General features: G+C 43.2%; 3 protein-coding genes across 8 annotated transcripts; all 3 read right to left on the bottom strand.

Moving 5' to 3' along the window:
- Nucleotides 1-58,480: 58,480 nt before the first annotated feature.
- Nucleotides 58,481-80,776, bottom strand: LOC121555291 (RNA-binding protein, mRNA-processing factor 2a). Of its 4 annotated transcripts, none has more exons than XM_041869107.2 (8): nucleotides 80,196-80,776; nucleotides 66,959-67,036; nucleotides 66,689-66,766; nucleotides 66,372-66,434; nucleotides 65,740-65,890; nucleotides 64,213-64,364; nucleotides 58,795-58,867; nucleotides 58,481-58,531 (listed from the first exon to the last, which is right to left on the bottom strand). In XM_041869107.2, the coding sequence occupies exons 1-7, from the start codon at nucleotides 80,250-80,252 to the stop codon at nucleotides 58,805-58,807; spliced, it is 642 nt and encodes a 213-aa protein (XP_041725041.1). In that variant the 5' UTR covers nucleotides 80,253-80,776; the 3' UTR covers nucleotides 58,481-58,531; nucleotides 58,795-58,804. The 4 variants fall into 4 exon arrangements, with proteins under 4 accessions (XP_041725041.1, XP_041725042.1, XP_041725043.1 ...); XM_041869108.2 differs by having other exon boundaries at nucleotides 64,228-64,364; nucleotides 80,196-80,758; XM_041869109.2 differs by having other exon boundaries at nucleotides 66,728-66,766; nucleotides 80,196-80,756.
- A 61,484-nt stretch (nucleotides 80,777-142,260) lies between these two features.
- LOC121555273 (zinc finger protein 862-like) lies at nucleotides 142,261-184,715 on the bottom strand. 2 transcript variants are annotated; one of them, XM_041869087.2, is made up of 8 exons: nucleotides 184,524-184,715; nucleotides 183,723-183,845; nucleotides 177,455-177,555; nucleotides 177,107-177,363; nucleotides 176,703-176,770; nucleotides 176,236-176,423; nucleotides 145,654-146,226; nucleotides 142,261-144,952 (listed from the first exon to the last, which is right to left on the bottom strand). In XM_041869087.2, the coding sequence occupies exons 2-8, from the start codon at nucleotides 183,785-183,787 to the stop codon at nucleotides 142,791-142,793; spliced, it is 3,414 nt and encodes a 1,137-aa protein (XP_041725021.1). In that variant the 5' UTR covers nucleotides 183,788-183,845; nucleotides 184,524-184,715; the 3' UTR covers nucleotides 142,261-142,790. The 2 variants fall into 2 exon arrangements, with proteins under 2 accessions (XP_041725021.1, XP_041725022.1); XM_041869088.2 differs by having other exon boundaries at nucleotides 142,261-144,949.
- A 6,831-nt stretch (nucleotides 184,716-191,546) lies between these two features.
- LOC121555294 (PHD finger protein 21A-like) lies at nucleotides 191,547-252,160 on the bottom strand. 2 transcript variants are annotated; one of them, XM_041869114.2, is made up of 17 exons: nucleotides 251,941-252,160; nucleotides 236,010-236,061; nucleotides 231,758-231,856; nucleotides 227,091-227,123; nucleotides 218,636-218,701; nucleotides 214,977-215,162; nucleotides 214,305-214,562; nucleotides 208,316-208,597; nucleotides 208,010-208,108; nucleotides 206,805-206,856; nucleotides 206,613-206,692; nucleotides 206,235-206,295; nucleotides 198,697-198,869; nucleotides 197,848-198,003; nucleotides 197,380-197,455; nucleotides 197,120-197,223; nucleotides 191,547-194,416 (listed from the first exon to the last, which is right to left on the bottom strand). In XM_041869114.2, the coding sequence occupies exons 2-17, from the start codon at nucleotides 236,049-236,051 to the stop codon at nucleotides 193,670-193,672; spliced, it is 2,514 nt and encodes an 837-aa protein (XP_041725048.1). In that variant the 5' UTR covers nucleotides 236,052-236,061; nucleotides 251,941-252,160; the 3' UTR covers nucleotides 191,547-193,669. The 2 variants fall into 2 exon arrangements, with proteins under 2 accessions (XP_041725048.1, XP_041725049.1); XM_041869115.2 differs by lacking the exon at nucleotides 236,010-236,061.
- Nucleotides 252,161-281,943: the final 29,783 nt, after the last annotated feature.

Below are 281,943 nucleotides of genomic sequence, written 5' to 3'. Positions count from 1 at the left end.
CTTGGGAAAAATGGTTACAACGGGGGACCAGAGTGTTTGTGTCTCAGGGGAAGATGGTGGATCTGATCTCCATCACCTAGGACTTGAAATAGATTAAATAGATTAATCAAATCTCAAATTGTTGTAAATTTTTGCTCAATCTTGCATGCTTTCTCAAAAAACTGTAACTGTATATGCATTCCTAAATCAGGTCCTTTCTTGAGTTGGGCTCTGGAATGTAACAACCATTGAGCATCTGATTTTATGGTTGATTGTGGAGGAAAGGGGTTGAGTGTGTCAGAGTATGTGCGTGTGTGTTTATCCCACATCTGTTGCAAGGGGGTAACGATGTTAGGGAGAATATAGAATAAACCGCAATAATTGTTTGCTAAAATAATAATTGCTTGTCAAAAAAGTAATGTAATACAATGGCAATCCGGGTTATAGGTTAAAATCCTATGCATGAACTGCCAACATTATTACGCATATTAATTGATGGAAAATAAGATATGCAAGATATTTGAAGAGATATATATTTGTAAATAGTTATATATACACTGCTCAAAAAAATAAAGGGAACACTTAAACAACACATCCTAGATCTGAATGAATGAAATAATCTTATTAAATACTTTTTTCTTTACATAGTGAATGTGCTGACAACAAAATCACACAAAAATTATCAATGGAAATCAAATGTATCAACCCATGGAGGTCTGGATTTGGAGTCACCCTCAAAATTAAAGTGGAAAACCACACTACAGGCTGATCCAACTTTGATGTAATGTCCTTAAAACAAGTCAAAATGAGGCTCAGTAGTGTGTGTGGCATCCACGTGCCTGTATGACCTCCCTACAACGCCTGGGTATGCTCCTGATGAGGTGGCGGATGGTCTCCTGAGGGATCTCCTCCCAGACCTGGACTAAAGCATCTGCCAACTCCTGGACAGACTGTGGTGCAACGTGGCGTTGGTGGATGGAGCGAGACATGATGTCCCAGATGTGCTCAATTGGATTCAGGTCTGGGGAACAGGCGGGCCAGTCCATAGCATCAATGCCTTCCTCTTGCAGGAACTGCTGACACACTCCAGCCACATGAGGTCTAGCATTGTCTTGCATTAGGAGGAACCCAGGGCCAACCGCACCAGCATATGGTCTCACAAGGGGTCTGAGGATCTCATCTCGGTACCTAATGGCAGTCAGGCTACCTCTGGCGAGCACATAGAGGGCTGTGCGGCCCCCCAAAGAAATGCCACCCCACACCATGACTGACCCACCGCCAAACTGGTCATGCTGGAGGATGTTGCAGGCAGCAGAACGTTCTCCACGGCGTCTCCAGACTCTGTCACGTCTGTCACTTGTGCTCAGTGTGAACCTGCTTTCATCTGTGAAGAGCACAGGGCGCCAGTGGCGAATTTGCCAATCTTGGTGTTCTCTGGCAAATGCCAAACGTCCTGCACAGTGTTGGGCTGTAAGCACAACCCCCACCTGTGGACGTCGGGCACTCATACCACCCTCATGGAGTCTGTTTCTGACCGTTTGAGCAGACACATGCACATTTGTGGCCTGCTGGAGGTCATGTTGCAGGGCTCTGGCAGTGCTCCTCCTGCTCCTCCTTGCACAAAGGCGGAGGTAGCGGTCCTGCTGCTGGGTTGTTGCCCTCCTACGGCCTCCTCCACGTCTCCTGATGTACTGGCCTGTCTCCTGGTAGCGCCTCCATGCTCTGTTTTTGGCGGTTGACCTGCTTCTGTTTTGTGGGTGTCACTGTGTGCTGTTTTCGATGGATGGGTCCTGGCATTTCAATTTTGGAGAATCTCTTATAAATTGGGTTAAATTCATGTATAGTAACCCTAGGTGTAAAATAGTAAATAATGGTTATTTCTCAGAAAGTTTTAAACTGTCAAGAGGAGTGAAAAAAAGGTTGTCCACTATCGGCATATCTATTTATTATGGCTATCGAGATGTTAGCTATTAAAATCAGATCCAACAATATCACGGGATTCGAAATCCAGGGCATAAAAACAAAGGTGTCATTGTACGCTGATGATTCATGTTAGTGATGAAGACAATTACATTCATGGAAGTTACAATCTATCTGCAATATTAAAGCTGATCTACCCCCCGAAAATAAAATAAAATATAAAAGGGTTGTGAATACTTTCGCAAGCCACTGTATATACATGGGGTACCGGTACAGAGTCAATGTGCGGGGCCACCGGTTAGTCGAGGTAATATGTACTTGTGGGTAAAGTTAAAGTGACTATGCCTGGATAATAAACAGAGTAGCAGCAGCGTAAAAGAGGGAGTGGGGTGGGGTTGGGGGGACAACGCAAATAGTCCAGGTAGCCATGATTAGCTGACAGGAGTCTTATGGCTTGGGGTTAGAAGCTGTTAAGAAGCCTTTTGGACCTAGACTTGGCGCTTGCCGTGCGGTAGCAGAGAGAACAGTCTATGACTAGGGTGGCTGGAGTCTTTGATAATTTTTAGGGCCTTCCTCTGACACCGCCTGGTATAGAGGTCCTGGATGGCAGGAAGCTTGGCCCCAGTGATGTACTGGGCCATACGCACTACCCTCTGTAGTGCCTTGCAGTCGGAGGCCGAGCAGTTGCAATACCAGGCGGTGATGGAACCAGTCAGGATGCTCTCAATGGTGCAGCTGTAGAACTTTGAGGATCTGAGGACCCATGCCAAATATTTTCAGTCTACCCTTGTCGTGTCTTGGTGTGTTTGGACCATGATAGTTTGTTGGTGATGTGGACACCAAGGAACTTGAAGCTCTCCACCTGTTCCACTACAGCCCCGTTGATGAGAATGGGGGCGTGCTCAGTCCTGTAGTCCGCAATCATCTCTTTTGTCTTGTTCACGTAGAGGGAGAGGTTGTTATCCTGGCACTACACGGCCAGGTCTCTGACCTCCTCCCTATAGGCTCATCGTTGTCAGTGATCAGGCCTACCACTGTTGTGTCATCGGCAAACTTAATGATGGTGTTAGAGTCGTGCCTGGCCATGCAGTCAAGGGTGAAAAGGGAGTACAGGAGGGGACTGAGCACGCACCCCTGAGGGGCCCCGTGTTGAGGATCAGCGTGGCAGATGTGTTGTTACCTACCCTTACCACCTGGGGGCGGCCCGTCAGGAAGTCCAGGATCCAGTTGCAGAGGGAGGTGTTTAGTCCCAGGGTCCTTAGTTTAGTGATGAGCTTTGAGGGAACTATGGTGTTGAACGCTGACCTGTAGTCAATGAATAGCCTTCTCACGTAGGTGTTCCTTTTGTCCAGGTGGGAAAGGGCAGTGTGGAGTGCAATAGAGATTGCATCATCTGTGGATCTGTTGGGGCGATATGCAAATTGGAGTGGGTCTAGGGTTTCTGGGATGATGGTGTTGATGTGAGCCATGACCAGTCTTTCAAACACTTAATTTCTACAGACGTGAGTGCTACGGGTCGGTAGTCATTTAGGCAGGTTATCTTAGTGTTCTGGGGCACAGGGACTATGGTGGTCTGCTTGAAACATTTTGATATTACAGACTCAGTCAGGGACATGTTGAAAATGTCAGTGAAGACACTTGCCAGTTGATCAGCGCATGCTCGGAGTACACGTCCTGGTAATCCATCTGGCCCTGCAGCCTTGTGAATGTTGACCTGCTTAAAAGTCTTACTCACATCGGCTACGGAGAGAGTGATCACATAGTCATCCAGAACAGCTGATGCTCTCATGCATGCTTCAGTGTTGCTTGCCTCGAAGCGAGCATAGAAGTGATTTAGCTCGTCTGGTAGGCTTGTGTCACTGGGCAGCTCGCGGCTGTGCTTCCCTTTGTAGTCTGTAATAGTTTGCGAGCCTTGGTTCATCCGACGAGCGTCGGAGCCGGTGTAGTAGGATTCAATCTTAGTCCTGTATTGACTCATTGCCTGTTTGATGGTACGTTGGAGGGCATAGCGGGATTTCTTATAAGCGTCCAGGTTAGAGTCCCACTCCTTGAAAGCGGAAGCTCTACCCTTTAGCTCAGTGCGGATGTTGCCTGTAATCCAAGGCTTCTGGTTGGGGTATGTACGTACGGTCACTGTGGGGACGAGTCTAATAGCAAAGGGTGTGAATACTTATATAAATAAGGTATTTCTGTTTTTTGCTAAAATGTCTAAAAACCTGTTTTCGCTTTGTCATTATGGGGTATTGTGTTTAGATTGCTGAGGATTTTATTTAATCCATTTTAGAATAAGGCTGTAATGTAACAAAATGTGGAAAAAGTCAAGGGGTCTGAATACTTTACAAAGGAGCTGTATGTAATGTATACAATAACTATGTATTCATACTATTACTCTCCCTTTTCATGGAATGCCCACCGCCCCTCATATTACATGCCTGCTAAAATGTTTTATCTGGTTCTTCAATGATAGATGGAACAGACAAGGTAAAGACCAAAATAATCAAATGTATTACATGGAATGTGCACAGGCTCCATGATGGGGGAAAAAAGCATATGGTTCTTGAACACTTAAAGAGATTGTCAGCAGATGTGGTTTTCCTGCAAGAGTTACTTTTCAGAAAATGAGAAATTTTATTTTTAAAGAGGAGCCGAGTTGGAGTGGCCTATGCTGCCACTTACTGTAGTAACAGCAGAGGTGTCGGCATCCTGATACATAAGAATTCCCTTACTGTATATCCCAGCACACGGACCAAGAAGGCCGTTTTCCAATGTTGAATTGTACCTTACATGGTGAAAAATACACATTGATTTCATTGTACAGTATATCCCACCAGGGCCAAAATTGTTGTTTTTAGATAGAATTCAAGCTATATTAGATCAAATCCAGACAGGAACTATTATTTTAGCAGGCGACCTAAATCATACATTTGATAAGATTGACAGACGTAGCAATAAAAAAAGGCAAATTCCAGGAACCTCCAAAGAGGCTGAAAAATGTTATCTACAAATAATTTACAGGGCACCTGGAGAGTACTATTCCCTACAAAAGACTAATCTGTCACAACTTCCTCCGAAGCTGCCTCCTCTCCTTGTTCGGACAGGCTTCGGCGTTCGTCGTCACCGGCCTTCAAGCCACTGCCGCTCCATATCTCATCATTCCATTTGTCTTGTCAATTACACACACACACACACACACACACACACACACACACACACACACACACACACACCTGGTTCATATTCCCCTCATTAGTACATGTATACAGTAAGTGTTCCCTCTGCCCCCCTTGTCCTTGTGGGTGATTGTTTCATTTGAGATGAGTGTAGCTTGGTGGAGCTTTGTACTTTGTATTGCCGGGGTATATTTTCCCTGTGTGCCTGTAGTTTGTTCCAGTGCGCCTGTTTTGCGCACTGGACTGTTGACGCTATCCAGCGTATCTGTGTACTATGGAATAAACTCTGTATTCTGTGATTTACCCTCCTGCGCCTGACTCCTTTGAATTACACTCTCACATACTCCTTTTCTTCTCAAAGTAAGAAAAGCTATTCGAGGATTGACTACAATTTTATTTCCAAAAAGGCTCTCAACAATTTACTGGTTTCAAAAATACATGACATAGTGATATCGAATCATTCTCTGGTATCATGCTTAATTACACCAACAGAAAATACACTTAGTGACAGAATATGGAGAATGAACAGAGCACATCTTCAAGACCCGAAATACAAATGTACAATTACAAATGTAGACAGAGGACAGAGAAAAACTGTCTCCCGATATAATTTTGGATGCTTTTAAGGTGTACATTAGGGGAATAATAATCTCACTCGGCAAAAGTTAAATCTGAGTTAGAAATTTTAATGAAAGAAAAATAAATAATAAAAAATACCATATAAATATTTAAAAGGTAAAGAAGAAAATAAAATGTCTGAACTTAAGCACGAATATGATCTTTTACTTTTGAAGAGAGCCAACAACTACAGGTTAAGCTCAAATAAAGCATACTTCTTAACAGCATATAAACCTGGTAAACATCTCGCAGCCCTCATAAAATGAATACACGCCAAACCAGTTACAATTTTAAAAGATAAAGATACAAATGCGTTAAATAGAAACAACGTGATTAATGACCATTTTAAAAGCTTCTATGAAAATCTATATAAATCCAAATAAAACAACAGTTGGACTGATCCTAAAGCCTTCTTAGACTCAACCACCCTGAAGCAATTATCAGCAGAAAAGAAAAATCACTGAAAGCAGAGATCAACCAAAAATAAATATTAGACACTGTTAAAACATTCGCGCGGAGCAAAGCACCAGGAATGGATGGCTTTCCCATAGAACTCTATTTAACATTTTGGGACAAAGTATTCACACAAATGACAACACACATCACTCAATTCAGTGCTTCCTAGTTCTGTGTATCAAACAGTTATTTAAGTTATATTAAAACCAGGAAAATCTGGACAGTCCCCTGCTGATTACAGACCCATAAGTTTAATAAATTGTGACAATAGAATTATAACAAAGCTCATAAGCAATAGAAGAATTGATACCAGACTTGATGCATACCAATCAAACAGGGTTTATTAAAAATAGAAACAATTACAAATACAGGAACATGTTTCAGTTTAATACATTACGCTAGAAAACAGGATATAGATTGATCAAAAATGGTTGTTGATGCCAAAAAGGCTTTTGACCATCCACATGTCAGATAAGGAATATACTTTTTACTCAGCCCACCACACTGAATACTCCAAGTTAGATTACTTTTTCATGTACAGTGCAGATAGGCACAGGCTTAAGGATTGTAGGATCGGGCAGAGCGACTTATCAGAACATAATGGAGTTTACCTAACTCTATACCTTGATAGCAAACCAATAAATACTCTATAGAGGCTTAATACAAGCATGCTGAATAATTCAGCATTCAAGGAATCAATAAAAGACAGAATTGAACATCTATCTGGAGAATAATGATAACGGGGAAGAATCTCCTGCTACATTGTGGGATGCAGCTAAGGCAGTTATTAGAGGGAAGATCATAGCCACATCATCTCTCAATAAAAAGGTAAAACAGGAAATTGACCAGATTTATAGTGAGTAGAGAAAAAGCTCAGGTTCCTGAAACAACAATATTATGAAGCAGGCTCAAAGGCAACAAAATGACTAGCATGGACACTCAGAAAACAAAATACAATTTTCAAAATAAAAGACCCCAAAACAAAGAAGATTACATACAAATTGGATGAAATATAGAATGCCTTTGAATCATACTATACAAATCTGTACAAGCAACCAGAGAAGGCAGATGCACAGACAATAGAGCATTTTTATTAACTCACTTGATCTCCCCTCAATTGGGACAGAGCAAAATGATAGACTTACTTCAGAAATAACCACTGAAGAAATGAATAATGCAATATCTAATCTAAAAGCAAACAAATCTCCAGGCACTGATGGCTTCCAGAATGGTTCAAAGCCTTCAGAGAACAACTAACACCTGTACTTCAGGCCTGTTTTAACTGGACTTTGCGGGAGGGGGGAGATCTTCCACCATAATGGAGAGAAGCCATAATATCTGTAATTCCAAAAGAGGGTAAAGATAAGAAGGAATGCAGTTCCTATAGACCTATCACAAGTCTTAACATGGATTATAAACTATATGCATCAATAATAGCCAAAAGAATGGAGGACATAATCTCAGAATTTATTGACGGGATAAAACAGGTTTCATACGAAATAGACAGACACAGGAGAACATAAGGAGAAAACTACATGTCATTGACCACATCACTCAGGATAAGTTAGTGAATACTTGGATCAATTTCTATTCAAAGTTATGGATAGATTTGGTTTCAACAAAGAAGTGATACAGTGCATCAAAACACTGTATTCATGTCCGACTGCCAGAATAAAGATGAATGGACATTTGTCACGAACGAAAAGTTTAGAACGAGGGGCAAGACGAGGCTGTAATCTTTCACCCACTCTCTTCTCCTTGTACATCGAGCCGTTAGCATTGGCAATAAGACAGGACCCATCTTTAGAGGGAATAACAATAAGAGGCAGTGAACATAAGATATGCATGTATGCTGATGATGTTCTCTTATTCCTTAAAAGACCCAGGTTCAAGTGTACCTAGATTGATGGATGTTTTACAAACATTTGGAACATATTCAGGGTGTGCTTAACGTACACAAGACCCAAGCCCTAGTACATAATTAAACCCCACAGCAAGAGCTGAAGAGTAGGTATAACTTCCAGTGGACCTCTTCATCCATTAAATATCTTGGAGTAAATCTACCAAAAGATACACCCAAACTCTATGACATGAATTACGTTCACATCAACAAGAAAATATATGATGACCTGGACAGGTGGAATTCACTTCCTTTGGATCTTAGTAGTAGAATTGAAACAATCAAAATGAATATCCGGCCGAGGTTACTGTATTTGTTCCAATCACTGCCCATAGAAATCCCACCTAAACAGTTTAGGGAATGCAATAAACGGATATCAAGGTTTATCTGGAACAGTAAGAGGCCAATAATTAAATATATAACTTTACAATTACCAAAAAACAGTGGGGGTATGGCCTTACCAAACCTAAAATATTATTTATGTCAGCCCAAATGAGACCTCTGGTGTGTTGGTGCAATTCAGAATACGAATCCAAATGGAAAGACATCGAGACTACTTTGACAGAGATACCCATACAGTCAGTTTTGGGTAATAAGGACATGGTAATAGAAATATACAAAATCGGTGGATTAATTTCTCTCTTAAGACATGGTTTAGGGTAGTTAAGCAAATTCATTTAGACAGAGAGGTCAAACTACTGAGCTGGCCCGCATATGACCCCAGCTTCATTCCTGCAATTCAGGATAGCAGATTTAAACAGTGGACGCAAAAAGGCATCACATCATTTTGTACAGTTATAAGGAATGGGGATCTAGAGAACTTCCAGGACCTAAGTAAAAAACATGGCTTGGATAGCAAATTAGTAAGGTTGTCTCACCCAATGTTCAAGAATGGCCTTTTTCCCTTTATTCAGATTACAACCTCTCACTTTCAGTTATTTGAAAAGGAAATAATCTCCCAAATATCACAATTTCTAAAACAAGCCATAGAAAGTTGGTTGCAATTTCAATTTAATCCTCCAGAAACTACAGAACAAATATTGTGGTTAAACTCAAATATACTAATTGATAAAACACATTTTGGGGGGCAAAATGTTTAGAAAATATATAATCTTCATAAATGATATTATCGGTAGGACTGGTGGAGTTATGTCGCACATGCAGCTAACAAAAACATATGGAAATGTCTGCTCTACCCAAAATTACAACCAAATAATTGCAGCATTACCGCAAAAATTTTAAAAAGGAAAGTGGAAGGGGGAAAAGGTAAGGAACTTGTCTGTCGGCCTTGCATTAAATAATATAGTTGGTTAAAGAAAATTGTGATAAATAAAAAAGTATACCAGTTTCATTTAAGCACCAAAGGTGCTTTTATGTAAATGATTATATAAAATTCTTGCTACCAATAGAATGTTATTTATATGGGGGATACAATCTTCCCAGCTCTGCAGATTTTGCTGCGAAGAGACAGAATCATTAGATCATTTGTTTTGGTACTGTCCATTTGTAGCTTGTTTTTGGACACAGGTCCAGGAATGGCTAAAGGATTGCAATATTTACCTGGAGCTAACCCTGCAGATAGCACTACTGGGTGATCTGAAAAGTCATAGTCAATCGATCAATAATATAATAATGCTTTTAGCAAAAATGTTTATTTTCAATTTACGATCTGTAGAAACAATGAGAATAGAAAGGTTCAGAACTTTTGTAAAACATCACAGTACAGTTAAAAATATATGGCAAATAGAAATCCAATATGGATGGTGTTAAGAGAGTGATGGGAGGGGTCGAATGAGCTGAAGGATGGGACTAATAACAACAAGATAACTAATGTAAAGCATACTGTGTCCATAATAAGTATATAGGTTATAGGTTGGGAGCTTTTGTGAAAGAGCACAGTTAGAAAAATATGGCATATAGAAGCAAACCTGATGGACATCATGAAAATGATCGGAGGAAGTTCAGGAGTAAAAACAAACAAAAGATAATTATTGTAGAATTTGACTGTGTCCATAAAATGTATATACAGCTGTGGAAAAATTAAGAGACCACAGCAAATGTTTCTTAAATCAGCATCTCTACATGTATGACAGCCATTCCATTCCAGTGTCTGTTGAATTCCAACACAGGCACACCTCATTCTACTGAATTAGGTACTGATTAGGTGATCACGTGAACCAAATCTTTTTTAACGAGGAAAAGTATAAAAACCACTGCTGTGGTCATCACTATCCTCTTGCAATAGGACCCGCTGGATGGCAAAAACTGTGCTAATAGTACCTCAAAAGTAATATTAATCAAAGAATAACTATTGACCATACCAAAAGAGTTGAAAGGGAAAGTTGAGTGAGGAAAAGAAAGTGTTCAATTCTGGCTTTACTAGCAGGGGGATACAGTGAGCGTCAGGTTGCTTCCATCCTTAAAATGTCAAAGACGGCGGTCCATAAGAACAAGGTCAAGCAGCAGACATTGGAGACAACAAAGCTACAGACCGGCAGAGGACGAAAACGACTCTCTACTGACCGGGATGACCGCCAACTCATTTGAATGTCACTCAACAACCATAGGATGACATCAAGTGACCTACAAAAAGAATGGCAAACGGCAGCTGGGGTGAAGTGCACGGCGAGGACGGTTCGAAACAGGCTCCTAGGGGCAGGGCTGAAGTCGTGCAAAGCTAGAAAAAAGCCCTTCATCAATGAGAAGCAAAGAAGAGCCAGGCTGAGGTTTGCAAAAGACCATAAGGATTGGACCGTAGAGGACTGGAGTACGGTAATCTTCTCTGATGAGTCCAATTTTCAGCTTTGCCCAACACCTGGTTGTCTAATGGTTAGACAGAGACCTGGAGAGGCCTACAAGCCACAGTGTCTCGCACCCACTGTGAAATTTGGTGGAGGATCGGTGATGATCTGGAGGTGCTTCAGCAAGGCTGGAATCGGGCAGATTTGTCTTTGTGAAGGACGCATGAATCAAGCTACGTACAAGGTTGTCCTGGAAGAAAACTTGCTTCCTTTTGCTCTGACATTGTTCCCCAACTCTGAGGAATGGTTTTTCCAGCAGGACAATGTGCCACGCCACACAGCCAGGTCAATCAAGGTGCGGATGGAGGACCACCAGATCAAGACCCTGTCATGGCCAGCCCAATCTCCAGACCTGAACCCCATTCAAAACTTCTGGAATGTGATCAAGAGGAAGATGGATGGTCAAAAGCCATCAAACAAAGCCGAGCTGCTTGAGTGGCATAAATTCACCCAACGTCAATGTGAGAGACTGGTGGAGAGCATGCCAAGACGCATGAAAGCTGTGATGGAAAATCAGGGTTATTCCACAAAATATTGATTTCTGAACTCTTCCTAAGTTAAAACATTCCTATTGTGTTGTTTAAAAATGAACATGAACTTATTTTCTTTGCATTATTCGAGGTCTGACAACACTGCATCTTTTTTGTTATTTTGACCAGTTGTCATTTTCTGCAAATAAATGCTCTAAATGACAATATATTTTTTGGGAATTTGGGAGAAATGTTGTCAGTAGTTTATAGAGTAAAACAAACATTTTATTTTTACCCAAACACATACCTATACAGTGGGGGAAAAAAGTATTTAGTCAGCCACCAATTGTGCAAGTTCTCTCACTTAAAAAGATGAGAGAGGCCTGTAATTTTCATCATAGGTACACGTCAACTATGACAGACAAAATGAGAAAATATTTTCCAGAAAATCACATTGTAGGATTTCTTATGAATTTATTTGCATATTATGGTGGGAAATAAGTATTTGGTCAATAACAAAAGTTTCTCAATACTTTGTTATATACCCTTTGTTGGCAATGACACAGGTCAAAAGTTTTCTGTAAGTCTTCACAAGGTTTTCACACACTGTTGCTGGTATTTGGGCCCATTCCTCCATGCAGATCTCCTCTAGAGCAGTGATGTTTTGGGGCTGTCGCTGGGCAACACGGACTTTCAACTCCCTCCAAAGATTTTCTATGGGGTTGAGATCTGGAGACTGGCTAGGCCACTCCAGGACCTTGAAATGCTTCTTACGAAGCCACTCCTTCGTTGCCTGGGCGGTGTGTTTGGGATCATTGTCATGCTGAAAGACCCAGCCACGTTTCATCTTCAATGCCCTTGCTGATGGAAGGAGGTTTTCACTCAAAATCTCACGATACATGGCCCCATTCATTCTTTCCTTCCTTTTGAGTCCCTGGCGGCGTAGTGTGTTACTGATGGTAGGCTTTGTTACTTTGGTCCCAGCTCTCTGCAGGTCATTCACTAGGTTCCCCCGTGTGGTTCTGGAATTTTTGCTCACCGTTCTTGTGATCATTTTGACCCCACGGGGTGAGATCTTGCGTGGAGCCCCACATCGAGGGAGATTATCAGTGGTCTTGTATGTCTTCCATTTCCTAATAATTGCTCCCACAGTTGATTTCTTCAAACCAAGCTGCTTACCTATTGCAGATTCAGTCTTCTCAGCCTGGTGCAGGTCTACAATTTTGTTTCTGGTGTCCTTTGACAGCTCTTTGGTCTTGGCCATAGTGGAGTTTGGAGTGTGACTGTTTGAGGTTGTGGACAGGTGTCTTTTATACTGATAACAAGTTCAAACAGGTGCCATTAATACAGGTAACGAGTGGAGGACAGAGGAGCCTCTTAAAGAAGAAGTTACAGGGCTGAGAGCCAGAAATCTTGCTTGTTTGTAGGTGACCAAATACTTATATTCCACCATAATATGCAAATAAATTCATTAAAAATGCTACAATGTGATTTTCTGGATTTTGTTTCTCTCAATTTATCTGTCATAGTTGACGTGTACCTATGATGAAAATTACAGGCCTCTCTCATCTTTTTAAGTGGGAGAACTTGCACAATTGGTGGCTGACTAAATACTTTTTTTCCCCACTGTAAATAGTAAAACCAGAGAAACTGATTTGCAGTGGTCTCTTAATTTTTTCCAGAGCTGTATATATATATTTATATATATATATATATATATATATATTTACGGGAAAAAAACATATGGGGGATTGGAAGTGATGCACACAATTACATTGATGGAAGTTACAATCTATCTGAAATATTAAAGCTGATCTACCCCCTAAAAAAAAAAAAAAACTATACATGGCTTGGATAAACAAGATTTGTATAGGTACCTACAGGTTTGACACTACTTTTTAAAATACATAAGTGATTGACCCTCGGGGACCTCAGACATTGATCGAAGTATTCACTAACGCATACAACTTGGAGTATCCAAAAAACTATTTCAAATCTTTACTTGGGTATTCTATCCACAAAGAAACACTCTACAAACTATATTAAACAGAAATGGAAGGAGGAACTTAACATTGAAATAACTGATGAAACATGGTTGAACTAGGAAATGGCTACAAAAAGACCCTCCCACTGTGACACAATAGATATACTTTATTTGGAGCGTATGACCTTTGCTTTAACAACTCATGAGGAGAGAGGCCAGGAGTACTGGGAAAAATGGGTTTCGTACTTGAACATTTTCTAAATCAAATATTATGTTACCATAACGAATCTGATGAACGTATGATATGTGCTGTACCTGCCAGACCCTTTTATTTAATTTTGATGTTGTTGTTATTGTTTTATTTAAACCATTCTTTGTGTGTTCTTCAATAAAAACAAAGGTATAAAAAACAAGATGGAGGGAATGTTGGAACATTAACGAAATTGCAGTTAACGAAAATGTATGCTTAACCCAGTATAAACTAATGTATAGAATGTATTACACAAATTATACAGCACAACGGTAGAGTCATGTCTTAAGTGTTAACAGATGAAACTACGAAAATAGTAAGACTGAGGGAGGGTGAAAAAGGTCAAGTTCATTCAAGTGTGGGAGTGCTGTCACATCAAAATACCCAGAGTGCTTTGAGCCTCAGATGTCCCTAATGACTTTCACCCTGTGCTATATTGAGTAACGCTAAACTCCAAGTAAACAGTTCTCAGAGAGCATTCAGACATATTCAGAGATCTGACAGATACTTGCAGTCCAACACTAGTGTCCAAGTAGTAGGACATTTCCAAACAAAACACTGCATTTGATGAAAGTGTAGAGTTAAGACTTTTTAAAGATTTAGGATGTTTTTCCTAGGAATCTGTGTGTAAGTTCACACTTCGTTCACATTAATGTCTTTGACGACAGAGTTGAAGACAGAAGGCTCACAAGAGGATGAGGCTGCAAGCACATGGTATCCAAGTGAGAAAGAAAATGCTGGATAAGATGTGTTTAAAAGGGATGAACCATGAAATCCTGAATGTCCTCATTTGAACCTCCAATGTAAAGTAACTGACTATGAATGGAGGTTTTCAATTAGGTAATTGGAGACGTCTGAGCTCAGAGGGCCAGGTTGTATTCAGTAGGGCACAGCGCATCAAAAAACCTTGCTAGTACTGCTCCTAGTGCAGGGATATCATATAATTACTACACAACATGAGGCAGTCCATACAATTGTAGCCTATGCACCACATCTACGCCATGACTGAATCAGATTTGCCAATTAATAAAAAAAGTAATTTGTTTGCTATAATTAGTGGCCAAAAATGTTGCTGTACAATTTGGTAGAGTGCTTGAGAGTGACTACTACAGAACGCTGCAGTGGTTATATAAAAGTGCCAGACTAATCCCTTTGCTGTGGATTGAGCCAGGGGGGGCCTCATTCGCATCATCAAGACAAATCAGTCCAACCGGACATCTAAACTTGGCAGCCATGACAGAGCACAAAAAAAAAAAACACAGCACGGAAAGCCCTCATTACAGTTCAGATCTGGAGTATCCCCCAGGTAGAATGGGAAGAGAATACTCACTCTGCAGCGGTGAGAAGAACACTGTCGCAACAATGAAAATAGAGTGAATGGGACTTTCTGTTCAAAGGTGACTTTTTGTGGTACCGGGAGCACTGTGTCCCGGCTGCCTAGTGCACTGCACTGAGCATGAATGAAAGGGAATCTGCCCCCATGTCCAGAACAGTGGAGGCTGCTGAGGGGAGGAAGGCTCATTTGAATGGCTGGAACGGAGCGAATGGAATGGCATCAAACCATGTGTTTGATACCATTCCACCCATTCCGCTCCAGCCATTACCATGAGCCCGTCCTTGCCAATTAAGGTGCCACCAACCTCCTGTGGTCCAGAAGACAAAAAACATGTTGTCCCATGACATACTGGAATACTGAACAGCGTTCTACATGTTCACCAATCAGTGAGTTAATTGGCAGCTTTTATGGTGTAGAGCCTCTTGTTTCGGAGAGAATACCTAATCTATAGTTCCAACAACAGCCAGCTCTGAGAGTCAAGCATTGTATAAGCCGGGCCACCATTAGAGGCCGTTCAAACGCTGTTGGAAGTTGGGGAGCGTGCACTCTGAGGTGTAATCATGCAGAAGGTGTTTGGGAAAAAAACAACCCCCTCTCCTGCTTTCCTTTTGAACTGAACTCATGACCTCTGCCGGTGGAAGACGGGGATTCTGTGGTCATGTGTCAGACCGGCTCCTCGTCAGGGCCCCGGCGCTACGAGCGCTAACCGCTAACTGGGTCAGGGGGGGAACAAAGAGATGTGGGGTACTGGGTTTGTCTTTCACCTGTCCGGCCTCATCGGATCTGTGCCAGTCGTGGTGGACCACCCAGGGCTCTCTGGCCAGTCAGACTGAGCTCAGTCCCAGTGGGAGGTCCCCCAGCCCCAGCCACCCCATCAGATCTTAGTCACGTACACACCTGCACTGGAAGCAAGTGTGACCCATACGTCCCAATAACCTTGAGTGGCTTTCTCTTTGTGTCTCATTTGATCTCCATGACCACTGGCCTGTGAGAGCAATTGAATGGAAGTGATCCAGTCCTTGCATCCATCAGTGGTCAGGAAAGTGAGGAGACGAGGAAAGGAAGCCATTAGGTGTCGTCGGACCCAGTCAGGTACTCATGTAAAAGGACATGTCCAACAACCTTTAGTACACTCCAAGCAAGCTAACTCTGTTTGCATCATGTGATTTCAAACAAACTGTGCTAAATCAACCTTGGTATTAAACAGAAAGAGTGCAGAGGTACTTACATCGGCATTCACACACATAATAACAAATAATAATTTACTTTGACACCACATACCTTGCAATCTCACCACATACTACTTCTTTTGACCACTTTACACTATTGGCATAATGGGATTATTTCTATGGGAAATACAGCTTCTCAATGAAAAAATTCTGGTCTGTGTTGTACCTTCATGTTCCAACATAACGTACACCGGTAGATAACTTAGATGGTGAAAGAACTCCATCTACTGGAAAACAAGAATGTTGCCTTCGTGTACAGTTCTATGTGTCTGGCACAAGACATCCTATCCTACAGCAAATTGGGATGGTTCCCCCATTCTCAACATGAAAATATAAGAACAATGATACAGTCAAAGACATGGGCACACTCTGTCAAAGGCTTATGGCCAAAAATGTGTTAGCAGCTTCCTTAGCTGTTTATCTTCATAGCGGAACAAGAAAAAGTCAACTGACCGACTCAACTCTTTTCTGGTGTGCTGCTGATTATCCATCCGCCATATCTCTTCAGAGATATGCCCTCTTCTATGTGGCTACACAATCATTCCTTTAAGGCAACAATGGCATACATATGTTCCTTTAAAGGGGCAGTGCATTCAAAGACGTGATTTTCCTGTGTTTTATATACATTTCCACACTCTTATATATTTCTCAATATCAAATCATTTCGGGGTAACTATTAAGTACCTTACTGTGATTGTTTTCAATTAAAATGGTACAAAATATACAAAAATAGCTTCTCAGAATATTTTTTCTCAAGCAATTTAGGTAGGACTTTCTGGTAGTGGTCTGAGAGAGGGGCCTAATTGGATGGATGTGTAACCTGAAAACAAACTGTTATTAGCAGAAAGGGCAAACTCTTGGTTATTGGTCAATTAACTTACAGTGCCTTGCAAAAGTATTCATCCCCCTTGGCATTTTCCCTATTTTGTTTCATTACAACCTGTAATTTAAATTGATTTTTATTTGGATTTCATGTAATGGACATACACAAAATAGTACAAATTGGTGAAATTAAAAAAATAACTGATTTCAAAAAATTATAATAAATAAATAACGGTAAAGTGGTGAGTGCATATGTATTCACCCCCTTTGCTATGAAGCCCATAAATAAGATCTGGTACAACCAATTACCTTCAGAAGTCACATAGTTAGTTAAATAAAGTCCACCTGTGTTCAATCTAAGTGTCACATGATCTGTCACATGACCTCAGTATATACAGTGGGGAGAACAAGTATTTGATACACTGCCGATTTTGCAGGTTTTTCTACTTACAAAGCATGTAGAGGTCTGTAATTTTTATCATAGGTACACTTCAACTGTGAGAGACGGATTCTAAAACAAAAATCCAGAAAATCACATTGTATGATTTTTAAGTAATTAATTTGCATTTTATTGCATGACATAAGTATTTGATACATCAGAAAAGCAGAACTTAATATTTGGTACAGAAACCTTTGTTTGCAGTTACAGAGATCATACGTTTCCTGTAGGTCTTGACCAGGTTTGCACACACTGCAGCAGGGATTTTGGCCCACTCCTCCATACAGACCTTCTCCAGATCCTTCAGGTTTCGGGGCTGTCGCTGGGCAATACGGACTTTCAGCTCCCTCCAAAGATTTTCTATTGGGTTCAGGTCTGGAGACTGGCTAGGCCACTCCAGGAACTTGAGATGCTTCTTACGGAGCCACTCCTTAGTTGCCCTGGCTGTGTGTTTCGGGTCGTTGTCATGCTGGAAGACCCAGCCACGACCCATCTTCAATGCTCTTACTGAGGGAAGGAGGTTGTTGGCCAAGATCTCGCGATACATGGCCCCATCCATCCTCCCCTCAATACGGTGCAGTCGTCCTGTCCCCTTTGCAGAAAAGCATCCCCAAAGAATGATGTTTCCACCTCCATGCTTCACGGTTGGGATGGTGTTCTTGGGGTTGTACTCATCCTTCTTCTTCCTCCAAACACGGCGAGTGGAGTTTAGACCAAAAAGCTCTATTTTTGTCTCATCAGACCACATGACCTTCTCCCATTCCTCCTCTGGATCATCCAGATAGTCATAGGCCCTTTTCACGTGACGTCAGACAACTTCCGTTCTGCCGCGATGCAGGTTATGTTTACATCCGGTGTCGCTTAGGAACGCTTAGCTAGTAGCACATCATTATGGAGTTCACCCAGTCCCTTTCACATCTGCCACCAATACGACTTAACGACGTAGAACGACTTGCTGACAAGTGGTCCCTTACTTCAAGATCGAAGCTTGATAAAGGCTACAAGTTCTTCGTTGAAGGTTACCTGTTTGATTATGAAGGTACGTGTTTATCTTTATTTAGCTTAAATTAGCCCTATGCTAGCGAAGGTTATGAGCTGACGAGTTTCTGTTTTGCAGCCTCTTTTTAATATTACTGCTGTTTGTATCGACCGTAAAATAAGAGTCAGTAATGTATTAATGGCTAATGCTGCGCCCTTTCTCCCAATCACTGTATTGAAACAGTCTCAAGTGTAGTTAACGGTGAGGTGACAGTGAGAGGGCGATGTTACAGGTCCATGAAGAAAAATGAGGAGGCTCATCGGCTTCAGGTTTCTCAGATAAACAGTTCTCTAACATTATGATAAGATAGGTTAAGATAGATCAGTTTTCTTTTTGTTGTGTTTTGCTGCGGTTGCAGATTTAATAAGAATGATTCCACAAAGTTCCACTGTGGATCAGTTTGTTTCTCAGTCTGAGCTCTGATTTTGTATCATTAAACTTAATACACAACGAAATTCTTACAAACCGATGTGGGTTGTTGACGGCAATAAAGACTGGGAAAGATTCTGTGATAACTCAAAATGTTCAAATTTTCGATAAGTGTTGGCACTACTTGTCAAAGGTTTCAGAACAGCCAATTTTTCTTAATTAAAAAAAGAAATTGGGTTTTGAAAATTGTGTACAGTAGTTTATAATGAAACGCATGAAAAAATGTTTTGTAAGTACAGCACTAATTGTTATGTCTCTATGAACAGGTTACACTAGACTCTGCAGAGGTTCCTGTGGTACTCAATCACATGTCATGTTCCTGCTCTGCTGGGAAAGCACTATGTAATCACATAGTAGCACTTCTTTTTCAAAGTGCTCACTATGTTACCATGGGCTTTAAGACAGTGCCATTGCCTCTGTCATGCACCAGCGCACTGCAGACCTGGCACCGGCCTAGGACACAGGTCAGACATTATTTGTTACACTGATGCAGAACTTTGCAGTTTGTATTGACTTTTGACAATGTATTGTTCATCATTATTATATCACAGGGAATTGTACCAGAGGCCACCAATGATATGGCGGTGTGTAAACCAGCGGCTAAGAAAAAAACAAGTGTCAGAGCTGGTGTGAAGTGCACACTGTACCGAGCCTATGATGGTGAGTCTGAATGAGCCCCCGCCTGTACTAGAGCACAAAGACTTTAGTGCATTTCTAAAATAATACAAACATAAAAGTGATTATTATTTGTTACTTTTTATATAGACTTTCAGTGGATATTTTTTTATTTGTATTAGAAGCATGTACGAGACTGGATGAGTGTGGTTGTCTTTTTTAGTGAAAAAGATAAGGTGGCATTTAATGAAATCTAAACTTGACATATCTCACTTTCATGCCAGGGCCTATTCCGGATCCTCACGTCATGGCCAGTGCTGAGAAACTGAAAGACATCCGTCCACAACCAGGGATTTGCAAATTGCTGCACGGGCTTGAGGGCCTTAATTTGGTGGACTCTAAATTTGGCCCTGTGCCATTTGGGTCTGTGCTTTCTTACCAGTGCCCTCTAGAATTAAGTAGAGATATTATTAAACACCCTGGTGCCAGTGAGTTTCCTCAGTTGCCTATTGAAGGTTACAACTTTAAATTTCCCATTGATTTTGAGCCCAACTACATACAACAATGTCATTTGGACAGCCTGATTGTGTCAGAGGAGATGTCTGCTGCTATTGAAGCAGAAACAAGAATGCAGTCAGAATGCCAGCTGTGGAGCCAGGTACGCAAACCCCGACTGACAGCCAGCAGATTCCGTGAAATATGCCATGTTCGTGGGGAGTTGTCTGCCAAGGCTTTGGCAACCCGCATTCTGAGAGGAACTCCTCAGACAGCTGCTATGAGAAGAGGGTTGGATCTGGAACCTGAGATACTGAGGCAATATTCTGATTTTTGTGATGTCTCTCTGAAACAATGCGGGGTCATCATCCACCCTGATTCACCTCACCTTGCAGCCAGCCCGGATGCTAAAGTCTTCTGCCCAACAGAAGCACCACCATTTGGTCTTGCTGAGGTTAAGAGTTGCGATGTTGAAAATGTTACCCAAGTTAAACACCTGATCACAGTTAAAGGCCAGGCCTGCCTTAAGAAGAGCCACAAATACTACTATCAGGTTCAAGGCCAACTCGCCTTAAGCGGACTTCAGTGGTGTGACTTCATTACAGATACCCGCACTGACTTCACAGTTGAGAGAATCTTTAGGGATGAGGAGATTATCCACTCAATGCGACAGAAGCTTGATCATTTCTATTATAACATCTACATGGATGTCTTCTTAAGTTATAAAACATAAGGCAGAATTTTATGTGTAAATAGTGTTAAGGTAAATGTGGAAGGTGAACCTTTGACATTTTTTTCTTTAACTGCAAATTAACTTGTCATATACTGTATATCTCCTATGTACTGAAACACACATTTTGAAAAGGATTGTGATGTAAATGTCGACATGTTTTTCTTTAACTGCAAATGAACTTCATTGTGTTATATACTGTATATCTATGTATTGAAATACAAATTTTGAAAAGGATTGCGATGTTGTAAATGCTCTTACCAAAATCAAAAGGATTGGAAGCAGTTGCTTGCAAACATATATTTAATAGTTCCATCAGTGCCATGACACATAAGCACATAACATGGTTAATAGTTGGATATTTTTACAATATATCACATTAGGTTCATTAATAGCTATGAAAAAGTTATTACCCTTAACAAAAACATACAGTATAACATTAGATCAATTAAATTACCAACAAAGTTAATTCATATTTACATTTTTTTGTACATACAATACAGTAATATAAAAGTACTTCTATTTACAGCCCATCTAGCTTACTCAGGAAATATACAACTTCCAGTTGACAAAAACATCAGACTGGTTTGTCTCCTTTAATGTCAAGAGGTCCCTGATAGTTCGACATGAGGCAGCAGATGGCCCACAGCTGATTCACTGAACCCACTGTGGAAAGAGGAACAAGCCCATCCCAGATATGGTACTCCTTCACCCTCCGTATGGCCCTCTCGACTAAAATCCTCAGCCGGGCGATGGCCTGGGTCTTAAGAGTGTCCTCCCTGCTGAGCTGAGGAGATTTTTTCAGTGGAGGGATGACGAGTGTTGCCCCCCACTTCTGACAACATCCTCTCGATCAGGAAACCCTTGTCCGCCATTAATTCATCTCCGGGCTGAAGTAAATGCAAGATCTGACATTTCCGTGTTATTTCCATGTCGGAGATGGAGCCTGTGTAGAGCTTTGATACAAATGTGATAACACCACATGGAGCTACACCAATCAGCCCTTTAAAGGTGGTGTGATTTTTGTAGCTCGAAAAGGTTTCTGACTGTAGTGAGAGGGAGGATGGTGTTTCACAGCGGATCTCGGTGCAGTCTACTATAACTCTCACCTGAGGGCAGTAGAGCTTGAACTTATCAGGCATTGTGGCCTGCACCTGCTCTCTTGTCATCCACACCGGCAGTGAGCCAAGAACCTGGTAAAGGTAGCTAGTCCATGTTAAAATGATGCGGCTAACTGTGGACAGGCTGACCTCAAAGATGGTAGACAAGGTTTTCTCCTGAAGCCCAGCTGCAACTGTAACGATCCCGGCAGTCTGAGTCGGGTCCTGTCTGTGGACTAGTTTTTCTGCTCGTGATCTCCAGTTTCCCGAGGGTTCTGGAACGCTCCGGGGAGCTCTCTTGATTTCCGCACCTGCATCCCATCAGCAATCTGCACACCTGGTCCTGATCATCACCCTTCTTAGGCTCTGGCCTAACATCCATTCCCTGCCGGATCGTTAGCCATGAACAGTAGGTTTACCAGAGTATCAGTCTTAGAGCTTCTAGCGTTAGTTTTGTTGTTTTGCACCTTGTTGGTTTGTTGTTTACTTACCTCCGTTTTGTTCCATCTGCAGTCACTCGTCCGGAACCTTCATCCAACCTCTGCCTGGTGGTCGGCGGCTGCCGAGCCATGATTGGATCAACCACTGCACCCCCAACAACTAATCAACGCCGCCCGCTCTGTTCCCTGGATTATTCAGCATCACTCTTGAATTTGTAAATAAACACTCACCTTCGTTTCAACTTACCTTGTCCTGGTCTGCTTCTGGGTTCTGGCTTTGTAACTCGTGACAGAACGATCCGGCCAGTAATGAACCCAGCGGACCTGGACTCTGTTCGCCATGCCATTACCCATCAGGAGAAGATGTTGGGCCATCATAGCACGGAGCTACAGGAGATCGCGTTGGCAGTTCGGAACCTTTCTACCGGTCTGACGGAGGTCCAGAACCAGCGCAAGTTTCCGGTGGAGGATCCACTACCGGTTTCACCCATCTCGCCTGCCGCGTCTGGAGCGGTGTCCTTCCGTGAGCCCAAGGTTCCGACGCCGGATAAATATGAGGGGGAGCTGGGAAGATGCCGTTCTTTCCTTATGCAGTGTGGGTTAGTGTTCGATCTACAGCCCTACTCTTATGCCACAGACAAGGCTAGGATAGCCTTTGTGATTGAGTTGCTGCGTGGTCGAGCGCTGGAGTGGGCTTCAGCCGTTTGGGAACGACAAGACCCCTGCATGGCTTCATACCAGGGGTTCACGGCCGAGATGAGGAAGCTTTTCGACCATTCCGTCCGAGGGAGGGACGCAGCTAGGCGCCTGTTTTCGCTTCACCAAGGAACTCGCAGCGTGGCCGACTTCGTGATCGAGTTCAAGACGTTGGCGGTGGAGAGTGGGTGGAATGAGGAGTCTCTGCAAGCGGCCTTTTACCAGGGTCTGTCGGAGCAGCTCAAGGATGAGTTGATCTCCTATCCGGAGCCTAGTGACCTGGACAGCTTGGTAGCCTTGTCTATTCGGGTGGATAATCGAGTCCGAGAGCGAAGGAGGGAGAAGCAATGGGGTCCGTCCAATCGATCAGCTTCTCAGGTTCCAGTCGGGTCGGGGATTGGACCAGAATACGTCGATCATCGTCCACCACACAGGATTAGTGGAGAGGTCCTGTCTCCCGATTCGGAACCAATGCAAGTAGGGCGGCACGGGTTAACCAAGGAGGAACGCCAACTCAGACGTAGGACTAACTGTTGCCTCTACTGTGGTGGTTCGGGACATTACCTCGCCACCTGTTCCCGGCGGTCGTCAAACTGCGCGGCTCGCTAAAGTTGGGAGGACTTTTAGCGAGCCAGTTTCGACCTCTCAATACCTCTGTCAGACCCCGTTTCCCGGCTACCCTTGTGAACAGGAATCAGAGCTTAGCGATTAACGCTTTTATCGATTCAGGTGCCGATGGAAGCTTTCTTGATGCCGAGTTGGTGGAACAGCTGGGGCTTTCCAAGGAGCAATTGCCGGAAGCCATTGAAGCGACCACTCTGAACGGCAGTAGTCTGGCACGTATCACGATGAGGACTGAACCGGTTAAGATGCTGTTGTCGGGGAATCATTCGGAGATGATTTCATTCTTCATTCTGCCGTCTTCCCATGTTCCTCTGGTCCTTGGATACCCCTGGCTGAAGGAACACAATCCCACGTTCGATTGGGTGACGGGCAAGGTAACGAGTTGGAGCCTTGATTGTCATGCTAACTGTCTCAAGACTGCCTGTCCCCATTCGGTTCCCAGTCAGGTGATTGAGGCTAAACCCCCAGATTTGTCCCTGGTTCCCGAGACATATCACGATTTGGGGGAAGTGTTCAGTAAGCAGAAGGCTCTGTCACTCCCTCCCCACCGACCATATGATTGTGCCATCAACCTGTTCCCTGGAGCTGTCTACCCCAAGGGAAGGTTATACAGTATCTCCCGCCCTGAACGTGAGGCTTTGGAGACCTACATCAAGGAGTCCCTAGCTGCTGGTCTCGTTCGTCCCTCGTCATCACCCCCTGGGGGCAGGATTCTTCTTTGTGGGTAAGAAGGATGGCTCTCTTCGACCGTGTATTGATTATCGGGGGTTGAATGACATCACGGTCAAGAACAAGTATCCCCTGCCCTTGATGAGTTCTGCCTTCGACTCCTTACAGGGTGCTACGGTGTTCACCAAGCTAGACCTACGCAATGCGTATCACATGGTCCGGATCAGAGAGGGAGACGAGTGGTTGACGGGTTTCAATACACCGATGGGTCACTTCGAGTATCAGGTGATGCCGTTTGGACTGACCAATGCTCCAGCGGTATTCCAGAGTATGGTGAACGGCGTCCTGAGAGATATGATCGGTCTCTTTGTGTTTGTTTATCTGGATGACATTCTGATCTTCTCGAAGGAACCTTCCGACCACGTCCAGCATGTCCGGCAGGTTCTGCAGCGATTGTTGGAGAATCGCCTGTTCGTGAAGGCCGAGAAGTGCGAGTTTCACGCCCACACGACATCCTTTCTCGGGTACATCATCTCCAGGGGAGAGATTAGGATGGACCAGGAGAAGGTTAGAGCGGTTCTGGAATGGGCCCAGCCCGGTACGAGATTGCAGCTCCAGAGATTTTTTGGGGTTTGCGAATTTCTACCGCAGATTCATCCGGGATTACAGCCGTGTGGCCGCTCCGTTAACTGCCTTGACTTCCAGTATCAGGAGCTTCAAGTGGAATCCGGAGGCGGATCGAGCGTTTCTGGATTTGAAGAGGCGATTCACCAACGCACCGATTCTCTCTCAACCGGACACGGCCCGTCAGTTCGTCGTTGAAGTGGACGCGTCTGATGTGGGAGTTGGCGCCATCCTGTCGCAGCGATGCTCCACGGACAGTAAACTCCATCCCTGCGCCTACTACTCTCGTCGCCTTTCGCCTGCGGAGAGGAATTACGATGTGGGTAACCGGGAGCTTCTCGCGGTGAAACTTGCCTTGGAGGAGTGGCACCACTGGTTGGAGGGGCGGAGCAACCGTTTATTGTCTGGACTGACCACAAGAATCTTGCTTACGTGCAATCGGCTAGACGTCTCAACTCCCGTCAGGCCAGGTGGTCGTTGTTTTTCGGACGATTCAATTTTTCCCTGACGTTCCGACCTGGATCTAAGAACGGCAAGGCGGACGCCTTGTCTCGGATGTTCTCCAAGACGGAGGAGAGTGGGTCCAAGACCGAGACAATTCTCCCCCGGAACTGCGTCGTGGGAGCTGTTAGGTGGAAGATTGAGGAGGAGGTGATGGCGGCCCTTCGGACGCAGCCCGGTCCCGGTAACGGTCCACCCGGTCGGTTGTTTGTGCCTGAGTCGGTTCGTCCTGCGGTCCTCAAATGGTCCCACGCCAGCAAGATGGCTTGTCACCCTGGCGTGGCTCGGACGATGGCGTTTCTTCGCAGACGTTTTTGGTGGCCTGCCATGGCCGAGGATACTCGGGGTTATGTTGCTGCCTGTCCAGTGTGTGCGCAGAATAAGAGTACCAATCGGCCCAGCTCTGGACTACTTCACCCCCCTTCCTATTCCCCGGCGACCATGGTCGCATCTGGCCCTGGACTTTGTCACTGGGTTGCCCGCTTCTGAGGGGAACACGGTCGTTCTGACTATCGTGGACAGATTCAGCAAGTTCGCCCACTTTGTGCCAATTGCCAAGCTTCCCTCTGCCTCGGAGACGTCCGAGATCCTGGTTAGGGAGGTTTTCAGGGTCCACGGTTTGCCCAGTGATATCGTTTCCGACCGTGGCCCTCAGTTTACCTCTGCTGTCTGGAAGTCCTTCTGTTTGGCCATTGGAGCTACAGTCAGTCTCACATCTGGTTTTCACCCCCCAATCTAATGGTCAGGCGGAGAGAGCCAACCAGAAGATGGAATCCACGCTACGCTGCCTGGCCTCTTCCAACCCCACCTCCTGGGTCTCTCAGTTGCCTTGGGTTGAGTATGCCCACAATACTCTCCCTACATCTGCCACTGGGATGTCTCCCTTCCAGTGCCTGTATGGCTACCAACCTCCCTTGTTCCCTTCTCAGGAGAAGGAGCTCTCAGTGCCTTCTGTTCAGGCCCATATTCGTCGTTGCCACCGGACCTGGCATCGGGCCAGAAAGGCACTCCTTAGAGTTTCGGACCGGTATCAGCTCCAGGCGAATCGTCGCCGGATCCCCGCTCCCACCTATACCATCGGAGATAGGGTCTGGTTGGCCACACGGGATCTTCCTTTACGGACTGAGTCTAGGAAGTTGTTACCGAAGTTCATTGGTCCGTTTGTGGTGGAGAAGGTGATCAATCCGGTGGCAGTTCGACTCAAACTCCCGAGGACGCTCAGAGTCCATCCCACCTTTCATGTCTCCTGCCTCAAGCCTGTTTTCCTCAGTCCTCTGTTGCCTCCTCCGCCTCCTCCTCCTCCTCCTCGGATGATCGGAGGTGGGCCTGCCTACACGGTGCGACGCATCATGGATTCCAGACGGCGGGGCCGGGGTTTCCAGTATCTCGTGGACTGGGAGGGGTATGGTCCTGAAGAGAGGAGTTGGATTCCGCGGCGACAGATCCTAGATGCTGACCTCATCCGTGACTTCTACCGCCTCCATCCTGGCGCTCCGGGAGTCCGCCCGGTGGCGTTCGTCGGAGGGGGGTACTGTAACGATCCCGGCAGTCTGAGTCGGGTCCTGTCTGTGGACTAGTTTTTCTGCTCGTGATCTCCAGTTTCCCGAGGGTTCTGGAACGCTCCGGGGAGCTCTCTTGATTTCCGCACCTGCATCCCATCAGCAATCTGCACACCTGGTCCTGATCATCACCCTTCTTAGGCTCTGGCCTAACATCCATTCCCTGCCGGATCGTTAGCCATGAACAGTAGGTTTACCAGAGTATCAGTCTTAGAGCTTCTAGCGTTAGTTTTGTTGTTTTGCACCTTGTTGGTTTGTTGTTTACTTACCTCCGTTTTGTTCCATCTGCAGTCACTCGTCCGGAACCTTCATCCAACCTCTGCCTGGTGGTCGGCGGCTGCCGAGCCATGATTGGATCAACCACTGCACCCCCAACAACTAATCAACGCCGCCCGCTCTGTTCCCTGGATTATTCAGCATCACTCTTGAATTTGTAAATAAACACTCACCTTCGTTTCAACTTACCTTGTCCTGGTCTGCTTCTGGGTTCTGGCTTTGTAACTCGTGACAGCAACACGACACAGAAACATAAATAGTTCATCAATAAGTGGAAGTTTTCGGTGAGGGCTAGGTGTCACATGTGCCGTTTGCTGTGCCTTAGACCAGTATACAAGCCGTGAAGCAGAGGGATAAACAGAATCCCAAAACACGGTGAAGACCTCCTTTGAGCTGAATCGTGTGTAGTAGCGATAGTCCTCATCTGTGACACAAAAATTAAAAAGGAGTGGATGCTGCTTCTTAACTGTCAGGTGCTGGATCTCAATTTCTAGGGACAACACTTGCAGCTCCAACTCTCGAATTCTTTGAGTAGCACTGTCCAGTTTACCTTAAGGGGAAGAAAAAAGCATACATGTTGGTAGGTTAGTTATTACTCATCTATCCCATCCCATTTTCAATAAATAAAACTGAAGAAGCTTCTAAGATGGATGAGGTTTAAAACGCCAAGTCTTTTCACAGAGAGACCAGTTACTCCAAATCGTAGTATAAAATAGTATTTTTACTTAACTGCCATATACTTTTACTTTTTTTGCCAAACAGATACATGGTTACTCTTATTTGTAATACTAACCAGGAGAAGGACGGCAGGCATAGTCGTGATCGTTTGTCACTGCAGGCAAAGCACCCTCTGTGCTGTCAGGCATCTCATGATCAGAATCATCCAGGACAGCAACACCAAGACGCTTTCTTGCTCGCTGGTAAACTGACTCCCGAGCTTGTGAGCCGCCTCCTATATGTGTGAAATTAACCATATGCTTGTCATGATACATTTTGGTAATCACTTTTCAGTCCCTAAAATGACAAAATGTAGCAGCTATATTGCATCAGGATTAAATTATTAAACATTTTGTACAAGTAATATATTATTGGATTACAGTAGTATTACGTTTAACGCTGTCTACCTATCCTTACCCCAATCATTCCAGTGGAATCTAGACGGCACTGATCCCTGTTTAATACGGATCCGTCCACTGGCCGATGTGTATCTATCCTCAGGGGGAAAGTGCTGACTGCAAACAAAGGTGCTCCCACGAAGAATCTTAAAACTTGGTCCCTCATCTCTCCTGATCGCCCTCACCCAACGGGCACGTATTTCTCCATCAACAGGGAAATCGTGAAAACTCAGATACGGGAATTTCTGTTTGTTGTTTGAACAAAATGGTACACTGCAATAGCATCTTCTCGAAGATTGTGCCATGCTTCGGTGTTGGATGGGGTACTGTTGCGATACAGACACCGAGAGAAAAGAAACAGCTAAATTAACATTCAGCTTTGACCAGGAATCAATATTTATCTAGCTATCATGCACAACAGTATTTGAATAGGTGAGTTACTATACATTCATGAATAAACTAACTGCCTAACAAAGGGTTAGATAGCTAGCTAAGTAAACTTGTTACATTACAGCCAGGCAGCAATGTAACGCTACCTTTAACGTTATCGGTATCTGGTACTAAGTTGTTGTTAGCTAACGTTAGCCCACTTTTAAGTAACTAAGGCAGTGAACAATTATGAATTAACAATAACGTTAGCAAGTTACAAACCATTGCATATACGTAAACATTATTACTCTTAACTTTACTAATTTAACTTAAACGTACCTTTTGGAATTTCTTCAAGTAGCTAGCTTGCTAGTTAGTGGTCAACAGTTGTATTTTCGTTGAGAAGTCTCAGGTTACGGGCGAACGGAAGTGAAGTTAACCTGCTACGCGGAAAGGCGGAAGTTAGATGACGTCATCGTGAAAAGGGCCTATTGGCAAACTTCAGACGGGCCTGGATATGCGCTGGCTTGAGCAGGGGGACCTTGCGTGCGCTGCAGGATTTTAATCCATGACGGCATAGTGTGTTACTAATGGTTTTCTTTGAGACTGTGGTCCCAGCTCTCTTCAGGTCATTGACCAGGTCCTGCCGTGTAGTTCTGGGCTGATCCCTCACCTTCCTCATGATCATTGATGCCCCACGAGGTGAGATCTTGCATGGAGCCCCAGACCGAGAGTGATTGACCGTCATCTTGAACTTCTTCCATTTTCTAATAATTGCGCCAACAGTTGTTGCCTTCTCACCAAGCTGCTTGCCTATTGTCCTGTAGCCCATCCCAGCCTTGTGCAGGTCTACAATTTTATCCCTGATGTCCTTACACAGCTCTCTGGTCTTGGCCATTGTGGAGAGGTTGGAGTCTGTTTGATTGAGTGTGTGGACAGTTGTCTTTTATACAGGTAACGAGTTCAAACAGGTGCAGTTAATACAGGTAATGAGTGGAGAACAGGAGGGCTTCTTAAAGAAAAACTAACAGGTCTGTGAGAGCCGGAATTCTTACTGGTTGGTAGGTGATCAAATACTTATGTCATGCAATAAAATGCAAATTAATTACTTAAAAATCATACAATGTGATTTTCTGGATTTTTGTTTTAGATTCCGTCTCTCACAGTTGAAGTGTACCTATGATAAAAATTACAGACCTCTACATGCTTTGTAAGTAGGAAAGCCTGCAAAATCGACAGTGTATCAAATACTTGTTCTCCCCACTGTATACACCTATTCTGAAAGGCCCCAGAGTCTGCAACACCACTAAGCAAGGGGCACCACCAAGCAAGCGGCACCATGAAGACCAAGGAGCTCTCCAAACAGGTCAAGGACAAAGTTGTGGAGAAGTACAGATCAGGGTTGCGTTATTAAAAAAAATCAGAAACTTTGAAAATCCCACGGAGCACCATTAAATCCATTATTAATAAATGGAAAGAATATGGCACCACAACAAACCTGCCAAGAGAGGGCCGCCCACCAAAACTCACAGACCAGGCAAGGAGGGCATTAATCAGAGAGGCAACAAAGAGACCAAAGATAACCCTGAAGGAGCTGCAAAGCTCCACAGCGGAGATTGGAGTATCTGTCCATAGGACCACTTTAAGCCGTACACTCCACAGAGCTGGGCTTTACAGAAGAGTGGCCAGATAAAAGCCATTGCTTAAAGATAAAAATAAGCAAACACGTTTGGTGTTCGCCAAAATCCATGTGGGAGATTCTCCAAACATATGGAAGAAGGTACTCTGGTCAGATGAGACAAAAATTTAGCTTTTTGGCCATCAAGGAAAAGCTATGTCTGGCGCAGACCCAACACCTCTCATCACCCCGAGAACACCATCCCCACAGTGAATCATGGTGGTGGCAGCATCATGCTGTGGGTATGTTTTTGAAACATACCCACACAACTACTGACCTCAACTATGAATCACTCTTCACTTCATCTGTCAGTCCGACGGACGAATCTGGGTTTGGCAGATGCCAGGGAAAAGATACCTGCCCGAATGCATAGTCCCTACTGTAAAGTTTGGTGTAGGAATAATAATTTTCAGCATGACAATGCCCCTATGCACAAAGTGAGGTCCATACAGAAATGTTTTGTCGAGATCGGTGTGGAAGAACTTGACTGACCTGCACAGAGCCCTGCCCTCAACACAATCAAACACCTTTGGGATGCATTGGAACGCCGACTGCGAGCCAGGCCTAATCGCCCAATATCAGTGCCCAACCTCACTAATGCTCTATTGAGGCATAAAATGAAGTCCCCTCAGCAATGTTCGAACATCTAGTGGAAAGCCTTCCCAGAAGAGCGGAGGCTGTTATAGCAGCAAAAGGGAGACTCCATATTAATTGCCATGATTTTGGAATGAGATGTTTGAAGAGCAGGTGTCCAAATACTTTTGGTAATGTAGTGTATATAATCACCATAACTACTGACCAAACAACAACTGACAAAATGTTATGATGAGTATCTCTGGTATCAAGTAATTCAGGATGCAAGAATATACTTAAACAATTAAATGGAGAGTTGATGCAAAGTATTTAATTGATTACGGTACGGGTTCACATAACAAACGGCACAAGTGTTGCCTCCTGTCATCCGAACTCCGGAAAAAGGAAATCTCTCAGGTTATATACTTCATGTTACACGTTTCTTCAACAACATCTGACAATAATCATGGTCACTCCCCACCCTGATGGTATCAGCTTGTACCCACGTCAGTCTATTCCATCTATCAATCATTCTAAGATAAACACCAGTAAATTCCCTCGACATACTAGAATCCTTGGCATTCAGACTCTGTGGCACCAAGAGTTACCAATCTAACAAATGTATCTTTGCTCCCACAACACTATGAAAAGACGTTACATCAATCCCCCATTTCTTTTCTTTTGTATTACTCTAATATTTCCCATAGCTTTAGTTAAATTCCCAAGAACTTCTGAATTGAAGTCGGAAGTTTACATACACTTAGGTTGGAGTCATTCAAACTCGTTTTCCAACCACGCCACAAATTTCTTGTTAACAAACTATAGTTTTGGCAAGTCGGTTAGGACATCTACTTTGTGCATGACACAAGTAATTTTTCCAACAATTGTTTACAGACAGATTATTTCACTTATAATTCACTGTATCACAATTCCAGAGGGTCAGAAGTTTACATACACTAAATTGACTGTGCCTTTAAACAGCTTGGAAAATTACAGAAAATGATGTCATGGCTTTAGAAGCTTCTGATAGGCTAATTGACATCATTTGAGTCAATTGAAGGTGTACCTGTGTAAGTATTTCAAGGCCTACCTTCAAACTCAGTGCCTCTTTGCTTGACATCATGGGAAAATCAAAAGAAATCAGCCAAGACCTCAGAAGAAAAATGGTAGACCTCCACAAGTCTGGTTCATCCTTGGGAGTAATTTCCAAACGCCTGAAGGTACCACGTTCATCTGTACAAACAATAGTACGCAAGTATAAACACCATGGGACCACACAGCCGTCATACCGCTCAGGATGGAGACGTGTTCTGTCTCCTAGAGATGAACGTACTTTGGTGCAAAAAGTGCAAATCAATCCCAGAACAACAGCAAATGACCTTGTGAAGATGCTGGAGGAAACAGGTACAAAAGTATCTATATCCACAGTAAAACAAGTCCTATATCGACATAACCTGAAAGGCCGCTCAGCAAGGAAGAAGCCACTGCTCCAAAACCGCCATAAAAAAGCCAGACTACGGTTTGCAACTGCACATGGGGACAAAGATCACACTTTTTGGAGAAATGTCCTCTGGTCTGATGAAACAAAAATAGACATGTTTGGCCATAATCACCATTGTTATGTTTGGAGGAAAAAGGGGGTTGCTTGCAAGCCGAAGAACACCATCCCAACCGTGAAGCACAGGGGTGGCAGCATCATGTTGTGCGGGTGCTTTGCTGCAGGAGGGACTGGTGCACTTCACAAAATAGATGGCATCATGAGGAAGGATAATTATGTGGATATATTGAAGCAACATCTCAAGACATCAGTCAGGAAGTTAAAGCTTTGTCTCAAATGGGTCTTCCAAATGGACAATGACCCCAAGCATACTTCCAAAGTTGTGGCAAAATGGCTTAAGGACAACAAAGTTAAGGTATTGGAGTGGCCATCACAAAGCCCTGACCTCAATCCTATAGAACATTTGTGGTCAGAACTGAAAAAGCGTGTGCGATCAAGGAGGCCTACAAACCTGACTCAGTTACACCAGCTCTGTCAGGAGAAAAGGGCCAAAATTCACCCAACTTATTGTGGGAAGCTTGTGGAAGGCTTCCTGAAACGTTAGACCCAAGTTATACAATTTAAAGGCAACGCTACCAAATACTAATTGAGTGTATGTAAACTTCTGACCCACTGGGAATGTAATGAAGGAAATAAAAGCTTAAATAAATAATTCTCTCTACTATTATTCTGACATTTCACATTCTTAAAATAAAGTGGTGATCCTAACTGACCTATGACAGGGAATTTTTAATAGGATTAAATGTCAGGAATTGTGAAAAACTGAGTTTAAATGTATTTGGCTTAGGTGTATGTAAACTTCTGACTTCAACTGTATCTCCTCCTACAATCACACAAACACACACCCTTGAGCAGCTGTAATAGCATCCATTGCTATGCGATTATCAATTGCATATTGTCTAATGAGTGCCATTTCAGACCCAATTGCTTGAAAACCCATGATGGTTGCATTAGCCACTCTAGCTACATCAAGACGCGTCAATGCTATGAGATAATGGTTGGAATATTGTAATTCCGTATTCCCAAAAATAGTCTTAAAAACTAACTGAGTATGTGTAAATATTTTAAAATCTAGAGGTATTGCATAGTATCTAGTAGCCAAATCAATTGGATCTGAATTCCTTAAATGTACATAACCCATCATTTTTGAAGTCTCCCTTCTAAATCGTCCTGTAATGTTTTTATTGACAAATTCAACAGGCTGAACCACATAGAGAAGATCGTTTAAAGTACACACTCCACATATTCCCCTGAATATTGGAGGAAGATTAGTCCATATATTATTACCACAACACAAACAAAAAAACTGGAATCGGTAGGGTTCCCAGTTTCAAAATGCGATAGCCCTCTCCCCTATCCTCAAACATCATGAGACATTGAGACGATCTCAAAAACCCAATATCCCTTACTGAAAACTCCTCCCTCTGTCGTCCCTTTACACACACATCAAATACCGAAGATGCATTTATCGTAGCTGATACTATGTGTGTACCATTGATAAATCACTAGGTACTTGGATTACATGTCTATTATAGAAAATGGGAAATCCAGTAACAGATGGAAAATGCTCCAGAATCGAGAAGCTGGTTGAATGAGGTCTGGAGACTGGCTAGGCCACTCCAGGACCTTGAGATGCTTCTTACGGAGCCACTCCTTAGTTGCCATGGCTGTGTGTTTCGGGTCGTTGTCATGCTGGAAGACCCAGCCACGACCCATCTTCAATGCTCTTACTGAGGGAAGGAGGTTGTTGGCCAAGATCTCGTGATACATGGCCCCATCCATCCTCCCCTCAATACGGTGTCCCCTTTGCAGAAAAGCATCCCCGAAGTATGTTGTTTCCACCTCCATGCTTCACGGTTGGGATGGTGTTCTTGGAGTTGTACTCATCCTTCTTCTTCCTCCAAACACGGTGAGTGGAGTTTAGACCAAAAAGCTCTATTTTTGTCTCATCAGACCACATTACCTTCTCCCATTCCTCCTCTGGATCATCCAGATGGTCATTGGCAAACTTCAGATGGGCCTGGACATGCGCTGGCTTGAGCAGGGGGACCTTGCGTGCGCTGCAGGATTTTAATCCATGACGGCGTAGTGTGTTACTAATGATTTTCTTTGAGACTGTGGTCCCAGCTCTCTTCAGGTCATTGACCAGGTCCTGCCGTGTAGTTCTGGGTTGATCCCTCACCTTCCTCATGATCATTGATGCCCCACGAGGTGAGATCTTGCATGGAGCCCCAGACCGAGGGTGATTGACCATCATCTTGAACTTCTTCAATTTTCTAATAATTGCATCAACAGTTGTTGCCTTCTCACCAAGCTGCTTGCCTATTGTCCTGTAGCCCATCCCAGCCTTGTGCAGGTCTACAATGTTATCCCTGATGTCCTTACACAGCTCTCTGGTCTTGGCCATTGTGGAGAGGTTGGAGTCTGTTTGATTGAGTGTGTGGACAGGTGTCTTTTATACAGGTAACGAGTTCAAACAGGTGCAGTTAATACAGGTAATGAGTGGAGAACAGGAGGGCTTCTTAAAGAAACACTAACAGGTCTGTGAGAGCCGGAATTCTTACTGGTTGGTAGGTGATCAAATACTTATGTCATGCAATAAAATGCAAATGAATTACTTAAAAATCATACAATGTGATTTTCTGGATTTTTGTTTTAGATTCCGTCTCTCACAGTTGAAGTGTACCTATGATAAAAATTACAGACCTCTACATGCTTTGTAAGTAGGAAAACCTGCCTGGTCACTGATTCTCATGCCTGTAGTTGTTGTCCTATACTCATGCTTCAAACTTTCATTATCAATGTCATATTCTCTATAATTGGCATCGCTAACAACCTGCTTCTCCCTTAGGTTAGAATTATCAATCAATGATAAATGTTACTGATCCAATATCTCCACTCATCCTTCCCAGGAGCTGGCATCTCGTCCTGGTTCTCTCCATGACCCCTCAACACAGTCCCTCCTTTCACAACTCCAACACCTTCGTATAATAAAAAAAAGAATAATACTAAAAAAATGATGATTATAAGAATAATATAACACTATAATGAAGATCGAATCCTAGACATATGTCCTCTCAATGTTATTCCCTCCCAACTACTCCGCAGTTGGCGTTTGCCTCGTCGGTGCAACCTTAAGCCTGGATACATGTATCCACTATGGTTGACCTCCGACCTTAACCGCTGTATATGTTACCAGAAGAACCTGCGTTGGACATCCATAACAAGGCTCTCCTTGAATAACCACAGGTTAGGGAAGGGAATCAATTACCTGTTGAGAATATTTGGAAACAAAAGAAAACAAATGTTGAACATAATTTTGTTGCAATTCCTGTAGCTGTGTTATATCCCCCACTGGATTCTCTTTCATCAACACACCTAGAGGAAAAGGTCAAGCCATCAATACTTCATGAGGAGACAGTCCAGTACACGCATTAGGCATTGCTCTTATGGATAAGAGTACTAAAGGTAAGGCTTCAAACCAATTCATCCCTCTCGATAGTTGTATTTTCATAATCTTATCCTTAACCATCCTATTTGTCCTCTCAATTTGAGCAGAACTCTGTGGATTATAAGGAATGTGAAATGTCAAATTAATCCTCAACGCTGCGGATAACTGTCTCGTTATTCTGGACGTAAAAAGCGTGCCATTATCTGAATCAATACCAATAGGAATACTGAACCTAGGAATAACGTGTTCCATTAAACACTTCACTACTGTTTGAGCGTTCTCTTTTCTTGTCGCAAAAGGTTCTATCCATTTTGAAAATCTATCAACAATTACCAGAAGATATGAATACCGCCTACACTTCAGCATATGCGTAAAATCAATTTGTAATTGCTGAAATGGACCCTCCGGCTTTGGTAAATGTTCCCTTTTAGGTGGATTGAGGCATGGATCACATCTAGCACAAATTAAACATCTTTGGATAAATTGTCTAACTGGTTTTTCCAAACCTATCATAAAAAACACCTTATTTATATAAGCTGTCATGCCCTTGTACCCTACATGTGTTACTCAATGAACATAGGATATAACAGAATCATAAGCCCACATTGCAATTCTATCATCAGTAAATTTCCACAACCCTACATCCTCCTTCTTACAGCACTTAATTTCCATAATCTTAATTCATATTCAGTCGCTTGATTCTGAAAAGACCGTAAATTGTCAAAAGTGAACGGAGGATCCGCTTGACCAGTTAGTTGTACAGATACCAGTTCCCTTTCCATCCATGGTGGAAAAGATCCATTCAAAGCTGCATACTTTTTATTAATTTTTTTTTTAACCAGGCAAGTCAGTTAAGAACAAATTCTTATTTACAATGACAGACTACACCAGCCAAACCCGGACGACGCTGGGCCAATTGTGCGCCGCCCTATGGGACTCCCAATCACGGCCGTTTGTGATACAGCCTGGAATCGAACCAGGGGGTCTGTAGTGATGCCTCAAGCACTGAGATGCAGTGCCTTAGACCACTGCACCACTCGGGAGCATATTTATCTGAATCTCAGAATCTTCCCTAGAATGACCTTTACATTTTACAATAGCAATGCTAGCTGGTAACATCATTGCCTCAATTGTACTCTTAAAAAAAAAAAATTGGGGGGGGGGTGGATCAGCTTAATATTGCAGATAGATTGTTACTTCCATCAATGTAATTGTCTGCATCACTTCCAATCCCACATGTTTATACACTGCTCAAAAAAATAAAGGGAACACTTAAACACAATGTAACTCCAAGTCAATCGCACTTCTGTGAAATCAAACTGTCCACTTAGGAAGCAACACTTATTGACAATAAATGTCACATGCTGTTGTGCAAATGGAATAGACAACAGGTGGAAATTATAGCCAATTAGCAAGACACCCCCAATAAAGGACTGGTTTTGCAGGTGGTGACCACAGACCACTTCTCAGTTCCTATGCTTCCTGGCTGATGTTTTGGTTCATTTTTTAATGCTGGCGGTGCTTTCACTCTAGTGGTAGCATGAGACGGAGTCTACAACCCACACAAGTGGCTCAGGTAGTGCAGCACTGTTGCTGGTATTTTGGCCCATTCCTCCATGCAGATCTCCTCTAGAGCAGTGATGTTTTGGGGCTATCGCTGGGCAACACGGACTTTCAACTCCCTCCAAAGATTTTCTATGGGGTTGAGATCTGGAGACTGGCTAGGCCACTCCAGGACCTTGAAATGCTTCTTACGAAGCCACTCCTTCGTTGCCCGGGTGGTGTGTTTGGGATCATTGTCATGCTGAAAGACCCAGCCACGTTTCATCTTCAATGCCCTTGCTGATGGAAGGAGGTTTTCACTCAAAATCTCATGATACATGGCCCCATTCATTCTTTCCTTTACACGGATCAGTCGTCCTGGTCCCTTTGCAGAAAAACAGCCCCAAAGCATGATGTTTCCACCCCCATGCTTCACAGTAGGTATGGTGTTCTTTGGATGCAACTCAGCATTCTTTGTCCTCCAAACACGACGAGTTGAGTTTTTACCAAAAAGTTCTATTTTGGTTTCATCTGACCATATGACATTCTCCCAATCCTCTTCTGGATGATTTAAATGCACTCTAGCAAACGTCAGACAGGGCCTGGACATGTACTGGCTTAAGCAGGGGGACACATCTGGCACTGCAGGATTTGAGTCCCTGGCGGCGTAGTGTGTTACTGATGGTAGGCTTTGTTACTTTGGTCCCAGCTCTCTGCAGGTCATTCACTAGGTTCCCCTGTGTGGTTCTGGGATTTTTGCTCACCGTTCTTGTGATCATTTTGACCCCACGGGGTGAGATCTTGCGTGGAGCCCCACATCGAGGGAGATTATCAGTGGTCTTGTATGTCTTCCATTTCCTAATAATTGCTCCCACAGTTGATTTCTTCAAACCAAGCTGCTTACCTATTGCAGATTCAGTCTTCTCAGCCTGGTGCAGGTCTACAATTTTGTTTCTGGTGTCCTTTGACAGCTCTTTGGTCTTGGCCATAGTGGAGTTTGGAGTGTGACTGTTTGAGGTTGTGGACAGTTGTCTTTTATACTGATAACAAGTTCAAACAGGTGCCATTAATACAGGTAACAAGTGGAGGACAGAGGAGCCTCTTAAAGAAGAAGTTACAGGTCTGTGAGAGCCAGAAATCTTGCTTGTTTGTAGGTCACCAAATACTTATTTTCCACCATAATTTGCAAATAAATTCATTAATAATCCTACAATGTATTTTCTGGATTTTTTCTCTCTCAATTTGTCTGTCATAGTTGACGTGTACCTATGATGAAAATTACAGGCCTCTCTCATCTTTTTAAGTGGGAGAACTTGCACAATTGGTGGCTGCCTAAATACTTTTTTCCCCCACTGTAGCTGTACCATGATATTTGCATTGCTACTAAGTAACCCTCCAATTGTTCTCCACTAATTCCCCCGCTAAAGCCCCTCCCCATTCCAAGTCATCCCAGTGATTGGCATCCCACCCACATCCCTCCGGATCCCTAAGGGCCCCGAGAGGCCAGGACCCATCCATCAAAAACAGCACACAGTGCCATGCTCAAAACAGAAGCAGATTAACCGCCAAAAGCATTTCCAATGCTGTCACCTCTATATATAACTATTTAAAAATATATAGCTATTCAAATATCTTGCATATCTTATTTTCCATCATTATCAATTAATATGCGTAATAATTAAACTCTTAACTAAATCGGCATGCTGAATATGTTTCTCTGCAGTCGTCACAAAACCTCTATTTTCCCAGATTTTACTAAAATCATGTGCCACAGAAAAAGCATATTTTGAATCAGTGTATATTGTGACTGTTTTATTCGCCGCATAAATACATGCCCTAGTTAATGCAACTAATTCTGCAGCCTGAGCTGATGACACTGGTATTTTATATGCTTCAATGCATTTTACTTCATTATCCACGACTGAAAATCCTGATAATATAGTTATATCATCTGGTCTCATCGCTGAACCGTCACAATATAAAAACCAGATCATTATTCTCTAATGCCGTCTGTTGTAAATCAGCCCTCACGCTAGATGTGGAATTAATGACTTCCATACAATCATGAGTGAGATCTTCATTATCTTGGTCATGCTCAACCCCATGTAATAATGCTTTTAGATTTAAAGCCGGGTTCATATGTGTTGCAGTAGAAATAGTCACATTTTGAGTTCCAGTCAAAATATGTTCGTAATTGCTACGCCTCTGGCTTGTCATGTGTTGTGTTGTTATATTCAGCAAAATTATATGCACTGTGTGTGAGGTGTGTAATATAATTGAATGCACTAACACAATAGTTTGGGATTTCTCTACCATTAATGCATCAGCAGCCACCGCCCTCAAACATGGTGCCATACCTTTAACCATTAATGGTAACATCTTACTATAATACGCAACTGGTCGCATGCCTTCCCCATGCATTTGAGCTAGAACAGCTGACACAACACATCCATCGTCGGTCACATATAGATGGTATGTTAGATTGTAATCCGGTAAACCCAGTGCCAGAGAATTGCATAAAAGATACTTGATGTGACGAAAAGAGTGTTTCATTTCATCAGTCCACAGAATATCCTCAGTAGCATCCTTCTTCGTTGCTCTGCGCAGTATCGAATCATACACTGCGTATTCAGCCAACCAATGTCTGCAATAATTCACAAGTTCGTCTTATTTCTTGGCCTGTCAATGTCTTTGATCGCTTTCACCCTGTCCGGTGACAAAAATCGGCATCCATTTCGCAGTATGTAACACAGATAATTGACAGCCTCCTTACAAAACTGTAGCTTGGTGAGGGACGCTCTGTGACCCCCATTAGCCAAATACGTGAGTAGTGCTATTGAATCCTGAACACACTCGTCCTCGCTTATAGAAGCCACTAGTATGTGATCAATGTACTGTAAAAGCGTGGAATTGCATGGGAGAGACAATTGAGCCAAATGCCTATTTACAGCTGAACTATAGACTGCTGCTGAATCAATAAATCCCATTGGTAGACAACGCCAAATATATTGTTCCCTTCGAAATGTAAAAGCAAACAAAGGCTGTGTGTTTTCGTGTACAGGGATGGAGAAATAGGCAGAGCATAAATCAACAACAGTATACCATTTAGAATTAGCAGGCAATGCCGTTAATATCGAATTAACATCTGGCACAATCGGTGATATCGGTATTATGGCCTCGTAAATTTTCCTGAAATCCTGTGTAAATCGATATTTCTTACTGCCTGGTTTTAAAATTTGGTTTATAGGGATATTATTTGGTGACATGCCATTGCAATTGTGGGGCTGTAGCGTCCCTGGGTGGGCATCCTCGTCGCCATTAATGTAGTGTCGAGAACTATGCTGAGATGCTGTGAGAACAAGAAATCCGCTGACACTGTCCTCGATTATAATTATTTATTACATTGAAGATCTCAGCGCCAATTTACAGACTTCTGCAGACATCTGGAGAACAACGGCCCAATCTCTTAATATGTTGTTCTCCCCTCGTTTGTCCCAAACCATAGTATATATATCCTATGTAACCTGATATGGGTGTTTGCCCCTACAGACCAATCCCAGGACTCCACATAACAGACTTCCTCTGTTTTAGGGTGCCCCTATAGAAATGCTCTCCAGATACTTCCTCAAGCTGAGTCAACGTCCTCTAAGACACCATTTGCAGACGTCAGCAAAGTCATAAATTGTTTAGATACTACAAGGCATTAATCATGTATTTAATATTCTCCTCACTTATCGGTGTTGTATGTCGTTGTCCCCATAATAGATTATCTGGAGTCTCTTCTCTAGGTTTTTTCCGGGTATTAGGGTGCGGTTGTGCAGGACCACAACCACAAAACTACTGACCACAACTTCTGAACCACACCTACTGACTATAAAACTTCTGACAACTACTGACCAAAACTAATAACCACAACCACTGATCACAACCACACAGCTACTGACCACAACTACAGACCACACAACTACTGACCTAACCTACTGAACATAACCACACAACTACTGACCACAACTACTGACCACAACTGTTGACCACAACCACACAACTACTAACCACAACCACATAACATCTGACCACAAAACTACTGACCACACATCTAATCACCATAACCACTAACCACCACAACTACTGACCACAACAACAAGGCCACAAATACTGACTACAATTATGGACCACAACCACACAACTACTGACCACACAACTACTGAACCACAACTAAGGAACACATAACTACTGACCACAATTACTAACCACAACGACTTAACCATATACCTACTTACTAAAACGACTGACCACAAAACTACTGACCACAACTACTGACCACAACCACATAATGTCTGACCACAACCACACAACTGCAGACCACATCTAGTGACCACGACTACTAACCACTACCACACAACATCTGCAAACAACCATACAACTTCTGACCATATACTGTACCTACTTACTAAAACGACTGACCACAAAACTACTGAACACAACTACTTAACCACATAACTACGGACCACAACCAAACAACTACTGACCACAGCTACTGACCACAACCACACAATGTCTGCATACAACTGCTGACCACATCTAGTGACCACTACCACACAACTACTGACCACAACCACACAACTTCTGACCCCATAACTACTGACCACACATCTAGTCACCAAAACTACTGACCACAACTATTGAACATAACCACCTGGCAACAACTACAGACCGTAATTACTGACCACAACTACTGACCACTATTACTGACCACAACCACACAACTACTGACCACAAGCACAAACCTACTTACTAAAACTACTGACCACTACTGACCACAACAACTGACCACAACTACTGACCACAAAGACAATAATACTGACCATAAATACTGACCACAACAACACAACTACTGACCACAACCACACAACGACTGACCACACAACTAGAAACCACATCTAATGACAACAAAGCTACTGACCACTATTGACCACAACAACTAACCAATACTACTGATCACAATCACACAACTACTGACCACACAGCTACTGACCTAACCTACTGACTACAACTACACAGATACTGACCACAACTACTGAACCACACACCTACTTAGATAAACTACTGACCACAACTATTGAACATAACCACCTGGCAACAACTACTGACCGTAATTACTGACCACAACTACTGACCACAATTACTGACCACAACCACACAACTACTGACCACAACCACACAACGACTGACCACACAACTAGAAACCACATCTAATGACAACAAAACTACTGACCACAACTACTGACCACAATTACTGACCACAACCACACAACTACTGATCACAACCACACAACCACTGACCACAGAACTACTGACCTAACCTACTGACCACAAATATACAGCTACTGACCACAACTACTGATCCACAAATCTACTTACTAAAACTACTGACCACTACAGACCAAAACAACTGACCACAACTACTGACCACAAAGACAATAATATTGACCATAAATACTGACCACATAACTACTGACCACAATCAAACAACTTCTAAACACACATCTAATAACAACAAATACACACATCTAATCACCACACATCTAACAACTATAACTACTGACCACAACTTCTGAACCACACCTACTGACTATAAACTTTCTGACAACTACTGACCAAAACTATAACCACAACTACTGATCACAACCACACAGCTACTGACCACAACTACAGACCACACAACTACTGACCTAACCTACTGACCACAACCACACAACTACTAACCACAACCACACTATTACTGACCACACAAGTACTGACCACAACTACTGACCACAACTATTGAACAAAACCACACAACTACTAACCACAACCACACTATTACTGACCACACAACTACTGACCACAACTACTGACCACAACCACACAACTACTGACCACAACCACATAACATCTGACCACACAACTACTGACCACACATCTAATCACCATAACCACTAACCACCACAACTACTGACCACAACAACAAGGCCACAAATACTGACTACAATTACTGACCACAACTACTGACCACAATTACTGACCACAACTGCACAAATACTAACCACAACCACACAACTACTGACCACTCAACTATTGACCACAACTTCTGAACACAACCACACAACGTCTGATGACAACTACACAACTACTGACCACAACAATATAACTTCTGACAAAATAAATATTGACCACGCATCTAGTCACCAAAACTACTGACCACAACAACTACTGACCATAACCACCTGGCAACAACTACTGACCACAACTACTGACCACAACTACTGACCACAACAACACAACTACTGACCACAACCACACAACGACTGACCACACAACTTGAAACCACATCTAATGACAACAAAGCTACTGACCACTACTGACCACAACAACTAACCAATACTACTGATCACAATCACACAACTACTGACCACACAGCTACTGACCTAACCTACTGACCACAACTACTGAACCACACACCTACTTACATAAACTACTGACCACTACTGACCACAATAACTGACCACAACTACTGACCAGAAATACAAAAATACTGACCACAACTACTGACCACACAACTACTGAACACTACTGACTATAACTACTGACCACAACCACACAACTTCTAAACACACATCTAATAACCACTCATCTAATAACCGTAACTACTGACCACCACAATTACTGACCACAATAACTGATGGCAACCACACAACTAAAGACCACCACAACCACACAACTACTGACCACAATAACTGACCACAATCACACAACAACTGACCACAACCACACAACTACTGAACACACAACTACTGAACAAAACAACTGACCACAACCGCAAGGCCACAACCACAGGTCACAATAACTGACCATAACTATTGACCACAATTTAGGACCGCAACCACCCAACTACTGACCACATCCACCTGGCCACAATTACTGACCACAACTACTGTCTACAATAATGACCACAACCAAACAACTACTGACCACATCTACTGAACCACAATTATTGACCACAACATTACTGACCACAACTACTAAACACAACTACTGATCACAACAAAACAACTACTGACCATAACTACTGACCTAACCTACTGACCACAACTACTGACCACAAAGTCAACACTACTGACCGCCACTACTGACCACACAACTACTGATCAAACAACTAACTACTGACCATATCTACTGACCATGACTGCTGAGAACTACTACTGACACAACTCCTGGCAACAACTACTAACCACAACCACTCAACTACTGACCACAAACACACAACTACTGTGGTCCTCTGTAGCTCAGCTAGTAGAGCACGGCGCTTGTAACGCCAAGGTAGTGGGTTCGATCCCCGGGACCACCCATACACAAAAAAAAATGTATGCACGCATGACTGTAAGTCGCTTTGGATAAAAGTGTCTGCTAAATGGCATATTATTATTATATTATTACTGACCACAACCACAAAAATATTAACCACACAACTACTGAACCACACAACTACTGACCAAAACCACAGAACTACTGAACACAAACACAACTACTTACCACCCAACTACTGACCACAACTACTGACCATAACTGCTGAACACAACTCCTGACCACAACTAGTAACCACAACCAAACAACTTCTGACCTCAAATACAGACCACAACCACACAAATAGTGACCACAAAACTACTGACCACAACCACAAAAATGGTAACCAGACAACTACTGACCACAACCACACAACTACTGACCACAATTACTAACCATAACCACACAACTACTGACCTCAGCTATGAATCACTCTTCACTTCATCTGTCAGTCCGATGGACAAATCTGGGTTTTTCAGATGCCAGGGGAAAGATACCTGCCCGAATGCACAGTCCCAAGCTTGGTGTAAGAGGAATAATGGTCTGGGGCTGTTTTTCATGTTTCGGGCTCCTTTGTTCCAGTGAAGTGAAATCTTTACGCTACAGCAATGACATTCTAACAAAATACTGTGCTTCCAATTTTGTGGCAACAATTTTGAGAAGGCCCATTCCGGTTTCAGCATGACAATACCCCCATGCACAAAGTGAGGTCCATACAGAAATGGTTTGACGGGATCGGTGTGGAAGAACTTGAATGACCTGCACAGAGCCCTGTCCTCAACCCAACGCCGACTGCGAGCCAGGCCTAATCGCCCAATATCAGTGCCTGACCTCACTAATGCTCTTGTGGCTGCATGAAAGCAAGTCCCCGTAGCATTGTTCGATCATCTAGTGGACAACCTTCACAGAAGAGTGGAGGCTGTTATAGCTGCAAAGGGCGGACCAACTCCATATTAATACCAATGTTTTTGGAATGAGATGTTCAACGAGCAGGTGTCCACATATTTTTGGTCATGTAGTGTATCTAATCAACATAACTACTGACCACCACAACTACTGACCACAACCACCTGGCCAAAACTACTGACCACAACCACACAACTACTGACCACACAACTACTGACCACAACTACTGAACCACAACTACTAACCACTACTGATCACAAACACTAATCTACTGACCACAACTACTGACCACACAACTACTGACCTAACCAACTGACCACAACCACACAACTACTGAACAATACACATACTTACTAAAACTACTGACCAAACAACTACTGAACATAACTACTGAACACAATTACTGAGCACAACCACACAACTACTGACCACACAAGCACTGAGCACAACTACTGACCACAATTACTGGCCACAACAACACCACTACTGACCACAACCACAAAATGTATCACAACACAACTACAGTACTGAAGACAACTACTGACCACAACTCCTGACCACAACTACTAACCACAACCACACAACTACTGACCTCAACTACTGACCTTGTGGAGGGCAAAATAAATGAAGGATCCAGACAGTTAAAGTAACTAAACTACTATAGTAGCTACGTGTACAAAGTTAACTGGCAGCGACAAACCCAGACAGAGCTAAACATGTCAGCATTCAATAACGTTGCATTGCTGGTTGCATAGTAGTCTCGTATAGACATACATCCAAATCACGTTGTTGTCACGCCTCCCTTGGGGGTCTGGAGAATTTCAGATGACCAGAAATGGCTAGAATGGTCCAACATTTCATTGGATTTCATGAACCCTCCCCCACATGGGTGCTGTGCTGTCACTGGGTGTTTCTTAATATGCATACTACCGTGCTCCACACTCCGACGATATTCTGTTGAGTACGTTCTTGTGAGGATGAGAATGTGGCGAACGCATAAAAATGTACATTTGAGAAGCACTGCACACTCCCATGCTACTGCATTACCTTTGACTAATACAGACGAAACAACATAACTATTACTGAACAAAAAAATAAACACAACATGTAAAGTGTTGGTCCCATGTTTCATGAGCTGAAATAAAAGATCCCAGACATTTTCCATACGCACAAAAAGCATATTCCTCTCAAATTTGGTGCACATATTTGTTTAAATCCCTGTTAGTGGGCCTTTCTCTCTTGCCAAGATAATCTCCTTTGCCAAGAATGTCCACCAGAGCTGTAGCCAGATAATTTAATGTTCATTTCTCTACCATAAGCCACCTTAGAGAATTTGGCAGTACGTCCAACCGGCCTCACAACTGCAGATCACGTGTAACCATGCCAGCCCAGGATCTCCACATCCGGCTTCTTCACCTGTGGGATCGTCTGAGACCCAGCCACCTGGACAGCTGATGAAACTAAGGAGTATTTATGTCTGTAACAAAGCCCTTTGTTGGGAAAAACTAATTCTGGTTGGGTGGGCCTGGCTCCCAAGTGGGTGGGCCTATACCCTCTCAGGCCCACCCATGGCTGCACCCTGCCCAGTCATGTGAAATCCATAGATTAGATGCAAAAATGAACACAGTATGTATTTATTAACGTATCAATACAAATGTTGTAGTCAGGCAACATATGAGATGTGAGTGGGCAACTTTTCAATCAGAAGTCAGACTAATTTTTTTCTTGCTTCATATTGTCGTGGAAATACATATCAAAGATATCTCTCAGACACTGGAACTTGTGAATTCAGTATAGACTTTTTTACAAAGTAACAAGCCGAGCTGGTCCATGAAGCAACTGCCCATCCTGACTCGGCCCTCTCCTTTTATACAGTTTCATTCTTACACAACATACATAGTCACTCAGGTTTCCCCCGAGCCAGCTCGAATTTGGCCCTAATTTTAAGTGCCAAGAGAAACAAGGCTAGAGTGTTTGGGGAGCGGTTCCAGTTTCATGGTCCACAGTGTGTTTGGGGAGTGGTTCCAGTTTCTGTTCCACAGTGTGTTTGGGTAAGGGGTCCTGGTCCACAGTGTGTTTGGGGAACGGTTCCAGTTTCTGTTCCACAGTGTGTTTGGGGAGCAGTTTCTGGTTCATAGTGTGTTTGTGGAGCGGTTCCAGTGCCTGCTTAACAGTGTGTTTGTGGAGCGGTTCCAGTGCCTGCTTAACAGTGTGTTTGTGGAGTGGTTCCAGTGCCTGCTTAACAGTGTGTTTGTGGAGCGGTTCCAGTGCCTGCTTAACGGTGTGTTTGGGGAGCAGTTCTGGTTTCTGGTCCACAGTGTGTTTGGGGAGCAGTTTCTGCTCCACAGTGTGTTTGGGGAGCAGTTCCAGGAGCACCATTAATAATTTCCTGGGCCTCTCTGGTCTTCTGGTGGTGCAGTGGTCTAGTGGTAGTCATAGCTGTGGTCTTGGATAGCTGAAGGGCCACACTGTGTATAGGGACTGGTTCCTGGGCCGGCGTTTGAATCATTTCCTGGGCTCATTTCAGCACTGCCACTTGCTCGCAAAAGATGCCACCCTATGTGTGCAATATTGAAAAGTAATTTGGTTGCATATGTAACTGGGCATAATTGGCTGAGTGGTAACTCTCCCTGTTCACTTCACATATCGACTCCCTATCAGAGACCCAAATTCAATCCCTGATTTGACCCTTACAACTTTCTCCCCTCTACCTTTGTATCCCCTTATAATCTGTCTAAATAAAAGCTTGAAAATATGTGAGAGTGGAATTCCCCTCACCTAAATTATTTTTGTTTGGGGGGGGGGGGGTGTAAATAATTAGGCTACACATTTTGAATCCACAGGTGTCACCTTGTGTGAACATAAAAATCTATATGCAACTGGCTTCAGTGAGATAATTTAGCTGCAAAAATGACTGGCCTGCTTTACAAAATATAAATAGAATTTCAGTCAATGAGCATTATGGGTAATGTAGTCATTCTACAGATTCAAAATTGGCCTACAAATGCTTACATATGCATTGTGTATGTACATTTTACATGTACATTTTAGTCATTTAGCAGACGCTCTTATCCAGAGCGACTTACAGTTAGTGAGTGCATAATTTTATTCATTCTGGTCCCCCGTGGGAAACAAACCCACAACCCTTGCGTTGCAAGCGCCATGCTCTACCAACTGAGCTACACAGGACAATGTAAACACTAGTTGACTGACAGGGGGCGCTGTTTTGAAACCACTGTGCCACCATTTCTACCCCTCCACCATTGTTTAAAAGGTTTCAGATGATATAGAAAGGCATTTATTAATGTGTAAAATAATTTTTGCCAAGTATATTCTATTACAGACACCTTGGCCTAACGCAAACTGAACAAATGTAAATAGTTCGGGTGGCCATTTGATTAATTGTTCAGCAGTCTTATGGCTTGGGGTAGAAGTTGTTAAGGATCCTTTTGGTACTAGACTTCGTGCTCCGGTACCGCTTGCCGTGCGGTAGCAGAGAGAACAGTCTATGACTTGGTGACTGGAAAAAATGTTGGGCCTTCCTCTGACACCGCCTAGTACATACAGTTGAAGTCGGAAGTTTACATACACCTTAGCCAAATACATTTAAACTCAGTTTTTCACAATTCCTGACATTTAATCCAAGTTAAAATTCCCTGTCTTAGGTCAGTTAGGATCACCACTTTATTTTAAGAATGTGAAATGTCAGAATAATAGTAGAGAGAATGATTTATTTCAGCTCTTATTTCTTTCATCACATTCCCAGTGGGCCAGAAGTTTACATACACTCAATTAGTTTTTGGTAGCAATGCCTTTAAATAGTTTAACTTGGGTCAAACGTTTCAGGTAGCCTTCCACAAGCTTCCCACAATAAGTTGGGTGAATTTTGGCCAATTCCTCCTGACAGAGCTGGTGTAACTGAGTCAGGTTTGTAGGCCTCCTTGCACACGCTATTTCTGTTCTGCCCACACATTTTCTATTGGATTGAGGTCAGGGCTTTGTGATGGCCACTCCAATACCTTGACTTTGTTGTCCTTAAGCCATTTTGGAAGTATGCTTGGGGTCATTGTCCATTTGGAAGACCCATTTGCGACCAAGCTTTAACTTCCTGACTGATGTCTTGAGATGTTGCTTCAATATATCCACATAATTTTCCTTCCTCATGATGCTATCTATTTTGTGAAGTGCACCAGTCCATCCTGCAGAAAAACACCCCCACAGCATGATGCTGCCACCCCTGTGTTTCATGGTTGGGATGGTGTTTATCGGCTTGCAAACATAACGATGGTCATTATGGCCAAACAGTTTCATCAGACCAGAGGACATTTCTCAAAAAAGTACGATCTTTGTCCCCATGTGCAGTTGCAAACCGTAGTCTGGCTTTTTTATGGCGGTTTTGGAGCAGTGGCTTCTTCCTTGCTGAGCGGCCTTTCAGGTTATGTCGATATAGGACTTGTTTTACTGTGGATATAGATACTTTTGTACCTGTTTCCTCCAGCATCTTCACACGGTCCTTTGCTGTTGTTCTGGGATTGATTTGCACTTTTCGCACCAAAGTGCGTTCATCTCTAGGAGACAGAACGCGTCTCCTTCCTGAGCGGTATGACAGCTGCATGGTCCCATGGTGTATATACTTGCGTACTATTGTTTGTACAGATGAACGTGGTACATTCAGGCGTTTGGAAATTGCTCCCAAGGATGAACCAGACATGTGGAGGTCTACAAATTTTTTTCTGAGGTCTTGGCTGATTTCTTTTGATTTTCCCATGATTTCAAGCAAAGAGGCAATGTTTGAAGGTAGGCCTTGAAATACATCCACAGGTACACCTCCAATTTACTCAAATGATGTCAATTAGCCTATCAGAAGCTTCTAAAGCCATGACATAATTACCTGGATTTTTCCAAGCTGTTTAAAGGCACAGTCAACTTAGTGTATGTAAACTTCTGACCCACTGGAATTGTGATACAGTGAATTATAAGTGAAATAATCTGTCTGTAAACAATTGTTGGAAAAATTACTTGTGTCATGCACAAAGTAGATGTCCTAACCGACTTGCCAAAACTATAGTTTGTTAACAAGACATTTGTGGAGTGGTTGAAAAACGAGGTTTAATGACTCCAACCTAAGTGTATGTAAACTTCTGAATTCAACTGTAGCTAACAAACAACTGAGAGACAAGCACTCAATGTGCAAATTTGTGACCGACCGGCTCAATTCGGTCTTATGTGGCAAAATCTGAAATTGTGATTTTTACCTTGGATAAAAGTAGAGACTCAGAGCAAGAAAATGGTATATCATGCACTACAGTTGAGGAACAATGGGAAAGTAATTCTGCTTTGAAAGTTGATAAACTTGTAACCTCACTTTTGAAAAAATGGCCTTTGAATGTTTTGGTACTAGTACTGGTGAGCCCATATTTGTCTACACCCATTCAGTATCGTACACATCCTCTTAAGCTTTATCCCCACCCATTTCTTTAAGGGTTGATCCGAGTGTTCTGTCCTAAAAACAGCAGTCAAGCACCCAAGCTAACTGACTAACGTTGGCTAGCTTGCTAGCTACTTCCAGACACAAATGAGAGAACAGCTCACTGACCATTTTACTCGCCCTAGCAGAGCTGGTTAGGCTGTTATTATGTTATCCAGAGCGTTGGTGACGGCAACTGTGCTTCTGGCAAGAATTTACGCTTTTTTGCCAACATTTACTGACACCAGCCATATTCAACGGGTGTTGAGCGTTTGTAAATTCATAAGTTATTCTGCAAATTTACCAGCTATCAGCAGTTTTTGCAGTGACATCATTAACATTCTATTGAAATGGTTACTTGCATAGTGGAGTATTTGTTAAGATACAGAGGGGAAAGCAAGTATTTGATACACTGCCGATTTTGCAGGTTTTCCTACTTACAAAGCATGTAGAGGTCTGTAATTTTTATCATAGGTACACTTCAACTGTGAGAGACGGAATCCAAAAATCCAGAAAATCACATTGTATGATTTTTAAGTAATTAATTTGCATTTTATTGCATGACATAAGTATTTGATACATCAGAAAAGCAGAACTTAATATTTGGTACAGAAACCTTTGATTGCAATTACAGAGATCATACGTTTCCTGAAGGTCTTGACCAGGTTTGCACACACTGCAGCAGGGATTTTGGCCCACTCCTCCATACCTTCTCCAGATCCTTCAGGTTTTGGGGCTGTCGCAAGGCAATACGGACTTTCAGCTCCCTCCAAAGATTTTCTATTGGGTTCAGGTCTGGGGACTGGCTAGGCCACTCCAGGACCTTGAGATGCTTCTTACGGAGCCACTCCTTAGTTGCCCTGGCTGTGTGTTTCGGGTCGTTGTCATGCTGGAAGATCCAGCCACGACCCATCTTCAATGCTCTTACTGAGGGAAGGAGGTTGTTGGCCAAGATCTCGCGATACATGGCCCCATCCATCCTCCCCTCAATACGGTGCAGTCGTCCTGTCCCCTTTTCAGAAAAGCATCCCCAAAGAATGATGTTTCCACCTCCATGCTTCACGGTTGGGAGGGTGTTCTTGGGGTTATACTCATCCTTCTTCTTCCTCCAAACACGGCGAGTGGAGTTTAGACCAAAAAGCTCTATTTTTTTCTCATCAGACCACATGACCTTCTCCCATTCCTCCTCTGGATCATCCAGATGGTCATTGGCAAACTTCAGACGGGCCTGGACATGCGCTGGCTTGAGCAGGGGGACCTTGCGTGCGCTGCAGGATTTTAATCCATGACGGCGTAGTGTGTTACTAATGGTTTTCTTTGAGACTGTGGTCCCAGCTCTCTTCAGGTCATTGACCAGGTCCTGCCGTGTAGTTCTGGGCTGATCCCTCACCTTCCTCATGATCATTGATGCCCCACGAGGTGAGATCTTGTATGGAGCCCCAGACCGAGGGTGATTGACAGTCATCTTGAACTTCTTCCATTTTCTAATAATTGCGTCAACAGTTGTTGCCTTCTCACCAAGCTGCTTGCCTATTGTCCTGTAGCCCATCCCAGCCTTGTGCAGGTCTACAATTTTATCCCTGATGTCCTTACACAGCTCTCTGATCTTGGCCATTGTGGAGAGGTTGGAGTCTGTTTGATTGAGTGTGTGGACAAGTGTCTTTTATACAGGTAACGAGTTCAAACAGGTGCAGTTAATACAGGTAATGAGTGGAGAACAGGAGGGCTTCTTAAAGAAAAATTAACAGGTCTGTGATAGCTGGAATTCTTACTGGTTGGTAGGTGATCAAATACTTATGTTTTAGATTCCGTCTCTCACAGTTAAAGTGTACCTATGACAAAAATTACAGACCTCTACATGCTTTGTAAGTAGGAAAACTTGCAAAATCGGCATTGTATGAAATACTTGTTCTCCCCACTGTATGTAACTAGCTAGCTAGCTAGCTAAACAATTAACCATAATCCCAACTCATGACATTACTACCCTGCATGAATCTGCAGGTAGCTAACCAACCAGGTCCAATGTTAGCTAGCTAACATTAGGCTATAACTAGGAAAGCAAATGGCTCTGAGATACGAATAATATTACTACACAGATGATCCACGTAACGTTAGCTAGCGAGCCAGCCAGCTAATGTTAGCTAGCTAGCTAACAGTACACTTTAACTTGAAATGAAAACCACTTTCTGACTAAATCAGAAACATGTAATATATGAAATTGTAGCTAGCTAGACTATTTCACCCGTATACATGGACAGACTTTTCTCACTCTCTGTCACAGATGCCATGGTTGCCCTTAGTTTGAAGATGTAATCCTAAAACAGGTGTTTTCTCCATCTCCTTAGCTATCATACTCTAATTCCACTGATTTCAAAACTCGGTCCTCCAGAAAGTTGAGAGCAACACTTATGCAGTTCTACTATGCAATATATATATTTTTAAAGTCGCATTAGACAGGATTATCTACACATACTGACCAGCTCAAATAGACAGAAGCATGCAACATGGCAGACCAATCCAAACTTATCTCTCGGCATGTCCAGCCCACTCATTATCTCAGCCAATCATGGCTAGCGGGAAGGTTGCTGTCTTTTTCTGTGGCTAAACCAACTAGGCTCGTAATTTAACAATTGTATTCGTATTTACAGATGGCATACAAGTTTGTTATTAAGGCACATGAAAGTTCACGTTCCAGAAGGCATTTCTGCCAAAAAATGAATTTTACGTTCAAATGGCTCTCTTGTCACATTTATTTATGTTTTCAATAAACATTGGAGACGAAATATAGCTTACATGTTGTCAACAATCTAAGCCAACCCCATCTGTTTTGCCCCATAGTTGCGTATCCGTCTATGGGCTGCTCCGCTCCACAGAACCTCACAGTGAACCAATCAGACCTTCAAACAGTACGGGACAAACCATTCATACGCAAACAATGGGGGATGTGTAACTATTACACTATTACTGGTTGAGTCATTCATCTGGGTTAACCCTGGTTGTGGTGACAATTTTGTAATTACGTGTTGTGTAGGCCACCAGTAACCATGAAGGAGGAGCAGTCCCTTGAAAGGAAGAGAATGCAAAGATTCAGTGCAATGTTGTCGTTTGGTAAACTCCCTGTACGGCCCTCTTGTGGTTATAGAGGTGTACCACATAATTAGTCCTTGAATTCCCAGTAAAATAAAACAGCTTTAACGTGCATGTAAAATCTGCCTTATGTATCACATGACAGATAAATTATGAACCATCTACTCTACTCTACATCTACTATGTCAGAGATACTGTGTACACAAATGTAATGCCATAGGAAAACAACAAGAAGGCCCTAGACTTAAGTCAGCTGCAGAGGGATGTCAGCACTAAAATGTATGGTGGAGACAAGCCAGATGGCTGAGCTAGTGGGTCACTGTGAAGGTTATGCAAACGTTATATCCTTACCCATCTATCCTCATCGCTTCCCAAAGTTCTATGTCATAATACCAAGGCTGGGGTCAATTCGAATTGAAGGCAGTCAATTCAGGAAGTAAACTTAAACAACAATTAAACATTTGAAAAAACTAAATCTATTTTCAATGACTTCTCAATAAACTGAGTAGAAGCTATACATTTATTTATTTATTACTTCCTGAATTGACTTCCTTCAATTCGAATTGATCCCAGCCCTTGGCATTTTTCCCATTTTGATGCCTTACAACCTGGAATTAAATTGGATTTTTTGGGGTGTTTGTATCATTTGATTTACACAACATGCCTACCACTTTGAAGATGCAAAATATTTTTTATTGTGAAACAAACAAGAAATAAGACAAAAAAACAGAACACTTGAGCATGCATAACTATTCACCCCCCCCCCCCCCCACCTTTTTTGCAGCAATTACAGCTGCAAGTCTCTTGGACTATGTCTCTATAAGCTTGGCACATCTAGCCACTGGGATTTTGCCCATTCTTCAAGGCAAAACTGCTCCGGCACCTACAAGTTGGATGGGTTCCGCTGGTGTACAGCAATCTTTAAGTCATACCACCAATCAATAGGATTGAGGTCTGGGCTTTGACTTGGCCATTCCAAGATATTTAAATGTTTCCCCTTAAACCACTCGAGTGTTGCTTTAGCAGTATGCTTAGGGTCATTGTCCTGCTGGAAGGTGAACCTCCATCCCAGTCTCAAATCTCAAATCTCTGGAAGACTGAAACAGGTTTCTCTCAAGAATTCTGAGCAGTTTCCCAGTCCCTGCTGATGAAAAACATCCCCACAGCATGATGCTGCCACCACCATGCTTCACTGTGAGGATGGTGTTCTCGGGGTGATGAGAGGTGTTGGGTTTGCGCCAGACATAGCGTTTTCCTTGATGACTAGAAAGCTCAATTTTAGTCTCATCTGACCAGAGTACCTTCTTCCATATGTTTGGGGAGTCTCCCACATGGCTTTTGGCGAACACCAAACGTGTTTGCTTATTTTTTTCTTTAAGTAATGGCTTTTTTCTGGCCACTCTTCCGTAAAGCCCAGCTCTGTGGAGTGTACGGCTTAAAGTGGTCCTATGGACAGATACTCCAATCTCCGCTGTGGAGCTTTGCAGCTCCTTCAGGGTTATCTTTGGTCTCTTTGTTGCCTCTCTCCTTGCCTGGTCTGTGAGTTTTGGTGGGCGGCCCTCTCTTGGCAAGTTTGTTGTGGTGCCATATTCTTTCAATTTTTTAATAATGGATTTAATGGTGCTCCGTGGGATGTTCAAAGCCCCTTGCTTAGTGGTGTTGCAGACTCTGGGGCCTTTCAGAAAAGGTGTATATATATAGATCATGTGACAGATCATGTGACACTTAGATTGCACACAGGTGGACTTTATTTAACTAATTATGTGACCTTTGAAGTTAATTGGTTGCACCAGATCTTATTTAGGGCCTTCATAGCAAAGGGGGTGAATACATATGCACGAACCACTTTTTCGTTATTTATTTTTTTTGAATATTTTGAAACAAGTCATTTTTTTCATTTCACTTCACCAATTTGGACTATTTTGTGTATATCCATTACATGAAATCCAAATAAAAATCTATTTAAATTACAGGTTGTAATGCATCAAAATAGGAAAAACGCCAAGGGGGATGAACACTTTTGAACGGAACTGTCCACACACGGCATGGTTTTATTTAAGCTCCAAAACCCTACCCAATGAGCGCACAGATCTTACAGCACAGGTATAGGAATAGCTTTGTGAGATATGGTGATGGCGCCACCTCAGACTTCACTCTCCGAAGGGAGCTTCCACCGTGGGGCTTTAATACTGTAAAATATAGCTTGTGTGCTACAGTATTTCTTTAGACTACACAGATGTAGAAGAGATAAATGATTAAGAGGATGAGCTTTCACAGTCAAATGGAGGTCCAAGTTGGAACAACATCTTGAGATTTGACTTTGGAAACTGTGCAAAGCAGACAAAATAAACCTTTTTATAATGAAAAGGGTAATGGGATACTTGTCTAATTTGGCATGAGGAGATAGAAGCAGGATTTCTCTCAGGTAACGCAGCACATGAAAATCCCCAAAAATACCAACATGCGGTTGAATGGTTGAGTCAAACCAGCACAATCCCCATATTTCAATTTTCTATTGCACACGAACAAAGTGGAAAATCACAATACAGGTTGGTCCAACCTAAGTGACTGAAAAATAAGAAGATGACACTATTCTTGAATTTTAACAGAATTAAGAACTTCCAAAGACTTGATTTATGGCAACAAAACTGGATTTGAATACATATGTTTATCAGAACAAACATTTAGTTGTACACTTTAGTTCATGCACATCTTCACTGGGAGGTCCAGAGCACTACAACCACTCCTAGTCAGTTTTGGCATGCATTATAAAAAAGGCTGGATGGAAAGAAATACAATCCAAGGACATCTTGGGGGCCACCAAAAGCGCCAAAGTCAAAGTGTTAATTTATGCTAAGATCCATCATGTTCTATCATTCAGTTTTCAGAGGTAACATTTAACCATAGTTCCATCATCACAGTCCCTTGTAGTGTTAAAAAATACACGGCTTCAGATCAATCTGTTTATTAACCAGTTTTACATTTTGTTTTACAGCAATCTCATATTAGCATCCATGTACACTAGCAGTTCTGACTGCCACTGTCAGAATAGTTCAGTATTTAACACCAAGCACAAAAAATAATAATATATACACTTCAAAAAGGATATTATTGACAGAATTTAACAGCCATCAGAAATAACACCAAATAAAAGCACAAGCACAAGGGCAGTCCTCTGTAGCTCAGCTGGTAGAGCACGGCGCTTGTAACGCCAAGGTAGTGGGTTCGATCCCCGGGACCACCCATACACAAAAAAAAAAAAAAAAATGTATGCACGCATGACTGTAAGTCGCTTTGGATAAAAGCGTCTGCTAAATGGCATATTATATTATTTATTATTATAAACATCAATTTATACAGATGACTTATTTAATTGCACAAACATGCATAAATATTCATTATTACAAAATGTACAAAAATACATGTACTCACTTTTTTTTGTGTTTAAATATACTCTGAACAGACAGATATTTTGGCAAAACTGGGTAATTAGAGGATGCATTCAAAAGTTAGAGGTTACAGACAGCTTCAGCCATCTTGGACAGGTTTACAGATCAGAGAGGAAGGAAAAGAAAGCCCAGTGCATACACTATCCATTCCGAACAACAACAAAAAAACAGCAGAAAACGAGAGAAAATAAAACGACTAAAAAAGTAACAAGACTACTTCACAGGTAACATGGTAAGCAACTCAAGCCAGGATAATCTTCACAGAAGCGAGACAAAAAAATTATGAAAACATACGTTAGGTGTCCACCGAGACCTTTCGCTATTATGACAACACAAGTGCTATGAAACGAGGACTCAACTTTTTGTTTTGCATTCTAATTCATGCCGGATACCTCAACATGCATATCGATTGATTGATTTTCTCAAGTCTCACCCACCCTCCCTCCCACACCTAGGAGAGCAGCTAGATCATTTTCTTCAGCATAGAGTTAGGTCCACTTCGAGTGAAGTCGGCTTGCACACAGTTTTAAAAAATAAGTGCAGAGGCTGTACTGTCAAAGGTCAAAAGGTCAGCCGTGGGGAGGCCTCACCTTTAGATTGTAGTCTATAAGATGTTTCCATGGTCTCAATATCCTCCTCTCCATTTTTCTGTGAGGAAAGCAACATCGGTAATGCACCTTAATGTCCATTAAATAAACCAGATTTAAATTAAATTGTTGAGTTCAGAATACCTTTACTCTGCTCAGAGGAAAAAACTAAAACCTTCAGGTACTGAATGGCATCTGGGGAGAGCAAGAGTTAATGGATTAAAACATAACCATTAATTGTTTTGCAAGTCCATACAAATTAGCCAACTGAAGGCATCACGTGAAAGCTCAGGAAATAATGTCATGGGCTGAGTCTGAAAGGGCACCACATTCTCTATTGTGCACAAATTTTGACAGAGCCCTATGTAGGCCATAGTCAAAAGCAGTGCACTATATAAGTAATAGGGTTTCAGATGCAAACATGGTTAGCTAGGCTTCTTGGGGTGTGGCATACTTACTAAACACTTTTCAGAACTGACGGGATTTCCATCCTGGTTGTGAAGTTTCAGACGCGGATGGGTACCAACGCATCTGGGGAATACAAAGCAAACAGAGAGGGCACTCCAGCAGAAAAGCCCATGCTTGGGTCATGTTCAGTGTTGAGTGTTTCTTATTGAAAAAGGTAGTCCCTCCCTGTTTCTGTCAGTTTTCTTCCATTTGATGCCTAATGAACACCACCAAGGTGACATACTGGCCTAGTATTCTGCTTGTCACCTTCCCAGTTAGACAGAAAATGACTTTCAAAGATACCAAATGCTTGATTATGCGAATATTACTTCATAAGCTTCACAGACATTTAATTGTTTCAGAGTAGCCACAAAGTATTGTGCTACTTTGAGCCTAAAAACAAGGGGATCCATTCTGGTGGATCTCCAAGTTTAAACAATGGTTTAAAAAAGTTTGGCTATACTTTCACTGACAATAAACATTGAACATGCAACTCCACACGTAGACAGCATTAGTGTCAGTATACTCTACAGACCACTGAGCTATACAGGAAAGCTACTGTATTCAGACCCAATTTCAATATCTTTCACCACATAGCCATTAGTTGTTTTCCTGTCCTCACACATCAAACTTTTATGTTCCAGCCAAGGGCACAGGGAGGAGAACACTGGACAATGCATTTGGCACTTCCATACCCTGTGGTGGTGTTGCATTCTATTCTTTCCCCCGGAACACGTCTAGCCAGAATGCCCCACATTCCTTGGGCCCCGCAGGGCTTGGGAAATAGACTTAACTATTAGTAGGGCAAATGCAAAACTAACCCAAGATCAGCATCCAGGTGCAACTTCACCCAATACCTAGCCACAATAAGGGAGGTGGTTTTACTAGAGTGGTTTTACTAGAGTAAACAGAGCTACAGGGTGTGCAGGCTTTTGTTTAAGCCAGCACTAAAAACTGCTGATCTACAATCAGTTTTGTCTTTTAAATCAAAATGAATAAGAGGGACCTGGTCCTAGATCATCACTCCTATTCTGAGACACGTTGTGATACGGGCACAGCACAGGAGGTTGATGGCACCATAATTGGGGAGGACGGGCTCGTGGTAATGGCTGGAGTGGAATAGGTGGAATGGAATAAAATACATCAAACACATGGTTTCCATGTGTTTGATGCCATTCAATTTACTCCATTACAGCCATTATTATGAGCCGTCCTCCCCTCAGCAGCCTCCAGTGCGGCACAGATACAATTTGGCTGACCCGGGTGTTTTGGTGCTTGGCTGGAACAAAAACCTTACGAAAACCCATATAGTTCTCCAGGACCAAGGTTTTTGACTACTGCGAAAATACAGCAAGGCACACCATCTTGTAAATCAACTTGTGGAATTTGGGGGCTTAGCTCTGCAGGTGTTGCACGTGACATAAAAGGGCCGTTGACCTCCCTCAGACTATATGATTACCTATGACCCTTGAGGGGAGTGACTGATGTATGGAATCCCCACATTCATCTCTCTGGAACTGTACTGTTGGCAGTTAGTGAGATTTGACTGCACATTAACCATGAAGTCTCTTTTGCAACCACAAGGAGTGTGAGCATTCAGCCATCGACATGATATACTGTGGTTTCCAGGAAGGTTTCCAATTGGTGTGTATACTACAACTATTAAGGAAATAGTTGGTGAAAACCTCAAGCATTTGCATCACCAACAAGTCAACAATGCCACGGAACAATGCCATGGAAAAACTGGGATTGAATATGTGAGTGAGAAAAGACAACTTAATTCCCTTAACCAGAATATATCGAATAACAAAGGGAACAACTACAGTAACACATCAACATACCCAAGACTTCAGGTACACTGTAGCCCTGCAGTACAGCACAGTAGAGTAGGTTAACAGGTGTATAAAATCGAGCACACAGCCATGCAATCTCCATAGACCACCATTGGAAGTAAAATGGTCCGTACTGAAGACCTCAGTGACTTTCAACGTGGTACCGTCATAGGATGCCACCTTTCCAATGTCAGTTCGTCAAATTTCTGCCCTGCTAGAGCTGCCCCGGTCAAATGTAAGTGCTGTTATTGTGAAGAGGAAAAGTCTAGGAGCAACAATGGCTCAGCCGCGAAGAGGTAGGCCACACAAGCGCATAGCGCGTAAAAATGGTGTGTCCTCTGTTGCAACACTCACTACAGAGTTCCAAACTGCATCTGGAAGCAACGTCAGCACAAGAACTGTTCGTCAGGAGCTTCATGTAATGGGTTTCCATGGCTGAGCAGCTGCACACAATTCCAAGTGTCAGCTGGAGTGGTGTAAAACTCGGCGCCATTGGACTCTGGAGCAGTGGAAATACGTTCTCTGGAGTGATGAATCACGCTTCACCATCTGGCAGTCCGACGGACGAATCTGGGTTTGGAGGATGCCAGGAGAACGCTAATTGCCTGAATGCATAGTGCCAACTGTAAAGTTTGGTGTAGGAGGAATAATGGTCTTGGGCTGTTTTTCATGGTTCGGGCTAGGCCCCTTAGTTCCAGTGAAGGGAAATCTTAACACTACAACATACAATGACATTCTAGATGATTCTGTGCTTCCAACTTTGTGGCAACCATTTGGGGAAGGCCCTTTCCTGTTTCAGCATGACAATGCCCCCGTGCACAAAGCAAGGTCAATACAGAAATGGTTTGTCGAGATACTGGCCTGCACAGAGCCCTGACCTCATCCCCATCGAACACCTTTGGAACGAATTGGATCGCTGACTACAAGCCAGGCCTAATCGCCCAACATCAGTGCCCAATCTCACTAATGCTCTTTTGGCTAAATGGAAGCAAGTCCCCGCAGCAATGTTCCAACATCTAGTGGAAATCCTTCCCAGAAGAGTGGAGGCTGTTATAGCAGCTGGGGGACCAAAACCATATTAATGCCCATGATTTTGGAATGAGATTTTCGACGAGTGGGTGTCCAAATACCATGTAGTGTTTGTGCTGGGAGGCAGAACACGGTCAACCCCTTTACCTCTTTGACCTTTAGCACACATTGAGTTATTGCCACGGCAACTCGCATGAATGCCAGAGCCAGCCTATGGATTGGTCTGCCCAGAGGGTTGGTTCTCAGGACAACCAGTCACAGCCGATTAAAGGTTTAGAATGAACAGCATTAAACATTTACAGTCATACCACGCTAGTCACCAGAGTGATGGGCCACATTCTTATAGGGCCACATTCTTATACTATAAGAAAAATAGAAAATATGATAAAATGCATGATATTTTACTTGAGACAAAGCCTAATAAATGCCTCAAGATGTATATCCAGAGGCCTTGAAAGCAACTTCATTTCAAGCATCAGATGGGCAGCCGCTGATGGGGATCCTTAATAAATATAAATACACCAGAAACAATGTGAGACAACACCCTGTATTTAATGAGATCTCCCATAACTCCATGTCTCATAGGGTCAGAGTTAATTGTGAATAAAACAAAGCTCTAACTGAGCAGTGCTGTCAAGACTGTCCTTGATCGATACTTGTTTTAAGAGGTTATAAAAACAGCAAAAACAGTGGAGGCTTGGCTAGCGTTTAACTGGACTTTATGGGCACCTGACCAATGCATAATCCAACCTGAGAGCCAATTAAAAACAGCTTCTCTCTGTTGTGATCTCTTAGCAACGATTCCCACACACAATTTTGAGGAATTTTACAATAGGAGTGAAGTGGACGGTGGTTGGACACATATTTTACGCCATTGCTGTGGTTTCTGACAGTATGCAAGGCAGGCATGTCTGTTGGCTTGGCACCAAGCCCCACACATGCACACAGAATGGATCCCCTTTGTAATGCTGACTGACAGTGTCAGGTTGTGTATCTTTAAGGATGTATAAGCACACTACTGGTGATTTGCCACATGCGCCGAATACAACAGGTTCAGACATTACAGTGAAATGCTTACTTACAAGCCCTTAACCAACATTGCAGTTTTAAGAAAAATAAGGCCAGTCGAGGCAATTGAGGTAATATGTACATGTGGGTAGAGTTAAAGTGACTATGCATAGAAAATGAACATAGAGTAGCAGCAGCGTAAAAGAGGGGGTGGGGTGGACAATGCAAATAGTCCGGGTAGCCATGATTAGCTGTTCAGGAGTCTTATTGCTTTGGGGTAGAAGCTGTTAAGAAGCCTTTTTGACCTAGACTTGGCGCTCTGGTACCGCTTGCCGTGCGGTAGCAGAGAGAACAGTCAATGACTAGGGTGGCTGGAGTGTTTGACAATGTTGAGGGCCTTCCTCTGACACCGCCTGGTATAGAGGTCCTGGATCGCAGGAAGCTTGGCCTAATGATGTACTGGGCCGTACGCACTACCCTCTGTAGTGCCTTGCGGTTGGAGGCTGAGGAGTTGCCATAACAGGCAGTGATGCAACCAGTCAGGATGCTCTTGATGGTGCAGCTGTAGATATTTTTGAGGATCTGAGGACCCATGCCAAATCTTTTCAGTCTCCTGAGGGGGAATAGGCTTTGTCGTGCCCTTTTCACAACTGCCTTGGTGTGTTTGGACCATGATAGTTTGTTGGTGATTTGGACACCAAGGAACTTGAAGCTCTCAACCTGTTCCACTACAGCCCCATCGATGAGAATGGGGGCATGCTCAGTCCTCTTTTTTTTCCTGTAGTCCACATTCATCTCCTTTGTCTTGATCACATTGAGGGAGAGGTTGTTATCCTGGCACCACACAGCCAGGTGTCTGACCTCCTCCCTATAGGCTGTCTCATTGTTGTCGGTGATCAGGCCTACCACCGTTGTGTCATCGGCAAACTTAATGATGGTGTTGGAGTCGTGCCTGGCCATGCAGTCATGGGTGAACAGGGAGTACAGGAGGGGACTGAGCACGCACCCCTGAGGGGCCCCCGTGTTGAGGATCAGTGTGGCAGATGTGTTGTTACCTACCCTTACCACCTGGGGGCGGCCCGTCAGGAAGTCCAGGTTCCAGTTGCAGAGGGCGGTGTTTAGTCCCAGTGTCCTTAGCTTAGTGATGAGCTTTGAGGGCACTATGGTGTTGAACGCTGAGCTATAGTCAATGAATAGCATTCTCACGTAGGTGTTCCTCTTGTCCAGGTGGGAAAGGGCAGTGTGGAGTGCAATAGAGATTGCATCATCTGTGGATCTGTTGGGGCGGTGTGCAAATTGGAGTGGGTCTAGGGTTTCTGGGATGATGGTGTTGATGTGAGCCATGACCAGCCTTTCAAATGATTGTTGTTCCATTCCAATCAGGTACAATCAATTTAGGATCATATTTTTATTGTGATTGATCCCAATCCTGATGTACGTTGTGCGTTGTGTATCCATGCATGTTCCTGCTTGGTTTGTGATCATATGCTAGACTTGGAGCAAGGCATGGTGAGTGAGTGAGAGAGAGTGAGAGAGAGGCTGAAGAGGCGGCAGACCCACCGGTTGGTCCCTCACCTGGGCATGGAGGGCTGCGGCGGCAGCGGCTGGGTAGGTGAAGGCGGCGTGGGGGAGCCCGGGGGCCAGCTCTGTGGTGTACAGGGGGTAAGGTGCCCACGCTTCGGGAGAGGCCGGGATCAGTGCTGTCAGGTCATCTATATGAAAAATGATATGCTCAAATACATACTCATAGTACAGTAGTAGTAGAAGTACTTCTACTTTATTGATCTCAACTTGGGAAATGAATTTAATGCCACAAGCACCAGCAATACACAATGTACAGAGACCGGACAAAAGTCATCAACATACACATGGACAATGTTAAAAGACACAAAGGGTAGTTGGATATGGGGCAAATGTAATGTCTACTGCTCTGAGTTGGGGAGGGGGGTCATGTTCACTAGGCCACAGGGTATCAAAAATGTTTTGGAAATTAAAAGGACAATTTCAGGTAGTATCTCACCATTTTAAAGCATGTTCTCCCTTTTGATGCCTATTAAACATGCCCCAGGACTACAGTCATGTTTAAAAAGTTGGAAAATGTCACTTTCCCTCCGGATTAGTGATTTAACAGAATATGATGCATGAAATCAAGTTCACCACCCAATTGCTTACACCTGTGCAAATATGTTAGATCAGTGATCCATGAAGAAGGGCAGAAGGATGTACTTACATTTACATTTTAGTCATTTAGCAGACACTCTTATCCAGAGCGACTTACAGTTAGTGAGTGCATACATTATTTTTTTTATATATATTTTTTTTTCATACTGGCCCCTCATGGGAATCAAACCCACAACCCTGGCGTTGCAAACGCCATGCTCTAACAACTGAGCTACATCCCTGCCGGCCATTCCCTCCCCTACCCTGGATGACGCTGGGCCAATTGTGCGCCGCCCCATGGGTCTCCCGGTCACGGCAGGCTACAACAGAGCCTGGATTCGAACCAGGATCTCTAGTGGCACAGCTAGCACTGCGATGCAGTGCCTTAGACCACTGCGCCACTCGGGAGACTCAAAAACAGGGTCCATGTCCCGCTACTCTGAAGTGGCTCCTATCCCTGTGCCTTACTTCTCGATTAGTGGGGATCCGTCATGAAGGACAGGAGCCGATATTGTTTCAAGTGTGGATTTCACAGTGTTTTTGGGGGAGCAAAGTGCAGATGCATGTGTGTTTGTGTGTGTTTGATTAAAAACCCTGGAGCTGCAGACCAATCAGTGCCGACGAGGACCCCTCTGTAAGTCCTGGGTCCGGCAATCGTGTTGAATTTAATTGGAAGTGGAACATTGTGCACTACATAGTTGTGCCTGACCAGCCTAGACAAACTACAGGGAACTGAAGAAAGCAACAGAACAGAAAAAAATCTACTTGAGGTGTAGAGGGGAATTAGTTGATTCAGCATTGTCTGTAGGGTAGATTCTAGAAGGAAAGGGAAAGCAAGAAAGAAAAAGGGAGGGGGAAAGAGAGGACGGGAAAGGGTTAACCTATGTGCGCGTGGTGAGTGTTTCTAGGGTGCAGCCATACACTTACATGGGTCCCGTGCAATGAAGTGTGCTCCTAGAGCTGGGTGGATATTTGTGGGGTTCGGTGTGGCCATCAGCTTACTCTTTGCCATCTTCGTGTTGGCTTTAGCGAATTCTAAGCGCAGGGTCTGGGGACTCTCGGGGTCAAAACGGATCCCCTAGGGAGAGACGGGGAACACCGTAAGGGGAGTTGAGGGGACGGTGGAGGTGGGGGGAGGGACTATACTCTGCGAAGAGGTGCAAAGTGCTCTCTAGTATGTGCTCACATGCATGCGGGTAAACCCACTGTACCATGGTAACCCTTCACTAGAGCCCCATGAAGAAAGCACATGGGGAGAGTGGGAGGGGTGTGTAGCGCTTCTGAACAATATGGAAAGGGAGGGCTTTCGGGTTGACATGACTACATTAGTTGAACCATAGAGGTCAAATATATCACAGCAAAACAGCCATCCTGTCGCATTTCAACTGCATTATGATAAGTAGACAATTGAGTCGTCTTCCTTAGTGGGCAGTCGGGACCCAACAATCTTGCATATTGAGGTCACGTTCAACATTCAGTTCTTATGTAGAGGTTGAAAAGGACTAATAATTAAGTTGTAGCCCCCACGTCCGCCTACTGACGGCTGGATGGCTGCTTACGTTTAATGCGTTTTTCGCTGCTTCCGCGCCGGTCCGGTTGTCAAAGGAAACAAACCCGACAGGCTGGAAGAGAGAGAGAGAGAGAGAACAGAGCATCAGAGACAGTAAAGGGTAAGACAGATGGCCCTTAGGTTGGCTAAAGGGTATACTCTGTTACATTTCTATATTCAAACAACCTTAGTCTGTTAGTCGTAGTAATTAAGTAATAACCAAAGAAAAAATATAATATTTAGAGTAAAACATAATTTTAAAGGTCTGAAATGGCAAGTCTACGATATGTACAAACAACTGCAAGCATCCTGACCATCCTGACTTACCTTGTACCTCTCATACCTTGGATATGGACATAATCTCACCTGCTTTGATGTCAACTTGATGAGGGACCCTTCATAACCCTGCAAATGCAAGTCAAACCCCAAAACGGCTTGTAAGTCACCATAGAAATAGCAAGAAGGTAGTACAATATGAACACCAAGCTTGACAAGATGGACACTTATTGAGCATGTCAATAAGGTGCGTTAGGAAAAAAAGATACACTAAACAAATCGTTCACTGACATTTCTTGACAATAAGAGATGATGGTCTACCTTGAATGGTCTGAAGAGTAGGTAGAGTTCCCTTGGCTTGATGTCAACAGGAAGGCCGCTGACAAAAAGTGTTCGTACCTTGAAACGAAAAAATGCAGACTTTGAGATGCATGCTACTAAAAAGGTCCAATTAGGTTAAGATAGTAGGGCATTAAAACCCAATTTTATTCAAATGTGAGAGAAGACTGGTTAGTTTATATAGACCGTAGTTATTTAGTCAAGAATGTCCTTTAAAATGTATTTGTTTCGCCCAATATGAGGTCAAATCAAAGTTTATTACGTACACAGATTTGCAGATGTTATCGCAGGTGCAGCTAAATGCTTTTGTTTCTAGCTCCAATACCTAGCAATACAAAACAATACACACATAATCCATAAAGTAAAAAATTAAGAAATTAGGAAATATCAGAACGAGCAATGTCAGAGTCCAAAATATAAATATATATATAATGGTGTGTATAGACAGTACGGACAGTATTAATAGAAAAGGTGTGTACTGCACTAGTTATATAGAATGACCCATGACTAGAATACAGTATATACATACAAAGTGGGTAAAAAAGTATATAAACATTATTAAAAAGTGACCAGTGTTCAATGACTATGTACATAGGGCAGCAGTCTCTAAGGTGCAGGGTAGAGTACCGGGTGTAGCCGGCTAGTAACAGTGACTAAGTTCAGGGCAGGGTTCTGGGCAGAGGCCGGCTTGTGGTGACTGTTTAGATAGAAGCTGTTTCTTGATAAAAAATGGTATAACAAAAATGATAACAATGACAGCCTGATTCAAATATTAATTCAGAATGATTCCATTATGACCAACGTGATGGCATGTGCTACCCAAATCCGCCTCAAAATGCCCACAGACAACGTGCCTGCTAGAATGCGCAGAACCGCAGCCCTCTATCGCCACACAATGGAGACCAAAGTCGTGACACCCGAAGCAGGAGAACTCAGGTGGATTTGCAAATTATTTTACGCAGTGGATCTGGTGTAATCAGAAGTGGAGAGAAGATTCGACCAGGAAGGGCTAGGAAGCACAACTCAACTGGATGCACAGTCCTTTGACCAACAAGCTCTGTCTCACTGCAGCGTTAAACGTTCATCCACGTTCTCCAAAGTTGCTCCAAACATCAAATTTCATGTTTTTGTTGCTCCTGCTCTGTATCGTTAAATTTTTCCAAGCGTCAAATTAAGGTTTGAGTTTAGGCACTCATTACGAATGGTTAAGGTTTGGGATAGGGTTAAAACGCCCCCCCAAAAACAATGTCCATGACTGGGATCAAATACGTAACCTTTTCATCCAGATTCATGGGATTACGTCTATCCAGGTTGCTTCAACTCTGGCCCAACTTCACCCACAAACGAGAGGTCTCTTCAGAGAAGAAACCCTTATCAAACGGTGTCCCTGTCTTCTCGGAGAGGACGTTCTCCACCCTTCGCCGCCTTTTACATTCCTAAAACAATCTTTCCAACGACATCCTTGTCAGATTGGCATACAGAAGGAAAATCTCAGATTTTTTTAAATAAAGATGAGCATTATATTGTTAGATTATACGAGTAACTCTGATAGGCCTAAAACATTCTTCCTCACCTCAAGTTCAACTGTCAGAGTCAGGTAGAGCAGGGTTTCCCAAACTCGGTCCCCCTCGAGATATAATGGGACCCAGCAGTCTAACTTAGGAGAGTTCGAGCGCATAAGAGAGCAGCCAGAGATACAAATATGGTGCAAAATTACGGTTTTTATTTACACTGCACTCCAGTGAAAATAGTGCAGGTGAATAGTTCCAGAAATGGCACGGAATGAATCCAAAAAATAACGTTCAGGTAAGTTGTCGAACAAATGGACAAAAATGACAAACAGCAAAACAAAATCAGTAGCAAAAAGAAGCAACCAAATAGCTACAAAAGGAAGACCGCTTATAAAGCATGTAACAGGCTATAGAAAAACTCTGCGAATTTGTTGGAGAACTAAGTAACACATGTTACCTCAGACAGCTCTACAGATTATGACAAAGAACGGGCATATACTGTATATACCCACAGTATCAAGAGCACCCAATTTAGGGGAAACCATACCAATGCGCACTTTCAACAGGCGCATCAATTGATCATTGTTTTAGACTAACGTAGACACAGGGAGTCTGGAAGCAAGTGCAGCGTGAGTTTAATGAAAAAGAACATGGAATGAATACAAAACAAGTGAAGCTAAGTCTAACAAGGAAAACATAACCAATTCTACCTGAAGAGTGACGCTAGGGAGTGCTGGATAAAGGGGGAGTAATCAGGGTAGTGCTGGTGTCCAGGTGTGCCTCATGAGGCACAGGTGTGCGTAATGAGAGTTGCCAGGTGTGCGTAATGGTGGGTTGCCAGGACCGGTGGTTAGTAAACTGCCGACGCCGAGCGCCGGAGAGGGGGAGTAGACATGACAGAATGTCGTCCAACGGAAAACACCACTCCTCTGGACCGTACCCCATCCAGGCCACCCCACCAGGTACTGGAGCCGACCCCCACGACGTTGGGAGACCAGAAGGGATACGACGGTATAGGCGGGACCTCCCTCGACGTCCAGGGGAGGCGGAGGGGTGTCGTGGGGGACGGCCTCAGCAAGAGACCAGGAACCACCGGCCTGAGGGAGACTCGGTAGTTAGTGGGGAGCTGTAATCTATATGTCACCTCGTTGACCCTCCGGAGAACCTTGAACGGCCCCACAAACCGGGGACTCAGCTTCTTACAGGGCAGGTGGAGTGGGAGGTTCCTGGTGGAGAGCCAGATGCGATCCCCAGGATGGATCACAGGAGCCCCACTGCGGTGGCGATCCACCTGCTCCTTCTGGCGGCGGATGGTGCGCTGGAGCCTCATGTGGGCATCGTTCCAAACTTCTTCTGTGCGCCTGAACCACTCATCCACCGCAGGAGCTTCGGTCTGGCTTGGGGTTCATGGAGCCAAGGCCGGCTGACAACCTAGAACACACTGGAAGGGAGTCAGCCCGGTGAAGGAGTGACGCAATGAATTCTGGGCATACTCCGTCCAGGGAAGGAATCGGGCCCACTCCCCTTGCCGGTCCTGGCAGTGACTCCTCAGGAACCTCCCCAGCTCCATCCTTTCCACCTGCCCATTAGACTGAGGCCGGTACCCAGAAGTAACGCTGACATTGACCCACAGCTTCTCCATGAAGACTTTCCATACCCGTGACGTGAATTGGGGGCCACGGTCGGAGACGATGTCCTCCGGAAGGCCATAGTGCTGGAAGACCTGCTGGAACAGTGCCTCAGCGACCTGGAGAGTGGTAGGGAGACCAGAGAGGGGGATAAAACGGCAGGATTGAGAGAATCTGTCCACAACCACCAAAATGGTGGTGAAACCAGAGGAGGGGAGATCAGGGACAAAGTCTATGGACAGATGTGACCAAGGCCGCTGAGGCACGGGAAGGGGAAGTAGTTTAGAGGGCTTGTGGTAGAGGGCCCTCTGCTATTTGAAAGTGAATCCTCTCGAGTGTTGTCGAGGTGGTGGAGGACCTCATCCATAGTCGCACACAGTTGCACCAGCTGATCGTGGTGTTGGTGGAGTAGGTGTCCCTGTTCGCGGACCGTCTGGTGTATAGGTATGTCTCTCTTCTGCTGCTTCCATATTTTTGAGGTAGTATTCTGTTACGTAGACACAGGGAGTCTGGAAGCAAGTGCAGTGTGAGTTTAATGAAAAAGAACATGGAACGAATACAAAACAAGAGACGCGTCTAACAAGGAAAACATAAACAATACTACCTGAAGAGTGATGCTAGGGAGTGCTAGATAAAGGGGGAGTAATCAGGGTAGTGATGGAGTCCAGGTGTACCTCATGAGTCGCAGGGGTGCGTAATGAGGGTTGCCAGGGGTGCGTAATTAGGGTTGCCAGATTTGCGTAATGATGGGTTGCCAGGACCGGTGGTTAGTAAACCGGCGATGTCGAGCACCAGAGAGGGGGAGCGGGAATAGACAATGAAAGGAAATCAAATAGACAGACTTCGACACACTAAACACACCAAAATTGCTCCAGTTACTGGCTAAGCAATACAATTAATAGTTTCAGAAATATAATAATTAATCAGAGGGGGAACTAACCAATGCAATGACAAATTGCGTAATATGCAGGGAGGGGGGATGGGCGTGCGTTCTAGAAACACTGCGCGCCCGACACCGACAGAGCTCTCAAACAAACAGCTATTGTAATTCATGAAACTCGTAAAATAAAGCACATTATTTTATAAACAAATGAAATAATCCTTGAGTCTGTATTGCCGTTAGCAGTACAAACAAATGGTGCACTCAATGTTAATGCAAAAGCAGTAATGGAGTTTAGACATTTACATTTTTTAAATTGCCGCACATGGGGAATGGAGAACGGTGGTTTGACATGATGAGAGAGCAGTAGAGAGCTGCATCATCGCACAAGCCATTGTTTATAGGGAAAATACGAGCAGGATATTATTTAAGTGATAATGCCCGAGAAGCTGTTGTTTGAAGGATATATTGGCATGGGTGTTGTTAGGCCCGAGACGAAATCCAAACACCGCCTTCAAGGGCATTATCACTTTTATACAACGGGTTACCAACATATTCAAATAATGATTGACATATTTTCATTAAAAACGTTATTTTGATAAATCTATTCATACCATTTCATCCTTCCACAAGATATAGTCCCGACACTAATCTAGAGTTGCTACCCAAACCGGCTGGTCGTTCATTCTATAGGTTCAGTTACCAGAGACGTGACCCAGTCTTTCAGTCTATTTGTTCTGTATCTATGGACAGATACAGTCGTTCGTTCTAAATGTTCCATTGCCATACTGGCTGGCAACATTCTTATCCCTTGCTTGCTAGCTAGACAACTATGGCTAACTTACAGTCACGTTAAAAAGAATAACAGCAAAGTAGCTGCATTTGCTTAAGCTGTTTTCTAGTGACATTTACTTGGATACATCCATAACAATGAGCTAATGAGGCGCAATTTTGCCTGGCATAGAAAATGTGCTCACTCATCAGGACACTGTAATTCAGAGGAGCTAGCCAACAACACAGCTACAGTGACAAAATCACTTCAAACTGAAGTTGGAAAGACTGCAAACTAGCTGCCTGCCTGTCTGTCTCGTCCCAACACGTTCATTACTATGGGACAGCAGGAGATCGAATTTGAATATTGAAACAATGTTGCAAATGTCGGAGAGACATATAGCAAGGTTTATACAAATCTCCGCTGTTGAAAACTAAATGTTAGTCTAAAAGAAATGTGAGATAATGTCTAGATGCTTTTATAATGGAGATCAAGTTTATAAGTTGCCTGGCTGGGCTGATGAGACAGTGGATTACGCAGTCAGATGGAACAGAGTAAATAGGCATTTTAATGTCATAGATTTAGCCGGTGGTAACTTGTGGAATAGACACCAGCTGGAATGTGTTTTTAACCAATCAGCATTCAGGATTAGACCCACCCGTTGTATAATCACGGCAAACACAACATTACAGTTGGAACTTAATTTGGCCAAAGAAAATGGCTCAACAGAATGAAACTTAACACCTGCGAACTGGTTTAAACATTCACAAAAGTTTTGAATAGGCTATATTGCAGCAATTACCAAGAAATGCTAGTGCCTACCTTACCCAACAAATGACAGCAATTATAGGCTAATAATGTTTATTTTACAACAGGCCTACTTTATATACCATGTTAAATTTGGTAGTGCCAACGTTCCTCATCTTTGTCCATACAATATTAAAACTTGTCCATATGGAGGACATTCCCCTTGTAGGCTTTTCACTACAGGCCTATTCTCCAACATTTGTTTTAATTCAATGAAATATACAATGAGTATACCAAACATTAGGAACACCTTCCTAATATTGAGTTACGCCCCCCTTTTTGCCCTCTACTACCATACCCTGTTCAAAGGCACTTGAATATTTTGTCTTGCCCATTCACCCTCTGAATGGCACACATTCATACAGTGAGGGAAAAAAGTATTTGATCCCCTGCTGATTTTGTACATTTGCCCACTGACAAATAAATGATCAGTCTATAATGTTAATGGTAGGTTTATTTGAACAGTGAGAGACAGAATAACAACAAAAAAATCCAGAAAAATGCATGTCAAAAATGTTATCAATTGATTTGAATTTTAATGAGGGAAATAAGGGGAGTGCTCCTAATCTCAGCTTGTTACCTGTATAAAAGTCACCTGTCCACAGAAGCAATCAATCAATCAGATTCCAAACTCTCCACCACGGCCAAGACCAAAGAGCTCTCCAAGGATGTCAGGGACAAGATTGTAGACCTACACAAGGCTGGAATGGGCTACAAGACCATCGCCAATCAGCTTGGTGAGAAGGTGACAACAGTTGGTGCGATTATTCGCAAATGGAAGAAACACAAAATAACTGTCAATCTCCCTCGGCCTGGGGCGCCATGCAAGATCTCACCTCGTGGAGTTGCAATGATCATGAGAACGGTGAAGAATCAGCCCAGAACTACACGGGAGGATCTTGTCAATGATCTCAAAGCAGCTGGGACCATAGTCACCAAGAAAACAATTGGTAACACCCTACGCCGTGAAGGACTGAAATCCTGCAGCGCCCGCAAGGTCCCCCTGCTCAAGAAAGCACATATACAGGCCCGTCTGAAGTTTGGCAATGAACATCTGAATGATTCAGAGGAGAACTGGGTGAAAGTGTTGTGGTCAGATGAGACCAAAATCGAGCTCTTTGGCATCAACTCAACTCGCCGTGTTTGGAGGAGGAATGCTGCCTATGACCCCAAGAACACCATCCCCACCGTCAAACATGTAGGTGGAAACATTATGCTTTGGGGGTGTTTTTCTGCTAACGGGACAGGACAACTTCACCGCATCAAAGGGACGATGGACGGGGCCATATACCGTACTGATCATGTCTTTGTCAGGGGGCAAACGTACAAAATCAACAGGGGATCAAATACTTTTTTCCCTCACTGTAATCCATGTCTCAATTGTCTCAAGGCTTAAAAATCCTTCTTTAACCTGTCTCCTCCCCTTAATCTACACTGACTGAAGTGGATTTAACAAGTGACATCAATAAGGCATCATAGCTTTCACCTGGATTCACCTGGTCAATCCATGTCATGGAAAAAGCAGGTGTTCTTAATGTTTTGTATACTCAGAATTCAATGAATATATACTGTATATTCCTCCTAATATTGTACAATCTGTGTCTTTTCATTGACCTGGGCTATTGTTTACATTAATAAAGAACATGTGGTTTGTATTGCTCATATTTTGTCACTGTCAGAGTAGCCACTCATTTCGGTCAGTTGTGTCATATAAAAAAAAGTTTAATAACACACAGACCCTGCTAAAAAAAAAAATCCCCATGTGTGTAAATCGTAAAAATGCGTCTGCTCAACACGCAAATGCGATTATAGATGCATGCAATGCTTTATTATGAAGGGGATTTTTTCTCTCTCACCCCAACTCAAAACATCTTCCCGCAGCCATGAATGTGTAATGCTGAGGTGGTAAAGTAAAATACATATGATCTCATTGCGGTTTGTGAATACATTTTACAAGTGATTGGTATGTGCAATATGGTGAAACTTTCACCTAGCAGGTGGAGCTATTACAATTTCTTACACTTGTTAAATCCTCCCAGATCTCCACAAGTGCGTAAGGTCTAGGGGTCAATTTGGGATTGGCCCGTGGTAGACTACAGGTACTGAAGCCTTATCGAGATTGTCCCCCACTCTACAGGTATTTACAACAGTAAGCCCAATCAAACAAGAGCAGTAACACTGGCTGACTTCATAGCACCTCTTCAGGACAGGTCAGAGGATGTAATACATTATCACAGGAATACGGAACTTTGTTTCACCATTAAAACACAAGCATAATGAACTGAAATGTAGGTCTTAACTTTGAAGTAAGAACATGAAACCCACACCAAAATAAAGAGTTGTATTCATCCAATTATTCTATAGTCACTACATTGGCTTTTGACACAAAGATCCAAAATGCATATAGGGCCTATAACATTTATTTGAGCAATGTTGCAACAGCTTCAGCACAAGCGGTAGCTTGGACTCAAGCTGAAAACAACAACATTGTTATACTGCCTAATACTGGAGCAGTGGTATTCAAACTTTTTCACCGGGGACGCCATTTTTTTAACCAGAATTTCTGGGGACACAGTTTTTTGGGCCAGAATTTCTGGCAGCCCATCCCACCCCAGATCTAAACAATCTTAATATGTACATTTTGATTTTAACATTAACAAATAACCTTTAATTCGTTAAATTTTTATAACTTTAATACCACTGTACTGCAGAGCTGCCATTGGTCCAAAGCAGCACAGTTGTATCATTGTAGGTTATACGTTCAATGGCCCAGACTGGGCAGTAAACAAGCTGATTAAACAATGGTAAATTTTTTACCCAAAATGATCCCCCCTCTGCTAGATATATATATATATATATATATATATATATATATATATATATATATATATATATATATATATATATACCCCCTTACTGTCATATCACATTAAAGCCACCATCTGTAATTCATTTTTATCCAAACACAAGTCGCACCACTTTTATGCTATACAGCTGAGGAATGGGGCTGGAGAAACTACTCAAATTCATAGATATAGCTATGGATGCAAGCACTGATAGTCCATGAGGTCATTTTGAAGCTATATATTTATATAAAATGTTACTAAGGCAATGTTTACAAACAATGGAGTAAAAACGTATAGTCCAGTTTTTCATGGGGTAATAGTTGTACTATTTTAAAGCTCATGAGGCACACAAATTATATTATTCAAGAATCGATGGGTATATTTTTTCCCCCAAAAGTGCAGTAGCCTCGAAAATCCATAAAATATGCAGTATGCAGCCAACTCATGCTTTAAAATGAAGTAGGGAAATCAACATTCAGCAATTAAGCTCTCAATTATGAAGGGAAGACTGAACATCCCACAAAGGATATCGAAATCCAACCTTTTTTTCTGGAAAGATCCAAAGGTCAAAGGTGACGAGTAAATCGATGGGATTCACACAGAGCCCTACTGTTTGTAAACAAGATTGTATGTCCTTAAGAGACAATTAAGTACCTTACTGTAATAGATTTCCATTTAAATAGGCAAAAATAGCTTTTTACCAAATCAAATTTTATTTATCACATGCACTGAATACAGTAAAATGCTTACTTACAAGCCCTTAACCAACAATGCAGTTTTAAGAAAGAATACCACCAAAACATTTTAATAAAATAATACGACATAAAAGTAACAAATAATTGGTAAAGCATGGCGCTTGTTCGAACCCTGGGACCACCCATACGTAAAAATGTCTGCACACATGACTGTAAGTCACTTTGGATAAAAGCGTCTGCTAAATGGCATATTATTATTATTATTATTATTATTATTATTATTATTAAGTAAAAATAACAATAGCGAGGCAATATACAGGGGGTACCGGTACCGAGTCAATGTGCGGGGGCACCGGTTAGTCGAGGTAATTGGGGTAATATGTACATGTAGGCAGAGTTATTAAAGTGACTATGCATAGATAATAAACAGAGAGTAGCAGCAGCGTAAAAGAGGGGTGGGGGGGCAATGCAAATAGTCTGGATAGCCATTTGATTAGATGTTCAGGAGTCTTATGGCTTGGGGTAGAAGCTGTTTAGAAGCCTCTTGGACCTAGACTTGGCGCTCCGGTACCGCTTGCCATGCGGTAGCAGAGAGAACAGTCTATGACTAGGGTGGCTGGAGTCTTTGACCATTTTTAGTGCCTTCTGACACCGCCTGGTATAGAGGTCCTGAATGGCAGGAAGCTTTGCCCCAGTGATGTACCCTCTGTAGTGCCTTGCGGTCGAAGGCCGAGCAGTTGCCATTCCAGGCAGTGATGCAACCAGTCAGGATGCTCTCGATGGTGCAGCTATAGAACCTTTTGAGGATCTGAGGACCCATGCCAAATCTTTTCAGTCTCCTTAGGCGGAATAGGTTTTGTCGTGCCCTCTTCACGACTGTCTTGGTGTGCTTGGACCATGTTAGTTTGTTGGTGAAGTGGACAACAAGGAACTTGAAGCTCTCAACCTGCTGCACTACAGCCCCGTCGATGAGAATGGGGGCGTGCTCGGTCCTCTTCTTTTTCCTGTAGTACACAATCATCTCCTTTGTCTTGATCACGTTGAGGGAGAGGTTGTTGTCCTGGCACCCACACGGCCAGGTCGATGACTTCCCTATAGGCTGTCTCGTCGTTGTCGGTGATCAGGCCTACCACTGTTGTGTCATCGGCAAACTTAATGATGGTGTTGGAGTCGTGCCTGGCCATGCAGTCATGAGTGAACAGGGAGTACAGGAGGGGACTGAGCACGCACCCCTGAGGGGCCCACGTGTTGAGGATCAGTGTGGCAGATGTGTTGTTACCTACCCTTACCACCTGGGGGCGGCCCGTCAGGAAGTCCAGGATCCAGTTGCAGAGGGAGGTGTTTAGTCCCAGGGTCCTTAGCTTAGTGATGAGTTTTGAGGGCACTATGATGTTGAACACTGAGCTGTAGTCAATGAATAGCATTCTCACATAGGTTTCTGGGATAATAGTGTTGATGTGAGCCATGACCAGCCTTTCAAAGCACTTCATGGCTACAGACGTGAGTGCTACGGGTCGGTAGTCATTTAGGCAGGTTACCTTAGTGTTCTTGGGCACAGGGACTATGGTGGTCTGCTTGAAACATGTTGGTATTACAGACTCAGACAGGGAGAGGTTGAAGATGTCAGTGAAAACACTTGCCAGTTGGTCAGCGCATGGTTTGAGTACACGTCCTGGTAATCCGTCTGGCTCTGCAGCCTTGTGAATGTTGACCTGTTTAAAGGTCTTACTCACATCGGCTACGGAGAGCGTGATCACACAGTCATCTGGAACAGCTGATGCTCTCATGCATGTTTCAGTGTTACTTGCCTCGGGTATGTACGTACAGTGACTGTGGGGATGACGTCATCGATGCACTTATTGATGAAGCCAGTGACTGATGTGGTGTACTTCTCAATGCCATCGGAAGAATCCCGTAACCTATTCCAGTCTGTGCTAGCAAAACTGTCCTGTAGCTTAGCATCTGCTTCATCTGACCACTTTTTTATTGACCGAGTCACTGGTGCTTCTTGCTTTAGTATTTGCTTGTAAGCAGGAATCAGGAGGATAGAATTATGGTCAGATTTTCCAAATGGAGGGCGAGGGAGAGCTTTGTACGCGTCTCTGTGTGTGGAGTAAAGGTGGTCTAGAGTTTTTTTCCCTCTGGTTGCACATTTAACATGCTGGTAGAAATGAGGTAAAATGGATGTAAGTTTCCCTGCATTAAAGTCCCCGGCCACTAGGAGCGCCGCCTCTGGAAGAGCGTTTTCCTGTTTGCTTATGGCCGTATACAGTTCATTGAGTGCCGTCTTAGTGCCAGCATCGGTTTGTGGTGGTAAATAGACAGCTACGAAGAATATAGATGAAAACTCTCTTGGTAGATAGTGTGGTCTACAGCTTATCATGAGAGACTCTACCTCAGGTGAGCAAAACCTTGAGACTTCCTTAGATGTCGTGCACCAGCTGTTGTTTACAAATATACATAGACCGCCACCCCTTGTCTTACTAGAGGCTGCTGTTCGATCCTGCCGATACAGTGTATAACCAGTCAGCTGTATGTTATTCATGTCATCGTTCAGCCACGACTCGGTGAAACATTAGAAATTACTGTTTTTTATGTCCCGTTGGTAGGATATTCGTGCCTGGAGTTCGTCCATTTTATTATCAAGCGATTGTAAGTTGGCCAATAGTATCGATGGCAAAGGCAGATTCGCCACTCGTAGCCGGCTCCTTACCAAGCACCCCGATCTCATTCCGCGATATCTCCTTTTCTTTCTACTGTGAATGATGGGGATGAAGGCCCTGTCGGGTGTCTGGAGCAAATCCCTCTCGTCCGACTCATAAAATAACAATTATTCGTCCAGTTCAAGGTGAGTAATCGCTGTTCTGATGTCCAGAAGTTATTTTCTGTCATAAGAGATGGTAGCAGCAACATTATGTACAAAATAAGTTGCAAACAATGCGAAAAAACACACAAAATAGCACGGTTGGTTAAGAGTCCATAAACCGGCAGCCATCCCCTCCGGCGCCAAAAACTATCAAGCAAGAATTTTGCTAGGACTGTCTGGGCGTGGTCTGTGTGGGGAGGGGAAAACTGAAAACTAGCTGTTATTGGCAGGGAGGTTTGGAACTCTTTCTTATTGGTCTATTAACCAATTTACCGCATGGTGATGTCACCATGGAAAGCCGAAACTTCCGCCCTTGCAAACCTGCTGATTAGAAGGTCCCATGTAGATTGTATTTTCAACCAGCAACTAACAGGAAATAATACTGATAAAAAATGTTCACACTTTTACAGTGTTAGTTTCATCAGCTGTTGTACAATATGATACAAAACACAGTAAAACATTGACTTTGGATGCACTGGTCCTTTAAGTATTGTTGCCTTTACAAGATGGGTAAATTGTAACTCACATTGAAGCAATTTAGACAATATTTGGAGTTATTGTGCACGCCTTTCCCAAAAGGTAGGTAACAACAGGTGTGTCAATCCACTGACAGCCCTAAACAAATGTGATTCTAAAAGTCAACACGCTTTAGGTTACTTGCTCAATAATATCGTTATCCAATACTGACCTGATCAAAAATAAATAAACATCAGGCTTGTGTTAAAGTGTGTGAAGAGTACGTTCTGAGCAAATCAAGAAAAAAAACGTAGCTTCATTGCCTACTATCTAAACCAACATTTGGATTTATATCGCAATATGTCAGGCATACAGAAGTCTTGTTTTCAGAAGTTTCACTTTTTATTATGGCACAACAAGACTCGGAAGGCTTTAGAAAATAGTGGGCAAAGGTATGCCCAATGGCCATGACGCATGAACCTGATATCCGCAAACTCTGGGATATAATGAATATGAAGACAGGACCTCGCAGGCAACTTTTTACAATTGAACAAACTATATAGGATGCAAAGTAGCTGGGCTACAAAGGAAGATCCATGCGTTACAAGTTTACACCCTATGCAAAACATCAAAGTCTGAAGTTTTAACATGTAATGTAACTTCTTGGAATCCTCAGACCTGGACAAATAAATCAATGCCACTGACACGCTCAATAGAAATGTGTTTAACAAAACACCAAGGACTAATCTTCCCCTTACCTCCTCTTCCAAGGATACAACATTGTTGTTCGGCTCAGAATCAGATTTGAGATTCATTGTGTCACTTTTGCGCTTCTTTGTGTAATAAAAATGTATGTTTTCCCTGTCGGTGGATTTTCCCCTGAAGTGCTTTAAAGTGGCAGAAGAAATCTTGGTGCCGTTTCCTGAGACTTCAGAAAGGGCTGGCCAGGTGAAGCCGTGCTTGAATGCCAAAAGTATCCAAGGAGGTACTACAAAATAAAAGTAAATAAACTAAAGGTGAAATAGTGGATGGGTGCACTGTGAAGGTGAGAGAAAGGGAAAAAATAAGTGCTCTTGTTTGCCACTTGCTCACATCAGGCACATTTGAGTTTAAATGAAATAAGGAGGAAAATAATTGACCTAGTAAAAATGTAAAGGTGAGGCGTCCACGCAGTTGTCCTCTGCTTTCCAATTTGCTCATCAATGACATGAAAATCCAAAGAGAATGAGTTGCAATCATTTCTGATAGCTTTCAGCTGGTCCAAAAAAGCCCAACCCCCTCTACGACTTCATCCCCGTCTCTATGGGAAACCTCCTGGCCAATCCAAACTGTTGTCCAAATTTCACTCATGTTTTATTGAGATTCCATGTCTTTTCATCACTTGGTTCAAGTAGAAACTTGAATAACGCTTATCATTTCACTCATACTGTGTTTTCAAAGCCTACAAATGGGATAAGGCCTACAAATGTTTACTGAATGATGCCAAAATTATAATCTATCATTGGGCTACTGTGAGCTTTTTTTGCACAAAATGATGAAATGCTTCATCCAAAATGGGAAAATAATCATCTCTCCTATATTATTGAATACTATTACCAATATTATAACAAATGAATATTTACTGTAAATAATAATGATAATTATAATGTTGATATTAATATTTTAGACAACTAACTACTTTGTGCTGAATTGTTAAATTGTCCCCTTTCTGATGGCAGAGTAGGCCTTTGTAATATGTGTATGTGTTCCTCTTAAAAAGAATAGCGCTTAGATTTAAAGAATAATGTAGCTAAATTTAAGTTTTATCTTTTGCAATTTGTTTTTAATGCTATTCACAAAAAGTAATGCTCTAATTGTATAATTCTATACTAGGTTAAGAGGAATTTGCTCAAGAATATTAATACATTTTTCTCCCCTATTTATTAAAAAAGACTAACATATCAGTTAAGAGGTTATAATTGCTGCCCCATATTTTCTTTGCCTGTGATTAACCCTGTCCTGGGCTGTGCCCTGCATGCTGCGTTGTGCGGAATTAGCTGCTAATGAAGCAATCAAGGGGAGGCTCCATTTCTGATGACGAATGCCAGACATCCGGAGGACTTGAGACGGAGCAAAACAATGGCTCGGCCAAAAGGGGGGAGAAGAGAGAACTTCTGCCCTGCGTTACCTCCCTCCACTAATCTCATGTTCTCCCCAATGCTGGCCCCTGGCCCTGCCTCAATTCCCTCATGTGTCGATGATTTCTGCACAGAGCTCTGCCCGGCCCGCTGTATCTCTGCAATCTCTGATGCAAGCCGGAGCGCTCATCGTAAACTGCCCTAGTTCCTCAATTAAAGAAGAATGCCACAGAATGTTACAGAAACAGGCGGTCAAATAATATTATTCGGAGAGTTTATGTTTAATTAAAAGGAGAGATTAGCCTATGTTTTCGGCATCAGAGAAATGGGAGGCCTTGTTGTTTTAGTGTGTGAGACCCCGTTGGAGGCTGTCCGTTGATATATAAAACAGTGTTCTTCTCAGAAGTGTGGAGCTAGCTTGTCTTCACAAGTAGACCGTTTCCTGACTTTGTGTGGGAACACAATTAGGGAAAGGCCGGACTCTCGAGCGGGGGAGGCTCTGGAAATATTTGGTTATTTTGTAATCATTGACCCAATGTTGTTTTATACAGCCAGGCTTATAAATAGACACCAGTGCCTCTTTCGTTTCTCCCTCCCTAACTTTCTATCAAACTTGGCAGTGATGCAAAATATTAGCACTCCTAAGTAACTGCTGCAGTGATTTTTTATCTTAGTGTGAAAACATTGCTAGTTGAGGGAGGGAGTCGTTGATAAAGGAGGATGTTAATTTGAGACAGTTTTCTGAGAGAAGCCTTACTAGACATATAGACTAGATCTATGAGAGAAAATATAGTACTTACGGGTATCCAAGAAAGAGAAGGAGAAGTTCCCGAAAATGTAGTGAAGGAATTCTTTCTTACAGCACTTCAAATCCCACTCGATGCTGTCGATAAAATCCAACTCGAACGTGTACACCGTTTCAGACAAAGAGGACAGAGATATGAGCGTCCAATTGTTGCCAAATTTGCTTTCTTTAAGGATAAAGTAATGGTTAAAAGCCTGGGTTACAGACTCGCTGGAACGAAAATAGGCATGAATGATCAGTTCCCAAGGGAGATTGCAGAACGGCGCAAAGTTCTGTACCCAATCTTCAAGGAGAATAGATTTAAAGGGAAGCTCTCGTAGTCGATAAACAGTATATTGACAACCAAATGTTCCGAGACACAAAGACTACTCCATGGCTATTCAAAAAATGACAAAGTTCTCATAGAGGAGTCGAATAATGGAACACCCAATACTAGCCATGGTAGGGATTGCAAAAATAAAACAAGTATAGATACAGTAGAAAAGCAATAAAATAAAACAATTGTTAAATAAAACATAGTACAACTACACTGTACCTTTCAAGATAGGGAATGATGTAATAATTAGTATTCCATTTTCCATTTATAGTATTTTATAAATGGATAAGACGGCATTAGAAGAAAGGATAACTAGCAAAATAATACATCTTCAAAAACTAATTGGAACACAAAAGTACTCAATCAACATGGTGGAGATAAAACACAGCAAACAGAAGACATAAAAGGCACAGTATGTGGGTATGTGTGGATGTATTGTGATGGAAGGTGTGGTGTGTGTTTTTTTGTTTGGAAATGTGTGGCGTTAAGTGAGTGAGAAAGGAAATGGTTGCATATCCCAAAACCAATGTGAGTCTGTGAGCAGGGGTTGTGAGAGAGAGCTTTCAATTTTGTACAGATGAGGGATATACATGTTATAATAAAGTATACATCTAATAAAAAATTGTATTGTCCTATCATGATGGAACAGTCCCCACCCTATACCCTAGACACCCACCTGAGCAACCCATACACCAAAGAGAAGTCCCTATCTGTTGGGCCTGCTGTAAGTTGCCTATATGCAGCCAAAACAGAAAGATAAATGCGGTCAGAGAACTACTAGAGCATCACCGCCCCCTCAGGATTCTGAGCCTGCCTGGCAGAGTTGGTCCTACAAAGCCAGAGCCCCCTGATGGGAGAGCATAATATACAAGGAAATTCTCAAAGCTGCTAATGAGAACCTTGACGACCTTGTACCTAGCCGGTGGGGATTCCGGTGGGGTACCCGCACCCAGGTTAGTGGCAGTGCTGGCAACACTGGCTGCAGTAACCCATGGGGTGGGGGTCACACTCGGACAATCAGAGAGGGGGCATATTATTGTGGCCCTGGTGGCACAAAATAATCAAATGTCTGACTGCACAGAGATGCTGGGGAAAATGGTCGCAACGGGGGACCAGCGTGTGTGTGTTTCACGGGAAGGGGGTGGATCTGATCTCCATCACCAAGGACTTGACATTGGTTAATCAAATCTAAAATTTTTGCCAATTATTGCTCAATCTTGCATGCTTTCTCAAACAGCTGTAACTGTATATGCATTCGTAAATCAGGTTCTTTCTTGAGTTAAGCTCTGGAATGTAACAACCGTTGAGCATCTGAGCTTATGGTTGATTGTGGCAGAAAAGGGTTGAATGTGTAAGAGTATGTGTGTGTGTGTGTGTGTGTGTGTCTGTATTTTTCCCACATCTGTTGCAAGGGGGTAAGGATGTTAGGAACAATATAGGATGAATCACAAAACTTGTTTGCTAAAATAATAATTGCTTGACAAAAATGTAATGCAATGCAATGGCAATCCTGGTTATAGGTAACAATCCTTTGCATGAACTGCCGACATTATTAAGCATATTAATTGTTAACGATGGAAATTAATGTACACAAGATATTTGAATAGATGTATATTTTTAATAGCTATATATAAAGCAAATTGAGGTGAGAGCATTGGAAATACTTTTAGCGGTTGATCTGCTTCTGTTCTGTGGGTGGCACTGTGTGCTGTTTTCAAAGGATGGGTCCTGGGCTCTCGGGGGGCCTAGGGATCCGGGCGGATGGGGGTGGTCTGCCGGTCACTGGGATGACAACCCTATATAGATTGCAAAATAGTTGTGACGAGATTTTTGACGTACCGATTCCATGGCATAGTGTTTATGAACTGATACGCAAAATGACACCGGATTCAAAACTTAGAATTTTTCAATTTAAATTATTATACAAAATTCTTGCTACCAATAAAATGTTATTTATATGGGGGATACAACCTTCCCAGCTCTGCAGATTTTGCTGTAGCTTGTTTTTGGTCACAGGTCCAGGAATGGCTGAAGAATTGCAATATTTACCTGGAGCTAACCCTGCAGATAGCACTACTGGGTGATCTGAAAAGTCATAGTCAATCGATCAATAATATAATAATACTTTGAGCAAAAATGTTTATTTTCAATTTACAATCTGGAGAAACAATGAGAATAGAAAGGTTCAGAACTTTTGTGAAACATTACAGCACAGTTGAAAAATATATGGCAAATAGAAATCCAATATGGATGGTGTTAAGCGATAGATGGGAGGGGTTGAATGGAGCTGAAGGTTGGGACTAATAACAACTAATAACAACAAGATAACTAATGTAAAACATACTGTGTCCGTAAAACGTATATAGGTTATGAACTTTTGTGAAAGAGCAAAGTTTAAAAGATATGGCAAACAGAAATCAAACCAGATGGACATCAGTAATAGATAGGAGAGGTTGAGGGTAGAGGAAGGACAGGAGTAAAAACAAACAAAAAATAACTATTGCAAAATAGACTGTGTCCATAAAATGTATATAGTATGTATAAGCTGGAAGTAGAAGCCTAAGCGTTGTTGTTCACTAGTTTACTATTTTTTTTAAAGGATATGTATGTATATGTATTTATATGTATGTATGTATGTATGTTTGTATGTATGTATGTATGTATGTATGTATGTATTTATATGTGTATGTATATGTGTGTATGTACAGTTGAAGTCGGAAGTTTACATACACTTAGGTTGGAGTCATTAAAACTAGTTTTTCAACTACTCCACAAATTTCATTCAAACATCATTTGAGTCATTTGGAGGTGTACCTGTGGATGTATTTCAAAGCCTACTTTCAAACTCAGTGCCTCTTTGCTTGACATCATGGGAAAAATCAAAATAAATCAGCAAAGACCTCAGAAAAAAAAACATCCTGCAGCATCAGGAAATGTGAATTATTATGTGGATTATAATTATTGGACATTCTTTGTAGGGGTTGATACATTCAAGTCTGACATGTTAAAGTGCATACTTTAGAAGCCATTCTAAACCTTGAATACATTACACATTTGCATTTCCTGCTGTGCAAGGAACATTCTCAGCAACAAAGGAGTGATCAAATTAAGATCCCACATCTGCATAGTGATATGATATAATACTTGTGGAATGTTACAATTCCTCAGTTATTATTTCTGTTAATTCATTACTTATTTTCCCTATTTGGTTTGATATGCTGTTTATGTTATAGTTTATGTTACTGTTTATGTTAGGAATAGCCATATTCCACAAGCGGCCTGAGACATTACTCAATTAACACAAAACCACATTCTACTGCAGTTGATAAACTTTACACATAAACTTTACACAAATGTTGCATAAAATCTCTAATTCATGACATTGGTTTCACTCCTCCTAAGACTGTTATGATCCGATATCATTGGTGCAGGAAAATACTTGTACAACTAAATGCTTGGTATTGTTTCAGGGATGTCAACGTTAAACCCCTACACAGCTGTTAAATGCAGAGGCATGGCATCTTGGTTAATATTCAGGCCAAAGTGATGAAAGACGAAACTTCAGTTTCCTCTGATGTTCTACGCTGGAGTCAACACTGGAATGAAAGAGTGACCATTTCCCCAGAGGCAACTGTTTGCAGAGCCTTTCCTTGATTCCTGGAGGGCTTTCCAGAAGTAAATAATGTATTGTGTCATTTTGGAGTCACTTTTATTATATATCAGAATAAAATATGTTTCTAAACATTCTACATTAATATAGATGCTACCATGATTACGGATAGTCCTGAATGAATCGGGAATCATCAAAGATCATACCCCCAAAACATGAGAGAATACCATTACCAATAAAAGGGGAGGTTAGCATGTCTTGAGGGTATGATCTTTGACCCTCTGTAACTTGAGCATACAATATTGCTCAGTATTTGAAATATTTCTTTTATACAGTAATTATTGTGGTTCAGCAGCAGCTCTGTTGACCATGAGGTCAACCTCTGGCACAATGCTAAGCATATACCCATCCCTCCCACTGGGTAAATCTCTGTGATAAAGATGTCTCCAAGCGCCTCTGCTCTATCAGCCACTCAGGGTTTTCTAGATAACGGCCCTTGTCGTATCACATCTCCCAAAACTCTGGAAGAGGACCTAGGAGTCTTTCCATGTCATTTCAGCAAGCCATGACAGATTGTTCTGAAATCGTTTCTGTATTTAGAAGATTGGCATTAAAGGACAAACTGAATTTATTTCATGGTGGACTGGCTTGAATTATGAGGATGACCACACAATTTATTTTCATCATGAGAAAAATGTATTGGTTTTCTACCCAAAGTTGTAAAGGAAATGTTGTGATATACAGTACCAGTCAAAGGTTTGGAGACACCTACTCATTCAAGGGTTTTTCTTTATTTTTACTATTTTTTGACATTGTAGAATAATAGTGAAGATATCAAAACTATGAAATAACACATATGGAATCATGTTTTAACCATGGGGGGGATATACTGAAGATAGCCCTATTACCAGCCTCAGAACTTGCAGCCCAAATAAATGCTTCACAGAGTTCAAGTAACAGACACATCTCAACATCAACTGTTCAGAGGGGACTGTATGAATCAGGCCTTCATGGTCGAATTGCTGCAAAGAAACCACTACTAAAGGACACCAATAAGAAGAAGAGACCTGCTTGGGCCAAGAAACATTAGACCAGTGGAAATTTGTCCTTTGGTCTGGAGTCCAAATTGGAGATTTTTGGTTCCAACCGCAGTGTCTTTGTGAGACACGGTGTGGGTGATCGAATGATCTCCGCATGTGTATTTCCCACTGTAAAGCATGGAGGAGGAGGTGTTATGGTGTGGGGGTGCTTTGCTGGTGACACTGTCTGTGATTTATTTAGAATTCAAGGCACACTTAACCATAGCATTCTGCAGAGATATGCCATCCCATCTGGTTTGGGCTTTGCGGGACTATAATTTGTTTTTCAACAGGACAATGACCCAACACACCTCCAGGCTGTGTAAGGGCTATTTTACCAAGAAGGAGAGTGATGGAGTGGTGCATCAGATGACCCATGGGGTGGCGCATAATTGGCCCTGCGTCTAATTATATTTGCTAGGACATATTTCCCCTGACACACAGAGAGGAAAATATATACATTTTACTGCTAAAAAGATCTGGCACTGCACATACCATGTTTTCTAAACACAGTGTCACAATGAAATTCATCACATTTGTTAATAAGAATGAGTTGAACAAGAAGACCCAAGTATGTCAGGCAAAAGTGTGCTCTGATCAACACGTGTTTCACGTGTCACGTGTTACTTTATCTGGCTTCTGGGTTCACGTGTCACATGTGTTACTTTATCTGGCTTCTGGGTTGCTCCTGTAATACTGTTGCTTGTCAGTATGCACTTCCCAAGAAGGGCTGAACGCCAGTGGCTATCATTCCACAAGATGGATGCACCATTCTAACACCTTTTCTATTATTTCCTTTGATTATATCTTTTTAGATTAATTAACAGCTGGTACAGTTACAACCTTGCCGAAGTCTTTGGGTTTGTCTCGTCAGTTTCCACTTTATCAGAAATACTTTCGTGCAGCGATAACATTTTCAATTTGTTTTATAGGAATTTCATGTCAGTGAAAAATCACACTGGAGTTAATCATTGAAAGTATCAAGTACTTTAATTCTTTCATAATAATTCTCTCATAATCCAAACTGATGTTGTTCACCAAACCCCTCCAAAAGGTTTCAAGGTTCCCTGGGTTTTGAGAAATTTCTTAATTCATGAGCTTTGAACTAGCTACAAATGCATGTTTCATAGGCTTGTCGGCATTCTCTCCCATGGATGTTCTCGGGGTTTGGATGAACTAAAATGAATGAGTAAAATAATTTAGATGTAAGTGTCGATCATGCTGTCGTCCAGAAATCTAGCTCTTTCCCCACTATATTTGGTAGCAGATATACTATTAGTTTACATTCACACTGCAGTGTTTGTTAGAGATAACAGTGGTGAAATGAAACAGAATAAATGTTTCAGTGTCCAAACAGGAAGAAAAAACCCTTGTGTTGTATATCTATTTAGACTTTTGTGATATGTGATATGTCAATCTGATATCTAGCTGAGGCCTGTATATTGACAGCTCATAATCAAAGGCTTTTACAAAAGATGCTTGTTGATTGATAGCACAAATATGTTGTCAAATATTTTATCTCAAGTAACATTTCTTGGAGGGTTTATTTAGGCCTTGATGGATAGATACTCAGGTGATTTTGTATTGAGTGGTCCCTCACAAAACACACACAAACACACACACACACACACACTACACCCTTGACTCACACCAATTGCGGACAGTAAAATCACAGACGAGTAGACAACTAGTCAAACAGAACAGAAGCTACATGTACCACAGCAGAGTGACTACAAACTGTTGTTTGAGGCGGAACCATCGGGGGTAGAAGCAGTTCCTTTCGTTTATGAACAGTGAAGAGTCCCCTCCTTTTATGGTGATCTACTAGATGCATTTTGCACAGGCCTAACGCTCTCTGCAATGGCTGCCAGGATCAGGGTGAGCGGTTCTCTGTGACTCCTCAAGGACTGTCACTGGGATATTCACCAGCCCACCATGTGTTTTAACCACACTAACAACAAGACTGTACATGTTTTCTGGTCTTAGTAAACAGCAACTTACTGTACAATAAGGTGACCTGTGTGTGTGCGTGCGTGCGAGCAAAACATTTAGAGAGAAAGAAATTGATAGACCGTGTATCACACAGCATGTAATAATCAAACACATAAGTAATTATCATTAATGTACACAGGAGCTAAAATGTGCCTCGCAGCCCCTAGAAAATAAATCACGCTTTCAGAATAATGAACTATGTAAACATGATTGCTCCAGTACCAGGTCCTTTTATGGTTTCCTGTGCAGGCCCACTAAACCACCTTCACTGTTTATTTTCAGAAGCATTTAGGAGTAGAGTTAACCCTTAGTAAATCCCAATGGCAAATCTCTGTTAAAACGAACCCCCACCCCCTTAAAATGTCTATTCATACATTCATCTAGGCCCCCATTCATATTCATTAGGATCTAAAAGCCACAACTGACCCTAGATCAGCAATCCTACGGGCCCTGGAAGTCTGCAATCAGAAACCTTGACAACTGACACCAAGCAGAGAGACAATGACAAGAATAAAGATTTACTGAGTCAGTTTAGACTTATCTGGATAGAAGAGCTCTCTCTCTCTCTCTCTCCCAATTGAATTGGTTACAAACCTGTGTGGTCCAATGGCTTTGTGGCTTTTATTAGATACCCAGCTAAATAAATGAGCCTGGACCCTATTTAGAACGATCTGAGCTATTTTGTGTTTTCCAGTTCTTGTAGGGAAGTGAGGCGGTCAAGGAGATGAAGAAAAAACACATCTCCTCCAGCTATTGTTCTTCTCTGACCTCCGCGTGTATGTGTTTCAGACCAAAGTCAGGAGGGGGAACAGAGTGCTCTGAGGCTCTGAGTGCATTTTATGTTTGGTTTACGTGCCAGGAACTCTGGAATGACATCACAGCGACTTGTGTGTAGTGTTTCTCTGTGAGTCTGATCTATCGCCCCGCTCTGCGACTCTGAGGTCCATGGAGTGTTTGTTCAAGAAAAATGTGTGTTCAAGAAAGGCTCGTCCGCTAAGGCTACATGGTTATTTTGCCTGACATGAATTGACATAACTTTAAATATGAACATCTCTATTTTTGACAGACAGAGAGACAGACAGAAACACAGACAGAAACACAGACAGACAGACAGACAGACAGACAGACAGACAGACAGACAGACAGACAGACAGACAGACAGACAGACAGACAGACAGACAGACAGACAGACAGACAGACAGACAGACAGATGGCGTGTGTTTGTGTGTTTGCGTGGATGTTTTTGTTTGAAAGAGGGAAACTGAGTAATACACTTGTGTTGGTGAGTGTGATTGTTTGCTTGTTTGTGTGATGTGTTAGCCTATCATGTGTGTGTAGTGTGTAGCGTCATTCCTCCACATTGCTGAGCCAGCTGATGGAAAATCTCGAGGCTCACACACCAAGAATAGGCTCTATGAGTGGGAGAGAGGGAAGAGAGGGAGGAATCAAAGGAGAGCAAGGGAGCGGACAGGGAGATCTGGGACAGAGAGGGAGATAAGCATGATCTCCTGTTCGTCTTCTCACTTCCTTAAAAGGGCCTGTCTGTTCCTGAGGTCCTTATCTCTAACTGGTGGAAGCAGGAGGACTGGGCTCGCTCCCTAACACTCAGCACATCCACTACCCCTTAAGGAGGGGCCCTGATAAGAATATTAGGGTTGACACTACGCTGTCCCAGGCCTGGCTCCATGAGGGGCACTAAAGAGATGTCTGGGCCTGGGGGGGTGAGGTAGTGGTTATGGAGCTTGATTCACGGCTACAGGGTTGAATGGTCAGTTTCACTGTGGGAAATCCATGTGAAACTAATACTACCTTGGGATTTTGTTTGGAGTGGGTGGGTGGGTATATTCTATGTGTGGAGAAGAGGACTTTTGGAAGTGAGCACTTGACAGAGATCATTGTTGATCCTCATCGCAATCATCATCATCATCATCATCATAGTCACAAGCAAGCACAGTGTAATTGTATAGTACCATGACATCTCATGTAGATTCAGGCTTTCTATAATAGTGTGTATACAAAACTGAGGACCTTATCAAGTATTGACCCCTAATCGCTCAGTACATACAGCAAACAGCAGGTAGCTTAGTGGTTAAGAGTGTTGTGCCAGTAACCAAAAGGTCGCTGGTTCTAATCCCTGAGCCGACTAGTTGAAAAATCTGTCGATGTGCCCTTGAGCAAGGCACTTAACCCTAATTGCTCCTCTAAGTCGCTCTGGATAAGAGCATCTGCTAAATGACTAAAATGTCAACTATTGTACACTTTATAGTGAAGATTATTTATATTATGCGGTTTCTTTTCCAATCTGACTATCACGTAAATATGGAATGTCATTTCAAATTGCAAGTTGATTCAACTTACAAGTTGATTTAATTTACCCTAACCCTAGATTGTAAATCACATAGCAGTTGATGTTCAAGAAGAAAACCGACATTGATGGATGGAGAAATGGTGGGGTATAACCACCACAGGCAGTTGGTGGCACCTTAATTGGGGAGAACGGGCTCATAGTAATGGCTGGAATGGAATAAATTGAATGGTATTGACACATCAAACACATGGTTTCCTTGTGTTTGATACCATTCCATTCACTTCATTCCAGTCATTATTATGAGCGTCCTCCCCTCACCAGCCTGCTGTGATAACCACCACCCATTCCTCAGTCAGTCAGTGGTGGCCAGAGCCAGCTAGAGCAGTGCAGACAGCAGGGTTCTGCGAACAAGAGTGGCCCCAGGACAGAGCACCAAAGGCAGGCTTTTAGCAGTCCCCGGAGTTCCTGTTTTCTTCTCGCTGCCTCTCCTTCCACACAGTCGATTCTTCTGCTTCATTAACCAGGCAAGATAGTACCTCTCTTCTATCTCACATGTTGGGCCTGCTTTTACAAACAGCAGCAGACCAAAGAGATGGACTGAAAATGAAAAAGAAATGCAATGTGTGCACAGGGAACATAGCAAAAAAAAAAGGGGTGAAAGGAGAGAGGAAGAAGGGAGGAAAGAGACAGTTTCATGTAGAGTAATAGGGAAAGTGCAGTGTGGCTTGATTTAGTGGTAAGCTAAGTAGTTGAAAATGAGGAGCATACACTACCGGTCAAAAGTTTTAGAACACCTACTCATTCAAGGGTTTTTCTTAATTTTTACTACATTGTAGAATAATAGTGAAGACATCAAAACTATGACATAACAAATGTGGAATCATGTAGTAACCAAAAAAGTGTTAAACAAATCAAAAGATATTTGAGATTCTTCAAATAGCCACCCTTTGCCTTGATGACAGATTTGCACACTCTTAGCATTCTCTCAACCAGTTTCACCTGGAACGCTTTTCCAAAAGTCTTGAAGGAGTTCCCATATATGCTGAGCACTTGTTGGCTGCTTTTCCTTCACTCTGCCGTCTGACTCATCCCAAACCATCTCAATTGGGTTGAGGTCGGGGACCAGGTCATCTGATGTAGCACTCCATCACTCTCCTTCTTGATAAAATAGCCTTTACACAGCCTGGAGGTGTGTTGGGTCATTGTCCTGTTGAAAAACAAATGATAATCCCACTAAACCCAAACCAGATGGGATGGCGTATCGCTGCAGAATGCTGTTGTAGCCATGTTGGTTAAGTGTGCCTTGAATTCTAAATAAATCACAGACAGTGTCACCAGCAAAGCACCCCACACCATAACACCTCCTCCTCCATGCTTTACGGTGTGAAATACACATGTGGAGATCATCCGTTCACCCACAAAGCGTCTCACAAAGACATAGTGGTTGGAACCAAAAATCTCCAATTTGAACTACAAACCAAAGCACAACTTTCCACCGGTCTAATGTCCATTGCTCGTGTTTCTTGGCCCAAGCAAGTTTCTTCTTCTTATTGGTGTCCTTTAGTAGTGGTTTCTTTGCAGCAATTCGACCATGAAGGCCTGATTCACACGGTCTCCTCTGAACAGTTGATGTTGAGATGTGTCTGTGACTTGAACTCTGTGAAGCATTTATTTGGGCTGCAATTTCTGAGGCTGGTAACTCTAATGAACTTATCCTCTGCAGCAGAGGTAACTCTGGGTCTTCCATTCCTGTGGAGGTGCTCATGAGAGCCAGTTTCATCATAGCGCTTGATGGTTTTGTGACTGCATTTGAAGAAACTTTCAAAGTTCTTGAAATGTTCCGTATTGACTGACCTTCATGTCTTAAAGTAATGATCGACTGGCGTTTCTCTTTGCTTATTTGAGCTGTTCTTGCCATAATATGGACTTGGTATTTTACCAAATAGGGCTATCTTCTGTATACCAGCCCTACCTTGTCACAACACAACTGATTGGCTCAAACGCATTAAGAAGGAAAGAAATTCCACAAATTAACTTTTAAGAAGGCACAGCTGTTAATTGAAATGCATTCCAGGTGACTACCTCATGAAGCTGGTTGAGAGAATGCCAAGAGTGTGCAAAGCTGTCATCAAGTTTTGATGTCGTCACTATTATTCTACAATGTAGAAAATAGTAAAAATAAAGTAAAACCCTTGAATGAGTAGGTGTTCTAAAACTCTTTTGTAGTGTAGTTCACAATATAGGATAGGATACAGGAGCTTGGCATTAAAATGGCCACTCAATAGGAGAAGAGTGAGATTGTGTACTATGAGATACTTACAGTTGAAGTCGGAAGTTTACATACACCTTAGCCAAATACATTTAAACTCAGTTTTTCACAATTCCTGACATTTAATCCTAGTAAAAATTCCCTGTCTTAGGTCAGTTACGATCACCACTTTATTTTAAGAATGTGAAATGTCAGAATAATAGTAGAGAGAATGATTTATTTCAGCTTCTATTTCTTTCATCACATTCCCAGTGTGTCAGAAGTTTACATACACTCAATTAGTATTCGATAGCATTGCCTTTAAATTGTTTAACTTGGGTCAAAAGTTTCGGGTAGCCTTCCACAAGATTCCCACAATAGGTTGGATGAATTTTGGCCCATTCCTCCTGACAGAGCTGGTGTAACTGAGTCAGGTTTGTAGGCCTCCTTGCTTGCACACGCTTTTTCAGTTCTGCCCACACATTTTTGAGGTCAGGGCTTTGAGGCCAGGGCTTTGTGATGGCCACTCCAATACCTTGACTTTGTTGTCCTTAAGCCATTTTGCCACAACTTTGGAAGAATTCTTGGGGTCATTGTCCATTTGGAAGACCCATTTGCGACCAAGCTTTAACTTCCTGACTGATGTCTTGAGATGTTGCTTCAATATATCCACATCATTTCCCTTCCTCATGATGCCATCCATTTATATCCCAAACATGGGAGTTCGACAGGACATCTGCTCTCTGCCAGGAATTCCTCCTCCAACTGGAGCTCTACTTCTCCAGCATCAGCCCAGCCCCATCGGAGCGGGAGAAGATGTCCGCCCTCGTCTCCTGCCTCTCGGGGAAAGCCCTGGAGTGGGCCAACGCAGTCTGGAATGAAGGAGGAGCAGCGTTCGATCACCCGCCCGAGGGTCAAGAGGCTGGCGAGTGGCTTGTCCACCTGAGGCAGGGGACGAGGGCTGCGCAGGACTTCGCCTTGGAGTTTCGGACTCTAGCAGCTGGGTCCGGGTGGATCGAGCGGGCCCTTATCGACCACTTCCGGTGCCATCTGCGGGAGGACGTTCGAAGGGAGCTAGCCTACTGGGACACCATGTTGTCCTACATGCAACTGGTGGACATGGCCATCCGTTTGGACAACCTGCAGGCGGACAGAGGACGTCCTGGAGGGGGTCTGCCTGTTCCAATCCCGGCCAACTCAGATCACAAGCTGATGGAGCTGGGTGGAGCCGCGATCCGAGAGAGCGGAGGATGACAGCGCCAGTGTCACTCTGGTGGCACGAACGGACATTACACCGCACTGTTGTCAGCGTTCTTTTGGGTCTGGAGGCGACAGGCAGGGCATTCTCGCATCACACCAGGTATCGAACACCCACACTCGTTCAGAGCCCTCTGCTGCGCACTGTACCCTACCATCTACTTTCCTGATCACATTGTAGTTCCCCAGTGTAAGGCTCTAGTCGATTCAGGCGCTGCTGGGAACTTTATGGACAGGGCATTCTCACACAGTTTAGGCATTTCATTGGTTCCCCTATCCATTCCACTCCCCATCAGAGCACTTGATAGTCGACCATTAGGGTCCGGGTTTGTTCAGGAAGTTACTGCACCAGTCACCATGATTACCCACGAGACTCATTGCGAGCAAGTCACTTTTTTTTATTATTGAGTCTCCTGCTTTCCCTGTGGTATTAGGTATCCCTTGGTTAGCACTCCACAACCCCACCTTCTCATGGTCGCAGAGGGTTCTCGCGGGGTGGTCGCGAGAGTGACAGGGTAGGTGTCTAGGTGTTTCCGTTGGTTTAACTACAGTGGAAAGTCCAGACTGTACCTCCACCGTGCACATTCCCCCCGAATACCTCGATTTGGTGCACGCGTTTTCTAAAATGCAGGCAACCAAGTTACCACCTCATCGGGTGGGGAATTGCGCAATAAACCTCTGGGTAGATGCTGTGCCTCCCAGGAGTCATGTGTATCCCCTGTAGAAGGCTGAAACGGAGGCTATGGAAACATACATCACCGAGTCCCTGCGCCAGGGGTATATATGTCCCTCCCCTTCACCCGCCTCCTGAAGTTTATTTTTTGTGAAGAAGAAAGACAGAGGTCTGCGCCCTTGCATTGATTAACGACCACTGAACAAGGAGACGATACGATTTAGGTATCCTCTCCCCCTCATTCCTTCAGTGATCGAGTCAATGCATGGGGCGCGCTTCTTTGCCAAATTAGATCTCAGGATTGCGTACAACCTGGTGCGTGTTCGAGAGGAGGATGAGTGGAAGACAGCATTCAGCACAACCACGGGGCATTATGAATACCTGGTGATGCCAGACGATTTGATGAATGCTCCATCCGTCTTCCAGTCCTTTGTGAACGAGGTGTTTTGGGACATGCTTGGTTGCGGTGTAGTGGTCTACATCGATGACATTCTGGTGTATTCCACTACGCGCGCCAAGCAGGTGTCCCTGGTTTGCAAAGAACTGACCTGACTATTGGAAAATGACCTTTATGCCAAGGCAGAAAAGTGTCTGTTTTTCCAGCAGTCCGTCTCCTTCCTCGGATACCGCATTACCACCTCAGGTGTGGAGATGGAGGGAGATTGCATTTTAGCCGTGCGTAACTGGCCGACTCCAACTACGGTTAAGGAGGTGCAGCACGTTCTTGGCTTCGCCAACTACTATCGGAGGTTTATCCGGGGCTTTGGCAAGGTCGCAGCTCCCATTACATCGCTGTTGAAGGGTGGGCCGTCCCGGCTCCGCTGGTCTGCTGAGGCTGACAGGCCATTCAGTAACCTGAGGGGTCTGTTCACCTCAGCCCCGGTACTGGCCCACCCCGATCCATCACTACCGTTCGTAGTGGAGGTGGATGCATCCGAGGTAGGGATAGGCGCTGTCCTTTCTCAACGCTCGGGCACGCCACGCAAGCTCCGCCCCTGTGCCTTCTTCTCTAAGAAGCTCAGCCCGGCGGAGCAGAACTACGACGTTGGTGATCGGGAGCTGTTGACTGTTGTCCGAGCCCTGACCGTGTGGAGGCATTGGCTTGAAGGGGCGAAACACCCTTTCCTCATCTGGACGGACCACCGTAACCTGGAGTACATCCGGGCAGCGAGGAGGCTAAATCCTCGCCAGGCCAGGTGGGCCCTATTCTTCACCCGGTTTGATTTCAAACTATCATACATCCCGGGTACGAAGAACGTGAATGCAGACGCATTGTCATGGCTGTATGACACAGAGGAGAGGCCCAGAGACAACACCCCCATACTCCCGGCCTCCTGCATTGTGGCGCCGGTAGTATGGGCGATGGACGTGGATATAGAGCAGGCGTTAAGCACAGAGCCATATCCAGCTCAGTGTCCAGCTGGGCTGCAGTACGTGCCTGCTCTTATCCATGACCGTCTGATCTACTGGGCACACACGTCACCCACCTCTGGTCACCCAGGTATCGGTCGTACAGTGCGCTGCCTGACCGGAAAGTACTGGTGGCCTACCTTGGCTAAGGACGTGAGGGTGTATGTCTCCTCCTGCTCGGTGTGCACCCAGAGTAAGACACCTAGGCACCTCCCAGCAGGTAAGTTACAACCTTTACCAGTTCCACAACGACCATGGTCTTACCTGAGCATTGATTTCTTTTACATTTACATTTAAGTCATTTAGCAGACGCTCTTATCCAGAGCGACTTACAAATTGATGCATTCAACTTAGGATAGCCAGTGGGACAACCACTTTTTTTTCTTCTTTTTTTAAATGGGGGCCTGGGGGAGGGGGCGGGGGGGTAGAGGATTACTGTTTTACTATTCCAGGTATTCCAAAAAGAGGTAGGGTTTCAAGTGTCTCCGGAAGGTGGTCAGTGACTCCGCTGTCCTGGCGTCGTGGGGGAGCTTGTTCCACCATTGGGGTGCCAGAGCAGCGAATAGCTTTGACTGGGCTGAGCGGGAACTGTGGTTCCGTAGAGGTAGGGGGGCTAGCAGGCCAGAGGTGGATGAACGTAGTGCCCTCGTTTGGGTGTAGGTTCTGATCAGACCCGTAAACCCGGAATCCAGCGAGTCTGTCAACCAGATCTCTCTGTGTTTGTAAAATAAGTCCCGCAACTGATGTCTTTCAGTGTCATTGACAAGTGCGTCTGCCTCAGTGAGTAGCTGTAGTACCTGTGCATGGAAACCAAGATATGGTTCAGCAGCATTGTACAGGTCTTCATCAGGTGGTGACGGCTTGTGAATGGTGGGGGAATCATTAGCTGTTATTTCATCAGTGTGTACTTCACATGCAGAAGAAGATGCGGTATCATCCTCCGTGATGATGGAGTATATCAACAGGTCGTTGTCAGAATCGACATCCATCCTGAACGTTGATGTGTCGTCCAGTGGCAATACAGGAGTTATTGCCTTTGACGGACAAGTAAAAAACGTCCCTTCCTCACCACATAGGTCTAGGGAGGAAGGAAGAGGCCCAATCACGGGAACAACAAGTTCAAAATCATGGAATGAGTAATCAATCAAAGTTCCTAGCTGAGTGTGCCAAGGAATGGAGATATCCGCTTGAGTCTAATTCTGCACCAAGAGGTAAGTGGATCTAGCGTTTAGCTCCAACAGCGGGTTACCATTGATAGTTAGCCCCAATTCGAATAATTGTGGCGAGGGTTGGAAGAACGCAGTGGTGCCTTCCATCCGGTAGCCGGGCGCCGGGCGACAGGTTCAGTCTTATAGAAACCTCTGTGGTTCTTGCCGGTATCACCACAGCGGACTCCGTTATCACGTTGCAAGCTTCAGGAATAGTCGGCCCGGATGCCATTCGCACAGGGTCGAAAGACAAGGCATGTTGAGCTGGCTGCGCCAAAGACCAAAGTTCAGTTTTAGTAAGATACTGTCACGACCGTTGAGAGACGGTCGTGACCCCCCCCCCCAAAGGTGCGTACTCCGGCTGCACCAACCTGAATCATTAGGGGAGGGTCCGGGTGGGCATTCAGCCTCGGAAGCGGATCCGGCTCCGGGCGTGACGATCTCTCCCTCTCTCCCCGTTGCGCCCCTGGTCTGGTCTGGACCTCGGCGCGATGCTTCCCCTCTCCTTCCTCCCACGATGCACCAAGCCCTGTCTGGACCCTAGTGTGGGAGACCCCGAACCTGGAGAGGGGCTGACGTCTGGGCCTGGATCCACAATCCCCCCACGATGCACCAAGCCCTGTCTGGACCCTGGTGTGGGAGGCCCCTACCCTGGAGAGGGGCTGACTTCTGGGTCTGGAGTGGAGCCGCTGACCGGAGCTGAACTGGACCCCGGTGGAGCGGACTGCTCTGGCTAAGGAGTGGAGCCACTGACCGGAGCTGAACTGGACCCCGGTGGAGCGGACTGCTCTGGCGCCGGAGTGGATCCGCTGACCGGAGCTGAACTGGACCCTGGTGGAGCGGACTGCTCTGACTCCGGAGTGGAGCCGCTGACCGGAGCTGGACTAGGCTCCGGTGGAGCGGACTGCTCTGACTCCGGAGTGGAGCCGCTGACCGGAGCTGGACTGGACACCGGTGGAGCGGACTGCTCTGACTCCGGATTAGCGCCGCTGACCGGAGCTAGACTGGGCACCGGTGGAGCGGACTGCTCTGGCTCCGGAGTGGAGCAGCTCACCGGAACTGGACTGGGCACCGGTGGAGCGGACTCCTCTGGCTCCGGAGTGGAGCCGCTGACCGGAGCTGGACTGGGCACCGGTGGAACGGATTGCTCTGACTCCGGATTAGAGCAGCTGGCCATTGCTGGACTAGGCACCGGTGGAACGGGCCGGGCCGGACTGGGGACACGCACCACTGGTCTGGTGCGAGGAGCAGGATCGGGCCGGAACGGACTGGAGACACGCACCACAGGTCTGGTGCGAGGAGCAGGAACGGGCCGGGCCGGACTGGAGACACGCACCACAGGTCTGGTGCGAGGAGCAGGAATGGGCCGGGCTGGACTGGGAACACGCACCACTGGCCTGGTGCGGGGAGCGGGTACGGGGCGTACCGGGCTGGTGACACGCACCACTGGTTTGGTGCGAGGAGCAGGGACGGGCCATACCGGACTAGGAACACGCACCACTGGCCTGGTGCGGGGAGCAGAATTGGGGCTTACCGGGCTGGCGACACGCACCACTGGCTTGGTGCGAGGAGCAGGGTATGGGCCGCACCGGACTGGATGCACGCACCACTGGTTTGGTGCGGGGAGCAGGCACTGACCTTACCGGACTGGGAACCGGCGCTGGAGGTCTACGACTGTACCAGTTCTTTACTCTCCACGCCCAATCCTCCTCCAGTGAGGACTCCTCCGGGAGCCCCCACGAGTTAGGGAACAGAAACTCATCGTCGTCGTCATCCTCCGACTCCTCAGTGTAAAACGGTTCCCATTCCTGTTCCCATGGTCGTAGGGACTCCAACTGGAACCCCCCCTCCCCGGGGTGCAGTGCTCGGGGCTCTTCTCTCTCAATCCCCGACCACCCCTTTAGCCCCCCCAAAAAAATATATATATTTGGGCTGCCTCTCTGGCTTCCTCCTCGGCCAGCGCCGTCGGTGTCGCCGTTGCTCCTCTCTTACCCGGGCTTCCTCTGTCTGTTCCCAAGGTCGGCGATCCATCCCAGCCTGGATCTCCTCCCATGTCCAAGATCCCTTACCATCCAGGATCTCCTCCCATGTCCAGGATGTCTGCTCCTGGCCACGCTGCTTGGTCCTCGTTTGGTGGGATCTTCTGTCACGATCGTTGAGAGACGGGTCGGACCAAGGTGCAGTGTGAAAAGTGTACATGTTTATTCACCCAATAAACATACAAACCAAAACAAGAAACAACGTAACATGAAGTCCAAAGGGCTATACACATACCAGCCTAACCGGAACAAGATCCCACAATACACAGTAAGCAATAGGCTACCTAAGTATGATCCCCAATCAGAGACAACGAGCGACAGCTGCCTCTGATTGGGAATCATACCCGGCCAGACATAGAAATAGGAAAACTAGAACCTAAACATAGAAATTCTAACATAGATACTCACGCCCTGACCAAACCAACTAAAGACAACCGGCCTCTCCTGGCCAGGGCGTGACAGATACTCTTGGTAAAAACCTTGAAGTTTAGTGTCGCATCGTTCCGTTTTTAACCAACGTTTCGCTAGGTCCACTGCCCTTTTGAGTTCATCCAGCAAAGTTTGAGTATTGAGGGAAATAGTCTAACCCGAATCTATCAGTGCATCACAAGTCAAACAGTCCTCTAAGACAGCTTTGAGGTATGGCCTGTTTGAGTCATTTTTTTATTGTCATATTGCCAACAAAGTGGAGCGGCTTGGCAGAACGGAGTGGTGAGTTATCTGTTTCGATTTTTAAGACAGATTGCTGTACTTCGTGACCCAGTGGGTCCTCTATCGGAATGGGAGAGGAATCAGCTGTTGCAACGCTGCTTACCTTGTGTGTCGCAACATCTGTGTCATGGTCTCTAGACAAAGCATGGGGTGTCTAGATCGAGCGGGCCCTGGACTGGGATTTGAGTGAGGTTAAGGTGAACGTTTCCGACCTCGCAAATGGTGTTAATTTCGGGGGACCCATTCTCTGGCAATTTCACACCTAGTCATGATGACTTATCTTTTCCCCCTTTCTCAATATTTTTTCACTGCAGTACATCTCTTATTCGAGCTTCTAGAGAGCTTTGGGTTACGTTTTGGTCGTCATCGAACCCTTTGTTACTCTTGTTGCGCTTGTTACCCTTGTTCCCTGACCATTTGTGAGGGTTAGATGTAGGAACGTAGCGGCCAGATCGACCTCTGCGGGGCCTGTTTGGTTGGGGACATTCTTTGTAGCTATCGTTATTGCGGTGGTCATCGGTGTGGTATGTACATGGTAGCCGCCCACCTGGTGAGTCATCTTTTTCCGCTCCTGTCCGTTCTCAAATGCAGCTCCTCGGCTAGCAGCATCTTTTCTTTGTCGGCTTTTGTCATTAGCTTCCTGGTTCTCTCCACTTGTCCCTTCATCTCAACAGTTTCTTGCTCGTGCTTCTACGGTGCACAGCGGTATTGGTCCTATAGACTGAATTCAACAGTAAGGCCTAGTTCTATATTAGACTCCTCGCACGGGGGCTCCAATACAGTGGCTTGCGAAAGTATTCACCCCCCTTGGCATTTTTCCTATTTTGTTGCCTTACAACCTGGAATTAAAATAGATTTTTGGGGGGTTTGTCTCATTTGATTTACACAACATGCCTACCACTTTGAAGATACAAAATATTTTTTGGGGTGAAACAAACAAGAAATATGATTTAAAAAACTGAAAACTTGAGCGTGCATAATTATTCCCCACCACAATCAGGGGCTGCATTACCCAAAAGGGCTTCCAAAATTCCCTAACACTTTTTTTGCTTTGTTTTTACACTGGGATGGCATGCTTCATTGATTTAAATAGTTGGGCTAGTGGTAGACCTGCCAAGGTCAGAAAATACATCATTTTGACCACTTTGTTTGTTAATAGCTGTCACCCACAAAAAGTCCATGCTCTTTCAGGTGCTGGTGAGTGTGGGGCTCTCTGCTAAGTAATTACATGTTAGTTAGTGTTCCGTGGCATAGGTTAGTACAGAAGTGGAGCAAGGTATGGCGAGCTGGTCTCTCCAGGCTGAAGAGAATGTGGTTTAAATGCAAGTTAAGGTTGTGTTACCAAAAGCTGGGTCTCAATGGGTTGAGTCTGGGGCCTACCGTGGGTTTCATTTATGAAAAAAATGATTTGGTTTTCTATTGCCATATACTATTGATCAGATTTGTTGATATTATAGAGGATGGCATTGCACGGAGCTCAAGGAGCCTGACAAAAATGACGAAAAGCCTGAGAAAGGTGAGATTGTTTGTGATTGTTACAGTTGTCGATCAACACAGAATTATGAGCAAATGTTACTCTGAAAAATCCACCAGCTTTGTTTACTTATATTCACTCTGAGGACATTTTTGCTCACTTATAAACTGTATGTAAAAGGGTGTTTTTAATTATCAGGCTTTTGGGATATTTAATGCATTATTTACTGGGCAGCTTAAAGGGGCACACCAAGATTTTCAACATTTAGCTTGCTTTGCCACCTATATTGACCAGTGTTTCCCACAGGTATTTAGGTTACTTGTCGTGGTGGCAGGCCAGGAAGGGCAGCATGGCACGACTGGGGAGGCTTGCACCACTGCTGCTGCCCTAATGTATTATTCTTCTGAGCCTACACTATTCAGGCAAATGAAGTAAAAGCTGTTACAAATGTGTTTTGAGTACTGTTTTTAGAGCTGCAACTAACAACTATTTTGATAATCAATCTGTCAGTTATTACTTTGATTACTCAATTTGTTAGAATTTTAAAAAGCCTGTTTGCTGACTGAATATAGGCTGAATGTTTTATCAAATATAAAATGTTTACAGTGCATTACAGTGCAAATAGCAACAACAGACAAACTCAAATTCAGTTATTTTGTGACGACTTCCATGATACAGAAGCAGTGTCGGCTTAAGACAATTTGGGACCCTAAGTGAGATTTGATTTCGATTACCCTCCTACAGAAGTTGATGGTCATGCTTCCCTGGGACACTCAAGTGTTCTCATATCACTAACATTTGTATTACCTTTCATTATTGAAGGTCTCCAACAAAGCCCTGAGGAGGATAAGAGGAGGAAGAGTTTCCAAATTGGGTCAAGTTCGCTACGGAGATTGGTGGTGATAGATGAATCCAAGTTCTTGCACAAGAGAAAGGTATAGCATTATCCATGTTGATGTAGTAACATTCATTATCTGGGCTTGGGAACTGAGAGATAATTTGTTGATATATTTCACTTATGGTAATCAGTTGCCTTTTTAAAGTATTCCTCAGTAGATATACTGATATGGATTTTAAAAAATGGATGGCTTGACCATTTCATATACTGAATTATTTGATAAATACATGTCTGTGCTTTTGGACACATCATCAGTGATGTTTCCTAGGATCATGTTTCAGGTCTTTCAACATTATGCAACTTCACCCATCAGACCTTAGCTTGTGTCATAAGTGACATTATGCTGGATCCCATGGATTTACTGATTCCCCGCCATAACAAGGCGTGACTAACCACTGGCCAACTCCCTGTCACAAAATAACGATATGCACTTGTTCCTATATTTCAGTACAATCGTGGAAGGATGGGGTCAACGTAGAGAAGATAGGGTTGTGTGTTTGGGATGATGGAGGTCAAACACAACAGACGGCGCCCAGTTCTTAAAATGGTGGAAAACCGTTCACAGGAAACCTTAATCCCTATCATCAGACGAAATGTGTGAAGAGGTTCCACCATTCTGAGTGACTGCTGGAGAGCGTACTATATGTCAGGTGTCTGAATAGGCTGGGTTACAATCACCAGACAGTCAACCACACAAACCACTTTGAGGATCCTCACACAGGATGTCATACACAACACATTGAAAGAGCGGGGCAGACAATAAAGGGGCAGGTCTGGAGGCTAAGGGGAAATCGGACCAAAAAAAGTTTAAAGAAGCATCTCCACTTTATTGAGTGGATGTACTGGTTGGGTAAAGAAAATAAGAAAGGAGTACTCGCTCAACTCTTCAAAGACATCCGATTAGTATATCAGCTGTAAGATTTTCACTCTTAGCATGCACCCCCTACAGGAAATTTGCCACGTCAATTTAAATAGTGGTCAATACTGGCCCTTTAAATGCACGCAACCCTTGCAAGCTCTATTTTGCCGAAAAGAACAGAATCTCAACTTTTCATTTATATCAACCAATACAATGTCTTTGGAACTACGATTCTACAGCAAATGAATGTGTTTCATTCTTTTGACAGGGTTATGAGCATGTTTTGTTGCTATCAGTGTTTTTTGGGTCACTCCACGTAAAACATGTTGATATCACATGAAACGGGAGACTCTGGATTCCATTGCTTCCAAACATATCACTGTCCGATCAACAGGCTATGCACCAACCCTCAAGAAAGTGTATTACCGAACTTCACCTACTACAATCAAAAACACGTTGTAACATAGTAACTACATATTGGGCGGCAGGTAGCTTAGTGGTTAAGAGCGTTGTGCCAGTAACCGAAAGGTCGCTGGTTCTAATCCCTGAGCCGACTAGGTGAAAAATCTGTCGATGTGCCCTTGAGCAAGGCACTTAACCCTAATTGCTCCTGTAAGTCGCTCTGGATAAGAGCGTCTGCTAAATGACCAATTATTATATAATTATTATTATATTAATTACATGAGTAAATAAAATGCGTTGCACTTTACATTAAGTTGCTTTTTCCTGTGTAGAAACATTGTATTTACAATACTTTTCTTTATAACAACATTGTAATAACTACACTTTGATATACCCTGCAGTATGAAAATTTATGCACTCACTAACTGTAAGTCGCTCTGGATAAGAGCGTCTGCTATATGACTAAAATGTAATGTAATGAAATATTTAAGAATATTGAAAGTCCATAGTAATTACACTTAAAGGTGCTGTATCAACGTTTTTCCTAGATTGAGATGGATTCCCATTGATCACAACTACAAGTACTGTATTGGGTGTCTGCCATTGTTGTAACATAGTAACTACATAGTAATTACATGAGTAATTATGATGTGTTTCACTTTAAATTAAATTGCTTGTTCCTATGTAGAAACATTGTAGTTGCGATACTTTTCTTTATAACGACATTGTGTAATAACTGACATTTTGATATATTCTGTGAAATATGTAATTGCATTGAAAGTACAGTGTAATTACACTTATAGGTGTTGTAACAACATTTATTCTACCTTGAAGTGTATTTTCCCAATGATTGTAATAAAAAGGTTTACCCTACTGTGTTTCACATTACTTGAAGCTGCTTGCTGATGAGTACATTAACTTTATACATCATATTATTTTGAACAAAATTTAACTTGCATTACACCTTTGAAGCCACATAAATAAACCCTTAAATCCCTTTTCAAAGGCAGGTACATAGTATTTACAAAGGTTATACCATTATGTGTTTCACTTTATATTAAGTTGCTTGCTCCTGGGTAGGTACATTATAGTTACGTGCATTTCCATTATAAATACATTGCTCTTACATTGAATTCAATACATCCTTTAAGCCAAATAATATGGAAATAACATTACTGAAGCTGTAGTTAATTATATGGTGTGCATTGCTACAACAGCTGACGGGAGTCGTAGCCTAGCTTATTTTGGTGGTAGTGACTTATGCAGTTACATGTAACAAGGTTACATAATAGGATGCATTGTTAACGTGGTGCTACACAGGAGACTGCAAAAGTGTAATTACAGAACATGTTAGTTACATTTGGAGCAAGACATCTTGTAATGACATATACATAAATCATGAGTGATTACATGTGGAATAAACTCAGACAAGCTGATTTGTAATTACATATCCTTGTTCCACTTGTGTAATAACCTATACCACTAAACCCTTATTACAGTATAATTACATAGTATTTACATAGTAATTACATGTAACTACTATGTTATAAATACATGTATTACTATTTAGTTACATATTAATTAATGTACACTTAAGGTAAAGTGTTACTGATTTATTGGTAAATGAAAAACCGGTAGGCTGTTTGCTGCCCAATTATACAAGAGTCATTATAATTATTATTATTGGTAATAAATGAAAACTGCTAGACTAATAACTGATAAAAAATTACTTGTATTTTCATATTTAGGCTATAAGTGAGTTGTTTGTTGTGTGTTTTGTTCACATTCAAATGGCACAGTATGCTTCTCCATCAAGTATAGAGTGCCTTTTAGATCTCCCAGAGTTGTTTCACACGGTCGGGAACTGACCAATAAACACGTGTTAAGAAACGAAAAACAACACGCCCAATCAAAACCGTCTAACCAATTACAGAGCGCTGGTGCAACGCCTATCGCTGTTGATCCTCCCACTTCTGTTGACACGCCCACTTTCAGACAACCTCCACTTATGCAGTTACCCATACTTGCCTAGATTTGACTCCAAATCCATTATGGCGAGACATCTTTCAGATTTGTGTAATGTACTTATGACTTGTACTCAATACTATTTTTGTGTAATTCAACTATGTTGGTAATCCAATATGCCTGCCATAATTACACTCCAACACCATTGTCTTGATTTAGAAAATACAGCAGATTGGTAGGCATGGCAACACCAAATATTCTAAGTCACAAGCCTCTTTGAGGATCAATGAGGCAACTCAGTGGCTCCAACGAAAGGAAAGTGAACCCTGGACTCTGCCCCCACTGTGGTATAACTTGTGCCTCCAGGCAGTGTTGTAGTACTCAAGATCAGTCTCAAGTCCAGTCTCGGTCTTGTCTCGGATATATTTTTACTAGGTCTTGACTCAGTCTCGGATAATATGGAAAACTGATTTGCCAGGCCAGATGTCCACATTCCTTTCATGACTTATATATTTCTTATAGATTAAAAACATCCTACTTTACTCGTAAATACTGTCCTTTACTTTTGTTGAAACATTCGTCAAACCTTGTCGTGCTCCTAGGAATTTCCTTGCTCCCCCACGAAGGGGAGACTGGGGGAAATAGTTTGAGAGTCACACACTCACATAGGGGAGATTGGGGGAAAATGTAATGTATTTAGTCTATTTAACTATTATTTAGGGACCATGGTTAGTGATAATTTTTAGTGGTTCTCTATTTGCCCTCAGCATGCATTATTTTTACCATTCTGAATAGCTAAAGAATCCATATGTTCTCCTGAAATATTGACACAGAAATACTGTACATTTTGAGTTGTTATTATGGTGGCAATCTGACAAAATTACAATCATGGTCTTGAATTGGACTCGCATTGTTCTCGTCTCGGTCTTGACTCGGACTCGCCTGTCCAGTTGGTGGCGGTAATGCACAATTGATATTAGATGGCAACCGCCGTTAAACTCCACTGATGAAGAAGCACGCACACACACACACACACACGCACAATATGCAAAGATTTTTATAACTAACCCAAGATAGACCAAAGCCTGTCGTTTACAACGCAAATAAATGAGTCATCGTGGGCAGAACGAGCAAGGAGGGGGCAGAGCCAAGCACGAGATCCTATTGGCACGTTCTATATGTATTTGCATATTTCCGTTAGGGAACGCCTATTCTGTAAAGTGCGCGTGTGTAATAACTCAATTCGCCCTTGCACTTCTTCTAAACAACGCAATATTTTAAAACTTTGGCAAAGGGTAAATTTACAAACGTACTCCACTCTGTTCGTAACAGATTCTAGTTTTGGGAACAGAAAACTGTATTGAGATCAAATGTCTCATCGATGAGACAATTATCATAATGTCGGCCTAAATCCATTGCGCATGCATCTTCTCCCAATGCCGGCCACTGTGCTTCCTCTCATCATCATATTTGGTAGTGAGTGAAACTCCAACCGGATGCTTCACACTTATACATCTGCTAAAATATCTGCCTCCTTGTTCTATCTGTGCATTGAATGAAAATGGCGAGCAGTTCAGAGCGTAGTCCCCCTCCCTTTACCGAGGATAAGGAACCAGAGCCTGAAGAAGTTTTAGACCAAGACAGTGATGACGGAGAATATATTTTTCTTGGTGCAGTGAGTGTTTGCCTGTTGTTGATTTCTGACAATTCATGAATCATGAAATACCTCGTTAGTCCCCGGGTTACAATCCAATTAGCTGACTAGGGCCTGTGAAATCCATTGGTTGTAAACTAACTACCCAGATATGCATTAACTCTCGTCTCATGAGCAGCTTGCTAACTACACATTCGCTGTTGATGAGTCAAAACGTTAGCTAAGAAGCTAACTAGTTAAATTATTTCACGTGACATGTCATGGTCATCACAAGATATTGAGGGGGTTCGATTAATCTTGCCCGGGCTATCGTGTAGGCGTGTTTTGCACCGGTTGAAAGTTGATTGCATTCGATTTGGAACCGGGCTGCCTTCCGGTCCTGCCCTGTTCTGTCCGATACCGAAGTCGGCTCAAAACAAAAGTGACGTAATCCATTTATTTTATGGAAAAAATGTGTATGTTTCTGGACGATGCACCATGCTAACTTCTTGACAACATGAGCGAGCTACGCAGATTACTGTTCGATTAGAGAAGGGCGCTCTTCCCTCCCCGATTTTGCCTGATTATTTGACGGGGCCATTGCCCTGTTCAACTGGAGTCAGCGTAAAATAATGACATTTTTCCATCATGTAACTAACTTGCTTGCTGCTATTCATACCAATCAACTCAACTTAAAAACACTATGCACTGCTTAAAAATGGTTTTAGAAATGTATATATTTTCATAGAGAAACAACAAAATTAGATGTTCTGAACCCATGTCAATGCTTAAATCACATCAGAATAAAACATTTTGATTTGAGTTGAATTCCCCTTTAATTGTGCATCTGGACTAATTATTGTGCATCTAGCTAGTGAGGAATGTGCCTGTCTAAAGATGGTTCTTTACTGCTGCTGCTCATTTCAAGGCAAACTTAGCAAATTACAAATAATAGATAAAAATTATTTTGAGATTCTTCAAAGTAGCCACCCTTTGCTTTGATGACAGCTTTGCACACTCTTGCCATTCTCTCAACCAACTTCATGAGGTAGTCACCTGGAATGCATTTCAATTAACAGGTGTGCCTTGTTAAAAGTTAATTTGTGGAATTTCTTTCCTTCTTAATACGTTTGAGCCAATCAGTTGTGTTGTGACAAGGTAGGGGTGATATACAAAATATAGCCCTATTTGGTAAAAGACCAAGTCCATATTATGGCAAGAACAGCTCAAATAAGCAAAGCGAAACGACAGTCCCATTACTTACATTACTTTAAGACATGAAGGTCAGTCAATCTGGAAAATTTCAACAACTTTGAAAGTTTCTTCAAGTGCAGTCGCAAAAACCATCAAGCGCTATGATGAAACTGGCTCTCATGAGGACCGCCACAGGAAAGGAAAACCCAGAGTTACCTCTGTTGCAGAGGATAAGTTCATTAGAGTTTCCAGCCTCAGAAATTGTAGCCCAAATAAATGCTTCACAGAGTTCTAGTAACAGACACATCTCAACATCAACTGTTCAGAGGAGACTGCGTGAATCAGGCCTTCATGGTTGAATTGCTGCAAAGAAACCACTACTAAAGGACACCAATAAGAAGAAGAGACTTGCTTGGGCCAAGAAACACGAGCAATGGACATTAGACCGGTGGAAATTTGTCCTTAGGTCTGAGTTGGACTCAGACTTAACCAGCATGGCTACCACAGCATTCTGCAGCGATACGCCATCCCATCTGGTTTGGGCTTAGTGGGACTGTCATTTGTTTTTCAACAGGACAATGACCCAAAACACACTTCCAGGCTGTGTAAGGGCTATTTGACCAAGAAGGAGAGTGATGGAGTGCTGCATCAGATGACCTGGCCTCCACAATCACCCAACCTCAACCCAATTGAGATGGTTTGGGATGAGTTGGACCACAGAGTGAAGGAAAAGCAGCCAACAAGTGCTCAGCATATGTGGGAACTCCTTCAAGACTGCTGGAAAAGCATTCCAGGTGAAGCTGGTTGAGAGAATGCCAAGAGTGAGCAAAGCTGTCATCAAGGCAAAGGGTGGCTATTTGAAGAATCTAAAATCTAAAATATAGTTTGATTTGGTTAACACTTTTCTGGTTACTACATGATTCCATATGTGTTATTTCATAGTTTTGATGTCTTCATTATTATTCTACAATGTAGAAAATAGTAAAAATAAAGACAAACCCTTGAATTAATAGGTGTGTCCTAACTTTTGACTGGTACTGTATATATAATCATGGTGTACAAGACACCTGTGTGATTCGCACCTGTCTGAGTGGACTAATATATTGTGGAGGCCTAGGGGATGGCACAGTCATCACTCTAAGACGTGCTACTGAAGTTGTATATTGTTATATTACTTAAGAACAATGTTGCAACACTAATAAAAATAATATTATTTTATAACAAATGTGCTTTCTCCTGTGTTGGATAGTGGTCGCTGTCCGCGTTTCTGAAACATCACTGTGCCAAGAACATGTTGCTATGTGCATAATAGCAAAGTTAACCAGTATATTGGTGTTGAGAACAATGAGGCGGAGGCAGCAGTGGAGTTAGGAGACGAGTAAACAGACCTTGCCTTAATTGTCTAAAAGTGAGGAGATAGGAAACCCCAACTTAATTAGGTCTATAATCAATAGCCTAACTACTAAATGTGCATGGCTTTATAAATCATCCATATACACTACCGTTCAAAAGTTTGGGGTCACTTAGAAATGTCCTTGTTTTCGAAAGAAAATCATTTTTTTTGTCCATTTAAAATAACATCAAATTGATCAAAAATACAGTGTAGACATTGTTAATGTTGTAAATGGCTATTGTAGCTGGAAACGGCTGATAAAAAAATATATATTGAATATCTACATAGGCGTACAGAGGCCCATTATCAGCAACCATCAGTACTGTGTTCCAATGGCACGTTGTGTTTGCTAATCCAAGTTTATCATTTTAAAAGGCTAATTGATCATTAGAAAACCCTTTTGCAATTATGTTAGCACAGCTGAAAACTGTTGTGCTGATTTAAAGAAGCAATAAAACTGGCCTTCTTGAGACTAGTTGAGTATCTGGAGCATCAGCAATTGTGGGTTCAATTACAGGCTCAAAATGGCCAGAAACAAATAACTTTATTCTGAAACTCGTCAGTCTATTCTTGTTCTGAGAAATGAAGGCTATTACATGCGAGAAATTGCCAAGAAACTGAAGATCTTGTACAATGCTGTGTACTACTCCCTTCACAGAACAGCGCAAACTGTCTCTAACCAGAATAGAAAGAGGAGTGGGAGGCCCCGGTGCACAACTGAGCAAGAGGACAAATACATTAGTGTCTAGTTTGAGAAACAGACGCCTCACAGGTCCTCAACTGTCAGCTTCATTAAATAGTACCCGCAAAACACCAGTCTCAACGTCAACAGTGAAGAGGCGACTCCGGGATGCTGACCTTTTATTTTATTTATTTATTAATTTTATTTATTTATCTCACCTTTATTTAACCAGTTAAGCCAGTTGAGAACAAGGCAGAGTTGCAAAGAAAAAGCCATATCTCAGACTGCCCATCTTAATCTTTTATTTTTATTGGCCAGTCTGGATATGGCTGTATTTAGTGTTTACATTGTTCCAAACGGTCAGGAAAAATTATACTGTAATCTATACTGCACCTGTTTGGCACACATAATATGCATGCAACGCTTGCTCCTTACGTAATTTTTCTTGATCTCCAGTATTTTCCACAACTAGTCAAATTTATTCCACTGACTTCCCCGTTACCTACCTCATGAGCAACCAGTAAACATTCTTCAGTTTCAAGTTTATTTGTCACATCCTCTGTATCCATTTTGCTGTTTGGAGTTTGTTATAACCAATTTATTGATGTGATTATGACATGCTATAGGTCAGACACTATTGGTCACGTGCATGCAACGCATACATGTGTCATGTAAAGAGAGCAAGGGTTGAGGGAATAGGTAATGTTTTTCCTAAACAAATTAGGGACAGAACTTTTCAGTCAGAAATGGCTGTAATTATGTTGCAGCTTAAGCAACACGAACAGCGCGAATAAACACTTTGATGTTCTGTGGTGGTCGCTGCAGCAGGGAGGAGAGAGTGCTAGTCACACAGTGCTAGTTAACACAGCGCAGCAAGTCTGAGCTCGGCCTGCCACAATCAAATCAATTTCAACCAATTGATTGGTCGGAAGAACAAACAACTCTTGGTCGACCAAGTTTTTTTTTAGTCGGGGACAGCCCTACTTTGTACTCTCAGGAGACAGCCCTACTTTGCAAGTTCTCCCACTTAAAAAGATGAGAGAGGCCTGTAATTTTTATCATAGGTACATGTCAACTATGACAGACAAAATTAGAAAAGAAAATCCAGAAAATCACATTGTAGGATTTTTAATGAATTTATTTGCAAATTATGGTGGAAAATAAGTATTTGGTCACCTACAAACAAGCAAGATTTCTGGCTCTCACAGACCTGTAACTTCTTCTTTAAGAGGCTCCTCTGTCCTCCACTCGTTACCTGTATTAATGGCACCTGTTTGAACTTGTTATCAGTATAAATTACACCTGTCCACAACCTCAAACAGTCACACTCCAAACTCCACTATGGCCAAGACCAAAGAGCTGTCAAAGGACACCAGAAACAAAATTGTAGACCTACACCAGGCTGGGAAGACTGAATCTGCAATAGGTAAGCAGCTTGGTTTGAAGAAATCAACTGTGGGAGCAATTATTAGGAAATGGAAGACATACAAGACCACTGATAATCTCCCTCGATCTGGGGCTCCACGCAAGATCTCACCCCGTGGGGTCAAAATGATCACAAGAACGGTGAGCAAAAATCCCAGAACCACATGGGGGGACCTAGTGATGACCTGCAGAGAGCTAGGACCAAAGTGACAAAGCCTACCATCAGTAACACACTACGCCGCCAGGGACTCAAATCCTGCAGTGCCAGACGTGTCCCCCTGCTTAAGCCAGTACATGTCCAGGCCCGTCTGAAGTTTGCTAGAGTGTATTTGGATGATCCAGAAGAGGATTAGGAGAATGTCATATGGTCAGATGAAACTAAAATAGAACTTTTTGGTAAAAACTCAACTCGTCGTGTTTGGAGGACAAAGAATGCTGAGTTGCATCCAAAGAACACCATACCTACTGTGAAGCATGGGGGTGGAAACATCATGCTTTGGGGCTGTTTTTCTGCAAAGGGACCAAGATGACTGATCCGTTTAAAGGAAAGAATGAATGGGGCCATGTATCGTGAGATTTTGAGTGAAAACCTCCTTCCATCAGCAAGGGCATTGAAGATGAAACGTGGCTGGGTCTTTCAGCATGACAATGATCCCAAACACACCGCCCGGGCAATGAAGGAGTGGCTTCGTAAGAAGCATTTCAAGGTCCTGGAGTGGCCTAGCCAGTCTCCAGATCTCAACCCCATAGAAAATATTTGGAGAGAGTTGAATGTCCGTGTTGCCCAGCGACAGCCCCAAAGCATCACTGCTCTAGAGGAGATCTGCATGGAGGAATGGGCCAAAATACCAGCAACAGTGTATGAAAACCTTGTGAAGACTTACAGAAAACGTTTGACCTGTGTCATTGCCAACAAAGGGTATATAACAAAGTATTGAGAAACTTTTGTTATTGACCAAATACTTATTTTCCACCATAATTTGCAAATAAATTCATTAAAAATTCTACAATGTGATTTTCTGGATTTTATTTTCTCATTTTGTCTGTCATAGTTGACGTGTACCTATGATGAAAATTACAGGCCTCTCTCATCTTTTTAAGTGGGACAACTTGCACAATTGGTGGCTGACTAAATACTTTTTTTCCCCACTGTATATACAGTGCCTTGAGTCAAGTATTCAATCATTTTGTTATGGCAAGTGTTATTTTTTACTCTTATTTAGAACCTAACGGACAACTAGTCAAAGCTCAAACCAAGTTTATTCACCCACTGGGTCAAACAGCTGAAAATGACAAAGACATGTTTCCACCAGCACTAGTATTTATACCCTCCTTTAGGCAGTCTCCTGCTTGCAGCTCTAAACACTACATCTTTGTTGCGAGGGAGGAAGTTAAGTGATGTGTTTAATAAAACTGTTCCTTCTCCCTTCATCTGACCTGAACAGACCTCGGCCCACATTCCTCACTAATCTTACTTAGTAACTTCCCAGGCCCATACTTTTTATCCAACCTCCATTGACTCTACCATATACATTCCTCACACATGTAACTATTAACTTCTGGTGTAGCAAGTATTTCAAACTACAACCCAACATTCCCTCCTATTTGAATAGTAATTCCATACTGTTCAACATCACAAACTTTGAAATTACTTATAAATGAACAAAAAATAGAACATGATTAGCATTCATAGTTGATTTGTCTATTTACACCTCTGAGACGTAGGGCCTCTCTGATCTATAATCACACTACGCACACCATTTCTCATCGGACAACTGACAATGACATTTCAGCTGGAGCTTTTGACTTCCTCCATTTCAGCTAGCGCTTTTGACTTCCTCCATTTCAGCTAGTGCTTTTGACTTCCTCCATTTCAGCTAGTGCTTTTGACTTCCTCCATTTCCTCAGTCGGGTTCCTAAGAGAGTGATCGCACAAGACTTGAAAAGCAAAATGAAACACAAAACATAACAAGTATTAATAATGCGTTAAGCTATGCATAATTATGTTTGTAAAGAAACCCCCGAAGTTTGATAACATGACAATTCCCACTCTCTCTTCGCCTGACTCTATGCCTTTGGGATAATTTTCTGCTGGGTTCCACAAAAATGAAGGCTCTAAAAAACCTCCTCATGCTTTCACCCAGTCTTCCCCCGGTCAGGCCACAGGTTACAAGAGGTGTTCCCAGGCCAGGTCATTTTCACTTCCCTCCCCATCTCCTTCTTCCTCCATGGCCACCCGATATACACATGCGGTGACCTTAGTCAACTTTACCTCATCCTGAGGTAAATCAGCACTGTGTATACGTTTCAACATCAATGTCCTCAGAAGATGATATCCCAACAATGCTACCAAGGTAACCCCTGCTACCACTAACACTGCCCATGATGCATACTTCTAAATACCCCTCATTGAAAGTTGACAATAGTGTCTGAAATATCAACTCTATCTCTGCTACTCCCACCATGATCTGGGTATGTGTGACGTTCAACGTGTCTTCATAGTAGTCTCTAAGTTGTGCACAGCTGTGTTTCCTCTCCTACGAGCTGTCCCCTGTATCACTATACATAGAGAGGTATCGTTCCCCAGACACTCTATTACCCACTTCCTTAATTTATTAGCCACACACATCTACGCGCCAGTCATATTCCATTCCGCTCTCCCAATTTCCTGTAACATTAACGCCTTGTGACTTTTTGGACTCCATATAATACACTGATATCGGTCCTGCTCGAATCTGCAGCTAACACTCTTATGCAAACATTCTATCTCAAACACCTTGCCTCCGGCCACAAATACATTTGCACATAAATCATTCCATCTAACCCATAACACATTAGTCACTACTGCTAGTCCACTTACATAGTTATAAACATACTAAAACATGCTGAAGTCAATTAGTCAATATCCAACAATCCCTCATCTGGAACAATGATCACTCATGTTCCACACCACCTAGAAAACATATTGAGTTGAACAGGGAAGAGAGGAAATGCATGTTTAATACTTTCACACCACCCTTGATGATAATGAGATTGGGGGAAGAACCGTCCATCCATTCTGTTCTATGTCAATGGGATGCTAGTCTCCATGCCAGTCTCCTTCATCCTCATCCTTTGGTGTCAAAGCAAGACAGACTATGAGCCTTGTATGTAATTAATTGTACTGTATCATCCAGCAAGCCAAATGTATTGATGCGCTTTAACATTAGGATTCTGATTACATCGTAAAACTAAACCCCTACTATCAATGTCCCCATTATGGTTAGCCCAAGCTATCATCTAGTAGGTTCTCTAATAACCTCCCTCTCGGAGGACATGAAAATATAAGGTTTCCTGGGAGGAAACCCTCCCTAGACTCAATAGATTTGAGCAGTGCACCCTCCCCTCACTTTGTGTTCGCCTCACAGCTTAGGGGCAGTGCTCTCTCTCTCTCGCTTTCTCATCTTTCCGAATCATAATTAAAATAATTGATAACTTATCCAACCCAAATTTAGAATGACAGTCTTTAGTGCTTCACGTTGAGTCTATCACTCGAATTCAAGACCCTCAATTTAGCACACACCGACACTGTTAGAATGTACATTTACATTTACATTTATGTCATTTAGCAGACGCGACTTACAAATAGGTGCATTCACCTTATAGCCAGTGGGATAACCACTTTACAATGTGTTTTTATTTTTATTGTATTATTTTGTATGTTTTTTTTAATGTTTTTTTTTTTTTTGGGTGGGGGGGTTTGGAGTAAAAGGGGGGGGTAGAAGGATTACTTTATCCTATCCCAGGTATTCCTTAAAGAGGTGGGGTTTCAAATGTCTCCGGAAGGTGGTGAGTGACTCGGCTGTCCTGGCGTCGTGAGGGAGCTTGTTCCACCATTGGGGTGCCAGAGCAGCGAACAGTTTTGACTGGGCTGAGCGGGAACTATGCTTCCGCAGAGGTAGGGGAGCCAGCAGGCCAGAGGTGGATGAACGCAGTGCCCTCGTTTGGGTGTAGGGACTGATCAGAGCCTGAAGGTACGGAGGTGCCGTTCCCCTCACAGCTCCATAGGCAAGCACCATGGTCTTGTAACAGATGCGAGCTTCAACTGGAAGCCAGTGGAGTGTGCGGAGGAGCGGGGTGACGTGAGAGAACTTGGGAAGGTTGAACACCAGACGGGCTGCGGCATACTGGATGAGTTGTAGGGGTTTAATGGCACAGGCAGGGAGCCCAGCCAACAGCGAGTTGCAGTAATCCAGACGGGAGATGACAAGTGCCTGGATTAGGACCTGTGCCGCTTCCTGTGTAAGGCAGGGTCGTACTCTCCGAATGTTGTAGAGCATGAACCTACAGGATCGGGTCACCGCCTTGATGTTAGCGGAGAACGACAGGGTGTTGTCCAGGGTCACGCCAAGGCTCTTCGCACTCTGGGAGGAGGACACAACGGAGTTGTCAACCGTGATGGCGAGATCATGGAACGGGCAGTCCTTCCCCGGGAGGAAGAGCAGCTCCGTCTTGCCGAGGTTCAGCTTGAGGTGGTGATCCGTCATCCATACTGATATGTCTGCCAGACATGCAGAGATGCGATTCGCCACCTGGTTATCAGAAGGGGGAAAGGAGAAGATTAGTTGTGTGTCGTCAGCGTAGCAATGATAGGAGAGGCCATGTGAGGATATGACAGAGCCAAGTGACTTGGTGTATAGCGAGAATAGGAGAGGGCCTAGAACTGAGCCCTGGGGGACACCAGTGGTGAGAGCACGTGGTGCGGAGACAGCTTCTCGCCACGCCACTTGGTAGGAGCGACCGGTCAGGTAGGACACAATCCAAGAGTGAGCCGCGCCGGAGATGCCCAGCTCGGAGAGGGTGGAGAGGAGGATCCGATGGTTCACAGTATCAAAGGCAGCAGACAGGTCTAGAAGGACAAGAGCAGAGAGAGAGTTAGCTTTAGCAGTGCGGAGAGCCTCCGTGACACAGAGAAGAGCAGTCTCAGTTGAATAACCAGTCTTGAAACCTGACTGGTTTGGATCAAGAAGGTCATTCTGAGAGAGATAGCAAGAGAGACAGGGGAAAATATATAGACAGTATGTACTACTTATATTATCAGGATTAACTTTTCTCATCGGCCCCCATTTGTCCCTGTTTTACCGTCGCGAGTGGCATGTTAATGACAGATCGGTATCTCAATGCATTTTAATCTAAATTACAATAAACTTCCCAGTGTGTAGACCTCCTAAATCAACCTGATACCCGCAAATAAACAGTTTAGGGCAATCCAAAATCAATTTACGGGAACATTTGACCACCCCACTCCTTCATTTTCTTCTTCAGATAACATTACAGTTCATCCTCCCAAGGCACACGTGTAAGTCATGCCTGTCAAAGCAGATAGCCCTTGATAATGTCCCGATTTCAATATCCGGGGGATAATCAGATTTTGCCAAGCATACAAATCAAATCAATTTCTATTTGTCATGTACACGTGTTTAGCAGTTATTGCGGGTGTAGCGAAATGCTTGTGCTTCTAGCTCCGACAGTGCAGTAATATCTAACAAGTAATAGCTAACAATTTCACAACATATACCCAATACACACAAATCTAAGTAAGGAATGGAATTTAACAATATATACATATATGGACGAGCAATGACTGTCACGATCGTCGTAAGCAACGGACCAAGGCGCAGCGTGATATGCGTACATTCTTTAATGAGTACTACACACAAAATTACAAAACAACAAACGATACGTGAAGTCCAAGGTTAAACACCAAAACAAACCTTACACGGAACAAGATCCCACAAATGACAAGTGCAAACAGGCTGCCTAAGTATGGTTCCCAATCAGAGACAACGAGCCACAGCTGTCTCTAATTGGGAACCACCCTGGCCAACATAGAAATAAACGATCTAGAAAGAAACACATAGAAAACAAAACATAGACACTACACACCCTGGCTCAACATTTAAGAGTGTCCAGAGCCAGGGCGTGACAGTACCCCCCAAAGGCGCGGACTGCGACCGCGCCACACAAACTCAAGAGGGTAGGGGCTGGGTGGGCATTCCGCCTCGGAGGCGGATCCGGCTCCGGGCGTGACCACCACTCTCTAGCTACCCCCCCGTAGTGCCCCTGGTCTGGTCTGGCCCCCCTGGCTGGAGCTGGACTGGACATCGGTGGAGCGGATTGCTTAGGCTCCGGTGTGGAGCAGCTGACCGGTACCTGACCAGGCACCGGTGGAACAGGCACGGGCTGTGCCGGACTGACGACACGCACCACTGGTTTGGTGCGGGGCGCAGGAACCGGCCGGACCGGGCTGGCGACGCACACCACTGGCTTGGTGCGGGGAGCAGGGACGGGCCGAACCGGGCTGACGACGCACACCACTGGCTTGGTGCGGGGAGCAGGAACGGACCGGGCTGGACTGGGAACACGCACCACTAACTTAGTGTGGGGAGCAGGAACGGGTTGGGCCGTACTGGGAACACGCACCACTAACTTAGTGCGGGGAGCAGGAACGGGTTGGGCCATACTGGGAACACGCACCACTAAATTAGTGCGGGGAGCAGGAACAGGCAGGAACAGGCTGACGACGCGCACCACAGGCTTGGTGCGAGGGGCAGGAACAGGCCGGGCCGGGCTGGCGACGCGCACCACAGGCTTTGTGCGAGGGGCAGGAACAGGCCGGACCGGGCTGACGACGCGCACCACTGGCTTGGTGCGGGGAGCCGGAACGGACCGGGCTGGACTGGGAACATGCACCATAGGCTTGGTGCGGGGAGCAGGAACGGGCCAGGCCGGGCAGGCGACGCGCACCACTGGCTTGGTGCGGGGAGCAGGAACGGGGTGTGTTTGGGATCACTGTCATGCTGAAAGACCCAGCCATGTTTAATCTTCAATGCCCTTGCTGATGGAAGGCGTTTTTCACTCAAAATCTCACGATACATGGCCCCATTCATTCTTTCCTTTACACGGATCAGTCGTCCTGGTCCCTTTGCAGAAAAAAAGCCCCAAAGCATGATGTTTCCACCCCCATGCTTCACAGTAGGTATGGTGTTCTTTGGATGCAACTCAGCATTCTTTGTCCTCCAAACACGACCAGTTGAGTTTTTACCAAAAAGTTCTATTTTGGTTTCATCTGACCATATGACATTCTCCCAATCCTCTTCTGGATCATCCAAATGCACTCTAGCACACTTCAGACGGGCCTGGACATGTACTGGCTTAAGCAGGGGGGACACGTCTGGCACTGCAGGATTTGAGTCCCTGGCGGCGTAGTGTGTTACTGATGGTAGGCTTTGTTACTTTGGTCCCAGCTCTCTGCAGGTCATTCACTAGGTCCCCCGTGTGGTTCTGGGATTTTTGCTCACCGTTCTTGTGATCATTTTGACCCCACGGGGTGAGATCTTGCGTGAAGCCCCAGATCGAGGGGAGATTATCAGTGGTCTTGTATGTCTTCCATTTCCTAATAATTGCTCCCACAGTTGATTTCTTCAAACCAAGCTGCTTACCTATTGCAGATTCAGTCTTCCCAGCCTGGTGCAGGTCTACAATTTTGTTTCTGGTGTCCTTTGACAGCTCTTTGGTCTTGGCCATAGTGGAGTTTGGAGTGTGACTGTTTGAGGTTGTGGACAGGTGTCTTTTATACTGATAACAAGTTCAAACAGGTGCCATTAATACAGGTAACGAGTGGAGGACAGAGGAGCCTCTTAAAGAAGAAGTTACAGGTCTGTGAGAGACAGAAATCTTGCTTGTTTGTAGGTGACCAAATACTTATTTTCCATCATAATTTGCAAATAAATTCATTAAAAATCCTACAATGTGATTTTCTGGATTTGTTTTTCTGAATTTGTCTGTCATAGTTGACGTGTACCTATGATGAAAATTACAGGTCTCTCTCATCTTTTTAAGTGGGAGAACTTGCACAATTGGTGGCTGACTAAATACTTTTTTCCCCCCACTGTATGTGTACCATTCAGAGGGTGAATGTGCAAGAAAATATTTAAGTGCCTTTGAACGGGGTATGGTAGTAGGTGCCAGGCACACCGGTTTGAGTGTGTCAAGAACTGCAACGCTGCTGGGTTTTTCACACAAGTTACCCGTGTGTATCAAGAATGGTCCACTACCCAAAGGACATCTAGCCAACTTGACACAACTGTAGGAAGCATTGGAGTCAACATGGGCCAGCATCCTTGTGAAACGCTTTCGAGTCCACACCTTGTAGAGTCCATGCCCCGACAAATTGAGGCTGTTCTGAGGGCAAAAGGGGTGCAACTCAATATTAGGAAGGTGTTCCTAATGTTTTGTACACTCCGTGTATAACATGTCACAAAATAAAGATATTCTTACAATGAAGGACAGTGATGCTTAGTATTCCTCATCTTTCACCAAAAGGTGTGATATAGCAAGTACAGTAGTCATACCTCAGAGCAATTTAAAGGCACTACAGCCAAAGTGCACTTACCCAAATCGAGTATCCCAAAACAGACCACCAAGCATAGTCCATGGGAGTGCTTCATTTTTGCTGCTTCGTAATAACCCTTAAATATAAGACGGTATTCTTTAGGAATATGATAAATCTGCAGACAAACTAGATCAATCACCCTGTATCCTTCATGTAGCAGTCAGTATGGAAAGTAAATCATTCCCAGATACAGTGGGGGAAAAAAGTATTTAGTCAGCCACCAATTGTGCAAGTTCTCCCACTTAAAAAGATGAGAGAGGCCTGTAATTTTCATCATTGGTACACGTCAACTATGACAGACAAAATGAGAAAAAGAAATCCAGAAAATCACATTGTAGGATTTTTTATGAATTTATTTGCAAATTATGGTGGAAGTATTTGGTCAATAACAAAAGTTTCTCAATACTTTGTTATATACCCTTTGTTGGCAATGACATAGGTCAAACGTTTTCTGTAAGTCTTTGCAAGGTTTTCACACACTGTTGCTTGTATTTTGGCCCATTCCTCCATGCAGATCTCCTCTAGAGCAGTGATGTTTTGGGGCTGTCGCTGGGCAACACGGACTTTCAACTCGCTCCAAAGATTTTCTATGGGGTTGAGATCTGGAGACTGGCTAGGCCACTCCAGGACCTTGAAATGCTTCTTACGAAGCCACTCCTTCGTTGCCCGGGCGGTGTGTTTGGGATCATTGTCATGCTGAAAGACCCAGCCATGTTTCATCTTCAATGCCCTTGCTGATGGAAGGCGTTTTTCACTCAAAATCTCACGATACATGGCCCCATTCATTCTTTCCTTTACACGGATCAGTCGTCCTGGTCCCTTTGCAGAAAAACAGCCCCAAAGCATGATGTTTCCACCCCCATGCTTCACAGTAGGTATGGTGTTCTTTGGATGCAACTCAGCATTATTTGTCCTCCAAACACGACGAGTTGAGTTTTTACCAAAAAGTTATATTTTGGTTTCATCTGACCATATGACATTCTCCCAATCTTCTTCTGGATCATCCAAATGCACTCTAGCACACTTCAGACGGGCCTGGACATGTACTGGCTTAAGCAGGGGGACACGTCTGGCACTGCAGGATTTGAGTCCCTGGCGGCGTAGTGTGTTACTGATGGTAGGCTTTGTTACTTTGGTCCCAGCTCTCTGCAGGTCATTCACTAGGTCCCCCCGTGTGGTTCTGGGATTTTTGCTCACCGTTCTTGTGATCATTTTGACCCCACGGGGTGAGATCTTGCGTGGAGCCCCCAGATCGAGGGAGATTATCAGTGGTCTTGTATGTCTTCCATTTCCTAATAATTGCTCCCACAGTTGATTTCTTCAAACCAAGCTGCTTACCTATTGCAGATTCAGTCTTCCCAGCCTGGTGCAGGTCTACAATTTTGTTTCTGGTGTCCTTTGACAGCTCTTTGGTCTTGGCCATAGTGGAGTTTGGAGTGTGACTGTTTGAGGTTGTGGACAGGTGTCTTTTATACTGATAACAAGTTCAAACAGGTGCCATTAATACAGGTAACGAGTGGAGGACAGAGGAGCCACTTAAAGAAGAAGTTACAGGTCTGTGAGAGACAGAAATCTTGCTTGTTTGTAGGTGACCAAATACTTATTTTCCACCATAATTTGCAAATAAATTCATTAAAAATCCTACAATGTGATTTTCTGGATTTTTTTTCTGAATTTGTCTGTCATAGTTGACGTGTACCTATGATGAAAATTACAGGTCTCTCTCATCTTTTTAAGTGGGAGAACTTGCACAATTGGTGGCTGACTAAATAATTTTTTTCCCCCCACTGTATGTGTACCATTCAGAGGGTGAATGTGCAAGAAAATATTTAAGTGCCTTTGAACGGGGTATGGTAGTAGGTGCCAGGCACACCGGTTTGAGTGTGTCAAGAACTGCAACGCTGCTGGGTTTTCCACACAAGTTACCCGTGTGTATCAAGAATGGTCCACTACCCAAAGGACATCTAGCCAACTTGACACAACTGTAGGAAGCATTGGAGTCAACATGGGCCAGCATCCTTGTGAAACGCTTTCGAGTCCACACCTTGTAGAGTCCATGCCCGACAAATTGAGGCTGTTCTGAGGGCAAAAGGGGTGCAACTCAATATTAGGAAGGTGTTCCTAATGTTTTGTACACTCCGTGTATAACATGTCACAAAATAAAGATATTCTTACAATGAAGGACAGTGATGTTTAGTATTCCTCATCTTTCACCAAAAGGTGTGATATAGCAAGTACAGTAGTCATACCTCAGAGCAATTTAAAGGCACTACAGCCAAAGTGCACTTACCCAAATCGAGTATCCCAAAACAGACCACCAAGCATAGTCCATGGGAGTGCTTCATTTTGCTGCTTCGTAATAACCCTTAAATATAAGACGGTATTCTTTAGGAATATGATAAATCTGCAGACAAACTAGATCAATCACCCTGTATCCTTCATGTAGCAGTCAGTATGGAAAGTAAATCATTCCCAGATACAGTGGGGGAAAAAAGTATTTAGTCAGCCACCAATTGTGCAAGTTCTCCCACTTAAAAAGATGAGAGAGGCCTGTAATTTTCATCATTGGTACACGTCAACTATGACAGACAAAATGAGAAAAAGAAATCCAGAAAATCACATTGTAGGATTTTTTATGAATTTATTTGCAAATTATGGTGGAAGTATTTGGTCAATAACAAAAGTTTCTCAATACTTTGTTATATACCCTTTGTTGGCAATGACATAGGTCAAACGTTTTCTGTAAGTCTTTGCAAGGTTTTCACACACTGTTGCTTGTATTTTGGCCCATTCCTCCATGCAGATCTCCTCTAGAGCAGTGATGTTTTGGGGCTGTCGCTGGGCAACACGGACTTTCAACTCGCTCCAAAGATTTTCTATGGGGTTGAGATCTGGAGACTGGCTAGGCCACTCCAGGACCTTGAAATGCTTCTTACGAAGCCACTCCTTCGTTGCCCGGGCGGTGTGTTTGGGATCATTGTCATGCTGAAAGACCCAGCCATGTTTCATCTTCAATGCCCTTGCTGATGGAAGGCGTTTTCACTCAAAATCTCACGATACATGGCCCCATTCATTCTTTCCTTTACACGGATCAGTCGTCCTGGTCCCTTTGCAGAAAAAACAGCCCCAAAGCATGATGTTTCCACCCCCATGCTTCACAGTAGGTATGGTGTTCTTTGGATGCAACTCAGCATTATTTGTCCTCCAAACACGACTGAGTTGAGTTTTTACCAAAAAGTTATATTTTGGTTTCATCTGACCATATGACATTCTCCCAATCTTCTTCTGGATCATCCAAATGCACTCTAGCACACTTCAGACGGGCCTGGACATGTACTGGCTTAAGCAGGGGGACACGTCTGGCACTGCAGGATTTGAGTCCCTGGCGGCGTAGTGTGTTACTGATGGTAGGCTTTGTTACTTTGGTCCCAGCTCTCTGCAGGTCATTCACTAGGTCCCCCCGTGTGGTTCTGGGATTTTTGCTCACCGTTCTTGTGATCATTTTGACCCCACGGGGTGAGATCTTGCGTGGAGCCCCAGATCGAGGGAGATTATCAGTGGTCTTGTATGTCTTCCATTTCCTAATAATTGCTCCCACAGTTGATTTCTTCAAACCAAGCTGCTTACCTATTGCAGATTCAGTCTTCCCAGCCTGGTGCAGGTCTACAATTTTGTTTCTGGTGTCCTTTGACAGCTCTTTGGTCTTGGCCATAGTGGAGTTTGGAGTGTGACTGTTTGAGGTTGTGGACAGGTGTCTTTTATACTGATAACAAGTTCAAACAGGTGCCATTAATACAGGTAACGAGTGGAGGACAGAGGAGCCACTTAAAGAAGAAGTTACAGGTCTGTGAGAGACAGAAATCTTGCTTGTTTGTAGGTGACCAAATACTTATTTTCCACCATAATTTGCAAATAAATTCATTAAAAATCCTACAATGTGATTTTCTGGATTTTTTTTTCTGAATTTATCTGTCATAGTTGACGTGTACCTATGATGAAAATTACAGGTCTCTCTCATCTTTTTAAGTGGGAGAACTTGCACAATTGGTGGCTGACTAAATAATTTTTTTCCCCCACTGTATGTGTACCATTCAGAGGGTGAATGTGCAAGAAAATATTTAAGTGCCTTTGAACGGGGTATGGTAGTAGGTGCCAGGCACACCGGTTTGAGTGTGTCAAGAACTGCAACGCTGCTGGGTTTTCCACACAAGTTACCCGTGTGTATCAAGAATGGTCCACTACCCAAAGGACATCTAGCCAACTTGACACAACTGTAGGAAGCATTGGAGTCAACATGGGCCAGCATCCTTGTGAAACGCTTTCGAGTCCACACCTTGTAGAGTCCATGCCCCGACAAATTGAGGCTGTTCTGAGGGCAAAAGGGGTGCAACTCAATATTAGGAAGGTGTTCCTAATGTTTTGTACACTCCGTGTATAACATGTCACAAAATAAAGATATTCTTACAATGAAGGACAGTGATGTTTAGTATTCCTCATCTTTCACCAAAAGGTGTGATATAGCAAGTACAGTAGTCATACCTCAGAGCAATTTAAAGGCACTACAGCCAAAGTGCACTTACCCAAATCGAGTATCCCAAAACAGACCACCAAGCATAGTCCATGGGAGTGCTTCATTTTTGCTGCTTCGTAATAACCCTTAAATATAAGACGGTATTCTTTAGGAATATGATAAATCTGCAGACAAACTAGATCAATCAATCAATCAATCAATTTTATTTTATATAGCCCTTCTTACATCAGCTAATATCTCGAAGTGCTGTACAGAAACCCAGCCTAAAACCCCAAACAGCTAGTAATGCAGGTGTAGAAGCACGGTGGCTAGGAAAAACTCCCTAGAAAGGCAAAACCTAGGAAGAAACCTAGAGAGGAACCAGGCTATGAGGGGTGGCCAGTCCTCTTCTGGCTGTGCCGGGTGGAGATTATAACAGAACCATGCCAAGATGTTCAAAAATGTTCATAAGTGACAAGCATGGTCAAATAATAATCAGGAATAAATCTCAGTTGGCTTTTCATAGCCGATCATTAGAGTTTAAAACAGCAGGTCTGGGACAGGTAGGGGTTCCATAACCGCAGGCAGAACAGTTTAAACTGGAATAGCAGCAAGGCCAGGCGGACTGGGGACAGCAAGGAGTCACCACGGCCGGTAGTCCCGACGTATGGTCCTAGGGCTCAGGTCTCTCAGTTGGCTTTTCATAGCCGATCATTTAGAGTTGAAAACAGCAGGTCTGGGACAGGTAGGGGTTTCGTAGCCGCAGGCAGAACAGTTGAAACTGGAATAGCAGCAAGGCCAGGCGGACTGGGGACAGCAAGGTGTCATCATGCCCGGTAGTCCTGACGTATGGTCCTAGGGCTCAGGTTCTCAGAGAGAAAGAGAGAACGAGAGAATTAGAGAGAGCATACTTAAATTCACACAGGACACTGGATAAGACAGGAGAAGTACTCCAGGTATAACCAACTAACCCCAGCCCCCGACACATAAACTACTGCAGCATAAATACTGGAGGCTGAGACAGGAGCGGTCCGGAGACACTGTGGCCCCATCCGAAGAAACCCCGGACAGGGCCAAACAGGAAGGATATAACCCCACCCACTCCGCCAAAGCACAGCCCCCCGCACCACTAGAGGGATATCCCCAACCACCAACTTACAATCCTGAGACAAGGCCGAGTATAGCCCACAGAGGTCTCCACCACAGCACAAACCAAGGGGGGGGCGCCAACCCAGACAGGAAGATCACGTCAGTAACTCAACCCACTCAAGTGACGCACCCCTCCCAGGGACGGCATGAAAGAGCACCAGCAAGCCAGTGACTCAGCCCCTGCAACAGGGTTAGAGGCAGAGAACCCCAGTGGAGAGGGGAACCGGCCCGGCAGAGACAGCAAGGGCTGTTCGTTGCTCCAGCCTTTCCGTTCACCTTCACACTCCTGGGCCAGACTACACTCAATCATATGACCTACTGAAGAGATAAGTCTTCAGTAAAGACTTAAAGGTTGAGACCGAGTCTGCGTCTCTCACATGGGTAGGCAGACTGTTCCATAAAAATGGAGATCTATAGGAGAAAGCCCTGCCTCCCGCTGTTTGCTTAGAAATTCTAGGGACAATTAGGAGGCCTGCGTCTTGTGACCGTAGCGTACGTATTGGTATGTACGGCAGGACCAACTCGGAAAGATAGGTAGGAGCAAGCCCATGTAACGCTTTATAGGTTAACAGTAAAACCTTGAAATCAGCCCTTGCCTTAACAGGAAGCCAGTGTAGGGAAGCTAGCACTGGAGTAATATGATCAAATTTCTTGGTTCTAGTCAGGATTCTAGCAGCCGTATTTAGCACTAACTGAAGTTTATTTAGTGCTTTATCCGGGTAGCCGGAAAATAGAGCATTGCAGTAGTCTAATCTAGAAGTAACAAATGCATGGATTAATTTTTCTGCATCAATCACCCTGTATCCTTCATGTAGCAGTCAGTATGGAAAGTAAATCATTCCCAGATACAGTGGGGGAAAAAAGTATTTAGTCAGCCACCAATTGTGATAGTTCACCCACTTAAAAAGAAGAGAGGCCTGTAATTTTCATCATTGGTACACGTCAACTATGACAGACAAAATGAGAAAAAGAAATCCAGAAAATCACATTGTAGGATTTTTTATGAATTTATTTGCAAATTATGGTGGAAGTATTTGGTCAATAACAAAAGTTTCTCAATACTTTGTTATATACCCTTTGTTGGCAATGACACAGGTCAAACGTTTTCTGTAAGTCTTTGCAAGGTTTTCACACACTGTTGCTGGTATTTTGGCCCATTCCTCCATGCAGATCTCCTCTAGAGCAGTGATGTTTTGGGGCTGTCGCTGGGCAACACGGACTTTCAACTCGCTCCAAAGATTTTCTATGGGGTTGAGAACTGGAGACTGGCTAGGCCACTCCAGGACCTTGAAATGCTTCTTACGAAGCCACTCCTTCGTTGCCCGGGCGGTGTGTTTGGGATCATTGTCATGCTGAAAGACCCAGCCATGTTTCATCTTCAATGCCCTTGCTGATGGAAGGCGTTTTTCACTCAAAATCTTACGATACATGGCCCCATTCATTCTTTCCTTTACACGGATCAGTCGTCCTGGTCCCTTTGCAGAAAAACAGCCCCAAAGCATGATGTTTCCACCCCCATGCTTCACAGTAGGTATGGTGTTCTTTGGATGCAACTCAGCATTCTTTGTCCTCCAAACACGACGAGTTGAGTTTTTACCAAAAAGTTATATTTTGGTTTCATCTGACCATATGACATTCTCCCAATCTTCTTCTGGATCATCCAAATGCACTCTAGCACACTTCAGACGGGCCTGGACATGTACTGGCTTAAGCAGGGGGACACGTCTGGCACTGCAGGATTTGAGTCCCTGGCGGCGTAGTGTGTTACTGATGGTAGGCTTTGTTACTTTGGTCCCAGCTCTCTGCAGGTCATTCACTAGGTCCCCCCGTGTGGTTCTGGGATTTTTGCTCACCGTTCTTGTGATCATTTTGACCCCACGGGGTGAGATCTTGCGTGGAGCCCCAGATCGAGGGAGATTATCAGTGGTCTTGTATGTCTTCCATTTCCTAATAATTGCTCCCACAGTTGATTTCTTCAAACCAAGCTGCTTACCTATTGCAGATTCAGTCTTCCCAGCCTGGTGCAGGTCTACAATTTTGTTTCTGGTGTCCTTTGACAGCTCTTTGGTCTTGGCCATAGTGGAGTTTGGAGTGTGACTGTTTGAGGTTGTGGACAGGTGTCTTTTATACTGATAACAAGTTCAAACAGGTGCCATTAATACAGGTAACGAGTGGAGGACAGAGGAGCCTCTTAAAGAAGTTACAGGTCTGTGAGAGACAGAAATCTTGCTTGTTTGTAGGTGACCAAATACTTATTTTCCACCATAATTTGCAAATAAATTCATAAAAAATCCTACAATGTGATTTTCTGGATTTTTTTTCTGAATTTGTCTGTCATAGTTGACGTGTACCTATGATGAAAATTACAGGCCTCTCTCATCTTTTTAAGTGGGAGATCTTGCACAATTGGTGTCTGACTAAATACTTTTTTTCCCCACTGTACTCCACAAGGCTAGTAAAGGGAATAAAGACTAAGGTTACATTATGTTGTTAACCAGGACACAATCAAACTCACACCTACTCTATTGATTAGCATTATGCCGCCCGCAAGTTCAACATGAAATGACAGGCAGAGGTCATGCTGAACTATCTAATATGACGACTTCTTTGTCCAGTACAAAGGGTCTCTGTCAAACTCAGTTCCACCTCCAGTCCCTCTGTGAACTGTTCAATTGTCTGACTGGTTCTGGTATTCTTTCTATGGATATGGCAATTTTTTGAAATATTTCAATAAAACATGCTCCCCAGTATACAACAACAAATATAATTTGATGTTAATTTTATTCATGTCATAATCAAGACATTGTATTTTACTTTCCTTACTCTGCTTTTCAGACATAAGTGATATAGGCCAACCTTAAGCCTATGAAAGGGTACCCTAGGTCACTGTACTGTCCCTCAGCTGGAAAACAAACCTAGCTGTCAAAATACAAAAAATAACTTCACTAATTCAAGTCCCTTGTGTCATTATTACAAACTTGTGTTGCTCACTGAGAACACCATCCGTCCTCTAACACCAAAGTCTAGGGCAACAGTAGTACCTGAACTCACCCTGCACCTCCATAGGGAGTTTAACCTGGTCTAGAAGGTAGCCTGCAAGCGATTGACATTTCATGTACAGTGGGGAGAACAAGTATTTGATACACTGCCGATTTTGCAGGTTTTCCTACTTACAAAGCATGTAGAGGTCTGTAATTTTTATCACCTTCAACTGTGAGAGAGGAATCTAAAACAAAAATCCAGAAAATCACATTGTATGATTTTTAAGTAATTAATTTGCATTTTATTGCATGACATAAGTATTTGATACATCAGAAAAGCAGAACTTAATATTTGGTACAGAAACCTTTGTTTGCAATTACAGAGATCATACGTTTCCTGTAGGTCTTGACCAGGTTTGCACACACTGCAGCAGGGATTTTGGCCCACTCCTCCATACAGACCTTCTCCAGATCCTTCAGGTTTTGGGGCTGTCGCTGGGCAATACGGACTTTCAGCTCCCTCCAAAGATTTTCTATTGGGTTCAGGTCTGGGGACTGGCTAGGCCACTCCAGGACCTTTGAGATGCTTCTTACGGAGCCACTCCTTAGTTACCCTGGCTGTGTGTTTCGGGTCATTGTCATGCTGGAAGACCCAGCCACGACCCATCTTCAATGCTCTTACTGAGGGAAGGAGGTTGTTGGCCAAGATCTCGCGATACATGGCCCCATCCATCCTCCCCTCAATACGGTGCAGTCGTCCTGTCCCCTTTGCAGAAAAGCATCACCAAAGAATGATGTTTCCACCTCCATGCTTCACGGTTGGGATGGTGTTCTTGGGGTTGTACTCATCCTTCTTCTTCCTCCAAACACGGCGAGTGGAGTTTAGACCAAAAAGCTCTATTTTTGTCTCATCAGACCACATGACCTTCACCCATTCCTCCTCTGGATCATCCAGATGGTCATTGGAAAACTTCAGACGGGCCTGGACATGCGCTGGCTTGAGCAGGGGGACCTTGCGTGCGCTGCAGGATTTTAATCCATGATGGCGTAGTGTGTTACTAATGGTTTTCTTTGAGACTGTGGTCCCAGCTCTCTTCAGGTCATTGACCAGGTCCTGCCGTGTAGTTCTGGGCTGATCCCTCACCTTCCTCATGATCATTGATGCCCCACGAGGTGAGATCTTGCATGGAGCCCCAGACCGAGGGTGATTGACCGTCATCTTGAACTTCTTCCATTTTCTAATAATTGCGCCAACAGTTGTTGCCTTCTCACCAAGCTGCTTGCCTATTGTCCTGTAGCCCATCCCAGCCTTGTGCATGTCTACAATTTTATCCCTGATGTCCTTACACAGCTCTCTGGTCTTGGCCATTGTGGAGAGGTTGGAGTCTGTTTGATTGAGTGTGTGGACAGGTGTCTTTTATACAGGTAATGAGTCAAACAGGTGCAGTTAATACAGGTAATGAGTGGAGAACAGGAGGGCTTCTTAAAGAAAAACTAACAGGTCTGTGAGAGCCGGAATTCTTACTGGTTGGTAGGTGATCAAATACTTATGTCATGCAATAAAATGCAAATTAATTACTTAAAAATCATACAATGTGATTTTCTGGATTTCTGTTTTAGATTCCGTCTCTCACAGTTGAAGTGTACCTATGCTAAAAATTACAGACCTCTACATGCTTTGTAAGTAGGAAAACCTGCAAAATCAGCAGTGTATCAAATACTTGTTCTCCCCACTGTACATTTGCTGTAATATGGAGTGATCTGCAAAGTACAGTACCTATACCTAACACATTTTTTAAATGGTTTGTGTATTGGCGTTGCCTGCCTAAAGTCGAATGGGGAACTACCAGTCACCGCGGATGACACATTGATTATTCAGACATCTTTTCAGCATGCCCAGCTGGTGTTTACAAAAGGCATACTGTGTGTCAGTGTCCATCTGCGTTCTGTATACAGGTATCTAGAAGTCCAGACCTCTCTATGGGTCTCTTATGTAAACAGTTGTATGTGATTGTATTTATAGCTATCAGTTTGTTTCTTTGACAATATTTCATTTTCACTTTGAAGGAAACTTAATTTAATATGATTAATGTTATTAATGTAACAAATGGTTTGTCTTACAGAATAGAATGACTTATATAATAAAGCCATTCCATCTGCATACTTTTGAGACAAAGTGGACGTCATGACAACAAGTTAATTAGCCACTTATCTTCCCTGAAAAGCTCAGTAAAAAGTTGATCTACTAAACAATGAGTAAATAGATGGGCCTCAACAAAGGTCACTTGATTGCCCTCTTGCTTGTGAGCATGTATATTGTTCTACATGATGATGGGTTTATGTAGGACGAGCATTATTTTGTTAAATTACAATGATGAAATCTCTTTATAAAAAAAATGTAATCACTACTTCAGCTTAGTTTAGTTACCGCTTGCTTTGTATCTCACGAGTTTGAAACTCCATATCCTAAACTATCCAGACAAAGCTTTGCTTTGAGTACAAGACACTGGCCATGTCCGAATATCCATACTAGCGTACTACATAATTAACCTGCATACTAAACTCTGCAAAAAAAGAAATGTCCTCTCACTGTCAACTGCGTTTATTTTCAGCAAACTTAACATGTGTAAATATTTGTTTGAACATGACAAGATTCAACAACTGAGACATAAACTGAACAAGTTCCACAGACATGTGACTAACAGAAATTGAATAATGTGTCCCTGAACAAAGGGGGGGTCAAAATCAAAAGTAACAGTCAGTATCTGGTGTGGCCACCAGCTGCATTAAGTACTGCAGTGCATCTCCTCCTCATGGACTGCACCAGATTTGCCAATTCTTGCTGTGAGATGTTACCCCACTCTTCCACCAAGGCACCTGCAAGTTCCCGTACATTTCTGGGGGGAATGGCCATAGCTCTCACCCTCCGATCTAACAGGTCCCAGACGTGCTCAATGGGATTGAGATCCGGGATCTTCACTGGCCATGGCAGAACACTGACATTCCTGTCTTGCAGGAAATCACGCACAGAACGAGGAGTATGGCTGGTAGCATTGTCATGCTGGAGGGTCATGTCAGGATGAGCCTGCAGGAAGGGTACCACATGAGGGAGGAGGATGTCTTCCTGTAATGCACAGCGTTGAGATTGCCTGCAATGACAACAAGCTCAGTCCGATGATGCTGTGACACACCGCCCCAGACCATGACGGACCCTCCACCTCCAAATCGATCCCGCTCCAGAGTACAGGCCTCGGTGTAACGCTCATTCCTTCGACGATAAACGCGAATCCGACCATCACCCCAGGTGAGACAAAACCGCGACTCGTCAGTGAAGAGCACTTTTTGCCAGTCCTGTCTGGTCCATCATTTTAAATTTTACATTTTAGTAATTTAGCAGACGCTCTTATCCAGAGCGACTTACAGGAGCAATTAGGGTTAAGTGCCTTGCTCAAGGGCACATTTACGTCATTTAGCAGACGCTCTTATCCAGAGCGACTTACAAATTGGTGCATTCACCCTATAGCCAGTGGGAAAACCACTTTACACTTTTTTTTTTTTTTTTTTTTTTTTTGGGGGTAGAAGGATTACTTTATCCTATCCCAGGTATTCCTTAAAGAGGTGGGGTTTCAAATGTCTCCGGAAGGTGGTGAGTGACTCCGCTGTCCTGGCGTCGTGAGGGAGCTTCTTCCACCATTGGGGTGCCAGAGCAGCGAACAGTTTTGACTGGGCTGAGCGGGAACTATGCTTCCGCAGAGGAAGGGAGCCAGCAGGCCAGAGGTGGATGAACGCAATGCCCTCGTTTGGGTGTAGGGACTGATCAGAGCCCGAAGGTACGGAGGTGCCGTTCCCCTCACTGCTCCATAGGCAAGCACCATGGTCTTGTAACGGATGCGAGCTTCAACTGGAAGCCAGTGGAGTGTGCGGAGGAGGGGGGTGACGTGAGAGAACTTGGGAAGGTTGAACACCAGACGGGCTGCGGCATTCTGGATGAGTTGTAGGGGTTTGATGGCACAGGCAGGGAGGCCAGCCAACAGCGAGTTGCAGTAATCCAGACGGGAGATGACAAGTGCCTGGATTAGGACCTGTGCCGCTTCCTGTGTAAGGCAGGGTCGTACTCTCCGAATGTTGTAGAGCATGAACCTGCAGGATCGGGTCACCGCCTTGATGTTAGCGGAGAACGACAGGGTGTTGTCCAGGGTCACGCCAAGGCTCTTCGCACTCTGGGAGGAGGACACAACGGAGTTGTCAACCGTGATGGCGAGATCATGGAACGGGCAGTCCTTCCCCGGGAGGAAGAGCAGCTCCGTCTTGCCAGGGTTCAGCTTGAGGTGGTGATCCGTCATCCATACTGATATGTCTGCCAGACATGCAGAGATGCGATTCGCCACCTGGTTATCAGAAGGGGGAAAGGAGAAGATTAGTTGTGTATCGTCAGCGTAGCAATGATAAGAGAGGCCATGTGAGGATATGACAGAGCCAAGTGACTTGGTGTATAGGGAGAATAGGAGAGGGCCTAGAACTGAGCCCTTGGGGGACACCAGTGGTGAGAGCACGTGGTGCGGAGACAGCTTCTCGCCACGCCACTTGGTAGGAGCGACCGGTCAGGTAGGACGCAATCCAGGAGTGAGCCGCGCCGGAGATGCCCAGCTCGGAGAGGGTGGAGAGGAGGATCTGATGGTTCACAGTATCAAAGGCAGCAGACAGGTCTAGAAGGACAAGAGCAGAGGAGAGAGAGTTAGCTTTAGCAGTGCGGAGAGCCTCCGTGACACAGAGAAGAGCAGTCTCAGTTGAATGACCAGTCCTGAAACCTGACTGGTTTGGATCAAGAAGGTCATTCTGAGAGAGATAGCAAGAGAGTTGGCTAAAGACGGCACGCTCAATAGTTTTGGAAAGAAAAGAAAGAAGGGATACTGGTCTGTAGTTGTTGACATCAGTGGGATCGAGTGTTGGTTTTTTGAGAAGGGGTGCAACTCTCGCTCTCTTGAAGACGGAAGGGACATGGCCAGCGGTCAAGGATGAGTTGATCAGCGAGGTGAGGTAGGGGAGAAGGTCACCGGAGATGGTCTGGAGAAGAGAGGAGGGGATGGGGTCAAGCGGGCAGGTTGTTGGGCGGCCTGCAGTCACAAGTCGCAGGATTTTATCTGGAGAGAGAGGGGAGAAAGAAGTCAAAGCATAGGGTAGGGCAGTGTGAGTAGGACCAGCAGTGTCATTAGACTTAACAAACGAGGATCGGATGTCGTCAACCTTCTTTTCAAAGTGGTTGACGAAGTCATCCACAGAGAGAGAGGAGGGGGGATTCAGCAGGGAGGAAAATGTGGCAAAGAGCTTCCTAGGGTTAGAGGCAGATGCTTGGAATTTAGAGTGGTAGAAAGTGGCCTTAGCAGCAGAAACAGATGAAGAAAATGTAGAGAGGAGGGAGTGAAAAGATGCCAGGTCGGCAGGGAGTTTAGTTTTCTTCCATTTCCGCTCCGCTGCCCGGAGCTCTGTTCTGTGAGCTCGCAATGAGTCATCAAGCCACGGAGCTGGAGGGGAGGACCGAGCCGGCCGGGAGGATAGGGGACACAGAGAGTCAAAGGATGCAGAAAGGGAGGAGAGGAGGGTTGAGGAGGCAGAATCAGGAGATTGGAGGGAGAAGGATTGAGCAGAGGGAAGAGATGATAGGATGGAAGAGGAGAGAGTAGTGGGAGAGAGAGAGCGAAGGTTGCGGCGGCGCATTACCATCTGTGTAGGGGCAGAGTGAGTAGTGTTGGAGGAGAGCGAGAGAGAAAAGGAAACAAAGTAGTGGTCGGAGACATGGAGGGGAGTTGCAGTGAGATTAGTAGAAGAGCAGCATCTAGTAAAGATGAGGTCAAGCGTATTGCCTGCCTTGTGAGTAGGGGGGGGACGGTGAGAGGCTGAGGTCAAAAGAGGAGAGGAGTGGAAAGAAGGAGGCAGAGAGAAATGAGTCAAATGTGGACGTAGGGAGGTTGAAATCCCCCAAAACTGTGAGGGGTGAGCCATCCTCAGGAAAGGAACTTATCAAGGCGTCAAGCTCATTGATGAACTCTCCAAGGGAACCTGGAGGGCGATAGATGACAAGGATATTAAGCTTAAATGGGCTAGTGACTGTGACAGCATGGAATTCAAATGAGGAGATAGACAGATGGGTTAGGGGAAAAATTGAGAATGTCCACTTGGGAGAGATGAGGATTCCTGTGCCACCACCCCTCTGACCAGATGCTCTCGGGGTATGCGAGAACACATGGTCAGACGAGGAGAGAGCAGTAGGAGTAGCAGTGTTTTCAGTGGTAATCCATGTTTCCGTCAGCGCCAGGAAGTCGAGGGACTGGAGGTTAGCATAGGCTGGGATGAAGTCAGCTTTGTTGGCAGCAGAACGGCAGTTCCAGAGGCTGCCTGAGACCTGGAACTCCAGGTGTGGGGTGCGTGCAGGGACCACCAGGTTAGAGAGGCAGCAGCCACGCGGTGTGAGGCGTTTGTGTAGCCTGTGCAGAGAGGAGAGAACAGGGATAGGCAGAGGCATAGTTGACAGGCTGTAGCAAATGGCTACAATAATGCAGAGGAGATCGGAATGAAATGAACTAAACATCTGGGAGAGGAGAGAGCAGGGCCTCCCTCACCAAAACTTCCACCTCAGAAACTATAATTGTTTCACTGAACCACCCGAACAAAAACTCTCCCAACTTCCACCTTTAGAAATCAGAATTGTTGTGAACCACAGCGGTTCAATGTTTCAAGGAATAGACTCAACCCACTTTATTCAGCTAGCTAACTATGACACCATAGCTAACTAGCATGCTAGCATCCAATAACACACAGTTTAGCACCAACACTTGGTCACAACAAACCACCAATAGTGTGTTAACACACTAAACAGATAATTCGTGTCCGTGTCTAGTTCCTTTCATAACGCAGCAATAATTAAACGTTGGCTAGCTAGCACAAATAAATTGTATTTAGCTGCCACAGTACAGCACACAATGGCTACTGTGTTGACTCTGTTCGAAAAACGGCTAGCTAGCTAGCTTCGTACTACACCCGGCACCGCCGAAAACAATGCTAACCTACAATAACTACCCACAACAGCCCACGATGCCTAACTATGACACCATAGCTAACTAGCATGCTAGCATCCAATAACACACAGTTTAGCACCAATACTTGGTTACAACAAACCACCAATAGTGTGTTAACACACTAAACAGATAATTCGTGTCCGTGTCTAGTTCCTTTCATAACGCAGCAATAATTAAACGTTGGCTAGCTAGCACAAGTATATTGTATTTAGCTACTACAGTACAGTTAGCTGGTCGTGTTGGCTAGCTAGCAATGGCTACTGTGTTGACTTTGTTTGAAAAAACGGCTAGCTAGCTAGCTTCGTGCTGCGGGCCTATCTACAATACCTAACTACAATCTAAATACATAATTAAGCCTTACTCGACAAAGCCCAAGCTATGTATAACGCCAAACTTACCCGACGCCAGCTAACATTTGTCTTCTGCAATCAGTAGGTGTAGTTAAGTACAGTAGCTACTAACTACCTAACGTTGATGGCTCAGATAATGAGGTTAGAAAAACGGCTGAATGGTAGGTAGCTAGCTGGCTTAATTACAGGTACTCTTAAGCGTGAAATAACATTGGAAACAACTCTCCACCGTTGCTAAACGTTACCAGTAGCTACCCGCTAGCTAGCTAGCCTCGTGCTTCGCCGGGCTCCGCCGTAAACAATACTTACCTACAATAATTACCTACGGAAACCTACAATAACTACCTAAATAACTACCTAAATAAACTACCTACAATACCTAACTACAACTACCTACCTACGATCTAAATACATGGTTTAAGCTTTACTCAACACCATATAAGAAGCCAAGCTTACCTCCTGCTAGAGAAAACACAACCTCTCCCGACCACAACCTCTCCCGACGGTGGGTTTGTGCCCATAGGCAACGTTGTTGCCGGTGATGTCTGGTGAGGACCTGCCTTACAACAGGCCTACAAGCCCTCAGTCCAGCCTCTCTCAGCCTATTGCGGACAGTCTGAGCACTGATGGAAGGATTGTGCGTTCGTGGTGTAACTCGGGCAGTTGTTGCCATCCTGTACCTGTCCTGCAGGTGTGATGTTTGGATGTACCGATTCTGTGCAGGTGTTGTTACACGTGGTCTGTCACTGCGAGGACGATCAGCTGTCCGTCCTGTCTCCCTGTAGCGCTGTCTTAGGCATCTCACAATACGGACATTGCAATTTTTGAAATGTCGCATACTATTAAACATTTGATTTTCGCATACAGAGAATGTGTCTTGTGTGATTGCGTCATTTCTCGCTATTCGTTAATTTCGGTAGCGCATCCCCATATCTACAGTGGGGAAAAAAAGTATTTAGTCAGCCACCAATTGTGCAAGTTCTCCCACTTAAAAAGATGAGAGAGGCCTGTAATTTTCATCATACGTACACGTCAACTATGACAGACAAAATGAGGGGGAAAAAATCCTGAAAATCACATTGTAGGATTTTTAATGAATTTATTAGCAAATTATGGTGGAAAATAAGTATTTGGTCACCTACAAACAAGCAAGATTTCTGGCTCTCACAGACCTGTAACTTCTTCTTTAAGAGGCTCCTCTGTCCTCCACTCGTTACCTGTATTAATAGCACCTGTTTGAACTTGTTATCAGTATAAAAGACACCTGTCCACAACCTCAAACAGTCACACTCCAAACTCCACTATGGCCAAGACCAAAGAGCTGTCAAAGGACACCAGAAACAAAATTGTAGACCTGCACCAGGCTGGGAAGACTGAATCTGCAATAGGTAAGCAGCTTGGTTTGAAGAAATCAACTGTGGGAGCAATTATTAGGAAATGGAAGACATACAAGACCACTGATAATCTCCCTCGATCTGGGGCTCCACGCAAGATCTCACCCCGTGGGGTCAAAATGATCACAAGAACGGTGAGCAAAAATCCCAGAACCTTACGGGGGGACCTAGTGAATGACCTGCAGAGAGCTGGGACCAAAGTAACAAAGCCTACCATCAGTAACACACTACGCCGCCAGGGACTCAAATCCTGCATTGCAGACGTGTCCCCCTGCTTAAGCCAGTACATGTCCAGGCCCGTCTGAAGTTTGCTAGAGTGCATTTGGATGATCCAGAAGAGGATTGGGAGAATGTTATATGGTCAGATGAAACCAAAATAGAACATTTTGGTAAAAACTCAACTCGTCGTGTTTGGAGGACAAAGAATGCTGAGTTGCATCCAAAGAACACCATACCTACTGTGAAGCATGGGGGTGGAAACATCATGCTTTGGGGCTGTTTTTCTGCAAAGGGACCAGGACGACTGATCCGTGTAAAGGAAAGAATGAATGGGGCCATGTATCGTGAGATTTTGAGTGAAAACCTCCTTCCATCAGCAAGGGCATTGAAGATGAAACGTGGCTGGGTCTTTCAGCATGACAATGATCCCAAACACACCGCCTGGGGAACGAAGGAGTGGCTTCGTAAGAAGCATTTCAATGTCCTGGAGTGGCCTAGCCAGTCTTCAGATCTCAACCCCATAGAAAATCTTTGGAGGGAGTTGAAAGTCTGTGTTGCCCAGCGACAGCCCCAAAACATCACTGCTCTAGAGGAGATCTGCATGGAGGAATGGGCCAAAATACCAGCAACACTGTGTGAAAACCTTGTGAAGACTTACAGAAAACGTTTGACCTGTGTCATTGCCAACAAAGGGTATATAACAAAGTATTGAGAAACTTTTGTTATTGACCAAATACTTATTTTCCACCATAATTTGCAAATAAATTCATTAAAAATCCTACAATGTGATTTTCTGGATTTTTTTTTCTCATTTTGTTTGTCATAGTTGACGTGTACCAATGATGAAAATTACAGGCCTCTCTCATCTTTTTAAGTGGGAGAACTTGCACAATTGGTGGCTGACTAAATACTTTTTTCCCCCACTGTAATTGATCAGCTGTTGTCAAAGCCTAAATGAGTATGATATCCGGGCATTTAAAGTATACTCGATTTTCGAAATGTCGCATACTATTAAGCGTTCTTTTTTTACACACTCAAACAGCCTTCTATTTAGGACGCAAGTATGGGCATTCAGACACTGCCAGTGTCTTTATAATGGACAAATAAATAAGAAGTTCAAATACCATGTAAAATATTTTATTAAACAATTATTTGCCCAATATATATATTCTTCCAATGTCAATTACAGTGGGTCTATATATTTTCATATTTTTCATGTATACATCTTATGAATATACTGTATATGGATATATGAACACATTTTATACTCTTTCACATACAGGTTTATATGTTTCCATTGTTAAATGCATCCAAACAGATACCACTGAATTTGTTTAAACAACTACATTGTGTATTTTACAATATCAAATGGTAGGCTAAATGTTGATTTGGAATTTGAATATTGGTACAACAAGCTCAGTTTGGATAATCACAGAAATAGATGACGGTTTGAATCTAGATGCAATAGGATCAAGAACTCCTTATTTTTCTTGGTTTTTGCTAATTAATTAACATGCACATTTGCTGTGGGCCTACTCACAATCATTAACATAAAGTACACGGAAATAGAAACATATAAGGTGAAAAATACAACAATCACTTATAGAATAAGCAAAACTCTACATACCCAGACCTAAGCTTAGTTTATAATTCATATTAAAAGGTCAAAAGATGATCTGCCAAGATAACACAAAAAGGGCATTTTTGGTGTTGTGATTGTAGTTGTGAAGAAGTGATCGTTGCAAAGTGTTCTCTCTCTCTCTCTCGTTCTGTCAACCCCCTATGAATTACACAGCTGCCTATCATTAAGAGTCAGTGTGAACAGTGTGATGATGATTATTTTTGTGACAAACGTTTTCATTTCATAGCATACCTCATGGAGGTAGTCTACAGTATACAGTACCAGTCAAAAGATTGGACACACCTACTCATTCCAGGGTTTTTCTTTCTTTCTTTTTACTATTTTCTACCTTTTGAACTATTAACTAATGGCATTTCCCAATTAATGTATTGATAGCCCCACTAAATGATCATTCTTATCTCTAACAACAGAGTTGATACCAGCGATCAGCACATGTACTAAATAAGTGCGTTATGTGTTATACATACTTTAAATTCAACACACTCATACAAACCAATTGTTCTCACTGTAAGTCAACTTTGCTGATTTGCTGTCTGGCTTTTTAAGACCAGCATTGCCTCCTGAGCTTGACATAAACGTGTGTTCAACAAATATACAATACTACTAGCCGTTTCCATTTTCTAAAGTGATGCTGATCAGGCCATCTTAGCAGCAGGGCCATTGCACACTTTTATGGCCACTCACACGATAGCCCAGATCACCCTCCCCCTCCTTTTGGTAGGGATGTGCATCTTTCCCTTTCAAGACGATTCGATACGTATCTAGATACATGGGCTCTGATACGATACAGGAACGATATGTTTTTGTTAGAAACGAGTCGGTGCGATTCAGTTTGATTAGAGAACGAATTGATGCAATTCAGTTCAATGAGATACAATGCACTAACATTTGTTGAATAAACATTCATTTTCCATTCTAAATTAAAATATGCTGCTTATGGAGCTCATGAGCCTCTCTGGGACTCTCTGAGCTGGATCTGTCTGAGCTGACTTCTTTGTGTGTGTGTGTGTAAATTATGTATGTCTATGTTGTATGCACTATGTAGGCACCTGAGCTGAGCCATAAGGGAGACTAGGCATCTACCACCCCACTACCACTATATGGGGGGGGCAATGAAGCCTATGTTTTTTGTCCCCCCCCCCCCCCCACTTTGGTTCTGAAATCACCATCACCCACTAATTAACTTGTCATTTTTGCAGATTGATGAATAAATGGCACAACTTTGGATTTCTCGTTAAACTTTACCCTGTATATCTAATAATGACCACATACACTGATAGTTTAAAGCCAAACTACCAAAACTATTGCTGATGGTTAACCTGAACAATCAAAATACAATTTATTGTAAGCCCCGTTCAGCAGGTATAGCCAGATGAGAGTTGTGTCTCCAGTAGCTTACTTTTATTGCGGAAAAACACAATTTTCAACAGTGCGTAGATAATAATAACCTAGAAAATTACATAGGTTGTCACTCGGCACAGTGCACAGTTTGACTAGGCTACTGATATTGCCTTGGGTTGTTCGGCATGCAAAATGTCTTGTAGATCAATGACTGTCAACATGCTGTTTGACACTGAAGGAGAGGACGCATCAGTTGTGTCAAAAGATTAGGTATTTTTGTGAAAAATTATGTAATATGCGGCAATTCATAACCTTTGAATTGATTTTCTGATTTCAGCCTACATTTGGATCAGTTTGGGGTTCGCAGACCGATGCACTTGTATCTTAAACATTTAAAACGGGGACCAATGCGTATCGGTGAATTGCTACATCCCTAGCTTTTGGAATAAAGGGGCCAGTATGAAAATGTATGCACTCACTAACTGTAAGTCACTCTGGATAAGAGCGTCTGCTAAATGACTAAAATGTCAATGTAAATGAGTAAAGCCCTGGCCCTCATCAGTCAAATATCAGGGTAGAACTCTGTGTTCACATCCATGCTGTGCAGAACAGACTTTTGTTCATTAGCCAACATTCTACTCAGCATTTCGGCTGGGAGTGAAAAGCTGTTGCCAGACTTCTCCTCAAACCAGCTGTCCAATGGTCGCTTGCCATCGAAATTGGCCATGGGTGGCCCGTTGACCGCAAGGGTCAGTAGGTCATTCATCTGGTCCAGTGTCAGCCTTGAGCAGTTGTTCTTGCGCACTCTCTGCAGGGACCCCCGGCCCTTGTCACAGCAGACGGTGGAAGTGGGCAGGACCCTGACAACTTGGAGGATGCGGTTAAGCAGAGGGAAGCGCTGCTTGAACCTGGAGATTTGACTGACCACCTCCTTGAAGCCATTCATGCCGTAATAGTCAGCTTTGAGGTCTCTCCACTCCACCAGCAGGCTGCCCCGAGCGTCAGTTCTGTCCTGCAACGCCTCCCGGACAGCCGAGGGAATCGCTTCAAGGTGGTCAAAGATGAGCAGGATCTCTTCCTCCCCAAAGGCTCGCAAGTCGTCCCTGTTGCGTGGCCAGGTGGTGAGGTCGAACACCCGGCACGCCTTGACCACCGTGCGGCTGTGCATGTCGAGTCGCTGGGACAAGATGCCCTGGCTCTTCTGGCAGATCTTTTCGCGGATGGATTGGAACTTGGACTCTGCGACACGTAAGTTCTTCTGGTCTACACCATTGAAGCTTTCGCGGAAATTATCATCAAACTCTTGCAGGTACTCCCCAGGGCAGTCCACCAGCTGACCGATCTCATGGATGGCCTCTTCGATCTTGGCATCTACCTGAGACACCAGCAGATAGTCCCCCTGGAAGATGAAAGCGAGGCGTGAAAGGACAGCGATGACATCCAGGAGAAAGTATATTAGCTTGACAGACTGGTAATCCATGAGGAACTGAAGCAGGGTCAAGGCGATGGCTGCTGCATCTGCCCTCTGCGTTTGGCTGCTAATATCCTTGAGGTGCGCCACCACCTCCAAGTAATCTTTGATAAGGGCGTTCAGGACATTTGGCTCTCCTATAATCCAGCGGATGGCTCGTATGTCTCCCAGGAACTCCGTCTCCTCAGACAGCGTGGGGGCGGTAGACCTGAGCTCGGCCATCATGCGAGGGGAGTACCGGTAGAAGCTCAGCAGCTGCTTCAGGTTGTTCTCCAGGTCCTCCAGACAGGACAGCTCCTTCCCACTGATGGCATCCAGCACCTCCAGGTGAGGACGATGGATCATGACCGGCAAGCAGAGGATCCAGGGGAGCATCTTCCGTAAAGCAATGTACATATTTGCTCTCAAACTGGAGGAGATGTTGGAGCCATCGACTCCCAGACCGGCCACCAGCATGTCCTGAAGCCTCAGACCAAGCACAGCAAAGGCCCGATCAATGGCCTGGAGGTAGCCATCCACACTGCCAACGCTCAGCCTCTGCAGGGAGAGGAACTCTGTGGCAGGGGGTCCCTCGCTGGTGGTGAACTGCACATAGACGGCAACGGTGTCTGACAACAAGTCTTCGCTCTGCCCATCCATGATGACACTTAGGAAGGGTGACAGGCGTATCCTCTCTGCCAGGTCTTCCTTAAGCGCCCTGGCGATATGGTGGATGAGGATCTGGCAATCGCTTTCGTTCATATACTGGTCGACTACCTTGAGCTCACATTTCTTAAGCAACTCGGCCAGAGCTTGCAGGTCTGAGAAGGGCCGGCCCTCCAGGGCCAGATGGTAAGTAGCATTAAACAGTAGCAGCATGTTACGACACATCTCCTCTGTCTTTTCCGGGTGCATGCGGAGCTTGTATAGCTGCAGGCACTTCTTATGTAGGTTGCTTTGGCTGTGAAGCTTGATGGTGTGGATCTTGAACTGCTTGGAGCCGATGATGAAGGCGGAGGTGCGTGAGGACTGGACGGTGTACTGACGACAGACATGACACCACATCTCATTGAGCGTTGGCGAGTAGCGCAGGAACCAGAACTTCTTGAGCCATTCCTGCTTGAAGCGGCGTATCCGCCGGCCAGGCCCAGCCAACAGCTTGGAAGAGTCGTCAGCAGCCACCATGAGGTCAGCAGTGATGAACTCATCTGCAGAGTCCACATCCTGATCATCCTCATCCAGCACCACGGGAATAGGGGTCATGGCCTCAGCTGCTGAAAAGAAAGGGATATAACATTCATATCATAAAAAACTACCTCAGCAATGCAATACTGCATGTGAATAGACCTATGTCTTTGCATTCGCAACACCTGAGGAACAATTGAAGCTTTTCATCCTATTAAGGGAATTTGATCAGACTAATATCCTACAAAGTCCACAGAATATCTGAGATTTCCAAAATCCAGCCAGAAATTTATCATTTAAATATTTTTTTTTAATCTATAAAATACCAATGGTGCACAGTAATAATATCAACTGAAATGAACACATCAGTTTTTTATTGATTTAATGTGATTTTAACACAAAGTAAAAAGATAAACATGTGCAAGCATGTTTTGAATCCCCTAGAATATACACACAAAAAACATTCACCAATGCAAAATCTAAAGCAGGAAATCACTGTGACAATTATTTCACACAGTTTGTTTCACATAAACCCTGTTGTGTTAACATTAAATTAACTCAACTTGTTGTTGTTTTTTAAAAATCCAGTTTTAGTTAGCTTAACCAAAATAATGAACATGCTTTTCTACTGATAAAGTTGAGGATTGTGATATGGGGCATCCACATTTTAATTGAAGGTGAATATAGAATGTACAGAAAACTTAACATCTGAAATGTTGTGCTACAAAGCAGAGGAACAATCTCACCGAATAACCCTTGCCACAATGCTCCGTTTCTCTTTGTGACCTACCTTGGTGCTCATCTATAGGTGCCAGCTCGGGGTGGGGTGGTACCTCCACCTGCTCTCCTCCCCTCAGACGAAACACCTCTGCCTCCAGCTCCCGAATCCTCCTCTTAAGCTTCACACAGTTGAGGCAAAACGAGGTGGAAGGCCCCTCATGAGTCTGACCAGGCTCGTCTTCTGAGTCCTCCATCTTCAGACACCGAACATCAAAGCTCCCATCTAAGTGCTCTGATGGGTGGAGACTCAGACCTGGCACTTTGCATTCCTCCTGGGCCAGATAAGACTCCCCACTCTGGGAGGTGAGCGTGGGGTGGCTGTAGCGGTGGCTGACATGCTGAGCTCTGGTCCGCCTCAGGGAGAAGGTACTATTCAGGGGAGTTTCCTGGCTCTTGGAGGCCTCCAGAGAAGCTTCCAGGACATCTTTGAAGATCAGGTCGATCTTCTTCTTCTTGGTCTGTGGTTGACCGTCCCCCTCCTCGCTGGTATGCTTGCTGAAGCTCCGCCTTCCATGCAGAGCTGACCTGAGCACGGGTCCTTTGGTCTCCTCCTGGGCCTCGGATTTCCCAACAGTAAACAGGCCTGCAATACAACAGCGCAGAGTTAGCTGTGTGGAAGTGCAAATGTACACCTGTGTAAAGTAAAGCTATCTACTAGAAATATGATAATGGATGTGATATCACATACTAAACACCAAGCAGAACCTACTTTGCTTACCTGCAGAACCTATGCAGGTAAATGCTCAGGAAAGTTATTTCCTTTTGCTGATAAAAAAAAATGGCAAAGGTCTAAACAAGTGAACGGATGTTTTATCCCTAGAGAGAATGCTATGAAATGCTGATCAAATGACATATGAATAAAACCAAAGAAAGTCCTGATAGTGCTGATTTTCCTTATGTAGGACATACTCTACACATTTCCACAATGATTTTGCCACGTTTCTGCTGTCCCAGAAGACTTTTCATGATTGGAGTGAAATCCTAAAAACGTGGGCTTGGGGATTGGGAGCTACTTAAATAGTGTGAGACGGTCAGCAACCCAGCAAGCATTTCAGAGTGTGCCTTTCGCTATTTGCCCCCGTCCTAAAGCAGGAGGCTATGATGTCCTACCACCAGCGGGTGAGCAGAGTTTGCCGCCTATGATGTGATTGGCATCTCTTGCAGGTTGCCTCCACTCAGAGGACTGCTACAAACTTCTGAACAGCCACCCGAGCCATGAGTTCATTTGAAAGACAAAAGCAAGGGCTTTCTCTAATCTCAAATTCAGCCTGCCACCCTCCAGCCAGCCAAAGGCTGAAAGCTTTTTTTGGTGTGTTTTTTTAAGAGTTACATTTGGTGCTATTTTATAGGTGCTAGTTTAATTATGCCCATTAATAACCTACATTGTCATTGATTTTATTTAATATATTGTGTAGGGAAAATAAACAGTTCCTTTCTAGCAATAGTGTTTTGATTTGTTAAAGAGATACCACTATCCCTACATCGCCTAACCCATTTGAATAAAAGTGTTGACCACTGTCATTAACCCTTTACACTCGTGGGAATTGGTCTTTATGGATACGGCTAAATTGAAATGTTTCTTACATAAGAAATATGAAAAGCATATGCATAAGCATAGTAGCAATCGAAATGGAACAGCTTGGAGATTATGGGGAAATTATTAGACCAAAGGTGAGGACACAACAGTTCACCTGACACAGTACTGAATCCAAATATTACACTGTTGATTTTATGTGCAGTTTACATTTACCGTAATTTTCGGACTATAAGCCGCGCCTTTTTTCCAATTTTTCGACCCTGCGGCTTATATAACGGTGCGGCTAATCTATGGATTTTTACAGCTAACGGCCACTAGAAGACCTCCTAAATCTATGGATTTTACAGGTTACAGTCCACCAACTTTAACTCTATGGGCTCTATGACCAGTCCGCGCCCCCCACCTTTAAGCGGCGGGCTCCAGCAGGAAAAGCTGGAGGCCGGAAAAGAGTGAGACAGGTAGCGCGCAAAAGTAAAAGTGGAACCGAGAGTGGTACGAGAGACAGAACGAGAGATAGAACGAGAGACAGAACGAGAGCAAGACAGACAGACATTACGAGAGCGAGACAGTTTGTGCAAAGGAAGTTTTCATGCACAATCCATCTCTTTCCCGACAATCCCCTCTGTGCACAAACCCTTACATATGGTAATTAAACATTAAAACACCTGCGGCTTATAGTCCAGTGCGGCTTATATATGTACACATCATTCAATATCATTCAATTTAGCTGCTGCGGCTTATACTCCGGTGCGCCTTATAGTGCGGAAAATACGGTACTGTACCTTTCGCTGCATTTGTTAATCACGAAATCTGAAAATACTCTGGATACATTCAGTAACATGATAATAATATTCCTGGAAAATGAGGGTTAGGTGCAACATAAGGACAAAAAAATTACAAGGGTTTGAATGAGAGGACTAACTGGTGTCTCCAAGTGGCCACACACTTCTCCAAAGTGTGCACAGTTCCTATGTAATTTCAATGCACTTTTATGACTCAAAGAAGAGTCTTCAACTAAACTGACCAAAAATATAAACGCAACATGTAACGTGTTGGTCCCATGTTTCATGAGCTGAAATAAAAGATCCCAGAAATGTTTTATACGCACAAAAGTCTTCTCAAATATATAGTGAGCATTTCTCCTTTGCCAAGAGAATCCATCCAACTGACAGGTGTGGCATTTCAAGTAGCTGATTCAACAGCATGATCATTACACAGGTGCACCTTGTGCTAGGGACAATAAAAGGCCACTCTAAAATGTGCAGTTTTGTCACATAACAGCACTGCCATAGATGTCTCAAGTTTTGAGGGAGCGAGCAATTGGCATGCTAACTGCAGAAATGTCCACCAGAGCTGTTGCTATGGCGTTGTGTGGGTGAGCGGTTTGCTGATGTCAATGTTGTGAACAGAGTGCACCATGGTGGCGGTGGGGATATGCTATGGGCAGGCATAAGCTACGGACAACGAACACAATTACATTTTATCGATGGCAATTTGAATGCACAGAGATACAGTGACAAGATCCTGAGGCCCATTGTTGTGCCATTCATCCACCGCCATCACCTCATGTTTTAGCATGATAATGCACAGCCCTATGTCGCAAGGATCTGTACACAATTCCTGGAAGCTGAAAATCTTCCAGGGCCTGCATACTCACCAGACATGTCACCCATTGAGCATGTTTGGGATGCTCTGGATCGACGTGTACGACAGCGTATTCCAGTTCCCGCCAATATCCAGCAACTTCGCACAGCCATTGAAGAGGAGTGGGACAACATTCCACAAGCCACAATCAACAGCCTGATCAACTATGTGAAGGAGATATGTCACGCTGCATGAGGCAAATGGTGGTCACACAAGATACTGACTGGTTTTCTGGTCCACACCCCTACCTTTTTTTTCAAGGTATCTGTGACCTACAGATGCATATCTGTATTCCCAGTCATGTGAAATCCATAGATTAGGGCCTAATGAATTTATTTCAATTGACTGATTACCTTATATGAACTGTAACTCAGTAAAATCCTTGAAATTGTTACATGTTGCGTTTATATTTTTGTTCAGTATATAAGGTGCTTTTTTGAGCTCTCCTAGCTGTGTCGTTGAGGAACTAGAGCAAGCACACTTGTAGTTGTTTTGTTTGGAACACAACCCTACAATCACAGTTGTTTACACAATCCAAAAAACTGCACATTTTAAATCACAATCTGGGTCAGGTGGGCATAATTTGAAAGCTTGTTGTATTGCCAACATGACTACCTAAGTTATAAAATACGATGTCAGGCGTTCACAAGCAAGGGTTGGAACCGGTCAAGGGAACAGAACAGAAAACCGGAAAATAACACAACTATTTAAGGAACAGAACCCGAACCTGAAACGAAAGTGATCTATACAGTTCCGGAAGAGAACCGTTATTTTAAAAGCATGGGAACCGGTTAATAACGTCTTTTACGTTCCGGGCATTTTTTTCCCAGGCCCACAAAAATCGCAACACATATGCAAAGCCCTCACTGTTACTCAGAAACGTATTCTAGTGTCTGCCTGCCAGCTGGAACTCTTTACCAGTGGGTGTGCGTGTAGGCTATCTGCCCCTCCCCTCTGAAGCATAGGTTACTGTAGCCTACTGATGACGTTACAAGTGTGGTCCAGAAATTAGGGAGAGATGTTTAATTAGAGAAGAATGGATTCACTTTTTCAATGCTAGTTAAGGATACTATAGTTATCACGTTTCACATGGGAATTATTAACTACAAAAAAGGTAAGACGTGTTTTTAATTCTAGTGCTGTTTTGCACACACAAGCTTGTTAGCTAGCTAGCTAACGTTTGCTCTGGTCCAATGTTAAACCAGCTCGGAAGTTCAAAGACATTCAAAGTTCCTCCATAGAAGCCACTCCTCTGTAGGTATAATTCTGTGGGCCTAATTCAGATAATGCATGTCATTAAATGCCCAGCGCTTCAAGGCATGCTTCCTCCATCCCTCTCTTGTGCTCTCCTCACCTGCAAAATGTCAGTTGCATCTTGTGCGCCCTACACTGTGACTGGCAGCACAGTGTGTGTGTTTGTCTTTCATTATGATTAAACCATGCTGTTAGGGTAAAATACAATTTGCTCTTAACGACTTTCCTGTACAGATTAAATCGCTTACATGCTCCATAGCAAGCTGCTCTATCCGCACTGATTGGTGAAGTAATTTCATGTTGAGAATTTAAACCTGTACTTTTTTTGGGTTCAAACCGGTTCAGAACTTAATTTTGCTGGTCGGAAAAGTGGAACGGAACAAAGAAAATGTATGGTTATGTTCAGAACGAAACGATTGGAAAATAATTTCGGTTCCAACTCCTGTTCACAAGGAAATGTATTACATTGATTAAATAAATACAAATCCTCAGCAATCTACACACAATACCCAATAATGACAAAGCGAAAACAGTTTTTTAGAAAACGTTTGAGATACCTTATTTACATAAGTATTCAGACCCTTTGCTATGAGACATGAAATTGAGCTCAGGTGCATCTTGTTTCCATTGACCATCCTTGAGATGTTTATACAGCTTGATTGATGTCCATCTGTGGTAAATTCAATTGATTGGACATGATTTGGAAAGGCACACACCTGTCTATATAAGGTCCCACAGTTGACAGTGCATGTCAGAGCAAAAATCAAGCCATGAGGTCGAAGGAATTGTCCGTAGAGCTCCGAGACAGGATTGTGCCGAGGCACAGATCTAGGGAAGGCTACCAAATCATGTCTGCAGCATTGAAGGTCCCCAAGAACACAGTTGCCATTCTGAAAAAATAAGAAGTTTGGAACCACAAAGACTCTTCCTAGAGCTGGCTGCCTGGCCAAACTGAGCAATCAGGGGAGAAGGGCCTTGGTCAGGGAGGTGACCAACAACCCAATGGTCACTCTGACAGAGCTCTAGAGTTCCTCTGTGATGGGAGAACCTTCCAGAAAGACAACCATCTCTGCAGCACTCCACCAATAAGGCCTTTATGGTATAGTGGCCAGACGGAAGCCACTCCTCAGTAAATGGCACATGACAGCCCGCTTGGAGTTTGACAAAAGGCACCTAATGACTCTCAGAGCATGAGAAACAAGATTCTCTGGTCGGATGAAACCAAGATTGAACTCTTTGGCCTGAATGCCAAGCGTCACGTCTGGAGGAAACCTGGCACCATCCCTACGGTGAAGCATGGTGGTGGCAGCATCATGCTGTAGCGAAGTTTTTCAGCGGCAGGGACTGGGAGACTAGTCAGGATTGAGGCAAAGATGAACGGAGCAAAGTACAGAGAGATCCTTGATGAAAACCTGCTCCAGAGCGCTCAGGACCTTAGACTGGGGTGAAGGTTCACCTTCCAACAGGACAATGACCCTAAGCACACAGCCAAGACAACGCAGGAGTGGCTTCAGGACAAGTCTCTGAATGTCCTTGAGTGGCCCAGCCAGAGCCCGGACTTGAACCCGATCGAACATCTCTGGAGAGACCTGAAAATAGCTGTGCAGCATCTCTCCCCATCCAACCTGACAGAGCTTGAGAGGATCTGCAGAGAAGAATGGGAGAAACTCCCTAAATACAGGTGTGCCAAGCTTGTAGCGTTATACCCAAGAAGACTCATGCTGTAATCGCAGCCAAAGGTGCTTCAACAAAGTACTGAGTAAAGGGTCTGAATACTTATGTAAATATGATATTTCTGTTTTTTATAATGTTTATTTTTATAAAATTTATCAAAAACGTTTTTTGCTTTGTCATTATGGGGTATTGTGTATAGATTGATGAGGGGGGAAAACAATTTAATCCATTTTAGAATAAGGCTGTAACGTAACAAAATGTGGAAAAAGTCAAGGGGTCTGAATACGTTCCTGAAGGCACTGTATATGACATGACTTTTATGAAATGGAAATGTGAAGTACACATTTGGACTCTGGGATGTTTGACTTGCTTGTACGACATCAAACTGGTATTTATTATAATCCTCAACGTCTCATCTTTCAAGATACATAGAGTCCTCTTCATTTAAATAATTTCCCTCACTCAGACAACAACAAAGTTGCAAAAGTTGCCCAATTAGCTGGAGGGATGGGGGCAACTTCTTGTTGTGTGCGGTGCTCAAGTTCAGAATGCCTGTCAGTCAAAACCCACACAGAGCTGTGAAGCGCAGAGCCTGCACGCTGACATCATTTATAGCATGTTACTCTACAGCTACTGCGTTCCAATTTAGGCGCTTATCAGTGCCCAAATCTGCCGTTTTCAACCCGTCATTGGAAACCAATTGTCACGGTTTCGGCCGAGGCTGCCTCTCTCCCTTGTTCGGGCAGGCTTCGGCGTTCGTTGTCTCCGGAATACTAGCTGCCACCGTTGTATGTTTCATGTTCGTTTGCTTTTGTCTGAGTGTTGTCACACCTGTTTTCATTTAGTGTCATTAGTGTCCTATTTAGTTCCCGTTGTGTTTGTCAGGTGTTGTGTATTATTGATTGTGTCAGACGTGTTTTCGCTCAGTTGAGCTTCTCTCCACTGCGCTGGAGTTTACGCACCTGTTTGTGCGCTGTTTTGTTTCTTTTTCGCCTTCGTGCGTATTTCGCCTTCGGGCAAGTGTTGTCCGTTTGCCGTGTTTCGGCTTAATACAAGTCTGTTGGATTATCCGTCTGCGTCCTGCGTTTGATTCCGCCACTGCACCTACAGCACGCCTTGACAGAATAATACACCTCAATGGAATCAGCAGGAGCCGCAGCAGCCCAGGCGACTCTGGAGGACAGGGTCCGGGAGCAAGGGGACCAGATCCTGCAGATGGGGACCGCACTGCAGGAGGTGATCACCACCATCCGAGGCTGGGGGACGCCTCCACCGCCACCCTCCGTGCCAGCACCATCGGCCAGTCAGCCTATTCCCGCACCAGAACCCCGAGGAGTCCGACTCTCGCTCCCGAGGGCTTACGATGGGACCGCGGCCGGGTGCCAGGGTTTCCTTCTCCAGGTGGAGCTGTACCTGGCCACCGTGCATCCGGCGCCCTCGGGACATGAGAGCGTGTCCGCCCTGATCTCCTGCCTGTCCGGGAAGGCGTTGGAATGGGCCAACGCGGAGTGGAGGAGGATCGACGCGGACACCATAACGCATAACGAGTTCTCCCGCCGCTTCAAGGCGGTGTTTGACCATCCCCGGAGTGGAAAGCGGCGGGGGAGCGTCTGGTCTTCCTCCGGCAGGGGGAGGAGTGCTCAGGAGTTCGCCCTCGAATTCCGTACTCTAGCGGCAGATGCAGGGTGGAATGATCGGGCCCTCGTCGATCACTACAGGTGTAGTCTACGAGAGGACGTCCGTCGGGAGCTGGCCTGTAGGGACACCAGCCTCACGTTCGACCAGTTGGTCGACATGTCCATCAGGCTGGATAACCTGCTAGCTACCCGCGGGCGTTCCGAGGGGGGTCCGTCCATTTCACCCTCCAGCGCTTCCGAGCCGTGCCCCATGGAGCTCGGGGGCGCTGGCGCTAGAGAGAGGAGGGGTCGGCTTACTAGGGGGTCCATCCCTTGCACCAATTGTGGTCGGGGAGGACACACCGCGGCTAGGTGCTGGGGATGGCCTCCTAGGGGAGAGGACGACAGGTCCCGCACTGGGGATTCCCTCCAGGTGAGTAGGCGCCCCACTCACCCAGAGCTCTCTGTTGCACATTTTTGTATGCCTGTGCGTTTTCCACAGGTAGCACCTCATTCCCAGCATAAGGCGCTGGTAGATTCAGGCGCGGCTGGGAATTTTATTGATAAAAAAGTTTTGTTTAGCGTTAGGGATTCCCCTTCTTCCTGTTGATGTTCCTTTCCCCGTTCATGCCCTAGATAGCCGTCCGTTGGGTACGGGCTTGATCAGGGAGGTCACGGCGCCACTTAGGATGTGTGCGCAGGGGGGTCATCAGGAGATGATTCAGCTATTTCTGATTGACTCTCCTGCGTATCCGGTGGTGCTGGGCATGCCCTGGTTGAGTACCCATAACCCATCCATTTCGTGGCAGGAGAGGGCTCTGATGGAGTGGTCTGCTCAGTGTGTGGGTAGATGTTTGGGCGTTTCCGTAGGGGCTACCTCGGTGGAGAGTCCAAACCAGGTGCCCGCATTGCACGTTCCCCCTGAGTATGGGGATTTGGCTATTGCGTTTAGTAAGGCGAGGGCGACGCAGTTGCCGCCCCATAGGCAGGGAGATTGTGCGATAGACCTCCAGGCAGGAGCTGCGCTCCCACGGAGCCATGTGTATCCTCTGTCTCAAGAGGAGAAGAAAGCTATGGAGACTTACATAGAATAATCTCTGAGACAAGGATACATACGGCCTTCCACTTCCCCTGCGTCCTCGAGTTTCTTTTTTGTGAAGAAAAAGGATGGTGGTTTGCGCCCGTGCATCGATTACCGTGGTCTCAATCAGATTACGGTGAAGTACAGTTATCCACTCCCGCTGATTGCGACCATGACTGAGTCGTTGCATGGGGCGCGTTTCTTCACTAAATTAGATCTCAGGAGCGCGTACAACTTGGTGCGCATCAGGGAGGGCGATGAATGGAAGACAGCCTTTAGTACCACCTCGGGCCATTACGAGTATCTGGTCATGCCATACGGGTTGATGAACGCTCCGTCAGTTTTTCAATCATTCGTGGATGAGATCTTCAGGGACATGCAGGGGCAGGGGGTGGTTGTGTACATTGATGACATTCTCGTGTACTCGCCTACCCGTGTCGAGCATGTGGCCCTGGAGCGTAGAGTGTTGCGGAGGCTGGTGGAGCACGACCTGTATGTGAAGGCAGAGAAGTGTCTGTTTTTCCAGGAGTCGGTCTCCTTTTTGGGGTATCAGTTGTCTGCGTCAGGGGTGAAGATGGAGGTAGACCGGGTGTCGGCCGTGCGTAATTGGCAAACACCAACCACTGTGAAGGAGGTGCAGCAGTTTTTGGGGTTTGCGAATTACTACCGGAGGTTTATCCGGGGTTTTGGACAGGTGGCAGCTCCCATCACGTCTCTTTTGAAGGGGGGTCCGGTGCGTCTGCAGTGGTCGGCCGAGGCGGACAGGGCGTTTGGGAGGCTGAAGGACCTGTTTACCTCGGCCCCGGTGCTGGCGCATCCGGATCCCTCTTTGCCGTTCCAGGTAGAGGTGGACGCGTCAGAGGCCGGTCTAGGAGCCGTGCTTTCACAACGGTCTGGCGCGCCACCTAAACTCCGCCCCTGTGCCTTTTATTCTAAGAAGCTCAGTCCGGGCGGAGCGGAACTATGACGTAGGGGACAGGGAGCTGTTAGCCGTGGTACAGGCCCTAAAGGTGTGGAGGCACTGGCTTGAGGGGGCTCAACACCCTTTCCTCATTTTGACGGACCACCGTAACCTGGAGTACATCCGGGCAGCGAGGAGGTTGAACCCTCACCAGGCAAGATGGAATATGTTCTTGACCAGGTTTACTTTTAAGATCACGTACATCCCTGGGTCACAGAATGGTAAGGCAGATGCGCTGTCTCGGCGGTATGACACGGAGGAGAGGTCCGTGGAGCCCACTCCCATACTGCCGGAGTCGTGTCTGGTGGCACCGGTAGTGTGGGAGGTCGATGCTGAACTCGAGCGGGCGTTACGCACCGACCCTAGTCCACCACAGTGCCCGGAGGGTCGGAAGTACGTTCCGCTCGAGGTTCGGGATCGATTGATCTATTGGGCTCACACGTCACCCTCATCTGGACATCCGGGTATCGGCCGGACAGTGCACTGTCTTAGTGCCAAGTACTGGTGGCCCACGTTGGCAAGGGATGTGAGGGTTTATGTTTCCTCCTGCTCGGTGTGCGCCCAGTGTAAGGCGCCTAGACATCTGCCTAGGGGTAAGTTACTACCCCTGCCCGTGTCACAACGACCATGGTCCCACCTCTCGGTGGATTTCCTTACTGACCTTCCTCCTTCACAGGGGAATACCACTATACTGGTCGTTGTGGACCGGTTTTCTAAGGCCTGTCGTTTGCTCCCCATGCCGGGCCTTCCTACCGCCCTGCAAACTGCCGAAGCCCTATTCACCCATGTGTTCCGGCACTACGGGGTACCCGAGGATATTGTGTCTGATCGGGGTCCCCAATTTACCTCCAGAGTCTGGAGGGCCTTTATGGAGCGGTTGGGGGGTCTCGGTGAGCCTCACCTCGGGTTACCACCCGGAGAGTAATGGGCAGGTGGAACGTGTAAACCAGGATGTGGGCAGGTTTCTTAGAACATACTGCCAGGACCGGCCGGAGGAGTGGGCAAGGTACGTTCCCTGGGCCGAAATGGCCCAGAATTCCCCTACGCCATTCCTCCACTAACCTAACCCCTTTCCAATGTGTGTTAGGTTACCAGCCGGTTCTGGCACCCTGGCAGCAGAGCCAGATCGAGGCTCCTGCGGTGGATGAGTGGGCGAGGCGCTCGGAGGAAACATGGAACGCTGCACACGTCCCACCTGCAGCGGGCCCTCCGACGTCATAAGGCGAGCGCTGATCTCCACCGCAGTGAGGGACCGGTGTACGCACCTGGTGATCGAGTCTGGCTCTCTACCAGGAACCTGCCCCTCCGCCTGCCCTGTCGGAAACTGGGTCGGCGGTTTGTAGGGCCATTTAAAGTCCTGGGAAGGTTGAACGAGGTGTGTTATAAATTACAGCTACCTGTTGAATATAAAAGTATTAACCCCTCGTTCCATTTGTCCCTTCTCAGGCCGGTGGTAGCTGGCCCACTCCAAGACAGTGAGATCAGGGAGACTCCTCCGCCCCCATTGGACATCGAGGGGGCACCGGCGTACTCCGTGAGGTCCATCTTGGATTCGAGACGTCGGATGGGGGGTCTCCAGTATCTAGTGGAGTGGGAGGGGTACGGTCCGGAGGAGCGGTGCTGGGTGCCGAGGAGAGACATTTTGGACCCGTCTCTCCTGACGGAATTCCATCGTGGGCACCCGACGCGCCCGGCTCCGCGTCCTCCGGGTCGTCCCCGAGGCCGGAGTCAGCGCACGTCTGGAGCCGCGCGTCAAGGGGGGGGTACTGTCACGGTTTCGGCCGAGGCTGCCTCTCTCCCTTGTTCGGGCAGGCTTCGGCGTTCGTTGTCTCCGGAATACTAGCTGCCACCGTTGTATGTTTCATGTTCGTTTGCTTTTGTCTGAGTGTTGTCACACCTGTTTTCATTTAGTGTCATTAGTGTCCCATTTAGTTCCCATTGTGTTTGTCAGGTGTTGTGTATTATTGATTGTGTCAGACGTGTTTTCGCTCGGTTGAGCTTCTCTCCACTGCGCTGGAGTTTACGCACCTGTTTGTGCGCTGTTTTGTTTCTTTTTCGCCTTCGTGCGTATTTCGCCTTCGGGCAAGTGTTGTCCGTTTGCCGTGTTTCGGCTTAATACAAGTCTGTTAGATTATCCGTCTGCGTCCTGCGTTTGATTCCGCCACTGCACCTACAGCACGCCTTGACACCAATTCTAGGGTTGCAACCTTGTTTCTTTGGGTAAATAAAAACAGTACTGTAGTTATGACCATTCTCTTTGGCATACATCAGCTCAAGAGAAGACCAGTGAAATATCTTGTTGGGACATTGTCCCTTGAGGTGTGAATGACCGGCAAAGGTGGTATTGTATTATTTACATTTAAATTAGATTATTTGTTGCTGAAAGTGGGCGGTTGCTGGGTAGCAGGGTCAGTTAAATTCTCTCTGTAACTCTCAGTTAACTAAAGGCAAAGACGGGACCACAGCAGTTGATGTGATTTCCAGAGTGGATGTAAAAATCCAAGATAAGCTTGCTTTTCTATCGAATGCTAAAATATTCTGTTTTGTTTGTGAACCAAATCGTTTGTCTAATTGTTTGTTTTCAATGTTTTCTTTTAACATTTGCATAGCCTTAAACATGGGAACGTAAAGTTTGTTGAATTCGTAGGGTGGTAACTTTGAGCATGGCGCACAGGCCCCATGTCTTCTCCCTGTCTCAGACCAGACATTTGCATGTTGTTTAGTTCTATTAAGTTACATATTAAATGTTGTTCTTTTTCCACAGAAATGTTGAATAAATCATTTATCTATAAGCCCAACTCTGCAAAACCTCTTAATTGCAGACAGAAAAACGGAGCCCATTATGGAAGATAGGGCAAGTCTCTTGTTCACAGACTAGCCCAACTATTGTTCACCTAACACCTAACATGGGGCGGGGGAGGGAAATATGTTAACATGGTGTGTCATTTCTAAAACTTCTCTTGCTTTTGTAGGTTACATTTCTGGCTATAAAGGGGGTCAAGGACCTGAAGTGCACAGAGTGATGGATGCTACCTTGCATTCTGTCCAATGGTCTTGCCGTTCCCACAACCAGGACTGTGGCAGAAAGGCCTGTTTCAAGGACCTTTCTCTGAAGACCATGCTGCAAAGTAAGTTTTGGCTATTATACAATACTATTTGATTTGCTTACCTGTTATTATTAAATGTATTATTACACTGGCTTTCACTACTTTTAAGTACATTCATGTGTTAGACCATGTGCAATTAAAATGTAACTCAATGTTCTTTCTTTGTGTATAGAAAAAAAATGTGTATTAGCATTACTTTAAGGTTAATATAAATAATAGGTGTGTACAATCCTGTTACTCTGGTTGTGTAAGTTGTTGTTTTAACATATCTCTGTACCTGGTCCACCACGGCTGTGCACATCTCCTGTTCTTACACCCACCCTCTGTACTCTGAAACTTGCATGTTCGGATACAAGGCGGCAGATAGCTTAGTGGTTAAGAGCGTTGTGCCAGTAACCGAAAGGTCGCTGGTTCTAATCCCCGAGCCGACTAGGTGAAAAATCTGTCTGTGCCCTTGAGCAAGGCACTTAACCCTAATTGCTCCTGTAAGTCGCTCTGGATAAGAGCGTCTGCTAAATGACTAAAATGTAAATGTAAATGTATAGGAGTCATTTGAAGAAAGCCTGCAACCCAGGATGCCATGGATGAGGGGGTCCATATTCAGTTCACTCATTACCTAAAATCCTGAAGGCGGGAGAAGGCAGCGAGCAGGGGAGAGGGAGCCGCAGTGAGGACTTTTATTTCTTTCATCACATTCCCAGTGGGCCAGAAGTTTACATACACTCATAGTATTTGGTAGCATTGCCTTTAAATTGTTTAACTTGGGTCAAATGTTTCAGGTAGCCTTCCACGAGATTCCCACAATAAATTGGGTGAATTTTGGCCCATTCCTCCTGACAGAGCTGGTGTAACTGAATCAGGTTTGTAGGCCTCCTTGCTCACACACACTTTTTCAGTTCTGCCCACAAATGTTCTATAGGATTGAGTTCAGGGCTTTGTGATGGCCACTCCAATACCTTGACATTGTTGTCCTTAAGCCATTTTGCCACAACTTTGGAAGTATGCTTGGGGTCATTGTCCATTTGGAAGACCCATTTGCGACCAAGCTTTAACTTTCTGACTGATGTCTTGAGGTGTTGCTTCAATATATCCACATAATTTTCCTTCCTCATGATGCCATCTTTTTGGTGAAGTGCACCAGTCCCTTCTGCAGCAAAGCACCCACACAGCATGATGCTGCCACCCCCGTGCTTCACGGTTGGGATGGTGTTCTTCGGCTTGCAAGCTCCCCCCTTTTCCTCCAAACATAATGATGGTAATCATGGCCAAACAGTTCTATTTTTGTTTTATCAGACCAGAGGACATTTCTCCAAAAAGTATGATCTTTGTCCCCATGTGCAGTTGCAAACCGTAGTCTGGCTTTTTTATGGTGGTTTTGGAGCAGTGGCTTCTTCCTTGCTGAGCGGCCTTTCAGGTTATGTCGATATAGGACTCATTTTACTGTGGATATAGATACTTTTGTAACTGTTTCCTCCAGCATCTTCACAAGGTCCTTTGCTGTTGTTCTGGGATCGATTTGCACTTTTCGCACCAAAGTACGTTCATCTCTAGGAGACAGAACGCGTCTCCTTCCTGAGCGGTATGATGGCTGCGTGGTCCCATGGTGTTTATACTTGGGTACTATTGTTTGTACAGATGAACGTTGTACCTTCAGGCGTTTGGAAATTGCTCCCAAGTATGAATCAGACTTGTGGAGGTCAACTTTTTTCTGAGGTCTTGGCTGATTTCATTTGATTTTCCCATGATGTCAAGCAAAGAGGCACTAAGTTTGAAGGTAGGCCTTGAAATACATCCACAGTACAACTCCAATTGACTCAAATGATGTCAATTAGCCTATCAGAAGCTTCTAAAGCCATGACATCATTTTCTGGAATTTTCCAAGCTGTTTAAAGGCACAGTCAACTTAGTGTATGTAAACTTCTGACCCACTTGAATTGTGATACAGTGAATTATAAGTGAAATAATCTGTCTGTAAACAATTGTTGGAAAAATTACTTGTGTCATGCACAAAGTAGTTGTCCTAACCGACTTGCCAAAACTATAGTTTGTTAACAAGACATTTGTGGAGTGGTTGAAAAACGAGTTTTAATGACTCCAACCTAAGTGTATGTAAACTTCCGACTTCAACTGTATGTGTAAATATTGTACTATAAATTGTGCCTTCCTGTATTATACTTTTGCAAAAATGTATATTCTATTCTACTGAGCCATTTACTTTATGTACGTATTTTTATATTTAATTATTTCTTATTGTTGTTGCATTGTCGAGACAGTGTTGGACAGTGCATACCTTGTGTATCCTGTACGACTAATAAAACATGAATATTCTGTACAGTGACTGGAATCTCTTTAGTCTACCAAACCAATGCAATAGCCATGTCACCCTACTGCACCACTAATGTAAATATACAGTATATAGCCTAGCCTATTTACTTAGCTCCTGTACTGTTCATCATTTCATTCTATAATTCTATGCTGCTACTGCATTGTATTCTGTTTTTCCACTCACTATGTACAGGGGTAAACAATGTTCATGATACTATTTACTCATATTTATTTTACCTTACTCTTATTTGATCATATTCTCTTTTATCTGCATGCCTCTTTTGTACTAAGTGTTTATTTTTTAAATTATTTATAGTATTACTATGTCACTTCTTTGATCGTTCACTTTTCTCGCCATTGCACTGTGTGAGAAGCCTGCAAGTAATGACAAATAAAATTGTACCTAATTTGATTTATTTGTCATGACCTGTGGACCAGGACTGGCCCTCGTTATCTGATATCATTTTGCATACACATCAGTTACAGTAGCGTTTTCCGCAAATATTTATTCAAATGAGCATGGCATCCAATTTATATAAAATAAACATCAATATGAGATTGGCTACAGTAAACCTCATGGCTGTATTAGAGAACTTACATTTGGTCAAACAGCAGATTATTTCACCCATGGAGACAACAGATAGTGTTTGCTAATTTGTGAACCTGCCCAAATACATTATTTTAAATACAGGCTGTTTGGAGAACAGACTGACACCAGTAGTGATTTTTCACGTTGTTATGAACATAAGAGTCTAAAGCTCAAATGATATACAGTCAACAACCATCAGGTTCTGTTCCAGGACCAACTCATCGGAAAGTCCCCACCCCTTGGCCCAAATAGCAATTTAGACCACCCCGAATGGTGGTCCAGATGGCGCACAAGACCCCTAGAGGGCATAGCTCTTTCTGACGTTGTGTATTACCTTTCGGTATCGACGCAATCAGCCCAGCCGGTAATACACTCGTGTCCCCCGGTCGACTTCTTCGTACATTAACATCCTCCTACCAGGCTGCAAAGGTGTCGGTTTCCTCCTTAACTCGATTGAATGGGGGGCCACCGGAAAAATAACGGAGAAAATATACTTACGGTCTTAATAAAACACAATTCCCCACCACCATGTTATGGTGTCTAGCTACTTCTGGACATTGTGTACAGCAGGGGTAAACAACAGACTGGTGCAACCGGATAGGCTGAACGCTGTTGTAGGGGGAAAATTAATGTATTTACCTGCCCTGTTTACTATATATCAATAGTTAACAACTATATGCTTAACATTGGTAAAGAGATTTTCATAACTTGAAATTCTGTGCTTCTAAGAAAGGATGGTTCCCCCCTCTCTGCAGCTGGTCTGGGCGTATCGTCAAGGACATGGGGCGACTCAGAGATAACTTGCGACTCAAGATAGAAATAGCTTGAGGAACAGAACCGACCTGTTATTGTTTCCAACCATCTGGGTTTCTGAGAAACTTGGTCACACGGCATAAGACAAAGAGCCTCAGAGTGACCACAGTTCTTCAGTCTATCCTGTTCTTCTCATATCTTTCAAGGGCACTGCTGAGTGGAGATATGAGGTGAACAGAGGCTGGCTTGATCACCTTTGACGATTCTGTCAGTGGAAAGGAGTAACGTTATCACTTGTTTGTGCGCTATGACCCGATACACATAGCCACAGGAAGAAAACAAGGTAGATTATGATGCCTGATCTTCCAGGGAGGGGTGGAACCAGCCATGACTAAGCATTTTTATGTCTGCTATACAAGACCCTGTGTTCTCTGTATGATTTTAAGCCTCGGTCTTACACTCAAGAGTGTGGGGTCGACCAGCTTCCTTATTGCAATTCGTATAATAAAGTATTGATTGTTTGAAGAATTAACAAAGTCTCTCCTTATTGGTTAGAATTTCCATGACACTGTACACAATGCATTAGCATGGTGAAGGAAATTGTGTTTTATGAAGACAGTACACATATTTTCCTTTTTGTGGGGGGGGGGCAAGCCTTTAAAGCTACAGTGCCTTGCAAAAGTATTCATCCTCCTTGGCGTTTTTCCTATTTTGTTGCATTACAACCTCTAATTTAAATTGATTTTTATTTGGATTTCATGTAATGAACATACACAAAATAGTCCAAATTGGTGAAGTGAAAAAAAATAATGGAAAAGTGGTGCGTGCCTATGTATTCACCCCCTTTGCTATGAAGCTCCTAAATAAGATCTGGTGAAACCAATTACCTTCAGAAGTCACATAATTAGTTAAATAAAGTCCACCTGTGTGCAATCTAAGCTTTAAGCCGTACACTCCACAGAGCTGGGCTTTACAGAAGAGTGGCCAGAAAAAAGCCATTGCTTTAAGAAAAAAATAAGCAAACACGATTGGTGTTCGCCAAAAGCCAGGTGGGAGACTCCCCAAACATATGGAAGAAGGTAATCTGGTCAGATGAGACTAAAATTGAGCTTTTTGGCCATCAAGGAAAACGATATGTCTGCCGCAAACCCAACACCTCTCATCACCCCGAGAACACCATCCCAATGAAGCATTGTGGTGGCAGCATCATGCTGTGGGGATGTTTTTCATCGGCAGGGACTGGGAAACTGGTCAGAATTGAAGGAATGATGGATGCCGTTAAATACAGGGAAATTCTTGAGGGAAACCTGTTTTAGTCTTCCAGAGATTTGAGACGGAGGTTCACCTTAAAGCAGGACAATGACCCTAAGCATACTGCTAAAGCAACACTCAAGTGGTTTAAATGTCCTGGAATGGCCTAATCAAAGCCCAGACCTCAATCCAATTGAGAATCTGTGGTATGACTTAAAGATTGCTGTACATCAGCGAAACCCATCCAACTTGAAGGAGCTGGAGCAGTTTTGCATTGAAGAATGGGCAAAAATCCCAGTGGCTAGATGAGACATACCCCAACAGCCTTGCAGTTGTAATTGCTGCAAAAGGTGGCTCTACAAAGTATTGACTTTGTGGGGGTGAATAGTTATGCACGCTCAAGTTCCGTTTTTTTTGTCTTATTTCTTGTTTCACATAAAAAAATATTTTGCATCTTCAAAGTGGTAGGCATGTTGTGTAAATCAAATGATACAAACTCTGTCACGACTGTCGGTGAGATGCGGTTGAAGAAGTCAGGCGCAGGACACAGAACTCTCGGACACGTAATTTAATCCGATAGGGACCATAAGAACACAGAAATAACTTCACGCAGGGAGGAAAGAACCCGCTCACTAAAATGACATACGTGAAGGGAAAACAATCACACACAATGTCCTGATGAGAGACAGGGGTAATATAAGGGAAACAATCAAACATAATGACGAACAGGTGTAAACAATACAGACAAAACTAAACAAACGCCGATAACATCGAACGGCAGTAGCTAGTACTCCGGGGACGACAAACGCCGAAGCCTGCCCGAGCAAGGAGGAGGAGCAGCCTCGGCAGTATCCGTGACAGTACCCCCCCCCCTTGACGCGCGGCTCGTGCGCCGACCCCGGCTTCGGGGACGGCCAGAAGGACGCGGAGCAGGGCGAGTCGGGTGACTCCGGTGGAACTCTGTCAACAGGGAGGGATCTAGGATGTCCCTCCTAGGGACCCAGCACCGTTCCTCCGGACCGTACCCCTCCCACTCCACGAGATACTGCAGACCCCCCATCCGACGCCTCGAATCCACGATGGAACGGACTGAGTACGCCGGAGCCCCTTCAATGTCTAGTGGGGGCAGAGGGGCCTCTTGTACCTCATTCTCCTGGAGTGGACAAGCTACCACCGGCCTGAGGAGAGACACATGGAACGAGGGGTTAATGCGATAATTAATAGGCAGCTGTAACCTATAACATACCTCGTTCAATCTCCTCAGGACTTTAAATGGCCCCACAAACCGCCAGCCCAGCTTCCGGCAGGGCAGGTGAAGGGGCAGGTTTCTGGTCGAGAGCCAGACCCGATCTCCCGGTGCATAAACCGGACCCTCACTGCGGTGGCGATCGGCGCTCGCCTTTTGCCGTCTGATGGCCCGCTGCAGATGGACGTGCGCAGAGATCCATTTCTCCTCCGAGCGCCGAAACCATTAATCCACCGCCGGAGCCTCGATCTGGCTCGGATGCCAGGGTGCCAGAACCGGCTGATAGCCCAACACACACTGGAAAGGAGTGAGATTAGTGGAGGAGTGGCGGAGTGATTTTTGGGCTATCTCTGCCCAGGGAATATACCCCGACCACTCCTCCTGCCGGTCCTGGCAGTAGGACCTCAGAAACCTACCCACATCTTGGTTTACTCTCTTCACCTGCCCATTACTCTCAGGGTGAAAACCCGAGGTAAGGCTGATCGAGACCCCCAAACGTTCCATAAACGCCCTCCACACTCTAGAGGTGAACTGGGGACCCCGATCAGACACTATATCCTCAGGCACCCCGTAGTGCCGGAAAACGTGAGTAAACAGGGCGTCGGCCGTTTGTAGGGCTGTAGGAAGACCTGGCATAGGGATGAGACGGCAGGCCTTAAAAAGCCGATCCACAACGACCAAGATCGTGGTATTCCCCTTGGAGGGGGGAAGGTCCGTGACTAAATCCACCGACAGGTGAGACCACGGCCGTTGTGGAACGGGGAGAGGTTGTAACTTCCCTCTGGGCAGGTGTCTAGGCGCCTTACACTGGGCGCACACCGAGCAGGAAGAAACGTAAACCCTCACGTCCTTAGCTAAGGTGAGCCACCAGTACTTCCCGCTAAGACAGTGCACCGTCCGACCAATACCAGGATGACCAGAGGAGGGTGACGTGTGAGCCCAATAAATCAGTCGGTCACGGACCTCGAGCGGTACGTACCTCCGTCCCTCTGGACACTCTGGGGGAGAAGGGTCGGTACGTAACGCCCGCTCGATTTCCGTGTCGACCTCCCACACCACCGGTGCCACGAGACAAGACTCCGGTAGTATGGGAGTGGGCTCAATGGACCTCTCCTCTGTGTCATATCGTCGGGACAGGGCGTCTGCCTGAACGTTCTGTGACCATGGGATATATGTGATCTTAAAGACAAACCGGGCAAGAAACATGGCCCACCTAGCCTGACGAGGGTTCAGTCTCTTCGCTGCCCGGATGTACTCCAGGTTACGATGGTCAGTCAGAATGAGAAAAGGGTGGTTAGCCCCCTCAAGCCAATGTCTCCACGCCTTCAGGGCCTGGACCACAGCTAGCAGCTCCCTGTCCCCCAAGTCATAATTGCATTCCGCCGGACTGAGCTTCTTAGAATAGAAAGCACAGGGGCGGAGTTTTGGAGGCGTGCCCGAGCGCTGAGACAGTATAGCACCGATCCCCGCCTCAGACGCATCCACCTCGACTTGGAACGCCAAAGAGGGATCCGGATGTGCCAGCACCGGAGCTGAGGTGAACAGGTCCTTCAAATGACTAAACGCCCTGTCCGCCTCAGCCGACCACTGCAAAAGCACCGGGCCCCCCTTTAGCAGGGAGGTAATGGGAGCTGCTACCTGTCCAAAACCCCGGATAAACCTCCGGTAGTAATTGGCAAAACCCAAAAAACGCTGCACCTCCTTTACTGTAGTTGGACCGGTGTCCCAGGAAGGAGATGGACTCCTGGAAAAACAGACATTTCTCTGCCTTCACATACAGATCATGCTCCAACAGTCTACCCAGCACCCAACGTACCAGGGACACATGCTCGGTACATGTAGCGGAGTATATCAGAATGTCATCAATATACCCCACTACCCCCTGTCCATGCAAATCCCGGAAAATCTCGTCTACAAATGATTGGAAGACTGAAGGAGCATTCATTAGACCGTATGGCATGACGAGGTACTCATAGTGACCCGAGGTGGTGCTAAATGCTGTTTTCCATTCATCTCCTTCCCGAATGCGCACCAGGTTGTAAGCGCTCCTGAGATCCAATTTTGTGAAGAAGCGCGCCCCGCGTAATGACTCTGTCATACTCGCAATCAGAGGGAGAGGACAGCTGTATTTAATAGTGATCTGATTGAGACCACGGTAATCAATACACGGGCGTAAACCCCCATCCTTCTTCTTCACAAAAAAGAAACTTGAGGATGCAGGAGAAGTGGATGGCTGTATGTATCCCTGTCTCAAGGATTCGGCAACGTATGTTTCCATAGCAGCCGTCTCCTCCTGAGACAGAGGATACACATGGCTGTGAGGGAGCACAGCGCCAACCTGGAGGTCTATCGCACAATCCCCCTGTCGATGAGGTGGTAATTGAGTCGCCTTCTTTTTACAGAATGCGCTTGCCAAATCGGCATACTCAGGAGGGATATATATATAGGGATTCCTAACTTATATGAGAAATGGCGATCGATAAAATTCCCAGCTGCGCCTGAATCGACTAGCGCCTTATGCTGGGAGTAAGAAGAAACTTCTGGAAACATAACTTGGATACACATATGAACAACAGAGAGCTCTGGGTGAGTTGGGACCTTACTCACCGGGAATGACTCATCCGTGCGCTGCCTGCTGCCTCGAATCCGAGGAGACCCTCCCCAGCACCGAACCGCCGTGTGTCCTCGGCGGCCACAGTTGGTGCAGGGGACAGCCTCCTTCCTGGCCTCCCTACTACCAGCACCCCCGAGCTCCATAGGGCTCGGCTCAGAGGTGCTGGGGGATGGAATGGACGGCCCCAGCGCCGGACGTCCGCGGGTAGCCAACAGGGTATCCAAGCGAATAAACATGTCCACCAGCTGATCGAAGCTTAGGTTGGTGTCCCTGCAGGCCAACTCTTGACGAACGTCCTCTCTTAAGCTACACCTGTAGTGGTCGATGAGGGCCCTATCATTCCATCCCGAATTGGCAGCCAGAGTCCGGAAGTCCAGTGCGAATTCCTGCGCGCTCCTCCTCCCCTGTCTGAGGTGGAATAGACGCTCACCGCATAGTTCACAGTAGCGGCGTCTATCCCTCCCCACTCGGCGTTGGCCCACTCCAGTGCCTTGCCGGACAGACAGGAGATGAGGGCGGACACGCTCTCGTATCCCGAGGGTGCCGGGTGAATGGTTGCCAGGTAAAGTTCCACCTGGAGCAGGAAACCCTGACACCCGGCTGCGGTGCCATAATAAGCCCTCGGGAGCGAGAGCCGAATCCCACTGGTCTCCGGATGTGAGACGATAGGAGTAGCCGATGGTGGTGGTATCGTTGGAGGAGGTGTGGGCAAACCTCCTCTCTGCCATCGTCCCAAAGTGTTCATAACGTTATCCATAGCGGCACCAAGATTTTGGAGCATCGCTGCCTGTTGTAGGACGCGCTCCTCGAGTGATCCAGTCGGTGCCGTCGCTCCTGCTGACTCCATGTTGGTGGTGTGTGATTCTGTCACGACTGTCGGTGAGATGCGGTTGAAGAAGTCAGGCGCAGGACACAGAACTCTCGGACACGTACTTTAATCTGATAGGGACCATAAGAACACAGAAATAACTCCAGGCAGGGAGGAAAGAACCCGCTCACTAAAATGACATACGTGAAGGGAAAACAATCACACACAATGTCCTGATGAGAGACAGGGGTAATACAGTGGGGGAAAAAAGTATTTAGTCAGCCACCAATTCTGCAAGTTCTCCCACTTAAAAAGATGAGAGAGGCCTGTCATTTTCATCATAGGTACACGTCAAGTATGACAAACAAAATGAGAATTTTTTTTCCAGAAAATCACATTGTAGGATTTTTAATGAATTTATTTGCAAATTATGGTGGAAATCAAGTATTTTGTCAATAACAAAAGTTACTCAATACTTTGTTATATACAGTGGGGAAAAAAAGTATTTAGTCAGCCACCAATTGTGCAAGTTCTCCCACTTAAAAAGATGAGAGAGGCCTGTAATTTTCATCATAGGTACACGTCAACTATGACAGACAAAATGAGAAAAAAAAATCTAGAAAATCACATTGTAGGATTTTTAATGAATTTATTGGCATATGATGGTGGAAAATAAGTATTTGGTCAATAACAAAAGTTTCTCAATACTTTGTTATATACCCTTTGTTGGCAATGACACAGGTCAAACGTTTTCTGTAAGTCTTCACAAGGTTTTCACACACTGTTGCTGGTATTTTGGCCCATTCCTCCATGCAGATCTCCTCTAGAGCAGTGATGTTTTGGGGCTGTCGCTGGGCAACACAGACTTTCAACTCCCTCCAAAGATTTTCTATGGGGTTGAGATCTGGAGACTGGCTAGGCCACTCCAGGACCTTGAAATGCTTCTTACGAAGCCACTCCTTCGTTGCCCGGGCGGTGTGTTTGGGATCATTGTCATGCTGAAAGACCCAGCCACGTTTCATCTTCAATGCCCTTGCTGATGGAAGGAGGGTTTCACTCAAAATCTCACGATACATGGCCCCATTCATTCTTTCCTTTACACGGATCAGTCGTCCTGGTCCCTTTGCAGAAAAACAGCCCCAAAGCATGATGTTTCCAACCCCATGCTTCACAGTAGGTATGGTGTTCTTTGGATGCAACTCAGCATTCTTTGTCCTCCAAACATGACGAGTTGAGTTTTTACCAAAAAGTCATATTTTGGTTTCATCTGACCATATGACATTCTCCCAATCCTCTTCTGGATCATCCAAATGCACTTCAGACGGGCCTGGACATGTACTGGCTTAAGCAGGGGGACACGTCTCGCACTGCAGGATTTGAGTCCCTGGCGGCGTAGTGTGTTACTGATGGTAGGCTTTGTTACTTTGGTCCCAGCTCTCTGCAGGTCATTCACTAGGTCCCCCCGTGTGGTTCTGGGATTTTTGCTCACCGTTCTTGTGATCATTTTGACCCCACGGGGTGAGATCTTGCGTGGAGCCCCAGATCGAGGGAGATTATCAGTGGTCTTGTATGTCTTCCATTTCCTAATAATTGCTCCCACAGTTGATTTCTTCAAACCAAGCTGCTTACCTATTGCAGATTCAGTCTTCCCAGCCTGGTGCAGGTCTACAATTTTGTTTTTGGTGTCCTTTGACAGCTCTTTGGTCTTGGCCATTGTGGAGTTTGGAGTGTGACTGTTTGAGGTTGTGGACAGGTGTCTTTTATACTGATAACAAGTTCAAACAGGTGCCATTAATACAGGTAACGAGTGGAGGACAGAGGAGCCTCTTAAAGAAGAAGTTACAGGTCTGTGAGAGCCAGAAATCTTGCTTGTTTGTAGGTGACCAAATACTTATTTTCCACCATAATTTGCAAATAAATTCATAAAAAATCCTACAATGGGATTTTCTGGATTTTTTTCCCTCAATTTGTCATAGTTGACGTGTACCTATGATGAAAATTACAGGCCTCTCTCATCTTTTTAAGTGGGAGAACTTGCACAATTGGTGGCTGACTAAATACTTTTTTTCCCCACTGTACCCTTTGTTGGCAATGACACAGGTCAAACGTTTTCTGTAAGTCTTCACAAGGTTTTCACACACTGTTGCTGGTATTTTGGCCCATTCCTCCATGCAGATCTCCTCTAGAGCAGTGATGTTTTGGGGCTATCGCTGGGCAACACGGACTTTCAACTCCCTCCAAAGATTTTCTATGGGGTTGAGATCTGGAGACTGGCTAGGCCACTCCAGGACCTTGAAATGCTTCTTACGAAGCCACTCCTACGTTGACCGGGCGGTGTGTTTGGGATCATTGTCATGCTGAAAGACCCAGCCACATTTCATCTTCAATGCCCTTGCTGATGGAAGGAGGTTTTCACTCAAAATCTCACGATACATGGCCCCATTCATTCTTTCCTTTACACGAATCAGTCGTCCTGGTCCCTTTGCAGAAAAACAGCCCCAAAGCATGATGTTTCCACTCCCATGCTTCACAGTAGGTATGGTGTTCTTTGGATGCAACTCAGCATTCTTTGTCCTCCAAATACGACGAGTTGAGTTTTTACCAAAAAGTAATATTTTGGTTTCATCTGACCATATGACATTCTCCCAATCCTCTTCTGGATCATCCAAATGCACTCTAGCAATCTTCAGACGGGCCTGGACATGTACTGGCTTAAGCAGGTGGACACGTCTGGCACTGCAGGATTTGAGTCCCTGGAGGCATAGTGTGTTACTGATGGTAGGCTTTGTTACTTTGGTCCCAGCTCTCTGCAGGTCATTCACTAGGTCCCCCCGTGTGGTTCTGGAATTTTTGCTCACCGTTCTTGTGATCATTTTGACCCCACGGGGTGAGATCTTGCGTGGAGCCCCAGATCGAGGGAGATTATCAGTGGTCTTGTATGTCTTCCATTTCCTAATAATTGCTCCCACAGTTGATTTCTTCAAACCAAGCTGCTTACCTATTGCAGATTCAGTCTTCCCAGCCTGGTGCAGGTCTACAATTTTGTTTCTGGTGTCCTTTGACAGCTCTTTGGTCTTGGCCATAGTGGAGTTTGGAGTGTGACTGTTTGAGGTTGTGGACAGGTGTCTTTTATACTGATAACAAGTTCAAACAGGTGCCATTAATACAGGTAACGAGTGGAGGACAGAGGAGCCTCTTAAAGAAGAAGTTACAGGTCTGTGAGAGCCGGAAATCTTGCTTGTTCGTAGGTGACCAAATACTTATTTTCCACCATAATCTGCAAATAAATTCATAAAAAATCCTACAATGGGATTTTCTGGATTTTTTCTCCTCAATTTGTCTGTCATAGTCGACGTGTACCTATGATTAAAATTACAGGCCTCTCTCATCTTTTTAAGTGGGAGAACTTGCACAATTGGTGGCTGACTAAATACTTTTTTCCCCCACTGTATAAGAGAAACAATCAAACATAATGACGAACAGGTGTAAACAATACAGACAAAACTAAACAAACACCGATAACATCGAACGGCAGTAGCTAGTACTCCGGGGACGACGAACGCCGAAGCCTGCCCGAGCAAGGAGGAGGAGCAGCCTCGGCAGAATCCGTGACAAACTCCCCAAAAATCAATTTTAATTCCAGGTTGTAAGGCAACAAAATAGGAAAAATGCCAAGGGGGTGAATACTTTCGCAAGCCACTGTAGTTAAGGAGGAAACTGATGCTTTTGCAGCCTGAATGGAGGATGTTTTATGTACTCGCTGGTCGCGGGTGGTTAGGAGCAATGTTCCCTTGATTTTTTTTTGTCACTGAGCAAATTTCAGGTCTGCTGAGCGCAAACGTGAACGTTGTCAAAATTCTGTGCAACTTCCAGCGTGAGTTTACTGTGAACACTGAGGCTGTACACGCTTTAAGTTACAGTTTTAACAGTGGCCAAGTAGCCTACTGTGGCTATTTTATCATAATGTAGGCCTACCGGAGTGACCTATCATAGAAAACTATGAAGAAAAATGCATCCCATAATATTTTAACATGGAAATAGCCGTTCTATCATTCAGCCTACAGTAGCAGCAAATGTGTGGTGTTCAATATAGGCCTACATTCCATGAGACTTTTGAAAAAAACATGCAGGGCTTGACATTAACCTGTTTATCCACTTGTCCTTCAGACAAAATGTTCTGTTTGATGCAAGAAACCACTTTACGAAATAAAATTCATTCTTATTCCCATACCATAATTACAGAGAATCAGACTAATTATGCTAACCTCTGCCTATTGGCTACTTAGCTTATTCAAGCCTGTCACAAAATACAACACTGACCCTTTAAGACATAGAAAAAGCTCATTACCTGACTAGCTTTTCAAAGATGGCTAGAAATGCACACATGTTGTGCTCTTGTAGGAAGCAATCACTCCTCCCCATTGTTGACTAGAAATGAGCTATAACTGGGATAATAACTCACTAACTAGCAGAGAATATGAACACGTGCACAGGTGGCTACATGCAGCTCTAGCTTTGATCGCAAAACAAGCGCATCTACTTACGACCGCTCATGCTGTAAACACAGTCCAGTTTAAAGTCAATGGCAGATCCATATATGGCAATGGCTATTTGCATATAGGCCTACTGCAGCTCTGATTGGTTATGGTGCACCGGTCTGTGTAGACTACAGGCCTGAGTTGTGTCTGTCAATGCAATAGAATCCTACTCCAATGCCCTTTGCCTACAAGAAAATATCTTGCACAGTTTGATTAGCATTCTAAGTCTTGCATAGTTCATTTTGTTCCGGTATGATACATTGAATGTGGCTAATATTGCATTGATTCGAGCACAATTCCCACAGTAGAGCGAAACGTTGACAGTGTTAACTAAAAGGGAAAAACTCTAGAAAGTTGAGTGAAGTTCAATCTTGTGCTTCTCTGTGAGGGCTGATATTTCTTCTCCGAGGCAGTCCGAGGGGAGCTGCGCGCAGTTTAGACAGAACATTGGTTAGGGGTGTATTGCCGGCTACGCTATTTGCATTGGGACGCCAAAGACCAGACCAAGTATACTTTTGTCAGACAAACTAAAATGCCTAAACAAAACCATATATGCATGTAAGTCATTCGTTTATTGCACAACATGCTCACCTTAAATCCATCTATGATAGCCTAATAAATCAAGGAGATTGAACAGCCAATAACCGCACAGTGAATAGGGGAGACCGGGGCTGTTGTGTTTCATAGGTTGGTTTTCACAGTACTTAGTCTGTTCCTCCCAATCTAGAGGGTGCTGTTTAGCCTAATAATTGTTAGATTAAAATGTATGGCTAATTTGCAAGAGGTCATCCACCTGCACAATTCATATCTCAAAACATTGAGGTGAGGGGAATTTGTGTTTTTTTTATAAGAGGTGAAAGTAAAGAAAATATGTCTTGGTATTTTCATTGTTTGAATTATGGGACTAGGCTATCTACACTGAACAAAAATATAAACGCAACAATTACAAAGTTTTACTGAGTTACAGTTCATATAAGGAAATCAGTCAATTGAAATAAATAAATTAGGCCCTAATCTATGGATTTCACATGACTGGGAATACAGATATGCATCTGTTCGTTACAGATACCAACACAAAATAAAGGTTGGGGCGTGGATCAGAAAACCAGTCCGTATCTGATGTGACATATCCTTCGCATAGTTGATCAGGCTGTTAATTGTGGCATGTGGAATGTTGTCCCACTCCTCTTCAATGGCTGTGCAAGGTTGCTGGATATTGGCGGGAACTGGAATACACTGTCGTACACGTCGATCCAGAGCATCCCAAACAAATATCCATCCCCTGTAGCTCAGTTGGTAGAGCATGGTGCTTGCAACGCCAGGGTTGTGGGTTCGTTTCCCACGGGGGGCCAGTATGAAAATGTATGCACTCACTAACTGTAAGTCGCTCTGGATAAGAGTATCTGCTAAATGACTAAAATTAAAAAAAAAAAAGTAAAATGCTCAATAGGTGACATGTCTGGTGAGTATGCAAGCCATGGAAGAACTGGGACATTTTCAGCTTCCGGGAATTGTGTACAGATCCTTGAGACATGATCCTTACAACATGCTGGAACATGAGGTGTTGGCGGCGGATGAATGGCACGACAATGGGCCTCAGGATCTCGTCACGGTATCTCTGTGCATTCAAATTGCCATCGATAAAATGCAATTGTGTTTGTTGTCCGTAGCTTATGCCTGCCCATACCATAACCCCACCGCCACCATGGGGCACTCTGTTCACAACATTGACATCAGCAAACCGCTCGCCCACACAACGCCATACACGCTGTCTGCCATCTGCCTGGTACAGTTGAAACCAGGATTCATCCATGAAGACCACACTTCTCTAGCGTGCCAGTGGCCATCGAAGGTGAGCATTTGCCCACTGAAGTCGGTCACGACGCCGATCTGCAGTCGGTTCAAGACCCTGGTGAGGACGACAACCATGCAGATTACCTTCGCTGAGACGGTGTCTGACAGTTTGTGCAGAAATTCTTCAGTTGTGCAAGCCCATAGTTTCATCAGCTGTCCGGGTGGCTGGTCTCAGACGATCCCGCAGGTGAAGAAGCCGGAAGTGGAGATCCTGGGCTGGCGTGGTTACACATGGTCTGTGGTTGTGAGGCCAGTTGGATGTACTGCCAAATTCTTGAAAATGACGTTGATGGCGGCTTATAGTAGAGAAATTAACATAAAATTATCTGGCAACAACTCTGGTGGACATTCTTGTAGTCAGCATGCCAATTGTACGCTCCCTCAAAACTTGAGACATCTGTGGCATTGTGTTGTGTGACAAAACTGCACATTTTAGAGTGGCCTTTTATTGTCCCCAGCACAAGGTGCACCTGTGTAATTAATGATCCTGCTGTTTAATCAGCTTCCTGATATGCCACACCTGTCAGGTGGATGGATTATCTTGGCAAAGGAAAAATGCTCACTAACAGGGATGTAAACAAATTTGTGCACAAAATGTGAGAGAAATAAGCTTGTTGTGCGTATGGAACATTTCTGGGATGTTTTATTTCAGCTCATGAAACCAACACTTTATATGCTGCATTTTTGTTTTTGTTCAGTATTTTAACAATTGTTTGTTGAAAAGAGGAAAGGGAGAGCTATACTTCAAATGTATTTCTGAGTTGCTAAGTCAAGCCATAGGGAAATTAGCTAGCCTTAATGCTCAGTTGGGGATGGTTATATAAAAATTAATAGACAGACTATTTCTAAGATTGTATGCTACATTAATATCTTCATTTCAAGTGGACAGTGTGTTTGATAGGAAATAACTCCCATTTTGGAATAAGATATAAGGATAAAAGGGAACTCAAGACCTTGGGTCTTTCTAATAATGTTGAAAAGAGTCTCATAAGATAGCCTGTAGGTGTACTGGTGTTGCGAAATACACACCAGTAAAAAATGACACAGCCCGGTCTCCCCTAATCTGATGCGTTGCTCTGTTTATAGATACAAAATTTTTCGGATAAAGAAAATTATGATATTGCCTGGATTTCATCAAATTCATCACTGCATGCGATTTCAGTCCATGTGGGTACCATTGGGAGCGCACCGTGCTCTATGGTGATTGGCTCGAACTGACTAGACAATCAGATTCTCAGGGAGAATTTCAACCAACGCACTCCCGAAATGCTCCTGACATGCTCCGAATTCAATTCACATATAAGCGACAATACTTAACTCTTCCGGGTCGGCTAGAAGTAAATCTACCTTAAGAGTCAAACTCTTAGCAATAGAACCATCACGTGGAGAAGTTGTCATCCCAGGATGCTAAAGGAATATAGATATTAACTGGCCTTCATTTGCGCTTTGAATTTAACTGAATTGTGTTTTGTAGTTTAAGACAAACTTTTCAATGGGTGTTAAAATAATGGGTCAATGAACTGAGCTTGAGCATCAGATTAAATCATTGCACTGACAGACAGGTTTTGCATCCATCCAAGATTCACATAGCAATGAAAAAGTAGAAAAACATTGTGCAGTGTTCGAATTTGAAACCTCCCTCGGTCAACACAAATAACACTAGTTTTCCTAGCGATGGAGTCAGTCATATTGAGCAGCCACATGAGGCAAATTGAAATACATTTCAGGGGGGCGTCTCACCTGTATCCAGGTTGCGGTCAATGCTGTCCAGCGAGACACTGTGCAACCGCCTCATGTAGTCATCGCTGTACCACACACGGAGTTTATCTCCCGTCGACAACTGTCGGCACACACGGAAATATATGTGCTCTCCATGCTGGAACGCAGTCAGGTTCCTCTCATTCTCATCCGACGAATTCCGTATATACCTGGAATATAAGAACAAAAATCCATAAATATCTGTCAGTCGCATAAGGTCTTAATACAACAGGTTGTAGCATCAACATGTTTAAAGCAATGCACATACAGTCAACAGATTAAATTATACCTGATCTTCCCACACCTTATTTAGGGTGTCCTCTCACATTCTTTGAATGCTCAACACTGATGTCAAAGATTCACAGCTGATGAAGTTAATCAGTTTCTGTTCAATTCTATTCTCAAAACTGAGAGGCTTATTGATGATCAACATTATTACTAAATTATACCTCATCCAGTTAGCTTGAGTTTCATCACTGCCATCAATGGATTTGTATGTGTTGTTTTCATCGACGATCTAAGAGAATTGAGAGTAAGGATGAAAAACACCAGCAGTAGCAGAATGGTGTGATGTTTAGAAAATGGCTGACAGCTCAAGGATGAGATACGTTCCCTGGAGAAAGATCCCTGACCCTTTTAAGCCTTTATCACACTGATGTGGCTACAAATGTATAACATACAAACAGATGGGTTAGGACCACTGGTAACACATTTATAATTAATAAATAAACACGAATTAAATGAATAAGCCATTATAAATGCTTATAAATGTTGACAAATAATGAAATACTTATTTATTAATAGTTCAGGAAAAGTCCCTGCACCATGGAGAGTGGGATAATGCTCAACTCACCATCCAGGAGAAAAACCCTGCGGAATAGTCTTTAGACACCAGCTCCCCCTGATATGGGCCAAAGAGCGCCCCCTTGGGGATGCCCGCATCTATGCAGCACACATCCACCTCCTCCTCCTGGACGATCTCTATTCCAGAGGGCACCGTGAGGGCAGCCCGGTTGGGCACCCCCAGTGCCACTGATGTGTCTGGCACAAAGACTGGAGGACCATGGGTGGGGCATTCCTCCAAGAAATACTCCTTGCACTCCTCACAGACTGTAGAAACAAATTGGACATTGGTCAGTTTTTGATGGGAGTACACATCAATGTTCAGCATGAAAATTGTTGGAAAGATGGTGATACTTACACCAGAAGTCTACTATTTGGTGGCTCTCATTGGCACCGTGCTTGTGATCAACCTTGAGTTTATTGCTTGGTTCCACAGACTCACACTCGTCTTTGATTAGGCTGTGGTAAGAAATCACATACAGTACATGATCAATTATGATACACTACCTGGGCTTGAAACACTTCTCTTCAACATTGCATGCAAAGAACAATGCAACACTGCATAACTGGATAGTAGTCAACTTGCTTGCTGCCTAATGGTGAGGAGCAGGGCAATTCTGTGGGAAGGTCAACCTGAGCATGCCCAAATAGTTCATAATTATCCTTAATAATAGTCTATATGTTGGAGTTCAGGCTTTATTTGAAAAGTTTAAATAGGAAATTGCATGAATGTTGACCATTCCAGAGTAGGTGGCCAAGTCTCAAAAAAGGCTTTTCAGTCAATCATATTTCATGGCTTTTAGAAAGGGCTCACATACCTTGTTTTTGCACTCACAGCTGTCCCCCAGTATTAGTTGTGAGATTAGATGTTATTGAAGCAATAGAGACCAAGTGTTTTGAGTTTTGTTTGTGTGTTCTACAGTCTTGTAAAGATAAGGGGGTGACTGGGACAGACAATGTAACATACATAACGATTTTTGGAATCAGATCATCTTGAAACTTACGCTGTAAAGCTAACTTTCATCAAGGTTTTATATGGTAAATAATTGGCTTCTCTCTTTTCATTGTCAGTGTCCTTTTTTAGCATGATGATATTTGTAACATCCCTAACGGTTGTGGATGTGATGGATATTGATGTATCATATCTTAGCTTCAGAAGCTTGTGCATTCACCACACTGTGTGCTTGTTCTGGGGCTGTATTCTTCAGACTTTTACTGAAGCAATTGTTGATATCTTGTTCTAGCTAAGATTCTGTTGGAAAATATATGATGAAATGCATTTATCATACATGGCAGTACTGTTTATTTAGATAGAAAAATGAGAAGTGAACAATCTGTGAATAGTCCTGTAGTGTTATTTTTCTCCAAATTGAAAACCCCCCAAAATATACAGACTTCATCCAGTGTCCAGAAAAGTGGATTGGCAGTGAAAGAGAGCCCTACGTATTTTACGGGTTTGTGACTCACTGACATCGCCCCCGGTTAGAGGGTAATAAAGCAGCCCAAGAGTTAAAACATAGGAACTTTATTTAAACACACTAAAGAAGATGAACATGGGGATGCACATAAGGATGGTTCTGAAAGGTACAGATAAAGGAATAATGAATATTCACATACAGGCTCCAATGGATAGAGCAGAGAAGTGAATGGACATGGTTATAGCTCATTCATGTAATGGCATAGAACTACAATAGCACAATATGAAGGACTCTATATGATAATACACTGCAGCAATTAAACAGTAGGATATTACACAGCAATACCCGATAACAAGGACTGTATCGAATAAGCATTTTTACATTTACGTCATTTCGCAGACGCTCTTATCCAGAGTGACTTACAAATTGGTGATGTACACATTTTTAACAGAATAGAAGTGTTATAATGTAGGATAATGACTAGTATGTTAGCTAACATGGAATAAAAAACAGCAGTGTAAGAAAGTACTGTATTTACATGACAGTAGGGTACCTAAAGCAGAGCTACAAGTAAAGGAGACAGCATATGTCAAATAATGATTGACATATTTTCATTAAAACGTTATTTAGATGACTTTATTCATACTATTTCATCCTTCCACAAGATGTAGTCCCAACACAAATCTAGGGTTGCTACCCAAGCCGACTGGTCGTTTGTTCTATTGGTTCGGTTGCCAGAGACGCGACCCAGTCGTTCAGTATTTTTGTTCCATTGCCATACTGGCTGGCAACATTCTTATCCCTTGCTTGCTAGCTAGCCAACTACGGCTAACTTACAGTCACGTCAAACAGTGTAGCCAGTAGCTTCATTTGCATTTGTTTAAGCTGTTTTCTAGTGACATTTATTTGGAGGCATCCATAACAATGAGCTAATGAGGCGCGATTTCACCTGGCATAGAAAATGTGCTCTCTCGTCAGGTCACTGTTGTTCAGTGGAGCTAGACAACAAAACAGCTAACACAATCACTTCAAACTGAAGCTGGAAAGACTGCAAACTAACTGCACTTTGTTTCGTTTTACGTTTTGTTCAATTGACATTTCTTTGTATATATCCATAAAAATTATGCCAGCTGATTCATGATTTTGACTGGCTGAGAAAAGCTGCCTGCCTGTCTCACCTGACTCCTGACACATTCATTACTATAGGACAGCAGGAGATCAAATTTGAATATTGAAACAACGTTGCAAATGTCAGAGAGATAGACCACAAGGTTTATACAAATGTGAGATAATGTCTAAATGCTTTTTATAGTAGAAATCAAGTTTATAAATTGCCTGGCTGGGCTGATGAGAAAGTGGATTGCGCAGTCAGATGGAACCGAGTAAATAGGCATTTTAACATAATAGATTTAGCCGGTGGTAACTTGTGGAACAGACACCGTCTGGAATGCTGTTTTAAGTAATCAGCATTCAGGATTAGACCCACCCGTTGTATAATAATTGTTATAAACTGGGTGGTTTGAGCCCTGAATGCTAATTGGCTGAAAGCCGTGGTATATCAGACCGTATACCATGGGTATGACAAAACATTTATTTTTTACTGCTCTAATTACATTGGTAACCAGTTTATAATAGCAATAAGGCACCTCGGGGGGTTGTGATATATGGCCAATATACCACGGCTAAGGGCTGTGTCGTGCCAATTTTTTGGGGGGTCATTTAGCAGACGCCCTTATCCAGAGCAACTTACAGTTAGTGAGTGCATACATTATTTTATTTCTCATACTGAATAGAACCCACTACCAACTGAGCTACATCCCTGCCGGCCATTCCCTCCCCTACCCTGGATGACGCTGGGCCAATTGTGCGCCGCCCCATGGGTCTCCCGGTCATGGCCGGCTACGACAGAGCCTGGATTCGAACCAAGATCTCTAGTGGCACTGCGCCACTCGGGAGACCATATACCACACCCCCTCTGGCCTTATTGCTGAATTATATTATGAATACTTTTAGAGGCATACAAAGCCAAGTCAAACAACAACTACAACTTACTTTGTGTTCACGCATCCCATGCACATAATTCTACCCACGATAACAGAGTCAGGCTCAGGGCAATATTTATACCCTTGCGGGAGCATGCAATGGAACTGTCTGACCAGTGCAGGGCTAGCTATGAGCATCTGACCAATCAGAGAATGCGTGATCAGTGCATGGACAGAGTGTGGGGTTCATGGGGAGAGTCTGATTGGCTGAAGCCACGAGCCGGGGGTGATCGATATCTCTCACGTGAGAAGAAGATAGACTACACGGCGCCAGCCAGATATAAACACCACCACACATGCTGGATATTAGACCCACAGCGCCCTCGGCAGGGGAATTCTGTAACAGCCACCCCTAAATATGTGCAGAATTCCCCTGCCGGAATGTCAGTAGTGCTGGTCCCCGCCACCATGTGTAGTTACCCCATGCAGCCACTCCATCAGCTGCAGGTCAGGTGCAGCCAGGGGGCTTAAGGTGTGCATGCGGGTAGCGCGGTAGGGGCTCCCTCACAGAGGCGAGTCCCCAGGCTGGCCCCCGTGTCCAGGGCCGGGGAGGCGAGCAGGCCGAATGGCGGCAGCACCCCAACTGAGGCAGGCCAGGCCCCATCAGCAGAGATCAGGTTTCCATTAGCCAATAAATGCCGGCTTTTGGCCGATCCAAAAAATGAAAAGCTGATAAATAAAATTGTTGCCGGCCAAATTGTCCGGGAGAAAAAAAATATCCATTGCAAAATAATGCTTTTTATTCATTGATGGAAATACCAGTCGATGTGCTCCAAATTCAAAGGCAAATATACATTTTCTACATTTTAGTCATTTAGCAGACGCTCTTATCCAGAGCGACTTAACCACTAAGCTACCTGCCGCCCCAGGTATATTATTAATATACTTCATAGACTAACAAATCCTCAAGCTGCTTGGAAATTAAGAGTTGTGTGTGTGTGTGTGTTTCTATTTTTACTCACGTAAAAGACACAAAAAGGTCCTCATAAGGGACTTCATCCCCGTTTCCAGTGTGCCCGCTGTTCACCAAAACAGATGAAAGACGGCCTCAAGATCGCGCCCTCGAGGACAAAGTAACGAGACTGATGCGCATCGCAAGCTGCTACAAGGAGTTGGACAGATTTGACTTCCCAAAAGCAGCAGCTCACTTTGAGCAGGCCAAGGTCTGCTCAAAGTAAAGGCAAATGATTGTGTTCGTCAGGCCTGGTCCTAGCAGTTCTGCTGCAGCCCTAGGCAAGATCAACATATGCCGCCCCTGTGTCATGTATAGTATAAAGATTTGGAATAGATTGATAGACTAGAGTAGAGAGTAATGATGTGTATCATGCGCAAATGGTGCATTTCAGTTGAGCTTATTCAGTAGTACATGATTTGAATGTCTATTTCAGACTCTGTAACATCCATAACGGAGGCTGTAGCCAAAAGTAATCATGGAAATGACCATCTTTTCAAAATTATCGTTTTTGTGTTCAGCCAAGCTTTCCTTCGAAATAGCTATCCATGTTCTGACCTAAGACTTACAAACTAACAGACTTTTGCTAAGATATTACATTTTATTCATTTATGATTTATAACAGGGAAGAAGACGAAACGGCAATGTTTTGCTTTTCAATAAAACCATGTTGGTATAAGAACATCGTTCTACTTCATTTTATTACAACTTTACAGGCTAATTTCTATTCTGTTAAGATTCATTGCAATATTCGAAATGTGATTTTGAGCACGGTGGGAGGACGCCCTAATGCGTTACGCACCCAATGCATATGGATGTACATTTCTCAAAATCTCTGGTAAATTAAAATCTTGCCGGTACATTTTCCTATTAGAAACCCTGCCCCAGCAGAGGAGAGGAGGCCTGGCGGCGTCGGCTCCCCAACCGAGGTCTGGTTTGTCCCCCACAGTCACGTCAGGGGTTGAGAGCAGTGGCAGCACGACCAGGACTGGAGTTGGGCCGATGATCAGAAGTAACAGCAGACCGGTCCGGTGCTGCTGGAGGGTCCGCTAGTGCAGGGACAGGCAGAGAGTCAGAGGCAGAAAGGGACTCTGTCGCTGGCGACGGCTCGCCAGGTAGCGCTTGCTGGTGATCTGGTGGCGGTGAGGAATAGATGGGAATCGGAAATGACATCTGGTGTGGGCTCAGTCTTTTAGCAGGCAACTCCTGAGGACCAGCGGGAGCCGAGGACATGACGTGACCCTGCCCGTTCTCAGTCACAGCCGTGCATGACAACGGTGCCTGGGCTGGAAAGGCAATATAGTCACACCCGATGGTCACAGACACACCTGGCAACGGTTCCGGGGCTGAAGAAACAACTTCTTGCGGCTGTCCTCCATATGACCATTGCATGTTCTCCACTGCAACCTGCTGGAGAGGGCTCCCCTGACAGGAGGAAGCCTGGGATCTGGTCTTCTGTTGCATAATGTGAAGACTGTATATTCTGCTCAATACAGGCAAAACATGCTTCCTGTACTCCATATGACATATGCAGCGATGTCCACGGCGCTGCAAGTCCCTGGTACCCCAAAGTAGAAGAATAATCCACATGCTGGGTTGTTGTGGATGCGGCCCCACCTGGTGCTGAGTAGTTGTAATAGATTCAACTAGTAAAGGTTAATTTTGATATATATAAAATGAAGGGGGAAAAAAGTAATGTGAGGGTGTGGTGACTGGCTTGTATACTATTCAGGCTACCTGTAATTATGCAATCCTAAAGTATTATGCCTTCTGCTGACCTTATAAAAACATTACAAATGACAACAAATGTGTTATGATAGATTTTTTATCATGAATTTGATCATGATTTGAATGTCTATTTCAGACTCTGTAACATCCATACCGGAGGCTGTAGCAACTATAACAGTTATCTTTCCTCTCTAAAGTAATCATGGAAATGACCATGTTTTCAAAATGATTGTTTCTGTGTTCAGCCAAGCCTTTCCTTCGAAATAGCTATCCCCAAAAAGCTTGTTCATTTCATGTAACATCCATCTTATTTGCTTTATTTCTCCAACATGCTAATATTTAGAAGTCCTCTTTCTTGTAATTCCAAGGGGTGCACATAAAAAATGTCATTTATATTTTGTTTGTCCATTCTGTGAGACATTAAAGTTGTGATTTTGCATGCAAATGTAATGTCCATAACACTGGAATCGGCCAGCATCAGTCTACCTGGCGCTGCTGTTGGGCCTGGCTTCTGAGGAAGGCTCGGTTTGATAGGCAGATGATGCTGCCATTGTGGAGGGAGGAGGGGGGTGGGCCTTCTGAGTGCAAGTTCAGTCCCACATCATTAATCTGCAAATAACACGGAAAAACAAGGTGATCTACAACACTGCTTTCAACTCAAAGTAGGCTGTTATTATGACCAGTTACAGATAGAAAGGGCACCTTTGAAAATAATGAAAATATCTTGTTGACTATTTTCACAAAAAGTCTCTGCTAATTCTGTCCCCCCAAAAAAGTTATTTTCAAAGTTTTACATAAGGCAAGCTGCACTCACAAAAGGCAATACGAATTATAGACCAAGCATGTGTTTACGTTATAACGTCTCATGCAGGGTTTGCATTCGGAGATGTTACAATGTAACCAAGGGGCAATCTCTGGAGATCAGACGTTCGAAGTGACCGCGAGAAACCACAAATCCCGAATTCCAAAATATTGCGGCAGCGAATCGACAGTGCTGATTGGTCATCAAAACTGCCGCTCTCAAAGGGGGCTGAAGCTTTGTCAGTAGACGGGTCTACAAATAATGATACTTAAAAAACAAATGTACATTGATCGCCGAAGTTTTCTACTCCTACACAATAACAACGAAAAGCACAGCAGCGTAATCATACTGTGATAGTCATACTATGTCGTGCGCTGCGCTATTTCCAGATATTTCCTGGATTCCCGATTGAAGGCATTTGGCAATTTGCCTAACGCTTTCGGAAGCCATTTTCATTGGCCACATTGGCTAATAATAAGACTCACCTTCTATAGAATCTGCAGGGCTTCGGAGGGTCTGCGATGAGCACTTTATCTACCGTCCCCCACTCAAGACTCTGTGATCCCCGTCGTTGACGCACAGCCACTCTTTGATTTCACTAGTCCACGGCAATGCAAAGTTTATCTATTTGAAATAATTGTTATGAGTCAGCCGATTCTCTCGGCTTTGACCACCATCTTTTTATTACAGGAAATGACATGGAAAACGGAAGAAAGCTACTTGAGTTCAGAGATGAAAGACGCAGTACAAAAACATATGAGTGAACAATTTTTCACCTTCTGTGCAACGCGCATTACTAAGAGGTGCTGTGTGGGCGCGAGAGAAACAACCTGGAGACAGAATGCTCAGAAACTAACCTATGGAATTATTCCACGCAAAAAGTAAATTAAGTTTTAAATTAAGGCAGGGTAGAGTGAGAAACTGTCCTCAATTATGTCCTCAAAAATATTGATGAAATCAATTTATGGCTGAAATAATTGGAAAAAGGTACACAATCAAAACAGACCTCATCAGTTCTCATGGACAATTGCATAATTTAAGCGTGAAAGTAAATTAAAGTTCAATACAACTAATTAGTTAAACTAAATAGTTAAATTATAGAACAAAATAGAAATGCAATTCTGAAGAAAATTTGATATTGACTACTCCCCCTCCCACCAACCTAAACACACTTCAAATGACAAGGCAGGTTGCTTTTGACAATTTATTAACAAAATGATAAAATAAATAAATACAAATTGATCAAATGCTCCTAATATCAACTTCTTCCCATATTCCCAACAGTATTTCTAAACACTGCATACAAATAATTAAAATCACAGAAGAGGCTCAATACAGGAGGTAAGAAACACACCGGATCACTCACAATGTCAGGCAAACAAACAAAAGACAGATCTGTAACAGAAGAGAAGTCAAAAAATAAACACTCCTTTTAAAATTATGAAATATACAAACATTTTACAAATATTCAGTTGTGTAATTAACAATTTACACAATTCAGCACACCAGGTGAACCTTTAATTCGTATCGCTACAATGCATCATCTTTCACCAAATGTAGTTTATTTTGATTTTTAATGATACTTTTTTGCACTCTTAAAGAAGAAACTCCTCCAATTGAATTTACAGTGGATGATGTAAGACGCTCAAGGTGTCAACAAAAGGGAAGTCACAACATATATGAATTATGAGTATTATAGATGATGAAATGCATCAACAATACTAGAAGGCCACAATCATGACTTGGTATAGCATAATAACAAAAAATCCAGACTATATTAAAAAGTCATTGACAGAATATAATGCACTGGTGAGAATGTATAAGTGAGCTACTCTAGATTCACTCTGGAATGAACTGGAAATGCCATTGTAATGCATAAAATATACTACTTTCACTGTAAAACCCTCTAGCCCAAAACATAAACCTGAGTGAGTCTCAGATGCTTTTTCCTTCACATCTGTGAACTTACACACAGTACTGAAGCAGAAATTAACAGTTTTTGAGGCTGATATTTATTAAAATGCATAAAGACTTCCAAATATAAATGCACATTTGCTATATTCTTTTGGTATATTGGTTTTAGAGCTCAGTACTTTAAATTATTATTTTTTATTTAAAAAAATGTACAGGACAATGCACTTAATTTTGCACTCACTGTCCCAAAGTAACAATAACATTAGGCATGGTGCATTAGCGAAGGCAGAAACTGAATACAAATAATGGTCCAATTGTACAGAAACGTCACAGTTCATGGCGTTAAAATCCTCTGCCATTAGATAATTCCAATTCTAAACCGGGTTGTGTGAGTCCTGAATGCTGATTGTCTGAAAGCCGTGGTATATCAGACTGTATGCCACGGGTATGACAAAACATTTATTTTTTTACTGTTCTAATTACGTTGGTAACCATTTTTAATAGCAATAAGGCACCTCAGGGGTTTATGGTATATGGCCAATATACCACGGCTAAGGGCTGTATCCAGGCACTCTGCGTTGCGTCATGCGTAAAAAAACAGTCCTTAGCCGTGGTATATTGACCATATACCACAACCCCTCGGGCCTTATTGCGTAAATATAACAGTATTGCCAGAGATGCCACATCAAATGGTGTTTATTTGTAAGCAAAGCTTCAATTTTCTTATACTGAGATGTCCATCTATTGTATACTATAGTTATGGCATCGTGTTGCCAGAATGGAAAAAGAAGTGACTAATTTCACATAAAAAGCATTAGAAAAAAGTTTGACAAACATTTGTATAAAAAAAACTTGCATAAGAAGGCATGCTGTCTGATGGACTGATGTGAAGGCTAAGGGGGTTTAAACGGGCGATCAGAAGTTGCTACATCCATTTCTGGAGTTATAAATTAATGATATGTACCCATTGATTCTTGAAGAATATAACTTATAAAGTAAATGCCTCATGAGCTTAGTTCAACTGTTGTTCCCCATCAGAACCCAAAATAAACTTGTTTTTACTCCAATGTTTGTAAACAATGTAAATGTAAACACTATAAAGCCTCAAAACATTAAAACTACAATTTTGATATCATGGATGGTCAGTCTTGGCATCCATAGCTCTGTCTATTAATTGTAGAGTGGTTACATTTCTCCAGCCCCATCCCCCAGCTTTTTACTGAAACAGTGGCTGGGAAACGCTTTGTTATTGTTTCAACTGCTAATTGGCCCTTTAAAAAAAGGTCCAATGCAGCAGTTCTCAATGTCAAATCATTTCTGGGTAACAATTAAGTACCTTACTGTGATTATTTATTTCTGAACATTTTAATAGAAAACAAACATAGCTTCTTAGCAAAGAGCAATTTCTCAAGCAATAATTTTGCTAGGACTGTCTGGGAGTGGTCTGAGTGGGGAGGGGAAAACTGAAAACTAGCTGTTATTGGCAGAGAGGTTTGAAACTTTCTTATTGTCTATTAACTTCACCGCCTAGTGATGCCTATTTGTAAGTCGCTCTGGATAAGAGCGTCTGCTAAATGACGTAAATGTAAATGTAATGTCACCAGGCAGGCCAAAACTCCATCCCACCAAAACAGGCTGAAGTTTCAGACTGTCTTTTCAAACAGCTCTTACACTAAAATGGCATTATCATTTTCACAATTCCACAGTATTATTCCAACCTCATACTGTGGAAAAATATATAAAACACAGGAAAATCACGTTTTTGACTGCACTGGGCCTTCAAGAAGTCTATCCAATCAGGGTGCTGTTTAATTTGTTCAAACGCACACAGGCCAAGGCTCAATTCATATGACCTGATATTATCAAACTTACGGCAAGACAGAGACAAAAGAATGGGTGAGAAAAGAAAAAGGAAAACGTTGCACAAGGAGGGAACAAAAAGAGGACAAATAATGATCACTGGCACTGTCCTGACTGAGTTTTAATGCTGAGGAGACTAGACTGTCACAAAATGCCTCTGTAGAATCTCAACAATAGGGAGGTAAATTCAGGGTAAGAAGATATAACCCAGATTTCTATTTCATATTATATACACACGCACACACACACACACACACACACACACACACACACACACACACACACACACACACACACACACACACACACACACACACACACACACACACACACACACACACACACACACACACACACATCACATCACATCACATCACATATTTTAGTCTGGGAATTAAACCAAAAGTGCATCACAAAAAAACATTCTAACAGTCACACATGTTCAAGAGTTTGTGAATAATTCTTCACAAATATCGTACCAGTTCCTGTGACATTTGAACAAACTACTGAGTGGTGTACATCTATGCAGAAACCACAATAAATTGAATTCACCTTTAAAAGGACAAAAAATACATTTAAGGCAGCTGCTATACAGACTACTTGTAAAAAACAACATATCCAATAGAATGAAAAAAAGTCAACTTCACATACTTAACTTAAAGCCCGAAGTATTAGTCTATTTTATTCATTATGCGGATTCAATTGTGCTCTATATTTCAGATACATATATTTTCTGAAGATTCTTGAGTTTTGTGGGTGGATATAAAATCATTATGTGGATAACATAGGACAAGAGATAGACCAGTGTGTCTGTGTAGTAAGGTAATAATACAAGTCACAGTGCAAGTCAAGAGACAAAATATGCTGTTGGAAGAAAGGCACTCGAGGTACCTAAAAAGGGGAAAGATCAAGTTGCTCTGTAACATAAGTTCAGGCTTTACAAAGACAATGTCTGAATATTTTGTTGTATTCAAGGGACACAGGAAATCAATGCTGTACTGTCTTGATGTAGATATGTCCTTACGAGTACCGTGTAAGACTCAGAAGGCAAAGAACCCCTTTTATTAAATCTATGAGGAAGTACAAGACAGCATAGCCATTGCAGTTGATTGCATCTCTTCGTCAAACTATCCCTTTTCCTTGCACATTAAGATGGGTTAAGAAAATGGCAGAACTGAATCTGTATAACAACGTCGCATTCATCATGAGAGGAGAAAATCTAGATTTTATTTTTTATATAGCTAACTATAAAAAACTGCAATGTTAAGAAAATGTAGTCCCTTGAATGTTATATAGAGTACCAGTCAAAAGTTTGGACACACCTACTCATTCCAGGGTTTCTTTATTTTTACTATTTTCTACATTGTAGAATAATAGTGAAGACATCAAAACTATGAAATAACACATGGAATCTTGTAGTAACCAAAAAAGTGTTAAACAAATCATAATATATTTTATATTTGAGATTCTTCAAAGTAGCCACCCTTTGCCTTGATGACAGCTTCGCACACGCTTGGCATTCTCTCAACCAGCTTCACCTGGAATGCTTTTCCAATATTCTTGAAGGAGTTCCCACATGCTGAGCACTTGTTGGCTGCGTTTCCTTCACTCTGCGGTCCAACTCATCCCAAACCATCTCAATTGGGTTGAGGTCGGTGATTGCGGAGGCCAGGTCATCTGATGCAGCACTCCATCACTCTCCGTGGTCAAATAGCCCTTACACAGCCTGGAGGTGTGTTTTTGGGTCATTGTCCAGTTGAAAAACAAATGATAGTCCCACTAAGCGCAAACCAGATGGGATGGTGTATCGCTGCAGAATGCTGTGGTAGCCATGCTGGTTAAGTGTTCCTTGAATTCTAAATAAATCACGGACAGTGTCACCAGCAAAGCACCCCCACCTCCATGTTTCGCGGTGGGAACCACACATGCAGAGATAATCTGTTCACCTACTCTGCGTCTCACAAAGACACAGCGGTTGGAACCAAAAATCTCCAATTTGGACTCCTCAGACCAAAGGACAGATATCCACCGGTCTAATGTCCATTGCTCGTGTTTCTTGGCCCAAGCAAGTCTCTTCTTCTTATTGGTGTCCTTTAGTAGTGGTTTCTTTGCAGCAATTCGACCATGAAGGCCTGATTCACGCAGTCTCCTCTGAACAGTTGATGTTGAGATGTGTCTGTTACTTGAACTCTGTGAAGCATTTATTTGGGCTGCAATCTATGGTGCAGTTAACTCTAATGAACTTATCCTCTGCAGCAGAGGTAACTCTGGGTCTTCCTTTCCAGTGGCGGTCCTCATGAGAGCCAGAAAAAACGTTCAAAGTTCTTGAAATTATAGACTGTCGTTTCGCTTTGCTTATTTGAGCTGTTCTTGCCATAATATGGACTTGGTCTTTTACTAAATAGGGCTATCTTCTGTATACCACCCCTACCTTGTCACTAACACAACTGATTGGCTCAAACGCATTAAGAAGGAAAGAAATTCCACAAATTAACTTAACAAGGCACACCTGTTAATTGAAATGCATTCCAGGTGACTACCTCATGAAGCTGGTTGAGAGAATGTCAAGAGTGTGCAAAGCTGTCATCAAGGCAAAGGGTGGCTACTTTGAAGAATCTTAAATATAAAATATATTTTGATTTGTTTAACACTGTTTTGGTTACTACATTATGTATTATTTCATGTAGAATGTAGAAAATAGTACAAAATAAGGAAAAACCCTGGAATGAGTAGGTGTGTCCAAACTTTTGACTGGTACTGTATCTTTTTTTATTATTATTTAAAGACCCTGTTATTTAAACAGCAAACATTCTCCAAAGATATGTTGATTGGTCATGGATTGAAGTAAACATGATGTAGAGCGGGGTCCAAAATTATTGACACCCTTGATAAAGATGAGCAAAAATGACTGTATAAAATAAGTTCTTCAAATCCTGAGCTATAATGTATGCTACATTTTTTGGGGGAAATTCTATTATTTCATACTAATACAATTTCTCAGTGAAAGAGATTTTGTTTAACAAGTAATACTTTTTTTCTCTCAAAAAAGGTAGGGATCTAAATGATTGACACCCCTGTTTTCAATACCTCATCTTGTGAGGATAACGGCACTGAGCCTGTTTTCTACAATGTTTTAGTTGGAGAATACATTGGGAGGGATCTTAGACTCAATACAGAATCCTTCCAGATCCTTGATATCCTTTGTCTGCGCTTATGGACTGCCCTCTTCAGTTCAAATCACAGGTTTTCAATGGAGACTGAGATGGCCATTGCAAAATGTTGATTTTGTGGCCAATAAATTCAGGAGTGTGCTAGGGGTTATTGTCTTGCTGGAAGATCCACTTGTGGCCAAGTTTCAGCCTCCTGGCAGAGGCAACCAGGTTTTTGGCTAAAATGTCCCGGTACTGGGTAAAGATATGAAAATATAGCTCTTTGGCCACACACAACAGTGGTGGGTTTGGCGTTAAAATTAGAATGCATGAGCAGAGAAGACCCCCATACCTATTGTAAAATATGGTGGTGGATCTTTGATGTTATGCGGCTATTTTGCTTCCACAGGTCCTGGGGCCCTTGTTAAGGTCAACGGCATCATGAACTTTACCCAGTATAAGGACATTTGAGCCAAAAACCTGGTTGCCACAGGGGTGTCTGGAAGGATTCTGTATGGAGGAATGGTCTAAGATCCCTCCAAATGTGTTCTCCAACTCATAAAACAGTTTAGAAAAAGGCTCAGTGCCGTTATCCTCGCAAGGTGAGGTATTAAAAGGTATTGAAAATAGGGGTGTCAATAATTTTTATCCCTACCTTTGAGAAAAGAAATGTACTTGTTAAAACAAAATCTTTCTCTTGTATTAGTATAAAATAATATCCTTTCCCCATTTTGTTGAGCATACAATATAGCTCAGTATTTGAATTATTTATTTTATACAGTCATTTCAGCTCATCTTTATCAAGGGTGTCAATCATTTCGGACCCCACTCTAAGTTGCCCTCTGTGCACTCCATATAATGCAACAGCATAGCATAGAAAATTAAATAAAATAATTTTAATTGAGAAGACCTGAGGCTCGCTCTAAAAAGATCCTTCACAGATCTTCTGAATGGTCCCAACCCCAAAAGTTTATGAACAGTCTGGTGAAACTCATGATCGACTTGGTCGAAAAGTGGGAAAAACCTGGGTACTGGCCCCACAAATTATAAAACATTAGACAAATATGTTGATGGAGCATTACAAAAAAAATAACAGAGGAAGCACAAATCTATTGAGAATTTAGGGATAGGTTCGTTGGTCGGTTCTGTTATCCAAGCATATTCAAGCGGTAGGAGAGAGGGAACATTTCTCCTGGACAAGGCCTAAGTCTCACCCTCAAAGATAAGTTGGGTCATACAAAAATATTTTGTTGGGACTTAATTACATGACAACAAACTAAATGCATAATCTGTTTTGTTCCATATATAACGTACAAAAAAGCTTTTCAGCACGTATTTGTTATGCAACAAGCTTGTGCTTTAATCTCAGGATGTGTTGTATTTTCCTTATTACCACCAAAATGGACTGATACAACAAACCCTCCAGTTTCCAGGAAATAAATATATTTTGATGAGATTGTTGAAGGGATCGCCAATTCCAGAGATTGTATTGAATAATACATTTCATACTTTGTCTTTCCATACATTTAGTGGACATGTCCCTGCTATATTTGGATACAATAGCATTTTGGCAGTTCAGAATTAAACAAAAACGTACATTTCTTAATATGCAAAGGTCACCTCTTTTAAAAGATAATTAAATGCATAAACTATGCCAGTTAAAAACATTTATTAACAAACAACTGTTTTATGCAACAGAAATGCACTTATTTTTTAAGACTAGGAAGACCTGAATGAATACCTTATCCTATAAAAGAAACACACCGCAGATATATTTTTGCGTGTTTGTTTTTGACAATGCAATAATATTGCAATTTCACATTTAGTGCTCACAGTTGACACACTGACTCACAAATTAAACTCAACCACTGCACTGGATCTACACCATTTTAAAACTTTAAGCTACCATGTGTGATGTGACTCCACTCTCTCTTGAGATGACCATCTTTGTTACCTGGGTCTTCCTCAGCAAGGCCCTAACAAGCCAGCTCTATAAGCAGTCTGCCTCATACTTCCAAAGCACGTGGATGTTGCTTTACCTTCTTTCTTTTTTTTGCCTGAGGTTTTGTGTAAATGGGTCCATAGTTATTGGTCATGTAAGAGTGAGAATGGGGAAAGGGGAGGAAGGTATTGAGCTAACTGAAGGCTCTCCTGTTTTACCTGTTTGATTTTCAATGACGATCAAACACCTCAATGTTTCCCCACTGTTAACAAATACTGACACTTTTTCAAAGCCCTGTCCCTCAGCTCTTTTGCTTATCTTTTGGTTTTATTTTGCTCTCAGTTAATGCCGGACAAACATGGTCTCTGTTCAGCACGCTAACTTTAGACATCTCTAACCTGCATCCCAGGAACAGAAGATAACCTAAGAAACAACCCCCATGAGAGTTCTGAGGGCAACTGTTGCAGGCACACACTGGTGTGATGTTACAAATGAGCTTACTTTTACCATTACTACTGTTCTTTTCTATCCTTAAATTGGCATGACACTGGTATACATGCCACCCTTTCACCCATGTTTGGGGTATAATAACCTACAGCATCCAAGAGCAATCTCAGACGGGCTGTAGATCTTCTATTTACACAGTCTGACAATACATTGGAAACAAGTATGTATATAGATTGGCAACTTCAGGCACCTTTCAAAGGTGAAAGCAAAAAGTCTTTTTTATTATGTTGGGGGGGTTTTCAATCCAAGAGACGGAGCGTTACTCTTTATTGTCCAAACTGTTGAGAAGAGCGGGAAAAGATTTCAGGGAAGGTTCTGAGGTTTTGCTGTTGTTGGTGCTGCTGTTGTCAATGTTTGTGTTCTCTTCCTGTTCCTCTTCTATCAGCTCCTCTGTGCTGTTAGTGGTTGTGACCTTGTTCTCAGGGTTGGTGTTAGTGTTGTTAGTACAGCTCTCGTCCATGCTCGTGTCAGTACACACAAGGTCAGTGGTGCCGTTGGTTGTGGCCACTGTAGAGTCCTCTGCAACGACTACTGCGGTGGCTTCAGTCACTTCCTCAGCGTTATTGACCTCAGCCACAGGTTCAACACTGCTGTCCACTGCAGTCACGGTGCTGACCTCGGCAGCCGGCTCAGCGCAGATGTCAACTGCAGCCTCAGCACTGACTCCTGCTACCTTCTCTGTGGCAACATGAGCTACAACCATCTCCTCCTTCCCGGCTTCAACATTGGTGCTGTTCAGTGCTGTGACCTCGGCCTTCACCCCATCCACAGACAGGATATTGACTTCTGCTACAGCCTCGGTGTTGATGGCGTCTAATGCATTTTCAGCTGGGACAATTGCATCCTTGGCCCCGATGTCCTCTGTGAAGGGACATGTACCCTCGGTCTCCACGGTTTGACTGAAATTGAAAGCCTGAATGAGGCGGACCAGGTGTTTGACCTTCTCCAACGAAACTTGCATTTCGTTCTGTCGAGACATGATGGTGTTTTTGGTCTCCATGCATTTCTATTTAGAGAGGAGGAAACAGGGTTGGGCATTTCAGAATAATGGACATAATAAATTAAGTCACTTAAATTAATCCAACAAATTAAGTGACTTAAAAGGTAGACTCAGCGATATGACATAGACGCAGAAAGTAAACAGCATAGTGGGTCAATTTCTGCAACAACTAAAAGCGTTGAAGCGCGAGGTTCAACTTATCCACTGTTCTGGTCCTGTGGCTACCACGCTGTAACAGCATGAAGCGAACCTGTGCACGTGCACAGATACTGTGTGTGACTGTGTGAGAGCAAAGTATTGCATCTCGTTTATCGCAATATCTGCGGTGCTGCTCATGACAACGTCATTTCGCTGAGTCTACCTTTAAAAATAACAGTTTCAAAATACATGAATGGCTTGTGGGGTATATTTAGACCATCCTTTTTTATATTTTACATCACTGCACCTCATCTGGTGTCAAATGGTTACACAAATACTTTCCAGTCAGATTAAGACTCCCAGAAACTAGTCTTAGCTACAGTTAAAGTCGGAAGTTTACATACACCTTAGCCAAATACATTTAAACTCAGTTTTTTACAATACCTGACATTTAATCCTAGTAAAAATTCCCTGTTTTAGATCAGTTAGGATCACCACTTTATTTTAAGAATGTGAAATGTCAGAATAATAGTAGATTTATTTCAGCTTTTATTTCTTTCATCACATTCCCAGTGGATCAGAAGTTTACATACACTCAATTAGTATTTGGTAGCGTTGCCTTTAAATTGTTTAACTTGGGTCAAACGTTTCGGGTAGCCTTCCACAAGCTTCCCACAATAAGTTGGGTGAATTTTTGCCCATTCCTCCTGACAGAGCTGGTGTAACTGAATCAGGTTTGTAGGCCTCCTTGCTCGCACACGCTTTTTCATTTCTGCCCACAAATTTTCTATAGAATTGAGGTCAAGGCTTTGTGTTGGCCACTCCAATACCTTGACTTTGTTGTCCTTAAGCCATTTTGCCACAACTTTGGAAGTATGCTTGGGGTCATTGTCCATTTGGAAGACCCATTTGCGACCAAGCATTAACTTTCTGACTGATGTCTTGAGGTGCTGCTTCAATATATCCACATAATTTTCCTTCCTCATGATGCCATCTATTTTGTGAAGTGCACCAGTCCCACCTGCAGCAAAGCACCCCTACAGCATGATGCTGCCACCCCTGTGCTTCACGGTTGGGATGGTGTTTTTTGGCTTGCAAGCCACCCCATTTTTCCTCCAAACATAACGATGGTCATTTTGGCCAAACAGTTCTATTTTTGTTTCATCAGACCAGAGGACATTTCTCCAAACACTACGATCTTTGTCCCCATGTGCAGTTGCAAACCGTAGTCTGGCTTTTTTATGGCGGTTTTGGATCAGTGGCTTCTTCCTTGCTGAGCGGCCTTTCAGGTTATGTTGATATATGACTCGTTTTACTGTGGATATAGATACTTTTGTACCTGTTTCCTCCAGCATCTTCACAAGGTCCTTTGCTGTTGTTCTGGGATTGATTTGCACTTTTCGCACCAAAGTACGTTCATCTCTAGGAGACAGAACGCGTCTCCTTCCTGAGCGGTATGACGGCTGCGTGGTCCCATGGTGTTTATACTTGCGTACTATTGTTTGTACAGATGAACATGGTACCTCCAGGCGTTTGGAAATTGCTCCCAAGGATGAACCAGACTTGTGGAGGTCTACATTTTTTTCTGAGGTCTTGGCTGATTTCTTTTGATTTTCCCATGATGTCAAGCAAAGAGGCACTGAGTTTGAAGGTAGGCCTTGAAATACATCCACAGGTACACCTCCAATTGACTCAAATTATGTCAATTAGCCTATCAGAAGCTTCTAAAGCCATCAGAAGCTTCAAGCTGTTTAAAGGCACAGTCAACTTAGTGTATGTAAACTTCTGACCCACTGGAATTGTGATACAGTGCATTATAAGTGAAATAATCTGTCTGTAAACAATTGTTTGAAAAATTACTTGTGTCATGCACAAAGTAGATGTCCTAACCAACTCGCCAAAACAATAGTTTGTTAACAAGAAATTTGTGGAGTGGTTGAAAAACGAGTTTTAATGACTCCAACCTAATTGTATGTAAACTTCCGGCTTCAACTGTATATCTTCGATTCCCAGGGCCACCCATACGTAAAATGTATGCACGCATGACTGAGTCGCTTTGGATAAAAGCGTCTGCTATATATATTATGTTGGTTCCTGACAGATACACATTTGCTTGCTAACAAGCCAGATAGCAAGCTAGATAGCTCTGCCAAATATTGAACTCTCTCTAATTATAGCACTACTAGTGATGTTTTTATCAATGTATCGTTTTTATAAATGAGCTAAAGTATTAGTATAGCAAGGTAACCGCAAACTGTAAGATTTTATTGATTAGCGAACATTTTGCTATGTAGCTAACATTTTGCTATGTAGCTAGCAAGCCAGCATAGCTAGCTTTGTTAACAGTGTGCATACTTATCTTTGGATGCGTTTCTATGAAAATGTAATGTCAGCCATAAGTATCTCTGACATAAGCTAAGAGAGCATCAGAGCCAGGTAAGCAATAGGGGTAGTTATGTGAATTACCTAAGTCACACTATTATTCAAGATCAAATACTTCCATCTATTCCAGTACACCCATCTGGAAACAACTCGCTTATGAAGATGCTTTGCTGTTACTATGGAGCTTACCGTTATGGAGTTACTGAGTTGTTTGACCCCTTGTTCCAACTGTTCTCGCTCCAGTTTCAGCTCAGCACTCCACTTCATTAGCTTTTGTTTCTCCTCTTCTTTAGCTTTTAGAAAACAGAAACAACACACAGACAACAGTGAGACTTTAAAGCAATCTGGTTGTTTGAGATACCAGTGAAGGAACTCTTCCATCTACCACCGCTTCAGCCCACACATTTGATGTTTGTCGAGGCACAAGGTCTTTATTGTGCTATTCCTACCTTCTTTATAGGCGATGTAGGAATGAACAATAGCCAATGTTCCTGGCCATTGAATTGCATCTTCTTTTTTCAATATCTGGAGAGAAGAGCACAGCTTTGTTGTATTGTGATTGCAAAGTCACGACATTACCTAGATGTGGAAGAGAACATTGCTGTGGTCACCCTTTGGTGATGTCAAGAAGAACAAACAAAATGAATCGGATGGGAGTGTAAGATGCCCTCCCCCACTAACAAAATGAATGGGAAAGAATTACTTAAAACAATACTGAAACATGTTGAAGCTTACAAAGGAAGGAACAGTCATATCGTAATGTTGTCGTCTATAAATAAGGGCTAGCTGATGAAAGTCTGAGGGGAAACTATGTCAATAGATGATCCACTTTGAAACAGTAACCAAATTCTCAGATCTATACTATTCAACCACTGGACTGCTGGGCCAAGCCCCCCGATTGTCGGTGCTGCGTTTACCTGCTCTTGACATTTGGGACAGATCCACATGCCTTTAGGAATGGTTTTCAGGGGTGGGTCCAGGCAGTCCAGGTGATAGACACGTGAGCATGTGTCACACATGAGCAACTGTCCACTGCGTCTGCACACAGTGCAGAAATCCTCATGGATGTCTCCCTGTCAGGATGAATTGCACCAATCAGTTTCACTGCCTGTCTAGGCCTGACCAATCAGGTGTGCAGAGGCAGGGCAGAAGGGCCATGTGTGTTGATTTGAGGATTATCCAATCATATTACGGTCTCTGTGTTGTTTTAAAGATAACACTTAAGTAAATCATGTGTGTAATTCCAACACCGAAATGGGTAAAGCCCATTCTAAAAGCCATTGTGGATAACATTCTGCATTTCCTATTTAAAAATATAGTTTAACGTATGTAAATCAACTGCTTTAATACTGCAGTATGTTTTTAATGGCATTTAAAAGAAGATCTAAACTAACTGATCCTACTTTTTAAAAAAAATAGGTCAAGTAACAATTTGACACAGACAGCATCATTTCTTTGAGAGTAGGGGGAGAGGGGTACTGAAATTGAGGCGAGGGGTACTGTTCACTTTGTAAGACTGCATCAAAAATGGAAATAAAAGATGAAGGATCAGACAGTAGGGAGTAAATCAATAAACACGTGTCTGTACTTGTCTAGGTCTTTAGACGTGAGGTACTGGGACATCTCAACTTCACTAAAGTATTTGTAACAACCTGTGGACAATACCACCAATATAAAAAGGGAGGGGCGAGAGTAGGTGAGGTCAGTAAGTTGGGATAGAGCCCCAGAAAGTCCAGGCTGCTGTGCTCTCTCCAGCTGCTACTTACATCCCCAGAGCTGGGGCTGGGCAGGGGGAGAGTGTTGTGGGGGTGGACATGGAAGGGGAAGCTCCCCTCTGTGTTGGGCCACTCGGGGGCCGGGAAGGCAGTGAGACAGCTGGAGGGGGAGGTCGGGGTGTGGCTGCCCAGCTCCGGAACACTGCTGTATTTGGGAGGGCGACCTGGGTGAAATGAGACAGACGAAAAACAAAAAACAAAAAAGATGGAGGTGGGAAGGAAACAAATAAATAAACTGTCTGTCCGACATACCTTTGACAGTGGGTCCTCGTTGGCTAATGTGAAAAAGGAAAAAGGGAGGGTGTTGAGTTGAGGGTGGAGGATTAGGAGAAGCACAGAGAGCGGAGTTAGTGCACTAAAACTTACTACGAGCTCTACGCAGACGCAAGATTCTGAGTGTTGCCATGTCCTTTTGTAACAAAAGGGGCTGCTCCTTGTAAAACGCTCTGGCATTCAACATACTTTTTAACTACCTGAAAATTGAGACACGCCATATCATTCCTTCCGAAGTCATAGGGGTAGTGTTGTCGCTTGGTTCCTTGATCTGATCTATAGGCTATTCATCAAAGTAGCCTATTTTGCATCGATAACCCAATACAATTTCAGCGACTGTTCAAACAGTAAAACAAACAAGAATCCACTCAAAAAGGTATTCTGTTTAGAAGTAATAACTAGTGATTACAGGCTATTGTGAAATGGTAGAACCTGCTGTAGCCAACTAGCTAGCCATGTGCTTTTTTCTCCATTACCAAAACATGATGACCTACTATTTGTAAATGATAAGGGAATGAATACACAAGTAGCATATCAAACTGGGACAATGTTTTAGGTTACACCGGCAAGAAAGCAAACATTTGCCAGGGCATATTTTTTTATAATAAATCTGATTACTTCACATGGAAATGTGGGAAGCTAAAAAAGCTTGCTAGCTTGCTATGTTTTTAGCCAGTGGAAGTGGGACCGGCGAGGATTTCATGTTACCAAAAGGTGTCCGCTACTCCAAAAATCCCACTCCAATAGGGCTGTTGCGGTGACCGTATTACCGCCCTTACGAAAAAAGATTGCAATCAGAGTGCATTATAACTGCACTACAATGCAGTCTGACTGCAGTATGCTGCAAATACTGCGTCCAAAATAACTTTTTTTTTACTACAGTACTTATGCAGTGTAACTGCAGTTACAGTACAGTGCAGTACACTGCACTTATTATGCAATTACTGTGTCCAAAATACCAGAGTCGACTGCAGTTACTGCACTTTTACTGCAGTTTAAAAACTGCAATAATTTTTTGTAAGGGCGCCACACCGGCAGTCATGAGTCATGACGCAGTAAAATTCCATGTGATCGTTCTTATGCACTCTGGACATGCTTGGTAGTACCCAACTTGCTAATAACCATCAGGTCGCTAATGGCCTGGTATTCAGGGCTCTATTGTCCCTCTAACCACTCTGATGTGATTTTCGAAACATTTGCATTGATGTCAAACACTTATCATCAAAACAGTATCATGCACTGCAAGCTCCCAGCTACTATCTAATCAACGCAACATTGACATTATCCCACCCCTGGTTAGCCACTATTGGCTTAAAAAACTCAAACCTAAGACAATATCTGCCAATTAATTTCCTGTGTCGGTCTGTGTGGTGCGTTCATTTGTTTATCACTCTGTGTGTAGCCAGTTGATGTGATAACCAACTTGTGGGTTGACATAAATACTTTCCCCAAAACCTTCTGATTTAAATGTTAACTGCAAAGTAGGCTTACCTGGCAGAAGTATATCATGAGTAAGTACAGTATATCATTTGTATATATATTATTCGTTTTTTGCTAACTTTGCCATGACATGATTAGTACAGAACCATCGCTAGACGCCCAATTAAAGGGCCAGATGCACAATTAAAGGGAATTACACCACCAAAAAATTGGTCTTCCGATGTGATTTAAGCATTGACATGGACTCAGAACATTCAATTTCATTGGTTCTCTATGAACAATTGTAATTTTAAGAGTGAAAAAATTTAACATAATTTTGGAAAATATAACAGAATTTGGGGAAAATAATTAGAAATGTTATAGGGCCCCCTTGGAGTTGTTTATTAACCATTATTTTACCAGGTATATTGACAGAAAACATAGTGCACTACTTTCTCTTGTACACTAAGGACCCGGAAAAAAGGTACAGGGGAGAGTAGAAGAGAAGAAAGCTAGGCTTTGAAATCTATATATTAACATTTTTTAGCTCGCGACATGTCATTATTTTAAATAGTAGCTCTCATGCTAGAAAAGGTTGGACCCATGGTCTAGGCTATACTCCAAAATGTAAACAAATTCTAGAAATCACCTTTGAGTGTGGACTGTATTATTATGCATACTGGATGGACTGGTTACCTTATGCTACACTCCAAACTCTTTATCCATGAGTCTGGGAGAGAACGTATGCTGTTGGTTCATTGATTTTGCAGGGCGGCTTACAGAGTTAGCCTACAATTATAGAGAATTTATATTTGATTTTGAATAGCCAAGTAATAGGGCATTTTTTATATTTTCATAATTAATAGGCTGACACATTACCTTTAGCTACAGAATATCTCACCACCGTGCATTTCCATCTCCTCCCCTCTCGCCTTCATTCCTTTTTCGAGCGCGCAGAGAGAGGTGCTGTCAACAGTTTAATGAAATGTGTTTCATTGTAAAAACATGTTACTATCGATGTTCCCGAACTGATGTCACTTGGTTTCTCAAATTAAGCAAGGGTAACTGCAGGAACAGGGTTGGAGAGCCCATGTCATACAGAGTTGGGCGGAATATCACCTGTCGCGCAACAGTGGTTGATGGGTGGAGTGAAATAAATGGAGTCGCCTACCAGGCATGATTGAAAAAGCTATTTGAGTGCATAAGGATTACATATCTTTTTCCCCCTGCCCATGTTCCTGCCCATTTGATAATGGGCCATTCTAAATAGAAACTAATTTGACATATTAGTAAAGACAAGATTACATTGAGAATAGTCTGATGGGTGAAAATATGATCACTTGAGAGAACAGCGTGCAGCCTGAGGCAAGGAACAGAGCGCAAGCTTTTTTTGCGACTTTCTCAAATCATCAATAGCCTATAGTCGCACCATGCAGCCCACATATGTTTTCATTTCTAAGACATTCTAAGGTTTGTATCATTCACAACTAAAGTTGCCAAATAACTCCAAATCTAGGATTTAGGACCTGTTTGAAATGATCACGTTTACGCTCAACTAAGCCACTTCATATGCGCACTCGCTCCTGAATGGGGAAAATATCCTTTATTTTATTCAGCTAAGTTCAATTATATTATTTTTTACTATAAAATCATAATATAAATTAATGGCACGGGACTTACAAGCATATCTTGTCTGCTAAATGAACAAGCCTAAAGCCTATGGCATGGCGCATAGCCAGATAACATACAGTAGGCCAACTCATATTCTGTTCTTCTGAACCTGCCTAAAATAAATAATGGATTTATTGTGATGGTGTATATTAAATTGACTTTTCTTTTTTTAATGTAGAAGTTCCAAAGGCGTGCGTCATTGGCTTGTATGCGGAGTCCGTGGGAAGCTAAACATGTTTATGTTAATTAATGGTCAATTACCATGAGACCGGCAGTCTTTTGCATAACAATAACCTGCTGACAAAATTTGATGACCGCCACAGCCATCTATTTCACCCACGTGCACACACCCACGTAGATCAACGGAGTGAAGCTTGTAATAACCTTAAGAGTCAGAAGCTACATGCAAGCGGGGTTCAAAAGAAGAAGCGGTGCGATATGCTGGCTGGATAGAGGGAAAATCACAGTCAACACGCTACAATCAACCTCAAAGGGACTGTTCAAAGTGAAATCACAGTTTGTCAGATGCTTTCATACAGAAAAACATGGCGTGTAAGTGCAATTGAATGGTTCCAATCTTTTCCATTCAATTATGGTTGAGGCCTCCAGATTTCCTACTGCTCAGATCAACAAATTGAATCCGCTCCACTTTGAGGTATGAAAACATCTGACAAAGTTACATTTTGACATGAACTATTATCCCTTTATCCAAAACCTTCCGGTTTTCACAAATGATAATTGGAAAAAGTCAAGGAATTTCTACAGATAGGGATGAAATGCTGTCTTTTATAATCAAGTCTTCAAGGTCAGCATAGCAGTCTCTCAGAAAGGGACACACACACAGCTACAGTGAGGGAAAAAAGTATTTGATCCCCTGCTGATTTTGTACGTTTGCCCACTGACAAAGATATGATCAGTCTATAATTTGAATGGTAGGTTTATTTTAACAGTGAGAGACAGAATAACAACAACAAAATCCAGAAAAACGCATGTCAAAATGTTATAAATTGATTAGCATTTTAATGAGGGAAATAAGTATTTGACCCCTCTGCAAAACATGACTTAGTACTTGGTGGCAAAACTCTTGTTGGCAATCACAGAGGTCAGATGTTTCTTGTAGTTGGCCACCAGGTTTGCACACATTTCAGGAGGGATTTTGTCCCACTCCTCTTTGCAGATCTTCTCCAAGTCATTAAGGTTTCGAGGCTGACGTTTGGCAACTCGAACCTTCAGCTCCCTCCACAGATTTTCTATGGGATTAAGGTCTGGAGACTGGCTAGGCCACTCCAGGACCATAACGTGCTTCTTCTTGAGCCACTCCTTTGTTGCCTTGGCCGTGTGTTTTGGGTCATTGTCATGCTGGAATACCCATCCACGACCCATTTTCAATGCCCTGGCTGAGGGAAGGAGGTTCTCACCCAAGATTTGATGGTACATGGCCCCGTCCATCGTCCCTTTGATGCGGTGAAGTTGCCCTGTCCCCTTAGCAGAAAAACACCCCCAAAGCATAATGTTTCCACCTCCATGTTTGACGGTGGGGATGGTGTTCTTGGGGTCATAGGCAGCATTCCTCCTCCTCCAAACACGGCGAGTTGAGTTGATGCCAACGAGCTCAATTTGTCTCATCTGACCACAACACTTTCACCCAGTTCTCCTCTGAATCATTCAGATGTTCATTGGCAAACTTCAGACAGGCCTGTATATGTGCTTTCTTGAGCAAGGGGACCTTGCTGGGCGCTGCAGGATTTCAGTCCTTCACGGCGTAGTGTGTTACCAATTGTTTTCTTGGTGACTATGATCCCAGCTGCCTTGAGATCATTGACAAGATCCTCCCGTGTAGTTCTGGGCTGATTCCTCACCGTTCTCATGATCATTGCAACTCCACAAGGTGAGATCTTGCATGAAGCCCCAGGCCGAGGGAGATGGACAGTTATTTTGTGTTTCTTCCATTTGCGAATAATCGCACCAACTGTTGTCACCTTCTCACCAAGATGCTTGGCGATGGTCTTGTAGCCCATTCTAGCCTTGTGTAGGTCTACAATCTTGTACCTGACATCCTTGGAGAGCTCTTTGGTCTTGGCCATGGTGGAGAGTTTGTAATCTGATTGATTGATTGCTTCTGTGGACAGGTGTCTTTTATACAGGTAACAAGCTGAGATTAGGAGCACTCCCTTTAAGAGTGTGCTCCTTATCTCAGCTCGTTAGCTGTATAAAAGCCACCTGGGAGCCAGAAATCTTTCTGATTGAGAGGGGGTCAAATACTTATTTCCCTCATTAAAATGCAAATCAATTTATAACATTTTTGACATGCGTTTTTCTGGATTTTTGTTGTTGTTATTCTGTCTCTCACGGTTCAAATAAACCTACCATACAAATTATAGACTGATCATGTCTTTGTCAGTGGGCAAACGTACAAAATCAGCAGGGGATCAAATACTTTTTTCCCCTCACTGTATATACACATACACACCTTTTTTTTTTTTCATAACCTGTTATTGCTTTGTCATTATGGGGTATTGTGTGTAGATTGATGAGGACATTTTTTATTTAACCCATTTTAGAACAAAATGTGGAAAAGGGGAAGGGGTCTGAATACTTTCCGAATGCACTGTATAATGTCAATACTATCTACAGTGGTTAGCTTGCTTGAAGGAAGTATTTAATGTTGTGTGCATTGTATCTGTGCACTCTTTTCCTTTTTGTTGAGGCTCCTGTTGGCTACCCCACGTGGGGGTTCATTCGCTCTGATTAGCTCAAAGTCAAGTTGTTGGCCACTGACGAGCATTGCAATTCTACAAGTGGAAATGGCATGTTCATCGCTACTGGGTCGGCACGCAGCAGGTACCACTTTTGTTCTAGCAAGAGAAGGAACGGCCTCTCACTGTGATAAGTACCTATTGGCAGTCTTTCGGCAGTGAGATTCTCGTGTGTTTCATGCTTAAGTGTCCCTGTGCAGGATTCAGCCAGCAAGCAAAGAGGGATCAGCAGAAACGTTGGGTGGTGTGTGTGTGTGTGTGTGTGTGTGTGTGTGACAGACATTCACAGCATTTCATACATTGAATAGATTACAACATACAAGCATCAAATAAAGGCCAGCTCAGGAATCTATAAAGACATGTACAGGGAACTGCCAAAATAAAGGAAACACTTGAGTAAATGAGGGATACAAAATAAGCAGATGCTTCCACAAAGGTGTGGTTCCTGAGTTAATTAAGCAATTAACATCCCACCATGCTTAGGGTCATGTATAAAAATGCTGGGCAGGCCCAGTTGCCCATTATTTTGGCTACCATGGCTAGAAGAAGAGATCCCAGTGACATTGAAAGAGGGGTGATTGTTGAGACACATTTGGCAGGAGCTTCAGTGTCAAAGACTGCTCAACTTGCTGATGTTTCACGAGGAACAGTGGGACCGATTGAATACTTATAGGAGATTCTGGAGCGGCACCTGAGGCAGCGTTTTCCACCACCATCAACAAAACACCAAATGATGGAATTTCTTGTGGAAGAATGGTGTCACATCCCTCCAATAGAGCTCCAGACACTTGTAGAATCTATGCCAAGGTGCTTTGTTGTTCTGGCGGCTTGTTTTTTAAAATATTTTTTTAACCTTTATTTAACCAGGTAAGCCAGTTGAGAACAAGTTCTCATTTATAACTGCGACCTGGCCAAGATAAAGCAAAGCAGTGCGATAAAAAGAACAACACAGAGTTACATATGGGATAAACAAAACGTACAGTCAAAAACACAATAGAAAATATATATACAGTGTGTGCAAATGTAGTAAGTTATGGAGGTAAGGCAATAAATAGGCCATAGTGCAAAATAATTACAATTTAGTATTAACAGTGCAAATGAGCAAAATAAATAACAATATGGGGATGAGGTAGTTGGGTGGGCTAATTACAGATGGGCTGTGTACAGGTGCAGTGATCGGTAAGCTGCTCTGACAACTGATGCTTAAAGTTAGTGAGGGAGATAAGAGTCTCCAGCTTCAGAGATTTTTGCAGTTCTTTCCAGTCATTGGCAGCAGAGAACTGGAAGGAATGGCGGCCAAAGGAGGCTATTGAGACACGTTATGTTGGCATTTCCTTTATTTTGGCAGTTACCTGTATATGTCCTGGGCATTGGAGAAGGTGTATGTGCAGTTGTTGAGTGGATACTGACCTCTCTTCCTGGTGCCCTGGTGGAGCGGAGTGTTTAGGTAGGTCACTGCACTCTTCTTCCTCTGCACGGCGTGGATAGGAACACGTATGTGGGAGAATAAATCCAGCTGTGATTTGACTGCAAGTTTATCATGTTGCTCACTCAAAAAGAAAACCTGTTTGCTTTTCATATGCTACACAGGGCCAGATCCTAACTCTGACTCCATTTATTCAGATATTCACATTGAAAATGGTGCGTATTATGCTCACATTTTAAAAAGCATGTGCACTGGCATCCAACTTAATAAGAAACATATTGTGTATCGGCTGTTGTAGCAATGTGTGGGTTACACTATCAAAAATGTTTGATAAGTAGAAGAACAGCAGTGTAAGTCCATACCTCAGGCTCAAACACAGCTCCACTGTACACCGGATTCGCCGTTGTTCTTCGCTTACGCTCCTGCCTCTTGCTCTGAATTTCTATAACCACAGAGTAGTATATTAATACGGGCATTGCAGTATACACTCCTAGGGAATGCGGGTGAGAATGTAGCAACTGGAATTTACTTCAGACCAAACTGGCAGTGCTTACCTTCCAAATGGTCATGGGTGACAAGTCCGAGGGACACCATGAAGGCAAGTTTCTGGGGACAAACAATAAAAGGGTTTTAGGACAATCCCCTCCATAAATGGTGCCCTGTGTGAGGAGAATTCCTAACATGAACATATACACTATATATATACACAAAAATATGTGGTAAAACCTTTAAATTAGTGGATTCGCCTATTTAAGCAACACCCGTTGCTGACGGGTGTATAAAATCGAGCACACAGCCATGCAATCTTTATAGACAAACATTGGCAGTAGAATGGCCTTACTGAAGAGATCAGTGACTATCAACGTGGCACCGTCATAGGATGACACCTTTCCAACAAGTCAGTTTGTCAAATTTCTGCCCTGCTAGAGCTGCCTCGGTCAACTGTAAGTGATATTATTGTGAAGTGGAAAAGTCTAGGAGCAACAATGGCTCAGCAACGAAATGGTAGGCCACACAAGCTCACAGAATGGGACCGCTGAGTGCTGAAGCACGTAAAAATAGTCTGTCCACGGTTGCAACACTCACTACTGAGTTCCAAACTGCCACTGGAAGCAATGTCAGCACAAGAACTGTTCGTCGAGGGCTTCATGAAATGGGTTTCCATGGCTGAGCAGCCACACACAAGCCTAAGATCACCATGCGCAATGTGTTAGCTGGAGTGGTGTAAAGCTCCATACAGAAATGGTTTGTCGAGATCAGTGTGGAAGAACTTGACTGGCCTGCACAGAGCCCTGACCTCAACCTCATCGAACACCTTTGGGATGAATTGGAACACCGACTGCGAGCCAGGCCTAATCGCCCAACATCAGTGCCCAACCTCATTAATGCTCTTGTGGCTGAATGGAAGCAAGTCCCCGCAGCAATGTTCCAACATCTAGTGGAAAGCCTTCCCAGAAGAGTGGATGTTGTTTTAGCATCAAAGTGGGGACCAACTCCATATTAATGCCCATGATTTTGGAATGAGATGTTCGACGAGCAGGTGACCATATACTTTGTCATGTAGTGTATACTGTATCTATAATTTACTTGATATGTTTATACTGCATCTTTGGCAAAGCCTGCCTCCCGTTACAGAACATCTTCTGTGAAGGACTTTGAGGTTCTATCAGTAGGCTGACATTTAAAAAAGAGGTACGTATTTGTTATGCAGGTTAGACCCGAAGTTCGGAATGAAGCATAAGCTCCATCTCCAGTGTACCTGAGGATTGTCCTCTCGCTTTAGCCTGGGTGCTGGAGACAGAGGAGGGGTCCTGCTCACCAACATCTTCTGTCCCAATCCCCCCCGAGCTTTAACAGTCTGGAAACAGTGGGAGGAAAATAAAGCTCTTAAAACACGAATGACTAAAGTAACAGAGTTATACGTGTAGAATGACTTACATTCTGAAAAGGGAACAAGTCACTTTCCCATCCACAAACTATACTCTGACCTCACAAAATTAATTTCCATGACAATTGACAATACAATTATGGTATCGTAACCTCCCACCCAAACCGTGGTGCTGACCTTGGTGTCGGAGGCGAGGCCGCTGATCTGCAGTGTCTGCACCGATGCCGGGGCCGTGATGACAATACCCGTCAATGTGCCCGTGGGCTGGCCGCTCTTGGCAGCGCAGGGCTGGCCATTGACGATGCGCACCTGGTGGATGGGCCCGGCGCTGGAGGGCAGCAAGGAGGGGCTCAGCTTGGTGGTCAGCATCACCGGGCCCCGCTGGAGCAGCTGGAGCGCCGCCATCATGGGCGGAGGGGGCGCTGGGGCGATGGGCACGTTGTTGGGCTTCGCCCGGACCTGAGTCGGGAGGATAGGGGTCAGAGGTTAGCCAATCATTCATCAGGTGTCATATTGGAGCTTAGGGGTCTTCACAAATGTGTGTAAAAGAGACTGACCAGGGAAAGGTAATTCCAATGTGGTGCTCTGAGATATCACTGTAGATGGAGGCATACTATACAAGTGAAAGGCAGATTTTTGTTACACCCAAAATTAACAAATGTCTAACTGGGATTCACTGCAGACACAACCGTCCAAGCTTAGCAAGAAAATGGAGGCTGCCTACAGGCCAGATAGGCCAGCTACACCAGCCACTGCAACTTGCGAGCCCACTCTGACCTTTCTTGCCTCCGAAATCAGATCAATTCGTTTGTCCACCCAAAATATTGAACAAGACACATCAGAAATCAAGACCACAATGTAGGAAATAGAAGGGACCATTTATTCGCTGACCACCCGTGTTGGAGAATGGCGCTGTCTCAACGAAAGGTCAGCTAGACGAAATCCAGGACCATGTTGATAATTTGGATAACAAATCTTGGGTGTTCCCGAGATGGTAGAAAACAATTCTAAACGAGTTAACGACCGGAGGATGGCATTCAAACAGGTCAAAACGGATCTAAAATCGCGGGGGATTGAGTTCATTCTGCGTTTTCCTGCTACACTGGAGATCAAACTCAACGGAGCCAAGATCACAAGTTTGACTCTGGATGAAGCATCAGCCTTCATCCAGAGAAGATCTGCCAGGGAGGACCGTTGAATCCAGAATTCTATTGGATGGAGGACTATCAAGGTCTGTCTGATAAGTGCCTTAGACTTTGCATTGCTATGATTAGACTGAGCTCTAGGGCTGGATTTGACTGAACTGTTTCTTACCAGTAGGCTTATGTATTTTTTGAATGACCTTCAGTTTAGAACTTTTCCAATCTTATTTTCTCTGATTGGCTTGATTTTAAGATTAAGTGTGAAATCAATGCAATGCTATGGTTTGCCAGTCAGCGGCGACAAAGCACTCTAGCCATAGCGTGTGACTGACAGCCTTAAAAAAATGTAAGCGAACTATGTCCCAAAAGGGTATTACAGTTGTATACTGCTGTCGGGTTGACGGTGGGTCGAGTTCTGGTGACTCAAGTTAATAAATCCCATCTATGTCTTGGTATGTGTTGTTTCTCCCCAGCTCATTAGGTTTGGCTGGGAGTCTACTTAGTTCTACTGTTAGATATACATACCATTTCAATGTTTTTTCTTTGGTTTGTTTTTCTTTATACTGTATAGCTGGAACCTTAAAAGGGGTTAATCAAGAAAAAGAAAAACGGTAGCATATCTCAAGTCTTCTAAAGGTGGATATAGCTTTTGTACAGGAGATACATTTGAATAAAAAGGAATCATAAACACTAAAATACTCTTGGGTGGGAAAGGCTTTCTCTAGCCCGGGTACATACATAAGGCCGTGAGAACTTAACTGAAACTAAAGTGATAACTGACTCATATGGTCGTTATGTCATAGTTTGCGGGCTCTTGATCGAAACTTCCGTTGTTCTTCGCAATATACTGTATATGCACCCAATGCAGAGAGGCACAATTATTTTCAAAAACTCTTAGAACTGGGTGACATCCAATATTATCGGCAGGCGGTTTTAAACAGGCCTTTGACAGGTCTCGGCCTAGAAATAGGGTGGAGAGTAAATCAGCAGCTGCAATAAGACTACTAGCTAGGGACCTAGGCTTAAAATATAACTGGAGGTTTATGAACCCTGATAGGAGGGACTATTCTTTATTCCCCCCCAGCAGCAAAACTGTAGGAACCATATGGCTGGCATTCGGTTGCAAAATGGTGCAATTTCTACCTCTTCGGAGCCGATAAATGAGGAGTTCAGAGGCAACACTCTTTATACATCTCAGGGTATACTGGACAAACAAAAGTTGGATAGCTTTTTTGCAGACCTGAATTTACCACAACTCTCAGATAAGGATAGATATGATTTAGATGCACCACTTAGGGTTGAGGAGATCTCTCAGGTTATCAAGATTACGCCTTCTAACAAGTCTCCTGGGTTAGATGGCCTCCCTTCTGACTTTTATAAAAAGTTTGAGGCAATTATTACTCCAATTTTGCTAGAGGTATATAATGACACATATAAAGTTGGATCTTTACCCTCTTCCATGCACACAGCAATCATCTATCTTATCTACAAAAAGGGAAAAGATCCATTTGATCCGAGTGGATATCAGCCTATTTCTCTTATTAATAATGATGAAAAGACCTTAGAAAAGGTGCTTTCAAAAAGATGATCTAAGGTCATTGGTAGTATCATTAACCTGGATCAGAATGGCTTTATCCCCCACCGTTACAGCTCAGATAATCTTAGGCTGCTCAACATACAAAGTGCTGTCCAGGACTCAAGCACTCCAACAACTGCTTTGTCATTAGATGCTGCCAAAGCCTTTGATTGTGTGGAATGGGGCTACCTTTTTGAATCTCTTACAATATTTGGCTTTGGGGAGAACTTTGTGAATTGGATAAAAAAACTTTGTGACACTCCTTATGCCTGCGTTTTAACGAATGGTCTCATATCCAACCCTTTCCAGTTACAGAGAAGTACAAGACAATGATGCCCTTTAAGTCCTAGTCTATTTATGCTAGCTTTGGAACCCCTGGCCAAGAAACAGAGGTCACCCACTTATTTATGGAGTTATGGCGGGCAACATTCAGCATAAGCTTATGCTTTTATGCAGGTGACATGTTACTTTTCTTGTCTCAACCTGAGATATCTGTCCCTGCTTTACTACAAACTGTTGAGGAATTTACATTATCTGGTTATCATATTAACTGAGATAAATCTGAGGCTCTTCCTTTATCTGGCTTCTGCCCATCCACGCTCTTCAACCAATGGAAATTTAGATGGTCCCCTTAGGGTATCAAATACCTTGGTATTCTAATAACACCCAGCCACAGGGATATTGTTGGAGAGAATATAAAACCCTTACTTTTAAAAATGAGAGTGGGCTATCAATGTCAAACACATCAGTATGTGGTTGCCATATTGGAAGGGAGGGGCTAAACCAGGCTGGTACCAGATGGAGTCTAAGGCCTGTGGGGGAGTCTCGCCCTGGCTTGGAATCTTTGGCACAGTAAGGCCACAATTGAAGGATCAACCCACTGTTACAAACACCAGAACCTTGTGGGGTAAGATACATAGAGCTGGACGCTGGGACCTTTATAAAATCGCCTCAGGCCCCTCTGTGGCACAATAAGAGTATCCTAATTGGAAGTAAAACCTATTTTTGGGTACAGTGGCAACAAGTAGGAATCAATTATCTGTTGAATCTATTTGATGAGCATTCTAAGCTATTCTTAAGCTTTGCCCAAATTTCTGAGAAATATAAGCTGCCACAGAATACACTTTGGAGACACCTCCAGCTACGAAGTTCTTTGTCAATATGGTTGGGAAGCCCCCTTACCTGTCCCATAGCTAGCCCGATTGAAGAAATACTAAACAAGTTAAGTTAAAGTACAAATGGGCAAAAGCATTGGCTCTAGATCTAGCCCATGAAGAGTGGATATCATGTGTCTAATTTGAATACTACGTATAAAGAAATGGAAAATAAATGTATTCAATTGAAAATAATACATAGACGGCACTGGACTCCACAAAGGTTATATAAGTTTAAGTTAATACCAGAAGACAGATGTTGGAGATGTAAAGGTGAAAATGCCTCTATTACACATATAGTCTGGTCATGTCCAGCGCTAAGAGATTGGTGGAATAATATCCAACAAGTTGTGTTTGATGTTATTAAGACACAGTTAAGACACATGCTTGAAAACCCACACGTCACTGAGTTAAAGCAGTTCTGCATGGAAGAGTGGACCAAAATTCCTCCACAGCGACGTGAGAGACTGATCAACAACTACAGGAAGCATTTGGTTGGAGTCATTGCAGCTAAAGGTGGCACAACCAGTTATTGAGTGTAAGAGGGCAATTACTTTTTCACACATGGGAATTGGGTGTTGCATAACTTTGTTTATGAAATAAATATGTAATTGTTGTGTTATTTGTTCACTTATGTTCCCTTTATCTAATATTAGGTTTTGGTTGAAGATCTGATAACATTCAGTATCACAAATATGCAAAAGTAGAGAAAATTAGAAAGGGGGCAAATACTTTTTCACAGCACTGTATGTTGGGCTCAACAACTGAACTTGAGGACTATATTTTCACTTCCTTTGAAAAGAGATGGCTTATCCTGGCCATCACAACAGCTAAGCATTTACGCTTAAGGCACTGAAAGGAAAATTATCCGCCTCCCTTTGATGAATGAGCCAGTACCATGGCACAGCTGGCTAGCTATGAGAGCGTTTCTTACTCGCTTCTGGGTAAACTAGACCACTTTGAATATACTTGGGGCCCCTTCATTGCTTGGTTAAATGGACCTTAAAAGGTGAAATTAATGTATTTGAAGTCAGTTTATAATGTGGTAAAGGGCACTGCTCTTATTATTCTTATTTTCTCTCTCTCTTGTTTTTGGTGTGTCTGTTATCGTTGTTTGGTTTTATATTATTTGTATATTACTCTGTATTTGTCATGTCCTTTTGTTGTTGTGAGAAAAAACAACAACATACAAGCAGAAATGTTTTGCATGAGTCGACATGGCTTGTTTGAGTAGAGCCTCCTTGTTCTTTCCTATGAGTTCAATACACCATAGCCCGCCTCATGTTTTTGTTCAACCCCCTGGTTGGATGGACTTACTGTGGACTGCAATGCCTATAGTATAACTGTAAGAATGAGCCCAGTGTTGAGGGACCCTGAGCTCCCAGTGGCATTACACACCTCAATAGCAGGGCATTAAATCACACGTTCATACCCAGGGTTAAAAACAGGTTATCACACTGACAGCCAAAACAAAACATTCAGAAGCTCCTGGACAACAAGAGTTTTCACCATAAAGACACAACAGCTGCAAAGGAAGGTATTAACACAGACAAAAGCAACAACATGAGCACACATCATTCTGAAAACAGAAGAAGACTAGAGGAAAGGGTATGCACAAAGCAGCACAATGCAAACAATAGCTTGGAGCCATGGAGCAAAGACTGTGACTGCACTGGGTTCGTGTCCTTGTGTACACTGTCGCCCTCTAGTGACTATTGAGTGAAATGCCTCGTGTCCACTCACACATTGGATTGGATTGGATTGGTGGGGGTTAGGGGGCAGGTCTTACTGGGACACACGCACCTGTGGATGAAATGTGGGTCTAGGCGTCATTCTAGGAGGAAGGACAAACTGTGGAATTTTGATTGGCTGTGTTGAGGTGGGGGTAGTGGTGGCCTGCACCGGAGACAAAACCACAGCAAATAGTGTATTCTCTCTACTGGAGCTGTAGACAACAGTTAGAGCTGAAAAAATATTTCAATTCCGCAGGTAGTTTTACAGAAAGAAAGATGATTTTGTGCCAAGTGCCACCACTGCCTCAAAGCACCTCCTCATTAAGAGGCATTCTCAATTGACCATGCATATTTCCATACACATCTACACAGAAAACATGTTCAACCCACTTTACTCTAAAGAGACTTTGTAAAACAGAAAGAAACTGGTTGAATATTTACTGCTTAATTTGAAAGACCCCAAACTGCCACCAGTTACAAGAGAAAGAGTTTGAAAGAGTTGAACTACAAAGGATGACAATGATAGTACTGTACAATGTCCAGGAAGTGAATGCCCCTTACCACAACTGGATTCTTTGACACCAGTCGCACGGACTCTGAACCCTGATTGGTCAACTTGCTGGCCACCTGGAAGTTGACAGGTGTGTTCTGGGAGTTGGAGTTGTCGGAGTTGATGACGCCGGGCTTGGAGGTGTGGCTGATGGCAGTGACTGTGGCGTCGCGCTGCGCCACGATAGAGGCAGGCATTGTGGGAGTGGCAGCTTTCAGCACTAAAGGTAGAGTCTTAGTGGTGATGACTGGGGTGACTGCCAGCGTCTTCTGACAGCGAGAGGAGGAAATAAAAAATAACTAAATAGTTGATAAATCAGAATGCAGAGAGACATTCTTCACTCTCTATCATTATAGTAGTATAAGATTGTGAACACTGACAGGTTTGGGGCTTGTCAGGGCAGGCTAGGGTTGCAAAATTCCAGAAACTTTCCCAAACTGCCCAGGTTTTCCTGAAATCCCGGTTGGAGGATTCCTTGAATCAGCAGGGAATAAGCAGGAGAGAATAAGTTATCCAACTGGGAATCATCCAAATGGGATTTCTGAAAAACCTAGGAAAGTTTCAGGTATTTTGTAAACTTTTTGTAGGCTACTGCAAAGTTATGACACAACAAGCCTTTGTGCAACATAACAAGCAGCTGAGTTGAGCTAAGGTCGACAGTGTCTGTGGACTTGTGTGGCTACCTGCTGCAGGGCCTGGGTGTGTGTGGTCTGCTGCAGGGCCTGGGTGTGTGTGGTCTGCTGCAGGGCCTGCAGAGTGGCGGAGGAGGGGATCTGGAGGACGTGTTTGTCTGCAGCCGGCACATGCACCGTCACCTCTGGCTCCTGTTTCACCAGCAGGTCCTTCCTCAGCTGCTCCACCACCTTTTTCTGGAGGACAGAAGGAAGAGGGGGAGAGAAAGAGGGGGAGTCAAAGAGGGGAAAGGAGCAGTGAAGAGCATGGGGAATGAGAAGAGGGCAAGAGAGGGAGGGGTGTAGAGGATGGGGAGAGAAGAGGGGATGAAGGGAGGTGGAACTAGATGAAGGAAAGCACATCAAATAAAACTCCAATTGAGTTTAGTGTCACTGTTCCCTTTAAAATGTTCTGTAGCCTTTTTTAGCCATGACCCCACCAGTGATTCACAACGTATTATGGTAACTACACAAAAGTCTCTTATATTAACATTTGCTAACAATTGGACGTCAAATCAATCACTTTCCTTGTTCCACGTTGAAACAGTCGATTAATTCATGTTGAGAACACCGAAATTTGACGATGGTTCCTTGGCTTTAAGATCAAACCGACTTTTGTGACTTAAATTCGAGGCCGGGGGCTCTGACCTTTCGCTTTGACAACAACTGCAGTTTTCACAACAGCAAAATACCAAATTAGCATCCGCAGCAATGCCAAGTCATTTCAATAGCTAATTCCGCTACTACACTGACACAAAATTATCTTCCCGACAGGGAATTAGACCTGCTCTGTGGAGGGGTAGAGACTGTGGAGCAGAGGAACAGGCAAGTATGAAATAAGTACACTTGGCATTCAGGCCAAAAGAGTTCAATCTTGGTTTCATCAGACCAGAGAATCTTGTTTTTTCATGGTCTGGCCTTTTGGCAATCTCCAAGCAGGCTGTCATGTGCCTTTTACTGAGGAGTGGCTTCAGTCTTGCCACTCTACCATAAAGGCCTGTTTGGTGGAGTGCTGCAGAGATGGTTGTCCTTCTGGAAGGTTCTCTCATCTCCACAGAGGAACTCTACAGCTCTGTCAGAGTGACCATCTGGTTCTTGGTCACCTCCCTGACTTAGGCCCTTCTCCCCTGATTGCTCTGTTTGGCCGGGCGGCCAGCTCTAGGAAGAGTTTTGGTGGTTCCAAACTTCTTCCATTTCAGAATGATGGAGGCCACTGTGTTCTTGGGGACCTTCAATGCTGCAGAAATGTTTTGGTTCCCTTCCCCATATCTGTGCCTCGACACAACCTCGGATCTCTACGGACAATTCCTTCAACCTCATGGCTTGGTTTTTTCTCTGACATACACTGTCAACTGTGGGACCTGTGTGCCTTTCCAAATCATGTCCAATCAATTGAATTTACCACAGGTGGACTCCAATCAAGCTGTAGAAATATCTGAAGGATGATCAATGGAAACAGGATACACCGGAGCTCAATTTCGAGTCTCATAGGAAAGGGTCTGAATACTTATGTAAATAAGGTACTTCTGTTTTTTTATTTGTAATACATTTGCAAAAAATTCTGAAAACCTGTTTTAGCTTCGTCATTATGGGGTATTGTGTGTAGATTGCTGAGGATTTTATTTAATCCATTTTAGAATAAGGCTGTAACGTAACAAAATGTGGAAAAAGTCAAGGGGTTTGAATACTTTCCGAAGGCACTGTAAATGTGCCCATTTGGGGATCTGATAGTATTTCTGATTGGCTTAACGCACCACCACTGTGGAGCTTCTCAAAGTAACGTTTTCTTCACCTCAAACAGCAAGCAAACAAAGTCTGTTTTTACATGCATTGACAATGACAATAGTTCCTCAATGTATTTGAAAAATATTTCCAGCTCACTCCCTTTTGATAACCACTCAGCGTGAAAGGGAAAAATGTAATGCTCTTATCCAGTGGAAACATCATAAAATACCTGATGACCTCATCCCTTGCACAAATAGCCTACAGCTGTGTCTGTCCTGAGCTCACTGGCACAGGGAATTGAGGGCCCAGAATGTTTTACACAATGTTGCAAGTTTGCTAGCTCCAGCTTCTGGCCAGACACAAGTTGATACAATATTTCAAGTTCGTTGCAGACAGGCCATGCGTAGCCAATGTGATTTCTAGGATATTTATTTTTATCAGGATATTTTCTGCCTGCAGGCTGCAATGTTTTTATTTGTTGGCTTCATGTAAGATATTTTTACATAGATGGCAATGGCAATTGAAGTGACTTTTTAGGTTTGAATCATTTTCATTTAGATTTTGATAGAATTTTGATTAACCACATGACAATGATTTTGAGATACGAAGACGTCATTATAAATTAAACTGTTCCATGAAAATGTGCATATAAAAACCATAACTGGCACGCAGATCGGTAGAAATGGTAAGATAAATTGGCATTCCACATGAGAAAAGGTTGCCGACTACTCGTGTAGCTTATTACCGGCAACTTCAGGAGTGTAACGGCAGAAAGCCAGCAGGAGCAGGAGGATGGCCGGGTCAGGTTAGGATTTTTTTTATTCTGGTTATCTTGATCTCTGGCTCCCTCTTGAGTCATTTGTGTCTTATTTCATCAAACAGTGTGCTTAAAGCATCAAACAAGCACAATGCATATAGTTGATTTTATTAAAACACATAGGGTGTGGCTATATACGGAAAAATACAACTTCGATTTCGGTCGACCAATATACCTTCTTTTTTTTCACACTAAACACATCTTTAAAGGGATACTTTGTGATTTTGGCAATTAGATCCTTTATCTACTTCCCCAGAGTCAGAAGAACTCGTGGATATCATTTTTATGTCTGTGTCCAATAGGAAGGACGTTAGAGGTAATTCTGCAAGCCAATGCTAACTAGCGTTAGCACAATGGCTGGAAGTGTATGGGTATCTGATAGACTTCCAGCCATTGCGCTAACACCAGTTAGTGCAACTACCTCTTAACTTCCTTCATACTGGACACAGAGACATAAAACTGGTATCCACAAGTTAATCTGACTCTGGGGAAGTAGATCCCGAAGTATCCCTTTAACCAAAAGAGCCACCACTCAATATCTTGGAATATATCCCAGGTTCTTTGATTTGTTCCAGAGAACATGATCACAGTCGGTGTGTCACAAACCACATTGATTAGTCAGCTCCCTTGACAGGCTAGAGAAAGCAGCAGGAAAACAAGTCGTTGTCGAAGTCACACTGGGTGAGTCTCACAGTGGGCAGAATAATGCTGACAGAGAGAGCACGTTGGGAAGAGAATGCACATAAAAAAAAATAATAATGTGCTTTCAATTCTGCCTCAAAGCATCCATCAAAAGACATTAGACGTGTAAACAGTATGTGTGTGTGTCTATTCCGTGTTCACTTGCACATGTACACGGCTCTGCACAGAGGGAGTGACAAATTACTCATTCAAATTTAAAAAGCCTCACAAGAAACTGTTAACATTTAAACATACATGATTCATTTGTGTGTATCTTCGAATATAATGTTTAAAGAAACAAATGAGTCTGTCTAAAATGACCAACAAGTTACACATTTTATTTGTAAACATCCTGTGTTTCAAATGCACATAAGTATTGGTGTGTTTGCTCTCATATAGAGCAACCTGGGATAGCCTTGTGTTGTGTCAGCATAGTGTCCTGAAATACCTGCTTCTCGCTAAGCGCTGTGATCTTTGCCTGAAGTTCGTGGAGCTGCTTCTTCAGATCAGCATTCTGCAAAGGAAGGCACAGCTCTTTTTAGGGCAATTTCATACCAAGTTCCAATAATTTACATCCAGGTTCACTTGAAAAAGCAGTTTGGTTAATTTAACCAAAACAACTTTATTTCAAATTGGAATATCTTTGTCTCCCACCCTGATGTTTCACATTCACATACATCTCCAAATGAACTGAATCAGTAAGAAAAATTATTTTATCAAACTATCCAGGTGTCAAAACGCCATTTGGAGCTTGAGTCTCTTACAATTTTGTGGAAACATTTAGAATCAAATTTTATTGGTCGCCTACACGTGTTTAGCAGATGCTATTGCGGGTGTAGCGAAATGCTTGTCTTCCTAGCTCCAACAGTGTAGTAATATGTAACAATTCACAACAATACAAACAAATCTAAAAGTACAATAATGGAATTAAGAAATATAATTTAGGACGAGCATTGTCGGAGTCCCGGAGTATAAATACTGTGTGTGTGTGTGTAAATATATACACTACTATATAACACCTACTCATTCAAGGGTTTTTATTTATTTGTACTATTTTTTACAATGTAGAATAATAGTGAAGACATCAAAACTATGAAATAACATATGGAATCATGTAGTAACCAAAAATGTGTTAAGTATATATACAGTGAGGGAAAAAAGTATTTGATCCCGTGCTGATTTTGTACGTTTGCCCACTGACAAAGAAATGATCAGTCTATAATTTTAATGGTAGGTTTATTTGAACAGTGAGAGACAGAATAACAACAAAAAAATCCAGAAAAACGCATGTCAAAAATGTTATAAATTGATTTGCATTTTAATGAGGTAAATAAGTATTTGACCCCCTCTCAACCAGAAAGATTTCTGGCTCCCAGGTGTCTTTTATACAGGTAACGAGCTGAGATTAGGAGCACACTCTTAAAGGGAGTGCTTCTAATCTCAGCTTGTTACCTGTATAAAAGACACATGTCCACAGAAGCAATCAATCAATCAGATTCCAAACTCTCCACCATGGCCGTGTAAAGGAAAGAATGAATGGGGCCATGTATCGTGAGATTTTGAGTGAAAACCTCCTTCCATCAGCAAGGGCATTCAATCAATCAATCAATTTTATTTTATATAGCCCTTCTTACATCAGCTAATATCTCGAAGTGCTGTACAGAAACCCAGCCTAAAACCCCAAACAGCTAGTAATGCAGGTGTAGAAGCACGGTGGCTAGGAAAAACGTGGCTGGGTCTTTCAGCATGACAATGATCCCAAACACACCGCCCGGGCAACGAAGGAGTGGCTTCGTAAGAAGCATTTCAAGGTCCTGGAGTGGCCTAGCCAGTCTCCAGATCTCAACCCCATAGAAAATCTTTGGAGGGAGTTGAAAGTCCGTGTTGCCCAGCGACAGCCCCAAAACATCACTGCTCTAGAGGAGATCTGCATGGAGGAATGGGCCAAAATACCAGCAACAGTGTGTGAAAACCTTGTGAAGACTTACAGAAAACGTTTGACCTGTGTCATTGCCAACAAAGGGTATATAACAAAGTATTGAGAAACTTTTGTTATTGACCAAATACTTATTTTGCACCATAATTTGCAAATAAATTCATCAAAAATCCTACAATGTGATTTTCTGGATTTTCTTTTCTCATTTTGTCTGTCATAGTTGACGTGTACCTATGATGAAAATTACAGGCCTCTCATCTTTTTAAAGTGGGAGAACTTGCACAATTGGTGGCTGACTAAATACTTTTTTCCCCCACTATATATATATATATATATATATATACACACACACACACACACACACACACATACACACACATACATATATATATACACATATATATGTGTGTATATATGTGAGTGTATATACTCTCCCTTATACTGGTCACTGGAAGTTCAACATAGCACCTCATGGCAAAGAACTCTGAGGATCTGAAAAAAAGAATTGTTGTTCTACATAAAGATGGCCTGGGCTATAAGAAGATTGCCAAGACCCTGAAACTGAGCTGCAGCACGGTGGCCAAGACCATACAGCGGTTTAACAGGAGAGGTTCCACTCAGAACAGGCCTCGCCATGGTCGACCAAAGAGGTTGAGTGCACGTGCTCAGCGTCATATCCAGAGGTTGTCTTTGGGAAATAGACGTACGAGTGCTGCCAGCATTGCTGCAGAGGTTGAAGGGGTGGGGGGTCAGCCTGTCAGTGCTCAGACCATACGCCGCACACTGCATCAAATTGGTCTGCATGGCTGTCGTCCCAGAAGGAAGCCTCTTCTAAAGATGATGCACAAGAAAGCCCGCAAACAGTTTGCTGAAGACAAGCAGACTAAGGACATGGATGTCCTGTGGTCTGATGAGACCAAGATAAACTTATTTGGTTCAGATGGTGTCAAGCGTGTGTGGCGGCAACCAGGTGAGGAGTAAAAAGACAATTGTGTCTTGCCTACAGTCAAGCATGGTGGTGGGAGTGTCATGGTCTGCACGAGTGCTGCCGGCACTGGGGAGCTACAGTTAATTGAGGGAACCATGAATGCCAACATGTACTGTGACATACTGAAGCAGAGCATGATGCCCTCCCTTCGGAGACTGGGCCGCAGGGCAGTATTCCAACATGATAACGACCCCAAACACACCTCCAAGACGACCACTGCCTTGCTAAAGAAGCTGAGGGTAAAGGTGATGGACTGGCCAAGCATGTCTCCAGACCTAAACATTATTGAGCATCCTCAAACGGAAGGTGGAGGAGTGCAAGGTCTCTAACATCCACCAGCTCTGTGATGTCGTCAAGAAGGAGTGGAAGAGGACTCCAGTGGCAACCTGCGAAGCTCTGGTGAACTACATGCCCAAGAGGGTTAAGGCAGTGCTGGAAAATGATGGTGGCCACACAAAATTGACACTTTGGGCCAATTTGGACATTTTCACTTAGGGGTGTACTCACTTTTGTTGCCAGCGGTTTAGACATTAATGGCTGTGTGTTGTGTTATTTTGAGGGGACAGCAAATTTACTTTTTTATACAAGCTGTACACTCTACTTTACATTGTAGCAAAGTGTCATTTCTTCAGTGTTGTCACATGAAAAGATATACTCAAATATTTACAAAAATGTGAGAGGTGTACTCACTTTTGTGAGATACTGTACACACACACACACATATATATATATACATATACACATATATATATATATATATATATATACACACACACACACACACACACACACATATATACATACCTCCAATTGACTCAAATAATGTCAATTAGCCTATCAGAAGCTTCTAAAGCCATGACATAATTTTCTGGAATTTTCCAAGCTGTTTAAAGGCACAGTCAACTTAGTGTATGTAAACTTGTGACCCACTGGAATTGTGATACAGTGAATTATAAAGTGAAATAATCTGTCTGTAAACAATTGTTGGAAAAATTACTTGTGTCATGCACAAAGTAGATGTCCTAACCGACTTGCCAAAACGATAGTTCGTTAACAAGAAATTTGTGGAGTGGTTGAAAAACAAGTTTTAATGACTAAGTGTATGTAAACTTCCGACTTCAACTGTATATATACACACAAAAGTTTGGGGTCACTTACAAATGTCCTTGTTTTCCATGAAAACACACATGAAATGAGTTTGAATAGGAAATATAGCATAATTAATAGGAAATGTAGTCATTGACAAGGTTAGAAATAATGATTTTTAATTGAAATATATAATTGTGTCCTTCAAACTTTGATTTCGTCAAAGAATCCTCCATTTGCAGCAATTATAGCCTTGCAGACCTTTGGCATTCTAGTTGTCAATTTGTTGAGGTATTCTGAAGAGATTTCACCTTATGCTTCCTGAAGCACCTCCCACAAGTTGGATTGGCTTGATGGACACTTCTTACGTACCATACAGTCAAGATGCTCCCACAACAGCTCAGTAAGGTTGAGATCCGGTGACTGTGCTGGCCACTCCATTATAGACAGAATACCAGCTCACTGCTTCTTCCCTAAATAGTTATTGCGTAGTTTGAAGCTGTGCTTTGGGTCATTGTCCAATTGTAGGAGGAAATTGGCTCCAATCAAGCGCTGTCCACAGGGTATGGCATGGCGTGCAAAATGGAGTGATAGCCTTCCTTCTTCAAGATCCCTTTTACCCTGTACAAATCTCCCACTATACCACCACCAAAGCACCCCCAGACCATCACATTGCCTCCAACATGCTTGACAGATGGCATCAAGCACTCCTCCAGCAGCTTTTCACTTGGTCTGCGTCTCACAAATGTTCGTCTTTGTGATCCGAACACCTCAAACTTCGATTTGTCTGTCCATAACACTTCCTCTGTCCAGTGTCTGTGTTCTTTTGCCCATATTAATATTTTATTTTTATTGGCCAGTCTGAGATATGGCTTTTTCTTTGCAACTCTGCCTAGGTCAGCATCCCGGAGTCGCCTCTTCACCTTTGACGTTGAGACTGGTGTTTTGCAGGTACTATTTAATGAAGCTGCCAGTTGAGGACCTGTGAGGCGCCTGTTTCTCAAACTAGACACTAATGTATTTGTCCTCTTGCTCAGTTGTGCACCGGGGCCTCCCACTCCTCTTTCTATTCTGGTTAGAGCCAGTTTGCGCTGTTCTGTGAAGGGAGTAGTCCACAGCGTTGTACGAGATCTTCAGTTTTTTGGCAATTTCTCACATGGAATAGCCTTCATTTCTCAGATCAAGACTAGACTGACGAGTTTCAGAAGAAAGTTATTTGTTTCTGGCCATTTTGATCCTGTAATCGAACCCACAATTGCTGATGCTCCAGATACTCAACAAGTCTCAAGAAGGCCCGTTTTATTGCTTCTTTAATCAGCACAACAGTTTTCAGCTCTGCTAACATAATTGCAAAAGGGTTTTCTAATGCTCAATTAGCCTTTTAAAATGATAAACTTGGATTAGCAAACACAACGTGCCATTGGAACACAGGACTGATGGTTGCTGATCATGGGCTTCTGTACGCCTACGTAGATATTCCATTAAACATCAGCCATTTGCAGCTACAATTGCCATTTACAACATTAACAATGTCTACATTGTATTTTTGATGTTATTTTAATGGACAAAAAAATTGATTTTCTTTCGAAAACAAGGACATTTCAAGTGACCCCAAACTTTTGAATGGTAGTGTATATATATTTGCAAGAAAAAAAACATATGGGGGATTGGATGTGATGCAGACAATTACATTGATGGACGTTACACTCTATCTGCAATATTAAAGCTGATCTACCCCTAAAAAAAAAAAAGTATGCAGACATTTGCGCAGTCTTGCACGCACATTTTCTGGCTGCCGCTTGCATTGTTGTTTTCCTTACAAATAATAACTTTGGACATGTGTGCAATCCTATCAAAGTGCCTTATTTTCTGTATATCGTATAGTCGTTTCTACTGTAGCATAAAGTATGTATGTATGTATGTATGGAGCATAATGTATTTACAGTTTTATTCACGTTTTCAAGTACTGTCAGACCAAAGATGTTATAAATGAGGTGAAGGAATGGTTCACTCATCTTTCAAGTAAACTTCCGGAAGAGAATGAAGGAAAGTGAATGATTGTAGATGACACACCCCCTTCAACATGCATACTGCAAACAGAACAAACTCATCGTCTCCTCTTATTATCTTTGGTTGACGTGGAAAAACAAACATGGTGGCGCGCACAAACTACCCATCGCCGGATTACTTTCGATTTCTAGAAAGTGTTTTACTCAATTATTTCGATCAATGTTGAGCTCACCCGTGATGTGATGACTTACAGTGGGGCAAAAAAGTATTTAGTCAGCCACCAATTGTGCAAGTTCTCCCACTTAAAAAGATGAGAGAGGCCTGTAATTTTCATCATAGGTACACGTCAACTATGACAGACAAATTGAGAAAAAAAATCCAGAAAATCCCATTGTAGGATTTTTAATGAATTTATTTGCAAATTATGGTGGAAAATAAGTATTTGGTCACCTACAAACAAGCAAGATTTCTGGCTCTCACAGACCTGTAACTTCTTCTTTAAGAGGCTCCTCTGTCCTCCACTCGTTACCTGTATTAATGGCACCTGTTTGAACTTGTTATCAGTATAAAAGACACCTGTCCACAACCTCAAACAGTCACACTCCAAACTTCACAATGGCCAAGACCAAAGAGCTGTCAAAGGACACCAAAAACAAAATTGTAGACCTGCACCAGGCTGGGAAGACTGAATCTGCAACAGGTAAGCAGCTTGGTTTGAAGAAATCAACTGTGGGAGCAATTATTAGGAAATGGAAGACATACAAGACCACTGATAATCTCCCTCGATCTGGGGCTCCATGCAAGATCTCACCCCGTGGGGTCAAAATGATCACAAGAACGGTGAGCAAAAATCCCAGAACCACACGGGGGGACCTAGTGAATGACCTGCTGAGAGCTGGGACCAAAGTAACAAAGCCAACCATCAGTAACACACTACGCCGCCAGGGACTCAAATCCTGCAGTGCGAGACGTGTCCCCCTGCTTAAGCCAGTACATGTCCAGGCCCGTCTGAAGTGCATTTGGATGATCCAGAAGAGGATTGGGAGAATGTCATATGGTCAGATGAAACCAAAATATAACTTTTTGGTAAAAACTCAACTCGTCATGTTTGGAGGACAAAGAATGCTGAGTTGCATCCAAAGAACACCATACCTACTGTGAAGCATGGGGTTGGAAACATCATGCTTTGGGGCTGTTTTTCTGCAAAGGGACCAGGACGACTGATCCGTGTAAAGGAAAGAATGAATGGGGCCATGTATCGTGAGATTTTGAGTGAAACCCTCCTTCCATCAGCAAGGGCATTGAAGATGAGACGTGGCTGGGTCTTTCAGCATGACAATGATCCCAAACACACCGCCCGGGCAACGAAGGAGTGGCTTCGTAAGAAGCATTTCAAGGTCCTGGAGTGGCCTAGCCAGTCTCCAGATCTCAACCCCATAGAAAATCTTTGGAGGGGAGTTGAAAGTCTGTGTTGCCCAGCGACAGCCCCAAAACATCACTGCTCTAGAGGAGATCTGCATGGAGGAATGGGCCAAAATACCAGCAACAGTGTGTGAAAACCTTGTGAAGACTTACAGAAAACGTTTGACCTGTGTCATTGCCAACAAAGGGTATATAACAAAGTATTGAGAAACTTTTGTTATTGACCAAATACTTATTTTCCACCATCATATGCCAATAAATTCATTAAAAATCCTACAATGTGATTTTCTGGATTTTTTTTTCTAATTTTGTCTGTCATAGTTGACGTGTACCTATGATGAAAATTACAGGCCTCTCTCATCTTTTTAAGTGGGAGAACTTGCACAATTGGTGGCTGACTAAATACTTTTTTTCCCCACTGTATAAATAGTAATTGCTATTAGCTAATTCATATTGTGGTTTTTATCAGCCGAGAGTTCTCTAAATATGACTGCTTGTGTTACGTCAATCTTTCCTCAGTTAGCGCTAGGACTAATGTAGCCTACATTTTCCGGTTTGGATGATTGCGTATGCTGTCGCTACTTCTGTGAATGTCTGAACATTGCATCCAAAAATAAACTGGTCACATTCAGGACATAACTTTGTAAGGACTGTGTTTGTGCAAAATGTTTGTGAAAAAACAGTGTGGCTGGCTCAAATGCTGACTGTTGCGTCAATCAAAACTGGACGTTCTAAATAAGCGTTCTAATCACACCGGTTTAAGCGTACGCTGCAGGGACCACTGTAGAATGATCACACCCGTTTGTTGGTACGTGTGAAAAGGTTAATCATGAAACATACACCTCCGCCTTTCTTCTTCCCAGAGAGTTCTTTAATCTTATCTGCACTATGTACTGAGAACCCAGCTGCTGTATGGATGGGGACAGTATATCCGGAGAGAGCCATGATTCCGTGAAACAGAGTATGTTACAGTCCCTGATGTCTCTCTGGAAGGAGATCCTCGCCCTGAGCTTGTCTACTTTATTGTCCAGGAAATGAACATTAGCAAGTAATATAATCGGAAGCGGTGGATGGTGGGCTCGCATTATGAGTCGGAATAGAAGTCCATTCCGAATACCTCTTCTCTGCCGGCGGCGTCTTGGAGCAGCCTTGGGGATAAGTTCAATTGCCCTAGGGGGTACGAACAAAGGATCCAATTCGGGAAAGTCGTATTTCTGGTCGGAATGCTGGCGAGTTACCGCCGCTCTGATATCCAAAAGTTATTTCCGGCTGTATGTAATAACGCAAAAAAACGTTCTGGGCTAATAATGTAAGAAATAACATGTTTTTTTTTGTTCAATAGTGCAAAGTTGCTTAGGAGCTAGAAACAGAGCTGCAATGTCTATCGGCGCCATCTATCGGCACCATCAGTCTACTGAAAACAAACAAAACCAAACAATTATTAACCTAAATTGTCTTTACCTGTGGGTCCTGTTTCATCTGGGTGACCAGGTTCTGTAGAAGAAAAAGATAAGGATAAATGTGGGTAGGATAACAAATGTATTCAGGGACATTACACAAGACTCTACTACAGCCTGTAGACAGTGACACCTAAAGGCAAAACATTAAACTGTATTGAATCCAGTGCACCTGTCCCATACCTAATTGTGACAGTGGCCGTCATTCAGTCTCAGCATAACATTTACATTTTAGTCATTTAGCAGACGCTCTTATCCAGAGCGACTTACAGTTAGTGAGTGCATACATTAATTTTTTTTATTTATTTTTTAAATCATACCGGCCCCCCATGGGAATCGAACCCACAACCCTGGCATTGCAAACGCCATCTCTGCCGGCCAAACCCTCCCCTACCTTGGACGACGCTGGGCCAATTGTGCGCCGCCCCATGTCTCCCGGTCGCGGCCGGCTACGACAGAGCCTGGATTCGAACCAGGATCTCTAGTGGCACAGTTAGCACTGCGATGCAGTGCCTTAGACCACTGCGCCACTCGGGAGGTTAACACTGAATAGCATATACAACCCTTCATATTTTCATAATTATAGTATATGATTATTATAATTTGAATATTTGATTAGGATGACTTTATAAATACTGAAATGTGACTTCTTACATATAAATTACATATCCATACATTTTACATACTCTGACATGCACGGTCAACTGTGGGACCTTATATAGACAGGTGTGTGCCTTTCCAAATCATGTCCAATCAATTGAATTTACCACAGGTGGACGCCAATCAAGTTGTAGAAACATCAATGATGATCAATGGAAACAGGATGCACCTGAGCTCAATTTCGAATCTCATAGCAAAGGGTCTGAATAATTATGTAAATAAGGTATCGTTTTTTTATTTTTAATACATTTGCAAAAAAAATCTAAAAACCTGTTTTCGCTTTGTCATTATGTGTAGATTGATGAGGATTTATTTTTATTTAATACATTTTAGAATAAGGCTGTAACATAACAAAATGTGGAGAAAGTGAAGGAGTATGAATACTTTCCCGAATGCACTGTAAGTGGAAGTTAGGATTCGCCCCTAATTTGAATTTGTACCTAGTCGTGCATTGACGTCATTCGGAAACGAAAGTAAAAATTCTACTTAAGTGGAAATTTGGATTCACCCCATAATGCAATGGTCTTCAGTGGATCTTCTCAAACATATACAGTGAGGGAAAAAAGTATTTGATCCCCTGCTGATTTTGTATGTTTGCCCACTGACAAAGATATCAGTCTATAATTTTAATGGTAGGTTTATTTGAACAGTGAGAGACAGAATAACAACAAATAAATCCAGAAAAACATGTCAAACATGTTATAAATTGATTTGCATTTTAATGAGGGAAATAAGTATTTGACCCCTCTGCAAAACATTACTTAGTACTTGGTGGCAAAACCCTTGTTGGCAATCACAGAGGTCAGACGTTTCTTGTAGTTGGCCACCAGGTTTTGCACACATCTCAGGAGGGATTTTGTCCCACTCCTCTTTGCAGATCTTCTCCAAGTCATTAAGGTTTCGAGGCTGACGTTTGGCAACTCGAACCTTCAGGCCCCGTCCATCGTCCCTTTGATGCGGTGAAGTTGCCCTGTCCCCTTAGCAGAAAAACACCCCCAAAGCATAATGTTTCCACCTCCATGTTTGACGGTGGGGATGGTGTTCTTGGGATCATAGGCAGCATTCCTCCTCCTCCAAACACGGCGAGTTGAGTTGATGCCAAAGAGCTCGATTTTGGTCTCATCTGACCACAACACTTTCACCCAGTTCTCCTCTGAATCATTCAGATGTTCATTGGCAAACTTCAGACGGGCCTGTATATGTGTTTTCTTGAGCAGGGGGACCTTGCGGGCGCTGCAGGATTTCAGTCCTTCACGGCGTAGTGTGTTACCAATTGTTTTCTTGGTGACTATGGTCCCAGCTGCCTTGAGATCATTGACAAGATCCTCACGTGCAGTTCTGGGCTGATTCCTCACCGTGTTCATGATTATTGCAACTCCACGAGGTGAGATCTTGCATGGAGCCCCAGGCCGAGGGAGATTGACAGTTATTTTGTGTTTCTTTCATTTGCGAATAATCGCACCAACTGTTGTCACCTTCTCACCAAGCTGCTTGGCGATGGTCTTGTAGCCCATTCCAACCTTGTGTAGGTCTACAATCTTGTCCCTGACATCCTTGGAGAGCTCTTTGGTCTTGGCCATGGTGGAGAGTTTGGAATCTGATTGATTGATTGCGTCTGTGGACAGGTGTCTTTTATACAGGTAACAAACTGAGATTAGGAGCACTCCCTTTATGAGTGTGCTCCTAATCTCTGCTCGTTACCTGTATAAAGACACCTGGGAACCAGAAATCTTTCTGATTAAGAGGGGGTCAAATACTTATTTCCCTCAATAAAATGCAAATCAATTTATAACATTTTTGACATGCGTTTTTCTGGATTTTGTTGTTGTTATTCTGTCTCTCACTGTTCAAATAAACCTTCCATTAAAATTATAGACTGATCATTTCTTTGCCAGTGGGCAAACGTACAAAATCAGCAGGGGATCAAATACTTTTTTCCCTCACTGTACACTGACTCGGTGACTGGGTTCATCAGGAAGTGCATAGCGGAAGTTGATCCTACTGTGATGATGAAAAGGTAACCATTTCAGAAACCGTGGATAGATAATAGCATTCACGCAAAACTGAAAATGCAAACCACCGCAGAGTGACTGGGAACATTGACTTTTACAAACAGACCAACTATGACCTCCGTAAGGCAATCAAAGAGGCAGAACGTCAGTACAGAGACAAAGTGGAGTCGTAATTCAACAGCTCAGACGAGACGCATGTGGCAGCGACTCCAGACAATCATGGATTATAACGGGAAAGCCATCCACGTTGTGGACACCACGCCTCGCTTCCAGACAAGCTAAACACCTGCTTCGCCGCTTCGAGGAAAACAACACCGAGCCGCCGATGTGGACCCCCGCCGCTCCGTGGTAGTCTGGCCGAAGCAAGTAAGACATTTAAGCAAGTTAACCCTCGCAATTATTATTATTATATTATTAAAGGCTACATCCCAAGCAGTGTCCTCAGAGCTTGCCCAGACCAGTTGGCAATTTCTCACTATTCCATTCTGTTGTCCCCACTTGCTTCAAGACGTCCACCATCGTTCCTGTACACAAGAAAGCAAAGGTAACCTAACTAAATGACTATCGCCTCGTAGCACTCACTCCTGTCATCATGAAGTGCTTTGAGAGGATAGTTAAGAATCATATAATCTCCACCTTACCCTACACCCACTACAATTTGCATACCGCCCCCACAGATTCACGGACGACGCAATCGCCATTGCACTGCACACTGCCCTATTCCCACTTGGACAAGAGGAATACCTATGTAAGAATGCTGTTCATTGACTACAGCTCAGCCTTCAACACCATAGTGCCCTCCAAGCTCATTACTAAGCTCAGGGCCCTGGGTCTGAACACCTCCCTGTCCAACTGGGTCCTGGACTTCCCGACGGGCAGACCCCAGTTGGTGAAGGTAGACAACAATACCTTCGCCACGCTGATCCTCAACACGGGGGCCCACAAGGGTGAGCGCTCAGTACTCCCTGTTCACCCATGACTGCGTGGCCACGCACGTCTCCAACTCAAGTCATCAAGTTTGCTGACGACGCAACAGTGGAAGGCCTGATTACAAACAACGACGAGACAGCCTACAGGGATGAGGTGAGTGCCTTGGCGGAGTGGTGCCAGGAAAATAATCTCACCCTCATCGTCAACAAAACAAAGGATCTGATCGTGGACTACAGGAGACAGCAGAGAGAGCACGCCCCCATCCACATCGACGGGGCCGCAGTGGAGAGGGTCAAAAGCTTCAAGTTCCTCTGCATGCACATCACTGAAGACTTGAAATGGTCCATTCACACAAAGTGTGGTGAAGAAGGAGCAACAGCGCCTCCAAGTTCAGGAGGCTGAAGAAATGTGGCTTGGCCCAGTTCTACAGAACTGTTGGGCTGTATCACCACCTAGTACAGCAATTGCTCCGTCTGCAACCGCAGGGCTGCCCAACGCACCATCGGGGGCACACTGCCTGCCCTCCAGGACATCTACAGCACCCGGTGTCACAGGAAGGTCAAGAAGATCATCAAGGACTGTTCACCCCACTACCATCTAGAAGGCGAAGACAGTACATAAACAGCTTCTATCCCTAGGCCATCAGACTGTTAAACAGACAAAACTAGCCGGCTACTCTACCCTGCACCTTAGGGACTGCTGCCCTATGTACATAGTCATTGAACACTGGTCACTTTAATAATGTTTACATACTATTTATATATCTACTGCTGTGCAACAATTGTATAATTTTTTATTTTTCATTATTGTGTGCTTGTTGGACATTTACTGCATTGATTGATAGGAACTAGGAACATAAGAATTTCGCTGCACCCACCATAACACCTGCTAAAAATACATGTTTACTTTATTTGATAGCACTCGTCATAATAGCTGTGACTGAACTTTTGACAGTTAGCCCAGTTGATTAGAGTACTTTGTCATAATTTGCAGGCGTAACAAAGAGCCTGAACACTGAGCGGATGAACAGAACAAAACAACGGAACACCTAGGGATGTTTTCCTCCTACCTGATGGACTTGTATTTCCACTTTCAGGGCCTCCTGTAACGTTTGTAATTCCATCATTGAGCCAGTCAGTGTGCCAGTCAGTCCGGGGGAACTTTCAGCCTGTGTACAGAGAAGAATGGGAAAAACATTTAATTTTAATAAACTTTAATTATCACAGTTGAATCAGTGGATTCAAGCTTGCAGTCATAGCAACCAGAGAAGATTCAACATTTCCAATGCTCTGTCAAACAATCCATGATGGCAACCATTTTGTTGTCAATATGCGGAGTTCAAACAATTACACTGTCCCCATCCAATTCAGAACATAATATTCGGGAGGTGATAAGCATGGCTTGGTTTTATACTCTACAGTCTGCATGTTAAAGAATTATGTCCATTGAGTACAGTACATCACATAAGACCTGAAGGGAATAAAGTGCATTCGGAAAGTATTCAGACCCCTTCCCTTTTTCCACATTTTGTTATGTTACAGCCTTATTATAAAATTGATTGAATTATTAATTATTTTCCTCAATCTACACACAATACCCCATAATGACAAAGGAAAAACCGTAAAAAAATTTTTTTACATTAATTTACAAAAAAAACACAGAAATACCTTATTTACTTAAGTATTCAGACCTTTGCTAGGAGACTCAAAATTGAGCTCAGGTGAATCCTGTTTCCATTGATCATCCTTGAGATGTTTCTACAACTTGATTGGAGTCCACCTGTGGTAAACATAATTGATAGGAGGGTGGTGCGGTCTGCCGAACGCATTACCGGGGGCAAACTACCCGACCTCCAAGACACATACAACACCCGATGTCACAGGAAGGCCAAAAAGATCATCAAAGACATCAACCACCCGAGCCACTGCCTGTTCACCCCGCTATCATCCAGAAAGCGAGGTCAGTACAGGTGCATCAAAGCTGGGACCGAGAGAATGAAAAACAGCTTCTATCTCAAGGCAATCAGACTGTTAAATAGCCATCACTAGCACATTAGAGGCTGCTGCTGCCTATTGAAATCACTGGCCACTTTAAGAAATGGAACACTAGTCACTTTAATAATGTTTACATATCTTGCACTACTCATCTCATACAGTGGGGAAAAAAAGTATTTAGTCAGCCACCAATTGTGCAAGTTCTCCCACTTAAAAACTTTATGAATTTATTTGCAAATTATGGTGGAAAATAAGTATTTGGTCACCTACAAACAAGCAAGATTTCTGGCTCTCACAGACCTGTAACTTCTTTAAGAGGCTCCTCTGTTGTCCACTCATTACCTGTATTAATGGCACCTGTTTGAACTTGTTATCAGTATAAAATACACCTGTCCACAACCTCAAACAGTCACACTCCAAACTCCATTATGGCCAAGACCAAAGAGCTGTCAAAGGACACCAGAAACAAAATTGTAGACCTGCACCAGGCTGAGAAGACTGAATCTGCAATAGGTAAGCAGCTTGGTTTGAAGAAATCAACTGTGGGAGCAATTATTAGGAAATGGAAGACATACAAGACCACTGATAATCTCCCTCGATCTGGGGCTCCACGCAAGATCTCACCCCGTGGGGTCAAAATGATCATAAGAACGGTGAGCAAAAATCCCAGAACCACACGGGGGGACCTAGTGAATGACCTGCAGAGAGCTGGGACCAAAGTAACAAAGCCTACCATCAGTAACACACTACGCCGCCAGGGACTCAAATCCTGCAGTGCCAGACGTGTCCCCCCTGCTTAAGCCAGTACATGTCCAGGCCCGTCTGAAGTTTGCTAGAGTGCATTTGGATGATCCAGAAGAGGATTGGGAGAATGTCATATGGTCAGATGAAACCAAAATATAACCTTTTGGTAAAAAGTCAACTCGTCGTGTTTGGAGGACAAAGAATGCTGAGTTGCATCCAAAGAACACCATACCTACTGTGAAGCATGGGGGTGGAAACATCATGCTTTGGGGCTGTTTTTCTGCAAAGGGACCAGGACGACTGATCCGTGTAAAGGAAAGAATGAATGGGGCCATGTATCGTGAGATTTTGAGTGAAAACCTCCTTCCATCAGCAAGGGCATTGAAGATGAAACGTGGCTGGGTCTTTCAGCATGACAATGATCCCAAACACACCGCCCGGGCAACGAAGGAGTGGCTTCGTAAGAAGCATTTCAAGGTCCTGGAGTGGCCTAGCCAGTCTCCAGATCTCAACCCCATAGAAAATCTTTGGAGGGAGTTGAAAGTCCGTGTTGCCCAGCGACAGCCCCAAAACATCACTGCTCTAGAGGAGATCTGCATGGAGGAATGGGCCAAAATACCAGCAACAGTGTGTGAAAACCTTGTGAAGACTTACAGAAAACGTTTGACCTGTGTCATTGCCAACAAAGGGTATATAACAAAGTATTGAGAAACTTTTGTTATTGACCAAATACTTATTTTCCACCATAATTTGCAAATAAATTCATAAAAAATCCTACAATGTGATTTTCTGGAGAAAAAAAATCTCATTTTGTCTGTCATAGTTGACTTGTACCTATGATGAAAATTACAGGCCTCTCATCTTTTTAAGTGGGAGAACTTGCACAATTGGTGGCTGACTAAAAACGTTTTTCCCCACTGTATGTATATACTGCATTCTATAATATTCTACTGTACCATAGTCCATGCCGCTCTGTCATTGCTTGTCCATATATGTATACATTCTTAAATCCCATTCCTTACTAGTTTTGTGTGTATTGGGTACATGTTGGGAAATTGTTAGATATTACTGCACTGTCGGAGCAAGAAGCACAAGCATTTCGCTACACCCGCTATAACATCTGCTAAACACGTGTATGTGACAAATAACATTTGATTTGGTTTGATTTGGAAAGGCAAACACTTGTCTATATAAAGGTTCCACAGTTGACAGTGCATTTCAGAGTAATAACCAAGCCATGAGGTCGAAAAAATTGTCCGTAGAGCTCCGAGACAGGATCATGTTGAGGCACAGATCTGGGGAAGGGTACCAACAAATGTCAGCATGCATTGAAGGTCCCCAAGAACACAGTGGCCTCCATCATTTTTAAATGGAAGAAGTTTGGAACCACCAAGACTCTTCCTAGAGCTGGCCGCCCGGCCAAACTGAGCAATCGGGGGAGAAGGGCCTCGGTCAGGGAGGTGACCAACAACCCAATGGTCACTGACAGAGCTCCAGAGATCCTCTGTGGAGATGGGAGAACCTTCCAGAAGGACAACCATCTCTGCAGCGCTTCACCAATCTGGCCTTTATGGTAGAGTGGCCAGACGGAAGCCACTCCTCAGTAAAAGGCACATGACAGCCCGCTTGGAGTTTGCCAAAAGGCACCTAAAGGACTCTCAGACAATGAGAAACAAGATTCTCTGGTCTGATGAAACCAAGATTGAACTCTTTGGCCTGAATGCCAAGCGTCACGTCTGGAGGAAAACTGGCACCATCCCTACGGTGAAGCATGGTGGTGGCAGCATCATGCTGTGGGGATGTTTTTCAGCGGCAGGGACTGGGAGACTAGTCAGGATCGAGTGAAAGATGAACGGAGAAAAGTACAGAGAGATCCTTGATGAAAACCTGCTCCAGAGTGCTCAGGACCTGACCGGGGCGAAGGTTCACCTTCCAACAGGACAACGAGCCTAAGCACACAGCCAAGACAACGCAGGAGTGGCTTCAGGACAAGTCTCTGAATGTCCTTGAATGGCCCAGCCAGAGCCCGGACTTTAACCTGATCAAACATCTCTGGAGAGACCTGAAAATAGCTGTGCAGCGATGCTCCCCCTCCAACCTGACAGAGCTTGAGAGGATCTGCAGAGAAGAATGGGAGAAACTCCCCAAATACAGGTGTGCCAAGCTTGTAGCGTCATACCCAAGAAGACTCAAGGCTGTAATCGCTGCCAAAGGTACTGAGTAAAGGGTCTGAATACTTATGTAAATATTTTTTATAAAAACCTGTTTTTGCTTTGCCATTATGGGGTATTGTGTGTAGATTGATGAGGAAAAAACAACAATGTAATCAATTTTAGAATAAGGCTGTAACGTAACAAAATGTGGAAAAAGTCAAGTGGTCTGAATACTTTCCGAATGCATTGTACATCCTGGCAAAAAAGCAAGGTTATGAGTCAAACGGCCTGAAACAACAGCTATTAACTTTTTGTTTGAGTCTTTTAGGATATTTATCAACAAAGCCTTGGACGTACAAAAGGCTGAATGTTGTAATCTTGTGAATGGTAAAAATAGTGAAGGAATGTGCTAATTAACTCCAGCTCTTACCTTCACACCGTCTCCAGGTTGAATACCATCCAATTGAAGCATTAAAGAGCCGCTGTACGCAAAAAAGAAACCACGGTAACTGACCTTTACTCCAACCGTAAGAAACAATTCACCTTTCAGTAACAAAACTAAATTGGTTATTTCTCTTAGGGCACACGTCTTCAAACGTTTCGGAACAGAAAACAAAAATGAGCATTTCTTAAGTCCAAGAAGTCCCTCCCCTGTTGCAGTCCATTTCCCCCCGTTTGGTGCCTAATGAACATGACCCTGACAAAGAGGGTAGCCTATGGGGTTCTCTCGATTGGGCAAAAGACTGTCCTCCGTCTTCTCTCCTCTGTGACCCGGAAACCGATAAATGGTCAAGGAGTGTTTCAATTCGTTAGCAGGCAAACCATTTTGTAAAAATGTATTTCACCTTTATTTAACCAGGTAAGCCAGTTGAGAACAAGTTCTCATTTACAACTGCGACCTGGCCAAGATAAAGCAAAGCAGTGCGATAAAAACAACACAGAGTTACATATGGAATAAACAAAACGTACAGTCAATAACACAATAGAAAATCTATATACAGTGTGTGCAAATGTAGTATGTTATGGAGGTAAGGCCATAATACTAAATTGTAATTATTTTGCACTAACACTGGAGTGATAGATGTGCAGAAGATGATGTGCAAATAGGATGAGGTAGTTGGGTGGGCTAATTACAGATGGGCTGTGTACAGGTGCAGTGATCGGTAAGCTGCTCTGACAACTGATGCTTAAAGTTAGTGAGGGAGATAAGAGTCTCCAGCTTCAGAGATTTTTGCAGTTCGTTCCAGTCATTTGCAGCAGAGAACTGGAAGGAATGGCGGCCAAAGGAGGTGTTGGCTTTGGGGATGACCAGTGAGATATACCTGCTGGAGCGCATACTACGGGTGGGTGTTGCTATGGTGACCAATGAGCTAAGATAAGGCAGGGATTTGCCTAGCAGTGATTTACAGATGACCTGGAGCCAGTGGGTTTGGCGACGAATATGTAGTGAGGGCCAGCCAACGAGAGCGTACAGGTCACAATTGTGGGTAGTATATGGGGCTTTGGAGACAAAACGGATGGCACTGTGATAGACTACATCCAATTTGCTGAGTAGAGTGTTGGAGGCTAATTTGTAAATGACATCGCCAAAGTCAAGGATCGGTAGGATAGTCAGTTTTACGAGGGCATGTTTAGCAGCATGAGTGAAGGAGGCTTTGTTGCGAAATAGATTTAACTTTGGATTGGAGATGCTTAATGTGAGTCTGGAAGGAGAGTTTACAGTCTAACCAGACACCTAGGTATTTGTAGTTGTCCACATATTCTAAGTCAAACCCGCAGAGAGTAGTGATTCTAGTCGGGCGGCGGGTGCAAGCAGCGTTTGATTGAAGAGCATGCATTTAGCTTTACTAGCGTTTAAGTGCAGTTGGAGGCCACGGAAGGAGTGTTGTATGGCATTGAAGCTCGTTTGGAGGTTTGTTAACACAGTGTCCAGTGAAGGGCCAGATGTATACAAAATGGTGTTGTCTGCGTAGAGGTGGATCTGAGAGTCACCAGCAGCAAGAGTGACATCATTGATATACACAGAGAATAGAGTCGTCCCGAGAATTGAACACTGTGGCACCCCCATAGAGACTGCCAGAGGTCCAGACAACAGGCCCTCCGATTTGACACATTGAACTCTATCTGAAAAGTAGTTGGTGAACCAGGCGAGGCAGTCATTGGAGAAACCAAGGCTATTTAGTCTGCCAATAAGAATGCGGTGATTGACAGAGTCAAAAGCCTTGGCCAGGTCGATGAAGACAGCTGCACAGTACTGTCTTTTATCGATCGCGGTTATTATACCGTTTAGGACCTTGAGCGTGGCTGAGGTGCACCCATGACCAGCTCGGTACGGTGGGATTCGAAATGGTCGGTGATCTGTTTGTTAACTTGGCTTTCAAATACTTTCAAAAGGCAGGGCAGGATGGATATAGGTCTGTAACAGTTTGGATCTAGAGTGTCACCCCTTTGAAGAGGGGGATGACCGCGGCAGCTTTCCAATCTCTGGGGATCTCAGACGATACGAAAGAGGTTGAACAGGCTAGTAATAGGTGTTGCGATAATTTCGGCGGCTAATTTTAGAAAGAAAGGGTCCAGATTGTCTAGCCCAGCTGATTTGTAGGGTCCAGATTTAACAGCGCGTTCAGGACATCAGCTATCTGAAATTGGGTGAAGGAGAAGCGGGGGGGCCATGGGCAAGTTGCAGCAGAGGGTGCAGAGCTGGTGGCCGGGGTAGGGGTAGCCAGGTGGAAAGCATGGCCAGCCGTAGCAAAATGCTTATTGAAATTCTCGATTATCGTAGATTTATCGGTGGTGACAGTGTTTCCTAGCCTCAGTGCAGTGGGTAGCTGGGAGGAGGTGCTCTTATTCTCCATGGACTTTACAGTGTCCCAGAACTTTTTGGAGTTAGTGCTACAGGATGCACATTTCTGTTTGAAAAAGCTAGCCTTTGCTTTCCTAACTGATTGTGTATATTGGTTCCTGACTTCCCTGAAAAGTTGCATATCGCAGGGGCTGTTCGATGCTAATGCAGTACGCCACAGGATGTTTTTGTGCTGGTCAAGGGCAGTCAAGTCTGGGGTGAACCAGGGGCTATATCTGTTCTTAGTTCTGAATTTTTTGAATGGGGCATGCTTATTTAAGATGGAGAGGAAAGCACTTTTGAAGAACAACCAGGCATCCTCTACTGACGGAATGAGGTCAATATCCATCCAGGATACCCAGGCCAGGTCAATTAGATAGGCCTGCCCGCTGAAGTGTTTTAGGGAGCATTTGACAGTGATGGTCGTTTGACCGCGGACCCATTACGGACGCAGGCAATGAGGCAGTGATCGCTGAGATCCTGGTTGAAGACAGCGGAGGTGTATTTAGATGATAAATTAGTCAGGATGATATCTGTGAGGGTGCCCATGTTTACGGATTTAGGGTTGTACCTGGTAGGTTCCTTGATAATTTGTGTGAGATTGAGGGCATCTAGTTTAGATTGTAGCACGGCCGGGGTGTTAAGCATATCCCAGTTTAGGTCACCAAGCAGTACGAACTCTGAGGATAGATGGGGGGCAAGCAATTCACATATGGTGTCCAGGGCACAACTGGGGGCTGAGGGGGATCTGTAGCAAACGGCAACAGTGAGAGACTTATTTCTGGAAAGGTGGATTTTTAGAAGTAGAAGCTCAAACTGTTTGGGCACAGACCTGGATAGTATGATAGAGCTCTGCATGCTCTCTCTACAGTAGATTGCAACTCCACCCCCTTTGGCAGTTCTATCTAGATGGAAAATGTTGTAGTTCGGGATGGAAATGTCTTAATTTTTGGTGGCCTTCATAAGCCAAGATTCAGAACATCAGGGTTGGCAGAGTGTGCTAACGCAGTGAATAACTCAAACTTGGGGAGGAGGCTTCTGATGTTAACATGCAAGAAACCAAGGCTTTTACGGTTACAGAAGTCAACAAATGGTAGCGCCTGGGGGGTAGGAGTGATACTGGGTGCTACAGGGCCTGGGTTAACATCTACATCACCAGAGGAACAGAGGAGGAATAGAATAAGGATACGGCTAAATGATTTAAGAGATGGTCTTCTAGTGCGTTGGGTACAGAGAATAAAAAGGGGCAGATTTCTGGGCGTTGTAGAATAGATTCAGGGCATTATGTACAGACAAGGATATGGAAGGATATGAGTACAGTGGAGGTACACCTAAGCATTGGGTAACTATGAAAGAGATAGCATCACTGGAGGTACCGAATGAGCTGGTCTCCGCGTGTATGGGGGGTGGGACAAAGGAGCTCTCTGAGGCTGGTTGAGCTGAACTTGGGGCTCTACAGTGAAATTGTATAATAAGAACTAACCCAAACAGCAATAGGCTAGGCATATTGACATGGGAGAGAGGCATAACGCAATCACAGGTGTTATTCGAGAGGGCTAAGACAACAACTGGTAATGGCGACGAAAGTTTGGGCTGAGGCTAAACAGGATGGGGTACCGTGTAAAAGAACAGTCCAGCAGGCATTAGCTCTGTAGCTGAGTGATCATAAGGTCCAGTGAACAGCAATAAGTAAGTCCGGGAGCAGTTCGTAGGCTGCTACAGCACAGGCGAGCAGGAGGCACCGCTAACGGTGGCTAATAGCTAGTTAGCTGGCTAGTTTCAGCCGTAGGTTCTTAATTTAAAAAAAAGAAATAATAGAATCCGTTCCACATTGGGTGAGGCAGGTTGCAGGAAAGTATATTTAGTTAAAGGATGGAAAGTGAGATAGAGAAATATATACGAAAAAACAAAACAAAATGGTTATTTACACGAGGACACAACAGAATACACAACCGCACTACTACGCCATCTAGGATCATGTCAAAGTGCCCTCCCCTCCTCGATAGCCACATTTCATCGAGGATACTCATGTGTATCCTACCGTGGATGAGTTTTGAAATCAGCCACACCCCCTTTGAATCAGCTTTTGTTTTGTCAGAGGAGAAAAACATGCACACGTTTAAAAACAATATGCTATTTATTGTTTTATCTATAAAATGTCTTGCACAACTAAATTAATTTGTTTTTATCACTTTACACATTTCTTTTGGGATCCACCCCTGTAAACGTCATTTACCTAACAACGCGCGAACGGAGAAGGACCGTCTCATTTCAAGCAAGCACATTTCCATCCACGTTCACTTTCCTCGATTAACTTTGACCATTTTTCAATAGGAAGCAAGAGAGGACGGAGGACGCAGGAGGTGAGCAAATCTGATACAAGGCCTATGACCTGTGTTCACTGCTACTCTGACCCTGACTCCAACTGCCCCCCTGACAGATCTAAAGGGACTGTAATCAGGTTTGGGCAGTATCCAGATTGTCATACCTTCATACCGACCTTGTGCTATTTGGTAATACCGGCACTGAACACAGGGGGCGCAATTTTCAAACCCCACTGAGCATCTAATCCGAAGGTTAGCAATGCTAACAAGTACGTGTAAAATCCTATAGCGAATGCTAGCTAAATGCTAACGAGCTCATAGCAAACATTTTATACGTCCTCTGAAAAACTATTTGCAGGACAGACATCCCAGCTCAAAATGTTATACAAGTAACAAAAAAATGCTACTCACAGTTTGCAGCACACACAAAACAAATATTAGACAGCAAGGCTCTTGATCAAGGAGGGGATTCTCTGCGGTTACCAAGAGAAGCTTGATTTTGGAAGATGCTAACCAGCTAGATAACTACTAAGTTAGCAAACCAAAAGCACATTTTAGACAGTTAACTTAATAGTATAAGATACACTACATGACCAAAGGTATGTGGACATCTCATTCCAAAATCATGGGCATTAATATGGAGTTGTTCCCCCCTTTGCTGCTATAACAGCCTCCACTTTTCTGGGAAGGCTTTCCACTAGATGTTGGAACATTGCTGCAGGGACTTGCTTCCATTCAGCCACAAGAGCATTAGTGAGGTCAGGCACTGATGTTGGGCGATTAGGCCAAGCTCGCAGTCGGTGTTCCAATTCATCCCAAAGTTGTTCGATGGGGTTGAGGTCAGGGCTCTACCCAGGCCAGTAAAGTTCTTCCACACCGATCTCAACAAACCATTTCTGTATGGACCTCGCTTTGTGCACAGGAGCATTGTCATGCTGAAACAGGAAAGGGCCTTTCCCAAACTGTTGCCACAAAGTTGGAAGCACAGAATCGTCTAGAATGTCATTGTATGCTGTAGCGTTAAGATTTCCCTTCACTGGAACTAAGGGGCCTAGCCCGAACCATGAAAAACAGCCCCAGACCATTATTCCTCCTCCACCAAACTTTACAGTTGGCACTAGGCATTTGGGCAGGTAGCGTTCTCCTGGCATCCGTCAAACCCAGATTCTTCCATCGGACTGCCAGATGGTGAAGCGTGATTCATCACTCCAGAGAACGTGTTTCCACTGCTATAGAGTCCAATGGCAGCGAGCTTTACACCACTTCAGCCGACGCTTGGCATTGCGCATGGTGATTTTAGGCTTGTGTGCGGCTGCTTGGCCATGGAAACCCATTTCATGATGCTCCGACGAACAGTTCTTTTGATGACGTTGTTTCCAGAGGCAGTTTGGAACTCGGTAGTGAGTGTTGCAACCGAGGACAGACGATTTTTACGCACTACAGCACTCGGCGGTCCGATTCTGTGAGCTTGTGTGGCCTACCACTTCGCGGCTGAGCCGTTGTTGCTCCTGGACGTTTCCACTTCACAATAACAGCACATACAGTTGACCGGGGCAGCTCTAGCAGGGCAGAAATTTGATGAACTGACTTGTTGGAAAGGTGGCATCCTATGACGGTGCCACGTTGAAAGTCACAGAGCTCTTCAGTAAGGCCATTCTACTGCCACTGTTTGTCTATGGAGATTGCATGGCTGTGTGCTCGATTCTATACACCTGTCAGCAACGGGTCTGGCTGAAATAGCCAAATCCACACATTTTAAAGGGTGTCCACATACTTTTGTATATATAGTGTATCTAGCTGGCAAACATTTAGTTGTGAATTCCATACTGTAATTAGATGACCTCGCGCATGCTGCACAACAGTGAGTGACTCACAAGGCTCCGGTCTCTCCTCGTTTGTGTACTTGTAAACAAACACCATGTGACTGGGGACTACCGGTATGCTTCATAATGAAAAATAATGTGAGGGATGAAATTATGAACGTGATCTGCTTTATCTATTAACGTATTGCACATGTTAACTGCAGGTATTTACTTAAAAAGTAGCTACAAATATAAAAACTTCAAAGAAATAGTTAACAGAATTGGAAATAGCCACAGGATGATTTTTCAATACTGTTGAAACTATTACTTTGACGTTTTTTATTTTATAAATTTGAACATTTGTAGCTACTTTTTAAGTGAATACCTGCAGTCAACTTGTGCAATATGTTAGGAGATAAAGCAGATCGTGTTCTTCATTTCACCGGTCACAGACAAAAGGCATAAGAAATATCTTGCTGCGTTTTGTAAAAGCAGATCTGAAATGCTTCTCATTGTAATTTCTGCTCAGCTTCAGACTAATTTAAGCACTTCTCCACTCGGATGAGAAATCTTTGCTCTAGTCTTTCTATCAGCACACAGTGCTCTGACTGATGTGTAGCTAATTTTCTCCAGTAAAATGCGAGATTAACTTCAAGTAAAACATTAGGAAATGTAGCTGGCTACATTCTTTTTATGATAAACATTAGAAATATGATGGCCATGCATCGTCCTTTTCATTGTAAGCCAATTTATGTATGTGTGGCTGCTAGCCAAATAGCGTTGCACTTCTGTTGTTATCTGATGAAAATGAAGCTATTTTCTGTGTCGCACTAATGTATTTTGTGTGAAGTAAAACTATAGTTGCATGCCCCTGATCACTCCATTGGAACAAAAAAAATTGTCGATTTTCAATATAAAACGCAGGTGAAATGGTTTAAAAATGCAGATTGTATGATGGTCTTATGTTTTGAAAATGCTGACTTCTGAAAGCTAATGCGACCCCTGGGTATATACGGTATACCGCCCAAGCCTAACTGCAATTATGATATGAATCTGCGTAAGCTCATTGTTTCAAAGGCCCATAGTATTACTTTCCATGGGACGGCACTTTGAATCCCACACGAATGCCTTTTTTCATTGAGCAACGTGCAACATCAAAGACAACCAACAATTCTGTCTTCTACTGAATTTGAATTTTTGTTCATAGCAGGCACAAGAGTAAATAAAACAACTTGGAAATTACATTCGCAGGGCACTGACTAAAAGCTCACAAAAGCATCAATTTGGCTGGTTCCGTGGGACAACAATAAATAAACAGTGAAAACCGGGAAACCAGCGAGTCTGCCTGAGGCAATGTTACAGCCGTCCAGTCTGATTGATTTCTGGGCCAAGGCTGCGAGCCAAAAGCACAATTACAACAGGAGCTGTTGCAGGACTCACACCTGGCAGTGTAACTGGTCTCCACTCTCTCAAACTCCCTGCAAGACAGTAGAAGCAGAGCCAGTTAGGCCTACATGAGACTCCCCACCACTACAAATTGTGCATTCAGGATGGCTAAGTCACCCCAACGTTGGAAAACTACCAGAGCAACCGAGCCAAGTTCACTTGTAAAGTCGGTCATGTTAAACATGGGTGGATAACCTGCAGGATAATTCGTAACTAAATGTGGTTTGACCAAACATGAATTTTCATGTATGGTTCTGGTCATAACAGACAGTAATAGTAGATATAACAGTATATAGGTAGCAGTGGGTCGCAATACTATCCCATGGCCACTTTCAGTTTCCCTACTTCTGATCTAAACCACCCATAGAATCCAGTACCCATACTTCCTAATGACACAGATTGGTTTGAAACTTTTGAAACCTACAAGTGTGAAACGTAATCAGGAAATCTCACCTAGTTCATTAGGTGGGCTACAGTTACTGTACATTACAAAATATTTTAGGTTGATTCTATGCAGCTAGAAGAGCTGTACAGTAAGAGTGTATGTGTCATCATCATACACTTCATAAAAATTCTAATGGCCATTCTACAGTATGAAGCCGGCCTACAGACCAGCAGCAGAACAGAAGAGTGACATTGATTTTTTTTTAAACATTACTTGGTTTATATACACTTAACAAAAATATAAAAACGCAACATGAAACAATTAGCGATTTTACTGAGTTACAGTTCATAAGGAAATCAGTCAATTGAAATAAATTAATTAGGCCCTAATCTTTGGATTTCACATGACTGGGCAGGGATGCAGCCATGGGTGGGCCTGGGAGGGCATAGACCCACCCACTGGGGAGCCAGGCCCAGCCAATCAGAATGGGCTTCCCCACAAAAGGGCTTTATTACAGACAAAAATACTCCTCAGTTTCATCAGCTGTCCAGGTGGCTGGTCTCAGATGATCCCGCAGGTGAAGAAGCCGGATGTGGAGGTCCTGGGCTGGCGTCGTTACACGTGGTCTGCGGTTGTGATGCCGGTTGGACCTACTGCCAAATTCTCTAAAATGACGTTGGAGGAGGCTTATGGTAGAGAAATGAACATTATATTATCTGGCAACAGCTCTGGTGGACATTCCTGCAGTCAGCATGCCAATTGCACGCTCTCTCAACTTGAGACATCTGTGGCATTGTGTTGTGTGACAAAACTGCACATTTTAGAGTGACCTTTTATTGTCCCCAGCACAAGGTGCACCTGTGTAATGATCATTCTGTTTATTCAGCTTCTTGATATGCCACACCTGTCAGGGGGATGGATTATCTTGGCAAATGAGAAATGCTCACTAACAGGGATGTAAACATATTTGTGAACAAAATGTTAGAGAAATAAGCCTTCTGTGCGTTTGGAAAATTTCAGGGAACTTTTATTTCAGCTCATGAAACATGGGACCAACACCTTACAAGTTGCGTTTATTTTTGTTCAGTATAATTAGAGGGGGGGGAACAGTTTTTAGTCAGCCACCAATTGTGCAAGTTCTCCCACTTAAAAAGATGAGCGAGGCCTGTAATTTTCATCATAGGTACACGTCAACTATGACAGACAAATTGAGAGAGAAAAAAATCCAGAAAATCACATTGTAGGATTTTTTATAAATTTATTTGCAAATTATGGTGGAAAATAACTCCAAACTCCACTATGGCCAAGACCAAAGAGCTGTCAAAGGACACCAGAAACAAAATTGTAGACCTGCACCAGGCTGGGAAGACTGAATCTGCAATAGGTAGGCAGCTTGGTTTGAAGAAATCAACTGTGGGAGCAATTATTAGGAAATGGAAGACATACAAGACCACTGATAATCTCCCTCGATCTGGGGCTCCACGCAAGATCTCACCCCGTGGGGTCAAAATGATCACAAGAACGGTGAGCAAAAATCCCAGAACCACACGGGGGGACCTAGTGAATGACCTGCAGAGCTGGGACCAAAGTAACAAAGCCTACCATCAGTAACACACTACGCCGCCAGGGACTCAAATCCTGCAGTGCCAGACGTGTCCCCCTGCTTAAGCCAGTACATGTCCAGGCGCGTCTGAAGTTTGCTAGATTGCATTTGGATGATCCAGAAGAGGATTGGGAGAATGTCATATGGTCAGATGAAACCAAAATATAACTTTTTGGTAAAAACTCAACTCGTCATGTTTGGAGGACAAAGAATGCTGAGTTGCATCCAAAGAACACCATACCTACTGTGAAGCATGGGGGTGGAAACATCATGCTTTGGGGCTGTTTTTCTGCAAAGGGACCAGGACGACTGATCCGTGTAAAGGAAAGAATGAATGGGGCCATGTATCGTGAGATTTTGAGTGAAAACCTCCTTCCATCAGCAAGGGCATTGAAGATGAAACGTGGCTGGGTCTTTCAGCATGACAATGATCCCAAACACACCGCCCGGGCAACGAAGGAGTGGCTTCGTAAGAAGCATTTCAAGGTCCTGGAGTGGTCTAGCCAGTCTCCAGATCTCAACCCCATAGAAAATCTTTGGAGGGAGTTGAAAGTCTGTGTTGCCCTAGCGACAGCCCCAAAACATCACTGCTCTAGAGGAGATCTGCATGGAGGAATGGGCCAAAATACCAGCAACAGTGTGTGAAAACCTTGTGAAGACTTACAGAAAACGTTTGACCTGTGTCATTGCCAACAAAGGGTATATAACAAAGTATTGAGAAACTTTTGTTATTGACCAAATACTTATTTTCCACCATAATTTGCAAATAAATTCATAAATGTTCTCAATTTGTCTGTCATAGTTGACGTGTACCTATGATGAAAATTACAGGCCTCTATTATCTTTACCTTAGCACTACATAGCTGATTCAAATAAACAAGTCATCATCAAGCTTTAATTATTTGAAATTAGCTGGATAGTGCTAGGGCAAAAACCAAAACATGCACCCAGGGAGGGCCCCAGGACCGAGTTTGGGAAACGCTGGCATAGAGGATGGATCTAAATACACTGACACACACAGGCCTAGGCCTACATACATCCACACATATAAAGGGACAATCCACTTTTGTTCAGCTCTGTGAAGACAAAGGATTTGGTAGGGTGTCCAATGAAAAACGCATCATTTGACTTATAGGTAGATCAATAAAACGTCACAATACGGTGCAGAGCGTTCAATTTGGCTGCAGGGGGGCAATGACACCCACACTCCTAAGCTCCGCTAAAACCATTGACAACTACGTGCCGTTTTCAAGGGATTGTTAAATAAATGTTATAACTATTTGGTTTTAATATCATCACCTCTTGAAGAGCATAGTCAGAACTACATATTTCCGATTATTCCACATTTAGCGCCATCAATCAATTGATGTTTACTGATCATGAAAAGCATGCAGTTACTTGCTGTATAACTCTGATGAGAGCTAAATGTGTGCAATTTATTTGCATGGAATAATCAAAAATGTGTAGGTCTGAGTATGCTCTTCAAGGAGGTGATGACATTACAACAAACTAGTTAACATTTATTTAACAATCCTTTGAAAACAGTACGCAGTTGTCAATGGTTTTAGCGGAGCTGGGGTCTCCTTGCCCCCCAGCAGGCAAATCGAACACGATGCACCCTATTGTGACGTTTTCTAGATAATGACCTATAGATGGGTTGGTTGTTTACCAACAAAACCGACACGTGCGCAACTATGAGGCAAAACAGACGGGGTTGGCTTAGATTGTTGACAATATGTCAACTATATTTCATCTCCAATGTTTATTGAAAGCTTACACAGGTGCCCCATCACCTTATTAATTCAGTAACTCATTTAAATAACTAGCAAGTTAAACTTAGAGGTTGCATTAACGCAGTAATTTCTGCTCGGCATCAGACTAATTTTGTGCTTCAGTTGCGCTTCTCCACTCTGATGAGAATTCACTAAATGGGCATTGTATCAGCAGACAGCACTCTGACTGATGTGTAGCTACTTCTCTCTGGTACTTTTCTCAGTGTAGCCAGCCTATTTTCTCCGGTAAAATGCTAGATTAACTTTAAGCGAAACATTAGGAAATGTAGCTTGCTACATTCTATGATAAACATTAGAAATATGATGGCCATGCATCGTTTTTGGAAAAAAATGACCTTGCTTTTTTATTGTAAGCTCATTTACTTGTGTGGCTGCCAGCCAAATAGCATTGAACTTCTGTTGTCTTCTGATTAACATGAAGCTATTTTCTGCTGAATGTGTTGTTGCACTAATGTATTTTCTGTGTAGGAAAACTACAGTTGCACGCCCCTGATCACTCTATTGAAGCAAACAAACACTTGTTGACTTTCAAAATAAAACGCGACCCCTGTCAATACACAGCTGGACTCACCTGCTCCCACTTTCTCCAGTTGTGCTATTTACAAACAAACACGTGACTGGCTCAACTGTTCTGGGGAACTATGATAAGCTTCATAATGTAAAATAATGTGACAGGTGAAATGATGAACACAATCTGCTTTATCTCCTAACATATTGCACAAGTTGGCTGCAGGTATTTACTTAAAAAGTAGCTACAAATATAGAAATGTTTGAAAAAGAAAAACTTCAAAAGAAAGTTTAAACGGTATTGAAAAGCCATCCTGTGGCTATTTCCAAACACCCCGGTATACGGTATACCGCCCAAGCCTACTGTTTATTACTTCAAAACATATTCTTCTACAGAACCGCTGGACCGATCGGGACCAAATTTGGCATATAACATCTATAGATGCCCATCTTCAAACAATATTTTCCAACACTCTTACTCAAACAATATGGCCTCTAATGCCAATGAGCTTGCATTAATGATTTTTCCTGTCCAACAGCGCCACCATGCAGCCAAATTGTACCATCCTTTATTGGTTATCTAGACTCATTTCCCTGAGCATGTGTGGCAATTTCATCACTGAGTCAAACAGATCAAGAGATAAACATGTGCCCGTTATAGCGCCACCGTGTGGTTGATCTGAATGTACTTCGATATGTTGAGTCTTGACAGTGTTTGGAACAGGTGTACCAAGTTTTCTTACAATACGAATATCCGTGTCGGAGTTATATGCATTTATGTGCCAGATCACGCTGTTCTGAATGTTCATTGGTCAGTAGCGGCCATGTTGTTTGAGATACTAAACATGTGAGATCTTGGTCCATAGATTACATGTTTCAAGTTTTTTGCAGATTGATCATTCGGTGCCAGAGTAGCGTTAAGTGTTTTTCACAAAATTCAAAATGGCGGAAAATCCATCATGGTGGACAGTACGGGCAAAGATTTCTATAACTAACCCAAGATAGAACACAGCCTGTTGTTTCCAATGGGAGCAAATGCCTCCTAGTGGGCAGAACAAGCAAGGAGGTGGGTAGAGCCAAGCACGAGCTAGGGAGAGCCTATTGGTGCATTCTAGCATGCATTTGCATATTTCCATTAGGGAACACCTAGGTGCGCGTGTGCAATAACTCAATTCGCCCTTTCACTCCTAAACATCGCCATTTTTTAAAACTTTGGCAAAGGGTAAAGTCTACAAAACTTAGTTCACTATGTTCGTAACAGATTCTAATTTTGGAAACAGAAAACTGTATTGAGATCAAATGTTTCATCAATGAGAAAATGTGCAGAACGTGGGTCAAAATCCAACTTGCTCCATCTTCTCCCACTGCCGGCCACTGGGCTTCCTCTCACCACAATATTTGGTAGTGTAGAATTTCTGGACTCTAGCTCAAACGGGGTGAGGGGCGTGAGCTTTCAGAGTTAGCATTTTTAATCGCTTGTTATAGCGCCACCATGTGGCCAATTAGCATTGCATTGCATGAGAGGGTGTGGACCTTGGCCTTTTACCAACATGCAAGGTTGCAACCTCCTAAGCCTTACCATCTCAGGGGAATTATAATTTCTTCACTAACCGGCAGAAGAAAGAAAATAATAATAATCAATGCCAACAAATACAGAGTGTCACACAGCTTTGCTGGCTTGAACCCCTAATAATATTAGCCATCAAATACAATAGGGTTTCACCAGCGTCGCTGCTTGAACCCCTAACTAGCTGAAATTTGCCACGTATGATTCCCCGCAGCTTCTCGTCATTGTTGCTAGCCATCTGGCCATCCAGAATCACAACAACATACGGACTTCTGTCCCATTGAAGCATGTGCATCGTTTTTGTGATGTTGTCAGCTAACCTGTCTATGGATAAATTAATATGTTAATTGTGTAGATAATCCTCTAAGAAAACAAATGACCCAAACCTCATGTCTCGATCATAATTCATTCAGAAGTTATTGGAGTTTTTACCCTTGTAGGATGGCCATAATTAGGGTAACTAAATCAATGGAGGCCAGAAAAAAAAAAGTGTAAAGAATATTAGGAAATTGTTGAAATGCGTTGTATGCCGAATTGTCCCATTATCCCAACTTTTACACCTAGACGATTAAAAACTAGTAGTCGTTCAAGTAAACTGCCGTTTTGGTCCTCATGCTAGTTAGCAGTATAGCCACAGCAGCCGTTATGGAATGGCACTTCATGTTGAACAACAAATGAGCTGATTGGCTGACAATGCCATTCCAAAATGGCTGCTGTGGCTTCTGCTACCTAGCATGAGGAAGAAAAGGACAGCGTTCCATAAAAATTAGCAGTCGTTCAATCTTCTCGGTGTAACAGTTGGGATAATGGGACAATTCGGAGTACAATGCATTTCGTATCCCTGGATTGAGGTACGTTTTCTGAGCCATATCTCGAGCAGGCTCCTCTGTCTTAATTGCCACAGGAATGCTGTCTGACGCTAGTGCAGCTGTAAGCAAGCCGGTTGGGATCTGCTGGCTAGCGTGCAGCAAAATTACTCCATGAGCATAAATATTGATTCGTTTTCATAACATAAGGGCCTCAACTCATATTTAGCACTATTTGGCCCTCCTTTGCACAATGGCATACTACCAGATGCATTGTCTTATTCTGTCTGAAAATCCATACTATTTCAGCATGAACGAAATAAGTGTTTAACTTTCATTTACAAGAGCACAAATAGCCATGTTGCGCAGAGCAGGCGCGCGCACACGTTTAATTCGCGTTTGTTAGCCAGGTAGCAAGCTAAACTGTTGTTACATAGTTGGTGCAAGCTAGATATAAACATTAGGTTATTTGCTAGCTAATGGGAAGGAGTCAGACTTCAGTTAAATTTCACGGTTTAAAACAAGATATCACTACAATTGATATACCTTCACATCCTCGTCAACTACAACTAACGAGGTTAGCTAGCCTCGCAAGCTGAAATAACCGGCAAACACAGGGTGAGTTTTCACAGCATCCAGTCACTAGAGAGCAAGCTAGCTCTAAACTAGTTAGCTAACTAGTTAGCGGTAGCCAGCTCGCTAGCTACATAAACCACAAAACTGTCACCGCTAACTGTAGCAAACAAGCTAGCTGTCAATCTAGGTAAGTTATTATAAAATAAAACACCAGTAACATAACAGTAAGAACAATATTTTGGGGGTGGCTTCAAAAATAATTTGACTAAATTATCACAAATAGGCACGCTTTGGTGATTACAAGTTAGAATCGGCCCCTTCTAGCTAGCTATGTCCACTGCCCTCCAATAGCAGTGCACTTCGCTAGCTAGACTAGTGTTCCCAACCAGGGGTACATGACCCCCGGGGATACTTGAGAAGACTCATGAGACCATAGGCCTACTGGTAAAAATGCACATGAAGGGGTACTCCGGGCAGAGCAAAATTCAGTTGTGTACAGTAACCGAAAAAGGTTGGGAACCACTGAGCTAGAGAATATCATCCAACTCCTATAATAAGAAATAGCTATGAACAAAAACGGTATCGTCCTGCCTATTCTAACACACGATGAATTGCGGGTATAGTGATCAAAAGCATGTGAAAACAACCAAAGTTTCTAAACAATGAAAATGAAACTTATAATAATAATAAAAATCCCTATGTGTACTTACCCTCCACTCACATGAACAGCAGCAGTCCTCCTCTCCTCAGAAATTAATTAAATAAATATTTACAAACAACCCAATACTCTCTACCGAATCACTGATACAATTATGATGTGAATATTCAAATACCCTCCATTGATTAGTCTGAGATCTCCGTAGTATTTGTTTAAATTCAATTTGTCCATAAAGAGAGAAACTGAGATACAAAACAAGAACTCTTCTTCAATCTCATTCACCACAGCCTGAGCACAACAGTTATCCATGCGCTCATGAGGAGTGAGAAGAAGGGGGTAGAACAACTATTTCTAAAAGGTGACAATTGTAGCCGTTGTACCCCAAATCGATTAATTAATTAATAGTATATGGTTAATTATACATTTTGAGTCGAGGGTCGTCGCAAGGTGAAACGAAAATGTGTTTGAAAAGCGAACTATTTTTTGTCATGGTGCGGCGAATTTATTTCACTTTGCCTAAGGAACAGGGGTACTACGGCTTCCATTGCCTAGGGAAAAAACCCGGATGTAAACTCGGTGAAACTCATCTGGAGAGAAGTAGCACTCGGGTCGTCACTAGTTACCACAGTCACAAAGTCATAAACCCCGCCTATTTCTACAAGTTTTCTTCTTAAAATGTGATTTTAAACCTAACCTTAACCATGCACTATGCCTAACCCTAACCTTAAATTACGATCAAAAAGCTAATTTATGTTTCATGAAATTGTACGATATAGTCAATTGTGACTTTGTAGCTGTACTATCTAATGCAAACCTAGCACTCGGCGCAAAGAAATACGCGGAGCAATTTGTTGCTGCTTAGACTTGCCACGGCCCATATCCTGCGCCTCACTGTCGATAGATGAAAAAGCACCACTTACTTTCATATATTTTACTAGCCAGCCAATCTGCATTCATTTTTAGTATTGAAGGGGCGCTCGACATAATAAAACGGTCATGTCAAGTATCAAACATTTATGCAGAACCGCTGCACTGTACATGATTTCTGGTGATGGCTGGCTGTGGATGTGAGGCGTGGGCCTGCGGCACTTTACAAGTGCGCCATGTTTTTATTATAATGTCAAAGTAGTTGTTTATGATATGTCAATCTATATTTATGAAGTATTATAGAACGAAATTATTATTATTAAAGATAATTGTAATGTAACTTGTAAATAATAATACTGATGTTACAAAAACTGATGGATTCCATAATAGGCCTATACAATACACAGGTTTATGATTCAAGACATAGTGGATAACAGGCTAACAGTGGTGTAAAGTACTTAAGTAAAAATACTCTAAAGTACTACTTAAGTAGTTTTTTTGTGGTATCTGTACTTTACTATTTATATTTTTGACAACTTTTACTTACTTCACTGCAGTCCTTAAGAAAATAGTGTACTTTTTACTCCATACATTTGACCTGACACCCAAAAGTACTCCTTACATTTTGAATGTTTAGCAGCACAGGAATATGGTCCAATTCACACACTTATCAAGAGTACAACCCTGGTCACCCCTACTGCCTCTGATCTGGCAGACTCACTAAACACAAATGCTTGGTTTGTAAATTATGTGTTGGAGTGTCCCCCTGGCTATCGATAAATAAATAAAATCTAAAATTGTGCTGCCTGGTTTGCTTAATATAAGTAATTATAAATTATTTATACTTTTACTTTTGATACTTAAGTATATTTTAGCAATTACATTTACTTTTGATACTTAAGTATATTTAAAACCAAATACTTTTAGACTTTTACTCAAGTATGATTTTACTGGGTGACTTTCACTTTTACTTGAGTAATTTTCTATTAAGGTATCTTTACTTTTACTTAAGTATGACAATTTGGTACTTTTTCCACCACTGTAGGCTAAGTATGCTACCCTGGACGTACAAGTTAGAGTAAAAACAAACTGATAAAACATACATCTCTTCTATATCCTCTCATGCAGGTAATTCGATTTGTTTGTCCCTGCATGAGTTAAAAGACCTATACAACTGTAATTTATGCAAAAGGTTTTGAGCTTGTTGGTGTAATTAATGAGGTGTTTGACTGACAGTTGCAGAGTCCCAGTTCAAGTCCTGGCCGGGATACTCCCTGAATTTGCTATATTTGTTTTATAAGTGCAACCTGGTGAGGCCATTGAAAGTGTGCCCCATTGGTATGGGCTTGAGGGTCTGACGGACCTGTGAGAGTGAAGTGCAGGGACGTGCTTTCCGAAAGAATGGGTAGTGTACAAATTGAATCAAAAGGTTTGAACCTCTTCTTGTAATGGCTAATGTATTGGTCTGATAGCTGTGAGGACCCAGGTTCGAGGCCTGTTCAGGCTACCCCCTGGATGCTTAAGTCTACAATAATCAAACTTTAAAACATCCCTTTGGTCATTATTGTCTCTGGACCGTAAAATAATTCTGTGCACCCTGAAATCTAATTTGTCATTAACCTAAAATGAAAATCTCAGGGAGCCACAATCCCAAACAATTGGACTGCTGCGTTTACTGATCATTAGAGTATTATGGAGAGTAAAACAAAGGACATTCTCTTTCAATAGACTTATAAGGGGTCATTAGGACATACTCCACTTGACTTAGTGTCACCTGTTTAGTAAATAAAAACATTGAATGGTGAATTAATGAGGCTACAAATTGCTAGTCAAGTGTTCAAATTATTTTCACCATCATGGACTATGTGGTTGTAGGGATAATACTGTGTCTAATTGATTGGTTTGAATTGGGCAAATAATGACTCACCATTGCTAATTGCCTTTTTGAACACGCCTAGAAGATTCCAAGAGCAGGTGATGACCTTTGAATAAAAGCAAACTGTACCTCATTCAAGAAACACATTTCCATTTGTTACAATGCATGCATCAAGGCTCTCCAAAATAATACAGTTGTAATTGAATGGCTCACTATTAACTAAAAACGAATGATTGTAAAACTGCATGTAAAGTAAATTAGCTAATGTGCATTTTGTGTTCTAAACAATTAAACCACTTAACTAATAATAATATATGCCATTTAGCAGATGCTTCTGTTCTATCGAAAGTGACTTACAGTTGTACATGCATACGTTTTGGTATGGGTGGCCCCAGCAGGAATCAAACCTATAATCCTGGCATTGTAAGCAAAATGCTTTACCAACTGAGCCACAGAAGACCACAACTAACTTAAAGCTATAATCGACAGGTGAAACAATAACAAAGCAACACCCCACTTTTGTTTTGGTAAAAAGCTGAGGGACGGGCCCGGGAGAAATGTAACCACTCTCAAATTCATAGACAGAGCTATGGATGCAACGACTGACCATCCATGATATACAAATTATAGGCGATACAGTGTTTAGATTTACTTTGTTTACAAACATTGTTGTAAAAAACACGCTTATATTTTGGGTTCTGATGGGGTACGACAGTTGAACTAAGCTCATGAGGCATTCATTAGTTCATAAGTTATGTCCAAAAATGGATGTAGCAACTAAGGATTCTAGAAAATATCACGCTGGATGTCGTTAATGTCCCATTGAATTTGGTTCAGGATACAGTTTGGTTCAACTTTTAATTGTTCTGAGCCACACATACAATAGAAGTAAACTGATAACTTTTGAGTTCAATATTCTGTTACACTTTACATAAAGCCTGCAGGTATAGTGCCTTCAGAAAGTATTCATAACCCTCAACTTATATATACAAAAATTGTGTTACAGCCTGAATTCAAAATGGATTAAATATGTACAGTACCAGTCAAAAGTTTGGACACACCTACTCATTCAAGGTTTTTTTTTTATTTTTAATTATTTTCGACATTGTAAAATAATAGTGAAGACATCAAAACTATGAAATAACACATATGGAATCATGTAGTAACCAAAAAAGTGTTAAACAAATCAAAATATATTTGAGATTTGAGATTCTTCAAATAGCCACCCTTTGCCTTGATGACAGCTTTGCACACTCTTGGCATTCTCTCAACCAGCTTCACCTGGCTGCTTTTCCTTCACCCTGCCGTCCGACTCGTCCCAAACCATCTCAATTTGGTTGAGGTCGGGGGATTGTGGAGGCCAGGTCATCTGATGCAGCATTCCATCACTCTCCTTCTTGGTAAAATAGTCCTTACACAGCCTGGAGGTGTGTTGGGTCGTTGTCCCCAGTATGAAAATGTATGCACTCACTAACTGTAAGTCTCTCTGGTTAAGAGCGTCTGCTAAATGACTAAAATGTAAATGTAAAATGTTGTCCTGTTGAAAAACAAATGTTAGTCCCACTAAGCCCAAACCAGTTGGGATCGCGTATCGCTGCAGAATGCTGTGGTAGCCAGGCTGGTTAAGTGTGCCTTGAATTCTTAATAAATCACAGACTGTGTCACCAGCAAAGCACCCCCACACCATAACACCTCCTCCTCCATGCTTTACGGTGGGAACTATACATGCGGAGATCATCCGTTCACCCACACCGCGTCTCACAAAGACACGGCAGTTGGAACCAAAAATCTCAAATTTGGACTCCAGACCAAAGGACACATTTCCACCGGTCTAATGTCCATTGCTCGTGTTTCTTGGCCAAGCAGATCTCTTCTTATTATTGGTGTCCTTCAGTAGTGGTTTCTTTGCAGCAATTGCCCCATTAAGGCCTGATTCACACAGTTCCCTCTGAACAGTTGACGTTGAGATGTGTCTGTGACTTGAACTCTGTGAAGCATTTATTTGGGCTGGAATTTCTGAGGCTGGTAACTCTAATGAACTTATCATCTGCAGCAGAGGTAACTCTGGGTCTTCCATTCCTGTGGTGGTCCTCATGAGAGCCAGTTTCATCATAGCGCTTGATGGTTTTTGCGACTGCACTTGAAGAAACTTTCAAAGTTCTTGAAATGTTCCGTATTGACTGACCTTCAGGTCTTAAAGTAATGATGGACTGTCGTTTCTCTTTGCTTATTTGAGCTGTTCTTGCCATAATATGGACTTGGTCTTTTACCAAATAGGGCTATCTTCTGTATACCACCCCTACCTTGTCACAACACAACTGATTGGCTCAAACGCATTAAGAAGGAAAGAAATTCCACAAATTAACTTTTAAGAAGGCACACCTGTTAATTGAAATGCATTCCAGGTGACTACCTCATGAAGTTGGTTGAGAGAATGCCAAGAGTGTGCAAAGCTGTCATCAAGGGAAAAGGGTGGCTATTTGATGAATCTCAAATATAAAATATATTTTGATTTGTTTAACACTTTTTTGTTTACTACATGATTCCGTATGTGTTATTTCATAGTTTTGATGTCTTCACTATTATTCTACAATGTAGAAAATAAATAAAAACCCTTGAATGAGTAGGTGTGTCCAAACTTTAGACTGGTAGTGTATATATATTTTACACACAATACCCCATAATGACAAAGTGAAAACATGTTGTTGTTTTCTTGTGCTAATTTATTGAAAATGAAATACAGAAATATCTAATTTACATAAGTATTCACACCCCTAAATCAATACTTTGTACAAGCACCTTTGGCGGCGATTAGGGTAAGTGTCTAAGAGCATTTCACAACTGGATTGTACAATATTTGCCCATTATTCTTAAATTCTTGAAGTTTTGTCAAGCTGATTCTTGATCATTGTTAGACAGCCATTTTCATGTCTTGCCATAGATTTTCAAGCAGATAAGGGAAAAAAGGGTTCAAATACTTATTTCCCTCATTAAAATGCAAATCAATTTATAACATTTTTGACATGTGTTTTTCTGGATCTTTTTGTTGTTATTCTGTCTCTCACTGTTCAAAACTGTAACTAGACCACTCAGGAACATTCAATGTTGTCTTGGTAAGCAACTCCAGTGTAGATTTGGCCTTGTGTTTTAGGTTATTGTCCTGCTGAAAGGTGAATTAGTCTCCCAGTGTCTGTTGGAAACCAGACTGAACCAAGGTTTCCTCTAAGATTTTGCCTGTGCTTATAATGTAGCTGTATTCCGTTTATTTGTATCCCCAAACATTTCCTAGGCCATGCCGATGACAAATGAAATCCAATTATATTGGTCACATACGCATATTTAGCAGATGTTGTTGCGGGTGTAGCGAAACGCTTGTGTTCCTAGCTCCAACAGTGCAGTAGTATCTAACAATTCACAACAATACACACATCTAAAAGTAAAATAATGGAATTAAGAAATATGTAAATATTAGGACGAGCAATGTCGGAGTGGCATTGACTAAAATACAGTAGAGTAGAATACAGTATATATTGTGGTGTACAGCAGGTTAGCCACCAGAGGGAGACTCGTCGAGGCCTGGTGACAGACGGAGTCTACATCACGCGGCGATGGCTCCCTCTGCTGGACGTACCAGGTCTCGACGGGCTCTCAGGCCAGGACTAATTGGGGCTGATTGTGGATGGTGAGTAATCAAGGGTCTGATTGCTCACCAGCTGGACGAGTCCCATAAAGCTGCCAGAAGGGCAGGAGTGGGGACTGGGGAAGAGAGGTTACTCCCGTACAGTCGTGTGCAGTACCAGCGATAACGGAGGGAGCTCGGTTTTGTTCCCCACAGGATACAGCAAGACCCCGGAGGCCAGAAGACGGTATCCTGGAAGAGGTCTCCTGGAGGAGACCTATTCTTGAAACCGAGCTAATACAATTCTGTCCTTGTCTGATCTGTGTCAACATCTTGACCAAACCCCCTGGTCTGCCACAATACATATGAGATGAGTAAAGCAGTATGTAAACATTATTAAAGTGACTACTGTTCCAGTATTAAAGTGGCCAGTGATTCCATGTCTATGTATATAGGGCAGCAGCCTCTAAGGTGCAGGGTTGAGTAGCCGGGTGGAAGCCAGCTAGTGATGGCTATTTCACAGTCTGATGGCCTTGAGATAGAAGCTTTTCAGTCTCTCGGTCCCAGCTTTGATGCACCTGTACTGACCTGGCCTTCTGGATGATAGCGGGATGAACAGGCAGTGGCTTGGGTGGTTGATGTCTTTGATGGTATTTTTGGCCTTCCTGTGACATCGGGTGCTGTAGGTGTCCTGGAGGGCAGGCAGTGTGCCCCCGGTGATGCGTTGGGCAGACTGCACCACCCTCTGGAGAGCCCTGTGGTTTCGGGCAGTGCAGTTGCCGTACCAGGCGGTGATACAGCCCGTCAGGATGCTCTCAATTGTGCATCTGTAAAAGTTTGAGGGTTTTAGGTGCTAAGCCACATTTCTTCAGCCTCCTGAGGTTGAAGAGGCGCTGTTGCGCCTTCTTCACCACACTGTCTGTGTGGGTGGACCATTTCAGATTGTCAGTGATGTGTACGCAGAGGAACTTGAAGCTTTCCACCTTCTCCACTGCGGTTCTGTGGATAGGGGCGTGCTCCCTCTGCTATTTCCTGAAGTCCACGATCAGCTGTTTTGTTGACGTTGAGTGAGAAGTTATTTTCCTGGCACCACACTCCCAGGGCCCTCACCTCCTCCCTGTCAGCTGTCTCGTCATTGATGGTAATCAGGCCTACTACTGTTGTATCGTCTGCAAACTTGATGATTGAGTTGGAGGCGTGCATGGCCACGCAGTCATGGGCGAATAGGGAGTACAGGAGGGGGCTGAGCAGGCACCCTTGTGGGGTCCCTGTGTTGAGGGTCATCGAAGTGGAGGTGTTGTTTCCTACCTTCACCACCTGGGGGCAGCCGGTCAGGAAGTCCAGGACCCAGTTGCACAGGGCGGGGTTAAGACCCAGGGCCCCGAGCTTAATGATGAGCTTGGAGGGTACTATGATGTTGAATGCTGAGCTATAGTCAATGAACAGCCTTCTGATGTAGATGTTTCTCTTGTCCAGATGGGATAGGGCAGTGTGCAGTGCGATGGTGATTGCATCATCTGTGGATCTGTTGGGGCAATAAGCAAATTGAAGTGGGTCTAGGGTGTCAGGTAAGGTAGAGGTGATATGATCCTTAACTAGCCTCTCAAAGCACTTCATGATGACAGAAGTGAATGCTTCGGGCGATAGTCATTTAGTTCAGTTACCTTTGCTTTATTGGGTACAGGAACAATGGTGGACATCTTGAAGCTAGTGGGGATGGCAGACTGGGATAGGGAGAGATTGAATATGTCTGTAAACACTCCAGCCAGCTGGTCTGCGCATGCTTTGAGGACGCGGCTAGGGATGCCATCTGGGCCGGCAGCCTTGCGAGGGTTAACATGCTTAAATGCTTACTCACAGAGAACGAGAGCCCACAGTCCTTGGGAGCGGGCCGCGTTGGTGGCACTGTGTTATTCTCAAAGCGGGCGAAGAAGGTGTATAGCTTGTCTGGGAGCAAGACGTCGGTGTCCGCGAAGTAGCTGGTTTTCCATTTGTAATCCTTGATTGTCTGTAGACCCTGCCACATACATCTCATGTCTGAGACGTTGAATTGTGACTCCACTTTGTCTCTGTACTGACGTTTTGCCTGTTTGATTGCCTTACGGAGGGAATAACTGCACTGTTTGTATTCAACCATATTCCCAGTCACCTTGCCATGGTTAAATGCGGTGGTTCGCGCTTTCAGTTTTGCGCGAATGCTGCCATCTATCCACGGTTTCTGGTTTGGGTAGGTTTTAATAGTCACCGTGGGAACAACATCCCCTATACACTTCCTGATGAATTCAGTCACTGTGTCCGTGTAAACGTCAGTGTTATTCTCAGAGGCTACCCGGAACATATCCCAGTCCGTGTGATCAAAACAATCTTGAAGCGTGGATTCCGATTGGTCAGACCAGCGTTGAATAGACCTTAGCACGGGTACTTCCTGTTTGAGTTTCTGCCTATAGGACGGGAGGATCAAAATGGAGTGGTGATCTGATTTGCTGAAGGGAGGGCGGTGAAAGGCCTTGTAGGCATCTCAAAAAGGTGAGTAGCAGTGGTCTTGTGTTTTTCTTAAGCGAGTACTACAGTCAATGTGTTGCTAGAACTTCAGTAGCGTTTTCCTCATATTTGCTTTGTTAAAATCCCCAGCTACAATAAATGCGGCCTCAGGATATGTGGTTTCCAGTTTGCATAACGTCCAATGTAGTTCCTTGAGGGTCGTTGTGGTATCGGCTTGAGGGGTAATATACACGGCAGTGACTATAACCGAAGATAATTCTCTTGGGAGGTAATACAGTCGGCATTTGATTGTGAGGTATTCTAGGTCGGGTGAACAAAAGGGCTTCCGTTTTTTTATGTTATCACAATGACACCACGAGTAGGTAATCATGAAACATACACCCCTGCCTTTCTTCTTCCCGGAGATTTCTTTATTCCTGTCTGCGCGATGAACTGAGAACCCAGCTGGCTGTATGGACGGGGACAGTATATCCCGAGAGAGCCATGATTTCGTGAAACAGAGTATGTTACAGTCCCTGATGTCTCTCTGGAAGGAAATCCTCGCCCTGAGCTCGTCTACTTTATTGTCCAGAGACTGAACATTAGCGAGTAATATACTCGGAAGTGGTGGATGGTGTGCCCGCCTCCTGAGTCGGACTAGAAGTCCACTCCGAATACCACTTCTCCACCGCCGGCGTCTTGGAGCAGACTCTGTGATAAGTTTAATTGCCCTGGGGGGTACGAACAAAGGATCCAATTCGGGAAAATCGTATTCCTGGTTGTAATGCTGGTGAGTGACCGCCACTCTGATATCCAAAAGTTATTTCCGGCTGTATGTAATAACACAAAAAAAAATTCTGGGCTAATAATGTAAGAAATAACACACACAAAAACAAAATACTGCAAAGTTGCTTAGTCGCTAGAAGCAGAGCTGCCATGTCTGTCAGCGCCATCTTGATCTATTTTGCATCATATGATGCATTATATACAGGGATGATTTCTGTATTTTTAAAGTTACATATCTTGAAGACTTGATTGCTGACAAGTTATGAAACAAATACCAGTATTTAGGTGGAATTTTCCTTTAAGTGCCTAATTGCAAACAGGATGCATGTTTTGGAATATTTTTATTCTGTACAGGCTTCCTTCTTTTCACTCTGTCAATTAGGTTACTATATTGGAGTAACTACAATGTTGTTGATCCATGCTCAGTTTTCTCATATCACAACTCTGTTTTAAAATCACCATTGGCCTCATGGTGAAATCCCTGAGTATAATTATTAACCGTTGGCCCCATGGTGAATTCCAAAGTATAAATAATAACTTCACCATGCTCAAAGGGATATTCAGCGTCTGCAGTTTTTTTTTTACATTTACATTTACATTTTAGTCATCTTATCCAGAGTGTCTTACAGTTAGCGAGTGCATACATTTTCATACTGGCCCCCCGTGGGAAACAAACCCACAACCCTGGCGTTGCAAGCGCCATGCTCTACCAACTGAGCTACAGGGGACTATTTTTACACATCTACCAATCGGTGCCCTTCTTTGCGAGGCATTGAAAAACCTCCCTGGTCTTTGGGGTTGAATCTGTGCTTGAAATTCACAACTCGATTGAGGGACCTTACAGATAATTGTATGTGTGGAGTACAAAGATGGGTTAGTTATTCAAAAATCATGTTAATCACTATTATTGAACACGGAATAAGTCCATGCAACTTATTATGCAATTATGCAAATGTGTACTCCTGAATTTACAGTATTTTAAAAGGCTACATATAGCCTACCATTTGTATTTTATATGTATACCTTTGCTTATTCGATCTGGTCACTACCATAGGCCTACAGCATTGCACCAAATTCTTGTTTCAAAAACATCTAATCTATGCTTCAGAATCAAAAAGTTGGCGTCTTGACTAATGACCAGTCATCAGCATTGGAGCGCAAAGGCGGGCTCACATATCCAGATTAGTGACCAGAAAGCGCTTGTTTAATTTTCTCCGGTTTTGCCCTGCAAAAATGGAGTAGCCTACCCTACCTAAATTAATATTATCCATATAGAATAAAGTTTAGCAATCTGCCACGGACACATCTTATATATACACTACCATTCAAAAGTTTGGGGTCACTTAAATGTCCTAGTTTTCGAAAGGAAAGCAATTTTTTTGTCCATTAAAATAACATCAAATTGATCAGAAATACAGTGTAGACATTGTTAATGTTGTAAATGGTTATTTTAGCTGGAAACGGCAGATTTTTAATGGAATATCTACATAGGCGTACAGAGGCCCATTATCAGCAACCATCAGTCCTGTGTTCCAATGGCACGTTGTGTTTGCTAATCCAAGTTTATCATTTTAAAAGGCTAATTGATCATTAGAAAACCCTTTTGCAATTATGTTAGCACAGCTGAAAACTGTTGTGCTGATTTAAATAAGAAATAAAACTGGCCTTCTTGAGACTAGTTGAGTATCTGGAGCATCAGCAATTGTGGGTTCAATTACAGGCTCAAAATGGCCAGAAACCAATAACTTTCTTCTGAAACTCGTCAGTCTATTCTTGTTCTGAGAAATGAAGGCTATTCCATACGAGAATTTGCCAAGAAACTGAAGATCTCGTACAATGCTGTGTACTACTCCCTTCACAGAACAGCACAAACTGTCTCTAACCAGAATAGAAAGAGGAGTGGGAGGCCCCGGTGCACGACTGAGCAAGAGGACAAATACATTAGAGTGTCTAGTTTGAGAAACAGGCGCCTCACAGATCCTAAACTGGCAGATTCATTAAATAGTACCTACAAAACACCAGTCTCAACATCAACAGTGAAGAGGCGACTCCGGGATGCTGACCTCCTTGGTAGAGTTGCAAAGAAAAAGCCATATCTCAGACTGGCCAATAAAAATAAAATATTAAGATGGGCAGTCTGAGATATGTCTCAAGAAGGCCAGTTTTATTGCTTCTTTAATCAGCACAACAGTTTTCAGCCGTGCTAACATATATCCAGCTACAATAGCCATTTACAACATTAACAATGTCTACACTGTATTTCTGATCAATTTGATGTTATTTTAATGGACAAAAAATTTGATTTTCTTTCGAAAACAAGGACATTTCTAAGTGACCCCATGTACATTTTTAGATACAGTATTTGGCATAATAGACAGAAGTGGATTTAACTAGTGACCTCAATAAGGGATCATAGCTTTCACCTGGATTCACCTGGTCATCAATAAGTGATCATAGCTTTCACCTGGATTCACCTGGTCAGTCTGTCATGGAAGGAGCTGGTGCTCTTAATGTTTTGTATACTTAGTGTACAGTATATATTATGTTTATCTGATCTTTGTACATTGTTTTGAATGTCTGCCTCTAGTGTGGGCTATATTAAAATGCACCAAATACTTGTTGTTCTTGTGATTACATTCACTAGCGCAACAATCTTAAACATAATTTTCTTTGGCAAAACCAAAGGCTCTTTTAAGAGCTGAATCATTAATAATAAAGGGCTAATTTCCATTGTATGTGTATGTGTGTTATATTTGAGAAATTACACAGCTACAGAAATTGTAAAAAAAAAAAAAGTATTAACAGATTACTCTGAATGCATATAATGATGATTCATGTTTATTATTACCTGTTTTATGCTGATTTGAAATTATACTTGATTACTATTTCAATAACGATTATCAATAATCCTGAACCTTAATTCAGTCACCTCTGTTTAAGAAAAAGTATTTTCCTAGTTAACACATTGTCAAATTCATCAACCAGGTACTGCAATTCTCAATTATACCATAAGATGGCAGCACGACACAAATGACATTTTCTGACGTTTCCTTGAGATTGACTTTGTGGCTGTGCTATCTAGTGGAAACCAGATTTCCAAACTCTTGCTACTGACAATATTTTACATTTACATTTGACATTGTAGTCATTTAGCAGACGCTCTTATCCAGAGCGACTTACAGTTAGTATAGAGTGCTGATCTATCTAATTTACATATTTCACTAGATATATCAATAACCATTGAAATGGCATGCTATTGCCTGAAAAATCACATGTAAAAAAAGGCTAACAAAATTATAAATCAAGCTTGCTGCATGCAAGATTCGAATTCATGAGGTAAGTTTCATGAGTCAAGTGTGTGCAGGCGACTCATATTTACATTTTATTTATTAATTCCGTTATTCATTCACAGCAGACTATAAAGAGACATTGAAGAGGCAGCTGAGCAATAAAGTATATTTTCTTATTAATTCAAGAGATTAGGCTACAAAACATTTTTTTTTTTTTTTTTATACTTTGTTTATTGAATTTTCAGTACCAGCATTTAGTAAATAATTGCACTTGAAAGTTATTTGGTATGAATATGGAACAACAATTTGAAGACAACGATACAGCAAAACATAGAGAGACAGACATGAAAGAAAAAATAGGCATTGAATACATAAATAAGATAAAACACAAAAAAAAAAAAAAAAAAAAATGAAAAAATATCTGTTTTGATCCAGTTGTTATAGGTCAGCTAGCACAGTTATTACCGTCCTTAACATCCGAGATGTCGTATATGCACATACCAGGCTTCTTACATCACCAATATATAAATATACATCACTCTGGAACTGCAGGGAAATTTATTCTTTTAACATAAGAAAAGAAGGGAGCCCACTTTGCATAGAATTTGTCTACAGACCCATTGAGTGTCTGTTTTATTTTCTCCAACTTTATGCAATTCAAAATAGATTTAATCCAAAGAGCATGAGAAGGGGCTGCAGAGGATTTCCATCTAAGTAAAATTAATCGTCTCGCTAACAACGTGACAAAGGCAATTACATCCTTATTCATTTTGGTCAATTGTATTGTGGGTAAGGAAACTCCAAATAATGCAATGAGAGGGTCTGGCTCGATCTGTGTGCCGCTTAATTCTGAGAGTGTGTTGAAGATGTCTTTCCAGAAACCAACAAGAGATGGGCAGCACCAAAACATGTGCACATGATTAGCAGGGGACTGGTTACATCGAACACAATTAGGGTTCACATCCTTGTAAATTTTTGATAGTCTTGCTTTGGTCCAGTGGGCCCTATGAATGAGTTTGCATTGGATGAGGCCGTGTCGAGCGCAAATAGAAGAGCTATGTACCCTTTTGAGTGCCCCTTCCCATAGTTCATCAGATATTTCCTCACCCAGTTCCTCCTCCCAAGAGGATTTGATATTGTTTAATGAGATGGCTTGTAGTGAGCAAATTTGTCTATAGATTATTGACAATGTGCCTTTCTGATTAGGAAGTGGGGTGAGAAATGTGTCGAACTGTGTTCCACCAGAAAGGTTGGGGAATCCTGGATCTATGCTGCGGACATAACTCCGGACTTGTAAGAACCTAAAAAAATGATGTCTGGGGAGACCAAATTTAGCTGATAATTGTTGAAACGTACTAAATGTATTGTTAGTATACAGGTCTCTGAATCTTTTAATACCGAGATTAGACCATGTTGAGAAAGCACCATCAATCATAGATGGGGAAAAGCTGGGTTTGAGGCTACCGGAGCCAAGGAAGAGGTTGTTTGAAACCCAAAGTGGCGTCTAAATTGATTCCAGATCTTCAATGTTGTTTTGACACATATATTATTGGTGAAGGAGGAGTAAGGGCCTGTAATAGAGGAGTGAGCGAGGGAAGACAATGATGCCGGTGTAGACGAGGCAGCCTCCATCTCCAGCCAAGCTGGGGGTGGGAATATCACTCTGCTCTGCAACCAGTACTGAATGATCCTAAGGTTAGCGGCCCAATAATAGAATCTGAAATCTGGTAGAGCTAGACCGCCGTCTGGTTTGGGCCTCTGCAAGAGCTGTTTTCGCATCCTAGGAGGCTTTTTGTCCCATATAAAGGGTAGAATTAGGCCGTCGATCTTTTTGAAAAATGTATTGGGTAGAAATATTGGAAGGCACTGATAGAGGTATAAGAATTTAGGGAGAGTATTCATTTTAATAGAGTTAATTCTAGCAACTAAGGAGAGGTGTAGCAAAGACCACCGTTCCAAATCGTCCTTAGTACGGGTTAAGAGAGGAGCAAAGTTGGCTTGAAAAAGGTTTTCAAACCTAATTGTGACATGTACCCCGAGATAAATAAAACTACTGTGAGCTATTTTAAATGGCAAGTTATGTAAAGGGGATTTTTTTGCAGCCATGTTAAGTGGCATCAATTCACTTTTACTGAGATTTAGTTTATACCCTGATAAGTGACCGAAGGATGCGAAAGTGGCAAGGGCAGCAGGGACAGAGACAGAAAGATTGGATGTGTATATTAATAAATCATCTGCATATAAAGACAGTTTGTGTTCGTGCCCGTATCTGACTATGCCTTTGATGAGGGGGTTGGAGCGAAGTGCTATTGCAAGTGGCTCTATGGCGAGGGCAAACAGTAAGGGACTTAAAGGGCAACCCTGACGTGTCGATCTTTGCAAAGGGAAGCGATCTGATTGAGTGTTATTAGTCCTGACAGAGGCTTGGGGGGATGAGTACAGAAGTTTTATCCAGGTCATGAATTTGGAGCCAAAGCCAAATTTATTTAGAGTGTAAAGGTATTTCCATTCCACCCGATCAAACGCTTTCTCCGCGTCCAGGGATATAATGGCTTCAGAGGTATTGTCGATAGAAGGATTGTATATAATATTAAATAATCTTCGGAGATTGAAGAATGAGTGTCTATTTTTTATAAATCCTGTTTGATCCGGAGAGATAATTGATGGGAGGACTGTTTCTAGCCGCGTTGCCAGAATTTTGGCTAGAATTTTATAGTCCACATTTAGCAAGCTAATTGGACGGTATGATGCACAGTCAAGAGGGTCTTTGTTTTTTTTAAGAATAACACAAATGGTTGCTTGAGTGAGAGTATGTGGGAGAGCACCATTTACAAATGCATCATTGTACATTTCAATTAGAATAGGGGCTATTTTGGTGATAAACTTTTTATAAAACTCTGTCGGGTAGCCATCAGGCCCTGGGCTTCTCCCAGATTGAAGGGATTTGACAGCGTTAGACAGTTCTTCAACAGTGATCGGCTGCTCTAATTTTTTAACCAAATCCCGGCCGACCGAAGGCACAGAAAGTGAGTGGAAGAAATCATCCAATTCCAGTGTATCCGCTTTACTTTCAGAGGTATATAGAGACTGGTAAAATCTCTTGAACTCCTCATTGATCCCCCCAGGATCTAATGATATCCCAGATGATGTACGAATTTTTGTAATCTGAGATGATGATGATAGTTGACGTAACTTGTGAGCTAATAATTTACTGGCTTTATCTCCTTGTTCATAGTAAGTGCTCCTAGACTTGACAAGCATTTCAGTAACCTGGTCTGTTAATAGTGTGTCAAATTCTGCTTGCAGAGTTAAACGTTCCTTATAAATATCCGGGGGATGGTGAAACGGCATAAATGTCATCTAATTGGGCAATACAGCGTGTTAACATAGATAACCTATTCCTTTTCAATTTGTTCTCATGTGCGGTGTAGGAGATAATTTCACCTCTGATATAAGCTTTCAAAGTTTCCCAGAGAGTAGACGCAGAGATGTTTGGGGTTCTATTTGTAATCATGAAAAAGTCGATTTGACTCAAAACAAAATTGACAAAGTGTTCATTACTGAGCAGTTGAGTTTTTAGTCGCCAAGGCGGTCGCTGATTGTCTACATTTTGAAAAGCTACTTCCATAGTAACAGGGGCGTGGTCAGATACAACAATTGGGTTATATGAACATGAAGATATGGAGTGGAGGAGCCGGTCATCAACAAGGAAGTAGTCTATGCGCGTAAAAGTGTGGTGAACCGATGAGAAAAAAAAGAGTATGCTTTCCCAGCTGGATTAGCCATTCTCCAAGGATCTGAGATTGCGAATTCAGACATAAAGGTTCGAACAACTCTAGCTGAGGTTGATAAGGTGGTAGGTTTAGTGGAGGATCGATCCAATTGTGGGTCTAACCAACAGTTAAAGTCACCTCCTAAAATCAACATATGGGTGGACATATCTGGGAGTGTAGAGAAAACCGATTTGAAAAAATCACCATTGTCCCAGTTAGGAGCATAGATATTAACAAGAAGAACCTTTGTATTGAGCAGCCTACCACTGACAATTATATATCTACCATGGGGATCTGCGATCACCTTAGAACATGTAAAAGGTACCGATCTGTGAAGTAAAATAGCCACCCCTCTCGCCTTACTCTGAAATGAGGAATGGAACACCTGACCCACCCATCTGCACCTAAGACTTGAGTGTTGTGATACCTTCAGATGAGTTTCTTGAAGAAAGATGATGTGAGCTTTCAAATGATGAAGATGGTGTAGCACCTTACTACGTTTAACTGGGTTATTTATGCCCCTGCAGTTCCAAGTAAGAAAATTAAAGCCATTCCCTCCAGCAGTATGGGCTACACTAGGCTGAGTCATATCTTAAGAGAGAGAGAGGATGTGTAAAGGACAAGGTACAATGTAAACTGAAGATCTTAGTTGAACCTAAAAGCGCAAATGTAAGAAACAAAAACAAGCGAAGAGGCACAAAAACATATACAAACTATATACAAATAGAGAGTGAACAAACCCTTCCCTCACACCCGCCCTTGCCGAAGCATCTCCCCAAATGAGATGCAAGCAAAACCCTAAATACAAAGAAAGTTTAGAGCTAAGCATGATAACTCTTACTCTGTGCTACCTAAGATTAGTGACCATTTAACTAGAGTAAGCCAAACATGGATAGAATGGTCCCCAACAGAGTTTAAGGAAAATTATCCTCGATTAAGAGAGGTTTAACCTCGACGCAGATGGTAAATGAACAAACTGAAACAGCCATGCAGACCCCCAGATATTGGCATTAGAGGCGGCAAACCTGGGCTGGAAATAAAGAGATAAAAAAGAGAATGACATTCATATGTCGATGAACCCAGCAAAGATAGCTTCGTTAGTCACCCATTCGGCCTGCTAACTAGCCTGCTAGGAAGACCAGCCAGCCAACCATTTGTTACACACCATGCGGTACAACAGCCGCTTTCACGTTCTTGTTGATGAAATCTGCCGCTATAGCCGGGTCCTCGAATCTGTGCATGGAGCCGTCCGGTAAAGTCAGTCTCAAAACCGCAGGGTAGATGAGGCCGAACTTCACGCCCGGGCAGGCATGTAGTTGGCGTTTCACAGCTCCAAAGCTAGCCCGCCTCTTAGCCACAGCTGTTGTGTAGTCCGCAAATATCGAGACTCTTTTACCCTTATGTAGAAGAGGGGATGCTTCTCCCGATCTTCTCAGTATGTCGTTGCGGACGTGAAAGAAATGCACCCTGATGACAAATGGTCGTGGGGGTTCTCCATCCCTGGGTCGGCTACGCAGAGTGCGGTGAGCCCGGTCTAGCAATGGCTTCTCCTCTAGCCCGAGTAGCTCCTGAAGTAGCTGGGCCATGTACTCCGTGGGCCTTGGGCCCTCCACTCCCTCCCGGTATTCCCAGTAGACGAATGTTGTTCCTCCGCATTCTACTTTCCATATCTTCGCATCTATTATCGAGGAATGCCACCCTAGTTGTCAATGAGCCGACGTTAGCCTCTAGCTCGCTAATGCGAGTGCTGTGGTCTGTAGCACCTCGCTCCAAATCCGATAAAGTCACCCCCATGTGCGTCGAGCTTATTCTGTATACTCTCGATAGATTTTTTAAGCTCGTCTTTGATCGTTGATATCTCTGACCTGAGATTGGTAGAGAGACAGTCAATTTTTCCGAAAATGTCGGTTTTGAGGGTGCCTATCACGGATTGCAGCATCTCCACAGTCAGTGTTTCCGTGGGGCCGGCATTGGCAGCGTTCGGTGGCGGGGTGAGTCGGGAGAAGTTGCAGGCTTGTTGCGGCCTGCTCTTGCAGACTCTGTTTTTGGCCGGGTTGATGTCATTACGAATTTGAATTTATTAAACTTGAACTGAGTTGTTTATGGGTCTCTTCAGACGCCTGGGCAAACAGAAATGTATGCAATTTTGCAAAGTTAAATATATAAATTTGGTCACTAACTCAGGAGCGATAGGGAGACGCGTGCTACATCCTTGGCTTCCAACAGCGCCCCCCCAGGCTACAAAACATTTTTAAAAAATTAAATGAAATGTGGCTTGTTTATTAGTGTTCTGCCTTGCAATAATAAATACCATAAAATAAAAAATAATTAAAATACCAGCAAACACTTACATATAAATGTTATTTAGTACTATAATAGTATTTACTAACATAACATTATTACTCAAATAGTTTCTAAAAGTGTTGTAGGCTACCCTACTTTAGAATTAGGGTTACTGTTTGTTCAGGGTTAGGGCTAAAATAGGGGTTAGGTCTAACTTTTTAAAGTGATTGACCAAGGGTTTAGGGTTAGGGTTTTTCCGTCGAAAAAAAGTATGGGTTTATAGCTCTCTTGCGAGTTGCTGTGGCCATCTGAGGGTACTACATACCTCTGTCGTTACACTCGCTGGGCTCATAATCTGAGATAGCAACTGCGTTAGATCTACAGCTAGACCCATTCATGTGGTTTGCAACTCAGTGAACCTGCGCAGCATACGCTCAATTTGATACTTACAAATGAACAGATGTCGAAGCATATCAAATTACCCAGCAGACATATAGAAACAACACATTTTTACAAATTAAAAAAGCGTATTTCTTCCCCCCCAAAATGTATTCTGGCAGTTTAAATTGGCCACAACTTGAAAAATAAAACAGGGACCCGCGTTTTGATGAGGTTTTACACCTTTTTCTGAAAAAAATATTGTTGTTAACCATGACCAGTGTCCAGTGCCTTCAGAAAGTATTCACACCCAAACTTTTTCAAAATGTTGTTGTGTTACAGCCTGAATTTCAAATATATCAAATTGAGATTTTGTGTCACTGGCCTACACACAATACCCCATAATGTCAAAGTGGAATTATGTTTTTAGATATTTTTACAAATTAATGAAAATCTGAAGTTTCTTGAGTGAATAAGTATTCAACCCCTTTGTTATGGCAAGCCTAAATAAGTTCAGAAGTAACAAGTCACATAATACTGTAAGTTGCATGGACTCACTCTGTGTGCAATAGTGTTTAACATGATTTATGAATGACTACCTCATCTCTACCCCACACATACAATTATCTGTAAGGTCCCTCAGTCGAGCAGTGAATTTCAAACAGATTCAACCACAAAGAACAGGGGGTTATCCAATGCTTTGCAAAGAAGGGCACCTATTGGTAGAGGGGTAAACATTGAATATCCCTTTGAGCATGGTGAAGTTATTAAAACACTTTGGATGGTGTATCAATACACCCAGTCACTACAAAGATACAGGCGTCCTTCCTAACTCACTTGCCGGAGAGGAAGGAAACCGCTCAGGGGTTTCACCATGAGGCCAATGGTGACTTTAAAACAGTTACAGAGTTTAATGGCTGTGATAGGAGAAAACTGAGGATGGATCAACAACATTGAAAAAAGGAAGCCTCTACAGAACAAAAAATATTCCCAAACATGCATCCTGTTTGCAATAAGGCACTAAAGTAAAACAGCAAAAAAATTTGCAAAGAAATAAACTTTATGTCCTGAATACAAAGCGTTATGTTTGGGGCAAATCCAACACAACACATCACTGAGTCTCAGTTTTGAGAATGACACAAATACACATTTTCACAAAGTCTGCTGCCTCAGTTTTGATGATGGCAATTTGCATATACTCCAGAATGTCATGGGGAGTGATCAGATGAATTGTAATTAATTGCAAAGTCCCTCTTTGCCATGAAAATGAACTTAATCCCCCCAAAAAAACAGTTTCACTGCATTTCAGCCCTGCCACAAAAGGACCAGCTGACATCATGTCAGTGATTCTCTCGTTAACACAGGTGAAAGTGTTGACGAGGACAAGGCTGGAGATCACTCTGTCATGCTGATTGAGTTAGAATAACAGACTGGAAGCTTTAAAAGGAGGGTGGTGCTTGAAATCATTGTTCTTCCTCTGTTAACCATGTTTACCTGCAAGGAAACACGTGCCGTCATCATTGCTTTGCACAAAAAGGGCTTCACAGGCAAGGATATTGCTGCTAGTAAGATTGCACCTAAATCAACCATTTATCAGGTCATCAAGAACATCAAGGAGAGAGGTTCAATTGTTGTGAAGAAGGCGTCAGGGCGCCCAAGAAAGTCCAGCAAGCGCCAGGACCGTCTCCTAAAGTTGATTCAGCTGCGGGATCGGGGCACCACCAGTGCAGAGCTTGCTCAGGAATGGCAGCAGGCAGGTGCGAGTGCATCTGCAAGCACAGTGAGGCGAAGACTTTTGGAGGATGGCCTGGTGTCGAGAAGGGCAGCAAAAAAGCCACTTCTCTCCAGGAAAAACATCAGGGACAGACTGATATTCTGCAAAAGGTACAGGGATTGGACTGCTGAGGACTGGGGTAAAGTCATTTTCTCTGATGAATCCCCTTTCCGATTGTTTGGGGCATCCGGAAAACACCTTGTCCGGAGAAGACAAGGTGAGCGCTACCATCTGTCCTGTGTCATTTCAACAGTAAAGCATCCTGAGACCATTCATGTGTGGGGTTGCTTCTCAGCCAAGGGAGTGGGCTCACTCACAATTTTGCCTAAGAACACAGCCATGAATAAAGAATGGTACCAACACATCCTCCGAGAGCAACTTCTCCCAACCATCCAATAACAGTTTGGTGACGACCAATGCCTTTTCCTGCATGATGGAGCACCTTGCAATAAGGCAAAAGTGATAAATAAGTTGCTCGGGGAACAAAACATCAACATTTTGGGTCCATGGCCAGGAAACTCCCCAGACCTTAATCCCATTGAGAACTTGTGGTCGATCCTCAAGAGGCGGGTGGACAAACAAAAACCCACAAATTCTGACAAACTCCAAGCATTGATTATGCAAGAATGGGCTAACATCAGTCAGGATGTGGCCCAGAAGTTAATTGACAGCATGCCAGGGCGGATTGCAGAGGTCTTGAAAAAGAAGGGTCAACACTGCAAATATTGACTCTTTGCATAAACTTCATGTAATTGTCAATAAAAGCCTTTGACACTTATGGAATGCTTGTAATTGTACTTCAGTTTACCATAGTACCATCTGACAAAAATATCTCATAACACTGAAGCAGCGAACTTTGTGAAGACCAATACTTGTGTCATTCTCAAAGCTTTTGACCATAACTGTACACTGGAATTACTTACCAAGACGACATTGAATGTTCCTGATTGGCCTAGTTACAGTTTAGACTTAAATCGGCTTGGAAACCTATGGCAAGACTTGAAAATGTCTGTCTACCAATGATCAACAACAAACTTGACAGAGCTTGAATAATTTTTTTAATAACAATGTGCAAATATTGTACAATCCAGGTGTGCAAAGGTCTTCGAGACTTACCCAGAAAGACTCACAACTGTAATCGCTGCCAAAGGTGATTTTAACATGTATTAACTCAGGGGTGTAAATACTTATGTAAATGGTACATTTCTGTATTTCAATTTAAATAAATTTGTAAAGATGTCTAAACATGTTTTCACTTTGTCATAATGGGGTATTGTGTGTAGATTGGTGAGAGAAAAACAATCGATTTAATCCATTTTGAATTCAGGATGTAACACAACAAAATGTGAAATAAGTCAAGGGGTATGAATGCTTTCTGAAGGCACTGTATCAAGAATGGTCCACCACCCAAAGGACATCCAGCCAACTTGACACAACTGTGGGAAGCATTGGAGTCAACATGGGAATCCCTGTGGAATGCTTTCGACACATTGTAGAGTCCATGCCCGGATGAATTGTGGCTGTTCTGAAGGCAAAAGGGGATACAACTCAATATTAGGAAGGTGTTCCTAATGTTTTGTACACTCAGTGTATCTCATCAAGTAGCCGTAACCTTGTTAATATCAAGTAACCTGAGTTGTAAACACAAGGTTTACGCAGGTACAGTGAGGGGAAAAAAGTATTTGATCCCCTGCTGATTTTGTAAATTTGCCCACTGACAAAGAAATGATCAGTCTATAATTTTAATGGTAGATTTATTTGAACAGTGAGAGACAGAAGAACAACAAAAAAATCCAGAAAAACGCATGTCAAAAATGTTATAAATTGATTTGCATTTTAATGAGGGAAATATGTATTTGACCCCTCTGCAAAACATGACTTAGTACTTGGTGGCAAAACCCTTGTTGGCAATCTCAGAGGTCAGAAGTTTCTTGTAGTTGGCCACCAGGTTTGCACACATCTCAGGAGGGATTTTGTTCCACTCCTCTTTGCAGATCTTCTCCAAGTCATTAAGGTTTCGAGGCTGACGTTTGGCAACTCGAACCTTCAGCTCCCTCCACAGATGTTCTATGGGATTAAGGTCTGGAGACTGGCTAGGCCACTCCAGGACCTTAATGTGCTTCTTCTTGAGCCACTCCTTTGTTGCCTTGGCCGTGTGTTTTGGGTCATTGTCATGCTGGAATACCCATCCACGACCCATTTTCAATGCCCTGGCTGAGGGAAGGAGGTTCTCACCCAAGATGTGACGGTACATGGCCCCGTCCATCGTCCCTTTGATGCAGTGAAGTTGTCCTGTCCCCTTAGCAGAAAAACACCCCCAAAGCATAATGTTTCCACATCCATGTTTGACGGTGGGGATGGTGTTCTTGGGGTCATAGGCAGCATTCCTCCTCCTCCAAACACGGCGAGTTGAGTTGATGCCAAAGAGCTTGATTTTGGTCTCATCTGACCACAACACTTTCACCCAGTTCTCCTCTGAATCATTCAGATGTTCATTGGCAAACTTCAGACGGGCCTGTATATGTGCTTTCTTGAGCAGGGGGACCTTGCGGGCGCTGCAGGATCAAATACTTTTTTCCCTCACTGTAGATCCCATTGCTATCAACAGCGGAGCTAGCATTGTAACGCAGAACAATGGGGTGGGAATAGAACGTTCGGAAGGCGAGTGGGGGGCTCCAAGAGGCAGCTTGTGCACACACTTCCTACCGAGCTCTGCATACCAACTTTTGAAAGAGTGAAAAGTGTATTATTTTGAACTACCAAATTAATGTTGCTTGCTAAAAACACCAGGTCATTGATGATTTAAGATAGTCAGCGCGCTGTGACATTTTGAAAAATACAAAGAGAAATCTAATGGCTACCTCCTCAGCTAGCAATGTTCAGGCTTCATCCAATGTTGTTATACAGGAGGCAAATGCTTTGATTGACAACTGCCACAACTATACTGGCCTGACAGACTCTATGACACTTATGGTGTCAGGTGAGGATTTTTCTTCTTTGCCTATAACCCCAAGCAAACCTCCAGCTTCCAAGAAAGGCATGTTTGAACTGGGCCCTGATGCCGCTGCCAATAATTATGTTATCGGCACTCTTTCCAGACACATCAATACAAGGTCCGATGCCATAGAGAAAATGGTCGGCGACAATGCAATGAAAATCGAGGGCTTAAAAAAAAACGGTTTACTTTACATGCATGGAAATCAAGGATGTCAAGAAGAAGGTCACACACATCGAAAAGTGGGTAGAAAAAGAGGAGGGAAAGATTATGTCGCAGAACTCTAAAGCTACTCCAGACGGTGGAATCTGCGACTGTATGGAATTCCCGAGGCAGATGGGGAGAACGTGCAGCAAGAGACCATCAGAGTCTGCCAAGCTGTCCTACCTGAGGAGAAGGCTAAGCTAGCAGATGTTGTCCACACTGTACATTGCCTCGGCACGAGAAGGCAGAATGACTCCAAGCCCAGAGGTGTCATTCTCCAGTTCACATCACGGATCTACAGGGATGCCACTTGGAAAGCAGCAAAGAGATCTACATTCCTACGTGACAACAACCTGCGGTTTGCTGAAGACCTCTCAAAAGCAGACAGAGAAGTGAGAGAGAAACTGTGGTCAGCTGTGGAAAAAGCAGGGAAAGCGGCTTACTTCATCAGAGGGTGCGCTTTCATCAACGGATCCGAAATCAGCCTTCCTCCTTGAGGACTGTCAAAGACTGTGCCAACAAAGGCTACCTAGATAGCTACCTCTGATGTGAGCAGATCTCACTCCCAGCTCTAAGGTGATTTAACTTTCGTTCTAACTGCACAGGACTACTGGAGTAATGGATATGTATATATTAAAAATATATATATATCTCACTTTTGCTATTTTTACCTCGTATAGGCAGTGAGGAGCTCTTTTGTTGTTTCTTGGGCTGGCAGTTATCTTTGTTATGCTTAAACTATTCTCACTCAATCATTTAAATCTATATTGTGTGCAGCTCTGGTTTCTCGATTTGCGATTGTTGTTTAGCTCGTAGTACTTTCTGTTCTATATTCCACTTTGTCATTGTCTATAGTTTCACTCAATGCTAGGGGGTTAAGAAATAATGTAAAGCGCAAAGCCTTATTTTTATTTGCCAAACAGCTTAAAAAAGATGTATGTTTTTTTCAAGAGTCTCATTAAATTTATACCTATGTCAACTTCTGGAGATCTCAGTGGTGAAATGATTTATGGCTCTCTCATGGTTCTGAACGTTCTGCTGGAGTTTTTACTCTAAAGAATAATTTTGGGTACAATTCCAAACTTGAAAATGATCAGTTACTTGAATATTTGGAAAAGTGTATTCTCCATTGGCTAACCAAGTTCCCTAATGCTTTACTTATAGTACGTGGGAATTTTTATATTTATCAGAATAATTTAATTGATAGATGGCCTCCGGGACAGTCCACTTCTATGAATACAAGTTTGAGGCAGTTTATGGAAAGGTTTGATATTATAGATATTTGGAGAGTAAAGTTTCCTAATGACAAATATTTCACTTGGAGTACTAAGGCACACTCCAGACAATCATGCATATATTTTTGGTTGGTGTAGAAATGTTTTGATAAACAGGGTATTTCTGTTAACATCCTTGCCACTCCCCTTACTGATCATAGAGCTATTTATATTGACATTAAACTTTTTATCTCTGATAATGGCCTTGGCAGAGCATCCTATTGGAAGCTTAATAGCTCTATATTAAAACATGAGTTGGTCAAGATGGAGATAAAAAACAATTTAATTACACTTCTGGAACAAAGCTATGAATGACAATTCATACAGTAATAACTGAGAGTTTTTTAAATATGAGGTTGGAAAATATTTCAGAAAATATGGGAGTATTCTTGCCAAGACCAGGAGAGCTGAAGAAGACAGTGTAATCACAAAGATCACCTCTCTTGTTCAAAAGCCTGTTGAAAGTCTTTCAGAGGAGGACAAATCTGTTCTGTTTGATCTACAACACAATTTGGATGATATGTATAAACTGAAAACAGAGGGAGCCTCTCTCTGTTCTAGGAATAAATTAATTTTTTACGTTACAAAAATACCACTCAAAAAATAATACCATTCAACAATTAAATACTAATGGTCTCATCACATGATCCCAAATTAATCTCCATCTTTAGTTGCAACTTCTACAGGAATGTATATAGTTCTAAGTATTGTGCGGTGTCCTCAACTCATTTTTTTAATTATCTGGTGGATGTGAAATCAGTTGGGGAGGCTGAGAGGGAACAGTGTGATTACCTTATTATAGATGAAGAGATCATTTATTATATTGAACATCTTAAAAAGAATGTCTCCTGGGACTGATTGTGCAGTGCCTTGCTAAAGTATTAATTCCCCTTGGCGTTTTTCCTATTTTGTTGATTTACAACCTGTAATTTAAATAGATTTTTATTTGGATTTCATGTAATGGACATACACAAAATAGTCCAAATTGGTGAAGTGAAATTTAAAAAATAACTTGTTTCAAAAAATTCGCTAAAATAAATAACAAAAAAGTGGTGCGTGCATATGTATTCATCCCCTTTGCTATGAAGCCCCTAAATAAGATCTGGTGCAACCAATTACCTTCAGAATTCACATAATTTTAAATAGTCCACCTGTGTGCAATCTAAGTGTCACATGATCTCAGTGTATATACACACCTGTTCTGAAAGGCCCCAGAGTCTGCAACACCACTAAGCAAGGGGCACCACCAAGCAAGCAGCACCATGAAGACCAAGGAGCTCTCCAAACAGGTCAGGGACAAAGTTGTGGAGAAGTACAGATCAGGGTTGGGTTATAAAAATTATCTGAACTTTGAACATCCCACAGAGCACCATTAAATCCATTATTAAAACATTGAAAGCATATGGCACCACAACAAACCTGCCAAGAGAGGGCCGCCCACCAAAACACACGGACCAGGCAAGGACGGCATTAATCAGAGAGGCAACAAAGAAACCAAAGATAACCCTGAAGGAGCTGCAAAGCTCCACAGTGGAGATTGGAGTATCTGTCCATAGGACCACTTTAAGCCGTACACTCCACAGAGCTCGGCTTTACGGAAGAGTGGCCAGAAAATAAGCCATGTGGGAGACTCCCCAAACATATGGAAGAAGGTACTCTGGTCAGATGAGACTAAAATTGAGCTTTTTGGCCATCATGGAAAACGCTATGTCTGGCGCAAACCCAACACTTCTCATCACCCCGAGAACACCATCCCCACAGTGAAGCATGGTGTTGGCAGCATCATGCTGTGGGGATGTTTTTCATCGGCAGGGACTGGGAAACTGGTCAGAATGAATAGTTATGCAGGCTCAAGTTTTCTTTTTTTTTTGTATTATTTCTAAAATATTTTGTATCTTCAAAGTGGTAGGCATGGGTGAATACTTTCACAAGCTACTGTATATCTGCTGAGTTTTACAAAACCTTTTCTCAACAGTTAGCCCCTTTTCTGTTGGAGGTCTTTTCTGAAAGCATCGCAAATAATGCTCTCCCTCCCAGTTTGACTCAGGGTCTGATTACATTAATTCCTAAACCCAAGAAAGACTTGCTTCTCCTTGATAATTGGCGTGCAATCTGTCTGCTCAACAATGACTACAAAATATTAGCCTCTATATTTGCAAAAAGAATGAAAGCAGTATTGGACTCAATTATAGCGGAGACCCAATCTGGCTTCATGAGGAATAGACATACAGTGCCTTCGGAAAGTATTCAGACCCCTTGACTTTTTCACATTTTGTTACGTTACAGCCTTATTCTAAAATTGATTTTTTTTTAAAGAAACCTCAGCAATCTACACACAATACCCCATTATGACAAAGTGAAAACAGGTTTTTAGAAATTTTTGCACATTTATATATTTTTTAAAAACAGAAATACCTTATTTACATAAGTATTCATACCCTTTGCTATGAGACTCGAAAATTGAGCTCAGGTGCATCCTGTTTCCATTGATCATCCTTTAGATGTTTCTACAACTTGATTGAGTCCACCTGTGGTAAATTATAGTGATTGGACATGATTTGGAAAGGCACACACCTGTTTACACTGTAAACCGTTATGCTTTACTAGCACAAATATATTGAGTAGACTGAACTTACATATTTCCAAATGTTTCACACACTCAAACACTTTAAGTGGTACTGACACACAACTTGATGAGAAGTCATGTGAACTTTAAATTTTTAAGTTGACCTAAACAATTACACACTTTCAAGTACTTGTAACATATTAATTTTAAGTGACAGTAGCTTAGTTGTGTAAGTGCATAAAACAGAAGAATTGTATATATTTGTTCAGCTGACTTTGTGAATAAAAGTATTATCACCTTGCTAATTTAAGTACTTATGTAGCACTCAAATATTAAAATAGGCTACTTTGTTGATTTTTAAATCCATGTCAGGTGAACATAAAAATTGCAATGGGTGTGTACAAAAACATTTCCAGTATTACATTACTTTATTTTTGTGTTGACTTCAATTTTAAATATTGTGTGTCTTCAACTTACAACTTATTTATCTAATATTACTTACAGGTTTTCGTCCAGCTGACTTTGCAAATTTTCTTTGCCTAATTTAAGTAATATTTTTTTACTTGGAAATTGACAGAATTTTGTTTACATATAATTTCATGGCGAAATTCCCAGCCTAGATATGTCATGCCATGCAGCGGCTAGATGATCGTTAGCTAACGTTACTTGCTTCCTGCTAAGAATTTTCACGGTTCGCCTGCCGCGTCGCGATTACTTCCATTGTACTTGCTCATTTATGATTATGTTGCCACTGCTAGTAAAACGACAACTCACGGGACCGGAGACGTTTTTGTTCTAATGGTACGTAGAAAGCTAACTTGCTGTACTGCATGTTTGCATGTTTGATATATGCGAATGTGATATGCGAGGTTCAGGCTAGCTAGATACAGCTAACCTGCTGCCCCACAGTAAAGGTAGCTAGCCAGTTAAAGAAAACTGCATGTGTTTTGTGTAACCTATACTTTATGTATGCCATTCTGTTTAATGGAATTGAATTCTAAGTTTGTGCCTACCTCCAATGTGGTGGCACCATACTTTTTGTTGCTTGTGGCCATGGACATCACTCAAACAGCTTCACATTCACATGTTATGGATATGCTTGATTCAAGCATATGCATATTAATTCCATTACTACTTATTAAATTACAGGCTTGACATCAGTCGTCTTAACGTAATTGTTATTATGTTCTCTCTGGTTTTGCAAAAAATAGATATGGCATCATCTCCCTTCAAACTTAGAGTGATCTTGGAGGAAGGTGGAATTGAAAGGATGATACTACCAGAACGTCCAGCCTCGGTTGACCAACTTATCATTTTACTGAGGCAGCAATTTGACATTCCTTACACCAACGACATTCAATTTCAAAACTCACAGTCTGATTCACAGTTTTGCAAGCTGACCTGCAGTGGTCTAAGGCGCCGCATAGCAGTGCTAACTGTGCCACTAGAGATCCTGGTTCGAATCCAGGCTCTGTCGCAGCCGGCCGCGACCGGGAGACTCATGGGCGGCGCACAATTGGCCCAGCGTTGTCCAGGGTAGGGGAGGGAATGGCCGGCAGGGATGTAGCTCAGTTGATAGAGCATGGCGTTTGCAACGCCAGGGTTGTGGGTTCGATTCCCACGGGGGGCCAGTATGAAAAAAATAAATAAATAAATGTATTAACTAACTGTAAGTCGCTCTGGATAAGAGCGTCTGCTAAATGACTTAAATGTAAATGTAAATGATCTGCCAAACAGGGGCAGAATTAAGCTTTTGAAATTGGAGGATGCCATGACTAGCTCTGGGGTGTCATTGAGTTATCCACACTTACCAACTTCACAGCATCCAGGACAACCAAGTGACAACTTTGAAGTGACAACCTTTTCACATGATCTTGAATTGTTACTGA

The sequence above is a fragment of the Coregonus clupeaformis genome, chromosome 11 (assembly GCF_020615455.1).
Source record: "Coregonus clupeaformis isolate EN_2021a chromosome 11, ASM2061545v1, whole genome shotgun sequence".
Lineage (NCBI taxonomy): Eukaryota > Metazoa > Chordata > Actinopteri > Salmoniformes > Salmonidae > Coregonus > Coregonus clupeaformis.
Note: the sequence above shows the minus strand (reverse complement) of the source record. Positions and strands in the feature narration are given on the sequence as shown.

Bases quoted from the DNA above. Each gene is read 5' to 3' on its own strand.
- LOC121555291 (XM_041869107.2), bottom strand. From the start codon at position 80,252: ATGAATCTCAAATCTGATTCTGAGCCGAACAACAATGTTGTATCCTTG. The intron at 67,037-80,195 runs GTAAGGGGAAGA...TTTCGTTTCAAG, and splicing joins TTGTATCCTTGGAAGAGGAG to GTACGAACACTTTTTGTCAG. The intron at 66,767-66,958 runs GTAGACCATCAT...TTGCATTTGCAG, and splicing joins TACTCTTCAGACCATTCAAG to GGTTATGAAGGGTCCCTCAT.
- LOC121555273 (XM_041869087.2), bottom strand. From the start codon at position 183,787: ATGGCAGCATCATCTGCCTATCAAACCGAGCCTTCCTCAGAAGCCAGG. The intron at 177,556-183,722 runs GTAGACTGATGC...TTCTTACCACAG, and splicing joins AGGCCCAACAGCAGCGCCAG to CCTAATCAAAGACGAGTGTG. The intron at 176,771-177,106 runs GTGAGTTGAGCA...CAATTCTCTTAG, and splicing joins CAGGGTTTTTCTCCTGGATG to ATCGTCGATGAAAACAACAC.
- LOC121555294 (XM_041869114.2), bottom strand. From the start codon at position 236,051: ATGCTTCAATTGGATGGTATTCAACCTGGAGACGGTGTGAAG. The intron at 198,870-206,234 runs GTCAGTATCCAC...CATTTCACCCAG, and splicing joins CCAGGGCACCAGGAAGAGAG to GTCGCCCTCCCAAATACAGC. The intron at 197,456-197,847 runs GTAAACGCAGCA...TCTTCTCTCCAG, and splicing joins GTCCCAAATGTCAAGAGCAG to ATATTGAAAAAAGAAGATGC.